General features: G+C 41.5%; 10 protein-coding genes and 1 long non-coding RNA gene across 18 annotated transcripts in view; 4 read left to right on the top strand and 7 right to left on the bottom strand.

Annotated features, from left to right (window-relative positions):
- Positions 1-10396: 10396 nt before the first annotated feature.
- On the bottom strand, positions 10397-35214 carry LOC144457753 (uncharacterized). Its single transcript, XR_013487223.1, has 2 exons — positions 35078-35214; positions 10397-15389 (listed from the first exon to the last, which is right to left on the bottom strand). It is a non-coding gene; the product is annotated as an uncharacterized LOC144457753 (long non-coding RNA).
- Positions 35215-60550: 25336 nt separating this feature from the next.
- Positions 60551-67538, bottom strand: TUBG1 (tubulin gamma 1). Its single transcript, XM_020972657.1, has 11 exons — positions 67383-67538; positions 66739-66851; positions 66340-66507; positions 65696-65764; positions 65315-65394; positions 64534-64660; positions 62538-62624; positions 62269-62418; positions 61452-61604; positions 61193-61354; positions 60551-61005 (listed from the first exon to the last, which is right to left on the bottom strand). Exons 1-11 carry the CDS (start codon positions 67519-67521, stop codon positions 60808-60810), a joined length of 1446 nt encoding a protein of 481 aa, XP_020828316.1. The 5' UTR covers positions 67522-67538; the 3' UTR covers positions 60551-60807.
- A 67-nt stretch (positions 67539-67605) lies between these two features.
- On the top strand, positions 67606-93470 carry RETREG3 (reticulophagy regulator family member 3). Of its 2 annotated transcripts, none has more exons than XM_020972651.1 (9): positions 67606-68105; positions 75622-75728; positions 85723-85753; positions 86728-86854; positions 87497-87581; positions 88719-88856; positions 89547-89632; positions 90548-90680; positions 91257-93470. In XM_020972651.1, the coding sequence occupies exons 1-9, from the start codon at positions 67621-67623 to the stop codon at positions 91700-91702; spliced, it is 1638 nt and encodes a 545-aa protein (XP_020828310.1). In that variant the 5' UTR covers positions 67606-67620; the 3' UTR covers positions 91703-93470. The 2 variants fall into 2 exon arrangements, with proteins under 2 accessions (XP_020828310.1, XP_020828311.1); XM_020972652.2 differs by having other exon boundaries at positions 86707-86854.
- A 103-nt stretch (positions 93471-93573) lies between these two features.
- PSMC3IP (PSMC3 interacting protein) lies at positions 93574-101103 on the top strand. The gene is made up of 8 exons (XM_020972659.1): positions 93574-94423; positions 94506-94606; positions 94853-94942; positions 96550-96661; positions 99913-100058; positions 100176-100229; positions 100337-100396; positions 100493-101103. Exons 1-8 carry the CDS (start codon positions 94393-94395, stop codon positions 100547-100549), a joined length of 651 nt encoding a protein of 216 aa, XP_020828318.1. The 5' UTR covers positions 93574-94392; the 3' UTR covers positions 100550-101103.
- MLX (MAX dimerization protein MLX) lies at positions 100493-105113 on the bottom strand. Of its 2 annotated transcripts, XM_020972658.2 has the most exons (8): positions 104974-105113; positions 104639-104675; positions 104258-104347; positions 103877-103983; positions 103436-103535; positions 103214-103313; positions 102096-102297; positions 100493-101532 (listed from the first exon to the last, which is right to left on the bottom strand). In XM_020972658.2, exons 1-8 carry the CDS (start codon positions 105013-105015, stop codon positions 101476-101478), a joined length of 735 nt encoding a protein of 244 aa, XP_020828317.1. In that variant the 5' UTR covers positions 105016-105113; the 3' UTR covers positions 100493-101475. The 2 variants fall into 2 exon arrangements, with proteins under 2 accessions (XP_020828317.1, XP_078012173.1); XM_078156047.1 differs by lacking the exon at positions 100493-101532 and having other exon boundaries at positions 102063-102297; positions 104776-105030.
- A 494-nt stretch (positions 105114-105607) lies between these two features.
- On the bottom strand, positions 105608-110084 carry COASY (Coenzyme A synthase). The gene is given in 11 exon segments (XM_020972650.2): positions 105608-105984; positions 106082-106228; positions 106350-106447; positions 106635-106719; positions 106979-107043; positions 107136-107325; positions 107542-107673; positions 107980-108194; positions 108683-108844; positions 108847-109437; positions 109926-110084. Coding segments are annotated over 10 exon segments (1677 nt in total). The 5' UTR covers positions 109382-109437; positions 109926-110084; the 3' UTR covers positions 105608-105936.
- Positions 110085-112240: 2156 nt separating this feature from the next.
- On the bottom strand, positions 112241-115687 carry HSD17B1 (hydroxysteroid 17-beta dehydrogenase 1). 2 transcript variants are annotated; one of them, XM_078156045.1, is made up of 5 exons: positions 114945-115687; positions 113928-114107; positions 113701-113794; positions 113114-113291; positions 112241-112955 (listed from the first exon to the last, which is right to left on the bottom strand). In XM_078156045.1, the coding sequence occupies exons 1-5, from the start codon at positions 115342-115344 to the stop codon at positions 112761-112763; spliced, it is 1047 nt and encodes a 348-aa protein (XP_078012171.1). In that variant the 5' UTR covers positions 115345-115687; the 3' UTR covers positions 112241-112760. The 2 variants fall into 2 exon arrangements, 1 of the variants encoding a protein (XP_078012171.1); XR_013487222.1 differs by lacking the exons at positions 113114-113291; positions 114945-115687 and having other exon boundaries at positions 112863-112955; positions 113701-114020.
- Positions 115688-115787: 100 nt separating this feature from the next.
- Positions 115788-122503, bottom strand: NAGLU (N-acetyl-alpha-glucosaminidase). Its single transcript, XM_020972692.2, is given in 5 exon segments — positions 115788-116434; positions 116437-117316; positions 117318-117379; positions 120395-120651; positions 122393-122503. Coding segments are annotated over 5 exon segments (1533 nt in total). The 5' UTR covers positions 122461-122503; the 3' UTR covers positions 115788-116168.
- Positions 122504-132868: 10365 nt separating this feature from the next.
- On the bottom strand, positions 132869-193256 carry ATP6V0A1 (ATPase H+ transporting V0 subunit a1). Of its 5 annotated transcripts, XM_078156044.1 has the most exons (23): positions 193118-193256; positions 190846-191007; positions 183525-183603; positions 181850-181947; positions 180967-181095; positions 175878-175981; positions 175370-175496; positions 173562-173644; positions 172444-172537; positions 167880-168092; positions 157867-158017; positions 156582-156721; positions 156059-156213; positions 155264-155354; positions 153609-153727; positions 152749-152965; positions 151247-151354; positions 150334-150408; positions 147275-147382; positions 146172-146189; positions 142714-142831; positions 142214-142385; positions 132869-134739 (listed from the first exon to the last, which is right to left on the bottom strand). In XM_078156044.1, exons 2-23 carry the CDS (start codon positions 190960-190962, stop codon positions 134646-134648), a joined length of 2610 nt encoding a protein of 869 aa, XP_078012170.1. In that variant the 5' UTR covers positions 190963-191007; positions 193118-193256; the 3' UTR covers positions 132869-134645. The 5 variants fall into 5 exon arrangements, with proteins under 5 accessions (XP_078012170.1, XP_020828229.1, XP_020828231.1 ...); XM_020972570.2 differs by lacking the exon at positions 150334-150408 and having other exon boundaries at positions 193118-193255; XM_020972572.2 differs by lacking the exon at positions 150334-150408 and having other exon boundaries at positions 175878-175960; positions 193118-193255.
- Positions 193257-234945: 41689 nt separating this feature from the next.
- On the top strand, positions 234946-251495 carry CAVIN1 (caveolae associated protein 1). The gene is made up of 2 exons (XM_020972708.2): positions 234946-235605; positions 248733-251495. The coding sequence occupies exons 1-2, from the start codon at positions 235141-235143 to the stop codon at positions 249432-249434; spliced, it is 1167 nt and encodes a 388-aa protein (XP_020828367.1). The 5' UTR covers positions 234946-235140; the 3' UTR covers positions 249435-251495.
- A 4687-nt stretch (positions 251496-256182) lies between these two features.
- Positions 256183-257129, top strand: part of LOC110198459 (alpha-N-acetylglucosaminidase-like) — a 10576-nt gene continuing 9629 nt past the window's right edge. The window contains 1 exon segment of the mRNA XM_020972749.2: positions 256183-257129. This exon segment is cut by the window's right edge and continues 23 nt beyond it. Within this exon segment, the coding sequence (XP_020828408.1) occupies positions 256764-257129 (366 nt within the window). The 5' untranslated portion in view covers positions 256183-256763.

Here is a 257129-nt window from a genome sequence, read left to right as displayed (position 1 = left end):
TGATAAATGGTCAAAGGATATGAACAGACAGTTCTCAGATGAAGAAATTAAAGCCATCTATAGTCATATAAAAAAATGCTCTAAATCGTTATTGATTAGAGAAATGCAAATCAAAACAACTCTGAGGTACCACATCACACCTATCAGATTGGCCAACATGACAAAACAGGAAAATGATAAATGTTGGAGAGGATGTGGGAAAATTGGAACACTAATACATTGTTGGTGGAGTTGTGAAACGATCCAACCGTTTTGGAGAGCAATTTGGAACTATGCCCAAAGGGCTACAAAAATGTGCATACCCTTTGATCCAGCAATAGCACTTCTAGGGCTATATCCCAAAGAGATCAAACAAATGGGAAAAGGACCCATATGTACAAAAATATACATAGCAGCTCTTTTTGTGGTGGCAAAGAATTGGAAATTGAGAGGATGCCCATCAATTGGGGGATGGCTGAGCAAGTTGTGGTATATGAATGTAATGGAATACTATTGTGCTGTAAGAAATGATGAACAGGCTAACTTCAGAAAAACCTGGAAAGACTTATATGGCCTGATGCTGAGTGAAGTGAGCAGAACCAAGAGGACTTTGTACAGAATAACAGCCACGTTATGCAATGACTAAGACTGTTAAACTGAACCTTTCTCAGCATTATGAGGATCTAAGACATTTCCAGAGGCCTCGGGATGGATAATGCTGTTCATATTCAAAGAAAGAACTATGGAAGTCGAATCCCTATCACTTATTTTTACCTTCTGTTGAGTTTTGTTTCCTCTTTCTGATGGTTCCTCGTATTGGTTTTAATTTTTACTTACAATTTCACTAATGTGAAAATATGTTTTATGGGTATGTAAATGTAAAGCCTATATCAGATTGTGTGCCGTCTTGGGGAAGGTGGGGGGGGAGGAAAAGGGAGAAAAATTTTCAACTCAAAAGCATATGGAAAAAATAAAAAATTTTAAATTTAAAAAAAAAAAGAAAATTCTGAGTTCAAATCCTAACTCAGATGCTAGATGTGTGACCCTGGGTAGGTCATTCTACCTCTTTGGGCCTTAGTTTCCTCATATGTTAAGTGGGGATAATAATAGTGCCTATCATCAAAGGATTATTGTGAGGATCAAATGAGATTATATAAATGAATAATGCATTTTATTAAGCACTTACTATGTGCAAAGCTTATATATATATATATATACATATATATATATGTAAAACTTTGCAAACCTTAAAGTACTACATAAATGCTTATTATTATTATATTAGATAATAGGAAGTCATTGAAGGTGTTTAGTCATTGAATAGCAGGAGAGATGTGGTCAAACTTCTATGGAAGATGAAAGAAGAGAGACTGGAAATCAGAAGTCTAATTAGGAGACAGTTGTAATCGTCCAGTTTAGAGACCTGGCCTAGGTGTGAGGAGAGAAGGAATTGGATAGGAGAGATTTTGTGGAGGTAGAATTGACAAGGCTTGGCAAATTACTGGATACAGAGGTTGAGAGAGAGGGGTGGGTCAATGATGCCTCCCAAGATTTTGAGTCTGTATCATTTGGAAGGGTAATGATGCCCTTTGACAAACAGAGATGTCAGGAGAAGCTAGGGGGGTGAAAGATAACAAATTCTCTTTTGAAAGTGTTACTTTTCAGGTGCCTATAGGATATCTACTTAGGAGACGCTTAACAAGTGACTCCCTATTGCTGAAAGGATGAAATAGGATCTTAGATTTAGAGCTGGAAGGGACTTTAAAGGTCCCCCTCATTTTACTGAGGAGGAAACTGAAGCCCAAAGGAGGTAAGGGACCTGCCCAGGCTGGCAGGATTTGAACCCAGGTATTCCTGCCTCCAAGTGTAGTGCTATATCTGATACACTAGGCTTACTCTTACTTTTCCTCTTTTTGGATTAAAGTCCTTTACACTCTGGTTCTAGTCTGCCTTTCCAGGCTTAGTGTGCCTTACTTCTTTTCATAAATTCCCCATTGCACCTAAACTGTCTTACATGCCATACACAGCATTCTCCTTCTTGTCTCTGAAGCTTTACTCAGGTTATCATCCCTTGTGTCTGGAATGTACTGCCTTCTCACCTTGACCTCTTAGAATTCCTGGCTTCTTTCAGCTCAAATGCCACCTTCTTCAAGTGGCCTTGCCAGTTGTTAAGATCCTCCTCTCCCTGTTGTTACTTTGTATTTACTTTGTATATGTAGCCCATACTTTCAACCTACTCTGCCAACCTTTATTTGCACTGGTTAGACAGGACCCTAGAAGATAGATACTCTCAGGCTTCCAGGAGACCCTGAAGGGTTGAAGGGGAGGTATTTTTCTAATCCTTTTACCTAGGAGCCCCTATATGTGCTTCCTTCATTGATTATTAGTTGATATCTATTAGCTAGATCTAACAATTCAGTCATCAAGTCTATGCAGTTGATTTTCAAATCTATTTGTCCAGCTCTAAATTCCCTGCTGACCTCCAGTCACACATCTCTATCAACTGGGGATCTCAAACTGGACATCCCATAGGCATCTTAAACTCAAATTGTCCAAAACTGAACTCATTATCTTTCCCCCAAACTCTCCCCACTTCTAACTTCCCTATTACTGTAGAGGGTACCACCAGCCCCCAGGCTCACAATCAAGGGGTCATACTCAGCTCCTCACTCTCTCTCACCTCCCACATGCAATCTCTTGCCAAGGCCTGTCTCTTTAACTTTTGTAACATCTCTCTCATATGCCCTTCTCTCCTCTGGCACTGCCACCACTCTGATCTTGGCCCTCATCACCTTATACCTGGATTGTTGCAATATGGTTGATTTCCCTGTCTCAAGTCTCTCCCCACTCCAGTCCATCCTTCTTTCAGCTGTTGAACTGATCTACCTAAAGTGCAGGTCTCACCATGTCACCTCCCTCTCACGTGCGCGCACGCGCGCACACACACACAAACTCCAGTGGCTCCCAGTTCTCCTTTTCTTTTTATAAGAAATGTTCATGTCTGTCAAGTCATAATAAAAAAGAACATGGCAGCAGGTAGAGGTGCTGTTGTCACAATTGTTTACATTCTATCAGCTGTGGTGAACCTGTCAGTTGCCTTAATTGATCCCATTTAAATGGAACAGAGGTCAGGTTAGCTCCCACTATGGAGTCAAAGAGAATTATTGCTGGGTAATCTCTGAAGAAACAAAATATGTTTGGTGTTTTGGAAATTTCTCAACAACTTATTTAAAAATCTATAAAACATAAACTGCTTGTCACTCTGCTCTGTACATTGAATTTTGAAATCAGTGTTTTGGTGAAATTGAATAGAACAAATAATTCAGAGTTCAGTGAACTGTCTCATCTTGATATGTTGTGATTCCCTTCACTTATTACCATGGGTGTGACTATTGAATTATTTGGTAGTCTGCTTGGAGTGAATACTCATTGCTCTTCTGACAGAGGTCTTGTTCTGACTAATATCAAGTTAGACTTTACCTTTGTCATGTAAGCCAGTAGTATCAAACTCAGATAGAGATGGGGGCTACCAAACCAGGTTTCCTGTAAGAGTATATTGACTTAGAAAACCACATATTAACATTGTCTATGTTTTATTACATTTTTATTTATTTTATTAAATATTTCTCAATTACATTTTTATCTAGTTCAGGATACACTAGGAGGTTTTGTGTTTGACGCTTCTAACTTAAGCCCTTTAGGCTTCTGTCTGCTTGTTTCTAAAATCTGGGCATTAGTTGGAGTAAATGATCTCTGAGGCCCCTTCCAGATCTAAAACTCTATGATGAAATTTTTTAAATAATTTATTTATTTATTTTTAGTTTTCAAATTCACTTCCATAAGATTTTGAGTTTTAAATTTTCTCCCCCTTCCTCTCCTCCCCACTCCCCAAGTTAGCATGCAATTTGATATAGCCTCTACTTATACATTCATATTAAACATATTTTCACATTAGTCATGATGTAAAGAAGAATTAGAATGAATGGGAGGAACCACAAGAAAGAAGAAACGAACAAAAAAAGAGAGCAAATAGTATGCTTTAATCTGCATTCAGACTCCATAGTTCTTCCTCTGGATGTGGATAGCATTTTCCATCATGAGACTTTTAGAGTTGTCTTAGATCCTTGCATTGCTGAGAAGAGCTAAGTTTATCAAGGTCAATCATCTCACAACGTGGCTTTTACTGTGTACAGTGTTCTCCTGGTTCTGCTCATTTCATTCAGCATCGGTCCATATAGATCTTTCCAGGTTTTTCTGAAGTTTGCCTGCTCATCGTTTCTTGTATCACAATAGTATTTCATTACATTTATGTACCACAATTTGTTCGGACATTCCCCAATTGACGGACATCCCTTCAATTTACAATTCTTTGCCACAACACAAAGAGATGCTATAAACATTTTTGTACATGTGGGCCCTTTTCCCATTTTTATGTCCTCTTTGGGATACAGATCTGGAAGTGGTATTGCTGGGTCAAAGGGTATGCACAATTTTATAGCCCTTTGGACGTAGTTCCAAACTGTTCTCTAGAATGGCTAGATCAGTCCACAACTCCATGGTGTTCCAGTTTTCCCACATCTTCTCCAACACTGATCATTTTCCTATTTTGTCATGTTAGCCAATCTGATAGGGGTGATGTGGTACCTCAGAGTTGTTTCAATTTGTGTTTCACTAATCATGATTTAGAGCATTTTTTCGTATGACTATAGATAGATTTAATTTCTTCCTCTGAAAACTGCCTGTTCATATCCTTTGACCATTTATCAGTTGGGGAATGACTTGTATTCTTATAAATTTGGCTCAGTTCTCTGTATATTTTGGGAATGAGGCCTTTATCAAAGTCATTGGTTGTAAAAATTGTTTCCCAGCTTTTTCCTTCCTGTCTAATCTTGGTTGCATTGGCTCTGTGCAAAAACTTTTCAACTTAATATAATCAAAATCATCCATTTTGCATTTTATAATGTTCTCTATCTCTTGTTTGGTCATAAATTATTCCCTTCTCCAGATATCTGACAGGTAAACTGTTCCTTGCTCTCCTAGTTTGCTTATAGTATCAATCTTTATATCTAAATCATATATCCATTTTAACTTCATCTTGGTATAGGAGGTAAGATGTTGGTCTATGCCTAGTTTCTGCCATGCTATTTTCCAGTTTTCCCAGAAGTTTTTGTTAAATAGTGAGTTCTTATCCCAGAAGCTGGAGTCTTTAGATTCATCAAATAGTAGATAACTGTAATCATTGACTGTTGTGTCTTGTTTACCTAACCTATTCCACTGATCCACTATCTATGATAAAATTTTAATAGTTATAGGCTTCACTTATTTTTGCCTTAAGAAACTAATAGTTCATGTCCAGAATTTCATTTAGAGCCTCTTGGATTACCTGGGTCTTTTAAAATGAAACTACATTGGAACTTGGATCATAGGATTTTAACCTTTTTTTTTTTGTGAGGCAGTGGGGTGAAGTGACTTACTCAGGGTTACATAGCTAGTAAGTATCAAGTGTCTGAGGCCAGATTTGAACTCAGGTCTTCCAGAATCCAGGGCCAGTGCTCTATCCACTGTACTATCTGGCTGCCCCTGGATCATGGAATTTTGCAATTGAAAATCACATCTCATTAGTGATGATTTTCTGATATGATATGACCTGATATGACCCCCACCTTATTTTACCTTTTATTTAACATTTCCTTATAGTTTGCCTTCTGTGTTCCCAAAATATAATTATTACTCTTGTTACTTTCCACCATTAAGTATATGGGAGAAATGGCACAATGAGGGTGTAACTCTGGGTTGGAAACAAAACCAATAGATCTATCATGGGAGGAAAGCTAGTTACATGATCATTGACTTCCTACTTATACAATTTAAGTTTCAAAATGAAGGCCAGTATCCATAGTCTTAATCAGAAGTATATTAAGTATGTGTGATATTTCACTTTAAAATGTAGTTTAGAATAAAATACTAATAAAAATAAAAAAGTAATTTATTTTTTAAATTCTGTATTAAGGAATTGAAAGGAAGAAAATTTACGTAAAATTATGATATAGCATAGTATAGTGGAAAGAGCAATGGATTTAGAGTCAGAGAACCTGGGTATGAATCTGGTTTCTATTGCTTAGGCCTGTGGATAAAACTGGATGGGCCTTAGTGTCTGTAAAATGGGAGGGTTGGGCTGGATCATCTCTAAGGTCCTTTCTTGTTCAAGTTTCTATGACTTGTGCGTCTTGTTTTCAGGCTAGAGAGAATCAGAATTTTAGAGTTTGTGGAGATGAGTTGGATCAATTATTTTTACAGATAAAGATAGTGTGGCCCAGAAGGATTTTGATTTAACCAGGCCTAGAGAGCTAATTTGTTAGCAGAGTTGGGTCTAGATCCCACATCTCTTGACTCCCAGTCCAGTGTAATATCTACATTGTGCTGAATAAAAATCTTTTGAGGTGGCAGTTCTGAGGTAGAATGCAACTTACTATTGTATACTAGTCAGTGAGAGGTGTTAACTGAGAATACAAGTTTTGTTTATAGTTGAGGTTACATGTGTGGACTTCAGCACTTAGTGAATTGCCTTGCCACATAATAGATGCTACAGGTATGTTTGTTGAGTGACTGTTTCCTTTTTTAAGTGTTTTTCTTATAATCTAATTCAAGTAATTTTGCCCTTGATAAATTCTTCTGATTTGATTTATTAGGAGTCAAGACAAGTCAACAAGCATTTATTAAACATCTGCTATGTGCTAGGCATTGTGCCATGCCCTGGGGATTAAAAAAAAAAAGACAAAAACATAGCCCCTCCTCTCAGGAACTGGAATGGAGGAGACAACATGCAAACAAGCTATAAAACAGGATAAATTGAAATTAAGCAACAGGAGGAAGGAATTCAGGGGGAACCAAGATCTTGCAAAAGATGAGACTTTAGCTGAGACTTGAAGGAAGCTTGAAGACAGGAGATGGAGATAAGGAAGGAGAGAATTTCAGGCATGGGGGCAGCCAGTGAAAATTCACAGTTGGGAAAGGGAGTGTCTCGTGTGAAGAACAGCAAGGAGGCTGGAGCACAACACAGAGAAGTAGTGGGGGGGGAGAAGGGGAGGGGTAAGGTAGAAGAAGATTTGAAAGGTAATGGGGACAGATGGTAAAAAATCTTTAAGAGCCAGGCAGAGGATTTTAATAGTTGATCCTGGAGGTAATGGGGAGCCGCTGGAGTTTATTATTGAGTAGAGAGAAAAGATCTTTACCTTCTCTGCAACTTATATTCATAGTGGCCCAGAGAAGAAACTAGAGTTCTCTAATGACATGCCCAGGGTCATTAGTATTTGTCAGAAGTGAAACTTGAACCCAGGTCTTCCTGGCTTCAAGGCCAAATCTTTATCCAATACAGGGTTCTTAACCTGGGAACCTTGAATTTGTTTTGAAAATATTTTGAGAACTGTATTTCAGTATTATTAATTTTCTATCATTTTTCTAAGGAGTCCATAGGCTTCCCCAGACTGCCAAAGGTTTATAATTTCTGTATTACCCCATGCTGCTTTTCACAGGATTGTATAGTGATACAACTTTGTTACATATACATTTCTAACATGCGTTTATGACTGCTACCATCATTTTCTTTCCATGTGTTGCTCCCTGTTGCATCCATGACTAAATATTAACTTGGTGAGCATTTAAAGCTCTTCACAACTTGGCCCTTTTCTTGCCTTTACAATTTCATACCTTACTCCTCTCCTTAAATTGAGTCCCAGCCACGTTAGCCTGCTATCCCCCATCCCTGAGATGTACCCTTTCTCCCCCACCTCTTGGAAGCCCTGATTTCTTTCAGTATTTAGCTCAAGTGCCAAAGGCTTCTTCATGAAACCGTTTCTGATATACCTTGCTGCTAAAGGCCAATCTCATAATAAAACTACCTGTATTCATTTTATATATTCTGCTTGTTGTTTCCCCACTAGCATATAAGCTCGTTGAGGATAGGGACTGTTTCAGTCTTATAACATCCTGAGCTCTTAGGATAGTACTTCACACATAGGAGGTCTTAATCAATGTTTATGGATTGATTGTTAATGTTTGCTGCTAACAGCATTCTCCTTTTTTTTTTCCTTTTTGTTGAGGCAAGTAGGGTTAAGTGACTTGCCCAGGGTTACACATCTAGTAAGTGTCAAGTGTCTGAGGCTGGATTTGAACTCAGGTCCTCCTGATTCCAGGGCCAATGCTCTATCCATTGAGCCACCTAGATGCCCCGCTAACAGCATTCTTAAAACGATTTTTAATTTTTTTTCTTGAATTTCATTATGTGTAATTCCCATAAAAGACATTTTTGGAGAGAAAAGGATGGATGCATGTTTTTGTCATTTTTGTTGCATAGGTCCTTATTACTTTTCCAATGTGTTTCCATGATTTGACATGTCTATTATGAAACAAAGTTTCTGCTTGGTTGAAACATTGTCTCTAGTCTTTATTATTATAATTTGTATTCATAGCTGTTATATGTACTGATAGCAAAGTTTAGAAGAAACCTTAGGGAATAGCTTACTTTTCAGAGGAGAATACCAAGGTCCTTGAAAAAAAACACCTAATTTTATTTGTATCTCTGTTAATTTATATGTTATACCCTGCTATAGTCAGACCATCTTCCTACCAAAGACCAAGTACTTTTGTTGCCCCTTCTCCCCCCCCATTATCTAATTTCTCAGTCCAAAATACCCCTCCCTACCATCAGTCCCCAATATATTTTTCTCCCATTGGAATGTAAATTCCTTGTAGGTGGAGAATTTTTGTATTTATTATCCCTAGTGCTTGCACAGTGCCTGGCACGTGGTACACATAAACAAATACAAATGCCTTTTCATTCATTTACCTGCCTTTCTTTTGTATTAAATATATTCTTTCCCCCTTTTAATTTTGTTTTATCTTTAGTTCATATTAGGTTTTGCTTTATAGTTTTAAAATAACTTTTCATGGGGGCAGCTAGGTGGCGCAGTGAATAGAGCACCCGCCCTAAAGTCAGGAGGACCTGAGTTCAAATATGACCTCAGACCAAACACTTGACATTTCCTAGCTGTGTGACCCTGGGCAAGTCACTAAACCCCAATTGCCTAAAAGCAAAAAAAAAATAGTAACTTTTCATGATTGAATTATCTTATAATTTTGTTGTTTCACAAAGCCCTTGTAGTTCTCTCTTTTTTGATTCATTTGGTGCTAATTTGTGTTCTGTGCAGAACATGTCAATCTTCTAGGCCAATTTGGGGTTAGTTAATAAAAATCTTTGGTAGATTCTGTATCAAAAAATAATTCTTTTAGAGGCAGCTAGGTGGCACAGTGGTTAGAGAACCAGCCCTGGAGTCAGGAGGACCTGAGTTCGAATGTGGTCTCAGACACATAATATTTCCTAGCTTTGTGACTCTGGGCAAGTCATTTAACCCCAATCGCCTCACCAAAAAAAAATTAAAATTAAAAAAATGCTTGTAAAAATAATAATTCTTTTAATATTGATGTTTATACAGATCAGAATGAACAATCATAGAGATTAGAAAGACTATAGAATGAGTTATTAATAAGCTGCCAGTAAAATTTGTGTGTTTAAGTATATTTATTATGAAATTGATTAATAAAGCTAAAATGAAATATTGGTATTTAGTGTTGTTTTGTTCCACATATAATTTTCTATTATATGCATTTTTAATTTTAAATTTTTATTGCTATCTTTTGTTTTTCATTTGTGAATATATCCATCTTACTCCCTCCCCCCTCCCACCTAAGGAACCCTCCTTTGTAACAAATGCAAAGGAATTGATCTTTGAAAGCCCAGGAGCTAATCAGAGAAAAGGAGCCAATAATGAGGGCAAAAATCCAATCTCATCTTTATGAGGTGGGAACAAATTCCTTGAATAAATTAGAAAGGGAACGCAGAATGAACAATGGTAGTAATAATAATAATAGCTAGCATTTATAAGGCACTTTAAGATTTGCAAAGCCCTTTACATATATTTTCTCAATGACCAGGTAACCCCCAGGGAACCTTTAAAAGTAAGTTCCACCAGTTCTGGACTGAATCAGACTTTAAAAGGAACCCAGCTTCTGACGAAACACATGGAAGATTCAGGGACCTGTAGGAAAGACTAGGAGAAGCTCCACAGGGAACTGGGAGAGTGAAAGGGAGGTCAGAGGAATTCATCACAAAGAAAGAGGCCAGGACTATTGAACCAAGACCATAGGACCTATGGGGCGTGAGTATTGGGCAGATGCTGTGTTGTTGAAACCTATCCTACTGCCACCTAATAACCCCAAGGAAGTAATTCTGTATCTCCTTTATCCCCCAGGCTCTTTCATGGAAGCCTGAAATCTTTCCCTTTGAGCCTGGGCAAAGTCTGTTTATCTTTCTTCATTTTAAACATTTACTTTGTCTTTATAAACAGTATTAACCACAAACTTTTGCTTGTTTGGATATATTTATTGGAAATACAGTTGAGAGGAAACAGTTGAGGGTAGAAACAACCCCAGAGTCTAGGGGCTCAGAGCTATATACATACACACACACAGAAACGTATATTATGTACATGCATATGTATGGGATTCTGTGTGTGTGTGTGTGTGTGTGTGTGTGTGTGTGTGTGTACACATGTGGGAGAGAGAATAAGAGAGAAGGGTAGTGGGGAAGAGAGACAGAATATTGGAGATCCTTTGATATCATTTCCCAGAACAGAGGAGTATATAAACTGGGAAATCCATCTAGTCAATGAGTCAGTATTAGAGTGAGCAGGGCAAATAGGAATACTTAAACAGCTCTGAACATTAGATCACATCATCACTGAAACACAAATTTTAAAACCGTAAAAATAAAAGTAAGCAAAGCCAGCCAACACTTCAGGTAGCATGTGAAATATTCTATACCTGTGGTCCCCCTACAAAGAAGAAAGGAAAGGTGTATTTGCTCAAGTCTTCTCTGTAACTAAGCTTGGTTACTACAGTGATGTTGCATTTACTTTTTTGCTGTTGTTTCTATTTACATTAAAACTGTAATTCTGAGAAAGATTATTTTGTGGTATAATTGAAAACAGTGTTAACAGCACGGTCCTCTAATATCAGAGGAGCTGGATCCAAACCCCAAACTTTGATATTTGGCACCTGTGTGACTTGGAGCAAGTCATTTAACCTCTTTGGGCCCCAGCTTCTTTATCTGGAAAATGAATGAGTCAGACCAGATGGCCTCTGAAAGACCTCCCAGTTCGAAGTCTGTGATCCTACGTATGGAATCGGGGAGAACTAATCCTTAATCCTTTCTTTACATTGGTTTCTATACTTTTTTTTTCTTTTTACTTTGGAATCCTTATCTGTGTGCACTTCTGAATGTCTCCTTACAGTTTATATTGCCATTCAGTGGAGGGAATGAGCATTTTTAAAGCACTTACTATGTGCCAGGTACTGTGTAAATGCTGAGGATATAATTTAAGAATACAAATCAGTCCTTGTCCTCAGGAGTTTATGTTCTGCTGGATGAAGATAACATGTAATGAGCACTTGGAAGTCTCCCAAGCCTTTTCCACTTGGACTTGTAACAAGCAGAGAATATTCTGCATGCTGAAAATGGGGTTCCATTGGCCATTATATATTGTTTTCTTGGTTCTGCTTACTTCACTTTGAATAGTTCATGTAAATTTTCCAAGGCTTTTCTATATTCATCATATCTGTCATTTCTTACTGCACAATTTTATTCCATTACATTCACATGCAACAATTTGCTTAACTGTTCCCCAGTTAATGGACATGAGCTTTGTTTTCAGTTCTTTGCTCCCATGAAAAGTTATGCTATGAATATTATGGTATATATGGAGCCTTTGTTTTTATCAATGACCTCATTGAAGTTCAATCTGATTCAGTAACATTTATTAAGTATTAAGTGCCTACTATATGCCAGGCACTGTGCTAAACTCTGGAAATATATGCTTAGCAGTGGAATCTCTAGGTCAAAAGATGTAGAGAGTTTAATCATCTTATTTGCATAATTCCAAAATTTTCTCAGAATGGTTGAATCAGTGAACAGTTCCACCATCAATACATTGGTGTACCCTGCTAATATTGGCTATTCCCATCTTCTATCATCTTTGCCAGTTTGTTGAGTGTGAGGCAAAACCTCAGGATTATTTTGATTTCTCTGTGTTTTTAAAAAATTCTTAATTGATGCTTTACCATTTTTTGCATCATTATCACTACATCATTCCCTACCTCTATTTTTCTCCCCCAACAGTAAAAAGCACACAAAAAACCTCCTCTTCCCTTATAATTGACAAGCAAAACAAATTCTCACATTGTCCATTTCTGAAAAAAGTATGTTTCATTATACCCTCTTAGTCCATTATCTCTCTAATAAGATGTGAGAACTGTATTTCGTGTATGTGTGTGTGTATGTGTGTGTGTGTGTGTGTCGATTGGGGCTAAGTGACTTGCCCAGAGTCACACAGAGTGTTATGTGTCTGAGGCTGGATTTGAACAATTTCTTTCTTCTAGGATTGTAGTTTGCCATTATGTTGATCACAGTTCTTGAGTCTTGTTATTCTTTACAATAGTCCTTGTATAAGTTTTTCTTATTGTTCTACTCCTTTTACTCTTTAAGGGTTCATAAAGTCTTCCCTGGTTTCTCTGAATTCATCCATTTCAGCACTTCTCACTATGTATAGTATTCTATTACATTTATGTACCATTGTTTGTTCATCTATTTCACCAATTGATGGGTACTTCTGTTCCCAGTTTTTGCTACAATAAAAAGTACCATTATGAATATTTTCCAACCTGTGGGTTCTTTCATTCTTTCTTTGATCTCTTTGTTATATATGCCTAGTGGTGGCATTTATTGGTCACAAGTTGAGTAACTTTTGGAGTATAGTTCCAAATTGCCTTCCAGAATGGCTAGATGAAGTCATAGCTCCACCAACAATGTATTAGTGCACCTGTTCTCTCACATCCCATTCAAAATTGTCATTTTTGGTTTTTTGTCATCTTTGCCAATCTCATGGATGTGAGCTGGAATTCCAGAGTTACTTTAATTTGCATTTCTCTTATTAGTGATTTGGACCCTTTTTATGTATTTGTTGCTAGTTTGGGTAGCAGCCTTTATGGGTTCACTCCCCAGCTCCCACTGGCAATTCATTATTCTAGACCAGCCAGGGCCTCATTGCCCTTTATTTCTCCAGAGATTTCTCATGAAGAAGTTCATTGTGGGGTGGGGTATTGGTGTCAGTGATGTATGAGTCACTCCACTGCTAGACTGGGCTGGTTCCATGCAGAGCACAGCATCTCTGCTTAGTGGATAGCTCAGCTGGGTTCACTCCTTGTAGGGCGTGGCATCATAACCAGATGGGACAGTTCACTGCTGGACTGTGTCAGATTGCTCATCGGCTGAGCTGTTTCTTTATTGGGCTTGGCTGATTGCTTAGCCTAGCTGCTGGGCTCTTTATGGGGTGTAGCACCTCTGCTGGTTGGGTCCTCTTTGATGAACAACTTCAGTATTCACTACTTCAAGCTTTTGGCTCAGCTGTGTGTTATAATGCTTTTAAAAAAATTTTTTTTTTTTAGTAAGAACAATGTTGCCTTTAGCCCATATTAGCAGAACCTTCTTTTTCACTCCCTTAGAGCCTTCAGGTTTGTCTTCTCTAGGTCTGGTCTCTTTTGTTTGGCAGTTCTTCCTGGTTCAGAAGTGGCTTCCTTCAATGAAGGACTCCGTCTTTATTTATGAAGATTACTCAAATATTCATCCTAGATTTCCTCTGGATCTTAGGTAGATGAGTGGCTGGGAACAAAGGTATTGAGAGATGGTCTGTGCCCTAGAAGTTCATTATTTCTGCTGGCCTTTTCATAGGCTTTTGAGCTATTCAAACCTCATACTTTCCTAGGTATGGAGTGCTTCATTCATGCCTGAAAGGGCTTTCCTCTTTACATTTTGATGTTTCTGACTTTCACCTCTACCAACTTTCAGCTTTGCTGAATTCAAGGGGGCACATATTTGCTTTTATTCTTTTGAGATGTCTATTCGTATCCTTTGACCATTTATCTGTTGGGAAATGTTTTGTACAAGTATATTTGCATCAGTTCCCTATATATCTTGGAGATATCAGAGAAATATGCTGCATTTTCCCTCAGTTTATTGTTTCCTTCTCATTTTATCTGCTTGTGTGTGTGTGTGTGTGTATGTGCGCGCTCACTCACACAAAACCTTTTCAGTTTTGTGTAATCAAAATTGCCTGTTTTGTTTCCCATTGTCCTATCACATATTTGATCACAAAATTTCCTATTCATAGCATCTCCTTCTTTCCTCATCCCTGTCTTTTTCAACACACTTGGCTAGGGGTGGGGAGGTACAACCTGAGCTAGAACCAAGCCTCATCCTCTGCCTTAATTCCTGCCTTCTGTCTTTATCTCCTCATGGCCTGACTGTGAGCTGGCCTCTGCCCTGTCTCAGTATCCTTGCAAAATATTCTACAAGGGGCAGCTAGGTGGCGCAGTGGCTAGAGCACCAACCCTGGAGTCAGGAGGACCTGAGTTCAAAATCTGGCCTCAGATACATGATACTCACTAGCTGTGTGACCCTGGGCAAGTCACTTAACCCTGATTGCCTCGCCAAAAAAAAAAAAAGACAGGCAAAGTATTCTACAGAGAGTTGTCTTTGTCCTCTGTCATGGCCCAAACAGGTCCCAGTCATAAGGAAGATCTTGCTGGCTTTGGATTTCCATGAGTCACAGTTGTCTATGAGAATTACCATTGTTCTCTGCTGTTTCTCTTATGAGTAGGGACTGAGGTCCAGGTGTCCTCAATGCCTCTGACCAAATACCTACAGGTTTAGGCCATCTTTTTGTGCTGTCCTTAAATTAAGTGGAAGAGCTTTCTGGTATTCCTCTTTGGTTTTATTGCTTCTTTGGTTCATCTGGCATACTTTCATTTTTGCTGGGCTTGGATGATACTTTTCCCATGGTTATCTTCACTAGAAGTAGTGATTTATTGCTTGTCTTTTTCCTCCACTCAGAGGCAGAAGGTACACTTTCATTCCTAGGTCACTTGAAGGCTTTTAGGAATTTGGGTGAGTTGATGGGCAGAATTAGGATGTGGAAGTAATTTGGAGTGGCCAGTGTACAGCTAAGATATGCCAGAAAAAATGCGCACATGCAGAGGGACCTGGACATAGTTATGATTCCTTGGCCATAGTATGTCCTTTGGCTCTTTGTTGGAGTTTGGCAAGAAGGAAGGTTACTTAAGATATATGAAGTACGCTGGTGTTATGCTACCTATAATCTGTCCCCTGGGAGGCAGGATGGGTCTGACAGATGTGGGAGATTGTTTTCCAGTGTCATCAGCCCAGCAAACTAAAACTCTTCCTCTTCTTTCTTCCTGCTCCTTGCCATTTTATGCCTAGTTATCCACCAGGGTTCTAGAGGCTGAAGAAAAAAGAGGGAATTAGGAGAGTGATAGAAAGAGCAATTATGATTTCTAACACTGCTGTTGGTGAGTCCTCATCTGGTATAATCCCTCTTCTCCCCCCACCCCAATATCAATTAACTAATTGACATCAGTTAGCTTTTACAAAAGAATATTTACTGAGAAGGTATAGCATGGACAGACATTTGACAACATCCTCTCCCCCTCATTTCATGGGCTCAATCTCCCCAGAAGAGAGTGGGCTTAAATTGGAAGTTTGCTCAGGCATTTCCTTCTAGGCACTGATCTTGGCAGACACCTAGTAAAGATGGGGTGGGAAAGGTAAATTTGACTGAGAAGTCAAATTATCTCCTGAAGATGATGAGGGACAGGGAGTTACTAGAGGGGGGGGGAGCTTAACCTGTGAGAAGAGCAGAATTATAGATCTAGACCTGGAAGGTACCTCAGAAACTATTGAGTCTAGCCCTTTTGTTTTCCAGATGAGGAAATTAAGGTTTGGTGAGGTTAAGACTTGCCCAAAGTGGTGAGTAATAAGTGACAGAGGTGAAATTTGAAGCCAGGTTCTTTGGCTCCAAAGTCGCTGCTCCTTCTTATGTACCACACTGACATCTCCATCTAGATGTTTTATCGACATCTCAAATTCAACATGTGCAAAGTGCAGAACTCATCTTTCCCCAAAAATTTATGCCTCCTTCAAACTTCCATTTTTCTGTCAAGGGCCCCATCTTAGATTCATAACCTCCTAATCCTCCTTGACCCTTCCCTCTTGCTCACATTTAGCATTTAATCTATTGCCAAGTATAGTACCCCACTCTGGGTTCATTCTCTCAATACCCATTGAGATAGTATTTGCAAAGTGCATAACATAATGCCTGGCACCTAGTAGGGATTTCATAAATGCATATTCCCTTCCCCCTTGGGCTGACAGATTGAGATTTCAGAAGGTAGCCAACTACTTCTCCCCTCATGGCTATAGGGGTAATCCTGAGGAGTTGGGATTTCTAACAGTGCTGCTCATGAGCCCGCATCTGGGGTGCTCCCCTCAATATCAATTAACTAGTTGACTTCAGTTAGTTTTTATAGAAGAATATTTACTGAGAAGGTATAGCAAAGATAGAAGTTTGAAAACATCTCCTCCCTCTCATTTCAAGGGCTCAGTCTCCCCCAGAGGAGAGTGGATTTTAAACGTGAAGCACATAGACAAGGAACATATGTGACTGAGAGGCGCCTTGATACTCCTCATCCTGAGATACCTTTTCTCCCCTACCAAGTCTCTACCAAGTTCACTTCTGGATGCAGTGTCAATGAGTGAGTGGCTCCCTCATACAGCTGGCTAGCTCACTGCAGCACATAGAGTCTTGGGTTAATGGGCTAATCTGTTGCTGGGCTGGATCAAGCAGGGTGCTCCTCACTGGACCCAACTGTTGTTTTCACTGGCACTGATGGTCTGTCCTACTGACTCCATTTGCTGAGGGGACTTCTTATGGTTCATCTGACTCTTTGAAGTTCACAGTGTCATAATCTGATCAGTTCTGGCCTTGGATACTCATTCACCCAAGATCAGGAAAGAATAAACACAAAAAAAACCAGGTACCATCAAACTGCTAGTAGAGAGTTGAAGTTTTGAGAAAATGCACCTCCTTCCCTTGTTGGGAGAGGTTCAGTACTATGGGTGTGGAATATTAACTATACTATTAAAAGGTTACTGAATTGCTTTTCCTTCCTCTTTTAAAAGACAGTCTGTTGTCCTAGAGTTTATATAGTTTAGGAGTTGTGTGTGTATATGTATACATAATTATATATACACACATATATAATATTATATATGTATATAAATATGATACAGAATAACACAAAAAATGCTTGAAAAGAGGTATGAACAAAGTGCTATATATTGCCTAAGGGGACTAAGATCATTATTGACTGAAGGATCAGGAAAGGCTTTATGTAAGGGATAGCATTTCATTTGGACTTTAAAGAATGTGTAGTATTTAAACAGGCAGAAAGTTGGGGAGGAGGGAAGTGATGACATTCTAGGCATAAGGAGTAGTGTTAGTAAAGGAATAGAAAGATAGGTCATGTACAGACTGGGAAACCTAAATAGCCTAGTTTGCCTGGAAAATAAAGTATTGCAGAGGAATTATAAGATGAGCTTACAAAGAAAGAATGGTGCCGAGTGGTGGGGGACTTTAAATGCAAAGTGCTATAGGACCAGTGGTTTCCTGATGCAGCTTCCCTGACCCCCACCCCATACACACACACACAGCCTCCTCCTTTCATGCAGCCTGATTGGCCCCAACTTCCCTGATGCAACTTCATGGTTTGAGGGCATAGAAGGTCCCAGGCTCATATAGTCAAGAGCTGGTGGCTGCCTGAGACCATGTGAGTCACCAGATCCTGATGACTGACTGACCAGAAGTATTTCCAGCTGCAGATGAGGCAGAACTCATCCAGAGAAACTCCATGCCACTCACTGTATCCTTGCTGTGTTAGAGCAGACTGCATTTCCTTATTTCAGGGACTCACAAATGCCTCATTTTGTCCAATATTGAACATGAACTAAGCAGGTCCCTCCAACACGAAGAAAAGCTGCTTAGATTTTAAGTAACCAGTACGGATCTATCAAAAGATTTTAAGCAGAAGAAAGGCTTGACCAGATCTATGCATCAGAAAAATTATTCTGGAAGGGTGTCAAGGACAGATTAGAAGTGAGAAGAAGAAGGCTGGTGGAGGGGAAGACTTGTCAGCAGACTGTTGCAGTAGATCTGGAGAGGTGGTAGTGAAGGCAATAACTAGGGCAGTGGTGTTAGAGAGAAAGGAATACTGTAAGAGATACTGTAGAGGTAGAATCAACAGGATTTGACAACTTATTGGATATGAAAAATGATGAGAAAGAATGAAAAATGGCACCAAAGTTTTGAACATAGGATGCAGGCTGAATGATGGTGCCACAGACAAAAGTAGAAGGAAGAATAGATTTTAGACAAGCTAAATTTTAGCTGTCTCTGGAGTATATGTAGGTCCTATAAGGAGTTGGAAATGTGAATCTCGAATTGGAGAGAGGTCAAGGATGAAGATAGAAATCTGAGAGTGATCTGTTTGCTGGTTGAAGCCATGACGGTCTTCCCTCCCAGAAGTGAGAAGAGGATGCAACCTTGGGGAAAATTTACCTTAAGGAGCTAGGAAGAGAATGAGGAGCCACTAAAGCCGAAAAAGTAGAAAGGTAGGAGAACCAAGAAAGTGTGCTGTCTCAGAAACCAAAGGAGGAAAGAGTATCCAAAGGGGAGGAGTGGACAACAAAGGCAAATTCTTCTTTAAAAAATATAGACTATTTTATTTTTCCCCAATTACACATCAAAATTATTTTTAACATTTTTTTAGTCTTAAGTTCCAAATTCTATCCTTCCCTCTTCCCTTCCTGAGCCAGTAAGCAGTTAGATATAGGTTATACATGTGCAATAAAACTGTTCCATATTATTCATTTTGTACAAAAAGACTAAAATTAAAAAAAGAATGAAACAAAGTGAAAAATAGCATGCTTCAGTCCATATTCAGACAATATTGGTTCTTTCTCTGGAGGCGGATGGTATGCTTCATCATTAGTCCTTTGGGATTGTCTTGGGTCATTATATTGCTGAGAATAGCTAAGTCATTGACCCTTCCTCATTGTACAATATTGCTGTTACTGTGTACAACTTTCTTCTGGTTCTGTTCACTTCACTTTGCATTAGTTCATGTTAGTCTTTCCAGGTTTTTCTGAAATCCTCCTGCTCATCATTTCTTATAACACAATAATATTCCATCACAATCATACCACAGCTTATTTAGCCATTCCCCAATTGATGGGTATCCCTTTGATTTCCAATCCTTCGCCATCACAAAAAGAGCTGCTATAAATACTTTTGTAAAAATAGGTCTTCTTATCTCTTTTTTATGTCTTTGGGATATTGACCTAGCAGTGGTATTGATGGATCAAAGAGTATGCACAGTTTTATAGCCCTTTGAGCATAGTTCCAAATTGCTCTTCAGAACGGTTGAATCAGTTCATAATTCCACCAACAGTGCAATAGTGTCCATATCATCCCCTCCAACATTTTTCACTTTCCTTTTTTGTCACATTAACCAATCTGATAGGGGTGAGGTGGTACCTCAGAGTTGTTTTAATTTACATTTCTCTAATCAATTGTGATTTAGAACATTTTTTCATATATCTATAGAAATCTGAAAAGTGCCTGTCCATATTCAACAATGGCAAATTCTTTAAAAAAAAAAAGCCTGAGGAGGTTAAGAATTTGGGGGGGGGAGCTATTAGATTCAGTGATTAGGAATTGTCCTTTGAGGGAGCAATTTCAACAGAATGGTGGGTACAGAAGCCACCTTGCAAGTGGCTAGGGGAAAAGTGGGTGATAGGAAATGGAGGTGTCATTATTGACCACTCTTTCCAGAAGTTTAGCCATGAAAATGAGTTGAAGAGGTGAGACAGTAACTGGTTAGGGTAAAAGAACTGGGGGAATAACTTTTAAAAAAATTTTTTAAGTAACTTATTTGTTTTTAGTTTTCAACATTCACTTCCATAAGCTTTTGAGTTTTTGATTTTCTCCCATTACCTCCTCTCCTCCCTCCCCAAGACGGCATGCAATCTACTATAAGCTCTACATATACATTCATATTAAACATATTTTCACATTAGTCATGTTGTAAAGGAGAATTAGAACCAATGGGAGGAATCATGAAAAAGAAGAAACAAAACAAAACAACAAAAGAAAAAAGAGATCAAATAGTATGTTTCACTCTGCATTCAGATTCCATCATTCTTTCTCTGGATGTGGATAGCATTTTCCACCATGAGTCTTTTGGAGTTGTCTTAAATCCTTGCATTGCTGAGAAGATCCAAGTCAATGAAAGTTAGTCATCACACAATGTGGCTATAACTTTTTTTAAAGGACTGAGGAGACTGTACTTCTTGTGTGGGAGGGTTAGAGTCAGAGTAGATGAGAGAGTACCAGTAGAGAGAGAAAAATTGAAGATGCACAGGAGAGAAGGAATGTTTGCCAAAGTAAGATCCTGGAAGAAACAGAAGGATGTGGAATCAAGGGCATAGGGAGTTATCTCTTCCTCTGAGATAGGATGGAAGAAGAGACTGGATGAAGATATTGAGATGTTTGGAGGAGAACTGAGAGGGTTTCCTTGGCTGTAGTATTCTCTTTGAAGTAGAAGTAGAAAACATCCACTCTGATGTGTATAAGGGTTAAGGGTACAGATGAAGGCTTGAGAGAGGATAAGGTTTTGAATAATTGTGATGAGGAATAAATTAAGTTAATTAATACCAAATGAGGTTTCCAGACAACCATTCATTGATAATGGCCAAATTGTGATATGTAAACATAATTTAATATTAATGAGCTGTAAGAAATAGGCATAGCACATCTATTTACTGATTACAATGCAATAAAAATATATTCAATAAATGGCCCTCAAAGAAAGAATTCAAAAGTAAATTGAGACTAATACAATTCTAAAGAATTGATGGGTCAAAGAATAGATTATAGAAACAATAGAAAGTTTCATTGAAGAAAATGACAATAATGAGAAAACATACCAAAAGTTTTGAAAATTTTGGGGGAAATTTTATATCTCTAGAAACTTTCATTAATAAAAGAGATAAAGAACAAATCAATGAATTGGGCATGCAATTTTAAAAACTTGAATAATAGCAAATAAAAAATCTCCAACTAAATAATAAAGTAGAAATTCTGAAAATTAAAGGAGAGATTAATAAAAGTGAAAACAGAAAGACAATTGAATTGATAAATAAAACTATGATCTGGTTCTTTGGACAAAAGGATAATGAAATAAATAAGCAATTAGCTAGCTTGAGTTGTTTGTTATTTTTTGGGGGGCTAGGCAATGGGGTTAAGTGACTTGCCCAGGGTCATACAGCTAGTAAGTGCTATGTGTCTGAGTCCGGATTTGAACTCAGGTCCTCCTGAATCTGAGGCTAGTGCTCTATCCACTGTGCCACCTAGCTGCCTAGCCTGAGTTTTTGAAAGAGAAAAGAAAACAAAATTGCTTGTATCAAAAATGATAAAGGAAAACGAAACAATTGAAGAGAAAATAAAGGAAATTATTCAAATAAATACTGTCAGACAGTTTTGGTGTGTTTGTTGTTTAGTTTTTCTGAACTATTTTTCTCCCATGTTATAAAAAGTCTTTATTAAAAGGGATGGCTTGCTGGTTGGGGGAGAGATATATTTGGAAATAAAGGTGATAGAAAGATGAAATATATTGGTGGGCATCAATGGACTGTGCTTGGAGCTAGTCAGCTTTACAGATCTGTGCGTATCTATCTCCAGGCATGGCCTTGGAACCTGCCAACCAGCCAAAAGTGGTCCACAGAATATGGAAGGATGATAATTACCAGGGTGGCCTGCGGAGCAAAACCCTGCATAGCCTGATAGGTGTTAAGAAATGGCTAGAATGAAGGAAAGAAAGAAATTCATGTCAGACATAGCATACTTCACCTTTATATTTTCAGTACACGACTAGGAATGTAGAATAAGTGATAATTATCTAGCCTGACCCATCCAAGAGATAAGTCACTTCTTGGTTTCTACACTGTTCTCCTTTCTTGAATCCCTAGCCTCCTTATCATATTGCAGATTATATCCAGCTATGCCTCAGCCTCAGATCACTCCCACTGTATGTTGCCTTTGTACCTATGCATATGCTGCCGAATAAAGGTGGGAAAAAAACATGCAATGGTTCTGACTGGGTCCATTACAAATTTATGTTACACAACCTTAACTGGGCTCTCACTGCTGGTGGGTAATCCTACTATACCTCTCTTATCAATTCACTATCCCACTCTCCATAGCAGATCTTCCAACCTTTTTATCCCTCAAACCTCCCATGGCTCTTCCTTCTCCCACTTTCTCATCTGAGAACCATGCCTCATGTCTTACAGAAAAATGGAGTCCCTTTACTGTGAACTCCCTCTTCTCTCTTCCTCATCTATCACAAGTGCCTTCTGTCATTGTCTCTTTCTTTGCCCCTGTCTCACATGATGAAATGTCCTTACTCCTTACTAAGGCTAACTCTTTTACTTTTTCAAGTGATCCCATTACATCCCATCTCCCTGATCTCTCTGCAGCCTTTGATAATGTTGATTGATCTTTCCTCCTTGATACTTTCTTCCTTTTAGGTTTTCAGGGCACTGCTCTCTCCTGGTTTTCCTCCTATCTATCAGACTGTTTCTTCCATATCTCCTTAACTGGCTTCTCCTCCAGATCATGCCCTCCAATCTTGGGTTTCCCTCAGGGTGCTGTCCTAGACCCTCTTCTTTTCTCTCTCTATTCTACTTCATCAACTCCTATGATTTAATTACCATCTTTATGTTGATGATTCTCAAATCTATCTATCCTGTCCCAGTCTCTCTGATGACCTATCTTGTATTTCTAACTGACTTTCAGACATCTTGAACTGGATGTCCAGTAGGCATCTTAAACTCAATATAGCTGAAACAGAACTCATTATCTTCCCCCCCCTTCCCTCTCCCATCCCCCTTCCCCATTACTGTAGAGGACAACACCATCCTCCTAGTCCCTAAGGCCTACAACTTAGAAGCTATTTTATTCTGCACTATCCTCCCCCCCTCCCCAGCCTTTTCCAAGCTGTTGCCAAGGTCTGTTGATTTTTACCTTTGCGACATCTCTCAAATACATCCTTTTCTCTCCTCTGACACTGCCACTACTTGAGTATAGGTCCTCATCACCTCAGGACTGGATTACTGCAGTAGTCTTCTGGGGGGAGGGATCTACCTGCCTCAAGTCTTTTCCCACTCCAATCATTCTTCATTCTGCCACTAAAGTAATTTTCCTAAAACAGATCCAATCATGTCATCCCCTACCCAATAAACTCCTGTTGCCTCTAGGAGCAAATACAAAATGCTTTGGCACTCAAAGCCCACCTTTCCAGTTCTCTTACACCTTACTCCCCACCATTTATTTTTTGATCCAGTGAAACTGGCCTTGTGGCTATTCCACAAATAAGACACTCCAACTCTCAGCTCTGGACTTCTCTCTAGCTGATACTTTTAGTAATACAGATCTGTGACTTTAGTAAGAGGCACTAGAATGGAAAGAGTGGAAACCACATTGCAACCTCTCCTAGCAGAAAAGCCGTGTGAAAGAGAAATCTGTTTCCAGGAATTTAGAATTGTATTCTTTGCTCAGAGAAGCGAAGGCTTGTGATAGCCACATGCTGTGGCCACCTATTCTGTTGGGAGTGTATCACTGAATGGTGTAACACCAAGGCAGAATGTCCCCTCTACAGAGAAAAGTTTGATCCACAGAGGCTGAATTACATATAGCATTATTGCTAGTCCTATCAACAATCCCAGATCAAAGAACACCAGAGAAGAGAAGGAAGAAACTCAAGATCATATCTTTATTAATGAATCAAAAGCAGAGTTCAGTTTATCCAGCATCAAGATAGTGACTTAACTTGCACTGAAATTATCAAGTTATCAAGTATGCTTTTTTTCCTTATTTTGAAATCACTGTATAAGGTGCTATGTTTACTCTTTAGAAACAAAGGAGGGGAAAAAAAGCTAGATCTAATTTAATAGCTGCAACTTTGAGATATTTAGGAATCCTAAGAACAGGACTCCAAGCAGGTATGCATGCACAAATTGGGATACACAAACAAAAATTCACCCTAGATCTTGTGTACTATCACTGAATATATGAATATTCATCTTCCTAATTAGGCTGAGATAATTTAGTTGTCTTCTTTGTACAATAGCATGGTAGCTTCCTTTTCTTCAATTCTACTGCTACTTGAAAATAGTTTCCTAGAAGTCAAGCGTTATACTGATTCAGAACAGACTTCCTGTCCGTATCAAAAAGCAAAATTTTAAGTTTTTTTTTCCTTCCCTCCAGCTAAAGTAATGATTGAAACAAGATTTTTCTAAATGTACATTTGAAGCAAGCAGTAATAAAGGTTTGTGTATAATATGCTTTTAAAAAAACCACCAGTATATCAATGTAGTTCTCCTTTGTCAAGGATTATTACCCTAGGTTCAAGCTACTGTGTGGGTCTACTCCTAAAATAAAAAGTCATGAGCCCCCACCAATGTTTTTACATTTCATAGAGAGCCACAAGACACAGCTTAGAGGAAGGACATTTACTGGAGTAAGAGTCATAATTTTAGAAAATCACCCTCTAAAACTGGAGCACATTCTCTCTACAACACCTATACTATCAACGGGGAGAGTGAGCAAATATAAAAATCAAGCATAATGACAGACTCAGATGGCCTTCTCATAACAGTGCCGCTCCTTTCTGGACACAGTGAATATGCATTCCTTTTCCAGCAGGGACTGTTGTGCATTTTTGTTTGTATCACCAGCACTTAACGCAGCATTTTACCTATAGTAAGTACTTAAGTGCTTTTTCATCCATTCATTCATCCATTCATTTCACTGTATCTCTGATTTGTTTTACTGCTTGGATATAATCTCCTTCACCTCCATCATTAAGCTCATCTGAAGTCCTTGAGTTGAGTACTGCTAACACAGAAAATCAGGAAACCTCCCTACTTCTGTTCCCTTGGAGTCTCAGCAGCAGCCCCTGCTTTAGGTGATCAAACGAGATGATTTTTTTGAGTGCTTAACACAGTGCTTGGCACATAGTAAGTGATTAATTAATGAATGGTTATTCCCTTCCTTTCTTCCTCTGCTGAACTTTCTCTCTTCCAACCAACTACGTAGGGTCTGTTGCCACCAGGCTATCTACATCAAGAGCAAGTCCATTGTTTCAGCCAGTCATCATTTACGTTCCCTGATCTTTTCATATGTGGGCCACATAAAGCCTCATACACTTACATCAATAAAAATTAAATTTTGAAAGTTGCCGGGCAGAAGTTAGGACCTAGCTAAGTTATTTGCCATATATTTATTTTTTTCTCATTCCAAATTAAACATTTTACTAAAAGCCAAAAAAAGTATTATACATGTGTATATAATATATGCATTACATAAATATGGAAACACATACATTTTCACATACATATACACACACAATTGGGGGGTTAGAGTAGGTTGAACTCAAACCTTAAATTCATCAAATGTTATAACACTTAGAGTCTTTGTGCTCACAGGTTTTAAATGTCTTTTATTGAAACCAGTTAGAAACTAAGCAGTTTGGGGATATAAATAGAATTTAGATGGAATCAATACTAAAACCCCCAAGAAATCAATGGATTATGCCACACGATATGTAGCAAGTGAAAGGTAACTTCCAGTTCAAAATGACCAGACCTGGTCCATGATAGCTACTACATAACCATTGGAAACTACAATCGCCAGGCACATTGGAAACTATCTGGAAGGAGAGGAGAAGGAGGGGAAACAAACAAACAAACAAACAAAAAACAACAAATAATTACAAGTGAATTGGCACCTTGCTCTCCAAATGTAGATTTGCCATATATTTAGCATGGGTGGAATTAACTCTATTTGTCTTTTCTGGAGACCTTTAGCAGCCCGGGATCAGGAGTAAAGAAATGAGAGGCTGAGAGTCACGCAGGACTTAAGATTTACCAGGAATGGAAAGTCAGAGGGTGAAAACTTCTACAGTGGTGACTAGTCAGTCATAACAATGGCATGTCATGGAACAAAGGCGATGGTGATGGTGATGGAACTGGAGAATAGGGTGTGATAATTCAGTGATGTTCATGCAGCAATAGACATTTAAGTACCAGAGGTCCCAGTAAAGATGAAAAGTAGACTTAGTGCGAGGGAAGGACTGGAAAAGGTGGAAAGACAGAAAACTGTGGTCAGGACCTTAGAGATGATATAATTCTTGAGAAGATGAGACTATGCCAGTGTGTGACTGAAATGTCATATTCTGTGTCATCGCTGTCAGCAAGACACTCTCCTATCCCTCACAGTATTTTGAGGGAACTCAAAAGTAGCTTCTCAAAATTAGAAACTCCTATTTTAAGATAGGAGTTTAAAACTTATAACAAAAACACACAAGGAATGTTGAGGGGGTCTGCCTTCCTCATCCAGGATTCACCAGGCAGATTGCATGGTCTGCCTTAATCTAACTACTTGAGAATGATCAGTGAATTATAACTATGCCACCAGATTACTTATTTCCTGATATCAGGAAACACTGAGTGTGTTTACACCAGCTGCTTGGGGAAAGTAGAATGAGTAAGGATGATCCTCTAACCTTTCATACTCTGGTTACCACTTCTAAGTTATTCAACAGAGGAGAACTGCTGACTTCAAGGAATCACTGAATCCTAGTATTGAGTGTACAAGAGAGAAATCTGAGTTACTGAGCAAAGGTGAACTCTCAAACTTCCAGCTTCAAACTTAGCTGTTTCTTTCCCCGAAGTCAGTTCAAGCACAAATACTTGCCAATGAGATTCTGTCTCCAAGGAACCCCTGGAATGTGACCTGATTTTCTATTTTTATAACCTTTCTCTCCTACTTATGAGTTAAAAGCAGAGTAAACTGATATATGGAAAAAAGGATCTCATGGTTATTCAGTGAATTAGAAGTTATTGAAAGGAGTTTACATTCTAATGGAAGAAACAAGCACACAGTTATAACACATATGGAGTGCTGTATTGTGTTTACTTCTGAGTTAACAAGAATTTAATCTTACTATGTACCACTTAACTGTGCTACTATGTAGCACTATGCTAAGCACTGGAGAATACAAAGAAAAAGCAAAAACGGTCCCTATCCACAAGGTGTTCACATTTTAATGGGAGTAGAGGGGAAAGAAATACAAGAAATAATACGAATAAATTTTTTAAAATACAAGAAATAATGCAAAGATAATATATACCATATGGGAAGTAACTTTGGCAGATATGACATTAGTATCTAGGGAGTACCTGGAAAGGCCTTTTTATTTTTTTAATTTTTTATTTTTAGGCAATTGGGGGTAAGTGACTTGCCCAGGGTCACACAGCTAGTAAGTGTCAAGTGTTTGGTCACAGGCTGAATTTGAATTCAGGTCCTCCTGACTTCAGGGCCGGTGCTCTATCCACTGTGCCACCTAGCTGTGCCTGGAAAGGCCTTTTTAGAAGGTGGTACTTGAGCTGAGTCTTAAAGAAAACCAGGGATTCTAAGATTTTGAGAGCATTCTAGTCCTGGAGAACAGCCAATGCAAAGGCACACAGAGAGGTAGGAAGTTGAATGTATGAGGAACAGCAAATAAGCCAGTATGGCATGATAGTAGAATTCATAAAAGAGAATGCTGTAGTAATCTTCTGATGAAGTACGTTCTCCTGCCCAGAAGTCTTCAGTGATTCCTCACTGCCTACCAAACAAAGTCCCAATCTCTCAACCTGGTATTCAAAGATCCATAATGTGGTCCCAACATACCTTTCCAACATTGCCTTCTATTCCTTCCTTTGTTCACCTTGTACTCAGAGCAAGCTGGACTGTGAACTTTCCCCCCAAATATGCCATATACTTTCCTAGCTTGCTACCTTTGTACCTATTGTTTTCTATACCTAGAATGCTCTTTCCACATATTTCAGCCTGTCCAAATCTTTTTTTTATTTTTTAAATTAATTTATTTTGATTTATCAACAATCACTTCCATATGCTTTTGAGTTTAAAATTTTTCTCCTCCTCCCTCCCCACCTTTCTCCCCAAGACAGCGCACAATCGGATATAGGCTATACACATACATTCCTATTAAACACATTTTCACGTCAGTGATGTTATAAGGGAGAATTAGAGCCAATAGGAGGAACCACCAGAAAGAGGAAACAAAACATAACAGAAGAAAAAAATAGCAAATAATATGCTTTGATCTGCATTCAAACTCCATAGTTCTTTCTTTGGATGAGGATAGCATTTTCCATCACGAGGCCTTTGGAGATGTCTTAGATCCTTGTATTGCTGAGAAGGGTTAAGTCAATCAATATTAGTTATCGCACAATGTAGCTGTCACTGTGTACAATGTTCTCCTGATTCACTTCACTCAGCATCAGTCCATACAAGTCTTTCCAAGTTTTTCTGAAGTCGGCCTGATCATCATTTCTCATAGCACAATAGTATTCTATTACATTCATATACCACAACTTATTGAGCCATTCCCCAATTGATGGGCATCTTCTCAATTTCCAATTCTTGGCCACCACAAAAAGAGCTGCTATAAATATTTTTGTACATGTGGGTCCTATTCCCATTTGTATGACCTCTCTGGGATATAGCCCTAGAAGTGCTATTGCTGGGTCAAAGGGTATGGTATGCACATTTTTATAGCCCTTTGGGCATAGTTCCAAATTGCTCTCCAAAATGGTTGGATCATTTCACAACTCCACCAACAATGCATTAGTGTTCCAATTTTCCCACATCCCCAACATTTATCATTTTCTTGTTTTGTCATGTTCAGCCTGTCCAAATCTTGACCCATCCTTTGAGGCCCATCTGAAATGTCACCTCTTCTATGAACTCTTCCTTGCTTCTCTCTAGCTAGAAATGATCTCTCCTTCCTCTAAGCTACCTGTAAAAAATGTACATATATGTGCTATCTCCTCTACTAGAGTATAAGCTTCTAAGTTTAAGGACCATTCCCTTTTCATTTTTGTATTTCTTGAAGTACCTAATACAGTGTCTTGTGCATATTTCAGTGCTTTGTTGAACTAAATTGACTCGAGGTCATTATTTATGAACATAAGTTATGTTGTATAGAGCATGTTGAATACAGTGATGCCTATAGGTGCTACAGAGGTATGCACGGCTATTTGTTGCAGTGGTTAGGGTGGATCTGATTGTTAAGTTTTTGTCACAAGGGAATGCTACATTTGCCTTCTGTACTTTTTATATCTTCTTCCTTGTCACTTATTACTATCATTACTATACCTACCTCTTAGTTTTCTTCTGTTTCCTCCTTAGCTTTGTAATTGGCTGCTTCTAAACAGCTGTGGGCTGGGAAACTGGATAATCAAGCTTATTAGAGTTGTTTATAAAACAGGTACTGAGTGAGGGCCTGAGGGACTTCCCTATGAGTAAAATGCATGAGTTTTGGCACGTGTGCTTCATGCCATCTATTTGGCTTACTCATAGGCCTTCTTACTTCTTTTTGGTTCTTGGCCATTCTCCATTTGTTTAGAATTGCCAGATTGGGATCCTTCAGATAACCGGCATGTTACAGCTGTACCACTGGTGCTCCTTTCACAGAGCCCTGGTCACAAGCATGGAATTGTTTGTTTGTTTGTTTGTAATGAAAGACTGAATTTGAACATGAAAAGAGATGGAGAAATAACACCCTGCTCACAATAGCCCATTCTTTGCTCCCTCTGTCTGCCTTGACAGAGCTATGTGTGATGAAGAAACTACTCCCCCTCCTCATTTGCTTTGTGTTAAAGGGACAGAGATAAAAGGACCCGCATGTACAAAACTATTTATAGCAGCTCTTTTTGTGGTGGCAAAGAATTGGAAATTGAGGGGATGCCCATCAATTGGCAAATGGCTGAACAAGTTGTGGTATATGATTGTAATGGAATGCTATTGTGCTATAAGAAATGGTGAGCAGGCAGACTTCAGAAAAACCTGGAAAGACTTATATGAACTGATGCTGAGTAAAGTAAGTAGAACCAGGAGAACATTGTATACAGTAACAGCCACATTGTGCAATGACTGACTTTGATAGACTTAGCTCTTCTGAGCAATGCAAGGATCTAAGACAGCTCCAAAAGACTCACTATGGAATAAGCCATACATATCCAGAGAAAGAACTATGGAATCTGAATGCAGATGGAAGCATACTATTTGCTCACCTTTCTCTTGTTGTTTTATTTTGATTCTTCTTTCTCATGGTTCCTCCCATTGGTTCTAATTCTTCTTTACATCAAGACTAATGTAAAAATATGCTTAATATGAACATAAGTAGAGCTTATATTGGATGGCATGCCATCTTGGGGAGGGGGGGAGGAGAGGAAGGGGAAGAAAATTTTAAACTCAAAATCTTATGGAAGTAAATGTTGAAAACTAAAAATTAATAAATAAATTGTTTAACAATAATAATAATAATAAGAAGAAGACAAAGACAGAAGTAAAAATATGTACTCTGCAGCAAGAAACAAAAAGAGACAGAGAGAGAGCAGAACTACAATCTCTTAGAAGCAAAGTCAATACTTGGTGCCACTTTTGGTCCACCCCTAGCTAGGAGCAACAGAGAACTGAATTTCCAGGATTTTGCTGTTGCCACTTTGGAGGGCTAAAGCTGGGGAAGGGAATAAGCATATATATATATATGTGTGTGTGTGTGTGTGTGTGTGTGTATGTGTGTGTATATATATATGTGTGTGTGTGTGTATATATGTGTGTGTGTGTGTGTGTGTGTGTGTGTGTGTGTGTATAGTGTCTACTATGTGCCAGGCACTATTTATAAATATCTCATTTGATCCTCACAACAATTTGAGAGATAGATGCTATTATTACCCTCATCTTACAGTTGAGAAAACTGAGGCAAACAGAGTTTAGGGTTATATAACCAGTAAGAGTCTGAGGTCAGATATGAACTCAGGGTTGATATGAGAAGTTGGAAGAGTCAAGGTTTGGAAATATTTATGCTAGGTGTGCTGATATTAACCTGCTACAATTTATTGATGCCATTTTGATTAAAGCTTTTAATAAAGTATGTTCCAAGTGAACTGAAGTGAAATGCAACAGGTTAAGTTCAAATGAGAGGAGCTGGTGGGGCTAGGGGTCCTTGTCCTAGGATTTGATTGGATGGTGAAGACTCAGCCCCTAGACTAATTTAAGTAGATACCACCCATATAGGGGCAAAGCCAAAGTGTGACAACCAGCTACTCTGAGAACCTGAGAGGGAAAGAGAACCTGCCTGAAATCCCTGAGTGCCCTCTGGTGCAAGATGGTGTACATTACATAACATTATCCATTGAAATAGATTTTGAACCACTATAAAGCTCTATCAATTTAAACTTTTATTTATCTAGAATGCCATCCTTTTATGAGCTGTGAGATCCATCATCCCTTTCATAAAAGTCAGAATTTCTCCCCGGATATCTATTATAACCTCATCTGCTGAAACTGATGAATAAGTCAGTAAACATTTGTTAAACACCAACTTATATATAAGGTACTTCCTACGCACTGGGGATAGAAACATGAAAAACAGCATACTTTCTCCCCTCAGAGAGCTTACAATGTAAGGGGCAAGGGGATATCCATTCAATAAGTATTTGTCATGTACAAATGAATAAATATTAAAAAATATTTTTCTATTGTCTATATTTAGACTATCTGCCATACAGACTGTATCCCATAACATCATGGACAGCCACCTGGAAGGCCAAAAATTCGGTGGGATGAATCGGTATCTAGTTATTTGACAAGAAATAGCAATTAGCTCAAAATCCTTGATTTTGATATTTATTGAACCTAAGCTTTTACCTTGCCAAATGCCAAGCTAGACAGATCTGAGAGAATGAATATCTGTGTTTATTAGTCCTAAGCATAGAATTTTAGTGACAAAGAGTAGATTGCAAAAAACTTGACAAACTTATGTAATCCCTCTTCCCAGAGATGTTGCCATGGAGATATGGTGGGGTAGATTGATACACGGGAATGATACTTAAATTACCCAGAGTTCCTCAGGGTTTCGGGGGCTTTTGGCCTTGCTGGGACATCCTTCTGTTTGAGAAACTGTACAGATGCAAGAAAGAAGAAGCATGGCCAAGTCTAGTACCATGCTTGACCTGCCAAGCCCAACAAAGAGCTTGCAATGGTCACATGCCCGTCCTTCCACGAAGAAAGGAAATAGCTAGAGGAGATGACACTGGGGACAGAAGAGAGGTATCTACCAGGTAAAATCAAGAGACAAGAGGAGATTTTAGTGAGCCAGCCAGAGGAAAAGGGGAGATAAGAGCAAAAGCAGGAGCAAATAAGAGCAAGTGGACTGGAAGCAGAGAAGAGATCTAGTAGCACAAACAGAAGATGGTTTGTGACATGAGTAAAGTCTAGCCCACGGCTTCTTTCTGCTTCATTTCTCTGCTTTCATGGAATGCCACACTAAGGAAGCTCTCTTTACCTGCCTGGCTACTACATCACTTTACTTTCTTCCTCTGATCATTGAGAAGGAAAAGTGGGGGAGAGGAAAGGGAAAAAAAAATCAACCCTGGCTGCAATTTATACTGCAGCCTACTGTATTGCTATCTGCACTTTCTATGCTATTGATATTGCTAATACAATAAACTGAAGGACAATTAACAGTGATTTTTATCTAAGCCCATGAGTTTAGGGATTTAAAATCAAGAGGAAGAAAACCAGCCTCTGAAAGAAGGAAATTTCCTTAATCCTAATCCAGAGTAGGAACTATATGACAGAGAGAGTAATTTTTCAGTTCTGCAATTCTGGTAATTTCTGAACATATTACAGAGTAGACTCTAGATTATCTTTGAATCCAGGGAAAGAGAGAGAATTGATAAGGAAATGAACCCATGAATGAAATGAGTGGGGTGGGGTAGGGTGAGGGTACCCCCATACTTGTAGTCTTGTCTGGCATTAAATGACACCTACTCCCACCTGAATCATGTGGGGATTATGCATATACTTATAAGAACTAGATGTATCACAAATATTGGAGAAAATATAGCTTTAAGGTATACTTTTTTCCTTATTGTTTTCCTCCATAAGTGTGAATTATTTTACCAGTCACTTATCATTAGTCATTTTGATTGCATTATAAAAACCAGAAAGTCATGTGATAATATCATTCACATCTTTAGGTTACAATTGTATACAATTGTATACAGTTTTTCCTTAGGAAAAACAAGGAATAGAATTTACCTTAATATGTTGTTGTTTAACAAACCCTAAACTCCAAGTAGCAATTTTTATTTTATCTTGTACACCTTTAACACCCTCCACAAAACCCAAATCCAATGCCTCATTGTAGTGTTGAGGTGACCCTGGGTTCCCGATACCTCTGCCAATAGAAAACACCAAGGCCATCCACTACATCCTGAGCCATTTCCACTCATTTTGACTTTTGTCCTGCCACTGGACTTCTATGACTGTAGAAGAGAGAGTGAGGCAGATAACCTTCTGGAGCTCTTAAATCCAATTCACAAACAAGTCAAGACATCACCCATCATCCACTATTTTAACCCAACTTCATGATGTCATTGGTTCTCTTCGAAAATGAAAGATGAACAAGTTCCAGCAGTTTCTACCATTCTGGAAAAGCTTTGAGCATGACCCCATCCATTTTTCTGAGGACCAACTTAGTGAAATATGAAGAAGCACATCACTTGTAGGTGGGCCACTTATAAGTGATGATTTTTTTTTTATCACACAGCCAATGAAACAACAAAAATCATTGTCCACCATCCCCACTTATGCAGCGACAGTGGTAGTGTAGAAGGAAAATGAGCAGAGTCCTAAGAAGCAACAGTTTTAAGACTATCCATAAACTTTAATTCAGCTGTGGATGTTTTAAATGTGAGGTACTGGTCCAATAAGTGGACAGTATTACTGAAATCCTATGATATTCTTGCTATAAATGGAATCTGAAGGAACAAGGAAGTTAGAGCTACCCTAAAGGATGACTCATAGACACTCTGCTGAGAATCAGAGAAAAGGACTCTCAGCATGAATTTTGTCTCATGCCCAAAGGCAACAAGAAATTTTATTTCATGGGCTATTTGGTTGTCAGGCATTGCAGTGCTAATGATGATAAGTATTTGCATAAAAACAGGATAATATATGTTTGACAAAGACAAGTGGCACTGTAAGGAAAGGAAGGGGTCCAGGACAAAGTGTAGGTTGAGGGATTCCTCATGAATGGTGGTGTCTTCCAGAGTCTTCAGTTGGTCAATGACATGGTACTGATTGCATTGAGCCACAAAACACAGCAGAGCTTCTTAAAAGAGATCTGTGATTGGTCAAGAATTTGGCCTAACAATCCACAGTGGAAAGACAAGTGAATAGAGAACGTCTTTTGCCTCAATTACAACATGAAGTTGGATGAGAGGTTGTCCATCAGTTTGCATATCTGGGACAGATAGATGGACAAGAAGTTGGGCTCAGGTGCTGCTGGGTAGTTTAGTGGATAGAGCACTGGTCCTGGAATAAGGAAGACCTGAGTTCAAATCCCACCTTAGACATTTACTGGCTGTGTGATTTTGGACAAGTCACTTTACCTCTACCTGCTTCAGTTTCCTCATCTGTAAAATGGGTTGTTGTGAGGATCAAATTTGATCACATTTTGTAAAGCTGCTTAGTCGCTTGTCTGCCTCACTTTCCTCAACTATAAAATAGTTGAGGATAATAATAGCACTTACTTTGCAGGTTTGTTGTGAGGCTCAAATTTGATATTATTTTGTAAATCTACTTAAGCACAATGCCTGGAATAAATGTCTTATTCCCTTCCCCTTTCCTACCCCTATCCCTCACCCAGAGTTGGAAAGGCAGAGAACAGGCTAGATTGCCTTAGGGAAAGTGAGAAACTTGTTTAATAACTCCAAGCATTCTCTGGAACAATACCAATAATCTACCAATATTGCTGTACAGCACGAAGACTTGAAATGCAACAATCTTACAACAACGAGGAACTCCACAGAACAGGAGTAAAAAAATGTCATCCAAAGAAGGACTGGTCAAATAGAGAAGAGAAGGTAACTGACCTGTGGACGACCAGGGCGTTCTGTTCGTACCCTTGCAGGGTCAGAAGAAAAGCCTCAATTCATGTGGATCCCCTATGACAAGCCTACTAGAGGACACCAGCAAGAGCTGAACAGGGTATGAGCATAGGTGGCTTTCGATCTACATAGCTGGAGGGAATTTCCAAACCGATGAAATCACAGATGCATTTGAATACATGATGATAGGCCAGTGGGTTAGTCATCATGACTTTCAAAAGAAAAATGAGGTACAAGATCAGGATTGCTACACTCTCTCTGTGACCTCATTAGCCCTCATGGGTTTAATTAATATCACCGTGCAAATGACTCCCAGGTCTATATATCCAGCACCAGCATCTCTTGTGAGCATCAGTCCCATATTATCAACTTTTTACTGACATTCTGAACCTGACATCCTATCAGCATCTCATACTTAAAGTACTAGTAGAGAGCAGTTTGAAAAAGACGTGGGGATTTTAATGGACTTCAAGTTCAATATGAATTGGTATGATTTGGCAGTCTATAAACTAAATGTGGTCTTAGGCTACATGAAGTCACAGTTTCCAAGAATGAGTGGGGGATGACAATCCCACTCTGTTCTGCCTCAGCCAGACCATATCTGGAATATCACATTCAGTTCTACATGCCTCAGTTTAAGAAGGACGTTGATAAGCTGGACAGTGTACAAGGGAGGTCAACCAGGGTGAGGAAGGGCACTGAGTCCATTCCTTATGAGGTTAGGGTTAAAGAGACTGGGGATGGTCAGCTTGGCGAAGAGAAAACTCTGGAGGGACATGAAACTGTCTTCAAGTATTTGAAGGGCTGTCATAGAGAAGAAAAGACATTATGCTTGTTTGGTTTGGCCCCAGGGGACAAAGCAGGAGCAAAGGATAACAGTTGCAAAGAGACTAATTTAGAATTAATTTCAGGAAAAATTTCCTAACAATGAGATCTGTCTAAAAGTAGAATGGGTACAATTCAGGGTGCCTCATGAGGTGGTGGGTTTTCTCTCATTGGATGTCTTTAAGAAGAGGCTGAATGACCACTTTTGCAGTGTGGTATAATTGTTGTTGTTCGGTCATTTTCAGTCATATCTGACTCTCCATGACCCCATTTGGGGTTTTCTTGGAGTGGTTTGCATTTCCTTCTCCAACTCATTTTACAAATGAGGGAACTAAGGCAAAGGGGATTAAGTGACTTGCCCAGGGTCACACAGCTAATAAGTGTCTGAAGTGCAGTCTTCCTAACTCCAGGCCTTGGCGCTTTATCCACTGACCACCTACCAGTCCAGGTGGTGTAGCAGGGGTTCCTTTTGTGTATGAGCTGGATATTGCAGTGTCTTTTAATGCTTAAGTTTGGGGTTTCTGTGTCTTGTGATTGCCCCCTAAATATCTTCCTCCCTATTCTTTGTCTACATTGGATTCTAATTTTTTTTTTTGGTTTTTTTTTTGGGGGGGATTCTATTTTCAAAGTCAGCTAAAACAGATTTGAATGTAAAATTTTTATATTGATTTCAAGTTTTATTTATCCAGGTTACATCTTTTCTGGGTCTCAGGGATGTGTGTGTGTGTGTGTGTGTGTGTGTGTGTGTGTGTATTTTTAAGGGAACTCAAAGTACAAACCTAATATTGTGAACTGTTTCAGGAGGCCATTCATTAGAGCATAGACAGATATTCCCTATCTACATCAGTCACATGTGGGAAGAAAATTCTGTACTGTGTGTTTTAGTCACAAGCCTGACAGAAACAATTTTATTGTGTATTGACCTAATTCTAAACATTTTTGCTTAGAAATGTCCAAAAATGGGACACTTTTCACATAGCTTTGAAAAAACCACTCTGACAAGCCATTTTTGAGTTACAATTGATAGTATTCTTACACAGATGAAATTCCCCAATGAGAGTTTAAAAAAAAATAATTATAACTCTAAGGTGAAAATTCAGTTAACATTTTGCTTGATCGAACAGAACAGTTGCTTTACTTTCGGCACACCCTTGGAGAATTGTTTTCTAAAACCACTTAATCCCTCTTTGACTACTCCCTCCGAGGAGTAGTCATTATCCTAATCATTTTATGGAGGTGGTCATCCTGAGCTGATCTGGAACGATCCCATTAGAAACTGGCAAGGTCTTTGATAAGAATGATATAAAAAGATTTCAGTACAGGACATTGTTTCAGAATTGAGAGCTAAAGAAAGATTGATAAGGTTTTTCTTTCTGGTTAGTTTAAAGGCTTCAGATGAAGGTGCTGAAAAAATACTTTCCTTTGTATTTTCTAATAGAGGGAACAGGTCTGGAGGGGAGAGTTAGTTTGCTTCCAATTCTCCCCCTTTTGTTCCCAGCACAAACTTATTTCAAGCCTAATCTATATTCATTAATTCTAGGACCTTATTTTGTATCTGTTCATCAGTAGCAAGATGCATTTTTCTAGTTGGTCCATTATAAATGTGAAATCCTCAGTAATTTATCTTAATATAATGAATATATAAAGCAATACGAATCATTCTAGAAGATTTGGCAGTATGCCAATAGGATTGAAGGCATTGTCTTGCATATATAATAAATAATAGGTTATATCAGTACAGGTAAAGAAAACTATGCAGTGGGTGGAGACAAAAACACAAGGTTCAATTGTACACAGAAACAGCAATATCGTAAGGATGATCAACTATGAAAAACAACTTCTCTGATGAAGACAATTCAAAATGCCTCCAAAGGAGGCATGATGAAAAACACCTTCCATTCCCAGAGAGAGAACTGATGGACTCTGAGTGCATTTTGAAGCATATTCTTTAAACTTTGTTTTGTGTGTATGTGTTTCCTTTTGCAACATGGCTAACATGGAAAAATGCTTTGCATGATTTCATATGCATAATTGATATTATATTGCTTGCCTTTTCAATGGGTAAGGGAGGGACAGGAGGGAGGGAGAGAATTTGGAACTCAAAATTTTAGAAAATGAATGTTAAAAATGTTTTACATGTAATTGGAAAATATTTAATGAAATAAGTAAAAATGTGTTTTTTAAAATACAGAGTTCAGATATACTTGAGTCTCTGGCCCTTTAATCTCTTGAATAGTAGCCAGAGGGCTATTAAATTTTGCTAATGCTAAGCTATCTAGGATCAAGGTGGTCCAATTTAAGCAAATGTAACTATTTTTCTCATTTTTTAAATTTTTGATTAAACATTTTTATTAAGCTCTCTCTCCCACTACCTTGATTCCATTGAGATAGATAGATAGATAGATAGAGTGAAGCCCTCAATACACAGCTTCATAGTCCAGCAAAATAAACTTCCACATTTTCCATATCTAAAACAATGTATATCTCTTTCTGCTTTTTAACATTACCACCCCTCTGTTAGAAGGTGAGTGGCATATTTTATCTTTAGTCTTTTTGAACTTGTAGCTTATCATTGTACTGATCAGAGTTCTAAAATCTTTGAGATGTTTTTCTCTATAATGTTGTTGTCATTGTATAATTGTTCTATTTCTACTCACTTTGCTCTGATTCAATTCATAAAAGTTTGTCTTGTTTCCTCTGATGTCCATTTCATAATTTCTTATGACACAATAATATTTCAATATATTCATATACCACAATTTGTTTAGTCAGTCTCCAATAGGAGACCTCCTTAGTTTTCAATTTTTGCATCTCACAAGAAAAGCTGCTATAAATGTTTCTGTATATATAGATCCTTTTCCTTGTTCTTTCATTTCTTTTGGATATAGGCCTAGTAGTGGTACAATTTGGTCAAAGAATACGTACAATTTGGTAGCATTTCCAAAAAGCTTTACTGATATGGCTAGACCAATTCACAGATCCACCAATAGTGCACTGGTACACCTGTTTTCCACAGCGCTTCCAACATTTGTCTTTTTGCTCTTTTGATATCTTTGTAGGCCTGATGGGTATAAAGTAAAACCTCAAAGTTGCTTTAATTTGCATTTCCCTAATTATTAGTGATTTGGAGCATTTTTTTTAAACATAATTGTTAATAGCTTAAATTTCTTTCTTTGAAAACTGCTTGTTCATGTCCTTTGATCACTGCTGTATTGAGGAATGGCTCTTAGTTTTATGCATTCAATTATTTCCTTATGTGTCTTAAATATGAGACCTTGGTCAGAGAAATGTTACAAAAGCAATTAGGATTTAAAAGTTAAATTATTCTGCTGGTCAACTGACCAAGAAAGTCTGTTCCCCTTAGCTATAGCTATAACAAAATAGATGTTCTTAATGAATATGCTAATTCTTCTAATATTTTTCTCACCTAGAAAATGTACTTTCTATCCTTTGTTCAACTCATTAGAAATTATGTATTGCAATTACATCTTCATCTCTAATTTTTGTGTCCCCTGCGACTGGATGAGGGCAGCTAGTTGGTGCAGTGAACAGAGCCAGGCTGAAGTCAGGAAGACTCCTCTTCCTGAGTTCAAATCTGGCCTCAGACAATTACTAGCTGTGTGACCCTGGGCAAGTCACTTTTCCCTGTTTGCCTCAGTTTTCTCATCTGTAAAATGAGTTGGAGAAGGAAATGGCAAACCACTCCAGTATCTTTGCCAAGAAAATCCCAAGAAAAATGGGGGTCACAAACAGTCAGACATGACTGAAAAATGGCTCAACAACAACACTTGAGTGGTTGTAAAGGTCAGAAAGTCCACTAATTCTTTTTTCTATGATAAATATCTGGCATTATTCCAGGGGTATTTCTGAATAGATGAGGCTCCTCGGGGACTTGACCTCCCACACATAACAATGGACTACTCAGTCCCACATGCAAACTTCCCAGGACTTCTGAATTAGGGCCCTGGCTTGCTTCAAGTGTCCATAGGCATGAAAGGTGCATTGTGAGAGGCTACACTCCAGCTTGGGTACCTCCAGGCATAACTTCTTGGCCATAGGTCGGAAGGGGTTCTTGAATCTTTGTTTAAACTATCAGGCCAATATTGGTGAGTGACATTATCATTTATGGCCTGCAGCTGGTTATTCAAGAAATTCTGGACCTTAAAGTATGCTGTCTTCCATTGAAGTGTCTCAGCCTGTCAGACAGTCTCATTCATTAAAGAAGAGAGGAGAGTTCTCATGTAGTTGCCTAGTGCAGAAATGACAGGGATAATAAACAAATTAGAGGAGCAAGGAAGATAGTATCTTCCTGGTATGGTTAGGGGAAGAGTTCATGACTAAATGAACGTACAAGATAAAATAGGAAATTTTGATTGTATGAAATTTTTAAAGTTTTTACACAAGCAAATCTAATATAGTTAAAATTAGAAGGGAAACACAGCTGGAAAAAAAACCTATGAGCAAAATTTCTCTAATGAAGATTTCACGTAATAAACTGATTCAAATTTATGACTGAGCCATTCCTCAGTAGATCGATGGTCAAAGGGTATGAACAGATAGTTTTCAAAGGACAAAATCTAAGCTATCAACAACGTCATGGAGCAGCTAGGTAGCACAGTAGATGGAGTGCTGGGCCTAGAGTCCAGAAGACCTGAGTTCAAATCCAGCCTCAGATACTTACTAGGTGTGTGACCATGGGCAAGTCACAACCCTGTTTACCTCAGTTTTCTCATCTGTAAAATGAGCTGGAGAAGTAAATGCAAACCATCTCTGTGTCTTTGTCAAGAAAACCCCAAATGGAGTCATGAAGAGTCAGACATGACAACAATCATATGAAAAAATACTCCAGGTTACTGATAATTAGAAAAATGCAAATTAAAGCAACTTTGAGATTCTACTTCATACCTATCACACTGGAAGAGACGATAAAAGAGGAAAATTACAAATATTGGATAGACTATAAGGAAACGGGCACACTAGTACACTGTTGGTGGCGCTATGAATTGGTTCTGGAAGGCAATTTGGAACTATGCCAGAAAATTATCAAACTATATATACCTTTCAACTTCACTATATCTACCCACTATTAGGGCTATATCCCAAAGAAATCAAAGAAAAAAGAAATGGAGATATAGATCTAGATATGTATATACACATGCATATATAATATTATATATATACATACACATATATACATGCATATACACACATATGTATATGTTAAAGATACTTATAGCAGCTCTTTTAGTGAAAGTGAAAAGTTGGAGACTAGGGGTGTTCTGTTGGGACTGACTAAACAAATTGTGGTACATGAATGTAATAAATCATTATTATGTCATAAGAAATTATGAAATGGACAACATAAGAGAAAACTGGAGACCTCTACAAACTGAATCAGAGTAAAATGGGTAGAAGTAGAACAATTTCTATAATGATACCATTGTAGAGGAAAAATAATTTTGAAAGTCTTTAGAACCAATGTGATGATAAACTACAAAACCAAAACAAAACCAAAAACCTAAAGATGAAACATGCCACTCACCTCCTGACAGAGAGATGATGAACTTGAAATACAGAGAGGCATTCATTTTCAAATATGGACCATCTGGGGATTTGTTTTGCAGGATTTTGAATGGTTATGATGCTTGTTCTCTTTTTTTTTTCCCTTTGAGTTCGATGGGGAAGGGCAGTGGGAAGGACAGATTATAAATGTTTGTAAAATAGATAAATAAATTTAGCTTTAAAAATAAAAAAGAAATTACGTAGCATTCTAAACCCACCTGGGGCTGGTTCAGTTAAGTTGCTGTCATAAGGACAATGGCATGTCTCATTGTACAAGGGAGTGGTCTCTTTCTAAGCCTTTGTGTACATTCCAGAATGAAATTGCAGTATTGGTTTTAATCCCCAAATATTTAATTAAATCTTGGTTGCCTCTACAAAAAGGACACTTGCTTATCCCATAAGCAGTAAGGGCATTCAGGTATTAGATGTCTAAGTTAATGTCAATCAGATAGCTGTCACTTTAGAGCAAGGAGAGTATGGAAAGCAACAAGTTGTTAAAGATAGGGGTGTTTTTTATAACCCTAGTATAGCATTTACAACCATCTACCTTCATCTTTTCCAGTTTTAGATTCTTAATGAGCACTATTGAGCCATCTAACTCAGACCACCAGAACCCTGGGATTGATTATCTATTACCTTACAAAATGCAGTCGGTGATACCAATGCAAAGAACAGTAATGTTATCAGAGGTAACAATTTGTAAATCAGTTGTTAGAAGTATTTCATATATCAGAATGCACATTCACCAAATACCTTCTTCAAGAATACATTTATGAATAATTATTAGATTGCTGAGGATGCCTAAGTATTAAACTGCGACCTCCTTGAAAACAGTGATTTATTGCTTTTCTGTATATTCCCAGCACTTAACACATAGCTTGGAGTATAATAGGCACTCATGTTTGTTGTTTTGTTGCAGTGTAAGAGGTTGAGAGGTTGTGACCCCTCAACGACCGGAATACAGGATGGGTCGTCTGAATGAATTCACAGACTCAAGCATTCTTTAATTCAAGGTGGCAAAGATTTATTGTTACACTTTTCAGTGGGCAAGGATTCTTAAGGATTCCTGAGAGAGACCGAGAATGCAGCTAGGGTTTATATGGAAAAGAGCATGGGAAAGAAATGCCAGGAACACTGATGAGGTAATCCAAAGGTGCAGGTGTCTTTGGGGGCTATGGATGGGAAAGAACAGGGAGTATACCGGACAGGGAGGGAGATGACAGAGGTATGGATCTTTGGAGTCTGGCAGGAGGAAGAGTCCTTGGGCTGGCCAAGGACAAAACTCCTTGGGCTGGGCAAGGCACCCCTCTCCCTCTGTCTTGATGAGACAATGTTCTGCAACAAGGGAAAGCTTTCTTACAAGACAGGAACTACTAAGGAATTGGGAGGCTTCCAGAGACATGATCTGAGGGCTGGGGCCTGAGCAGCCCAGCTCTGTGTAGCTGTACCAGGGAAAGAGATAAGGGTCATGCTGAGGCCCATGCATGAATTACTGCTAGGCACAGTGTCCTTGGGCTGGGGAGTGGTTGTCAGAGACAGTGTTTCTGGGACTAGGGAGAAATTGGGGCACAAGTACAAGCACAAGCACCCGAGCACCCCATCAGTTTGACTAAGTAAAGCTCCTAACACTTGACTATCTAACAAGGAGGCGTGTCTAAAGATGTCAATCACTTTTTAGTACTTTTTCTTAGGACTCTAATTTTTTGTATTATTATTATTATTATTATTATATTATTATATATTATTATGTTAAATAAGGCAATTACTCATGCATGAGTTATGCTAAAAACTCAAACTGTTTAGGAATTTCAGTCTTTTTTCTTCAGTGGGCAATTTTACTACAAAGTATCAAGCATTCCTGAGAGATTAAAATAATTCATAAGAAAAACAGTGCTAATTGGGGGAATGGAGGAGGTTGACAACATCTGAAATTTAATAGGTCCATAAAAAGAAATGAGACAAGGGGAGGGACAACATAAATTGCAATAATGTGGCCTTTGGGGTTACTAACTAGATTAATTTAATAGAAGTTCTCAGTGACATTCTATGTTTCACTTCCCACCAAAGGAAGCTCCTGAATGGAATAGCAATTGAACAGAATTATATGTAAGCAATTTAACAGTCTGGGATATTACTCTGTTTGCCAATGAAGGTAGTTTAAAATAAATTCTCTGATTAAGCAAGCAGTTAAAAAAAAATAACACATTTTTGAATTTGGAATTTGAAGGTATTTTTAAAGCATTTTTTAAGGTATTCATTTGTGGCCACTGTAATAGGTAGTAGTGAGTACAGGAACATTAAGTACAACTATTATGATTAATAATATGTTTTGCATTCTCAGCTAAACCATTGCCAGTTACTTCCAGAAGGACATTGATCTTTAATTAATGAATTAATGAGCAGTGTTTTATTCCAGGGAATGATAGACATTACCTCAAGATGAAGTCTCTGCCATGAAGTAGCATTCTCATCTTTTGGCTAGAGGAGAGGTTACTATAGCGCAGTATCTTGTCCTTTTTCCTCAAAATTCATAGAAACAAAAGCTCCATTGCAAGGAAATGTGTGAATTCAGCATTGAAGATTCTAGCCTTAAGTAGCAGTTTTGGTACCAAAATCTGATTGCAAAAGTCTCTTGACAGTTTCCACGGTGACTACTTTGGAGCCTATTTGTGGTTGTTTTTCAGTCATGTCTAAATCTTTGTGACCCCTTTTGGGGTTACATCTTCCTGAGTTCAAATCAGGCCTCAGACACTTGCTAGCTGTGCGACCCTGGGCAAGTCATCTAACCCTCTTTGCCTCAGTTTTCTCATCTGTAAAATAAGTTGTAGAAGGAAATGGCAAAACACTCTAGTATCTTTGCCAAGAAAACCCCAAATGGGGCATAAAGAGACAACTGAACAACATCAATGATGACTATGATGATGACAACAAAGAGTGAACTGGAGTGGGGAGAGATTGGATGTAGGGAAAACAAATAGGAGGCTATTGCAATAGTCTAAGTGAGAAGTGTTGAGGGCCTGAACAAAGGTGGTTGTAGAGTGAATGAAGGGAGACCTTGAAGATCCTTTCTAGTTCTAGTAGTCTGATTCTTCATTGATACAGACTGGAATACATGTAGCTTCAATATTCTCTGTTTATTCTTTTCAGCATAGGTACTTCTTTTTTTTTTTTTAAACAAGAAAGTAGTGAGGATTTATTATACAGGTGTGCTACACTTAAGCCACAAAGAAAACAATCAGTCTGGAAAGACAAATGTCCCATGGCACAAAGTCAAGAGGCAGATAGATGGAATTTGCATTAAATGATGGCATGTCCTTTTGTCAGGGAGGTCTTCAGATGGTGGTAAGAGTCCTTATCAGATGGTGGTAGATCTAGTAGAGTTCTTCGTAGGGTGGGGTGATGTCTCCCAAAGGTTTCTGCCTTCCTGAGAATGTCACCAAGGGTCATTCCATCTGTGCTCCTGTGGCTTCTGTGGTCAGCAGCCTGGTTACTTGGACCTCTGCCTCATCTTTCTCCTCTTGCGTTTCAGCCTACGCATTCACTTCTTCCTCCACTTGGCTCTCAGGGTGCAATGGAAGTCGACAAGATGGTGCTAAGAAGCCAGCATAGGTACTTCTTAGCTGCAGAGGAGCTAAGTTTAGGGGTTGTAGAAAATACCATGACATGGGAATAATAATAGCTAGCCTAGCACCTATGACGTGCCAGGTGCTTTTTGAAAATATATCATTTGATACTCACAATAACCCTGGGAAGCAGGTGCTATTATTATCCTAATTTTACCTTTGAGGAAACTGAGGCAGGCGGAGGTCAAATGCCAAAGGCCACATGTCTAGAGTCTGAGATGTGATTTGAACTCAGGTCTTCCCAACTCTAGGCATAGCACTGTATTCACTTCACCACCTAGCTGCCTCTAATCACAATGTTGTAGGGAAAAAAAGTTTTATTAAAGCAATAGAAAAGATAAGTGAGGGAGTACTTATACCTTTTTTTAATTCAATTTTTAAAAAATTTTCTATTCGGGAATACAACATGTTGCAGATGAATAAATATAGGCTATATTTGATTATTAATATTATTATAATATTATTTTATTATACTAAATTTTTAAAATAAATTCTTTCCCTCCCTGCACCCTTTTGAACCCATGAGAAAGAAAAAAAACCAAAACCAAAACAACCTTTGAAAATATATACAGTCAAAAAAATTTTTTTTAAATTTTAAAAATTAAAAAAAAAGAAAATATATATAGTCAAGCAACAAAAATTTCCTCAATAGCCATAGCCAATATATGTATGTGTGTATTTATATTTAAGTCCATATTCTTAGTCCATCAGGTCTCCATCCCAAGGTAGATAGAAGATTTCATCATGATTCCACTGTAATTGTGTTTGCTCATTTTGTTGATTAGAAGGAACTTAGCATTTCAGTTTGAGGGGCAGACCAGCTGGCCAGATGGGGAGCTCCCAGCACCCTGGGTTTGATGTGGGTAGCAGCTTGTCTGAGCTAGGCCAAAGCCAGAAACTGGCTTCTTTGTCTGGAAACCAACTCCACAATTGGACCTTGAGCAACAGGTGTCACCCCTACTTAGCACTTGGATGTTATATAATTAACATGTAAGGGTGGTTAGGTTCAGGCAGAGGTCACTCCTTGTCTGAAACTGAGAGAGAATTTTTTTTCAATCTGCTTTACATAAATAAACTCTTCTGCAGAATTTCTTGTTGATCTCTCTCTCTCTCTCTCTCTCTCTCTCTCTGTCTTTTCTTTTTCCAGCAAAACTAAAACTAACCAGTATATTGAAAAGATATAACATTTTATTCAGTGCTCTATATCCACCATAGTTCACCCACCTCTACAAAAAATAGATGATGGTACCTTCTTTTCATCATCCTTGTTCTTTAGTTCTTCCAGATGAATTTTGCTATTATTTTTTCTAGCTCTATAAAATATTTTTGGTAGTTTGATTGGTATTACACTGAATAAATAAATTAACTTGGAGTTGTCATTTTTATCATATTGGCTTGCCTATGCATGAAAAATTAATATTTCTCCAATTGTTTAGATCTGTCTTTATTTGTTCTTGTTCTTTAATAAAACAATTCATGATTTAGGAGAATCCTGCCCTCCTCCATCTCCTCCATTATTCCATCACTCATCTCTTTTCTCTCCTGAATCTTTAATATCTATCTCCTACCACTCCCAATGTTGACTTACATGTATTTGCTATCCCAAACACCTTCCTTTTACCCTGGTACTCCTTCAAATTATTGTCCTCTTTCCTCCTTACAGCCAAACTTAACCTCTTTTTGCTGTTGTTGTTATGGACCCCTTTGGTAGGCTGGTAAAGTCTATGGACCCCTTCTCATAATGTTTTTAAATGCATAAAATAAAACACATATGATTACAAAGTATACCAATTGTGCTGAAATACAATTACTAAAATTTTTTAAGTATACACATTTTGTCCCTACCATAAAGAAGCAGTGGTTTCTTTTTTTTTAAAAATAACATATTTATTTATTTTTAGTTTTCAACATTCACTTCCATAAGATTTTGAGTTTTAAGTTTTCTCCCCCTCTCTCCTTCCCCTCAAGATGGTGTGCAATCTGATATAGGTTCTGTATAAGTATACATTCATATTAAGCATATTTAAACATTAGTCACAATGTAAAGAGGAATTAGAAATAATGGGAGGATCCATGAAAAAGAAGAAACAAAACAACAAAAGAAAAGGAGAGCAAATAGTGTGCTCCCATCTGCATTCAGACTCCATAGTTCTTTCTCTGGATGTGTATAGCTTTTTCCATCATGAGTCTTTTGGAGTTGTCTTAGATCCTTGCATTGCTGAGAAGAGCTAAGTCTATCAAAGTCAGTCATTGCACAATGTGGTTGTTACTGTGTACAATGTTCTCCCGGTTCTGCTCATTTCACTCAGCATCAGTTCATATAAGTCTTATCAGGTCTTTCTGAAATCTGCCTGCTCACCATTTCTTATAGCACAATAGTATTCCATTACATTTATATACTACAACTTATAGTTCAGCCACTCCCCAATTGATGAGCGTCCTCTCAATTTCCAATTCTTTGCCACCACAAAAAGAGCTGCAATACATATTTTTGTGCACGTAGGTCCATTTCCAATTTTTATGATCTCTTTGGGATACAGACCTAGCAGTGATACTGCTGGATCAAAGGGTATGCATAATTTTATAGCCCTTTGGTCATAGAAGAAATAGTGATTTCTAAGATTGTTAATGATCTCCTTCTTAGTGTTAATTGCCTTTTTCTGTCATCTTCCTTTTCTGCATCTTTTAACACTGTCAGGGGACCCTTTTGCCTCACTGAGGATGTCATCCCAGGTAAAACCATCATCCTCTTGTGAGCAAGATAATGAGGACTTTTCCTGGCCTCTGCTGCCTCCTTCTTCGAAATCTCTCAGTGATGGATATGTCACTGAAGGGCAAACCAGAGAGATGAGTTTCCTTTCTTTCTCTCTGTTTTACTTCCCCTCAATTCTTCTCTTTCTTTTTCTTTTCCACCCTCCCCCACCTTCCCAGCCCATAGTGAATAGAAGACATATATTCTGTGCAGAGGAGTGGAGGACGAAATGGGGAAGTCTGTGTTTGGGGGCAGAGGGCTCTGATTCATATTCTGCCCACTTCTCCCTTTCACGTTTACACTCTCCATCCCTCAGTAGTCAAAGCAAGACTAGAATACCATAAAGATGCTGGGGAACTGAAAAGTGGCCGGCTATGAAGTGGTGCCACGGTTGGTGTCTGTGGCTCCACCACTGTTAGGTAAGGGAGTAACCCCAAGTGTCTGTTGGGTTCTCTCTGCCTCCAGTTGTCAGAGGTAAATATGTATGTACCCTAGGAAGAGGGCAGGGAAATAGAAAGGCAGGAAGGGATCTTCCCACACACAGTGTCTGATCTGGACGTCAGGATAGAGTGGAAATGGCCACTATATGCCCAGTGTGGGTGGGATGGGGGAGCCTCTCAGTCCACTATAGATGAGATAAGGCCTTTCTAGCATGGTTGGGATTGAGTAGGTGGAATATCTATTCTATGTGAATGGAATTTGGGAGCCCTCTTTCTCAAATATGAGTGGGATGAGGGGGCTCTGTTCATTGTGGATGGAATTGGGTCTCTATCTAGTAAGTGTGGGAGGGGTGGAGGGAGATTTTTACTTTGTAAGAGTGAGGGTAGACACTCCGTCTCCAATACGAGTAGGATAGTGGTTCTATTCAGTATGGATAGGGATGGAGTCTTCCAGTCCATAACAATAGAATAGGGCTTTAAGTCAATTTAATCTAACAGCATTTAGATGTTTAGACTCCACTCTATGGTTCAGCCACACTGGCCTTCTCTCTGTTCCTCACAGACAGCACACTATCTCTCATCTCTGTACCTTTGTACTGACTGTCCCTCAGGTCTGTAATTCACTCCTTCATCACCTCCACCTCCCTCACTTCTGTCAAGATGCAGCTTAAGCAATGCCTTCTACTCAGAGTTTTTCCAGATCCTCCCGACCACCAATACCTTCCCTTCCAAACGACCTTATATATTTACTTTATGTTTATTCTCTTTTATGTATAACAGGGATTTACCCCATGGAATGAGTACAAAGCTAACATATTTGCTTCTTGCTGACCACATTTTCTGGCTCAACATGAAGGACTTAGTGCTTTGGGGTAATAGAATAATCCCGGTATCGATTTGTTAGCCCAGTGATGGCAATGGGGTAGGCAGGGGAAGCATCTGTTTAAAAAGAAAAGATAGTTTCCTGCTAACTAGCTATTTTCCTGTCTCTGAAATATGTGACAAGTAGCTCTCCCTCAATAGACTTGCCACCAAGGCAGGCATCATGGTGACAATTAAAGGCAGGGAATGGGCTAGGCAAATACAGCCTGGGTTTAGGTCTTCTGCATGCATTTTCAGTTTTAAGTTTTCATTCTGATCAAAAGCCATTGAACAACAATCCTGACATAGATGCAACCAGTCTTGGAAGTAACCTCGCATGTCCAAGAAGTTGGAAATCCTGGGTCCCCTAGCAAGGGGAGTTTCTTTATCAGAGAAAATGACCATCAACAGAGGGAGGAACTCAACCTCTGGACTGGCTTGCCTTGAAGAACCTTTTATATAGACCTTGAAGGAGTTTGTATAGTGCTTAGCTGAGGTGCAGTGTGAAATGCCAAGTAGCAGTCCCACAAAATGCTTTGTGACTTGGTGATTTTAATTCTCAGTTTCCCAGATAATTGTAATTATCTAAATTTAAATTATTGTGTCTTGTTTATAGTTTTGTCAATGCATGCTTGTAAGTCCCTTTTGTATGAAGATCATGAGTAGCTGTCCCATAGCTGATTTATATTGTACATTGAGCACCTTTCTCCTTCTTCCTTTTGGGAGATGCTACACATGAGCCAAACCTAATCCAAAGAAAGTAATAAAAGGAACTTAACCCCTCTTATTAGAGGCCAGGCTCCCCTATGATCACCAGATCACTGTATGTGTGAGTCCAGATCAGAGGGGGTCCCAAAATAAAAAGGAAGAGTGTGCAAAGTACCAGGTCCCTGGGCCAGGTAGTGGTTCCTTATTATTACATCCTGCATATAGAGCAAGCCCCAAAAGTCTTAGTGTAATTTTAAGCTTAAGTTGCATCTACACCAATAAAATGGTAAGCTCCTTAAGGTAGGAATTATTTTATTTTTTGTTTTTGTATGCATAGCGCCTAGCATAGTTATTATCACTTAATGTGTGTGTGTTGATTGATCAAGCATCTGGATGTTCCTTTTTCTCTTGCTTTCCAAAACATCATACTCCCTTGGATTTCTTCCCACCTCTCTCTTTGGCTGATTCTTTATCTTCTTCCTGACATTTTATGTTGGTTTTCCCTCAAGTTTATGTTCTTGGACTTCTTTTCTCTCTACACACTCATTCCCATGATTTCATTTATGTCTATTCAGATGACTCCCAATTCTATACCTCTGCTCCCAACTTCTAAGAGTTCTGTATTTTCTACTACATGCTGGTTATCTCTACCAGATTGTTCCACTGGCACTTAAGATTGGTCTTATCTACTATAGAACTAATGATCAAAATAACTGATATTTATATGGTACTTCAAGTTGCTACTTCCTCTAGAAGTCCTTCTAGGACATTCCCACTTGAAAATGAGCTTTACTTTCTCAGATTTCTCATAGCACTTTGCCTGGACTTCTCCTTTAGTATATAATTCCATTTTCCTTTGTATTCTTTATCTGTGTACATGTCTTTTTTTCCCATTCAAAGGTAATTTCCTTAAATTCATTGAATTTCTTTGTCCCAGTGCCTTGCATGTTTTAGGTACTTAATAAATATTTGTTGAGTTGAATTATTTTTCCCTTTTTTAATTAATTAATTTATTTTTAGTTTTCAACTTTCACTTCCACAAGATTTTGAGTTCCAAATTTTCTCCCCATCTCTCCCTTCCCCTCACCCCAAGGCAGCATGGATTCTGAATACCTCTTCCCCCAATCTGCCCTCCCTTCTATCACCCCCCTCATCCCTTTCCCCTTCTATTTTCCTTTAGGGCAGGATAGATTTCTATACCCCTGTATGTCTTATTTCCCAGTTGCATGTAAAAACCATTTTTAACATTCATTTTTAAAACTTTAAGTCCCAAATTCTTTCCCTTCCTCCCTCCCCACTCACCCTCATTGAGAAGGCAAGCAATTCGATATAGGTTATGCAAGTGTAGTCATGCAAAACACTTCCATTAATACTCATGCTGTGATTATATATATATATACACATATACATATTCCCTCTAACTACCCTAATACTAAGAAAGGTCTCATGAGTTACAAATATCATATTTCTGTGTAGGAATGTAAACAATTCAACTTCAATAAGTCTCTTATGATTTCTCTTTCCTATTTACCTTTTTATGCTTCTCTTGAGTCTTGTATTTGAAAGTCAGTTTTTCTATTCAGCCCGGGTCTTTTCATCAAGAATGCTTGAAAGTCCTCTATTTCATTGAATATCCATATTTTTCCTCTAATAGATTATACTCAGTTTTCCTGGGTAGGTGATTCTTGGTTTTAATCCTAGCTCCTTTGACCTCCAGAATATCATATTTCAAGCCCTCAGATCCCTTAATGTAGATCCCTTAATACTAAATCTTGTGTTATCCTGATTGTGTTTCCACAATACTTGAATTGTTTCTTTCTGGCTGATTATATTATTTTCTCCTTGACCTGAGAACTCTGGAATTTGACTATAATATTCCTAGGAATTTTCCTTTTGGGATCTCTTTCAGGATGTGATTGGTAGATTCTTTCAATTTCTACTTTACCCTCTGGTTCTAGAATATCAGGGCAGTTTTCCTTGATAATTTCTTGAAAGATGATGTCTAGGCTCTTTTTTGTTTTATCATGGCTTTCAGGTAGTCCAACAGTTTTTAAATTATCGCTCCTGCACCTATTTTCCAGGTTAGTTGTTTTTCCAATGAGATATTTCTCATCATCTTCTATTTTTCCATTCTTTTGGTTTTGTTCTACAATTTCTTGATTTCTCAAAGAGACATTAACTTCCATTTGCTCCATTCTAATTTTTAAGGTATTATTTTCTGCAGTGAGCTTTTGGGCCTCCTTTTCCATTTGAACGATTCTGCTTTTTAAGGCATTCTTCTCCTCATTGGCTTTTTGGACCTCTTTTGCCATTTGGGTTAGTCTATTTTTTAAGGTAATATTTTCTTCAATATTTTTGGATCTCCTTTAGCAAGTTGCTGATTCATTTTTCATTATTTTCTTGTATCACTCTCATTTCTCTTCCCAATTTTCCCTCTACTTCTCTTACTTGCTTTTCAAAATCCTTTTTGAGCTCTTCCATGGCCTGAGACCAATTCATATTTTTCTTGAGGGCTTTGGATGTAGGAGCTTTGACTTTGTTGTCTTCTTTTGGTTGTATGTTTTGATCTTCTTTGTCATCAAAGTAAGATTCTATAGTGCATTTTTTTTATGCTGTTTGCTCATGTTCCCAGCCAAATAATTGACTTTAAACTCTTTGTTAAGGTAGGGCTCTGCTTCCAGTGTAAAGGATGTACTGTCCCAAGCTTCAGGGATTTTATGTAGCTGTTTTCAGAGGTACTCCTAGGGACACGCAAATTTTCAGTTCTTCCAAGGTGGTATGGTCAAAGGAGAGGTGTTTACTCCTTTCCTGGCCTGGGCTCTGGTCTACAGTGACCAGAAGCACTCTTTTCTGCCTTGGAACTATGAGGAGGATTTCCTCTTCACTGCTGCCACAAGCTCTGCCACACCAGTGTTCCTCCTTACCCCAGGACTGTCACCCATGGCTGCAACTCAGATCCAAGCACAGGCAAAGCAAGAGAATCCTGCCTAAGCACCAGCAAAGAGATCCCTGCAATCCCTCTCTGATCAGCCACTCTATCCCCCCCACTGTCTGTGAGCCGAGAGCTCCAAAAGCAGCTGCTGCTCTGGGGATGTGCCAGGACTGGGGCCTGACCACACTCCTCTCTCACCCAATTCTGACAGACCTTTGCCACTGACCTTATAAGTCATCTTTGGCATTTGTGGGTTAAGAAGTCTGGAAACCACCACAGCTGCACTGTGATTCGGTCTGCTGAGGCCTGCTCCAGGTTTGCTAGGGCCCTGTCTTTGCCTGCAGGGCCCACACTGAACTGTACTCCTCTCCCAGCCTGGTGCACCAGACCTTTCCTGTTGACCTTCCAGGTTGTCTTGGGCTGGAAATTTGTTTCACTCTGTCATTTTGTGGGTTCTGCTGCTCTAGAATTTGTTTAGAGTCATTTTTTTACAGGTATTTGGAGGGGTTTGGGGGAGAGCTCAAGCAAGTAACTGCTTTTACTCTGCCATCTTGGCTCAGCCCCCTCCCTCCCCCCATGAGTTGAATTATAAGGAGAGGAATATTCCCTAAAGTCAAATCCTAGATTTCCATTTCCAAATGGGGGGGGGGCAGTGTCACCAACTATACACAGCTACCATCAAATTGACAAACATGGCAAAAGACAGAAAAAGTCAATGCTGAAAGGCTGGGGGCGGGGCAATAAAGGTGTACTAATTTATTTCATACCAGTGGCGGGAAAAACAATTTGGAAAACAAAAGTTAATAAACTTCTCATACCCTTTGGTCCGATGATCCCACTATTAAATTTATACTCTAAGCAGGTCAATGACAGAAAGGAAGGTCTCATATGTACTAAACTGTTTACAGCAGCACTATCTGAAATAGTAAAAAGTTGCAAACAAATTATGTGCCAAATGATTAGGGAATGGCTGAATTAATTGTGGTATGTGAATGTTAATGGGATTTTATTGGGCTACCAAAAAATGATGTATTTCAAAAATATAGAGAAACATGGGATGACTTGTATAAAGTAATATAAAGAAAACTAAATCAAAACCAGCGACTACAGCAATGTAAATGAAGATATAGCAAGGACCATATATGCTTCTGGACATATATAACAACACGAGGGGTTTACAGTAGGAAATGATGAGCTGTTGCTTAAGTAATGGCTGAACAAAGATGACTCTTCCATTCTGACTGCAAAGCATAAGGACTCCTTCTGGTTGTGACCCAAGAGTCAACTGGGGAAAGGGGGTGATCATCCTTTTTTCCCCACGCAGCTCCCGTTTAGTAGTAAGCATATGTGCCACTTCTGCCTTTTTTGTGATTCTTCTTTCCTGATCTTCAGATTACATGATGGATCTATCTGGATTGACATTTACCATGTGAGTTTGACAGGTCTAAAGCTCCTGGGACCAAGGAAGAAGTCAGTTGCAGCAGTAGCAGGACTGAGCTGCTAGCAAGAGCACTTTGCTTTGGAGACAGGATTGGCCCAAGTCTGGCCTGTTTTCTCAGTAGGTAAGTGCTGGTAGTGGTTGGATAGTACAATGCTGGGACGAAGGGTAAAATTACTAATTAGTAGTCTTGCTAAATTGCTTTTTGTTCAGAAGAGGTTAATTATGAGCTTTCCAGATTGTAACTGTCGTTATAAGTGGTTACAGAGTCCTGTTAATTCTACTAATGTTAGCTGTGATTCTTTATGCTTAGCATTTCTTTTTGCATCTAGGAATAAATTACCTGGCCCATACCTGATTCATATTGTATGTTAAATACCTCTTTTACTTCCTCCCTAGCTGGATACAAGACAGGGAAGGGTACAGTACACCAGCCCCTGTGAGCCTGAGTAGCCGTGCTTACATGCTAGAAAGACAACATTAAAAGGAAGTGGGATTCAGGTCAATTACAATGGCCAATGTTGGCCATTCCAGATGACTGGGGCTAAAACATACTTCCTTTCTATTAAGAAACTGATAAACTGTAGGAATGGAAAGTTACATGTACTTCTAGTTGCAATTGCTATATTAAAGGGGAAAGGTGGAGGGAGAGGGAGTACATAATAGAATCCAAAGGAGAACAGTCAGGTGGGAAATGAAGAGATGTCTGGCCTAAGCCTGAGTGCCTGCTTTCAGTGGAGTTTTGAGGAGGAGTTCTCTGCTACATCCTCCTCCATTCAGAGGAGGTTTTAGTCTTCCAGTTTGGAGTTACAAGGAGGAATGACTTAGTAGTCAGAAACAGTTACTTGATGGATATGAAATCATTAAAAAGGGAGGTAGATGGTCTTAACGGTTGTCATCAAGGCCGTGGCAGGGCTAAATAAACTATGCTTCTTCCACAATGGCTTTTAATTTTTTTTTTTTACTGGAGTCTTCCAGTTAAGATGATACCATGAAAGTTCCTAGAGGAGTCCATTTCTCTCAAAAACACCCCTGCAAAGTTCTAAAAATGCATCAAAAGGTAAAATGATTAAGAAAACTAAAGAGAAATGGTAATACCCTCCTGCATCCATCAAGTCTAGCACCATGTAAGGCTGCAATATGAGGCAACCATTAGGGCATCATGGTGGTAAAGGATGGGAAGACAGGGGGATCTTGGCTGTGGTCTGTTAGAGCAACACAGGATAAAGCTAGGTCCCATAGGCAGTATTATTGTTTTTATTATATTGGTATGGCTCAACTATGAGTAATCACTATCTCCTAATTACTTGAGTTTATATTTTGTAATTGTGTTCATATGGTTCTTGGATGTGGATTTGTTGGCCTCCATACTCAGAACCAGGCAGGGCCTACACAGTCTATTTAGGAATGCAAGAACTAAGCCTGATCTAAGTACAGGCTCTCCAACCTAGACAATGAGGCTGCTAGGATGAGCAAACCAAGGAATCTTGGCAAACGTAGGATACTAAGAAGAATATATTGGACTGAGATGCCTAGGGGGCAAACCCCTAGGAAGAAATCAGCCTCACATCAAGTCCAAATAAAGTTTTAAAGGAAAAAATTTCCTGGGCACAAAGTAAACATTCTGAAATATAAGACAAGATCAATTTTAAAGCAACAAAACCATTGAACTGACAAATTTTGGAGCTTGTTTGTTTTTTTCCTCCCTAAACATAATGAAATAAACAGCTAATCTGATTGAAAGAGAAGGAAACCAAATTGTTCCTATCAGAAGTGAAAAAAGGGGACTCAGAACAGTTGAAGAGGCAATAAAGTATCAGAAACTTTTATCCAATTACATGCTAAATAACTGATAAATTTTAAAAAATGGATACTTTTAAAAACATAATTTTTGTATGTATCTTTGTAGATAAACTCCCAAGCATTTAATATATTCTGTAGTTATTTTTAATGGAATTTACATTTCTATCTCTTCCTGCGAAGTGTTGGTAATACATAAAAAAGGCTGATGATGGATTTGTTTTATATTCTGCTACTTTGCTGAAATTATTGTTTCAATTAATTTTTAGTTGATTCTCTAAGTCAGGGGTTCTTAAACTTTCCAATATCATGGATCACTTTGGCAATCAGGATAAGTCTATGAAACCCAGCAGAATAATTTTTTAAAAAATTTATAATGAAAGGAAAAGCTAAAATTTAAGTTAGAGGTTATTGAAAATAAAGACATTTCCCCCCATCCAAGTTTATAGACTGCCCCTCTGAAATCTATCCACAGATCCCTTAGAGGTCCGTGGATCTCAAGTTAAAAACCATGCTATTACTAAACCATCACTTTATCTACCAAAAAAAAATCTATTTTTCCTTTTTGCCTGGACTTATTCCATTAGTTTCTCTTTCTTCTTCTGTTGCTAGTATTTCTAGAACTACACATATAACAGTAACAATGGATGTCTTTGCTTTACCCCTCATTTCATTGTTTCTTCATTACAGATAATGCAAGCTCTTAGCTTTAAGATAGATATTATTTACCATATTTAAGAAAAGATCTCGGGGCAGCTAGGTGGTGCAGTGGATAGAGCACTGGCCCTGAAGTTAGCAGGACCTGAGTTCAAATGTGACCTCAGACCAAACACTTGACACTTACTAGCTGTGTGACCCTGGGCAAGTCACTTAACCCCAACTGCTTAACCAAAAAAAAAAAAGAAAAGAAAGAAAAGGTCTCTTTATTCTTATGCCTTTTAAAATATTTTAATATAAAAGGGATATACCATACCTCTCAACTCCAATTAAAGTAACTACTAAAATACTCTTACTTTTACCCAGTGAGAACACCTCCTCCAGTTACAGAATTAGTCAAAGGTGTAAACTAGGTATGAACAAGGCCCAGTGCCTCTGTTGAATCAGTCAACAATAGACATAAACTAGTTGTGCACAAATCCTTCAAAAACTGAAAGAAATGAAATGTTTTTGAGGCATTGGATGAAATCAAATGAAGCACACAGGAAATGTATTGGGATTTGTTGAATACCAGAGAAGAGAAAAGAGCAGGAAGGGAGTCAGTTTCTGGAGTGCCTTAAAGGCACACCTTTTGCTGTTGTACTAAAAAAGCAACAAGAGGGTAAGAGGATTGAGCCCAAAGGGAATATCACACTCCCCCTCTCCTTCACTTCACTGACTAGAGAATGACCTTGTAAACTCTGAGAGGTTGCAGACATAATGGTGTTCCAAGCAAAGACCATGGATGGAGGAAAAGTCATGGAGGAAAGACAGTTTTGGGGACCATGACCTCTTCTAGGTGTAGTAAACTGCAGCTATGAGTTCTACAAAGACAGTGACTTTTGGAGCTCAGCAGAGAGTTATACCTAAAGGGAAAATGAATGAAATTCCACAACGAAAAGCATTTTCAATGATCGAGAGCTGTTACCTTTTTGCCAAATGGGCTCCCAAAGCTTCCCTTCACTTTTCCCTGGATTCGATATGTATTTGTGGGAGAGGGTATCCCAGGCTTTTGGGGGGATTAGTTTTGTGCCAACTATTCATATCATACCTGCTTGGTAAATATTATTAACTAAAAGTAATTAAGTCTTGCTGACTTATTGTGGACCCCACCAGGTGGGGCTCCTGAGCCCCTGTCTAGAATACCACAAAATCTCAACCCCTCCAAGTTTACCCCTCTAGAAGAGAAATAGTCAGCTGACCTCTGGGGATCCAACCTTCTAGTTCAAGTGTGAGTCAGGAAAGTAGCCTACACTGGGTGCTGCATTAATAGGTGCTTTATTTTGTCAAAAAGCTTTTTCTGTATCTGTTTTTAAAAGTCTGTTACATTTGTAGTTTCCCTAGTATTTAACCAACCCTGCATTCCTAGTATAAACCCATCTGGTCAGTGTATAGTCTCTTACATGTGTTGTTGCAACCTCTTTGCTCATGTTTTGTTCACTGTTTTTGTATCAATATTCAGTGTTGATATTGGTCTCATTTTCTTTTGATGCTTTGGTTTAACTATAAACCTCCCTATTTAGGTATTAAGGCAATATCTGTTTCATTAAAGGAATTTGATAGGATCTCTTCTTACACAATTTTTACAAAGCTTTTCTAAAAATGGAATTAGTTTTCCTTTGAACACTTGGTATAATTCACTTATAAACCCATTTGATCTTGGCTTTTTTCCCCCTTTGGGAGTTCCTTTATGGCTGTTCCATTTCTTTTTCTGATATCAAGTCAAATTCTTTATTTCTTGTTCTGTTTATCTGGGTGGTTTATGTTTGTAAATATTTATCCATTTCATGTTATTAGTTTTGTTGATATATAAACATTTCTAATAATTTTCTTTATTTCATTTGCTGTGAATTTTTTCATTTTTGACAGTGCCCATGTTTTTACCTTTTTTAAAAAGCAGATTAATAGCTTATTAGCTTCTAGTTTTATCAATTCTTTTTTCTTTTGATTGTAATAACCTTTTTTTCCTTCAGAATTTCCATTTCTCAGTTTAACTGGGAATTTTAAAAATGATATTTTTGTTGATTTTTTATTCTTAAATCACCTAGATTTACCTGAGTTCAAATCTGGCCTCGGATACCTATTAGCTGTGTGACCCTGGGCAAGTCACTAAACCCCTCTTGCCTCAAAAAAACCCCAAAAAAACCACTTAGATTTTTTTCCTGTCTAAGAAAACACTTATAACAATACTTTTTTTTTAAGAGGAAGAGAAAAACCTAGTTAGAAGGAAGCGACTAAAAAGGGGCACAGATGTTCATTGTCATCATTGTACTCCTTCCCTAGGTAGAAGACAGTATTATCTGACAGACACCTGGGGATTCCAAAATCTTGTCCCCCTTCATCCTGCTTCCCATCATGCATGTTTTGATGAGCATGAGAGACAAGCCAGCTGTTTTGGAGGGGAGCAAGTGGAAAACTCAAGACCACAGTGGTCTGAGCTTCCTTCTCTCCACCAGTCAGAGCCTTTAATTATCCTCAGACTAATGTCTCTGATTTCCCACCTTCCTGTCCACTAATCCTACAAGGGCAAAGCTTCTTCTCTACCCCAGGGCCTGTTACTATAACGCAGGTGGATAATTTTCTAGTTTAACTTTTAAAACAGCAGAAAAAGGAAACCTTTACTCACTGCTCAAGAATAGTGGGATGTAGCTGGCGGTCACACATTAATTAGAACCCCTCTAGGGGGTGAAAGCTCTATCCCCACATTCTGAGCTATGGCCAACCAGGACACCAGTTCTACCCAGTATGATTTTCTGGCTTTAACCCTTGTCATCCCTAAAGGTGGTGGGCAAGGCAACAGACAGACAGTAACAGATGCTACTAATCACCTCTCCCTTGGGTGGCACAAGGAGATTTAAGTTGAGAGTTGGCTGAGTCACTGGGACTGTCAATGACCAGTTCCTGCAATGGTGCCCAATGTTCTTCCCACACTTGACATGCAGTGAGGTCATCCCTGGCTGACATAAGAGTTTCTACTCAGGGTCACGGACCTTACTTGAGGGATAATTCAATGGGCCCAGCTCAGCAGTACGACACACTTCAAACACCATTGTTTATAAGCACACATTAGAAAGAGCTCCTAAAGCCCCTCCAGACTGTATTTTGCTTCCTCCCCATTCTCTAGGACTAGAGGCCCAGAACCACATAAAGCTTGTAAAGCCTCTCTCATACATTCATGGACACAGTGAGGGAGCTGTGCAGCACCTCACTGATGAGTAGAATCCTGCTGCTTGGGAATTCCATCAGTAGAAGGCTTGGGATCTTAAAAAACCTGCACACCTTCCCAATGGGAGCAGATGGAGTAGGGTCAACATAGGATAGCCTGCTAGCACCGCTTATAGCTCTTGCTGGCATCCCCTTCCTGGAAACTCTTGTATATTCTGACCTACCTATACTATTAACTTTCCTGTGTTCTCTACCTCATGACTCCTGACCTTCTAATATGACCTCTGGTTCTGACTTTCAATATTCTTGCTCTGAGTCCATCACCAGCTTAGATCCCAATACTTTTGGTAAAGCAATGTGGCCCTAATCGTTGTTGTGGGGATGGAAAGTTGAGGCAACACTGTCTTTCCATACTGAAGCAAGGCAGCCTGGAATGTGAGGAGATATCAGAACCATGGATGCAGACGGAAGTAGTGTCTCCTGAGCTGGCCCTCTTCTTAGGTCTGGGGCAGCATCTGGGGACAGGAGACCCCTCTCAGTGTGCATGCCCAGAGTTGGGAAAACTGGAATGGGGTCTCTCAACTACTCCACTCAACCTCCTGCACTGGGAATAAGAAGGTATGTGGGTATATCATCCACAATCCACAGACTCCTGCTAGCTCTTACATCCAGTGCTTTATTAGAAATATAGTCTCATCAGAGGGATAGTACTAAGCCTGAGCAGTGGGCTGTTGCCCTGGGTGGTGTGTGTGTATGTGTAAACACACTGTAGTGAATGAATGAAATCAGGGATGCTTCTCCTATGCTTCATCCTCACAGCCCTTGGGGCAGAAAGATGGCCAGGTAGGCTATCACAGAGGCACAGCAGTAAGGCAGGTAAATAAAGGCCATTGTCCTTGGAGCAGTCAAGAGGTCACTGCTCCTGGGTACCCCAGGAGATGTAGTCGGGCCTAGTAGCAGCATGATACTCGTCAATGAGCTGCTGCACAATCTCCCTCGATGTGTCCAGCTCATCGAAGTTCTCCTTGAAGATGTCCTCCTTGCGGAACTGCTCCAGGAAGGCCTCTCGCTTCCGAAGTTTATCGTACTGGCGGCATGTTCTCTCAAACAGCTATGAGTTAGGAAGAGAGAAATGAAGAAGGCAAATCACAAAGAATTTAGTGGCACCACAATGATTGGTGTTGACCTTTCATCCCTACCCAACGTACAAAAGCCAGAGGCACGGTAACCAGGGCTGGGGAAAAAAATAGTAGCAACAGAGTGAATGAGGGGAGGAGAAAGGTTTGGATTAGACTCACAGAGGAGATGCTGGTGTGGTTGGCCATCATGAGTCCGCTGACTCGGTGGGCAGATGGCAGATAGGGTGACTTCCGAGACAGTGCCACCTGGATGCTTGCTGGGCCCCAGGGGATGAAATTGGCCAATTTTCGTTCTCGGATCCTTTGCAAGCTCTTGTGGACCTAGGGCATGGGAAAGGTACTCTCAGTTGCTGGCCTGATGGTCCAGAGATTCTCCCTTAGCAGCACCAAGGAAGTGTTAGGTGGGGGAATCACACACCTGGGTGGGGTCCACCTCTCCCTGGATGATGTTGAGGATGGCAATGTAGCAGTGGTTGGTCTGACGGTCCCGGCCTGTGGACACCATCACATTCTTGGGCTGCAGCAGCCGACGCATCACATCCAGCACTGTTGTCTTCCTCACGCTGGCCACCTGAGGGGTCAATTATGAGGGGACATGCCAACAGCCGTGCGCCGCCCAGGTACACACAAAGACCCAAGTGACACATGCTCACACTAAGAGAACTGACCAGAAGTAGTGCAGTCACTTTGGGAAAGCTTCCTGGCCCTAGCTGGACACTAAAACAGACACACTTCTTTCTAGCTAACTCAGGGAACACATTAGAAAGATGGGAGAATGGTCTGAAGGCCTTCACATCCTCTAGCTTTCAACCTGTACTGGCTACATGTTATAAGTGAAAAAGGAGAAAAGCTGCTGAGGTAGCCATGCACTGAACTTCTATGGCTCTTAATAAGAGGTAAGGCGAGGCCTAGGAGACGTAAGGGATTCATCTCTCTTCAGACCAGCAAAAACCTAAGTTTCAGGCTCAAAACTGAGAAAGGAATCAGAAAATTCTCCAGTACCAGCCCGCTGCCTACAGAGACAGAAAAAGAGAGAGGCACACTGTTGTACCAGTCTTCGAGCCCCAAACCTCTGGGGTCTGCTCCCTGGAACAGGGTCCTGGGACAGCATGGGGGAAAAAAGCAGGGGTTAGACCTGCCTAGACTCTGCCTAGCAGGCAGTGACCCTGGCAGAGCCATGAGGCTGGGGTTGGGAGTGGAGGGGGAGGCAGGGCACAAGGCAGCTAGCTTCTTACCGACTGGTCAGTGGTAAGCGGGGTGTAGCCAGTCATGAGGAAGTGGAGCCTGGGTGTGGGGATAAGGGAGGCAATGAGGCCAATGAGGTCGTTGTTCATGTAGCCAGGGTAGCGGAGGGTGGTGGTGCTGGCTGACATGATGGTGGACACCTGTTGGAGAGGACAGTCACACTATTGGCACAGTCCACAAAAGAATATCACCCCTTTTCCCTAGGACCATCCCACAGCAGAGAGGGACTGCAACAAAGGAGATGCTTTGTGGGGCTCACCAGCTGGTTGATCTGGGAGAAGGAAGGGTTCTGGATGTGCAGTCTGTCAGTAGCAATCCGATTCAGAGCTGTGTTGTCCAGCACCACCTAAGGAGAGGAGTGGAGATCAGAGGAAAATCCCCCTACCTGGGGGGACTACCCAGGGAATGGGCCAAGACCTTAATTTACCTAAATTATCTAGAACACATATTGTCAGACAGCTCTGCCTGAGGCTGGAGATACTGGGATTAATTCCCCAAGAATCCCAAAGTTACAAAGCCCATTTGTATTTACAAAGTAGCCTGTTACAGAATACATAGCATTTGGGAGGAGAGGGAAGATCTGCCTCAGGTGATGGAAATGTCTTGATTCTGGAGTAGGAACCCAGTCTATTTTAACCCTGTACTACTCTCATTCTCATCCCTTCCCAGTCTCAACCTTAAAATTAACTCATTAAAACTTCAAACCGTCCTCTTTTCATGAATCCCTTGGCCCCTTTCCTACTGATACTCACACCTTGCAAGACCCTAACTATGGGATGGATTAGTCCCATCATTTGCCTTCTTGTAGTCCTACCCATGTGCTGCTGAATGGAGGTAAAGGAAATCATGCAACTAAGTTGACTGGATCCACTATAAATTTATTTTATCTAAACTCAATTGGGCCCTTACCTATGACTTCAGTAAGACAATTCTTTTATTTCTCCCTGTTTGACAGTCTGTCCCACTCTTTGCAGAGACTGTGCTAAACCTAAGTGCTTAAAGCTGCACTAAGACTTTTGGGACACCCTATATACCCTGTTGTAGTCTCTCTCCTGAGCTCCAATCACCCATCTCCAATTGTCTATTGGATATTTCAGACTGGATGTCTTGTAGGCATCTCAAACTCAGCATGTTCAAAACAGAATTTGTTCTCTTTCCCCTTCAAACTCACCCCTCTTCCAAACTTCACTATTTGTCAAGGGCACCACCATCCTTCTAGTCATCCAGATTCACAACTTAGGCCATATTCTTGTCTCCTCCCCTTCAACCCACATATTAAGTCAGTTGCCAAGTCTTATCATTTCTACCTCTACAAAATCACTTGACTCTGTTCCCTTTTCTCATGGTCAACATCCTAGTTCAGACCCTCATCACCTTTTGCCTGGATTAGGGCAATAGCCTCCTAATTAGTAGCCCTGCCCCAACCCTCTCCTTTTTTCAATCCATCTTCCTAATAGCTTCCAAAGGGATTTTCCTTAAGTACAAGCTTGACCCTAAGAGGTAACACTGAATGGGGAACTGAGAGCTGGCCTCTGCGTCTAGATTCAAGTTCTGCTTCTGATACAAACTGGCTGAACACTTGACCTCTCAGCATCCTAGGCAACCCTCTGAGTTGCTTAGAAGGTGCAAGGACTTGCTCTGGTAGGGGAAGTTCCTCTCTGGGATTTCCCATACTTATGAAAACACAGTACAGGTTGAAAAAAAAAAGCCTAACCACATCCCTCTCCCACTCGATAAGCTCCAATGGCTTTCTGCTGCCTCTAAAACCAAATAGAATAAGCTCTGCCTTTAAAGCCCTTCCCAACCAGGCCCCAATCTATCTTTCCAGGCTTACTATATACCAATCTCCTCCCCTAACTCTATGGTCCAAACTGGCCTTCAGACGATCTCATGACATACTCCTATCTCCCATCTCTGCAACTGTGCACTGGCTGTGCCTTAGGCCTGGAATGCACTCCCACTTTCCCTCTAACTCATCAGATCCCATGTGTCCCTTGATGTCCCTTGAAACTACTTCCCCCCACGTATCTCCCCCCCCATAGCTGTTAGTCTTCTCTTCCTAAATTTTACCTTGTATTTCTTTCACAAACACTCCTTTAAGTATATTCTCTCCCCCAACAGAATGCTCTTTGAGGGCAAGTTTGTTTCACTTTTGTTTCTGTATTCCCAATGCCTAGTACAGTGTATGGCTGTATCTGGTGATTAGTAAATGCCTGCTCACTGATCCCAGACTTCTTTCCTGGGCCAGAGCTTACCACACAATCTGCATTCTGCGTCAGCCGCTTGAGAGTAAGCAGTGAGTTATATGGCTGTACGACAACATCACTCATCTCATCTTGGTTGGGAAATACTGAGTATGTCTGCACTAGCTTCTTGGGATATCTGTGGGCAGGAGGCAAGTAGAAAAAGGAGGAGTGGGGAAGAGAAATCAGCATGAACAAAGGTGATCCTCTACCTGTCCCTTCCTACCTCTCCTCCAGCTGTCTGGGTATAGTGGTGTGACTGATAATTGACTTTTGGAGAGTCTGAGTGAATGTAGGAGTTCAGGAAAAGCGAATAAGCTGACTTCTTGATTCTATTCCCTAGACCAGGGGTGAGGAACCTTTGGCCTCGAGGCCACATGTGGCTCTCTAGGTCGTCAAGTGTGGCCCTTTGACTGAATCTAAACTTCACTGAACAAATCCCCTTAATAAAAAGATTTGCTCTGTAAAACTTGGATTCAGTCAAAAAGCCACACTTGAGGACCTAGAAGGTCATATGTGGCCTCAAGGCCACAGGTTCCCTGCCCCTGCCCCAGACCCACTTCTTGGCACAGTTCCCATCCCTAATATGGTAAGCAAGCTCTTAGTTGTAAGTCTTCCTTCTCTGCCAGGGGAGGGGAGAGATATTTCTTTTCTGCTCCCCAAAAGGTAATATATAGTCAAGGGTATCATCTGGTCTTAGCTCCCATCATTACCCAAGGGATCAGTGTTTTTCCTTTGGGCAGTGAATAAGAATTAACCCAAGATCTCCCTCTCCCCTACCCTACACACTTACCTGTCATTTAGTCGCTCCAGAAGGTAAGAGCCCAGGCCAGAGCCTGTTCCCCCAGCAATAGAATGACACAGGACAAAGCCCTAGTGGATAGAGAAGAGAATCCACTATCAGCTTCTACAGAGTGAAACTTCACTTCTCAAACTTGCCACGGCCTTACCCTTCATCTCCAATCATTACAACTTAGGGTCTCAGCAGAAGAGAAACACAGCCCATTTTCTATCCCCATATGACTCCATGTCTCTGTGAATGAAGTTTATAACCCAGGGCAAATACTTACTAGTCTGGTTTTTAAAATTCTGACACCATAGAGAACTGTCCACCCCCATTCCCAACCCTACCATTTTTCTTCCCATTCCCTTTCCCCATTTCACAGGCTCCCACCTCTAGGCTGTCACTGCCATCTGCCTCCCGGTCTATGATGTCAAAGATGTCTTCATGAATCTTTTCCCCCTGTATGGAAATGAGGAAGGTCAAAGGGCTTAGCCACAGATAGTCCACTCTCAGTTTCTCTCTACAAACAGTACAGAGCTTTTCCCTCAGACACAAATGCCTTCCTTAGTGGCTACAGCCTAGTTCCAATAAAAGCTTCCACTACTGACCCAAAATGAAGCTAGCTTGCATACAATTTGTATTTAACTCATTTAAGACACATAACTTTCCATAGCCATCAACGTTCTCTTGGCATCACCACTTATTTCCCTTTGCTGTGAAAAATTATTGCTTGGGGTAGGTTAGGAACCAGAGCATCTCAGAACATAAATCATCTCTTCCAACTCAGTCAACAGACCTAAAGCAAGTGACTTGCCCAAGGTCACAAAGGTAGCAAATGGAAGAGCCAAGATTTGGACACATTATTTGACTGCAAATCTAAGATGCTTTCCACCATAGCACACTGCCACTGACTTTTCTTTCTAGGACGTAATATGATTCTCCACCCATTCATTAACACTTTCAGGGACTTCCTAGCTTGGGGATTTCATTCATTCCCTGGAAAGCAAGGTCTTATGTCAGCCTGGGCTGGGCACCTGTGAGAAGCCACTGGCCCAGTTGTTACCAGCTCCTCCACCATGTTCAGACAGATAGATATTTTCAGGATTGTAGAGTTTGGCATAGGGAGAGTTGAGAATGGAGTGGATAACTCGGGGCTCCAGGTCCAGCAGCACAGCCCTTGGGATGTAGTGTTCATCATCTGCCTATCATAGTGGAGAGAAGTGACCCCTTGTTATCCATGACCTACCCAAGTCCCAAAGTCCTTCTCCTTTCATGCCCCTCTCCCCCTATGGCTCCAGTTCCTTTCTATTCTAGGCCAGGTTACTTTGTCCCTCCAGTCCACCTGAATGGCACTCTCTGCTTTCCTGCACCCAAACTATGCCCTTCTATTCCCACTCAGTGCCTAATTTCCCGGCCCAGTACTATGGGGGCACCTGGTAGAAAAAGACGTCCTTTCGGTCTGTGCCCTCAGTGGCAAATTCCTCCACGATGCCCTCCGGGCTGATGCCATGCTCAGCGCAGAGCTGTTTCCAGAACTCAAACCCAACTGTATGGAGGTGGGGACAAAATGCCAGGGTCTGAGGGGTAAGGTGCATTTAAACCCAGAAAGTTGGTGGAGGGAGAGAGGATACCAACATCCTGGAGGGAATAGAGTTCCCCTGTGGTACAGGATGCAGGGATCTGGGTAGAAAAGCAGCCATCATAAGTGGTGGGTCTGGGAGACAGGAAGCCTGGGTCTTGCCAAGCACACTGAGTGCTAGGAAACATGATGCCTGGGTCTGGAGGAGGAGGGGTTGCCCTTAGGAAGGGAAGGATAACTAGATTTGGGGTATATTCACATCATGGAAGGGAGGGGGGCAGCATGCCTGAGCCTGGGGGAGGAGGGGTTACCCTCAAGAGTGGGGTGATACCTGGATTTGAGGAGGGTGTATTCACATCATGGGAGGGGACGGGACAGGACACCTGAGCCTGGGGGGAGGGGAGATGCCTGCGTCGGAGGGAGGAGTGGGTGTACCCCCAAGAGAATCTGGGAGTTGGCTAGTGGAGGGGGCATCTGGATCCCGGGCCCGGCTCTCACTCTGGTTGCCGCACTGGCCCAGCTGCAGAGTGATGATCTCCCGTGGCATGGCTCTCCTCCGGCGGCCCAGGAGCCTCCGGCCTCCAGCAGCGGTAGCGGCTGCTTGCCCGCCCGCCAACCCGCTACTCCTACTGCGCATGCACAGCACATCCGCCGCGGCACCTCATTGGTGCCGAGAGCAGCGCGCTCAAAAGGCGAAAGGGAAGTAAACACTTTCCCCCGCCTTGGGGCGTCACTGATGCGCACTGCGCATGTGCAGTCCCCAGCTTCGACCCTTTTTTTCCAGTTGCGTTGGAGGCGTGGTCTTAACGGACTTCAACAATTTCCTCAGCGACGAGCCATAGCCGGGCTTGGGGCGCAGGCGCGCCAAGAAAGAAGGCTGCCGAGGGTCCCGGCGCCTGCGCAGCGCGTGTTTTGTCACCTGAAGGGACGCGGCCCCGGATGTTGTGGCTCCGGGAGGGAGATGGCGGAGGCCGACGAGTCGGCAGCAGCGGCTGCTGCGGCCGGCCCGGGAGCGGAGCAGCGGCCGGTGCCCGCCTTCAGGAGCCGCGGCGCGATGTCGGGCAGCGGCGAGCGGGATCGGCAGGTGGAGGCGGTGCAGCGGGCCCTGTTGGATGTGCTGGGGCCCTACGAGCCGCTGCTGAGCCGGGTGCAGGCAGCCCTGGTGTGGGAGCGCCCGGCGAGGAGCGCCCTGTGGTGCCTGGCCCTGAACGCGGCGTTCTGGTGAGAGACCCTGGCCCGGCCTCCCCCGTCTGCTCCCGGCCCACCGCTTCCAGGCCGGCCTCGGGGCTCCCTTCCTGCCCCCTTCCCTCTCATACATCCGTAACCCCAATTACCGCTCGCACCTCGACCTTTCTTGTGGTTATGTCCAGACACTTCCACTGGGTCATAGATTCAGACCTGGGGGGTGGAGGCCATAAAGCCCAGAACCCTTCTTTTATTACAGATGAGGAAGTTGAGGCACGGAGAAATGAAGTGACTTATCCAAGGTCACATAGCAAGGCTCTGGCTAAGGGGCTGGGATTTGAACCCAGGTCTTCTTGACTCCCAGTCCAGTGTGCTGTCCACTCCTCCATGCTGCCTCCCTTTGGCTGTTACTGCCGAGGCAGGGGTCCTGAGACCGCAGGGATGTGTCTGTGGGTGGTGTAGAGAAGAATATAGACGGTCGCATCATCTCAAGAGCTCTTCTTAGTCCATCTTCGTTTTACAGGTGAGAAAACAGGTCCAGAGAGCCCGTGACTTGTCCGAAGTCACACAGATAGCAAACAGCAGAACAAGGGTTCTAACATTCTGATTCCACGTCCAGTGCTCACCCCTCCCCCCAAGCACCACATGTTGTACCCCCTCAGTAGAATGGATGTAAGTTAAGTTCCTCAAGGACAGGGTTTTTTTTTTGTCTTTGTATCTCCAACTTCTAGTACAGCACTTTGAACATAGCAGGCATTTAATGTGTTTTTTTTAATATTGTCCAGTTACTGAAAGTATCTGAACTCATAAATCAGATCCCTATCCTTGACCTTACAAACTGCTCTCCCCCAAGCTGTAGAGTTAGCGTTAAGTCCTTAAATAGGTGTTTTATTAACAATTTTTGAGAGTGAGATTTTTACCTGTTTCAAAGCCACTGTGATTGTGACTCCTCCCTGTCCTTAGTGACATGTAAATAGATTTAGTTATGGTTAATAGGAATAGAAATTGAGGTTTGTGAATTCAGCTGAGCTAGAAGAGTAATCCTGTAAATACACTTTGAAAAACTGTCACTCAATTTAAAGGCTCTTGACATGGGCAGTAGATGGAGCAGCTCTTGCTGCCATTGGTAATATGCTGTCAACAGAGGTGGACTTGGGTCCTTCTGTTTATCTCAGCTTGCAGCTTGGGTTTCTGCTGATAACTGAGAAAACACTATTAACCTTTTTCAATAGTGGAGGGTGAAGTCATTCTGGATATAGAATGAAGACAAAATTTATCTGGTTTTATTTTTTTAAGGCTTAACTTCTGCAAACTCTTCATAGTAAAAATAAGCCACAGGGCAGCTAGGTGGTGTAGTGGACAGACCACTGGCCCGGGAGTCAGGAAGACTTGAGTTCAAATGCGGTCTCAGAAATATAACACTATCTGTGTGACTCTGGGCAGATCACTTAGCCCCAGTTGCCTCACCCCCTCCAAAAAAAAAGCCACACATCACTCTTTGTTCTACATATCCAGTTTTAAAATGTGGCTAAGTGAACTTAAATGGAATAGGTAATTCAAAGTTCAATGGTGGAAAAGCATCATTAATATCATTGAATTTTTACCTGCCCCATCTTGATGGGGAACCAGATTATGTCCTATTTTAAAGGCTCCCTAATCTGAGTTTAGTTTGGTGGAATTGATGTAAATCAAGCATTGGTAATATTTGGAAGGATTGTAGGCAAAATTGGAAAGTACAAGAAGGCACCTTCTTAGTACCTCCTGAGATGTCCTGCACCCTGGGATAGCAAGTGTTCTAATGTCCTCATGTGGTCTTTTGACTAGAGAACAACTCCTTGCTGCAGCATCCCTCTTAGGCCTGCCCTCCAAAGTACCTTTTGCTCCAAAGTGATATATTGTCTTCCCTTTCCCTACTTCTTTCAGTTGAAGTTACCATTCTTTTTCCTATAGGAAAGAAATTTTATTTTATTTAAGTATGTTTTTTCTTGTTAAAGTGAATGATTGATAAATTGTCCTACTTTGGGAGTAGTTGTATCATAAATCAGCAGCTGGTTAAACCAGATGCATGGGTGATATGTGTTCGAAATCTGTTTTTGAGCAGGATGACCCTCCTCACGGTCACTTCATTCTCCTGTTAACAGCATAATAGCAGGATCAGCAATGGCTTAGAATCCAACTTCAGCAGCACCCTTGTGAAAATTGTCTTGAAGCAGGAGATGTGGTGATGGGATGGGCATGTGGAACTCCTCTAACGGAGAACATGTGCTTATTTTAATGTTACCTTTGACTTGCTGCTTTTAGTAAGGTTTACCTTAAATAACAAAATATATTTTGTCTAGGATTTCATTCTGAGCTTCCTTTGGATACTGTGGGCCTTTTAAAGTATTTTTTGTGCAGGGATTTTATTTCTGGCATTTCCTAGTAACTTGTCTGCAGTGTACCCAAAACGTAGTTACTCTTATTATATTCCCACATACATTAAATAGGTAGAGAAGAGATTTGACAGAATGATAGGTATGATTCTGGTCCTGAAAAAGATCAACTGGTGTGTCCTGGGATCAGGAAGCTAGTTGTAAAAAGGATTCCGGCATATAAAGTGCAAAAATAGAATTTCCCCGTTGGTGACACCCTGAAGACTAGGTTAATCTGTCATTAGAATTTGATAGAATTACTTTCCTTGGGAAGTACTTTTTACTTCATGTATTTCAAATGTTCAATATGAAAGCCAGGATCCACAATTCAAGGAACAGTATTCATTGTGGGTCTGAGTCATCTTTTACTTTAGATATATAGGATGCTGTTTATTTCTTGAACTTAGAAGTTAAAGAATGAGAGGTAGGTACAGGTCATGCATCTGGAGGAAGCCAAAGAGAAACAGAAGTCCAACATGTATATAGCGGCACACTGCTTAGAGTTGGAAACAATATGCTGGCCATTATTTGGGGAATGGCCGAAAAACCTGTGCTATATGAATGTAATGGATTGTGATCATGTAGTAAAAAGTTACTCTTACTAGGAACAGACAAATGTGGAAAGATTTACATAAACCAATGAGTGAAATAAGCAGACCCACAATAGCAGTATATACACTGACTACAAGGTAAACGAAAAGATCACTAAAAAGGAAGTCCATCTCAGAATAGGTGAAAACACCAGGGCAGAATACTGTCTGCTTTGTCAATGAAGCTGTTTTATTGGCTGTTTCACTTAATGGGGGGGGGGGGTAGGCTTCTTCTAGAAATAACTGGAGTAAAGACAAAAAGCATCAGTAAAATGGATGTGTGTGTGTGTGTGTGTGTTTAAAGAAGGAGAGGTAAGGAATTACCCTAAAACAAGTCTTAATTTCAAGCTAGAGAGAAAGGAGTCTAAGATCTTTTCTTCCTTTTGAGGTACCCAGAAATAGTACATAATTGACTAGCCAATAAGAGTGTTGTTAGGCAAGGAACACAAATTGTTCTCATTGCAGAAGTCACACTCAGAATTTGGATAGGGAATTCTTTCTATTCTTAAGGCTCTGTGTTCTCTTTTGGATCATCATCTGCTTGTACCTGAGAAAGAATCATTACTATTATATTTCTTTCTCTTGGTAGGTACAGAGAATTGCCTATACCATTTCCTTCTATTAGAGCAGATAGACCACTGTTCTGTAATTTAATCTTAGAAAGTTCCTTTGGGCACTGAGGTTAACTAATAAATTGCTGATAGTGCTTAGGGAAACATTCCTTGTCTTTTTGGTGGTTTTAAGAGTTTGGTTTTTAACCTTCTGGCTTTCCAGGCCTCATATTTTGTGGTAGTCAAGGGCAGGAACCTTCCAGCAGTACATGCCTTTGTAGGTTTTCAGCTGCCTATCTGTAATTATCTTGAGGACTCACCATTGAGGATTGTGAGGCACTCCCTTCTCTTGTGTTGTGCCTACACCAGCCTAAGCCCCAATTAATGGTGAGAGCAAACAGGACAAGATCAAGTCAGCTAGTGAGTTTCCTAGGTGGACCAGATTGGAGCTACATACTTGAATCATGTTATAGGTCAGTAAGTATAGTGATAAAATACAGAGCCCTGGAAAGGCCCGCAGGCTTCAGATTTACCAAAGTGGTCTTCTGGTCCATGCTTTTACTAAGCAAGACTCCTAGCTGGAGGTCCGCAATTATTCAGGAGGCCCCTGAATTTTAAGGATTCATTAGGGACTGAATTAGCAGTCCACAAAATGTTTTCTGTTTGGGTTCAGAATGATTTGAGTATTCTTATCAGTTTGGGTTGACATGTCACATTTCAGGGAGTTATCGTGGCAGCTAATATGCTTGGAACATGAAAAAACCTCCAACTGATTTTGCAGACAGTTTGAGTAAAGAAGTGCTGGAGCAAAATTTTAAAAACTTGTTTCATCAGTTAAGAAGGTTATCTTGGCACAGAGCGTTTTTTTCTTACCAAGTTTTAAAATGAGAGTGAACAACTAAGTCTGATTAGGACTACAGATGGAGAAGAGAACACAGCACCTTACCTGTATTTTCATTTTTTTCTAAAATTTTTTTTTGAAAATTTCTTCTTCTTGCCCTCAGTTTATAGGGAGTGTCGGTATTGAACTCTCAGTGACAGGACTTTTTGGTTCTACTGAATTGACTGGAATTTTGTTAATTTTATGTTAAATCTACCATTAACATACATTAGTATTTCCAGAAAGGTGGTTTCACTTCTGGTTTTACTCTAGAATAATACCAAGTTGCATACCTGAGATCCATTTTTTTTTCTTCTGTCTCTGAAGATGTGGTAAAAATTCCCAACTAAAATCCCATCTTCTGCAAGAAGCCATTAGTCCTCTATTAGTGCTAGTGCCTTCCACCTGAGATTACCTTCCAGCTACCATGTATATATCTTACGTGTACATAGCCGTTTGTATGGCGTCTTTCCCATTAGAATGTGAGCCTCTTGAGGCAGAGACTATTCTTGCTTTTCTTTGTATTCCCAGTGCTTAATTAGCACAGTGCCTGACTTAAAAAAATGTTTGTTGACTAACTCTTCTTGCACTAATAAAAGGGATCAGTAATTAAAACAGTGGGTTTTGAATGAATCTCAGTCATTCTGGCCAATAGACTAAATACTTCAGGGAGTTATTAGAACAGGAATTCTTAACCTGGGGTTCATGAACTTCTTTTTAAAAAATAATTTGATAACTATTTCAATATAGTTGATTTCCTTTGTAATTTTATGTATTTTATGTTATGCATTTAAAAAGTCTTCTGAGAAGGGCTCTCTGTAGGCTTCACCACACTGCCCAAAGGGTCCTTGACACAAGAATCCCTGACCAATATTATAATTAGATTGCATTCTTTAAATGATGGTAATGAGAATCTGTTAAACTGTAGAAGCTGACCTAGAATAAACATTTGCCTTTAGGTGATCCACAAAGGGAATAATGTAGTTCTGTAGCATGTGAACAATCAAGATGACTATATTTGCAATATTCATTTTAGTTTTAAAAATTAAGTTGTAGTGTTTTTATGCTAATTACAGTTTCAGAGAAATGTTTATTTTATTTCTCCCTCCTCTCTCCCACCCAGCTTATTTTATTGCGTGACTGTTAACATCTTCCTTTAAGTTTCTGGTTGACAGAGGCCAGAGACATTTGGGTCATAATCTGATAAACTAAGCAGTTAGGATCTATACATTTTCCTTCAAACTACTTGGTTGCTCCTATCTCAAAAAACCTTATCTTCCATTGTAGTTCATTACTTGTATCTGGTGACAAAATTTCTTGGCAGGTAAATTTCCAGATTAACCCAAGGAAATGGTAAATGTGTTCTCAGTTTATCTAAAATACACCATCCTGAGATCTAAGTTCCTCTTTAATTGAAGAATTTACTCCAGGGGAAGAAGCAGTAGGGTAGAGAATAGAATAGAAATAGAATAGAAAAACAGGGAAAGCACAGTTTTATGCTCTTTGAAAACTATAGGATCCACCTGCCAAGATATGGCATTAAATTCATGTTGAGGGTCCAAGTAGTCTTTGTCTTTCTATTTGTGACTTTTATCCTTCTGAGAAGTTGATAGTGTACTCAAAAATGTTGGTATTGTGCTCTCCTTGTGTTCTCAGGATGGTGTAGGACTGTGGTGCCTATCTGTGAAAAAGGGTTAAAAGCTTGTCTTCTGGACCAAGGTTAATCTTGTGTCCACCACCCCCCCACCCCCCGCAAGAGTTTAGTGTCCCGTCTATTAAACAGAGCTTGTGAAAATGATGAGTGGGGCCCAGGTCAAATCCCACCATAGACCAGTTGTCAGAAATGGCTCTGATGTCTGAAACACAAGGCATTCTCATTGCCACAGTCTTTGGAAAACAAACCCATCTCAAGGGAGATTAACAAACACTCTTCCCCTCCTTGGAACCCATGTAAACAGCATTTGCAATTATGAGTTGGTGAGGGGAAATTGTAGACAGTCTGGATTCCCTCCCTGGGTATTCCTTATTCCAAGTGTTTCCAAGAGATAAGGATTGGGGCTGTATGTCTGCTGCTAGGACAGGGAAATGTTAGCATTACGATAGCAGATGAACTTTGGAGCCCTTATTGTTAGCCCCTGGTAAATTTGTTTATTTGTGGAGGTGATGAACTCATCTTTAGAGGGAAGATTAATGGCTCTTACCTGCTCTGGAGGCTTCTTTCCAGTCCTCATTTTAATCTCATGTATAATTGTTCTTTTAGGTGGTGGGGTAAAAATGTTGTGATGGGATTGTCACTAGTAAGAATGGCTTTTTAAACCTTAACAGTTTGATTCCTTCTCTTCCCCCCCCCCCACCTTGGATTATTCAGTCAGGTTTTTTTAGGTGTTGTAACGGGAAATAGTTTGTAAAGTGAGATCATTTACAACTCATTGGCTGCTTCTGTCCCTTTTAGTCTAGTTGTTAAGGTGAAGCTGGTCGCTTAAATTTCCAGACCTGAGTGGTTTCACTGTAGTATGAAGAATTAATAATAGTGGTTAAAATCATCCCATGATTTTGGATTGAAAAAAGATGCACAATCCAGGAGGATTTATTGGTAGTATTAAGAGGCAATAAACAAAAATCACTTTAAAAGACTTTGCTGCCAGGGTTCTGGCAGTGTTTTATTTGTAGTACAGAGTGAGAACTACCAAACTAGACAGTATTTAGGTTCCTTCCTTCTAATTCCTGACATTCACTCAACACCCTGAAGCATGTTCAGGATTTCTGCAGTAATCTAATAGAGAGATTGATAGAAATATATTTTACTATCTTATTTTGTACTGAAACTACATGTTGTCAATGCAGAATTTCTCTTTAGAGCTGAAAGGTATCCTGGAATATTTAGTCTAGTCTCCTGCATTTGGTGAGGAAAGTATCTCTGAACTTACCTGAGACTTAGAGAATTTAAGGGACTCGCCCAAGGTCACATAGCTAGTTAGAGCCATAGAAAAGAAACTAGAAGCCATGTTACCCACCTTAGTAGCGCGTTCCAGTTTCACTAAACCTTTCATGTGCCTGGCATTTTTCTTATTTTGAACTGGCTACATACTGATCTTTCTTTTGCTCTTCCTTTCCTTGCAGGTTCTTTGCACTGACCTCCCTTCGTTTGGTGTTTTTACTTGCATTCAGCTTGATGATAATTGTATGTATAGATCAGTGGAAGAACAAAATCTGGCCTGAAATGAGAGGTGAGTTTGGAAGCATTTGGAGTAATCTAGCCTAGAAATTTTTTACCTCTCTTGTGGTTTTTACTTTTTAGTAGGAAAAAATGTCCTTTTAATTTATGAATCCTCTGTTTTAGGGTAATTATGTAGGGTCTGTGTTTCATTTAAAGCTCAGTAAATCATGGCTCTCTCTTTTCTTGAACAGTAAATATAGAAAGCTGTCCCTTCATCATGGGAACAGTCTTTTGTCTTCATTATTGGCCTGAGAGATCATTTTGAGATTTATACGGTTTTGTTAACTTGATGATCAGCTTTACTTAATAAAGGTATATCATGAAATATGAATTTAGCTCTTATACACTTGATACCACCGAGAATACCAAAAAGTACACAACTTGGTCCCTGTCAACAAATGGTTTACAGTTTAGTTGTGGAGATTAAACAAAAAAAAATCAGAATTTAAATGATGATGTAAAAGTATTGGGATAGACAAAGCTATGAGTCAGAAGAGATGGAAATGACTATGGGCCGGATTGATAAGGAGAAGCTTCATGTAGGAAGTAAGACATAAGTTGAGCTGTGAAGGATTCAAATAGAAAGGAGGAACAGGCATGATAAGTGGGAAAAATCTTGAACAAAGACACAGTATCTCTACTTTCTCACCATACCCTCACCTCCATCAGTCCTCAGCACCTTATAACCTGGATTCTTTCCCTACCAGACTATTGAAAATTAGTTTTTCAAATGGAAGCATTGACTACTTTGATATTAAGTCCAAGGGCCTTTTATCAATCCTCATTCTCCCTCTCCAGCTTTTGACACTCACCGCTCCATTTTCTGGACATTCTCTCTTTCATTGTTAATAAGACACTACATTGTCTTGTTTTTCTACTTTTCTAATCATTTTTCTTTCTCTGATGGCATATCTTTCTTTTCCCAGTGCCTGAATCTTGGTCTACCTTGGTATCTTCAACTTTCTTCTGTATTCTTTCCCTTGCTGGTGTCATTTATTCCCACAGTTTCAGTAATCGTACTTACACAGGTAACTCTCCAGTGTTATTTTCCAACCTGACCTTTCTCCAGAGCTTCAGACTTGCATTTCCAGCGTCCCTTATCCACGTGGTGTTCCAGTGGCACCTCAAACTCAGCATGACTAGAACTATTGAGTATCTTTTTCCTCCCGAGTCTCTCCCCTCTCATGGCTTATTTGTTAGTGGTACCTTCATTTGTTCAGTCTTCCATGCTTAAAATGTTGGTGTTATCTTTAATTTTGTCCTCCCTCTCATTACTTAGAAGTAATCATTTGCCAGTTCCTCTCATTTCTACCTCTTGAACATATCTCACATCAATAATTCCTCTCTGTTCTCAGTACAACCAGACAACTTCAGGCCTTCCTTATCACCTATTTTGCTTGCCTTATAAGCCTACCAGACTTTTGTGCCTTTGCTCTCATCCTTCTCCAATCTATCCTTCATACTGCTGTCATATTTATCTTCCCTATATACAAATTCAATCTTGTTACTTTTATATTCAGATCCTTTCAGTGGTTTCTTATTGCCTAACAATTAAAGTTCAAACTAAGCCTAGCATTCAAGGCCTTACACAATCTACTTCTCCCATCTTTTAAGCCTGATCTCATTCCCCTCCACATGTGCAATGTTCCCACAAAACTAGATTACTTGCTATACCATGGAATCTCAGAAAAGGGACCTTTCAGGTCTTTAGTTCAAATTTTAACGGAATATGAATCTCCTCTTTTAATGTCCCTAAAGAATGATCATCTAGCCTATCCTTGAAGACCTCCAGTGATAGAGGCCTAACTATCTTCCAAGACAGTGCTTTTGGATATCTCTGATTATTAGGAGGTTTTCTCCAAGCCTAAATCTCTCTCTCTTCAACTTATCTCCATTCGCTTAGTTGTGTTTTCCCCCCTCTGAGGCCAAGTAGAACGAGTCTCCAATTACTTCACCATCCTGGTCATCTTCTTTTGGATGTGCTGCAGTTTATTAATGACCTGCCTAAAATATGGCATTTACAATTGATCACAGTTCTCTAGGACTGAGTATAATGAAACTATCCCCTTTCTTGTTCAAGATATTATGCCTGTCTTACTGCAGCCTTCGAGCATGTCTTTTTGTTATCTTTCATGTCACATTGTTAACTCATAATGAGCTTTCAGTTCATTAAACTCCCCAGATCTCTTTTGTATAACTATTATCTAGCAATAGCTCCCTAATAAAGTATTTATGCAGTGTTTATTTATCCCTAGTATATTATTTATTCTTTGGCCTTGTTCAAGACTTTATATTTATCTATTAAATTTCAAGTCATTAGTGTCAGCTTATCACTCTAGTCTGTCAAAATCTTTCTGGATTCTACTTCTACAGATTTGTTGATAAACAACAAATCATCTGTTTCTTCATATAAATCATTGAGAAAAAATATTAAAACAGCAGAGAACCAAGAACAGATCACTAGAGTATTCCACTAAAGACCTACATCTAAACTGATAACAACCCATTTATGATTTCTCTTTGGGTCTTGTCATTAAAATAGTTCTGAAGCCAGCCAACCCCATATTGTTTATGTTCACAAAAATAATGTGACATATATATATATATATATATATATATATATATTTTATATGTGCATATATAAAAATATATATGTACATATATATATGCATATATGCTGCGCTATAATCCAGGCAAACTGTGTTTCCAGTATTCTCCTAAAATATGAGTCTAGTGAACCTGAGTTTAAAAAAAAAAGAAATTATGTTTGGCATGATTTGTTCTTTTTTTAAAAAAATGTTTTATTGAAGCCTTTTATTTCTTTTTCTTTTTTTTTTTAGGTTGTACATATGCAGTTATGCAAAACACTTCCATAGTAGACATGTTATGAAAAACTAACTCTATTTCCCTTAATCCTATTCTGCCGTCCCATTTATTCTATTCTTTCTTTTGACCCTGTTCCTCCTCAGAAGTATTTACTTCTGATTATGCCCTTTTCCAGTCTGCCCTCCTCTCTATCATCCCCCTGCTCTCTTGTCCCCTTCTCCCCCTATTTTCTTGTAGGGTAAGACAAATTTCCATACCCAATTGAATGTGTATGTTATTCCCTCCTTAAGCCAAATCCTATGAGAATAAGATTCACTCATTCCCTCCCACCTTCCCCGTTTCCCCTCCACTGTAAGAGACTTTTCTTTTGGTTTTTTTTTGTGAGATAATTTACCCCATTCTACCTCTGCCTTTCTTCTTCTCCGAGTATAATCCTCTGTCATCCCTTAATTTTATTCTCCAGATACGACCCCTTAATCTTCAGCTCACCCTGTGCCTCTATCTATCTATCTATCTATCTATCTATCTATCTATCTATCTATCTATCTATACATACGTATAATTTTTTTCCTCCAACTACCCTAATACTGACAAAGGTCTCATGAGTTATAAATATCTTTCCATGGAGGAATGTAAACAGTTCAATCTTAATAAGTCTCTTATGATTTCTCTTTCCTGTTTACCTCTTCATGTTCCACTTGAGTCCTGTATTTGAAAGTCAAATTTTCTATTCAGCTCTGGTCTTTTCATCAGAATGCTTGAAAGTCCTCTATTTCACTGAATGACCATTTTTTCCCCTGAAGGATTATACTCAGTTTTGCTGGTAGGTGATTCTTGGTTGTAATCCTATCTCCTTTGCCCTCTGGAATATTAAATTCCATGCCCTGCGGTCCTTTAATGTAGAAGCTGCTAAATCTTGTGTTATCCTGATTGTGTTTCCACAGTACTTGAATTGTTTCCTTCTGGCAGCTTGTAATATTTTCTCCTTGACCTGGGAACTCTGGAATTTGGCTATAATATTCCTAGGAGTTTTCCTTTGGGGATCTCTTTCAGGAGGAGATCTGTGGATTCTTTCAATTTCTATTTTGCCCTCTGGTTCTCTATATCAGGGCAGTTTTCCTTGATAATTTCTTGAAAGATGATGTCTAGGCTCTTTTTTTTGATCATGGCTTTCAGATAGTCCAATAATTTTTAAATTCTCTCTCCTGGATCTATTTTCCAGGTCAGTTGTTTTTCCAATGAGATATTTCACATTGTTTTCTAATTTTTCATTCTTTTGGATTTGTTTTACAGTGTCTTGATTTCTCATAAAGTCACTAGCTTCCAATTGCTCTATTCTAATTTTTAAGGAAGTATTTTCTTCAGTAGTCTTTTGGACTTCCTTTTCCATTTGGCCAATTTTTCTTTTTAGGGCATTTTTCTCCTCATTGGCTTTTTGGACCTCTTTTGCCATTTGGGTTAGGCTTTTTTTAAGGTGTTATTTTCTTCAGTATTTTTTTGGGTCTCCTTTAGCAAGCTGTTGACTTGTTTTTCATGATTTTCTTGCATCACTCTCATTTCTCTTCCCAGTTTTTCCTCTGCTTCCCTTACTTGCTTCTCAAAATCCCTTTTGAGCTCTTCCAAGGCCTGGGACTGATTCATATTTTTCTTGGAGGCTTTGGATGTAGGAGCTTTGACTTTGTTGTCTTCTTCTGGTTGTGTATTTTGATCTTCTTTTTCACCAAAGTAAGATAATATAGTCTGACTCTTTTTGCGCTGCTTGCTCATGATCCCGGCCAATTACTTGAGTTTGAAACTCTTTGTTAAGGTAAGAGTCTGCTTCCAATGTGGAGAATGTACTGTCCCAAGCTTTGGGGGTTTGTACAGCTGTTTTCAGAGATACTTGTAGGGGCCTGTAAATTTTCAGTTCTTCCAAGGTGGTAGGATAAGGGGCGAAGTGTTTACTCCTTTCCTGGCCTGTGACCACAAGTATTCCGTTCTGTCCTGTAACTGTGAGGAGGGGTTCCTCTCCACAACCACTACAAGCTCCACCACACCAGCGTTCCTCCTTACCTCAGCACCGCCTCCCAGAACTGTGACCCAGATCCAAACACAGGCAAAGCAAGAGATTCCTGCTTCAGCACTGGCAAAGAGATCCCTGCAATCCCTCTCTGATCAGCCACTGGATTCCCCCCTCAGTCTGTGGGCCGGAAGTTCGGGAAGCAGCTAGCCGCCCCGCCCCCCCCCCCCCCCCCCCCCCCCCCCCCCCCCCCCCCCCCCCCCCCCCCCGGCCACGCTCTTGGGGAATGGAGCTTCCTTTCTTAGCACTGACAGAAACAGACTTTTCCCACTGACCTTCTAAGTTGTCTTTGGCATTAGTGGATTGAGGAGTCTGGGACCTCCACAGCTGCCCGTGATTCAGTCCTCTGAGGCCTGCTCCAGGTTCGCTGTGGCCTGCGCACCCACTCTGTGCTGCGCTCCCAGCCTGCCGCGATACACCTTTCTGATCAATCATCCAGGTTGTCTTGGGCTGGAAATGTGTTTCACTCTGTCTTTTTGTGTGTTCTGCTGCTTCAGAATTTGTTTAGAGCCATTTTTTATGAGTATTTGGAGGGGTTTGGGCAAGTCATTGCTTTCACTCTGCCATCTTGGCTCCACCCCCCCCAAGCCTTTTATTTCTTACAGCCATTTCCCAATAAACCCCCCCCCAACCTTATGTTATAACAAAGAAAAGCAGTTAAGTAGAACCACCTGACATAGAGACCAGTTCTGAACTGTAAGCAACATTCTGCATCCATAGTCCCTCACTCTTCTGCCAAGAGTAGGAAAATGTGTCTCATCATCTTTCTTTTTAGAACCAAGGTTGGTCATTACATTTTCTAAATTTTGATGTCTTTTCTTGTTGTTTTAATTTACATTATTCTAGTAACTGAATATATTGTTCTTCTTGTTCTTTTATCTTTATACATTTATGTCTCTCATCTTGTTTCTCTGAATTCTTCACATTTGTCATTTCTTATGATACAATCATACTCCATTACATTTGTGTACTTGTTTGTATAACTGGTCCCCTAAACAATGGGTACTCATTTTTAAAAGTGCTTTTCTGACTATTTTGGTATGTGTTGGATCTTTTGTGTCCTTGACGTCCTTGGGGTATGTGCCCAGTAGTGAGATCAGAGGGTATGAACAATCCAGGCATTTTTCTCAAATAAGACCAAATTGTATTCCGAAATAGTTGAACTAATTCACAGCTCCACTAACAGTGTATTAGTGTGCTCATTTTTCTACAGCCCCTCTAACACTATTTCTGTCTTTTGTCATCATTGCCAGTTTTATGGGCTTGAAGTAATACTTCAGAATTGTTTAATTTGCATTTCTCTTATTAGTGATTTGAAGCGTGTTTTCTTGTGATTGTTGATAAGTTTGATTTCTCGTTTTGAAAAACTAACCCTGTTTTAAGCTGAATTGCTTTCCAGCGTTCCTAGCAGTTCTTGGAATGACTTTTTCTTGATGGAGCTATGCTGGCTCTTAGTGATAACTGAGTCTTTTTCCAAATTCACACAAGTCATGCTTTTTAATTCTGCCAGGAATCACCAACTGATGATTTGAAGATGCCATCTTCTTTCTAGTTTTAATAATTGGGAAAATATCTGCCCATCTCTAGGCTTTGTTACTTCTCCTGATGTCCACATTTTTTCACAATCATTCCCCAGTGCTTTCAGAATGCTAGTAGGATAGAATTTATCTCAATCTTGTGATTTCAGGTCAGCTCTAGGTGCTCATTTATCTTGTATTTCAACTCCTTGTTAACTATCTTTTATCCTTCCCAATCCAGTTATTATCCTTTTTAGTAGATAAAGTAGAAGCAAAATATGAGTAGAATGGTCTTCCTCCTTTCTTTCATTTTTTTTTATCATTATCCCATCTACCCCAAGCAATGGTCTTATCACTTCTTTGATCTTCCTCTTGCCCCCAACATAGCTGAAAAATCCTTTTTCTGTTGTTCTTAGCGTTAATTTTCCAGATAATTCTGTGTTCGCTCTCTTAATGTTATTCTTAGAGGATTTTATTCATCCTCTGTTACTTTATATCTTCTTTGTGTGTTTTATAGAAATACAAGTTAGTTATCCATCAGGGAATAGCTAAACAAATTGTGTGAATATTATGGAATATCACTGTCTCATAAGAAACATGAAATGTGGAGAATTCATAGAGGCAAAGGAAGATTTTTTTTGTAAACTCATAGAGTGAAGTAAGCAAAATTAGGAAAACAACATACACAATGATTATAACATGTAAATGGAAAAGAACAAGAAATGGAACACCATGTAATTATATTGGCCAAGGTTGGCCTTAGGTGAGAGGTGAGAAAATGCATCTTCTTCCCTTCATTACAGGACGGGGGACATGGAATATTGAATATGGATTGATCAGATATTGTTGTCAGATAAAGAATGATGTTGAATTGGTTTTGTTGAATTGCTGTTTTTCCTCTTTTTAAATCTTCGTTTCAAAGGATAGCTAAATTGGTAGGGGAGGGAAAGGGGGATATGTTTAAGAATAAATATAACACAAGTTAAGATAAAATGTTTAAAATGTATGTTATTTCATGAGCCAGTATATCCTATTCAGTCAGTCTGTTTAAAACTTTTCATTATTTTCTTTCTTACAGGATGTTTTTGTGTTTCAGAATTTCATTCCTAAAAGATTCCAATCCATCCTTCTTTGGTTGTAGAATTTGCTTGTAGAATTTTAGGTGGTGGGATCCTTTGAACTCTTTGAAATTCCAGACTTTGATGTGCATCAGACTCTTTCAGGTTTTCCTCTTCTTCTCTGTTACGAACTCTAAGATGGAGTAGTTATTTTCACCGAAGGTTCCGTCCCAGTGGCTCTTTATTGGTCAGAATCCTGTCCAGAGTAGCAGTATCCTTTGTCAGTCATTTGAAGAATGAAATTGTCATTAAGACAAGTCAAGAATTTATCAGCTGTCCTATTTTTTTTGTTAGTATATACCAATAGATGTCCAGATCAGATAGTTGAAGTCCTTTGTCATGATTATATCATGTACCTGTACCAAATTTTGAAAAATGTTTCCTAACCAAACTTTTATCTTTTTCTTTTTCTGGTTAGATGGTCTATATTCCTTGAAAAATATTGTGTGTGTTTCTTCCTCCTTTGATCCCCATCCCATCTCAGTTAGTGGATTTGCTTACATAAATATGTCTTCTTAATATTTAATGTTACTTAATATATAATGCTACTCTGCTGCCCTTTTCATCAGTTCTGCTCCTTTTGACCAAGATATTTCTTCATCCCTCACAAGGTTGTGAGAATCAAATGAGAATATATATGTAAAGTGCTTTGCAGATCTTAATGTGCTGTATAAATGTTAGCTATTATTATTGCCACATTTCAGTTATAAGTTCCACTCTTCCAAATCTTAGTGAAACTTGTAGTTAGAACTTAACCTCACATATTGATTATTAGTTCAACTTATTTATTTTATATATATTTAATGCATTTGCGTGTAGTGGTCTCAGTGTTATTGTAGGCTATCTTCTTAGGTGCTGTTCTCTATGAATCATTGATCCTGTTTGCTGATTCTCTTTTTCCTGTTTTACCTGTGTATCTGGTTTGGCAGATCTATGTGGGCAGTTTTATTCTTTCTCCTTCTCTGTTTTCATTTTAAAACTCTCTTGATCATAACTGCAAGTCTCCAGGACATGTTGCATGTTATCCTGCCTGGATACCTTTGCTCATGCTATCTCTGCTCTCCCTTTATGTATAACCCCATCCCCATTTTAGAATCCTACACATCCTTTAAGGCCTAGCTAAAACTCCATTTACTCCATAAAATTTTCCTTGATTCCTCTAAGTTAGTTATGATCCTTCTTGGATCTTGAATACTACTCTCTTTATTTGCTTGTGATGTATTATAATTTTGTGTGTGTATATGTAAGGGGGGAGCCTATGGCTATAGGTATCTGGTCTCCCCCTACGAGAGAAAAAGTTCCATGATATCAAGGACAGTGTCTTTACTTAATCTTCACATTGTCCCTTAGCACCTAGCAAAGTATTCTGCACTCACAGGTACTATAGTACCTGTTGAAGTTGTTGAAAAATGTAAGGTATTGGGAGACAATGAGTAGGCTTTTTTCTAGCAGAGTAGTAATAAGGTTGGAAAGTAAGGTTAGAATTAGATTGTGAAAGGCTTTGAATGCCATGTTAAGAAGCTTGAACTTTGATCTTGTGGAGAGTGAGAGAGTTATTGAAGGCTTTTGATTAGGGGGATATGCTGAAAGTATTGTTTTAGAAAAAATAATTTTGTAGTAATATACAAGGTCATATTGAGGGGAAATAGCCTCAAGAGAAGAGTCTTTCATAGATATAATCAAGAAACCATTGCAGTAGTCTGGGTGTGAGGTAATAAGTAGAATAGTAGTAATGATAAAAGACAGGAAAGGATGGATGCCAGACACATTAAAATCACTAAAACTTGGTGACTGGTTGGATATGGAGAGTGAAAAAGAAAATGTTCTTTTTTTGGTGGAAAAAGTCAGGAGGAAGAGCCAGGTGGGAGTCCAGGGTGGGGGTGGAGAAGATGATGAATTTGACTTAATGTACCTCAGTGTAGTTTGTAGAGTGACTATTTAGAAATGTGTATTTTGAAGTACTGTCAGGACATCAAAGTGAGATGTCCAAGTAGACATTTGGAGTTGTGGGACCAAAGCTTAGGAAAGAAGTCAGGGCTAGAGAGGGATTTTGTGAGATAACCATCTAGAGATGATGCCTAAAGGTGTTGATGTGACTTGATTATGTGTTGATAGATTATTAGCCAGGCAAATAGAGACTTGTGTAAACACATACAGTGTTACACAAACATGGTGCCGATGGACCATTTTTCCTTTTTTAATAACATTGGCCTCCATCTCCTGCAAATTTAGTTGCACAGTAATGAATTCTTTTTCCATTTTGGGTTCCCTGGAGAAGCAGACAGGCTTAGATTAACATACCCTTGTCTGTAGCTCCCTAACTTTATAGTGTAACTTGGTGACTCTGTTGTGTTTGCTGCTGTATTTTCCCCAAACCTATTAAAACTTGAGTTGTCAAGCTGATAGAGCTTGTAACAACAGCCTAACATTATCATGTTCAGTTTTTCCTACCAACTAATGCTGATGTTTGTTTTAATGTTGTAGTGGCAAGACCCGACGCATTAGACAATGAGAGGTATGAAAAACTAATTAAATCCCTTTTCATTGCTCTGATTGATTCATTCTGAAAATGGTGTTTGATTCTTTAATAACCTTGCTCTCCAAATACACAGTGTAGGATGACAGCCTGTTTTGTTCTAAATAAGCATCTTTGGTATGTCTGAAATTCAATCAAAATATGTACAGAAATATTCAATCTCATTTGATCTTTGAAAGAGGTTTTTGAATAGGAAACACTTTAGTGCTTGGCATGTCAGGGGTAGAAGGAGACAGGGATGGGGGCAGATAGTAGATGCATTACTCAGCTACAGTGTGACAGTAGAAAGGCACCAATATAATGTTTCCTGACATTTTTATACTAGGTCATCTAGCGTTATTATGTGACCTCTGGCTTTTTAATGTCGTTTGTCAGAGAACACATTGGTTTCTAGCACCAGCAAGCCAAAGATAACTCTTGTGTCTATAGTGTCTGCTTTCATGATTGATTTCATTCACATCATCCATCTGATCCCAGGAAGATTTCTGTGGTGTGATTTATTTTGGTTTTATTTTATTTTCCCTACACACCACCAGTTGCCTCCATCTCAGCAGTGTTGGTATCAGATTGTGTGCTACTTTTATTCCTGTATTGCAATCAAAGTGATTTGCAAAGGCTCGAATACAAATGGGAAAATACTTAAGTACAAAGAGCCCTGCAGCAGGGTGGGAGGTTTACGCATGCAGCCTGGGCTTCTTGCTCACCAGGTAGGGGGTTGTTGGAACAAGTTCATTCTCCTGCTTCCCAACTTCAAGTTTCAACCTGTGAGCTAAGAAGAAAGCCCAGCTGTCAGCATGTGGCCATGCTTCATCTCCATGGCACCTGGGGGTTGGCTACTACCCAAGCCCAATTTAAGGCCTAGAAAACATTAGTTAGCATTTGTACCAAGTTCTCAGTACACCTGGGGAACCCCCATCCCCCTCTGTTCACAGATCCCCTTCTTTCTTCTGTAGCTGGGGCTTTGTACACCCTCGGCTCCTTAGCATGCCTGAGCTCTGCCACCATGTAGCGGAAGGCTGGGTTAGTGGGACCACTTTCATAAGGAATCTCTTCCTTTTCAAAAAGCAAAACCCAGGCAAGGTAAGAACCTCCCTTACGTTCTCCCTTCCTTCACTACCCCCAGCCCAGGGTTGGAACTCTCTATTTGACATAGCCTTGTTACCGTTAAACCCTATCAGCAGTTACACACTGTCATCCAGGAAGGGCAAGGCAGTGGCATTAGTGGAAGCAAAGAAAGGTGTCTGGAGGAGATTCTCACTACTAGGATCCAAGACCTTGGTTGGTGACTCCTGGGGCTTGGTTTCTGACACTTAGAGCTCACAGTAGTGCCATTTTCCTGTCTCAAAGCAAAGAAAGCATGTCTGTGTGCATTCTGTGTTGTGTGTAAGGTTACTATGGTGGGAGGGGGTTGTTTGTTTTTTTGGTTTTTTTTCCTGGATCAAAAAAAAAACCAAACACAACAACAACCTTGTGCTTTTAAGAAAGCATTTTTTGGCCAAGTCCTATTCAAACAAGTGTCTTAATGTGAAGTGCAGCCCTATGAGGTTAGCAGCATAAAAAGGGAGTTTGAATAGAAATAAGCCCTCCTTCCCCTACCAGTAACATCTAGGCACCATCAGATCTAACATGTCCATTGCTTGACTCATGGCTCAAAAAGCATTATCTCAGCCTGGCCCTTTCATATAGATCAGAAACCTAATGCTGTTTTCCTGGTTTCCCCAGTTCTGCTTGTTGAGCTGCGGTATACTGACCTTTCTGGCTGTCCTGGGCCGCTACATTCCTGGCCTCCTGCTTTCCTACTTATTTCGTAAGTTTTACATATAAAAATATTTACAGATTTCCCCCAAACATAACTGACCATGTGGCCAGTGAGAAAGCTCTTGTGATGTCATGTCCTTAAGGAAGTGACCTGAAGATTTTTTTTTAAAGTTCCATAACTTTTTATCTATAACAGGCCCTATACAAATAAAGTCTTTCTCCTAGTCATTCAGTCAACAAGCATTTAGGTGCTAGAGATACAGAAAAATGAAAGAATCCCTGTCCTCACATTCTGTCAGAAGACATCATGCACATATAAAGTACATGCAAACAAACACAAGGGAAATTTTTTTGGGGTGTGGGGAGGAGCCCTAGCATATTGGTGGATTTGATTCTAGCAAATCAGTCTTTGAAATCTTGGTTCACAGATACACTCCCACCTTTCGTTCTTTTGGGGGGGGCACTAGGCAATGGGGTTAAGTGACTTGCCCAGGGTCATACAGCTAGTGTCAAGTGTCTGAGCCCGGATTTGAACTCAGGTACTTCTGACTCCAGGTCCTCTGCTCTGTCCACTGCACCACCTAGCTGCCCCAATATATTCCCACCTACAAGAGGATTTTTGTAGTTTCACCTGTGGAGAGAGCTTTTAGTTTGTGTGCCTAAGATACCTACCCTGAACATGATTCTTAGATGCCCTGAACTGGATTCCGTTATATTTTCATTGGCATTTGTAGATTAAATTATTTACTGCTGGCTTGTCAAGGAAGTCAGCTGAGGCTGGATTTCTTAAGTTCTAACAATGATCTATCCTGACCTCATTCAGTACCATGTGAAATTTCTGAGCCATTTACTCTTTGGCCTTCTTGCTCAACAATTATGTGTAGCCAATTCCACGACATGGTTTTAAACTCTGTTCGTGATATATGCTCAATACTACTCTCCTGATTCCCCCCTCACCATTGGAATCCTGCCCGCAAGAAGATGTTAGTTTGGGGAGGAATATGAGACACAGTTATGAGCAGTCCTAAATACACTTGAATACCCACAGAGAAACGTGCTAGAAAATGCAACAACACCTGTACTGCAACTTCAGCAACATAAGATCTCAGCATTATGGAAGAGAAATACAATTCACTTTGTATACCTTTCTCTGTAATTTCTTGCCACTTCTTCCTCTCGTTTTCAGTTCTTTCTCTCCTGCTGTGGCCCCTTGCTGTGTACCACAGACTGGGGCAGCGATTGTCCGTGAGGCTAGAGCCGGCCCTGCAGCGGCTGGACTTCAGTGTCCGTGGTTACATGATGTCCAGGCAAAGGGAAAGGCACTGTAAGTATCCTGAGGGTATTTGATTCTTGTTTGGGGCCATTTAGGGGTGAGAATAGGTGATGGGAAGAAGAGTATGTTTTATGTACCTGAGATCAGCTTGGGATGTGGATAATAGGAAAGGCAGACTTGATATTTTATGCCAGCTTGAGCTCACAATTGTCATACAGGGCACAAATCATCAGACACCTGGTGAGTGGCCATGAAGTTGTCTTCCTCTGCAGGTTGGGTACAGCATAGCCCCCATGAGACCTGAATAACATAGCTATAAAAAATGGCTCTCAGTCTTTCCTGGGTTACTTGGAAAGCACGAGTCTCCCTCAGGAATATCATTTAACTCAGGATAGAAGTCTCCTTTTTGTTCTTTGCTGAAACAATGTTCAGATAGCATTTTTAATGTTGGGTCTGCACCAGGTCATCCCAGAAAGCTGTTAGATAGGCCCAGTTGCTAGGTATCTAATGGGCATAACAAGTGGAGGTGGGGGGAACTTGGGAACAGCATTGTCTTGTGCCATCAACTCATCCTGCTCCACAGGCTCAGCTACCACACCCTCAGGCACAATCACTGTTCTTTGGGGCTCATTCAGATAAAGTGACCTCTCCCATTCCTGTTCTGGTTTCACATCTTGAAAGCCCAGTAAGCAGTGTTCACCAAAGAGGGTGATGGGCCTTCTCTGTTCTGTTTTCATACAGTGCGGCGTGCCCGAGCCTTGCACTCTGATCGTGCTGTGGAGGACAATAGTGATAGTGAAGAAGAGCTAGCTGCCTTCTGTCCTCAGGTAACATGGAGTTAGGTTCATTAGGCATTTTGTGTCTTTACTAACTTCCCTTAGCATTTGGCACCCTGTGTGTAGGCAGTGACCCTCTTTTAAATTTAAGATGTGCTCTGGACACTGTTTGGCTTTAAGCCCAGCATGAAAGAGGACAGCTAGAATTGTGTTTGGGCCTTTGTACTTGGACTCCCAGTTTGAGCCTGGTGAGTAGCACAGTAGCTTCTTCTTACACCTGCACCCCTATCTGCTAATCATAGTGCTACTTATGAGAGTTTTAACTCAAGAAAAGTCTCCCTCACCTGTTCCCCCCCCCCAACAACTTTCAGATCAAGCAGTGTGCCTCTTCTCCTGGCAACTCTGGACATCAGTATTCTCTAGAGGCATTATGACAGAAACAAATGGCCAGTGTCCCCACCTCTGCCTTTCCTTTGACCTCTGCAGGAATGATGTGTTAGTACATTTTCCCTAGGAAACTTGGCCTAAAACAACCTAGATGTTGACCAAGATCCTTGGGTTTGCCTGTGTTGTATTGAAATTAAGGTGCTCGGGGCAGCTAGGTGGTGCAGCAGATAGAGCACCGGCCCTGAAGTCAGGAGGACCTGAGTTCAAATCCTGTCTCAGACCAAACACTTGACCCTTACTAGCTGTGTGACCCTGGGCAAGTCACTTAGCCTCAATTGCCTTAAAAAAAAATAAGGTGCTTGAAAAAGGATGGCTTTAGGATTTATTGGCTATGGATGTGTGGGTGGTATTTGCCATCTTTATTTACATTTCCATTGTCTCAAGCCTGGCCTTTATTCTTAGGTCTTATGGCTGTGGGTCTTTCTATGACTATCTCTGAGAATTCTACCTAGTGTCTAATCTTAATAAGTGATTAAGTGGTACTCTTAATAAGATTTATCTGTCTTCTTTTCCTCTAAGTTGGATGACTCCACTGTGGCTAGGGAACTGGCCATCACAGACTCAGAGCACTCAGATGCTGAGGTCTCCTGCACGGATAATGGCACATTCAATCTCTCCAGGGGTCAGACACCACTGACTGAGGGATCAGAAGGTGAGGCACTACCCAACACCTGTCCCTCCTGACACACACCCTCCCCTTACTCCAACAGTGGCTTGACCATGTTTGTTAGCTCATCTAGCGGAATGGACCATCACCCAATGTAGTAGAAGAGGGGTATCACCACACCACTTACTTTAGGATTAAGTGGCTTAGAGTTTTAAGGTTGTAGTACAGCAGGCAGAAGTTAGATGTGACCAAAGTCAAGGTGTAGGTAGTATGGCTTTTAGAAACCTTTAGTCTTTTAGTAGCCTTATATTTCAGTTCCTGTGTGTGGCAGGGATTGGGAAACTCCTGTTTCGGAAGTGGTTGTGTTTGTTCCTAGAGAAACCCATATGAGTAGGCAGGGGGAGCATAGAAAGATAACTTTGCCCAAGCCTCATCTATTCAGACCTGTGAGTAGAAGAAAGGTAACCAGTCACAAGGGTTTGAATTCACAAGGTAAAGTCTTGGGTGGGAATGGCCTCTGATTATATGTAGCTGGCTCTGTTCATAGGTGGGGTAACATGAGGATGGGAAGTGGTACGGGGAGCAGCAGCCATTTTTCTGATCCTTCCTCATTCTCTCTAGATCTGGATGGTCATAGTGACCCTGAGGAATCATTTGCCCGGGACCTCCCTGACTTCCCTTCCATTAATGTGGATGCTACAGGCCTGGATGATGAGGATGACACCAGCATAGGGCTTCCCAGCCTTGCTTATCGTTCCCCTGCAGGAGCTGAGGAGCCCACCACCAACCAAGATGAGGCTGTCCTGCCTGAGCTCTTACTCAGCACTCTTCCCACAGGAGCCAATCTCACCAGCAATCTTGCCAGCCTGGTCTCCCAGGGTATGATCCAGCTGGCCCTGTCGAGAGCCCAACAGCAGGCACCCCCTGCTGCCCCTCAAAGAGCTGCACGAGGTTTCCTAAGGGCCCCCAGCTCTGATCTGGACACTGATGCTGAAGGGGATGACTTTGAACTGCTAGACCAATCAGAGCTCAATCAACTAGATCCTTCGAGCTCTCGGAGCCACTGAGGCACATCCTTTTTTGGGGGAATGGTTTGTGGTTTTGCTCTTTTTTCCCCTATCTCACTGGGGATGATGGAGGCAGGGAAAGAAGAATCTGGGTCCCGCCTCCTAAATTTGATTATCTGCGTACATTGTTGGCTAGCCATTTGGGCCCCTGCTTAGAGAGGATACTACCTTGTCTCTAGCTGGACACCCATTTATGAGCTCAGAGTCATAGACGATGGAGGCAAAGCTCCTTAAGTGAAGCTTCTTCCATCAGGATAATACTTTCTTTGCTGGGAACAAGGGAGTTTGATGAACTGGCCCCTGGGATTCATTGTTCCAGAGTTTCTCTCCTATGGGACGATGTTTGCTACAAGGTGTGGGTGCTCAGGGACCCTATATAAAACAACTGCCCATCTTACTTCCTCTTCCCCCATCCCTTTCCTTAAAGCCAAAGTGTGGAATGGCTCTTAATGCAGTGGGGTGGTGCTGGAGGCCCCTGGGGCCAGCAGCGTGAACTCGGGAGGTTTCATTGCTGTGTCTCTTAATCATGATTTGTTTTTTTCTACGTAAGTTTGCAGAGCAAGCTTGCCCTACTACCACTTACGGCCTTGTCTCCAGTGCCCAGAAAGACTGCTTTCAAGAAAAAGGGTCAGGGAAAGAAACAATGGTAGTGGGGGAGTGGGTAGCAAGATCTCTGCTAGAATTGCTGGTTGTGCTGTGGAGTTTAGGGAGGGTTCTGGATTTGCTTCCCAGATCTTCTGAGTTTCATATCAGCCCTTGGAGCTTCCCACTTGTCTGTTTCCCTGTTAATCCCTCACTTTATTGAAGCACTAACCTAAATAATGAGCAAAGCAATAGCCATTTCTGAACTTTCCTGTCTTTCCCCTCTCCCTGCCCCCCAGCCGTTTGTGAACAACTCGTGGGGCTTGGCAAAGTAGCACTTTAGATGGCCCAGTGGCATTCATTCAGTTCTTGCACCAGCTCTCTGAATCCCTGCCAGCCTGTACACAACTTGTTTTTATTTTGAATTCTCCCTAGCCTTGCTAGGGACTTCATTCAAGGATGAGTGCAGTTGGCATAAGCATTTTTCCAATGTGCAGCCCCTCTGAGAGGGCCTTTGCCATGCCATAATTCCTTTTGTAATCATTCAAGAGAGAGGAAGACCCCTCAGAGATCACCATGTCCCCTGGGGCTGCATCTAGAACCCTCTGCTTCCCCATAACAGATCTGACCATCCTGTTTTCCTCTGCACTACCCTTTCCTGCTCCTCAGGGACCATTCCTCCTACACTACCAGACTATGACAGATGTTAGACAGAGCCCATTTCCATGTGCTGCAATTAGGAGTGTTTTCCTTTTTCCTGTAGTCTGTTCAAAGAAATACAGGGGGCAGTGAATGATATTTGACCAAGGGAAGGAAGAAAAAGTAGCTGCCATATTACCTTTATATGACGGTTGGGAAGACAGGTTCCCCCTTCTTACCACTCCTGGGACAATTCAAAGCTCACCTGTCTTGTTTGGTAAAGCTGTGATACATAAAGACAACAGGTGGCAAGTTTGAAAGCAAGCAGTTATGGAAAGACAGCCAGGATTTCTGGGTTTGCACGAAGATGTGTAGATTCAGGCCCTGGGAATGGATAAGAGGGTAGAAGGTACGAAGAAAAGTTGAAGAAAGTTTCTTAGGGTGTTTCCTAGCTAGGGGCTCCTACTCTGAATCTGTTTTCCACTGTGAATTGGGGGATGGGTGGGAGGGCAGATAATTCGAAAATAAATCTTGTATGAGAAAAACATTTTGTTGTTGATGTTCCCAGTGGAGTAGCCTGCCCTTCAGAGCAGAAGACGTTATCCGTGCGGCATCACAAGGGGGAAGGAAGAGGGACCTCTCTGTGCCCCCTTCCTGTTTTCCTTCCCCCCTGTTTGTTACAGAAAAAGCATTCATTACCAGGCCCTCCATTTCTCACATCCTCACCCCATGTAAGAGACAGGCCTATTTTGAGGACTGATTGAAAGATTCTGACTAGAGACGTTCAGAAAGCTGCCCGCCTTTTTCACTGGCTTTTGCTCGAACGGGCAGCTGTTCTCCGGCCCACAACTGATCTCAGAAACTAGAAATATTTATTTCAGGCTCTGTCCCACTGACCTATGTGGGCGGAAATGGAAAACACCTGTCAGGTGGGAAGCCGTGATCTGGGCCAACAGGAAACTAGCCTCCTCCGTCCCCTCGCTCGCAGCCCCTCCTTCACCAGTCTCACCCCATTCCTGTAAGCGCGGGCCCGCGCGCCCCCTGGGGGCAGACCCCCGCGTCTGCAAGAGGAGCAGCGCGGCCAACCCGAGCCGCAGGCCCGGCGCTACGAAGGGCTTTGGGGACGACTATTAGCCTCAGGTGTGTGTTCGCGTAGCCGTGTCCCCAATTAATACGCTGACCGGCGGCTCCTCTCCTCGTCCTGTCCCGCAGCGGAGGAGTTATGTCGTGCCTAACCGCAGGATCCTCCTGGAAGGAGGCAAACGTCCCACCATCCGCTGAGACGGAGAAATGTACGCCGCGCTCTACGGTGGCCGGGAAGGACTCCTAGCGCCAAGACCGACGTCTGGGGACGGCCCTGGAGTCACGTGGGCCAATCACAGCATTCGGTCTCACCCAGCGAGTTCCCGGAAGGAGGGAGTCGCCAACTGGCGGCCGCTTCCGGCTGTTTGACTGGTGGCGGGAGCGGGATGAGTAAAGGCCGTGCGGAGTTGGCGGCAGGTGAGCTTCGGGGCGGGTGCCCAGGGACAGTCTGAGACCGGCCGGCTCCGGCTGCGAAGTGACCGCTGCCCATTCCCCACAGCCCCCGGGCTTGTCCTGAGTTACCTCCGGGAGCAGAACCGACCCTACAGCGCCCAGGACGTTTTCGGGAACCTGCAGCGGGATCACGGGCTCGGCAAGGCGGTGAGATGCCCCCCGAGCGGCCGAGAGCCCCCCCGAAAAACGGCCGGGACCCGGCGTGTGCGTCGGTCCGAAACAGGCGGCCCTGCGATGAGGCGGCCGTTGGCCGGGGCGCCCCTCCTCACCCCCCTCCCTTCCCCACGCGAGAGACGGGTCTCCCGGTCCTCCGTCCCCACCCCGAGCCCATCCCGGCAGGCTCTTCTCAGCCCCAGGCCGGCTCCTCCCAACCCCCTCATCTGTCTCTGCCAGGCTGTGGTGAAGGCCCTGGAGCAGCTGGCGCAGCAGGGCAAAATCAAGGAGAAGGTGTACGGCAAGCAGAAAATCTACTTTGCGGACCAGGTGAGAGGAGCCGCCTTGGGGGTCTGCGTTCAGGGCCAGACTGGTGCTGGGTCACCCACTCCCTGGGCCAGCAGAGCCCTTCGAGGAGCTCGCCTCTACTCCGCCGTGGAAATGCTGTCTGGCTTTTATTAGTTATCAGACTGCGTGCCCCGCAGTTCGCTTTATGTGGCGTTGTTGTAGTCAGTACTTAGCCTGCTTAGGCTTTGGGAGAAAAAATCTCAAAAGTCCTCTTGCTCTGACGATTCCAAACTTTAGATCTACTAAATTCTTTGCCAGCTTGGATCCTCTCACACCCTCATACAGTAACATCTTAGCTGGTTTCCCTGCCACTGTTGATGTTTTTCTCTGTTCCATTCTGTCCTGCACACTGCCACCAAGATAAATCTTCTGAAACATGACTTTAAATAGAACCTCGGGATGATTCTCAAAAGCCAGTGCCTCATCTACTCATCTTCTGTCCCTCTCCAAAGCCCTACATAATATTGTCCTGCTCTGTCTGACCTGTTTTTTTGTTTTGTTTTACTGTTCCCAATTAGAAATCCTTCATTCCAGTCAGGTTTGTGTCATTGTTTTCAAAGACTACCCAGAAATGTTTCTCCCTTTGCCTATCAAAATCCTTACTGTTCTCTAACCTAACTCAGGTATCATCTTTTCCGCAGTCTTCTTTCACAACTTCAGGCTACAGTGATTTTTCTCATTACAGAGTTCTCATAGCATTTATCATAGCTGCATGGCACTCCCTACAATTCTGCTGTTTCTATGTACAGTGTTCTGCTGGTTCTGCACCGTGGATAGACAATTGGTACTGGAGACAAGAAAACCTGAGTTCAAATCCAGCTTCAGGAACTTAATAGCTCTGTGGGCAAGTCATTTAACTTCTGCCTGCCTCAGCTTCCTCATATAAAAAATGGGGATAATAATAGCACCTCCCAGGGTTGCTGTGAGGATTAAATGAATAGTATTTCTAAAGCACCTGGTACAGAGTAGATGCTATAAAAATGTTAGTTATTATTAATTACTATTTATTTTAGAACTTAAACTTATAAACAGCAATATATAATTATTTTTTTTCCTCCTGATAAAACTAAGCCCCTTGAGAATATGCAGCATATCTTAGCACTTTTACAAAATACTTATTCAACAAATATTTATTAAGTGTGTTGTATGTATCATCCATTTAGTGCTATAAACATATTGGGTGCTGAGCATTGCTGAATTAAATGAGCTGACCTTTGTAACTCACCATTCTCCTTCATGCTTTAATTCCACCTATATTTCCAAGAGTCCTTTCATCTAGAACAGAGATGACACACTCAGGAATGCTGCCTGAATCAGATTAAAATGTAATTGGGAATATTTAACAAAAATCAAAATACAATAGAATATAATGTTAACATGTGGTTTTCTAAGACAATATGGGACCTACAAGGATCATTATGTGCCATAGTCCCTGTTTCTGTTTGACGCCACTGCTCTAAAGGATAGGATTAGGATTTGGGAGATAGGGCAGAATTACTAGGTTTTATACATATCCTTACGTAGTGTGAGTTCTTTGCCTTGAGCACTGCTCAGGGTGAGTACCTTTCTTGTTTCCTTGTCTCTGGCAGGATGAATTTGATACTGTGAGTGACACAGATCTCAAAGACCTTGACGATGAAATTCTGTCACTCACTTCCAAAGTCCAAAGTGTCCAGCAGAGCTGCCGTCACATGGAAGCTGGTAAGTGGCCAGGTGGCTGCAGAGAAAGAGCTAACTCAGAGCTTACCTAGGAGTTGGGAAATTGTTAAATTCTGGGTTTGTTGTTTACAATATTCAGTTCATGTATATATATATATACATATACATATATATATACATATATACATATATATACATATACATATATACATATATACACATGCATATATATACATATATATACATATATATATATATATATTTCACCCAAAGTGGCACAAATGCAACAGAAACCATCAGTTAGTCTTAATCAATTGGTTCTTTCCCCATCCTGTGACTAGAAAACTCTTACCTCCTACACTGCTTTGATTTAGAATTGCTCTCTCTTGGGGTCAGCATTCTTTCTCTCTGCTACTTTTTGCAAATTCTCATCTTTATCTACCTATCCACACTTCCGTCTAGCCAGTTCATATCTTTCTGCTTTGTTGTTAATGTAGTCCCCTTCATCCTATACATCATCCATATCCTTTCCCATCTCCGGTCCTCACAGAAACTTTTCTTTCTCCAAAAGACAAGGATCCTTGACCACCCTCTCCAGTGCTGGTTCTTTCCCTAGTGCCTTTTAATATATTGGCCCAATAGGAGTTGTCTATCCTGTTCCTTGTTCCCTGTTGTCATTTATAGACCCTGCCCTCCCTCTGATGCCATCAGTCAGTAACTTCTTCATCCATTTTCATCACCATGTCCATCTCCTCGTTGCCATGAACTGGCCTCTTTACTACCTTGCCTTTTTGTCCTACCACTCACTGTGGTTCAGGCATTACATGCCAACCCTTAACTCTTGCTCAGACTTAATGTGACCACTAAAGATTCATATTTCTAATCTCAACTGAGCTCTCCCTTGCTACACAGCAATACTTTTATTTTTCCCTGATTGACTTTACCTCACTCTTCTCAAGGGCTCATCCAAACCTTTTTCTCAGTCTCAGGGGTAGGGAACCTGTGGCCTCAAGGTTCTCAAGTACGGTGCTTTGGCTGAATCCAAACTTCACAGAACAAATCCCCTTAATAAAGGGATTTGTTCTGTAAAACTGGGACTCAGTCAAAAGGCCACATTTGAGGACCTAGGAGGCCACATGTGGCCTCAAGGCTGCAGGTTCCCCACCCCTAAGCCAAGCCTTTCTTACCCCTTACCTATCCCCACTACTTTCCTGAGAAAACTGAAGCCCTCTCTTATGAGCTCCCTTACCTTTCCTACCCATCTTTACCTTTAGTCTCTGAGGAAGAAGAGGTGGCCTTTTTTTTTTTCCCAAAGGCAGCTGGGGTTAAGTGACTTGCCCAGGGTCACACAGCTAGTAAGTGTCAAGTGTTTGGTCTGAGGCCAAATTTGAACTCAGGTCCTCCTGACTTCAGGGCGGGTATTCTATCTACTTCGCCACCTAGCTGCCCTAGAGGTGGCCTTTCTTGCTAAGTTTGACTTAGTTCAGCCTCCAGCAGGAGACCTTTGTGTAGACCATCTGCTACTGCCTTGTCTCTAAGGCTACATTCTTATATTCACTGATTTGTGTATGTTATCTTGCCCATTATAGTATAAACTCCTTGAAAGCAGTGACTGTTCTTGCTTTTTTCCTTGCATCCCTAGTGTTTAGTACAGTGTTTGCCACACAGTGCTTAGTTGGTTAATTGATCTCCCTTCTCTAACCCCTCCTTTGGTGATCAATTCTTCCCGGTCTCTCCCATTGCACTGGTTCCTTCCCCGCTGTCTGTGAATTTCTCCAGGTGTTAACTCATTCTTAAACAGCTATCTTTGGCAGCCAGCCACCCCTAAATTGTGATCCTTTTTCTTTCCTCCTTTTTACTGCCAAGATGAAGAGAGAAGTGTCTAGTGGCTGCCTCTAATTCTTAATGCCCATTCCCTTCTCAGCCCCTTATAATCAGATTTTCACCTGTACCAGTCTCCTGAAACTGCTCTTTCCAGGGTTTCCAATAATCTCATAACTGCTAAATCCAGTGGCTTTTTTTTTTTTTAACAATCCTCATCTTCTTTTTTCTGTGCAGCTTTTCAGACTGCTGACAGTCCCTTCTTCCCAAATAGTCTTCTCTTGGCTTCTGTGACACTACTTTCTCCAAGTTCCTCTCCTATGTTATCTTACTAGTTCTTTTTAGTCTCCCTTCCCCATTTATTGTTTATTTCCTTGTTCCTTAAGCATAGGTGTCTCTCAAAGGTCTGTCCTGCACCTTCTTCTTAATTCTACCCCTGAGTGATCTGTCATCAGCTTTCATGGAATTAATTGTATACTATATGTAGATGATTCCCAGATCTATATATCCAGCCTTAATCTACATCTCAAACTCAACATGTCCAAAATGGGAACATAAAACTTTCTCTTGGTGTCTGTTCTGCTAAACTTCCCTATTTTTATTCAGGCCATTGTCATCTTTCCAGTCACACGAGTTTGTAACGTCAGTCATCCTTAATTCCTTTTTCTGTACATTTCATGTTCTCACTTGCCAAGTTGATTCTACCTCCATAACAACTCTTGCATCTCTGTCTACTCACAGGAACACTTCCTTATCACCTCCAACCTGTTTCCAGTCTTCTCACTATTCCATCCTTCATTCAGCTACCAAAATAATCTAAGAATGGGAAAACCAGTCCCTTGTTCAAAAAACCTTCACTTTCTATGATGAAAAACACATTCCCTAGCCTGGGATTAAAGGCTTTCCACAATAATCTGGTTTCAATCTATCTGTCCAGTACTAACTCATTTGCTCCCTTCTATATAATCTGGATTACTAGATGTTTTCCAAACTTGACATTTGTTCTCCTGCTTGCCTGGAATGCATTTTCTTCTAATCTCCCGTTTTCCAAATATCAATCTTCCTTCAAAGCTGCTCAGATTCTAGGTCTATAATAATCCCTAGTACTCTTTTTCTTTGAATTATCTTGGTTTAACTTTCTGTGTAAAAATTCTCTCTCTCCTCCCTCCCTCCCAATAATAGGTTCTTTAGGGGCTGTTTCATTTTTCTTAGTAACCCTGGTACTGTGCACAGAAATTTAAAACTAACTTGAATTTCACCAAGTTAAGAAACATGATGAGATAGGATTTTAGAACTGTTGAAAAAATACAACCTTCTTTTAGTCCTTTCTTTTTACACCTTTGGTGACCTCACTATTATAAGGGACTCCCAAATCTCCTTTTCTCTCTATTTCCTTTATCCTGAGCTGCCAGGTTAATGAGGAATATAAGTTCCTCAGGAATAATTATTAAAGTTGGTCTGGCTTTTTTCAGAGCTGAAAGAACTGAGTAGCTCCCTGACTACACCAGAGATGTGTAAAGAGATTGAGGAGTTAAAAAAAGAATGTGCCAATTATACAGAGAGGCTGAGTAAAATCAAAGCAGCTACCAATCATGTGACTCCAGAAGAAAAAGAAAAGGTAAAGGGGATAGAGGAGGGGAATCATTCCTCGGAGTGATTTTTGGAGGCTTGGCTCAACTGAAGCTGAGTGGGTGATTCCTAAGGAGTTAGAAGAATCTTTTGGGTTCATGCCCAGGTGTATCAGGAGAGGCAGAAGTATCACAGAGAGTGGAGGAAACGGAAGAGGATGGTAAGTGTCAGAACAAATTCTGGGAAGGCTCTTTGGAGATGGGGCATGGAGGGGCTGGAAAAGAGCACTAAACATCTTAAGAACTACCCTGTGTTTTTCCTTGTTAGGCAACTGAACTGTTTGATGCAATTCTTGAGGGTTACCCCAAGAGTAAGAAGCAGTTTTTTGTAAGTGTTGTCTCCCAACCTCCCTCCCCTTTGTTTCCAGGCCAGATACCTAACACTGGAGGTAGGTCTCAGTTGACTTTTCTCCTTGCCCTACAGGAAGAAGTTGGAATCGAGACAGATGAAGATTATAACGTTGCTCTTCCAGACCCCTGAGGAACCTCTCTCCAAACAATGTAGAAGGGTCAGAAGGAACTTCCTGGACTGGTTGTATTGGTGTTGTTTTGGCACTTCCAGCTGTCTTTTGTCTACAGGAGGAGTCTAAACTAAGGCAAAGTGACTAGACTAATTAGTACCAAGAAGGCAGATGGTTTTATATATATTACTCACATCACTTTAGTCTCAGATTTGACTTGATAAATTCAGGACAAATTTGGGCTTAAGCATTTAGTAAAATTTATTGCAATTACAATTTGATATAAAAATAATTTGTATTGGATGGTAAGCCTGAAAAAAAGGAGAGGGGGCTAGGCTTCTATATATCTGAGACAGAAGTTTCTCCACTGTCCCCTGGCTCATTTCTGATAGAAACTGTTACAGCAAGTAGGAAGTGGTCAGGAGAATGGACATCTATCCCTAATGAACTCTTCAAGTGAAAAGAGGTGGCATGTAAGCCTGAGGTACCACAAGACCTGCCTGACTTAAAAAATTAATACAATTGTAAGCTTAAAAAGATTACATTGAAATAAAAGTTAAGAAATTTGTCATAAGGTTTCTGATCACCATGGCAGACTCCCTAGGGATAAAATCCCCATATAACATGCTAAAAATTTTGTCTGTGCCATGGACGGATGTGGCAGCACCACTGGGGATGAGTGCCGGTGGCACTCCCATGATTATATAAATACTTTCTCTGCCTCCTCCAGTTTCCTGCCAGAAGTGATTTCTAGGGGACAAATCCAATGGCCCCTAGAACTCCCACAGGTTTGAGATGGGTTTGCTTAGTACTGATAAAATAAATTAGTCAGAAGCTGTCCAAAACCCAGCAAACAAAGCAAATGTTCTGTTTGCGATGTCAGAACCAGAACTCAACAAGCCTCCCCATTCCACACTTCCAGGAGCATTGGCTGAAAGGCTAGCAGTTAGTAGAGCTGGTTTTTCAGTTGGTGCAGCACCCCAGTAACAATCTCCTGGAGGGTCTAGGGATAGGAGAAAAAAGAGAAGAGGGATGAGTCCAGGCCAAGATCATACCTCCAACATCTTCTCTACACCCAAAAGTAGTAGTCTGCCTTTCTCAGAAAAGGGGGATGGGACACAAAGGCAACACAGACAGTGAGGTATTTTCTAAAGGACCAGCACAGTGTTTGACGTGCTAGTGCTTAATATCTACAGGTTGACTTTAAACTGAAACCACAAACCAGGTTAGACTGCAGGGGAAAAAATGAAAGCATAAAAGAAAGGAGGAAAAGGAAACTAGAGGTGGATAGAAATCAGGGTTCAAGTACCGCCTGTGATGTAGTGGCTCCCGGCAAGTCACTTAACCTTTCACAGCCCCCAGCCATGACTATGTGGCACAGCAGGTGCCAATCCACATTGCTAAAGAATTCCCTATCCTGGCATCATCACAGATCTACTGAAAGAAAAAGCCACCTTCCACAATGGGTGACTTAGACCACCCTGCCTGAAGGGGCTTCAGCTGAGTGGCTGCTGCTGTCAACCAAACTGCTCCCACCCTGCCCTGCAGTCATCTCAGCCAGCACACCTGGGGCTTACAGTGCTCCTCAATCCAGCTGAAGACACAGGCTGACAGCTCCTGGAAGCTGGCCACAGAAATGGAGGCATTGAAGGACTGGAACAGAGAGTCCATAATGCCCTGGAACACATTGAACTTGACCTGGTCAGAGACCTGGTCCTCCCCTTCATGAGGGTTGTCCTGGTGTGCCTTCACAATCTGCTCATAGTTCCTAAAACCAAGAAAAGACATGATGGTATGTGACAATATCATCCTTCCTCCCACCACCACCACCCCAACACTCCTCAGAGGCCCCTGCCAGTCTTTAAAACCAGAGTTAGGAATGCATTAATACCAGCTGGCCATGAGAAAATAATGATGTTGCAATAGCTTATAGGATTGTCTAGGTGCATACAATTTCAACTAACTACCTAGGCCCAGTTGCAGAAAGTAGTTATGATTATCCCTGCCCTTGTTCTTCCTCTGTACTTACTCAAACTAGTATTAAACACCTGATATGGATGTGCAAGATATTTAACGGGACAGTAAGATAAAGTGTAGTGAATATCAGAAGAGGTTGTCCCTTCCCTCAGCTCTGCCTCTAGAGCTATGTCAATAGTGGGACAGTCATCAATTCCCCTCTCTGGACCTATGTCCCCTTCTGTAATATGAGTTGTGACATCTTTTCCAGGGTTATGTTGTGTCTTTCAAAATCACAGTCTCTACCCTGAAGGAGTCTGATCTAACATGATTTTGAAGTTATTGCATTCATTAATGAAGGATAGATACAAGCATTTATTAAGCATACTGTGCCAGTCACTGTGCTAGTGCTAAGTGCCTTAAACAAATATCTCATTTGATCCTCACAACCACCCTGAGAGACGGGTGATGTTATTATCCCCATTTTACAGTTAAGGAAACGGAGGCAGAGGTAAAGTGACTTGACCAAGGTCACAAAGCTAACATGTCTGAGGCTAAATTTGAACTTGATCTTCCTGACTCCAGGCCCAGTGAACTATTTAGTTACCTTGAATGACTCACTTGCTTATATACCAAAATGATGGCCAAAATACCTGTCCCTAAGGGTTCTCTACTGCTCTTCCCAGTCCTTTCTCCATCTGAGCCTTACCTGTCCTCCACTTACTTACACTTTCATGATTTTCAGGGCCATGACATCCTTTCGTAGTGTAGAAACTTCCTCCTCCTGTTTCTTCTTCTCTTTATGCAAGAATTGTATATAATCAATGGCTGGAGAGAAAACAGGACAAGTTAAGCATGAAGAGTGGCACCTTCTGTCTTGCTCTCCTCTTCCTAGTTTATATCCCCTGGTACCTGCACCCCTCCCGCTCCCCACCCTCTCAGTCCCATACTCTTCTGAAGAACAATGGCTTTGCTGAGCTTCTGGGAGCCAATGGAGAAATCCTGTTGCTGACAGGTGGGGACAATGGCCTGAAGGTCATCATAGCCTCTCTGGGGGGAGAAAGAAGAGGATCATACTAGTACCTAAGGTACACTAATGCCTTTTACCAGGAAGCTTTTCTACTAAGACATCAGATCAGTACCCACAGAGAAGACAGTAAAGTGAGGCTGTCACAGGAAACATTGCCCAGCAGGAGACTAGGCTCCATGACCTGGAATCAGCCGACCACTTCATGAAGGAGTGGCAGTCGAGGCTGAGAAGCTATATAAGAGGTGCACAGCACACCAATGCCATTTGCTTGGTATACAGGCTATATGCCAGACACTTCAACCTTGGATTGAAGGCCAGAGTTGATGTGAATAAGGTCAAAGGGTTCAGGGTTCACCCTCACCTTGATGGCATCTCTCCTCTTCTGTTCTGCTTGTGTGTGGGCTCGGCGCCTCCTATCCTTATACGACTCCTTGTAGGGCTCTTGTTGGTAATCACTGTCCTCATCATCTGTTGGGTCAGAAAGTAGCAAGATACCTATAAGCTGAGTGGCACAAAGAAGTGGGACAAACCTTAGCCTTGGAAGGGAGAAGCCTGGAGTTCCGAGGTGAGGTAATCCTAAAGACCCAAATCAGTCTTTGGAGACCCTCATGCTTCATATGTTAGTGGGAAAATTAGTTCTGGATGCTGTCTTGAAACCCCAGATCTCTGGAAACAATGGAATTCTGGTAGGGAAAGAGCCTAAGATGACTGTGGAAGTGAGGATAAGGGGGTTGCTGCTTACCTGTATTGGGGACTGAGGAAGCACTGGTGGAGCCAATACTATTGGCCCTGGACACTACACTCCCCTTTCGGTTACTTTCTACAAAGAGCCCTGGAAGAGAGAGGCACCCAAGAAAAAATTATGTTCTCAGGCCCTTGGGCACTAGCTAGACAGCAAGGTTGGCTCCAGACCCTCCCCCCCCCGACAATTCTTTCCCTCCCCCCTGGGCTAGTCATTCAATGCCTTCCGAGCCCCTAAGGCTCCTACTTACACTGCACGACCCCATTACTTCCCTCCCCCACCCCCGTCCGATACCTGGAGGCCGGGGCACACCCTGCCCCCCGCCCGACACCCCGAGAGGGCGGGGGCGGCGGCCGCGTCACCCAGACCTGGGCCACTCACCAGGGTCCAGGCTGCTGTCCCCATACGCGTACTCCACCTGTGGGGGTAGGGAGGTTGCTCAGGTTCCGACCCGTCCGGAGCCGGCTGCGGGCGCAGCCCCCGCCCCTGCCCCCGCCCCCCGCGCCGCAGACACTCACACACAGTCCGCTTTCTCGGCTCCCCACTTGGGCACGAGGGGGGCCGGGGCTGTCTCCGCAGCCCCCAGCCCCAAGCCCCTGAGGGCGAGTCAGGGAGAACTGGGGGGAAGTGGGGTAAACCCCCGCTCTCCCACTCCCCCTGCGTGCACGTGCCCGACCCGCCCTCCCCTTGTCGGCGTGCGCGCCCACGGGGCTTGCCTTGACCCAGGGGTCCTCCGGAGAGGCGCCCCGCTCCGTCATTGTCAGCCCGAACGAACCGGAAACGCCGCGTGCAGGCTCCCCCTAGGGGCGGAGCCCGAGCCCATATGGCCTGTAGCTCACCAATCCCAAGGCATAAGAGGAAGGGCGCGCCGCGCCTGCGCAGGGGAGAAGGGTGCACCGGACCCAGCATTTTAAAAGGGTGTTAGACCAGAGTTTAAATTCCAGTGTGAAGCTGTAATAGCGTTCTCTGTCTTTATCTTACGGTACTCACTCCCCTAAGTCAAGATTTTCCGAGGATCGAGTAGTCCACGTTAATTAAAAAAAAAAAAGGGGGGAAGGCGCGAGGGATTTTCTAGCGTGGTCATTTGTTCTTGCACTTGCTTTACGTAACGTAAACGAGGAAACGTTCCCTCCTGGCTGTTCAGGGACTACAATTCCCAAGATTCCCACAGATTTAGTCGGGCCTGGTTTCAGCGGCCGGGATGCAGGCTGGTTATGGTCATAGGGTGGCAGCAGCGGGGTCCTGCAGCCTCCTAGTCCCTTCACCCCGGCCACACCTTAGGCTGGGACCTCTAAGTGTGGCCCATACAGCCACCTTCCCAGGAAGCAAGGAGCACAGTAAGCCAGCGCCTTACAGGAAAATTCGGCTTTAATTAGTTCTGTGTCTACACCCTTGGTCCCTGCCAGCCGTGGGGCCCCAGAGCCCTCCTCCAGCCTGGCCCTGGGTGCTGGGGATCTGCTGGCAGCCCGTGCCTCCAACCCGGACTCCAGTCTGCCCCATCGCACCGCAGCCCGAACCGCTCAGCACTGCGTCTGTCTGGGCCCTGTCCCCGAGGAATACCCCAGGAGCCCTCCCCCAGCGGAGGGTGGGAGCTGCCCTGGGCAGCTCTCCCACACCACATTCATCATTCATCAATCATCATTAATCAGGGATCAGATCGAGCAGCCTCCACGAGTGAATTACTGGCTCTTGATTCGCTCCTGCAGAAGAGTCCAGGCTTTTTCCACCTTCAGAGGAAAATTGTGGGAGGGAAGACATATTAGTAAAACAGGGCTCACTAGGACCGCTCATTCCTCCCCTCAGATTCCTATCCAATCCCGTTACCTGTCTTCGGGTAATATGTTTCTCCCAGAGTGTACTCAACACCACATGACTCTGGTCCACATACTGCTGATTACTCATTTGGTTCTGTAGGCGGCTCTGGGCAGCAGCTTCACTCAGACCGTCACGCTCCATGATTCGCCGTAGTGCCTGGAAGACACAAAAACTGTCATTCAGGATTCTTCTGAGCTGTCCTGGTAACATGACACAGGAATCATTTAGCAGTCCAGAGTGGGGGCTGAGGTAGGGGAGACAGAAGGGGTCCAATTACCTCTTTCTCTGGGACAATGACTGTCCACACTTCATGGACCATGTTGTTCCAGCCGGCTTCCAGCAGCAAGGCCGCGTCAATCACGCATATGGTGTTCCCTGCAGGTGGACCCCAGTCATTCTACTGATCTCTCATCCCAGCCACTGGCCCTGGAGCAGAGATTCCCTGGAATGTGCTTGCCTGGCAGTTGGGCAGGATGCCCTGGATTGGAGGTGCAGGCAGGGGAAGGCGACAAGGGAAGAACTTTACTACCAGACCTCTGAAGCTCTTGTCCTTCACACTCACCCTCAGCTGCAGCTTTGTTGATCTCCTCTTGGCTCATCTTGGCAATGACTGGCCACACAATGTCTGTGAGTTTCTTCAGCTGTTTCTAGTAGCACAGAGAGGACCAGGGAAGATGTGATTCCCTGGTCCTACCTCTGTGACAAAACAAACCAGCTGCTGTTAGGTTTGCAGCAACAAGCTGCAAGGAAGTGGTGGGGAGCTACAAGAAAATGACTAAAAGACTTCCCTTACCAATAAAAGAAAACTCCAGGGGTAAGGGAAAAAGAAAGGGGCTTTGAGCCAAGGATGCATGTTCCATGGGAAATTGGAGAGCCACAGACTCCTTTAGAGATTCGTGTACTCACCTTGTTCCCAAACACTCGACTGCTTAGAATCTTTCTGTTGATGGTGCCATCTTCATGGAGAATATCTAAGAGGCCAGAAATAAGAACCTCAGTGAGAAAAGTGTGTTTCTATACTCTCAGTCCCCGAAACCACCTCACCTTTCCCTACAAGACATACCAGTTCCAAAGGCCTCTATCACAGTTTGGTAGGCAGGGCCATCTGGTGCATAGGCCTGATGTCCCAGCTGGTCACTATCAATGACCTTTGCCCCCAGGTCTTGCAGTAACCGAGCCACTGAACTCTTGCCTGAGCCACTTGGCCCTGTCAGCCCCACTACATAGACACTGGAGGGGAGGTCTGGTCTCTTCTGCCAAAAGGAGAAAAAGTTAAAAAAGCCAAGGATGGGGGGGCCATCTATGGGGAGATTAGAAGACTAAGACCAAAGATAACCACTTGGGTCCCTGTGTATGCATATAGGCTCCCCCTATCAGAGTAACAGAAGAGTATTTTCCCACTAAGAGCCAGTATTCCCCATTTCAAGGGGAGCCAGCACTTCTAACCCCTAGAAGTGGAAGGTATTTACATTGGGTGGCTGAAGGAGAGTTCCCAGCATTTGATGACGGAAGCTGGAGGAGCTAACTTTGTCTTCTTCATTCTCACTGTGTTCTGGGTTCTTCAGCAACACAATCTGATACAAAGCCAGCTCTTCCAGGCCCTGTGGAAAGAGATAAAGGCAATAAGGGGTGATATTTTAAAATGGAGACAATCAACATGGCCCTGCCTTGAACCCCCAGGGCTCATTTTTAAGCTATACAAACCACTCAGAGGGTGAAATTAAGGACCCAATCATAGCCAACCCAGGAATTGGCATATGAGTTGTAAGCTTTTCTGTTTCACTCCCAGTATCTTTCTAAAGCATCACTCCTCCCCTAAGTCTTTCGAGAGCCCACTCAAACAACACATATACACCCACCCTCCTATTCCCAACCACTCCCCCTGCCCATTTTCCCATGGGAGTTACATTCTCAAGGCGTCGGCAGTTGACAGCCAACCCCCCACGGTAAGTCTCCTCGCTAACCACCAAGCACTCCAAGGAAGGATCTGTGCCAGCTGGACCGTAGAAATCTAGGAGGCGGACTATATCAAAGACCAAGGATGGCTTCATGTCCACCAGGAACTCACTCAGATGTTTCACCCTATCTGTATATGGTTGGATTAACTCCGGGAGCACTTTATCTAAGGGAAGAAGTGAGAGAAAATGGAGCAAGAAGGGAGGCAAAAGAAGGTACATTGATGGGGAAGGGAGTACTGGAGAGAACTAAAAATGGAAAGAGGGTGGTTATAATTGGGAGAGAGGGAGAGAGGATACTTAGATGTCTGTTTTTGTTGGAGCTGACTGAGAAAAGTAACATTCAAGCAGGCTGTGGAGGAAGGAACAGTGATTACTAATGGAGAAGGCTACACTGACCAGGGTACCTGCCAATTAGGAAGGGGGAGATCACTATGGAGGAGACCTGGAAGAGTTTGAAAGACACAGATATAGCCTTTGAAGCTCAGCTTAACATGGCCTTGGACCATACCACCCACATTTCAATTCCAAGGGAAGCAAGAGAATAAAGTGCACATATCCAAAGGTCACTCCCAAAACCTGAACATTAGAATTTATCTTCCCCTGCTCGGCCAACCTCCCCACCCCAAGTCAACCCCCAAACTCATCTACTCACTTTCCAACAAGTATTTGTCTGCTACTCCAACCACGAGCCTCTTATGGGCTAGGAGGCAGGCAACCGTAAGCAGCAACTTGTGGGCATTGTGCAGATGGTCAAATGTTCCCCCTACTACCACATGGTTGTAGCCCTGTAGGAGGTGTTTGGGAGATGTAGCATAGGGGAGGCTGACCAAAGAGCAGAGGAATGGGGTACCACTGATGGATCTGTGGAAGTATCTCCTGGATCATACTCTGGGTACAGCAACACAGAGACCAGCTGAGGGCAGCAGCTGTAACAGCTGGTGGCATACCGCTCTAGCTGTTGCTTGACTGGGTTGAACTGGCCCCCATCAAGGGTCTGGAAGTCTGTCAACACCACTTCAGGAGGGTGGGCTAGGTTCTGCACAGAGCCAAGTGAAGGTGGTGGGGTTGGGTTCTTGGTAAGGATGTTGGTCAGCAGGATTCGGATGTCCAAGTGCCTATGGGCATCAGCACGAGCATAGAGGCCAGTGATGAGATTGATGACCTCCACAGTGGCCTGAACGTGGCTAGAGTGAGGCTGGGCTGGCCCACCCAGGCTGAGGCCAGGCTGCAGGTGGACGTACAGGGTCTGTTCCACCAGCCGAGCTGCAGATGTCAGAATGGGTGCCAGGCGTGGGGTCAGGGCTGCCAACGGGGATGTCAGTACCAAGAGGCCGGATCGGAAGGCAGACATGCTGACCACAAGTCACTACCACTGCCTAAGTCACTGACGGTTCCCCTCGATGGCACCTGTGGGAGGCCACATGTGAGAGGCTCAGGATGGGGCTGGGGGTGAATAGCACTGATTAGTGCATGGCCCCCAGGTGGTGTTGCCGTGCATACGCAGAGCTCTAAAACCCAGCTAGACCTCCCCAACCGCCTTAGGATTTCCTGCGCATGCGTAAACTTCTTCCGACGAGCAACCTAGACTCCTGACCCCAGTGGGACACTCGCGCATGCGCGATCAGATTTGTTTAATTGCGAAGGGGGAGGTCTTGGAGAAATAACGTCGCAGAGATGGACAAGAAGGGATTGGCTCTGGGGCCGAACGGCGACGCAGGAAACCCAGGAGTTGGGACCCTCATCTCCCCTTGTTTCCCAGAGGAAAGAGAAATGTGGGAAAGGCGAGCTGTCTCCAAGGGGCGGGACTTGTCTCCAAGGGGCGGGGCCACCTGCTGGCAGTGACAGGTCGGGTTTGTCAGTGGTTCCAGGCCCGGGTTTAGTTCCCCGGTACTCACGGAGCCTCTAGCCTCAGGCCGCTCCCTCTCCCGACGCCGCTACAGCTACTGCCGCTCCCCAGGGTCCACCCGGAAGTGCTGCTGCCCCGGATCAGGTAGCTCGCGGTTCTGGGCTCCGAGAAATCCTGGCTATTCCGGGCCCCGTGCGTGAGAATCTCGCGAGATGGGGGGGGCGATCACGTGGGAGGTGAAGGGGCCTAGGGGGCAGAGGCGGTAGGAGTCAGGCGTTTTGTCGGAACCCTAGGGCGTCTTGGCGACTAATTGGATCCGGTAATTTTACACCCAAGGCAAAAGAACCTCTGAGAGGAGAAGCGAGGAGCCATAGCTCTAGAGCTGGAAGGGACCTCTAAGGCCATCTTGTCCAGTCCGACATTTTGCAAATGAGGAAACTGAGGCCCAAGCCCGTTAAGTGGTTTGCTCGTTGTGACAGTGCGCACACGCACACACACACACACACACACGTACACACACGTACACACGTGTAAAGGATGGAATATTTTGTTGCCCCCTGGCTGACAAAGACAGATGTTGAGGTGTTAATAAGATGTTAACACCCTGTTAATCCCTTTTGGAAAACCTTTCTCATTTTCAAACCAAAGGGCAGCCACTGGCCATTGGTTGAGCTGAAAATTAACTACAGAAGTTTTATAAATAAAGTCATGGAGTCTTTGTGTAGCTTCGCCCCAAAGGTTATGCAATTCTAGTGACTACAGCTCACAGTTGGTGTATTGGTAACCCAACCAAGAGATGCACAACCCATTCAGTAGTTGGAGAGTCACTTTGAAAGAATTCAAGGAGCCTTTGGGACCAGAGATGCTCTCCAGAGAGTACAAAGGGAAGCAAGCAGTCACTTGAGGGAGGAAGCACCTTCAAGGAGCGAGACCTTTGGCAGCAAAGAGCTAGCTATGGATGCAGAAGTTCCTCTGCAGAGAGAAGAAGACCCATAAGCCCATTTAAGCAATCTCCTCTCCCCAACAGATGCTGCTATCCTCATGGGTAAGGTTTCTGAGTCCTCCCTAATAAACATTGAAGTCCTTCGGTATCAGAGGTCTGAGTTTTGCCTCATGTGTGTGCCTTACTACCATTGTACTCTTAAGTTAATCTGTTAGGTGTGTTTGCCGGGTAGTGTTAGGATTTGAAGAGTTTGTTATATAGCTTCTGTCCTTACCATGCCATCTTAGTGAATGCCTTTGCTTTGAGCTAATTATGTCTACTGGCTTTCTGTCAGTGGGAGAAAAACCACAGCCTCCTCCTCCCTTTTGGTGATCCTTTCCCTGGTCCTATCCTTTCTCTTTTGTCCCTTATGTGGCAGTGTCTACTTAACCTTTCCTAGCTCCCCTCAGATGTGGGCTCTGGTTCCAGGGGTCAAAGTCCATTACCTTATGTCAGTAGTCCTCCCCTATTCAGCCATCTGCCTTGAATGGAAGGGCATTTGTTGAGGGAAACCTGACCTTCCCTTTGACTTTGTTCTACAGAGTAGATAGGCAGTCAGCCAGATAGATGTCTTCTTGGGGTTACACATAGCTTCCCTCCCTAGCTTGCCCAAACAGCTTTTCTGGGAAGAAAGCTGTGGTAGGGGATTAGAGAGGCCTTTCTTCTCCAGCAGCAGGGCAAGGAGTGGCGGGGAGGGTGGAGAATGAGAACTAGATGGGGAACCCAAAGTTTTAAAAACACATATTAAAAAAATGTTTTCACATGCAACTGGGAAATAAGAAATACAGGAAATAGGGTACAGAAGTCTATCCTGCCCTACAGGAAGATAGAAGGGGAAGGGGATAAGAGAAGGGGGGGAGAGATAGAAGGAAGGGCAGACTAGGGGAAGGGGTATTCAGAATGCATGCCGTCTTGGGGTGGGGGGAGGGGTGAGATGGGGTGAAAATTTGGAACTCAAAATCTTGTGGAAGTAAATGTTGAAAACTAAAAATAAATAAATGTATATTTTTTAAAAAAAGAACTGGATCGATTGGCTGTAGTCAGTGTTTGTCCCCACTTATTTCCTGGTAATGATTGCTCACATTTTCAGGGGCTCTACACTTTTAAAATCTCATTTACACCTATTATCTCAATGATTTGCCGCAACAGCCAGTGAGATAGGCAGGGCTGGTTTCTCCACTTTTCACATGAGAAAACTGGGGCTCAAACAGGTGCAATAACCAAAGCTGATGTTTTTAAGTGACTTAAAACCAAGTACTGTTAGTGCTGGAAGGAATCATCTGTACCTGATGTCAGACTCAAAAAGAAATGGAGCCATTAACCTGTTCATAAGAATCCCTTCAGCCGCATATTGACTTAGAAAACCAAAAACTAGCATTGCCTATGTTGTACTGTATTATTATTTATTTTATTAAATATTTCCAAATTACATTTTAATCTGGTTCACGCCAAACTCAGTGCAACCTTCCTCTCCCCCCCCAAGTGTTTGACACTGTCGATCTATACCACTTAGTCCAATTTCCTAATTTTTGCACAGACTTAGACACAATAGGTGCTTCAAAAATGCTTGTTTTATGAATGAATTAATTTTATATAGGAAAAACAGTGAAATAACTTGCCTGAGGCCACACACTGACAAAGTGAGCAAGTAGTAAGACCTGATCTAAACTGTTACACAATCAAAAATTTTTGTTTGTTTTCCCAACACCCCCCCAAATTCCGATTTCCCAATGGTTTTGGTTTTTTTTTTTGCCATCTGAAGAAGGCAAACAGCTCTCTCCTATGAGCCCCCCTTTGGAAAACTTGTTTCGAAAACAAAGTAACCCAGTCACTGGTTAGGCGATATGGGCAGGGTACTTTATAGAGTGTGTGTGTTGGGGTGAAAAGAAGGGCACTTCTAACTCAGGGGCTCTCGAGGCCTTCGGCCCCACTCCCAGCCTCCCCTTCCTCGGGCTCGGAGAAGACGGTTCGGTGCATGGCATCTACGTATTGAGAGCCTCCAGGATCCGAGAGTCGGAGCCCGGCCAGTGGCAGGAAGCGCTCAGTGCTGAAATAGCGCAGGACAGGGTGAGGGGCACTGAGCGCTCGGACGAACACCTGAGGTGGGAAAAGAAAACGAGAACCTGGGGCGGAAGTGCGGACAGGACCCCAGCCCCTGTCGCCTTCGCCCCACGCCCCAGATACGTTTCTGGGCCTCCTCAGGTCTTCCCTCTGCCCCATCTCCGGGAGAGTAGTGAGTCCCTGCTACACCCCACCTCCACCACGTCCTCTGGGTCCTGTGCCTCCTCACGGAAGACCCGCTCACAGTGGCGCTGGTAACGGGAAAAGAGAGCCCGAGTCTCTAGGTCGGCGCTTCCCAGTGCACCGCCAGGACCCCCCTCCAGCTTCTCCTGGAAAGCGGTTCGTACAGGGCCGCACTCTATGAGGCTGACGCTGGGAAGTTCAGAAACAGCGGCTGAGGATAGGGAGGCGTCATCCTGGTTCCACTCTCTGGTCCCAGCACCCTCCCCTCACCTTAACCTCCCCTTCCAGAATTAGGGGATGACTAGGCACGTAAATGATGTGCGTACGTGAATAATAGAACGTTTGTGCTGGAACGGATGCAACTTTTTTGTTTTGCATTTGAAGAAACTGAACCCCAAGAAATTGTTATATAGCTAGGAAGCGGCAGAGTCCAAGGCCTCTGATGGTGGATTCAGAGTTACTTCTACTCTACACTTGTAGCAAGAGGAATTGGGAGAAGGTGTGAAGTCTTAAAGAGAGCTTCTAGTGGGACAGGACTCCTGGGGCTGTCCCTGAGGGGAAGGGAATTGGGGTGCCCCTGGGTATCCTGGTTACTCACTGGACGCCGAAGGGTGGCAGCAGCACAGCCAGACTCTCACATAGACCCTCCAGCGCAAACTTGCTAGCACAGTAAACTGCGTTAAAGGGCAAGCCTTTGGGGACCAGGACACAAGAAGACAGAAGAGTGAGCTAAAACCTGGATGCCCCAATCCCCATGCCCGATCAGTGCCCACAATCGTCTCGTGTGCCCTTCCCACCATCAACACCCGGCCTCCCCCAACTCACCCATCATCCCGCCAACGCTCCCAGTGACAAGCACCCGGCCCGCGCGGCGTCGCTTCATGTCCGGAAGGAAAGCCTGGAGCGTACGGACTGTCCCCGCCACGTTCACGTCCAGCACGGAGCCCACAGCTTCTACCGCGTGGGCCTCCAGTGGGCCAAGCAGGCCACGGCCAGCATTACATACTGAAGAGAGGAGCCCATGCCTCGTTCCCAGCCTACTGCTTACCCTCCTCCCCAGCGGTGTTATGCTGGGCCAGGAACATCCCGGGTCAAACCTCCCCAATCCAACCAGGTTTCGGCATCCTCAGATTTAAAAGTGTTCCAGCTGTTTCATTCAGGCAGAAAACACTATTCAACAACAATGTTTATGAAGTGAGCAGAACCAAGAGGACTTTGTACACAATAACAGGAACGTTATGTGACCACTAATATTGTTAAACTGAACCCTTGTCAGCATTACAAGAATCTAAGATATCTCCAGAGGCCTCGGGGTGGAAAATGCTGTCCACATCCAAAGAAAGAACTATGGAAGTCGAATCGCTATCACTTATTTTTACCTTCTGTTGAGTTTTGTTTCATCTTTCTGATGGTTCCTCCTGTTGGTTTTAATTTTTACTTACAACTTCACTAATGTGAAAATGTTTAATGGGTATGTAAATTGTAAAGCCTATATCAGATTGTGCGCCCTCTTGGGGAGGGTGAGGGGGTAGGCAGGGGGAGAAAAATTTTCAACTCAAAAGCATATGGAAGTGATTTTTGATAAATCAAAATAAACTAATAAAATTTTAAAAAAAGAAAAAACAAACAATGTTTAGAACACTTTTTTAAGTGTTTAGAGGTAGAACAGCACAAAGTTGAAATCAGACAAGATAATGGAAGCTCCAAAGCTTCCCCAGATCCCCAGGCACCTCCAAGTTCTTAGTGTCTGGGAGAGAAGGTAAGGAATGGTCCTAGGAGGGGGAACCTACACCTCCTCTGCCTAAGTAGGGAAGGGGACCCAAGTAGTCTCAGTACTCTCACCCAGGATGTCCACTCGGCCCTCGGTCACTTGGTCTCGGGCAGCTGCCACTGAGCTGGAGTCGGTCACATCAAGCTGTAGAGTCTCCAAGGAGCCCGGAGGGCAGCCTCGAGCCCGTGCACCGTCCCACAGCGGGCCCTGAGACCTGAGGTCCCGTAGGGTGGCATACACTGAGTGGAGTGTGGATTGCCTGGAATTAGGGCTCCCTCTAGGATACAAATCTTCCCTTCCCTCCTCATCTGAAACCAGGCACCCGTCCCCCACCTCCACCCCTCCAGGGTCTTTGGCCCCTGCTTTCTTCCCACCTTTGAAGCTGCCTGAAGGATCAGCTGCCAGGCGCAGTGCCAGATGCAGACCGATTCCAGAGGAACAGCCTGTGATGAGAACTACCTTCTGCTCCATAGAAAGAGACAGGACAGAGAAACCAGGAAGAGACAGATTTGGGAGACAGGCAAAGGAAGGAATCAGAGGCAAAGGGCTAGGATGCAGAGGCTGGCCCAGCCCTTGAGCTCCAAGGGCACCTCCTTTTTCTCAAGCCCCCAGCCTCCTTTGTTGTGTCTACTTCATTATCTCAAGGCCAGTGAGCCTTCACTGCCCCTTTCTTCAAACTTCCCCCCCTCTCTCCTCAAGCCTAATCTGCTGACAGGCATCACAGGGAAAAGTCTTACTTTCTCTGAAAGCTGGGTGGGGGAAACTGAGGCAAGGGACAGAAGCTTGGAGCCGAATCTAGCTGCTTTCCAAGCTGGGTGGAGGGAAGGGAGTAGATGGACTTTGCCAGTCATATCCACTTTATTATTCTAGCTATACACATTGCTGCTTGGCTTCTCTGAGGACAGGCCTAGATAGACATGCTAAAGTAGTGATTTATTGATTCACTGACACAGAAAACAATGATTTAATTTCCAGTTCTGGAGTAGATGAGAGAATGGCATGAATAGCCTGCTCCATTATTCTCAATTCATGGGACCCACTTTCCATCCCAGACCTTCACCACAGCTAAAAGGGTCTCTTCAGTGAACCCAGGCCAGTTCCTGACTCTAGGGACCAGACACAGCCCAGTTGTAAGCAAGGGAGAGAGACTATCTCCAAGAACTGGGCATAGTTCTATACCTATGCCCTCCTAGGGGTCCCAAGTTAGGCCACTGATAAGACTTGGAATCCTAGGAGGGAGCTTAAAAGTACAAGGAACTACTGGAGGTCCCAGGTGGTTCAGGTGAGGGGCTGAGTCACACAGCTCCTGCTTGATACCTTGGGTAATACTTAAGGAAAAATTTCTTGGCTAAGTCCACAGTGTCACCCTGAGGTTGGGTGGGGAACTTCTCCCTCCCCAGTACAAAGTTCTGGCCCAACAGCAAGGCTTCATTCTCAAACTGGCTCTGGTGGAAAGGGGTGCCCTCGGCCAGGCTCTTCACCAGCATCTCCACAAAGAGCTTCCATCGGGGAGCATAGTAGCCAGCCACCAATCCTGCCAGCTGCTTGTTGGCATAGTCAGGATGTTCCCTGTGGGCCCCCACAGAGTCACCTGGTAGAGGGCATTCCGCTCATAATGCCAGGCCTCAGCCTCACTGACTGCCATCTCCCGGGCCTGCTCCAGCCAGCCCCCTAGAAGGAACCTCTCATCACTGGCCAGCAGCTCATCCAGGGAGGGCAGTAGGTCAAAGACCAGCAGGCCACCAGCAATGAGCACGGCCGGCATTGCTCCTGCCTCAAAGGCTGTCCTGAGCTCCCCATAGTACAGGCTCACCAACTCCTGGGCCACCTGCCTTGTGACATCCAGAAGGTCATAACGGTAGGCAGGGCTGGCTGCCAGCTCTGGGGCTGCTTCCAGCAGCAACCTCCAGGCCTCAAACACATCACTCCGGTTATACCAGACAGAGAAGTCCAGGCGAAGGGATGGTCGTCTCACCAGGGGGCTGTGGTTGTGGCCAGTGCACAAATCACCAGAACAATTGTAGACACTTTGTAGCAGCAGCCTCCAGGCAGCTTCTGCATGGGAGTGGGGAGTCCCATACCGCTGAGCTGCAAAGCCTGCTACCCAAGCCCCTAGGTCAGGCAAGGGGTCCTTCCGCCAGCCCAGCTCAGCCATCAAGGCATAAACTACTTCATTCTGGTTGATACCTTCTGGGACCATGCCTGTACCCACAAAGGTGGAATTGGGAAAGAGACGGGCATTCGAAGGGCCCCTGTTCACGGCATCCAATGCCCCAAAAAGCCCATGGTTTCCCCCAAAATTGTGCAGCATGCACCAGATGAATGGCTGACCATAGAAGGAGTCAGTGCGGGAGTAGACAGGCTGGGACTCAGCATAGAGGTCCAGGATGAGAAGGCGGCCAGGGGGCACAGCCATCAGCACAGCCTTCACCTGGGGGGGGTTTCCAGAAGTTTGGCTGGTGTTGAAAAAGCCAGCCCTGCAGAAGCCACACAGCATCAACATCCACTGTAGAAATAAGGGGTGGTAGAAGGGATTGCTAGTGAGAGAAAGAAAATACGTGGGTCTCTCCCAAAGGGGACCCCAAACCTAAAAAACTCTCCTCCCTCTCTTCTCTCTTTTGTGGCTAACCTCCGTGAGAACCTCAAAACCCATCCTACACTGGACCGACACACACCCCAGCCCCACTTCTTTTACTCCATCATCTTGGCTCCCCCTGCAAAGTGCCTTTTTTTTTTTTAAAGTTAACTGACTTGCCCAGGGTCATACAACTAGTAAGTGTCTGAGATCACATTTGAACTCAGGTCCTCCTGACTACAGTGCTAATGCTTTATTCACTGATCTGTCTCATTACTTCTACCTCTAGGGAATCTTGGGATCTCTGTTCCTCATCAGTCAGTTAGCAAGCATTTGTGAAGTGCCTACTATGTGCAAGGCTCTGTGCTAAGTACTGGAGATATACATAAAGGGAAAAAAGCGTCCTTGTTCTCAAGGAGTTCATGGTCCAACAGGGGACACAATACACAAATAACTATGTACAAACAGGATACAGACAGGACACAGTGGAGATAATCAGTGGAGGGAAGGCACTGGGATGAAGGGAATTCAGGAGAGCTTTCTGTAGGAGGTGGGATATCAGCTGGAAGCCAGGAAGGGACAGAGACGAGGAAGAGAATTTCAGGCAGGAGGGACCACACAGAGTCTGCAGAGGGAGGGTCTTGTTCAAGAAGCAGCAGGAAGGTCAGTGTCACTGAATCACAGAATAAATGGGATGGAGGGAGGTGTAATTAGGCTTGAGAGCTGCCTGGGGGTGGGGGTGGAGGGGAGATACGAATCAAAGAGAGTGGTTGTATCAATATCCAACATATTTGATTCTGGAGGTGATAAGCACCACTGGCATTGACTAAATGAGAGGTTAACATGGTCAGACTTGGACATTAAGAAGATCAATCTGCACTAACTTTGATAGACTTAGCTCTTCTCAGCAATGCAAGGATCTAAGCCATCTCTAAAAGTCTCATCACGGAAAATGCTGTCTACATCCAGAGAAAGAACCATGGAGTCTGAATGCAGATCAAAGCAGACTGTTTGCTCTTTTTTTCTCCCTCTTTCTCATGGTTCTTCTATTGGTTCTAATCCTTCCTTACAACATGAGTAATGTGGAAATATTTAAAAGGAATGTATATGTCGAGCCTATATCAGATGGCACACCGTCTTGGGGAGGGAGGTGGCAAGGGAGGTGGCAAGGGAGGGAGAGAAAATGTAAAACTCAAAAGCTTATGGAAGTGATTGTTGATAAATCAAAATAAAATAATTTTTAAAAAAAGATCAATCTGGCAGCTAAATGCAGGAGGGGAAGGCACTTAAGGCCAGCTGACCACCAGCAGGCTATTGAAATAGTCTAAGTGTGGAGTGAAGAGGACCTGGATCAGGGTGGTGGCAGTGTCAGAGGAGAGAAGGACTTGTATATGGAGATGTTACAAAGTACAAAGTGACAGGATTTTGACATTTGAAAGTGAGGAGTTGAGGATTACACTAAAATTGTAAGCCTAGGTAATACCCTTCAAAGTAATAAGGAAGTTAGGAAGATGGGAGGGTTTGGGAAGAAAAGAGGAGTTCAGCTTTGGACATGCTGAGAGCAGAGGCTCTTCCTTCAGGCAGCTTCTCAGGGAGGTTAGCCACAAAAGAGAGAAGAGAGGGAGGACAGTTATCAGGGGCTGGGGATCAAGGGCTCCTCAGGATGGTTTGTAGGCAGCAGGAAAGCAGGCATAAGCTGGAGAGGCTGATGCTTCCTGAGTGAACAGGAACGATGGAGGGTGGAGAGAAAAGGATTGTCTGGGAGGGAACAAAGCGGCTCCACATGACGGGGCTTCCAGTCCCAAGGGAAAGGCAGAGGGAGTCAGGAGACCTGAGCTCCAGCCTGAGCCTTGTCACTAGGTAGCTGTAGGACCTCAGATGTCACCTCCCCATATACAAAATGGAAGGGTGAAATAGTTAGTTTTTCACGTGTCTACTATGGAAGTGTTTTGCTTAACTGCACATGTATGGCCTGTATTGACTTGCTTGCCTTTTCAATGAGGGTGGGTGGGGTGGGAGGCAGGAAGAAAATTTGGAACCCAAAGTTTTAAAAACACATGTTTAAAAAAATGTTTCTACATGCAACTGGGAAATAAGAAATATAGGAAATGAGGTACAGAAATCTATCCTGCCCTACAGGAAAATAGAAGGGGAAGAGGATAAGAGAAGGGGGGGAGAGAGACAGAAGGGAGGGCAGACTAGGGGAAGTGGTATTCAGAATGCATGCCATCTTGGGGTGGGGGAGGGGTGAGATGGGGTGGAAATATGGAATTCAAAATCTTGTGGAAGTAAATGTTGAAAACTAAAAATAAAATAAATTTATATTTTAAAAAATGGAAGGGTGAGACTAGGGAATCAGAGCTGGGGGGGACGTCACAGGCCCCTGAGTCTGACTCCTGCACTTGTGACAAGAGAAGACTGTGGCTCCTCTCAGAGGCTAAAGTGACCTGCCCAAGGTCACACAAACAGTAAGTGTTGGAGGCAAAAGCAATCAAAGGACATTCTGATTCTGACATTTTGTAATGAATCTGTAAACTCTGGGCTAGGGTTTAAGCAGGGAACACATAAGGAGTTCACATCTGTAGAGGGCTTTAAGCTTTGCAAAGCAATTGACATACATTACTTCATCTGGTCCTCACAGTGACCCAGGGCAGTAGGTGCTATTATTATCCCCATTTTACAGATAAAGAAACTGAAGCTCAGAGAGATCTAAGCAGTTGGCCCAGGGTCACTCAGCTAGTAAGGATCTGAGGTGAGACTGGCTCACAGTCACAACAGCAGGCTTATACTGACCACCACTCTCCTGACACCCCATACTTTCCCCAAACCTCTCATTTCCCTGGCTGACATTCCCCTCACTTCCCCATCTCACTTCTTTGTCTCAGCCCTCCTGGAATGTCCTGCCTTTGTCTCTCTCAGCTACCCTCAGCACCCTGCCCTCCTCACCTGCAATCATGGCCTCATAGACTGCAGCTGTGGCAGCAGCCAGGTAGGCTGGCTCAGAGGAAGGGGGCTCCATTTCATTGAAGGTATCAGCACTATAGATGTGGTCAGTGCCAAACTCCTGAGTCAGCTCCCTCAGGAAGAGGCTCCCAACCACTGCAAACAAGGGGTCTTCTGGGGCCAAGAGGTAGGAGCAGGAGTAGGTGCAGTTGAAGTGGCCCCACATGCCCAGACTGGTGACACTGGCCTGAGGGAACACCCTGGAAGAGAAGGGACAATGGTAGAGGGAGAATGATGGAGGACAGAGGTGGTGGGAGAGACCAGAGAGGCAGGATCATATTGATGAAGGAGAGAAAATGTCACCAGGGAACCTCCCACCCCCACACAGAGGTCAAAGTGATCCTCCTGGGAAAGAAGTTGGGTGTGGGGGGGAAGGGGTTGTCCCCTTTCACACCTTCACTACACCTCAACACACTGGCTGCTTGTTGTGTCAAAGTACCTCCTCCTTCAGGGATTAACCATCAGAATAAAGTAAGGGTGTATAACCTTCTTGTAACATGGACTCCTCTGGCAGTCTGGTATAGCCTAAAAAGCCATCCTCAGAATAATATTTGCACATGCATAAAGTAAAATACATAGGGTTACAAAGGAAACCAATTCTATGAAAAAACAACTAACAAAATGTTAAAAAAAAAAACACCCAAGTTCACGGACCCTCTGTTAAGAACCCCAAGTAAGGTAAGTCTTTGGAACAATGTTGATAAAATAACTTTTTAATGTGGTCACCAATTCACAGAGGGAAGAGCAAAGGCAAGGAGGCTGGGGAGAGGCTCAAGGCAAGTGACCCCATGAGTGTCCTCTGTAACAAGGGCTTCTTAAGGGTTTCTTGAGAGGGTTCATGGATGTAAGGGAAAGACTTGGAGTCAGGGTCCAAATCCTGCTTTGGGCACTTACTAAGTGACCCTGGGCAGTCACAATCTTTCTCAGACTCAGTTTCCTCTGTAAAATGGTGATGAGAATAACTGTGGCACTTAACCTGGCAGGGACGCTGTGAGGATCCAGTGAAATAATGCATGTAAAGTGCTTTGCTAACCTTAAAAAGCTATAAAAAATTTTGGCTCTTATCACCACCTCCTAGCAGTGTGACCTTGGATAAGCTGCCTTTAATCTTTTCTAGCCTCAGTTTCTTCATTGGTAAAATGGTGATGATAATACTTATCCTACCTATCTCCTGGGATTGCTATGGTGAAGAAAGTTTTTATAACTTAAATTGCTTTCTCAGTTTAATCAGGCAGCAAACACTTCTTAAGCATCTGCTCTGTGATAGATGATGGGATACAAAGACAAATGAAACACGCCTGCCTACAAGGAGCTGACATCCTAACAGAGGAGACCCAAGCCCGTCAGGTACAGATACACAAGGCAGACACCAGGCCACCTTGGTGGAAAGGCACTGGCAGCTGGCCAGATGGCATGGAGGTGACCAAAAAAGGTCTCAAACAGGAGAGGTGACCTCCGAAGTCACTTCCAGTTCCAAATCATGAATATTGCTGCAGAGAACACAGGTCTTCTTTTCTACCATTTTACAGATTACAGAATGAATGTTCAGAGAGAAGAAGTGACTTGTGACTTATCCAATGTGACTTACAAGTGTTTGATCTGGGAACCAAACCTAAGTTTCCTCTTTTTCCTATCACCTTACACTTTTTCTAGACAGTGGAATGTCTTGTCCTCTGAAGCAGGGTTTGTAAGATCAGGAGTTGAGCGCTGGAAGGGATGGTCTTTACAGGCCATCTACTCTAACCTTCTGATTGTATGAAAGGGGAAATGAGGGGTAGAAAGATTAAGGCATTTGCCCAAGGTCATACAGATGGACAGGATTGAAACCCAGGTCCTCTGACATCAGATCTAGCATTCTTTTTACTGCCATTCCCAGATAGGACCTTTGAATCACACAGAGATTTGCCATCTATGGTCCTGCCTTGTTCTCAGTAAACTCACCTAGTAAAGGCCTTAGGGACATGTCCAGCAAATGCAGGAAGCACTGGCTTCATCCCAAAAGATCTCATTCTCTCCAGAATCTCTCTTTCCTACTTTGTATCCCATCATCTATCACAGAGCAGATGCTTAAGAAGTGTTTGCTGCCTGATTAAACTGAGAAAGCAATTTAAGTTATAAAAACTTTCTTCACCATAGCAATCCCAGGAGATAGGTAGGATAAGTATTATCATCACCATTTTACCAATGAAGAAACTGAGGCTAGAAAACTGATAAAGCAATTTAAGTTGTAAAAACTTTCTTCACCATAGCAATCCCAGGAGATAGGTAGGATAAGTATTATCATCACCATTTTACCAATGAAGAAACTGAGGCTAGAAAACTGATAAAGCAATTTAAGTTGTAAAAACTTTCTTCACCATAGCAATCCCAGGAGATAGGTAGGATAAGTATTATCATCACCATTTTACCAATGAAGAAACTGAGGCTAGAAAAGATTAAAGGCAGCTTATCCAAGGTCACACTGCTAGGAGGTGGTGATAAAAGCCAAAATTTTTATAGCTTTTTAAGGTTAGCAAAGCACTTTATCTACCTCTCTTTCCTACCAGCCTGGGTCTGGTAGGAAATCTGACTCCTAGTCTAGTACTTTTCCAAATATACCAGAATGCCTCTCACTTGACCCCTCCCAACATAAATTTGGATAAGTAAGTAAGGCATCAACCAGGTCAAGCTAGAATTAGACTCAAGGAATGACAAGTCTGGAAGGGACCATTCTAGTCCAACCCTTCCTTTTACAGAGAAAGAAACTGAGGCCCAGGGAAGGGAAATAATTTGTTTTCCTCCAAATTGAGAGAGGAGGAAGAAAAGGGGATAAAGGGAAGGGAGAAGAAAGAGAGAGGAAGAGGGAAGGAGGAGAAGAAAACAGAAGGAAAAGGAAGTCGAGTGAGGGAAGGAAAAGAACAGGGAGAGAGGAGGGAAAGGGAGAGAGAGTTTATGTAGGGGAGGGTTGAGAGAGGGAAAGAAGGGAAAAGGAAGAAAATGGTAGAGAAGAAGGAAAGAGGAGTGAGCAGGAGAAGGAGGGAGGGAAAAAGAGAGATAGGAGAGGAATTAAGAGAGGGAGAGAGAGGAAGGAAAGGGGAAGAGAAAGAGGAGGAGAGAGGAGAGAGGGAAGGAGGTACAGGAAGAAAGAGGAAATAATGGAAAGAAGGACAGGGGGAGATGGAGGAGGAAAAGAGGGAAGAGAAAGAACGTGAGGAAAAAGGAGGGAAGAAGATGAGGGGGGAGAGAGGGAGAAGGAAAAGAAGGAGATATCGAGGGAGGAGGGAGAGAAAGAAAAAGGAGGGAGAGAGGGGTAAAGAAGGGGAAGAGGAAAGAGAGGAGAGGGGGATGGAAAAAGGGAGCTAGGAGGGATGGGGGGGGCGAAGGAGGGGTGCAGGGCCAGGGCAGCGCCGGGCCGAAGCTCTGCGCCCTTCTCTCGGCCCAGGCCGGACCCACCCTCCGCCAGACGGCCTCCTGCCCGACGGCGGCCAGCGCCAGGTTGATCCCGTTCAGAGCCATCCAGTCGATCTCTCGCTCCCAGCGCTCCCAGCCCCACCACACGGAGTAGCTCTGCGTGCAGACGTTCTGGTAATAGCGGTACCTGCACGGAGGGGGACATGAGCCTCGGCCCCGGGAAGTCCCTCCTCCCCCCGCCGCCCTCGCCCCCCAGCCTGTTACCTGTTGGGCGTGGTCTCGGTGACAGGCTCGGGCCGTGCACGTGCCCTCCAGGGTGTTAAAGGACAGGCTGGTGAGGCACGAGGCTCTAGCTAGTGGGTCTTAGGCTGCTTCAATATCGCTGCAGGAGTCTCTGAGAACCAGTTCTCCTTTGTAGTTAGCCAGTTTTGCTTCGCCTTGTGGATCTAGGACGGAGCACAGTGAGTACGTAGGACGGAGCACAGTGAGTACGTGGAACAGAGGATTTGGGGTCAGAAACACCTGAGTTTGAATACTGCCTCAGGCGCTTTATTAAGCTTTGCAACCCAGGTCAAGTCACTTCATCAGCCTCAGTCTTTGGTGACAAAACTGGCCTGAGGTACTAGGTAATTCCAGTAACCTCGGACATCTATGAACAGAGAAAAAACTGAAGTTTATTGGCCAAGAATGACACGTTGTCAGAAATCGATGGATATATGTTCTGTCATTATTCAGTTGGTAACAATTATGACATAAAGAAAGAGGAGATGCTTGAGTGGGACACAGAAAAATAGGATACTTATCAGTATATAGTTACAAATGAAGAAATGTATCCTTATTTTCTAGACATTCCCAATAGGTCAAAAGGGATTCTTCTTCCTTTAAAGGCAAGATAAAGAGACAAGGAAGACCCCCTTGAGCTATCAAACTCCTCTAAGCCTCTCTGGCGATTGCAAAGGGACTAGAGGCAGAAGGCAGACTCTGGAGGAAACCAGTACAGTGGAAACTGGTCCTGGGCTTAGTTAATGCAGCAAAATGGCCAACAGAACAAAGAGCATTTAGTCAAGTCAAATCCTAACAGAAGCAAGCAAATCAATAAAAATTGATTAAGCACCTACTAGGTGCCATGCACTGGCCTAAGCACAGGGGATGCAAAGAAAGGCATGAGACAGTCCCTGCCCTCAAGGAGCTCACAATCTATTGGGGGGGTAACATCAAACAAACTACATACTGGATAAATAGGAAACAACAGAGAGGAAGCCACTGGAATTAAAAGGGGGTTGGGGAAGGCTTCCTGTAGAAGGGAGGATTTTAGTTGGGGCTTAAAGGAAGTCAGGTAGGTCATAATCTGATCAGAGGAGGGAGAGGAACTATACAGGCAGAAAGAATGTCAAGAGCAGAGAGTGTCTTGTTCCTGGAACAGTTGTCATTGGATGGTTGAGGATGTGCTGGTAAAGCGTAAGAACTGGATAGGTAGGAAGGACTTTGAATGCCAAACAGCATTTTGTATTTGTTCCTGGAACCCCTGAAGTTTATTGGAGGAGGGGTATGGAGCTGTGTTTTAGGAAAATCACTTTAGCGGCTTGATGGAGAATGGTTTGGAGTAGGGAGACTTGAGACAGGCAGAACCACGGGGCCTGCACTAGAGTGGTGGCAGTGTCTGGAGAGAAGGCGGCTGTATTCCAGAGGTGTTACAAAGGTGAAATCAACAGGCCTTGGCAACAGCTTGGATATGGGGAGGCAGGGGTCCAGAATGACTCCTAGGTTTCCAACCTGAGGGGTGGGAGGGTGGTATTGCCCTCTAGAGTAATAGGGAAGGTAGGGGTTGGAGGAAGGAGGGGTTAGGAGAAAAAGATAATGAGTTCTCTTTTACGCATATTGAGTTTAAGATGTCTGCTGAACGTAGAGGTCAAGATTGGAGGTCAGGGCTTAGATTCTGAAAATCTAGCCACTGCTCAGATTTTTATAATCTAGCCGATAGCTTACTAATGTTCAGACTCTTTAAGAGTCTGCCCAATATGACGGATGTTCTAATAATCCTTGTCTTTGGCTGAAAGAAGGCTTGGGTTGAATTCTTTCAGACAGCACCTGCATGTTGTGATTTTGGGGTCCCAGTGAGGAGGTCTAGAGGTTAGGGCTCCTGGGAAGTGGCCGGGGGCACATAGGGAGGTCTAGGCTAGGTTAAGGGTAACAGATTGGGCATAGCCACAATGAGAAGCCAGTTGATGGGATTAGAGCATTAGGGGAATGCCAGAGATTTGGCCCTGTGGGAAAGTCAGGGTTTTTCCTTTTTGGGGTCTAGATCCCATCTTCATCATCAGCACCCCTGAACCTCTAAACCTCATCATTTTGGTGGCCCATACGGGGAAACTGCCTAACCCCAAGTTTTTCTCTAGCCAAGACTGGAAGTATGGGCCCCCTTGGCAATGGTGTTGGGCCCTGGGACAACCTTTGCCTGGAAGCATCACCCAGGTTCAGCACATCCTGCTCAAGGTAATGAAGCTAGCCTCCAAACTTGTACTAGAGGCCATTCACCTGGCAAACAGTGGGTACTAGCCAATATCCCCCCATGGCTTCCTGGATGCAGCCTGTGCTCAGTTTCAGCCAACCTTCTCTTTGGGACCCCCTCGAGGCAGGGACAGCTCTATGCCCCTTGCCAGCAGGAAGCAGTTTCAGAAGCCAAGACCTTTGACCCTTACCCCAAAAGAATTTGGGTCCCATTTGTTTGAGGTGGGAATGATGGGGTTGGGATCTGGACCCCAAAAAGGAAAAACCCTGGACTTTCCCACATGGCCAAATCTCCGGCATTTGTCTGAGGCTATAATCCCATCAACTGGCCTTTCATGGTGACTACACCCAATCTCTCAATTCTGTTACCCTTAATCTAGCCCAGCTCTCCAATGTCTTACCTCCCTATGGCCCCCAGCCATTCCCCACCCTTAATCCTACCTAGGCTCCATTCTCCCTTGGCCACATGGTCCAGGTCCCAGGAGTTCTGTTCAACTCAGCTTACTGGCCACTCTCCTCCAGATCTCCTTAGACCCCCTCCTCCAGTCACCCCAAACTACTTGGCCACTCCTAGATCCCTCCCACAATCTTTCTGTATATAAGGTCCATCTTGTCTCCATTAAGGTGCTTAGATTCTCAAAATCTAGCCACTGCTCAGATTTTTATAATCTAGCCAATAGTTTACTAATGTTCAGACTCTTTAAAAGTCTGTCCCATATGACAGATGTTCTAATAAACCTTGTCTTTGGCTGAAAAAAAAAAGATTGGAGGTCAGCAGAGAGATTGGGACAGATTTGAGAATTATCCACAGAAAGATGGTAATTAAATCTATGGAAGCTACTGAGATCACCACATGAAGTAATACAGAGGGAGAGGGCCCAGGATATAACCCTGAGGGGACCTATGGTTAGAGGGCAATCTGGGTGATCTTGAAAGAGGATCCAGCAAAGGAGACAGAGAAGAAATGGTCAGATAGACAGGACAGATGGTGTCCTGAAAATCTAGAGGGAAGAGAGTATCAAGGAGGAGAGAATGATCAACAGTGTCAAAGGCCGCAGAGTTCAGGGAGAATGAGGATTGAGAAAAAGCCGTTAGATTTGCCAACAAGATCAGTAATAACTTTGGAGAGAGCTGTTTTGGTGGAATGATAATAAGGTCAGAAGCCTTATAAATAAAGTCAGAATCGCTAAGGGGGTTAAGAATAGAATGAGTAACCTGGAGAACATTGTACACAGTAACAGCCATGTTGTTCGATGACTAACTTTGATAGACTTACCTCTTCTCAGCAATGCAAGAATCTAAGACTTCTCCAAAAGTCTCATGATGGAAAATGCTATCCACATCCAGAGAAAGAACCATGGAGTTTGAATGTAGATCAAAGCATACTATTTGTTCTTTTTTTCCTTCTGTTTTGTTTTGTTTTCTCTTTCTTGTGGTTCCTCCTATTGATTCTAATTCTTCTTTATAACATGACTAATGTGAAAATATGTTTAATAGGAATGTATATGTATAGCCTATATCAGATTGCTCACTATCTTAGGAAGGGAGGTGGGGAAGGAGGGGGAGAAAATTTTAAACTCAAAAGCTTATGGAAGTGAATGTTGAAAACAAAAAATTAATGAAAATTAAAAAATAAATATTTCATTTGATTCTCACAAAAAAAAGAGAGTGAGTAGAGAGAAAGTGGAGGCACCTATTTCAAACAGTCTTTCTGAGGAGTTTAGCTACAAAGCGCAGAAAAGAGAGAGGACAGTAGTTAGCAGGGATGGAAGGATCAAGTGAGGACTTTTTTTCAAGATGGAGGAGACATGGGCATATTTGTTGTTCAGTTATCTCAGTCATGTCCAACTCTTCATGACCCCATTTGGGGTTTTCTTGGTAAAGATACTGGAGTGGTTTGCCATTTCCTTCTCCAACTTGTTTTAAAGATGAGGAAAGTGAGGCAAACCGGTAACTTGCTCAGGGTCACAAAGCTAGTTAAGTGTCTGAGGCTGGATTTGAACTTAGGTCTTCCTGACTCCAGGCTTGGCTCTCTATCCTAGCTGCTCAGACATATTTGTTGGCTGTAGGAAATGAGACAGTAGAGAGTGAAAGATTGAAAATAAGTGGAGTGGGGACGACAGGAGGAGCAATCTGTTGAAGAAGGAGATGGAATAGGATCACTTGAACAGCTAAAGGGGTTAACCTTGGTAAGGAGTAAGACTATTCCATTATGTGAGACAGAGGTGGAGGAGGAGATAGTGGCAGAAGGCACCTGAGTGATAGGAGATGAAGACAGAGCTCTTGGCAAAGTGCCTTTTTAAAAAAAAATTATTGTAAAATATGAGACAAAGTTCTCAGCTGAAACAATGGGAAAAGGGAGATCCATGGAAGGTTTGAAGAGGGATGAAATGGTTTGAAAAAACTTCTATGGAGAGTAGGACAATGAGGTGATAAGGGAGGTATAATAGGATTGGCTAGCAGCAGTGAGGGTCCAGTTGAGGTTGTTTTGCACAAATTTGTAGTGGACACAATCACAACGGTTGTGTGATTTCTTTCTACCGTCATTCAGCAGTGTGTGTGGGAGCAAAGTTGACAGATGGTAGGAATGGTGCAAGGCTGACCATAATCAGCAGTCAATCCTCAAACATCCTTTAAACATCCACTGTGTGCCAGTCACTGCCAAATGAGGACATAAAAAGCTCTGTACTCATCCTATCTCCTGGAAGTGCTTCGAGACCAGAATAGAGACTACTTATTTTGTTTTTGTTATCCTTAACATCTAAGATTGTGCCTTGCCCATAAGAAAGCCTTCAACAAATGCTTGTTAAATGTTATTAGAGGGCCGTGCTTGGGATTGTGCAGCAGCTTTGAGTAGGGGAGAAAAACTTCACATGAGGTAGGGAGATCAGCCATGTCATTGATTTGCTGGTGTCCTTGAATAAGACCCTTAACCTCTCCGAGCTTCAGTGGTCTCACCTCTGAAACTGGGACTAACAATAAAATTTAGAACTGGAAGAGCTCAAAGACCATGTAGGCCAACCCCCTATTTTACAGAGGAAGAAACTAAGGCCCTGAGATATTGCCCAAAGTGAGGCATGGAGTAAATAGTAGAACTAGAATGGAAACACACAAACACACAGTCTCAGAGTTGGAAGTTTCCTCTCACCATCTAGTCCAACCTGTATTGGAGATAAGGATCTCTAATGATAAGCAGTCATCCAGTACTGCTTTGAAGACCTCTGAGATTATTTCCAATTTATCCTGGGTATATCTTGTTGATACATATTTGTTTGCATGTTGTCTCCCCTCTTAGAATGGAAGCTCCTTGAGGGCAGGGACTGTTTTTCCTCTTCCTTTATATCACCAATGCCTAGAATATGCCTTCTTCATAGTAGGTGCTTAATAAATGCTTGTTGACTTTCCTTGACTCTGGACTCATCAACTCACATGGGTTCATCAAGAAAGGAATCTGGGTCTTTTTGGTGGGTAGGTGAGGTCAGAAATGGATTTTCCCAATATGTCCTGGCCAGGAATGGAATAAACTGGAGGTCTCAGGCAGGAAAGCAGTGCAGAGGTTACTCTGTAATGAGAAAAGAGACTCTCATGCAGGTCAAGGACCCAGGACTTTGGTGGAAATCACTTTACTGTGATTTCCTGTCTACTATTCTTTGCTTCTCCTACTAAACAACATAATTCTGGAATGACTGGAGTAAACCAGGCAAGTCCTAGTATTTTGGCAAGTCCTGGATCCAGGTTTCCCAAATCCCATGATCCAGTATTCTTATAGGACTCTGACCTGCCAATAGCCCTCTATCACATCTGCCCCGAGTGCCCTTCCTTTGTATTAACCCCATTCACAAGACTGGAGTGGAAAAACAGGGGCTTCAGGGTCTCTAGAGTAGAAACAAAGGAGCTTAGAAGTGGTGGTGGTGGTGGTGGATGTAAACAAAGAGTCTGCACAGATTCCTTTCCCACACTCCAATTCCTGGGTCCTTAGCATTCCCCTGGGGACACTGAGGGGGCACTTTAGAACCATCTCATAGTATACTTTAAGGTACAACAGTACATTATCCCATTTGACCCTCCAAGCTCTATAAGCTGACGTGTGCAAGCATTATCCCACTCTACAGATGAGGAAACAGGTTCAGAGAAGCCCTTGTCATACTGTTATTAAAAAGTAAAATTGGTTGTCAAACTGAGGTCTTTTGATTGCAGGTCTAAAGCTTTGTTCATCACACAAACACCCCTCTTGCCCACACATCCCTGGCCTCTGAAAACAGATTCCACCTCCCCACTCCTTTCATAGGGCTTTCCTTCCACTTCCCATTTCAAAAGTCCCAATTCAGCTCCCATCCACCCATCTTTCTTGAGGGAAATAGCATTTCTTAGTTTGGCCAGCAGAGAGCAGTGCAACCCTATCGTATAGATTCAATTAACCAGGACTAGCAGAATCCGGAGGGTTCAGGGAGCCATTGCTCCTCCCTGAAAGTCCATCAGGGGTGGGGAAACTATGGCAGTGAGGCCACATGTGGCCCTCTAGGTCCTCCAGTTCAGCCTTTTGACTGAATCCAAACTTTACAGAATACCCTTAATAAAAGGATTTGTTCAGTAAAACTTGGACTCAGTCAAAAGACCGCAACCAAGCTCCTAGAAGGCCACATGTTCTCTTTAGGCTGCAGGTTCCCCACCCCTGGTCCAGTCCCACCCTGAAAGACAGAGGTGACAGTACAGTCATTGGGGTTCTTCATCCCTCCTCTGACACAGGGACTGAGGTGCTTTGTCATAGTTTGGTCCAGTAAAGCTCTCCTGTCTAGCCAGAATTGGTAGGAGCTCCGCAAGTGTGTGTTGAGGGGTGGGGAGGGGAGAAGGAAGAGCTGAGGAGTCCTAGAGATAGTATTGCAGCTGAACAACAGCTGTGTACCCTGATCTCTCACAGTGACCCATGGGGCTTCTTCCAGATTGCATAGGGCACGAACTGGACTCCACCTCAGGTTAGAGTGGTGCTGAGTACAGCACACTTTGCAGGTGTGTGAAACCAGTCAGTCCATAAACACTGGTTAAGCACCTGCTATGTGCCAGGAACTGTGCTAAGTTCTGGGGATATAAAGGCAAAAACAGGGGACAGAGCACCCTGTGAATAGAGCGCTGGCCTTGGAGGCAGGGGAACCTGAGTTCAAATCCAGCCTGACACTAGTTGTGTGACCCTCCAACAAAGGAAGAGGGGCAAAAACAGCCCTCAAGGAGCTCACAGTCTAATGATGGAGACTTGTAAATAATTAGTACATAAAACTGTACATAGGGTCGATAGGAGGTCATCGAAGAAGTGAAGGCCTTAAAACTAGGAGGATCAGCAAAGGCCTTCCTACTGTGAAAAGTGGGATTTGATGTGTCTTAAAGGAAGCCTGGGAACTTAGGAGATGGAGGTGAGGAAGGAGATTCATTGCAGACATTGAGGACAGGCCATGCAAAGGCACCAAGGTGGAGACAGCATCGTGTTTGAGAAATATCAAGTAAAGACAGTGTAGCTAAGAGCAGTGCATGGAGGGGAGTCTAGTGGAAGACTAAAATATGCCATGTTATGAAGAGCTTCAGCTGTCAAGTGGAGGAGTTTATAGTTGATCCTGGAAGTAATAGGGACCTCATTGAGGAGAGGCATGACAGGGTCAGGCCTAGGCTTTAGAAAAATCCCTTTGGCAGCAGCCAGCCAGCCCCGAGTTTCCACCCTCATTGGATTTAGTTTAGAAACAAGCCAAACCTTTTAATTTGACTAGCTCCCCTCCTGTTAGGCTGGGAAAGGGAAACAAGTTGAACTTCAGATCCTCTTCGAGACAAGTGTACAGCTGACGTCTTAGTCAGCTTCTGGGGGAGTTGTGGGTGGTCGTCAGGGACCAGGTGAAAAGGAAAGACCTATTCTTTTCCCCACTCCATGAGTATAGGCTGCTTCAGCCCTGCATTCTTTCTCTTGGTTATCCTTTTGACTTTTGGAGAGAGAAATGCAAGGGCAAGAACAGCAGGGAGTTGGAGGAAAAACATGACCTCCCTAAATCCCTCCCTTCTGCCTGCCTACCAGAGGGTCTCACATATTGCCTAACTGCCTCAGAGATGGAGCTGAACTTTTACTCCATTATAGAGGTTAGGGCAAGAGCCCAAAATAGCGCAGCTGCCTGGCCCCTGCGCAACAGAGCCTTGGAGAAGGGGGGAAAGGAGGGTTAGCACCAAGTCCAGAGACAAGATACTTCTCTTCCCATGACTGTTTGGGTGTGTGGAAGACGAGGGTTTGTCCTTGCTAGGCCCCTGTGGGTGGAGTTTGCAATGCTGTCCTTGGCTCCTTGGAAAGGGAAGGTGCCAGGGAAATGTGAGATAAGGTGAGAATTTCACAAACTAATAGCTCTGGCCAGGGTCACTCCAGCTGCAGCACTTGGTCAGGCAGAATGAGAACAATGATAGGGGAATGGGGAGAACTGGTCAGAAGCAGGGGAAAAGGAGCAAGGTGATCTGACCTAAGGTGATAAGAAAGAGGATAAGGACAGAAGCAGCTTTCTGAGTGAAGCTAAACACACTTTATTCAGCAGAGGCATGTTTGCAGAGAGCCCTTGCACAGGGCTTCCTCTTAGGCGACTCCATTTTAAACAAACTCTACTGTAAACACACAGCAAAGATCATGTAAACAAGGGCCAGGGTGGGCAGGGGAGCACCATGCACAAGGAAATGAGGCAGGTCACAGCAACCAACACACAAGGAACCAGGCTCCCCCTGATCTCATTCTCCAATGGCACCCTCTTTGGTTCAGGCATTTCTTTTCCCTGGGGAAGTAGAACCATCCTCCCTTTCTCCCCCAACCATCTTCTTTCAGAGCTGTGCTCACATGTCCCAGATAAACTTAAACACCCTCTCACTGCCTGACAGAGAGGGCACTGGTCAGAGGAACTGCCTATATTGATTCATTTGTAAAGGCCAGGAATGATAGTAAGGATATGGCTGGCCCATTTAGGGAATGTGTGGGGAAGATGCCAATTTAGCCACCACTGTCATGGCTACTGGGGCCATTGTGCCAACACATGATTAAAGGGCCATAAACCTGACAGCCCGCTGTGGGTCAAGGTGAAGTGTATCCTCCAGAAGTACAGTTCACTGATCACATTCAGCAACCTGGGTGGAGGTAAAGCTACTTTTCCCTGGCACCACTTCCCATGCCCAAGTATAGGTATTTCTGAAAAGCAAGCTTGAGGGTGGGAAAGGGCACAAGAGCTCTGAAAAACAAGGAAGGTCCACCAGTCTCACAAAGAGAATGTGGGTAGTCATAGTCCATACCAAAACAGCATGATTGTGGAGGAGGGAAGGGGTCAGGATCTTTGGGGCTCTCCTATTCTGTTCCAAATAGGTTAAGTCTCAGTGCAAAATAGTGTTCAGCTGTCCTCACCCCCCCACCCCAAAACAACAAAGCGATGGGGGCCAAAGGAGTTGTGAAAGGCCTGGGGCGGGGAGGATAAATGTCAGCTAGGAGAGGGAAATCCCAATGGGGTAAGGAGAAAGCAAGGACTCTTGCTCTAAATAACTCCTCCTCTGCACTTTGGATATATGGGAGGGATTGAGGAGTTAGAAATCTCAAATAAAGAAACCTCCTTAGAACATGTGGGTTTTGAAGAGGAAAGAGGAAGAAGTTCCTGGTCTGAGGCCCAGGCCACTTCCACCCTCTTTGTGCTCCATTTGAGCTCCAGATTGCAACAAAACTCACAAAGGTTCATGGCTGAAGGGCACAGGGAAGGAGGTACAAATTTCCACCTTCCAAGATCTGTTATTGAATTTAAATGAATTTCCTCCTTCCTGAGGTAAGAGATTTGGGAATTCCTCCAATAATTCCTGCTAGAGTTTCAGGGGACACACACAAGTGGGGAGCTACCGTTTCCCTTGTCTAACAAGAGGGGAAGAAAAAAAATGTCAACTCCCCCAAACACCTGCTGCTGCTTAGATACGAATGTGAGAAGGGTAGTGAACCATAGACTGGAGAGAGAGAGAGGTCTTCCCCCGGACTCTATAATGTCTAATGGGCAGGAGGCTGGGAAGGTAAGTTGGCTCTCTAGTCAGTGGCTACATCAGAATCACGGCTGTGCTGCTCAAGCTCTTCATGGAACACAAAGCTGTGGGGACCAGGGACAGAACAGGGGAGCAATCACAGTCTACATGACTTCCACAGATGTCTAGAGAGGTCCAGTGGTAGCCAGGCCTCGGGGATCACAACAAACACAGACTGGATAGAAGAGCTAATCATCGCAATAGGGGAACGAGGTGTACTGGGATGGCCTGGGCCACTGGATCACTCTTCAAACTTTCCTTCACGAATGTGGTCGAAGGAGAAGGGGAAGAACTGGAAGCCAGTCCCACTGTAGAACTTATTCTGGAACTCAACCCTGGGGAAAGGAGAATAGAGAATAAAATTTATCACTATACAGTACTCCACAGTTTGGGAGAAATGGCTTGCCTTGGGAGGTAGTGTAGCCCATCACTGCAGGTTTTCAGGCAGAGGCTATATAAGCAGTTGTCAAGGGTGCTATAGTTATGGGTTAGGTTGGGCCTCTAAGGCCCCTTTACAACTCAGATTCTGATTAACCTCACCCCAGGAAACAGTTTCTTGGGGTCAGTCTAACAATCTTATCACCAAAAAATCCTTCCCAGCTTAATCAGCTAACATCTGATTTCCCCGGCCTCGGGACTTCCAGAACCACAGAATGTCCTGAGAGCTGGAAAGACCCTCAGAGCTCTTGTCGAGCCTCTTCACTTCACAGAGGAAGAAATTAAGGACTACAGGGAAGAAAGTGACTTGTCCAAGGCCATGCTACTGTTAAAGCCATGACTTGTATCCTGTCTAATGCTCTTTTGTCCCACACTACATTGCTTTTTCTTCCCTCTCTTACCTTCCTCGAGGACACACTGTTACTTGTTTGTATCCCACATACCCTAGCATACATTTGTGGTTAATATTTTACTCCCTAGCCTGAAATAGGTGAGTGTTTTTGCCTTGCCACTGGAGTCAACCACTCTGGGTCTTCGTTTCCTTATCTATAAAACGGGGGGTTGGGGGAGGGGGATTGGGCTAGATTAGTTGTCAAACTCCAGGGCATCCTGAAGCAGATGAAAATGCAAATAGGAAATGTTTTACAAAGTAAAACAACACAGATAATGAGAAATTGTTGTTTTCTAAGTCAATATGCAGCCTTCAGGGATCAGTTTCTCTTTGAGTTTGATACTACTGGACTAGACACCTTCCCAGTTCCCTTTCTGCCAGGCAGCAGTGCACCCAGTTTAGACCACACACTCCCTGAGGGCTGGATTTGTGTCCACGCAATTCTTTTTGTACAGCTCCACATGTAAAAGATGCTTCATTAAATGTTATTTTTAAGGGAAATGTTTCTGCTGAGGTTTTTTAAAGGTCCCACAGACACACCCAGCACCACTGTCCATGTATCCTTAGTTCCCTCATTTAGGCTTAAAATAACTCATTTATACCCACAGCCTAACCCTATAGGCAGGATCCAGGAGCTTCTCCATGAAGCCTCACTGAAGCCTCACAGAGCCCTTCCTGGGACAAATGGTGCTTAGGGAGACAGGGAGGCCTCTGCCTTCTGGAATAAAGGCAGGGACTTGACAATAACACATCTGAGCCATCACAGGGGAGCACTATGCAACACATGCCACTGGAGAAGCAGTGGGTTTTTTTGGTAGAGCTACAATGGAGATTTTCTATTGAAATGTGACTATTCCCAGGAAATGGGGGAGGTGAGAGGAAGGGAAGTATTCTTAAAGCAATGGCAAAAACATTCTCAGACCACAAAAACATCTTGTGAGCAGGAATTCTTCTCTTGGGGACTAAGGGGAAAAACAGAACCTCAACCCCCTTCCCAAGCTGCTTGGCCTCTCCGTTCATGGCAGGGTCCCTGAGGCTAGTTTGAAACTCCAAGGGAAGTGGAGAGGGAGGTCCTTTTCTTCTGTAACCAGAGTGATATGGAGGTTGTTTGGCTGTTGCTGCTCCTTATAAACTCTATCTTAAGAGTATGACCCTGGACAACTGCCCAGCCACCAAACAATATCCAAATATGGTGAGAAAAATCTGTGATTCAGAGTGAAAAAGAGAGAGAGAGAGAGAGAGAGAGAGAGAGAGAGAGAGAGAAGAGAGAGAGAGAGAGAGAGAGAGAGAGAGAGAGAGACAGAGGCATGTGCAGCTTCTGAGGAATATTTTCCATCTGGGAATTCAAGCCCCAGGGGGGGTTCAGGGACCCATAGGTTGGGGTTGGGGAATAACAGTGAGGAGATGAGTTCCTTTGTAAGAGGGTCTCATCTGAGACCCTGTCAAACACAGGGGTTCCTTTGCTCCATCATCCTCCAACCCTAAGCCAGGGCTTCTCCCATGGAAATCCCAGAAAAGCTATGAGAAAACTGGGGTGGGTGAAGAGGTGGAGGGAGGTTTTTCCTTGGTTGTATTTTCTTCGTACCCTGTGAGGCTGCTGGGGTTGCTGAGCTCCTAGGCCAGGCTTCTGGGTAAAAGAGGAGAATTGTCCATGTGAGAGAATGTGTGTTGCCTTCCCCTCACATTCCACAAAGGCTCTGCCAGGGTCCCTGATACTCCCAGGAAGTCGCAGAGTTTTCCTATAAGCAGCTTGGACTGAGCTCCTCTTCACTTGATTGGACTAATCATATCACTGCCCTTGGAGGCAAACATCGATCTTCAGGAGGTGCTACTATCCCCAGTGAACTAACATGAACTCTTGACTTAATCAATACAAATACTTCTAAACCTGTAATAAACGACTGAAGCAAGGACTTGGCTGTAAGATGTCTTCCTTCCCCCCATCCTGGTACCTCTTTTGTATGCCACCCTCCAAAGGGTTGTTTCACCCACTTAGCAGGGTAATATCTTTCATTTTGGAGTCAGCAAAGATAAGGATAATAAATTAGAGGTTGCTACTTAAGAGGGAAAGGGCCAGAAGCTAAAAGGCCTGGGCTACACATGAAGTATTCATATATACACAGTGGTGAGATGATGGACGAGTAGTCCTACTGGTGGGACAGAAGAATCATTTCCCAAACCCCAACCCCCATCCTGAGCACAAGCTGCTCCAGCCCAGAAACAAGGTGGGCAGCAGCCCAAGGGCATCTTGGTGTCTGCAGCACTGCCTTCCAATGCCAGGAGAAAAGTAGGCTGGACACTCAGTTTACATTTATGCATTAGTGGCTCACTGGGGTTACACAGCCTGGAATAAAGAAGCCCCCAGACCAAGGGCCTAATTCTGGCATCAGGAATCTGGGAGAATATTTCCCTTAGCCCAGAAATCATAATTAGAATCTTAAAGGGAAGCCGGGGCCTGGAGCCAGCCTAACTTCACCTCCCTGCTTCACCACCCCATGCCCCATAGCACAAAGCTGGAAAGCTCTCTCCTTCTCCTGTGAGGGAAACGTGCACTTCCTGAGAAAGAACAAACACAAAGTCCTTTGGGACTGGGTGGAGTAAGGCCATGGCTTGCTGCCTAGTCAGTTTTTCCACCAGCCAGGGATGTGCTACAAATTGCTCTGTGGGGCCCACTTTGACCAGGAATTCTGAATGTAGTTGCAAGAGGACCTGAGGAAGTTCAATGTGTCTCTCTACAGATTCTTCCCAGGCTTCAGCCCTCTGTCAGTATATGTGACTCAGAAAGAGTCGCTCACACTCAGAGGTCATATCTGGAATAGCACAGGAAGTAGCACGTTCCTGAGCAGGAGAGAAGTGGGGCCCACCTGAGGCCCCAGGTGGGGTGGGTGAAAGTATTAGTTCTAGCAAAGCACCAGTACTGTACTACTCTTTCTGGGTGTGGAACATGGGTTTTCTGTGTTCATGACCCATACGTTCAGAAAATATCCTTCCCAGATTAAGCTTCAATATCATTTCCCTTTTTTTGGCCCTATTCCACCCCCCAACATCATGTTGGGAAACTGTTTCCTCATCTGTTCGACAGTCTCTCTTGGAGGTTAAGGGCCATCACTGACTTACAATAAATCAATCTCAAATCTATTCCTATTACCCATCAACCAGAGAGGGGGGAATGAGGGGGGATAAGGGAGTTGGAAAGGGAAAAGGATGGCAAAAGAAATGCCCAAGATGTAAAGGGCTATATAGAATGACCTTTCCAGGGCAAAAAAATGTCAGTTTAAGTCTCAGTACTCAGGTTTCTGAATTACATTTCAGTTTTCTCTAACAAAACACCATCTTCACAGGAAAGAATTATTTTGAATTCTGGTTAACAAGGTCACATCATTCCAAATGTCTGCTAACAGATGTGATAGCAGGCATGAGAAGCAAGGAGAAGGAAAAGGAAAAAGAAAAAATCCAAACTGTAGTTCGAGGGAAAGGGGTATTCCTGAACTAGAAGAGACGGCTCTCAGAAACAGTTCCCTGAGCATCTCAGATACTGTTCCATACCAGTGCTGGCTCCTATTGCCTAGCACAGGCCCTCCTGCTCCCCCCCACTCGAGAAATAATCTCAGACCATAGACTTCATAGGACAGGGAATCAAAAGTTATCCTTTTCCTGCTGTCACTGAAAAGGCCCAGAAATTGTATAATAGGGTACTCCTGTGAGCCAAAACCAGGACACAAGATCTTAACAGCAAGTGGTACGAACCCTACCCTGTAGGACGTCAGGAAACATAGCAGGAATATCTCTACTGCCGTACCCAGCAGAAGCAGCTGTTCTTTGGCCCTTCCAAGATGACCACAGGTCAGAATTCTTCCAGCAACCCTGTCTCAACTTGGGAGATCCCAGGAATACCATGAAGTTGCTGAAACACATCCAAGCTGAGCAGGAAAGGGGGTGGGGGGCATGCAACAACACCTATTCTCGTGGAAGGGATAAGAAGGGGATTCTCCAACCCAGACATGGAAATTTCTTGGATATGGTACTAAGTAATTGGGCAAAATGAGAGAAAGGGAAATAATTGGATTCTTTTTTTGTTTTTGTTTTTTTTTGGTGAGGCAATGGGGGTTAAGTGACTTGCCCAGGGTCACACAGCTAGTAAGTGTCAAGTGTCTGGTATGAGACCAGATTTGAACTCAGGTCCTCCTGACTCTTGGGCCAGTGCTCTATCCACTGCACCACCTCGCTGCTCCCAATAATTGGATTCTTAAGAAATGCTGTAAAGGGAAGTTTTTGGTTTTGCTTTCCTCTTCCTCTTATGTATTAGCTAGCACTTTGGAAAGGCATTTAGGGAAAATCTAGGCTCTAACACCACAGCAGGGACTAGGATAAGTAAGCAAAGTAGATAGTTTCTTGGGGAGAGAACACATAGACAAAGAACAAAGAAAGAGTGCTTCTGAGGGCCTGAGTTCAAATTTCAGCTTGTTCAACACTGAGCAGAATCGTGAACCTCTCCAGGTCTTAGATTCCTCAACTGTAAAAAGAGGTCGTTGGAGAAGATGACCTTTCTGACCCATCCCAGCTCTAATCTAGGAACCTATAACCTGGATTTGAGCCCTGACTTTCTTACTAGCTCTGTGATCATGGGCAAGTCATTTCACTCTGATGATCTCTCTCTCTCAGAGCTGGCTGGTAAATTATCACAGGCTACATAATTGTGAATTATTAAAAATAGCATAAATGTACATCTTTAATGTCAGAAAATTCTGCTCATCATATCAGGTAGGGGTTTAGGTTGTGATAAATCAAGCCATGTTGGTTATAGAGAAAATGTAACACTTGAAAAAAAATTTTTTTTTTAAGGCAGTTGGGGAGTTAAGTGACTTGCCCAGGGTCACACAGCTAGTAAGTGTCAAGTGTTTGGTCTGAGGCCTGATGAAAATGTAACACTTCCAGGGAACAGAAATACATAGAGGGTGGAATTTTCACACTGAGCCTGAAGGTCACAAAATACCATGTCCTGTCTTTGACTAATGGGATCTGTTTTCTCAATGAATTGAAAATACTTGATTCCATCTATCAGGGCTTGCAACTTTTCTCAGGCTTGTTCATAAGAGAAAACTTGAAATCAAGTCCCTCAGCTGGGCACAGGATGGACACAGAATGGGCACAATCCTTCTGGATAAGAGAGTCAACTACCATCTAAAATTCCACTTTACCTGGAATCAGTTCTATCATACAAAAACAAAAGTAAGAATGATAATGCTATTAAAGCCACTAAGTGTGGGCAAAGGAACTCCTCTCTCTTCTGGTCCTGTGATGACTGAAGCAAAGGGAGCAGCCAGACATTTAAGATAGAACATGAAGAGAGGAGGTGGTTCCTGGAGTCCAGGAGGTAAAAGAGACAGTGGAATGAATAGGAAGGGAAGGAAGCCAGGGAGGGTGAGAAAATGTGACTCATACTGTTGTGAGTCACCACATGCTGGTTACTCAGATGTTCCTTTTACATCAAGTGCCTAAGGAAGTATGACGGGGAAGAGAGCTGATAAGCTGAGAATAGGGTGATGTGCCTTTAAAAAATAATTTGCCACTCTTGAATCCTGTAGTTTTATTCCAAATGGAAGAGTGGTGGGATGTCGACTGGGGAAGGATAGGAGAATGAGGGAGGAGAGAGGAAAAGATGAAGCCAAAGCAGAAAAGGGTAGGAGTGTTGTAGAGACAGCAGACCAAACTTTCTTAAAGAAATGAGCTGGCAAACCAAATCAGAGTGAGCTGCACATCTCACACTTCACTCTTCACTGTCAGGGCAGACAAATAAATAGCTGAATATAGCACAACAGCTTCAGCTACAGCCAAACCAGATTAAAGGCAAAGATAAGAGGATAACACACCTACCTAGAAGGGAAAAGATCTCAGGTTAAGATTTTAAATTTTACTTCAAGTACAGAAATAGCCAGAGTTCTCTGGGGAGAGTCAGATCCCAGATCTGGGGACCCATGGAATGTGAGTATCAGAAGAGACCTTATAGGCCATTAAGCCCCACAATCTCATTTCATATAGTACAAAGCTGTGGCCCAGGGAAGGGAAATGACAGGTCTAAGGTCACCCAGACTGTGGCAGAGATGAGACTAGGATCTGATTCTTGCCTTTGAAGTAGCACACATGGGAGCTCCCATGATCTGGCAGAAGTTGGACCATTCCACCTAACAGTATTCTTTCTGCTACATAAAGGAGGAAGGGCTAGGCTAGCCAGATCTACCAAGAGTCAGAATGTTACAAACTCCATTTTACAAAAACAAAACAAAACAAAATATAACAGAAAAGCCAAAACCCCCTTTCTTCCTAAAACCACATTAAAGCACACATACCAAGCCAAGCTGCAGAGACTAAGTGAGGGCCTACTTTCTGACAGCCATTTCTGCAATGTTTCCTCTCAATTCCTGCTCTTTGCAAAAGCAACTTCTTATATTTGTAGAAGAATATATTAACAGAAAAAAAAAGAGCTGGTCTATAGGGTGAAACCTAGAGAGCCAATCACTTGTCAAAAACCTAAAAAATCATTTATACTATGGCTTGCATTTCCTTAGGATGACAACAGCAAACACTGAGCAAAAATCAGGCATAATTCTTTCAAATGAGAATTTTGGGCTACTGGAAAAACACAAAAACAAGAATGGACAACATGGTAATCTCCACCAAGGAAATTTCACTGGTTGAGATGCTTTTTCCAAAGGGGGCTCAGGATTTTTTTTTCAGCAGTTTTACTGGCAAGCATTTCTAAATCACTGTAAAGAGGTGAAAATTATTCAGTTTCCCCAGGACAGACCAAGATACCACCCTGAAGGAAGCAGAAAAGTGTTTGAAATTTCCATTGGGAACAGGTATGTGATCTGGGAGGCCAGAAGGCTTTCCTTCCTCAAGGGGATTTGAATTTTCATCTAAGTGATATCAACAATAATGGGGTTTTCCCCACCTCCTCTACAACCTCCCCAGCGTCTTACCAGTGCAGCCTTAGTGCATGGAGGAAGGCAGAAAGGCCCTCCATCACCAGGAGGATGGCAACAGTCAGTGTGGCAAATCCTGCAAAGATGAAGAACAGGCCCAAACCTCCTGCTAAACTCTCCACCTTCAGACCAATATGGATCACCATGGTCCAGAGCACCTCAGATAGCTCTGGAAGAGGAGGAAAAGAGTGAACTGTCAGTGCATCAAGGGGCTCACTGAGAGGTAAAGGCTTAGTTCCCTTGCCTAGGGCCCCATATTTTACTCTTACAGGCTTTCCCCTATAGACTTGGGGGCACATCAACACTGCAAAACTGTGCTGAAAACAGGAGTTGCTGACCTCTCCCTGCCCCAGATCCATTTTTTTTCTTTGCCCAAAGCTTCAGGAATCCTAAGGCTCATGTAACCAATCTATTAGGGAATTATGCTTCTAACACCCCACTGAGGGCTCTGCCCAGGGATCAGGTAGCACTTCTCCTCGTAGGAGAACAATACTCACGAGCATGAGCAAGACTGAGGGCCCAGAGCCGAAGGTAGGAGGCTGTGTTAGAGATGCAGCCCAGGCAATATTCAATGGTGTGGATGGCTTGATGCACCATGGTGTCACCAAAGTTGAACTGTTGTGGGAAAAGGAACCAGGGAGAGTGTATGAGACCATACACTGCAGCAAGGAGCAGTAGGCATTAGAGGAGTCCTTGGCCATGTGACCTGAGCAAAGTCACTAAGTGTTGGCTGCAGTTCTCATAGCTGGACACTCACCTCTGGAGCAGATATGAGCATGTGATGTTAAATCTAGCTCTTAATTTCCCTTACAGTTTCCTCTAGAAGCTACCTGGATTAATCTAGTTTCTCTCTAACTTAATCTGAGTCTTATTCTTTCAGCACTATAGCAATTGAGCATTTTTTCATCCTAACAGAATATAAGCTTGAAGGCAAGAATTGTATTGGCTTTGAGTTTTTATTCCAAGCACAGGGCTCTGCTCTGGGGATGCTCAATAAACAAAACCCTGCTGACAGACACCTTTGTCCCAGACATTTCATGCCACAGAGATTCCAGAGAAGGGAAACCTTTGTCTAAAGTATCGACATTTATTGCTTTACCTTTGATATGCCACCAGGAGGCTGACTGTTTCTATACTTAGGTGATTAATCCTAGGCTACTTCTGCTCAGGGGAGAGAAGAAAAAAACCTAGCTGGAGACAGCCCTGCATCTACTTTAGGGAAGGCAACCTCTCCTTTCTTTGTGACCTTTGAAAGAACACAGAGAATTTATTTTGCAAAATTTTATCTGGGTACTCAGTTTAGGCCAAACATGACACTCCCGTTTATCCCTTCCACTTTTTTTCCCAGTCAATTTCCTTGCAATCACTCAGAGTCATTTGCAAAACAATGGGAGGGGGTCAGGACTCAAAAGTTGACTCTGGAGTGCTCCCAGAGAGGTCATAAGGCTGGAGCTCTGAGTGAAAGCATATAATGGCCTCCAGAAGACCAGAGTGCTCATCACTACCTCCCACTAACACAGGTAGAGTGACAAAGTAGTCCTGTAAAGAACCACCAGAGCCCTAGATCTCTACCCTCCTAGAACAACCACTCCCCCACCAGACTAAGAGACTAGGAAAGAAAACTTCCCATAACTCACAGGTTAAAATTTCACAAACACAACAAACAGATCAGCACCACTGGGCAAGGCAGGACCACATAGGCCTCCAAGAGAGCGCTTACCATTTCCCCTGCCCCCTACTCAAAGTCACAGCCTCAGAAAAGAGTTTGGGGAAAAGTGCAGCCTATTTTCTATTGCAGTTTATTTCTTTCAATGTGAATGTGACCCCCACCCCAAGGAGCACCAGACATGCATGTGGGAAGACACATGAGGCCTGTCCATGAACATGGGGCCAGCTCAGTCAGTTAACTTTGTGAAGACAAAAGCAGTCCTGTTATGTCCCGAGGGGGGCAGGCCCTGCCCTGCCAGATCCCAGGACAAAGTTCATCTAATGAAAGCATGCTTTACTTTGGCCTTGGGCTATAATCATTTCCGTGTGTTTTGGAGCCTTTCCCCAGGATAGCTTTCTTAAGTCTTTTTAGCTACCTCTGAAAAAACAAACAAACAAACAAAAAACCCTAACAGCTCCAATGAATAGTGAAGAACTCAAAACAGTTTTCTAGCTCCGCCAAAACTACAAGAGGAGGGAATCATGTCCCAGCTCTGTGGAGTTCAATATTTTTAAATAGATTCACTGATAAAGGTTAATTCCTCTGCCTTGGCCCTTTAGGAACTGCCTCTTCTATTACTTACAATCACCCTGGAAAAGGAGGAGGAAGTAACTAACACTGGCTTCTCTATGGAAGATTAAATGGGCCATGCCTATGGCTGAGAGAACAGTGTGCTAACATGGTACTTCAAGTATTTCTTCAAGTCAATTGTTCCCACCTATTTCTAAGACACATAACTGCCATAAATATTTAGGGTTTTTACCAAAGTGAAATAGGGAAAATTCAGGCAGAAGTAGATTTTTTTTCTTGACTTGGCCAGATTTGGTTGTAGAAACCTAATTCATGGGTGCTTAATACATATTAAATGTTATAACTATTAAACCATCTCAAGGAAGCTGGCCCTGGATATAAGCTGGGAGGTTAAAGATTTTGTAAAATGTAACCGGTGGTCCTTCTGAGATGGTAAATTCCAATGTAAGAGAGACAAATGAAGAAATCTATACACGGAATTTTTATGCTCTTAGTGACTAGGTGAGTTACAGGCCAATTAGGAAGAAGCCCAGAAAATGGGACCAAAGTTGCTGGTGTTACATGGGAGAGGGTGGCCAACACCCCCCCACATACATACACATACATACATACATACATACATACACAGACACACACAGACACACACTCCCACATAGATTAGCTAGGAAACATTCATAGATTGACCAAGACGTGACACAAAGACTGCTTAATGCTAGAAATAAGACCATGCAGTCTTCGGGAAGAGAAAATACTTCCTGGTCTTATTCCTACTTCACTACAGGGAAAACTGGGAAGTGAAGGTGGGGGAAACAAGGAATACAAAGGTTTTGGATTTTGCTATTTTAAGGAGAACTTCTGGGGAAAAGGCAAATGAAAGAACTTTAAGGTTCTTCACACACACACACACACACACACACACACACACACACACACTCACATACACTTTTTCTTCATCATTACAGTGAATTACTGTTAAGCTATATTGCCTTTCTAATCCATAGGCTACTTGAGAATTTTGACAATTTTCTCTTCCCTCTACCACAAAAATCTGAGTGGTTTGTTATAATGGTGGGCCCTTCTTCCATGAAGAGTATAGTTAGAGGGGATGTAAAGTCAGACAATCTAAGGGGAGAAGTCTCCTGTCAAAAGTTTTGCTCCTTCAGCTTGTATCACAAAGGACAAAGCTGAACTCCAGGCTAAGTGAAATTCAGGAACATTAATTACAAGCATATTGGGATTTTACCAAGCTGATGAAAGCAGCAAAAGGCTGGCTGTATCTAAGATCAGGGGGAAATGGTAGAAATGGCTCATAAGCGCTTGGTGGCAAGGAGAAAACACAGGTATTCCTAGTGGCACAGGAACTGCAACATCACAAGAGAGGAAGACAGAAGTCAATGTGATTTAGCCCCCAGTGCAATAACCTCAAGAATGCCAACACAAACATCACTTGCAGTTTTTTCAAAAGCCATTCTCAGTTGACCTGTAGAGGTATTTGATCAGCAAAGTCAAAGGAAACAGAAAGAAAGAGGTGAATGACGTGAGATGCAGTTAATGCAGATGAGCTAACTGTTGAGAACACATTTCATGAGGTATTAGACATGGTCATGAGATGAAGGCTGCAAGGATATGTGTATGCGGCAAGGTCAGCAAAATGATCACAAGGATGGGAAGAGAAGCTCCAGATAAACATGAATGCAAAGCCAGCTTTAGTCTTACCACTTCATCCTCGGTAGGCTTGAAAACATAAATTTACACTTAGTGTGAGGCCATACCAAACACATGATCACAGGTACTGAGCACATGGTTAATGAATCTTCTCTCAGTTAGACAAACAATGCTAAATGCTGTTAATGTACTAGAGGCCTCTCCTCAGAATACAGGGAATGTATAAACAGCAGATTTTTGAAACAACAAAGAGATTTTTAAAAAATGAGTCTTGACCCTTTCAAAATATTTCTTTTAAAAAAATCTAACACTCAGATACATTGCAAAAGTGGCTGGGTAGGCTAAAAACCTGAGATTCAGCCAGATGGTGGTTAGACTCTCATCACTTATCAACTTTAACAAGGACAATGAAAATAGATGAACCATTGTCATTAACAATTCTGACACATTTTACTGTCAGGTGTTTAGAGAGTGGTGGACTGACAAGGACTATGTAGGTATTTCTTAGCTGGACCAAATGACTTTTCAGTTTCCCTACAGGAAGGATGAAAATCACTTCCACAAAAGCTTTCAGCCAGAGTATCTGAAATAAGAATACTGACGCCATGACTAGGGGTTGCAGAGGCTAGTCTAAAAGAACACCACCACTTTATGAGTGGGTGTTTTCCCCCCCCAAATGTAAAAGGAACAGCATCATCAAAATCAACTGGAACAGCATAAAACAGAGTAATAGCTTTGATTTTACTGATACCAAATAATTTGGACACTCCTTGGGATGGCAGAGGCAGGAAGAAATGCATGGTCCTTGGACCAGTAGCAGCATGTGCTCCTAGTATCAAGAGTTTAGGAGCTGGGCCACACTGCCTTCAGCATAGAGAGCAATGGTATTTGCATGGAATAGAGTACCAGTAACATGTAGCCTCAAGAAGCTGAACATTAGGACCTAGACTGCCAGAGGCTCTGTAAGGAGCACTTGGTATCTGGGTACAGCAGCCCATTGGAAAATGTTATGGAACTCTAAGAGTTCAGAAGGCAGGCTGAATTTTTAGGAGAAGACCAAGAGAGAACAAGGCGTCTTAGGTGTCCAAAGTGGAGGGAGAAAAATCTCACACCACTGTCTTGCTGGTCCTAAAGGCCAAGATTCATGATCTTACCTCATCTGCGTCCTCTGAATGGGTGGAGAGTTGGTCATGCTGAATAATCTCAGCATCCTCCTCAGTCGGTCCGTTGCCCACCCTGATCCCACCAAAGTTGTGAGTTCCCTACACAGATGAACAGAAAGAGTAGAATTGCCTGGACTTTAATGTGACATTCATTGGGTGGGGAGAGGGTGATGGTTAGTTCATACAAACCCAGAAAAGCATCACATTCTTACAACACACACACAAAAAAATCCCACTTTTTTTTAAAAAGCAAAGTGAAAATAAAGAACATCCAACAAACTCCATCCCCCTATCTCCAACCCAACCTAAATTTACAGTTCCATTCTGTTCTTGAAGAAATGTGTAATTCTGACTGCTGCATCTAAAAAAAACAAACTTCATCACAATCAGTACCCATCAAGAAACCTGTTTGAATGAAATACTTAATATAAATAGATCACAATCACAAATTAGCCTTCAAGGAGTCAAGTTTTTGTAGCACTGAAGATGATATCTCATACAAGTGAGGTGGGCTAAGCAACAAGTGATTGTATCAGTCTGATAAATTTCTGACAGGCATATATTAAAGCCCACTGTTCTTTCACAAATATATAACTGTTCTCTGAATGGACACTCTAGAGCAAAAAGAAAAGGTTAGCCCCTATCAGGACAGAAAACACACTCATTCCCCATATAACTTTTGCTAGGAGAATATACAGTAGTTAAAAATAAATAATTAAAAAATCCCCCTTCCTTAAATGGAGGATTCTGGAGTGTTAGAACAGCTCCTTTTATAGGCATTTGGTCAGATCCCGAGCTCCTCCACATAAAACGACAGCACAGAAATTCTCTAGGCTAACAATTCTTACATCAATTCGATTAAAACGTCCTCAGCTTTAAAGAGGCAGGAGATGACCCCTGAGTACAACAAAGCAGGGGTAGAATTAGAATTATGCCTAACTACAGGCCCCCAACATTCAGCCTCAATCTGCTGTAAAGTTAAAGAGACTGAACTTAACTGTTCTTCCAGCAAACCCTTCCAGCTCTTGTACACAAAGTATAGTTCAGAAGGGCCAAATAAGAGAAGGACTGCTCCTCTGTTCAGCAGTCACCTCAACTGCACTAACCATAATGCATGCAGGCTGGGTTATTTCCCCTCAGATTCCCTCTCTGGGCTACACCTTTCAGTATGTAGCTCAGAGCATAGCCTACTGACCAGGATTTAGAGAAATCTGCAGCTCTGGAACTGTTTCAGGGTCTAAGTTGTGCTACTGAATGTGGTGCCTAAGGACTCGAAAAGGTACACATCCTAGAGGATGGCAGTGGAACAGCGGTGAAGAGAGAAAATGTGATTTCATCTGGCATACAACTTAAGTTTCTGGCTGGGGGGGGAGGTTATGGGATAGAGGCAGCACAGAAGAGAGGAACACATGGGAAGGGTGGGGCTCATTAAACTAGAATTCAGATTCTGAAGGTTTCCATAAACCAGCAGATAAAGCAGAATCAAGACACATGGGACATCCCAGAACAGACACTGACAGGCCTCTTTAGAACAGAGGGGAAAAAACACTGTGAGAGAGGTATGGGGGACACACACACAACTGGTAAATACAAAATAACTTGTTACACAAAATACATAACAAAGATAAAACATAACAAAATCATGTTAGTGTTTGGATCTGCAGCCCATCTGTTTTCTTAATCTAGGGTTTCTAACGTGTAAAACTATTACAGTCCTGAAGACCTCTTGCTTTCCTCCTGGAATGGATGCTTTGTCAAAAGCTTCTGTAGAGAAAATCCAATCAGTAAACAGGCCCCCAGACCCAGAGGTAAAACAACATAGTAGAAAGTCACAGAAGAGGAGGCCAGACTAAAAGCATCAAGATATTCTCACAAGTTCATCTTAACTTTACTAAGAAAAGTAGAAAGAAGAGTTTATGGAAAGAACAGCCACATCAAGGCAATGGGCCTTACATTTTCTACTTACAGGGAAGAAAAGAGTCTATATGCCACAATCAACAAGTATTCGTCACTTACTATGTGGCAGGCACTGTTCAGTATTGCTGTGGCATCAGCATTAAAATGACCACTGGGTTAAACAATCAGCACTTTTTAGCCTAGTGCTAGGATGTTTAGGAGAAACTTAGTTTAATGTTATCAGAAACACCTGATGTAAATAACATCAAGGATATAAATAACATTTCCTTTTCTTTTAAGGGTGTCTGATACTACTGGTGTACAGATGTATGTTTATGAGTCATTTTTGCTGAGATGCTCCGTATGTTATAAATATAGATGTGTATGTGTATTGTTTTCCTAGAACACACCATGCTAATTTGGAAATTGTCACAGGACATGATCCTTTTAAGAGATTTGTTATGAACAAATACTTAAACATTTTTATTTCAAATAACTATTGCTGAATAGCTAGGCAGTGGTAGAGGGTGGGAGGGATTAAGACAGACAGCAAACTAATTTATTTTAGCAGATATACAGTACACACAAAATGGCACGTGTGATACTGGAAATCCCATAGGAAAGGCTGAGGATACAAGGGCTCCCCAAATTTTCACAACATAGAAGAAGCATGTAAAACCCTCCTCTGGGGAGAAGCTATATCATCACTTGAAGTAGTGAATGACTCAACATCAATGAAGTACAGAAAAGGTAAATTCAGAAGTCATATAGATAAACTTGCCTAGAGGCTGAAAATTCCCTATTATATAACATATTATAAAATATAGGGACATGAAAGTGGATTAGTGCACTACTGTCATCTTGATTTAGGATGACAGGGCTATATCTGGAGTACAACCAGATCCACAGAAGTTACTTTCCTTGCATTCTGACATATGAACTTAGCATGTCATAATTATACTGATGGCATCAGAATTTGTTTTCAAGAAGTAGAAATGTCTTCTGCCACGGTCCCAATAAGCAACCAGGACATACTTCCCAAGAGCCATACATGCCCCACGCCCTCAGTATAGTTATTCTGCATTGTGGTACATTACTAGGAAACTCTTTAAAAATACATAAAGTGATTGTTGGTTGGTTTCCAATCCACTCACTGTTGCAGCCGCTGCTGCCTCTAGTCCCTGCTCGTTCTGGGTTGGGCTGACTGGGGCCTCCACAGGCTGCCCTTCCTGATAGTGAATGGAAGAGAAAGGAGGAGGAAAGAAAAAAAAAAGAGGGGAGAGAGAGATAGATTGGTGGTGGTGAGGAAGGGAGTGATGGGAGACGAATGGAGGGTACATGGGAAGATGAAAGATGGTCAGAGAAGGGAGAGGGAGTGTCTTGTAACTGCACAGCTCTGCAACAGAACAAAACAATCCAAAAGCTGTTTGCGAGTCATGCAATAAAAGCATTCTTGTTTCCCCAGGCACGCATCCTGAGTTAAACATTGTTATATAGCCAGACATGAAAAACAATCAGATGTACATTAGCAGTAAGTATACAAAGGTATGTATGCTGCTTTAAAAAGAAAAAAAAATCAGCTCTGCTTCAAATAAAATCTTTTTCCCAGATGTTTTGGTCAGTGAAAGTATTACTGACTCATTTTAACAGACAGTGGTGCCTCAGCATTAGCCTTGTGGTTTCCCACGCAAACCACACAACTAAATTCACCCATTCACCATGCCTATAGCCCCACTCTGGCTGATGCTTTTAGTTTTCATTGGCTACAGGCTGATAAGAGTAAATATAAAAGAAATACTTTTTTTTCCTTTGTGGAGGGGGGGGCAGGGGGAGAGAAATGGAGGGAAGATTTGGTTCCTCTATTCCAGCCATTTAAAGCTGAATATAGAGCTCTGAGAAGCAGACAAATATGCTGTTGTTTTATACAAAGTCATCAGACATATCAAGACATGTTACATAGAAGGCACTCCAGGGCAATACCCTTGAATATAATTAAATTGTTCATTTGCTGATCTTAAAAACAAAAACCTAGTAGCTTTGAGAAGTACATTAAAATCAGTCACCCACCAAATGTTTCCTTCTTAAATACTGATGGCGAAGGATCAGTGGCTTAAACAACAGCATCCATGGAACACACAGCATTGCAACCACCACCAGAAAGCACTGAACTCCTTGCTGCAGGAGAAAGGAAGAGGAACAAAACATATTACATGTAAATCCATGAGGTCAAACACACAAAGTTTCTAATCACAGCTCAAATGTTCTCCAAGACAAATGCTATGTTTTCTCATAGATCTATAGACAACATAGTCCAATCTCTTGGAACAACTAGAAGATGTGAAGTGTGTTTTCAGTTAGCATTCAGCCCCTTTCCTAGGAAAACTTTAAACAAGCCCTGTGCTCTTCAGCATCTGGAGCTACCAGCACTTCACAAACTCAGCAGAATGTCTGGATCTAGACCTGAATGAACAATCCAAGCCCAAACAGGAGGCACTAACACTGAGAGGGCAGCAGCCAGGTGGCACCATAGTGTACAGAGTGCCAGGCCTGAAGTCATGAAGACTCATCTTCCTGAGTTCAAATCTGGCCTCAGACACTTCCTAGCTGTGTGATCCTGAGCAAGTCACTTAACCCTGTTTACCTCAATCTCCTCATCTGTAAAACAAGCCGGAGAAGGAAATGGCAAACCACTCCAACATCTTTGCCAAGAAAACCCCAAGTGGGGTCAGAAAGGGTCAAACACAACTGAAACGAATAAACAAGAACAATTACTAAGAACAGTCAAGGACCCCACGTCTGTTCAGGAACAAAACCACAGAAATTCTGGGAGCATCAGACTTCCACAAGTGGCCTAACAGGTCAGGCCCATCAGCCAGGAAATGTTCAGAAGACTTTCAACCTGTGGAGCAATTTGAGCTTCAATAGATAGCTAAGACCCTAGGAGGGTAACTGCTCTGAGGGGCTACTCTGAAATGCCCCCAAAACTTAATTCCCTTTTTTTTTAAACAATCAACTACAGTGGACAGAGATGCTACAACATAGTTTTCTTCCACTACACTTCAATTTTTCACTTGAAACAGCGTCCTTCTCCATAGCAAAAGAATTAATTTTTTCAGAGCACAAGGTATGGTCTCTAAATGGAAGATATAGGAAGAGGGAAAAGGAAGGGAAGGGGAAGAAGGAGGAGAAGGGGGAAGGAGATGAGAAGAGAGTAAGTGTTTATATAGCACGTAATATATGCTAAGCACTTGTACTAACATTATCTCATTTACAAATATTATCTCAACCCTGTGCTGTTATTAACCCCATTTTTCAGTTGAGGGAACTGATGCAAACAGAGGCTAAGTGATTTGTGAAGGTCATATAACCAGGAAGTGTCTGAAGTGGGATTTGAAATCAGATATTTCTGACTCCAGGCCTAGTATTCCATCCATTGTATCACCTAGCTCCCAAGCTCTGAATGAATGACAACTAATGCAAAGATGCTTATGTCTAAAACACCAGATCTTCTACTTACTGAATAACTGAGTATGTCAGACTGACCTAGGTGCATTCTTGGGATGACCCACCTGCCCAGAATAAAGCATCTTATTACTGGAGTCCGAGTAGGAGAAAAGGAACATGTTTATAAAATGGATCAGAAGGCTTGGCGCATCCTTAGAAGAATGAGCATCATAGGCTGTCCATTTATAAAAAATGAGGATAACCAAGTAGCCAAACAATGAAGTTATGAAGATAATTTCAGGAATAAACTCAAGGTAGATATTCAGAGGCTTCTTGAAATAGCTGCAGAAGGAGAGACAAAGGATCAAGCTGAACAGATTATCTTAAGGCAGTGTTACCTTTCTTTGGACAAAACTGTGTGGATGATAAAGTACAAATAGCATAGCCTGACTGACATTCAAGGCCTTTGTCAATCTGACTCCAAGCTACCTTTCCAGTCTTGGTTTACACCCCTCTCCTTCATGAGCTATTATAACCCTTGGCTCTTCCCCAATTCTGTCTTCACTACTATTAAGAAGTAGCAGAAAAAAACTTTGGTATTATAAGAACATTCCAGAATCAAACTTTAGCCCCAATCTCAAGGATCATGAAAGGAATTCTAAATTATGCTCCTCTCCCCAAATCCCCCATTCACACCATACAAATGAGAAAGGGACTTTGGAGAGTATACCCCTAAGTTGTATAAAATAATTATGTGTAAACACATAACATCCACATATTATGCAAACTGAAAGACAAATTTTTAAAAAAAGATTCAAAAAATGCTACAAAGTTGTAAATTTTAGATGAATGTAGGCTAACCTTATTCTGAAAAATAAAATTAAAGTAATAGGAAATCTGAAGAACAAAGGCCTAGTTAAATACTCCCTGAAATGTTGACATTTTTTTAACCAAGTATGTCCCTATATTGGAAAGAGTAACTCACGTATGGTTAAGAAGGCTGAGAGTAACACCAAATATCATGTGGATTATACCAAGGATGACAGACATTTTCATCTTAAATGAGTTGAGGAAGGTCAATTTATTGGTAGCAATGTTCCAAATCTGTCATATAAGACAAAATTTTTTTGAAAAGTCAGAGACATTAGGTAGATGCAACAAGTTTCATCAGCAAAATTACTGCAGATCTCTCTCTCTCTTTTACACACACACACACACACACACACACACACACACACACACCCCCCTTAAGCCCTGATTCATGTCACTATCTTGTTAAAAACCTTCAATTGTTTCTTTATGATATACCAATTAAGTTCAAACTTTATCTCAAATGCAAGCCTCTTCATGATCTGGCTTTATTATACCTGTCCACTCGGAATTCTACAGCCTAAGGAGACTCCTTTCTGTACTGTTTATGCTATTTCCTTCATCTGAAACATTCTTTCTATCTACCCTCATCTGTATGTGGCTAAATTCTATCCATCCACTAAGATCTAGATCAAAATACCACCTCCCTTATGAAGCCTCTCCAATCACCTTATCCAGAAGTGATCTCTTCCTCCCCTCAACTCATATACTGAACTTAGTGTCATATCATATAGAACTAAGATTTTTTTAAAAATTGTAGGTATTGGGTACAGATATTTTTTCTAATAAGCTCCTTGAAGGTAGGTAGGGCTATGACTTGCAAATCTTTTTTTTTCACCCACAGAGTAACAACAAACAGGTAGATACCCAATAAACATCTACTGAATTAATTAAAACAAACAAAAATTATCTCTCTGCAAAGGCACTCTACTTGGTACTAGACATACAAAGATGAAAAATGGCATGATTTCTGCCCTTGAGAAGCCAAAAAATCCAGTGGGATGGTAAGAAGGGTAAGATGCATACATAAATAATGTAAGTTAAAATAAAAGTGCCTAGAAGATATCAGAATAAGACAACAGAACAGGGAGAGAAAATTCAATTCTAGTTGGGAATGGGCTGTGTGGAGGAGGTGGCAATTGAAGGAAGGGAAGAATTTCAAACAGGCAAAGTCATAGGAAAAATCCATTTCAGGTACAGGACAAAAGATTAAGAATGCACTGAGGTAGGCAAGGGTAGGCTAAGATCTGGCAACAGCAAGTAGCCCAATTTGCCTGGAACATGGAAGGCCTGAAGGAGAGGGGTGTAAACCAAGACTGGAAAGGTAGCTTGGAGTCAGATTGACAAAGGCCTTGAATGTCAGTCAGGCTATGGTATTTGTACTTTATCATTCACACACTGGGAGGCCACTGAAAAGGTTTTTAGTAGAGAACATGATTAGTAACCTTTTCACTAGGAAATCAGTTCAAAGAAAACTAACTTAGCCATGGCTTAAGAAATGAGTTTTAAGACTTAGGCTGTGATTTCAATATCAGTTTTCCCTAGTTCACCACTGAACCACCTCCACTGAGTGGAAGGGATACTCCTAGGAAGAAAATTTGAGGCCCCATTCTTCTATTCACTTATGGTTTTGACCACTACCGACTGAACCTCCCTGGAAAAGGTCCAGGTCTTCAAAGATTCCACAATTAAGCTGTCTTTACTTTCTTTTAACCAGGGCTCAAGTAAAACAGAAAAAGGGACAAACATATAGGAAGAAAGAGCTCTCACCGGATCAATGCCAAAAGGGTAAGGTCCCTCGAACACACCTTTGATGGCAGGGTCTAACTGGAGAACAGGATTTCCTCGAAGTGTGTCTTCTCTAGTGAGGTAGGTTAAAAAAAAATCACATTTACTGGTTTGGCTAAGAAAAGAAGACCTTGGGCTAGAAAATGGCCTTGCAACAAAAAACAGAAACTTATTTGTTAGAAGAGGGAGAATGGTTATGGCTGGGGTGAGAAAGGGAAGAAGCAAACCGCTGAAGTGAGCTGAGAGACAGAAAAAAAAAAAGAGGAAATATACCTATAATGAATCAAACATATCCCAAAGGAAGAAATTTAAGGGTTCTTTTTTTGATATTTTATTACTTTATAAAAAAAGCCAATGGGTCTGCTTCCTGATATTTTTGAATCCTACCAAAATAATTCAGTTTGTTATATATAAGGACACTGTATCCTTTTTGAAATAGGGAAACCTTTTTGCTAACTTAGCCATTCCCTAAAGAAAAACTAGCTCTGGGTTTTTTGTGGTACTCTGAATCAGTGGTATCAAGCTCAAAGAAAAAAGGGGTCACTAAACCCTATATTAGGATCTCTTGTGGACCGCATATTGCCTTAGAAAACTGTTAACATTATCTACGTTCTACTATATTTTTGTTTTGTTAAATACTTCTCAATCACATTTTGATCTGGTTCAGGCTGCACTTGGGAGTGCACACCTCTGCTCTAGGTCACCACCAGTCTAGAAAAACAAAGCTGAGCATAAGAAAAGAAATAGCTTTGATCTTTGGCTCCTCTAATAACTTACGTCCAATTAGATGTGAACATTGGCCTGACGCTCCAGGATGACCCAAATATGTTAAGTGCCTTGGAAAAGCAGTCATTGTAGATAAGTCCAGTGTAGATGGAGAACACACCCATAAGCAGAATGATATACCGACCATTAAACACAGTGCTAAACATCTGGCATATGGAAAGAAAGCAGAGCCTAAGTACATATTTACAGGATCTGGTCTTGGCATAATGCTGACAAATGTCTCTAAGAATGTAGCATCCCAATCCCCCCATGTGTTCCATGATTTATTTTGGGTCAAGCAACTCAAAGAAAAGACCAATGCTAGCTACATGTTTAGTTTCCCAGGTAGCAGCCTGTGACTAGTGTTTTAGTCATTAGTGACTAGTAATAATCTATTTCTCTCTTCCTGTTTATTTTCCTGACAAAATCTATAAGGTGACCAAGAGGGTTATATTACTGATGAAAATTTAAGCAAAAGCTTCCCCCTCCCCCCTTAAATATCAGTGCAGCTCTTGAAAGGGTGACTTAGCTTTACCTCATTCTCATTCTTCTGGGAGAGGATTCGGCTCTCTCTCATCACCATCCAGATAGCAAAGAGGGTCATCAAAATCCCATGGCCAAAGTCTCCAAACATGACAGCAAACAGGAAAGGGAAAGTGATGATGGTATAGGGAGCTATACAGGAACCAAAAGACAGAAAGTGGGGGAAAAAAGACTAAGTGTAGAAATCAGTAATAATGTTGATCTGTTGAATCCACCATAATCCTCTCTATATTTTGTTAATAACATAAAAGGACCTTCTACTCTAAGAAATCTGAGATCAATTGTCAGACCAGATGGTTATTGGGGAAATATCTTCCTGGTGGGGTCTACAATCACAAAGTCACAAAGCAACTTTGACTTTTAACTGTAAACGAAGGTGAAAAAAGAAATGAAAGGGGCAGCTAGGTGGTGTAGTGTACAGAGCACCGGCCCTGAAGTCAGGAGGACCTGAGTTCAAATCCGGCCTCAGACCAAACACTTGACACTAGCTGTGTGACCCTGGGCAAGTCACTTAACCCTAACTGCCTGAACAAAAAAAAAAGAAAGAAAAAGGAAATGAAATAATAGCTCAGTTAAACCTCCTATTCCCTTTCTCTGACTTCAGTACCACCATTCCTAAGATAGGTTTGTTTGTTGGTTTTTTCCCCCTACGGTACAGTTATTATTTTTCAATAAATGATTCTGCTAGGAAGTGAAAGATGTCCCACACCCAGGATAAGGCTAGTTCTATTTTCAGCTTGTGATGTAAGAATACGAGGCTTTGAGAAATTCTTTCTCCAAGAACTACATCAAGTTATTTGAACAGTAAGCCATATCTTGTCTAAGATATTATCAGTTGATATTTTGCAATCTGATTTGACTAAAATATGCTGCCATACCTGAAAAAAGCAGAGCCAGTAAGATTATCTTTACAATATAGAATAGTCATAACCAGAAATCAACATTTTACTTGGAACTGCTTCTGCTAGTGCTTTGCCAAAAGAAGGCTAAGTATTTTATAGCCATAAGGAAACATGTTAACAGTTTAATACAATAAGTTGTTCTAACTTCCTTATAAGATGCAAACAGTCATTTGTATGAAGTCTAAGGTTTCATATGCAAATCTAGGACTGACAGTAGTTCCATGTGAGCCAAAATGGACAACAGCACCAGTCCAATTGCCAACAGGGATATTATCTATTATCAGAAGACTTTTGTCAGTTTATCCTGGCTGTTCAACAATGAGTGAGATTTTTTGTCCAGCAGTATCTCTCACAGAAAAATGTCTAGGATATTACCTGGATTAATCTCCCGGTATGTTCCAATGCCATAAGCATCTACCAAGTTCTGAAAGCCAGATGTAAACTTGTTGGTTTTGTTATAAGTTGGGGGAGTCTGGTTTGTCTGCATCCTGTTCAGAATGGAAGGCACTGTAGAGCCACTATGCTCCTGTGAAATAGCAGGCATACAATGTTAGACTACTTTTCCAAGGCTTTGGGGGAAAATGGGACTAAATGCAAAACTCACAAGGAAAGATTTAAACTAGTTATCAGAAAGAATTTCCTTAAAATAAGTTACTTAATTCTAGTACTGGCGACTAAAGAAAGCTGTGGAATCAATCTCCCTAGGAAACACTCAAGTCTGACTATCTTTTTCACTCGCCACTTGTTACCAGATCCCCCTCACCTCAAAATTTCTCTGAATCTTCTCTTCCTTTCCTTCATCTCAAAAGGTGTTTTTCCTCTCCAAGATTAAATCTTCCCTTTTGCTTTTTCTCCCATTTCTGCTCATTTCTTTTAAGACCTCAATCTACTAATGATTCCCTCTCCCTATGGCATCTTCAGTCTCTCCCTCTTCATCTGGTTCCTTCCCTCTCTGCTTTCTCTCCCCTGACCCTTGGATATACTTGAGCTATTGCACTTTATTTTTCCTTTCACCATCAAATTTCTTAAACAAATAATTTATATTTGCTGTTTCTACTTCTTCGCCACCACTAATTTTAAAATCAGAATCACAGAATTTCACAGTTGGAAGGGATATTGGTAGACAACTAGTCTCACACATAAACAAAACAAATTCCCACTATGATATACCTGACAATATACGAAATGACGAGCAGGCAGACTTCAGAAAAACCTGGAAATACTTGTATGGACTGATGCTGAGTGAAGTGAGCAGAACCAGAAGAATGTTGTACACAGTAACATCCATGTTGTGCGATGACTAACTTTGATAGACTTAGTTAGCCCTTATCAGCAATGCAAGGATCTAAGACATCTCCAAAAGTCTCATGATAGAAAATGCTATCCACATCCAAAGAAAGAACTATGGAGTTTGAATGCAGATCGAAGCATACTATTTGCATTTTTTCTTCTGTTTTGTTTTGTTTTCTCTTTCTTGTGGTTCCTCCTATTGGTTCTAATTCTTACTTACAACATCAGTAATGTGAAAATGTGTTTAATAGGAATGTATATGTATAGCCTATATCTGATTTCGAGCTGTCTTGGTGAGGGAGGTGGGGAAAGAGGAGGAGAAAAATTTAAAACTCAAAAGCTTATGGAAGTGATTGCTGATAACTCTAAATAAACAAACAAGCAAACAAACAAACATACACACACACCTAACAAGTCATCATCCAGTCTCTGACGATTTCCAAGAAAGGGTAACCCTACAACCAGCCATGGCAGCCCATTTTACTTTTAGATAACATTTAATTGTTAGGAAGTTTTTCCTGACACCAAGTCTCAATTTGTCTCTCTAACATCCAGGTCTCTGGAGCCAAACAAAACAAATATAATCCTTGAACACAGCTATCACATCCTTTTCTCCTCTCCTGCCCTCCAAATCTTCTCTTCTTCTCTACGTAAAACATATCCATCCATTTCCTTCAACCAATTTTCATATGACATGGCCTCAAGGTCTTTTACCTTGTTCCCACTTAACAACTGTCTCCTTAAACTGCTCAGGTAGAACATAAAATGCTTTGTAACCTGCTTCTCTCCTTATATCCAGCAAATATATATCCTCTCAAAGGTCAAAGAGATGGCTAACTAATCACCAAACCCTTTTCTGTTGATTCATGTTCCTTGACCTCTCTGCTGATTCTGACAGTAATGACTGCACCCTTCAATTGGCTTCTGTGGAGCCATACTACCCTGGTTCTTCTCCTACCTCTGTAACCACTCCTTTTCTTTCCCACTGGATGGTTTTTCTTCCACTTTTGACATGTGAAATGTAGGTCTCCTCCAAGTTTTTACCCTCAACCTTCTTCCTTTCCTATATGTTTTCCCTAGGAGACTTCTGCCCTCACAGCTTCTACTATGCCCTCTATGGTATTGAGCCCCAAATACACAACTCTAAATCATATCTTCTCCTGAGATTTAGCATCCTGCAGATTAGTTTTTTATTTTTATTTTTTTGGAGGCAATTGGGGTTAAGTGACTTGCTCAGAATCACACAACTACTAAGTGTCTGAGGGCACTCCTGACTTCAGCTGCCCCTAGATTATTTTTTCAAATGGTAGATTACTAACGTCATTGATTACTGAGTCTTGTGTACCTAACCTATTCCACTGATCCATCCCTCTATTTCTTAGCCAGTACTAAGTAGTTTTGATGATTTCCGTTTTACAATACAGTTTTAGATCTGGTATAGCTAGGCCACCTTCCCTTGCATTTCTTCGCATTAATTTCCTTCATATTCTGGACCTTTTGTTCTTGCAGATGAATTCTGTTATTATTTTTTCTAGCTCTATAAAATAATTTTTGGTAGTCTGATTGATATGACACTGAATAAATTAATTAATTTGGGTAGAATTGTCATTTTTATTATATTAGCTCAGCCTATCCATGAGCAACTGATATTTTTCCAACTATTTCTTTCTGACTTTTGTGTGAAAAGTGTTTTGTAATTGTGTTCCTATAGTTCCTGGGTTTGCCTTGGCAGGTAGACTCCCAAATATTTTATATTGTCTACAGTTACTTTAAAAGGAATTTCTCTTTCTATCTCTTGATGCTGGGCTTTGTTAGTAATATACAGAAATGCAGATGACTTACATGGGTTTATTTTGTATCCTGAAACTTTGTTAAAGTTGTTAATTATTTCAAGAAGTTTTTTAGTTTATTTCTCTAGGGTTCTCTGAGTATACCATCATATCAGCTGCAAATAGTGATAGTTTTGTTTCTTAACTGCCTATCCTAATTTCTTCAATTTCTTTTTCTCTTATAGATAAAGCTAATATTTCTAGTACAATATTGAATAACAATGGTGATAATGGATATCCTCATTTCACCCCTGATCTTACTGGAAATGATTCTAGCTCATCCCATTACATATAATGTTTACTGATGGTTTTAGATAGATGCTATTAACTTTTAAAGGAAAACTCCATTGATTCCTATGCTCTCTGGTGGTTTTTTTTTAAAAGGCATTTGGGGTTAAATGACTTGACCAGGATCACACAGCTAATAAGTGTCAAGTGTTTGGTCTGAGGCCGGATTTGAACTCAGGTACTCATGACTTCAGGGCCAGTGCTCTATCCACTGCACCACCTAGTTGCCCCTCTGGTGTTTTTAATAGGAATGGATGTTTTATTTTGTCAAAAGCTTTTTCTGCATCGACAGAGATAATCACATGACTTCTGTTAATTTTGTTATTGATATGGTCAATTATGTTGATAGTTTTCCTAATACTGAACCAGCCCTGCATTCCTGGTATAAATCCCACTTGATCATAGTGTACTATCCTTGTGATAAGTTGCTGTAATCTCTTCGCTAATATTTTATTTAAATTTTTTGTATCTATAATTTATTAGAGAAATTGGTCTATAATTTTCTTTTTCTGTTTTGGCTCTTCCTGGTTTAGGTATCAGCATTATATTTGTATCATAAAAAGAATTTGGTAGGACTCCTTCTTTGCCTATTTTTAAAAATAGCTTATATAGGATTGGAATTAATTGTTCTTTAAATGTTTAGTAGAATTCATTGTGAATCCATTGGGCCCTGGAGATTTTTTCTTAGGGAGTTCACTAATGGCTCGTTCAATATCTTTTTCTGAATTAGGATTAATTTTATTTCCTCTTCTGTTAATGTGGGTAATTTATATTTTTGTAACTATTCATCCATTCTACTTAGATTGTCAGATTTATTGGCATACAGTTGGTTAAAATAGCTCCTAATTATTATTTTAATTTCCTCTTCATTAGTGGTGAATTCACCCTTTTCATTTTTGATACTGGTAATTTGGTTTTCTTCTTTCTTTTTTTAAATCAAATTAAACAAAGGTTTATCTATTTTATTATTTTTCCCATAAAACCAGCTCTTAGTTTTAGTTTTCACTTCAATAGTTTCCTAATTTTAATTTTATTAATCTCTCTTTTGATTTTCAGAATTTCTAATTTGGTATTTAATTGGAGATTTTTAATTTGTTCTTTTTATAGCTTTTTTAGTTGCATGCCCAACTCATTGGCCTCTTTTTTCTCCATTTTATTCATGCAAGCATTTAGAGATATAAAATTTCTCCTAAGAACCACTTTGGCTGTATCCCATAAGTTTTGGTATGTGGCTCATTACTGTCATTCTCTTGGATGAAGCTATTGGTTGTTTCTATGATTTGTTGTTTTACCCACTCATTCTTTAGGATTAGACTATTTAGTTTTCAATTAATTTTTAGACTATCTTTCCATGGCCCTTTGTTACATGTAATTTTTATTGCATCATGATCTGAAAAGGATGCATTCAATATTTCTGCCTTTCTGCACTGGATTGTGAGGTTTTTATACCCTAGTACATGGTAAATTTTTGTGTAGGTGCCATGTACCACTGAGAAAAAGGTATATTCCTTTCTATACTCCTTCACTTTTCTCCAGAGGTCTACCATATCTAACTTCTAAAATTCTATTCAACTCTTTAATTTCTTGTTTATTTTGTGGTTAGATTTATCTAGTTCTGAAAGGGGGAGTTTAGGATCCCCCACTAGTATAGTTTTGCTGTCTATTTCTTCCTGTAACTCACTTAACTCCTCCTCTAAGAATCTGGATGCTATACCACTTGGTGCATATATATTTAGTAGTGATATTACTTCATTGTCTATGGTACCCTTTAGCAAGATGTAGTTTCCTTCTTTATCTCTTTGAATTAGATCTATTTTTGCTTTTACTTTGTCTGAGATCAAGAAAGCTACCCCTACTTTTTTTTTACTTCAGCTGACACATAAATATAGTCTGCTCCAGCCTTTGACACATAATATATTCAATTCCAGCCTCAGATTGTTTTTAAAGAAAATTTTTATTGATATCTTTCATTTTTATTTCACCAACATTTCCCAATATATCTGTCTCCTCCCCTTCCCTCACAGATATCTCCTATAATAACAAATAAGATTTTAAGAAAATACTCCAGCAAAAATCAAAACATCAAAAGAGTCCTGAATTTTCAATCATTAGTAAGATAGTTCCGACTGTACCACCAGCACCTTAAACATACCTACAAACACATCTCCTAACAACCTTGCTTCCAGTAATTGTACCTTCCATTCTCCCAATCACACAGGCTCAAATTTTCAGAACTGCCTTTGATTTCTTCATCAACCACATTCAGTCCCCAAGTAATTGATTTTTCTTTCTCAATCTGTTATTCCTCCAATCCTGTTATTCAGGACTTTATTACCTCATGCTTGGACAGCAGTCCAATTACTTTCAGTTCTCTCCTTGCCTTTAGATCTCTTCTCCTCCACTCTGCCCTGCCCTATATACAATATCATCACATTATCTTTCTCAAGCACCCCCTTCTGCTCAATAAATTTTTTTATTCTTAACTTACACAAACACCAAAAAAAAGGCTATTTCCATCTACATAGTCAAACGTAAAAAAAGGACTCTGTATGAAACTACATATTCCGTATTTCCATTCCATATCACTGACTTTTTAAACAAGCATATAACAAATTCCACACATTACTTTCAAAACCGCCTTTCTTGTCTGTGCTTCCTTCTGGATTTGCTTCTGTTTTCAGCTGTGCACTTTAAAAAATGTCTCAGTGGCCTTCTTTTTTTTTTTTTTGCATCACTATTGCAAATCTCCTTCTCCCCTTATCTCTCTTGATTAAAAACTGAGAGAAGAAAGAAAAATTACTCTTGTAACAATTACACTAATAACTTGCAATAGCTCTCCACTCCTTACTCAACAGTCTAAAATTCTAGCTTAGCATTCAACTCCCTCCATAATCTAGGCTGAACCCACTTTTCCAGCCTTACCCTCCACTATTCCTCTACACAATACCTAGATCTCAGTTCTTCTATATTACCTGATATTCCCTCAACACCCATTAAACTTTTCCTTCATGGCTTTGCTCATGCTATTCTCTGCCTGGAATGTTCATGCCACTTATCAGACTCCTGTCATCCTTCAAGACCCTGCTCAAATGCTACCTCCTTTCCAGCTTTGCCTAGAACAGTTAGCTTGGAACACTCATAGCATTTGTCATTTACTACACTGTGTTATTTATATGTGTCTAAATTGTAAGCTCCCTGGGGACAGGTACTATGTTTGTTCGCTCTCTGTGTTCCTCAGAGAATCAAGCTGAGTGCTGTGGATATAATAATTAAATTATTTTTAATTTGTGGCAGATTTGTGGCCTAGTTTGAGGTATATCTTAGATTGGGTATGGCCAGGGAGGAGGTTTGGAATTATTTTAAAGAATTCTGATAAAAAAGCTAGAAGCCAATGGCAAAAGAATCTAAAAGGGAAGTCAGTCGAAGAGGGATGCGGATGCTGTTGAGATTGAAATTCTGAAGATGATTCCAATGAAAAGAAAAAGCAGCATGTGGCTGAACAGGGAGCTTACCAACAAGTTCAGATTTTAAAAGCATTTACAAGAGATGAAAGCAAGGACAGAAAACTGAGGATACATAAAAGAGGAACAAGGTTATGTTAGAATAGTGTCAGGAAGGTTAAAGATCAATATGAACTAAGGATTGTGTTATAAACTGAATATAACACAAAAGGCTTTTTTAATTACATTAAGGGCATGAAGAAGAGCAACGGTGGAATAGGATCATTGCTTCTGGAAGGAAGGACAGGATGATGACAGAGGCAGAATATTACCTAACACCTCCATTCATTTTGTCTTCTCTACCAATGAAGTAATTCACAAAGGAGAGAACAAAAACTGTTATAAGGAAGTTGAAACCTAAGAAAAATGATGAGATGTTATAAGCACCTAGCTGCCTAGCTATCCTCAGTATGTCCAGGCTGCCTGGTCTGGGTAAATAATATCCTAGAGCAGGGGTCAACAAACTATGGTCCAGGGCCAAATCCAACCTACTGCCTATTTTTGTACATCTGCAGAGCTAAAAATGGGTTTTACTTTCTTTTTTTTCTTATTTATTTTTAGTTTTCAACATTCACCTCTGTAAGATTTTGAGTTCTAAAATATCCTCCCCCCTCCACTCCCCCACTCCCATGACAGCATGCAATCTGATATAGGTTATACATGTATGATATTAAATATATTTTGACATTAGTCATGTTGTGAAAAAGGAATCAGAATAAAAGGGAAAAACCATGGGAAAGAAAAAACAACAAAAGAAAGAGAAAATAGTATGCTTCAATCTGCTTTCAAGCCTCCATAGTTCTTTCTCTGGATATGGATAGCATTTTCCACCATGAGCCTTTTGGAATTGTTTTAGATCACTGCATTGCTCAGAAGAGCTAAGTCTAACAAAGTCAGTCATCACACAATGTTGCTGTTACTATGTAAAGTGTTCTCCTGGTTCTGCTCATTTCACTCTGCATTAGTTCATGCAAGTCTTTCCAGGTTATTCTGAAGTCTGCCTGCTCACCATTTCTTATGGAATAATAGTATTCCATTACATTCATATACCACAACTTGCTCAGCCATTCCCCAACTGATAGGCACCCCCACAATTTAATGGTTTTTATTTTCTTAAGCATAACAAAACTTTATTTAGAAATGTAAAAACCATTCTTAGATCTAAGGCAAATGTAGTTTGCTAACCCTTCTCCTAGAAAAAATAAACTAAGATGTGACTGATCTGTCATCACTGATCCCTGAGATCTTCTGGATAATTTAGAAAGATACCATAGAACTAGAGATGAACAAATGTCCAAATGTTTTTTAAAAGTCCAGAAGATGGACTCTTCATAGGTTGGTGACTTTGATTCCTTAAAACACACACTAGAATAAAATATTAAAAGGGTGGTTTGAAAGTAGATGTCCATTGATGGTGGGATGGCTGAACAAACTGTGGTACATGAACACAATGGAATTTACTGTGCTATAACAAAGGATGACTATGATGAATAAAAAGAAGCAAAGATTTAAAAGTTAGATGGACTGAAGCAAAGTGAAATAAGGAGAACCAGGAAGACCATATATAGAATATTACAACGTTAATGGAAAAAACAGCAACGAAACTTCTTCATAGAGGTGATGGACTGTGGATGTTGAACACTGAATATGATGCCAGATTTTTTTATATGTTAATTAGTTTTGTTAATTTCCCCCCCTCTTTTTATATCTTTATTAAAAGAGATAGCCCTCTGGGAGGGGGAAGGTACACATTGGGAAATGTAAGTGATATAAAATCAAAATATAACAACACAAATTTATTTTTAAAAATGAAACTGCTTTGTAAGCACTTATAAAGAGAATAAGGAACCAACATGGGTCCATTAAGAACAAGCCAGGCTAGACTAGCCCCAAACTTCACCTTTTTTTTTTGCTTTTGCTTTAAAATTTTTTTTCTTTAGATTATCATTACCTTGACTAACATCAACACAGATGAACATTTCCTATACATAACAGAAAAAAAGATGACTGTATACGAAACTGAGTATCCACTATGTACAGCCTGTTTTTTAATCTATTTCAAATTTAACATGGTAATCTCAAAACTACCTTGCTAATCTGTGTCCCCTTCTGAACTTGCTTCTGTTTTATTCTCTTTCTTTTTTAATGATTCACTGAAGGTCTTTTTAGTTTAATTATCACTACCCTCCTCATGTGTGCACTCCCCTCCCATCCCCAATTTGTCACCCCACAGACACTCTGATGAGTTTACCTCAGGTGGTCTTCAGACAAAAGACATATACATACATACATACATACAAACACACACATAAAATGCATTGCCAGTTGGTATTTAAATACTTTAAAGTTTTATATAATATACAAGAGATAACACACTTCACTAATGTAATCTTTGAGAACCATGGGTCCTCTCCACCTCAGAATGAGGCATGAAGATAAGATTTTAATGGAGTTGATCATAGGCTGAATTCCATTAACAGAAGTATAATGAAGAGAAGGACAGTTTTACCATACTTTGCCTTGACAGGCCCATATCTGGAGTTCTTGACAGTATATTTTAGAAAAAATATAGGCAAACTGAAACAGGGTCCAGAAGAGGGCCCTGTGATGCTAAGAGAACTCTAACATTAGTAAAAGGAATTGGGGGCGTTAAAAATGGGAAAAGAATTGAGAGGGTGAGAAAAAGCATCTGTCTTCAAATATGTGATAAGTTATCACATAAAAGAGGAGCAGAACTAGACGGCAGAATGAGATGGAAGTTACAGTGAAAGATATTCAATATAAGGAAAAAAAAATTTCCTAACAATCAGTGCTGTTCCAAAATTAGAACGGGCCCTTGCCAGAGGTAACAATTCAACCCAATAAACACTTAGTAAATAACCATATGTATGGTACTGTGCTATGCACTGGAAATACAAAGACAAAAGTGAAAATTCCTCTCTCAAGGAATTTATGTTCTACTGGTGGGCTACAACATGTAATTAGTCAAATATAAATATGATAATCAAGGAAGAGAAAACTAAGAACTTGGGGCAGAGGGGTGGGAGAAGAGAGAAATCAGGACAGATTTCTTATGGCAGCTATCATATGAGCTGTGCTTTGAAGCATGCTAGGAATTCCAAGAGGCTGAGATGAGAGCAGGCACACTCCAGGCTCTCCCTCTCCGGAGGTAGGGGGTTTCCTACAGACAGACATCTTTAAGCAGAGGGTGGATGGCCACCTGTCAGGGATGTGTGTACAGAGGCTTTATGTTTCAGGAGAGATTACCAGAATTTCCTCTCTCAGGAGAGAGGGCATCCTCTGAAGCCTCTTCCAACTCTAAGATTTTATGATTCTAGCTTTATCTTTAAAGGGCATTTAGGGGGTAAAGATAAAATAAAAAAATATTAAAACACTCGGGAAGACCATCATGTAAATGCAAAGAATCAGAACCACTGCCTTTGTGGAGTTTGTGGGAGCATGTCAGCCCCACAATACTCACCGTGCCTCTCCTCAGAGCAAACTGGATGGAATCTAGGTCAGCAACAGGGCACCAGACCTCGGCAATCAGACACTTCTGGGTCACATCAATGTTGCACAGGTTCAGGGTATGGTAGATGGCCTTCATCTTCCGCACTTTGATGAACCAGACACGGATGTTTTTAGCAGCTGCCTGGAGGACTCTCTGTCGGTGATCCTCTGTTTGGTTTAGAACCTTACATGAAAAGAAGGAACAAGTAAGCCTTGCAGACAAGATGCTGTTGTATATCTCAAGAGGCAACTGACAGAGAAGCACAGCTCTGAATTTAGTTTCTATCTTTCTTTTCCTCTGGCTGAAATGGTCTTCCTTAGCCAAAATGGCAGAGAATTACTCCCCAATTAAGCGCCACTTTGTTGATTTTCATTTAATGGAATTTTTCCTCTGTGATTAAATTGAAAATAGAATAAACTGTTCATTGATTTCCTGGGATTGACTCACACGGATTTTTAATTTGTCATCTAGGGTTTGTAACTCAGGGTTACAAAGTGCCATAAAAAGTACCATAACAGTGGGGCACTGACTTGAGGAATGGACAAAACCATACTTCTGAGTAGGGAATTGAATTCCATGGGAAAACCTACCTATCTAGTACCATTATCAGAATACAGTAGGAAGAAGGCCTATTGTGACTATTCTACATTATAAGATCTACCTGTAATATGTAATACTCTGAGGGACCACGGGGTGTGTGCCTGGAATGCCCCACACTACTATAATCATGTGTTTATAGTCAGGTATTTGCCCTTTTGTCCAATATCCTTGAAAAAAGTTCCAACTGTTTACATTTATGAGCCAGTGCAGCTTTCCCTTTAAGGAATTCCATTATAAAGATAAAAGTGTGATGGAAGAGGCAGTAGCTACCATTCCACCTTTCACCGCTCACCACCAAATATTTAAGATCTCAAATAGATCTCAAATCAGAGCCCTAATACCACCTATATGATCTTGGGCCAGTAGCTTAACCTCCCTGGGCCACCCTAAAGGACTAGGTGGCCTTTAAGTTCTCTTACATCTCTGGATCTACAAGAGGATGGTTACCACATTTCTGCAGAATTTGAATTTCCATGTATTTTTGGAGGAGGGAAGGACATAAAATGCTATATAGAGAGATACAGGCTTGGAGGCTCCCTGCCCCCTGATCAAGAACCCTGCTCAGAGAAGCAAAATTATTCCCTAAAAGATTATATAACCCAAGGAAGCCAATCATAAGAAAAAGTGAGGTCCCATATATACCCAAATATTTATAGCAACATTTTTTTGTGGCAGCAAGATGCTTTTGATTAGGGAATGGCTAACCAAACTGTGGAACACAAATATAACAGAATATTATAAGAAATAATTAATATAATGACTACAGAGAAGCAGGGAGAGACTTATACAAACCAATGCAAAGTGAATTAAGCAGAACCAGAAAAACATAATATACATAGTAAGTATGGCAATATAAATGAAAAGAACAACAACAAAATACGTGAAACTGAATGCTGGGCCTGAAAAACAACAGAGAACGTACCCCATTCTTCGCAGAAGTGGAGGGCAACACAAGTTTAAAAAACTACATTTGAGCACCGGCCCTGGAGTCAGGAGGACCTGAGTTCAAATCTGACCTCAGACACATAATACTTTCTAGCTATGTGACTCTGGGCAAGTCACTTAACCCCAATTGCCTCACTAACAAAACAAACAAACAAAAAAAGAACTACATAAGAATTTGTACTTGGCTGATGTGATTAGTTTTGTTAAGATGTTTCTGTTTTTCATTTTTCAAATCTTTGTTATAAGGGATAGTTGGGGGGGTATATTGGGAAATGTAGGTGATATGAAGATAAAAGATATTAATACAAAATTTTTAAAAAACTTTTTAAAAAAAAGAGTGTCCCGGACTGGCATAGGTAACTTTTAGAGAAAACTAAAGCTTAGAAAATCCTTAGAATTCAAGAGTTAATTGTGATCCCTCCAACTGGAGTTTGATCAAAATTATTCTATAACCATCTGATTGTTGCTTAGTTCACAATTACTATTCAGATTGCTTCAGGAATAATGCTAAATAGACTAAATGGAAACACTGAATTTTGCCTTCCCCAATATGACAGAAGCATTTGATCTCTATTCTCAAGTTTTATTTTTATCATCTGCATATCTATATCAACTTTCTGCTCTATGAATGCAGCTAAAAGTTTCACCCAATTAATCACCAACCAAAAAAAAAATCTTATTTTCCCTGGCCTTAATTGCACGGCTGAACAAAGTAGGAGATAGTCATAGAACTCAGTTGACAGGAGAAGCCAAATTACAGGGTAAAGAAGAAATGGGGAGAAAGAGAGAAGAGAGAATCTGAGATGAAAGTGAACAAGTACTTTTGGCAATTCTTACCACTGCTAGGAATCTGAATAATCTTTGAGTACACGGTTCTGATTTAACAATGGCTCCAAGGAGACAAAGTATTAACTCATGAGTTCTTAACCTTCAGTTGTTATCATGGCAGTTTGGTAAAGCCTAAGTATTAAGTGACTAGCATGTGAAGCAAAGTGTTAAGTGACAGAGATACAAAGGCAAAAAACACACCCTGCTCTCAGAATAATGTTTTTCAATACATAAAATACATAGGATTATCAAGTTTTAACTGATAATTATGATGAAACACAGTCATCAAAATATTTAAAAAACAAGTTCACAGACACTAGGGTAAGAATGCCTATTCAATGGGGCAGCGAGGTGGCACAGTGGATTGAGCTCCGGCCCTGAAGTCAGGAGGACCTGAGTTCAAATGTGACCTCAGACATTTGACACTTACTAGCTGTATGACCCTGGGCAAGTCACTTAACCCTGATTGCCTCACCAAAAAAAAAAGAAAAAAAAGAATGCCTATTCAAACTCCTTTCAGCACTGTACACCACAAGCTTACTCTTTGCACCTGTTGTCTATGTACGTAATCATGATTCCTCTCTGGGATACAGAAATAACTATGGTATTCAAACTAGTTCTATAAAATATTATAAAATTCAACACAAAGACCATTTGCCTATAACAGCTGTTCTTTAATTGTGAATTAATAGGGTAACAAAAACTAAGCATATTCATGTGATGGAAGGAAGTTGAAAACCCTAGGCCAGTGGTCCCCAAAACTTTTATGACTATCAGTAAAAAAAATTTCTGGGTCTAAAATTGCTCTTTTCCTTCACTAACATTTCTATAGTGTTCTGAACCAAAATGCCTCTCCCTGACCCACCATTCCTCTATGTGTAATGTTTCCTCCCAACAGAGTGAAAGCTCCTTGAAGGAAGGGACTGTTTTTACTTTTGTATTTGTATCTCCAGTGTTCATCCCAGTGCCTGGTACACAGTAAAGGCTTAACACTTATTTTTCCTTCCTTCCTTCCCTCCTTTCCTTCCTTCCTTCCTTCCTTCATTTGTTGAAATATTGGCTCCATTTTCCACATGAAGCCTTTCCTGATTTTTTTCCTACTTGCTAGTGCCTTTCTCTAAAATTTGTCGTGTACTTTGTATATATTTTTGTAAACATAAATTGACTCTCTTAATCCAGATTATAAACTCCTTGATGGGAGGGCCTATTTCATTTTTGTCCTTTTATCCCCAGGGCCAGGCATGTTGTTACCTTCCACTAGCCCACTGATCACATCGCTAGAGCCTCTTTGTTCTCAGCTATGGTCTCCCTGGTATCTATTCCTTCACTGTTACTTTCCCCACTGTTGACTCTCATAGCCATCACAGCTGCCATCCTTGGCCTGGTCAGAACACCACTCTCTACCACAACCAAACCCTGCACAGTCCGAAAGCAAGGAGAGAAACAGAAACCACTGGGCTTAGCTGCCTCCTCAGAACTCAGAGCTGCATGGCCCAGGTCTCCTATGTCACCTCCACCTCCATCACCCCTACTTCTTACAGCAGCTGCTACCTACTGTCCCTGACATGAGAGGTCCCCATCTTAATCTGGTCACTATCATTCTGGCTGCCCTAGACCTCACACTCAGCCTGCATTAATCCTCACTACCACCTGGATACTCTGGCTTCTTACTCGGGCTGTAACTGTCCCTGATGCTGTCACTAGCACAGTCCAGTATGGTCATGAACTGTGGCAGGATGGAAGGAGGTAGGAAGAAAGGAATTAATATCTAAGCCATTGCTACTGCAGCCACTCAGAATAAAGAGGTCTCTGCCAGAAACCAGCTGTGTCAAAGCTGGAGGCCTAGACCCTTTTCTCCCCCCCAATCATCTTAATGCACATTGGAGAACACAGTTTTAGGCAAAAACAAACAAAACCCCACAGATGCCTAGACAATGCTGTCTCTTTTGACAGTGGTTAATTTTTTTTTGGGGGGGTGGGGTCCATCCTTGAAACCCTTTCCCAAATTTATCTAGCTGGGAAACCATAAACATAACAGACAGTTCACTCAGTAACATTTGCTTGTGGGAACTTTGAATGCCAAAGGTGTTCAATGAATTATTAGTATTATAAGAGGGAGAATAGTTATAGACTACTACAAACTCTGTCTGTATTGTTATACCATTTGGAGGTCATCAATCCTGGTGTTAACTCCAGAAGCCATTTCCTTCCTCTCCTGTGGTGTCTCAGGGCAGGGATAGAGTGAAGCTCGAAACCTGGAATAAACAGGAACTAGCTGAATAACAGCGATGTAAACAAGGCAAGTCGTCTGAGAAAATGACGTAAGCCACCCAAAGAACCAAAAAAGGCTCAGCTTAGATGCAAGTGGTAGAGTCAGCTCAATTAGTCTGGGGTCAGAGACAGAGGTAATAAATACGGCATGGGATTCAAACCCAGGTCTTTCTGACTCTAAGGCAGGCCTTCTTCAATTCTAACATAATCCTTCTCTATTTATCACTGTCTCTATTTTTATTTGGTGAGCAAAAATGAATTTAATAGTAGCAAAGTTATAAGAAGAAAGTCTAGATTTTTGCCTGAGTTGTCATCACTATTATGCTTTTGCAGCTATAAAATTCTTTTTTGGTTAAAAAAGAAAAGTAAACGAAAATATGGTTTTAAAAATGACAGAGTTTGGTAGATTGGAAGGAGTCTTGGCCTCGGAGTCAGAAAGAACTGGGTTCAAATCTCAATGCCAATACTTACTAGCATCAACCTGGGCAAGTCATTTAACATTTCTTAGCCTCAATTTCCTTATTTGTAAAACTGAAATAGTATTTGTTTTATTTAACTTCATAGGGTTGTTATGAAGAAAGTAAGTTATACATTTTAAAGCACTACAAAAATCTAAGTTATGATTAAGTAAAGCGTCATTTGGATGACTGAAGCAAGAATGTTATTTCAGAAAATATGAAGAAACGATACATACAGATAACTTTTTGGTACATGTATACAGACTCTATCATTTCAATAAATTTATCACTTATAAAGAACTAGAGGTGAAAGATTTCATTTCTTCAATAAAAGAACCTTATGATCTTGAAGTTCATTTCTAAATGAGCTTATATCACTTACCCAACAGTTAGACTGACAGCAATTTAAAAGATCCTTATGGCATTACATAGTCTTATCCACAGGAATACTCTAGGTCCAGGCAGGTCAAAAGAATTACTATTTCACTCATCTTCAAGCGAACACTAAAAAAGTTTTAAAGCTTCCTCTAGGTGAGTACATTTCTCTTACCCTTCACAAATTTTCTTGACTCTGTTTTTCAGTTGATCACCTTGGAAGAAAATGATAAATACAGACTTGTGCACGTAGTCTCCCTAAACCCAGAAAAAAATCAAGATTTTGTAGCTCTAAATGCTGATAGAAAACTTCTAGATAAATGAGTTTCTTTGGTAGATAAGAAGCAGTAAGTTTTCTAGTTCCTTCATACATTGCACAAGGGCAGCAACCATGTTTGTTAATCATCTCTTGCACCCTTAACAACTTCACTGAAAAAACATCATTCTCTTTCATTTTTATTTCAGTTGAGTCTTTTTTATTTATCTTCATATTGGGCAAGAGTGTAGGTTCTTGGGGCAGTCTAGCCCAGAGGCTAGGATAATTACTAATCAGATCATTTACCAATTGATTTTACCTGTCTGCACTGCGAAAAAGAAAAGGAGAGGAGCTAATTTCTGCTCATGAGTTTAAATAGTCTCAGATAAGAGATACTGAAGAGCTGAAAGGGATAAGCATAAATCACTCAAACTTGACTTCACAAATAAGGCACAAAGCTTAAATAGTTAGGTTATACTCCAATTATGAGTACTAAAGAAAAATCAGGAAATAAGGTGAGCAGACGCTGAGGAAAACCCAGAAGTGTTTTAAATCTTTGAGTTCTCCAGGGACACTGAGAGTACATTCTTTGTACAGCTGCTCTGGTACAGATATCCAGACCCCCTTCCTGTATTTGTTGATAAAATACTGTTCTTCCCTGCCAGAGGAAACTTGGCTTAATGTTCCTGAGAACAGTTATATACTAGGTGTGACCTTAAACTCAGCATGAAATGTTTCCAAAACTCAATATCTGCCTTCAGTGTGGCTGCAATCATCTTTGTGGGCCATCTATGTCACCATAACCATAACCATGGTACAGAAAATAAGTTGCATAAACATCTGGGTCATTTTCAGCACAGTGATACAGCCTGAAATCTCACTAGATTCAACGTTTCTTCTTCAGAAAAACAAAGATCACTGATTTAATAAATGTTATACTAAGTAGGAGCAGAAAAGTAACAGTTTCATCAGTGAGGTACAGAGTCATGGGTGTTTTAAGTAGTAGCCAACTCTAGGCTATTCATCTATCTCTGATTAATGATATTTTTTTTTCCTTACACATTTAACTTGTTTCACTTATGATACCAGAAACACACAATTCTGACCATCCTGAGATTTGTATTTTGAACTTATTGTTACATCAAATGCAAGATGAAAACTACATCAAAATACATGAAAGAAGATCACTCAATTTCCCAACCAACTTATTTATCAAAGTGAGAAACAAAAAAGAAGTCTTCATCAACTGAACAAAAATGTGGGCTCTAAACATTAACTTTATCAGTTTAGAGTCATAATAGTGCCCTTCGCTTTCTTTTGGAGTTTCTTATAAAAATCAACCCAGTAGAAACAGAAGCACAATTATCAAGTAATTTGAATTCGAGTATAATACACTACCAAATTAGAATTCTTGCATTTTGCTGATTTTACAAAAAGGCAAATTGCTTCCGATCCCAGATCAGTAACAGAAGATGTATGGAGCTACATCTGAAGTTTCAAATAACTAGAAAATTTCCAATCAAAACACCTCTGTTGCCATATCCAAACCTCAAAGCTTATAAATACTGTATGTGTGATGGAAATTATAGGGAGATCGACTGTCTGCTAGCTCATATTGAAAACAAAGAAATAAAGATCTCTTCTTTGAGATGGTCCAAGTGTTCTGTTACCATTCTGGGCCCCCTTTACAGAATACTACTCCACAGGACACAATTTCCTTGTCTTACAGTTACAGGATCCTCCAGGGGGTTTTCAATTTCAGCTTGACGCAGGAATACATTCCCCCGGCACACTCTCCATAGCATGCGCTCAAATGTAGGGATGCGCTCCCGGTTAATTACACCAGCCACAAAGCTGCAAAAGGAGGGTGAAAAAACCCAAACAAATTAAGGATACAATTCCATTTTATAGGACAAGTAGCTTTTAGATGATTCAGCAGCTGGGACAAGAGAAGACTAGCTATAGATAGGTATGAGAGCTGCCATGGTCTGATTCCTGCTCTTACCCACTACAGGAACCACGAAGGGGCTGTCAATGTAGCAAATACATGAAATGGGCTAGGGACTGATTCAGGAATGATTCTCTCTCTTTTTTTGGGGGGGGAATGATTTTCAACAGATTCATAATGGAGTACCATTCTCGCAACAAGTACACTCCCTACTATGTAAGTTTTCTAAGATAGAAGAGGAAGAACACACCTTAAATGCAGAGTAGGCAGGTAAGAATGATAATTACCCAAGCCGTAAGGGTGTGCCTCTTCCAATCTCACTTGGGTCCAAGAGGTTTGATGACTCCTCCAACAAGTCTGGATCCGCCATCTGCTGATGATGCAATTCAGCCTGAATTCACAAATCAATTAATATCTAATGAAAATAGTTAGTGGCATGCAGGGGACGAGGAACCAGGAGATGAGTTTGCGAAAAGAAATATGAAAAAAAGAGAAGATACACACAAAAAGAGATAAATATAACACACAAAAAAGAAGGGAAGAGAACAAAGGGAAAAATAAGAAGTAATACATAACTGCCCCAACAAGGCATTTGGGGAAATGATTTTAGAGATAAGTAAAGAAGAAAAAATATCACATGATGGTGACGTATAAATATTTTATTTGGCAGAAGCCATTTTCCCTCTTTTTCTATTTCCACCAAATAAGGACCAGAGAACACCTTTACAGAGAAGGTACTTTTGGGGAGTGCTCAAGGGTGATATGGGGATGCTCTCAAGCTGCACAGGTATTTCCTGCTGTTCCCATGCCTACAGTTTCACCTATGGCAAACATGGGTTACAGAGAAGCACTGTTCTCAAACACTGTTTCGTTAACAGAAGAAATATCACCAGTTAGCTAAACAGAGTCCAAGAGCTTCAGGACCCATCAAGTCCTCTGCACTTGTTAGGGAGAGCTTTGGGAAGAGCCAATGAATACTGTGTTTATGCTTCTTAAAGTATATTTCTTCCATACACAGATATGGAATACAAAACAGCAAGGCAGTCCTAAAACACAGTAATCCCCTTTTACTGTTATAACATCTGCCCTATGAAAGAAATAAGAACTAAAAACTCATAATGACGTTTCCTACCTTGTACTAAGGTATCAAGTTTTGAAACCACAATACATTCAGATGCTCATGGAGGTTTTGTAGCTTTGAACATCCTCAGGCACACAACTTGAGAGAGGACCACTGATTCAAATCAAGTATGTGAAAGTTAAATTAAGAGTAATATAGAAGGAACCACAATATCCACCTAATAGATTGGTACAATCAATCTCAAAATGAATTCTGTTATTACAATTTATACAACAAAATGGAAAGATAGATGAAGACTTCCTAGATCTAGACATTCTTTCCATACAGTCAATCCTATAGCTCTTCATTCCTATCACAAAGAAATTGACCTTAAAATAAAATTATATATCTGTCTTGACTGCCTGCAGTACCAAATACCAATACACATAACCACTCAATCTGTTTGACCCAAAGGCTGGCAGAGGAGAGGAGGAAGAAGGGGACATGAGTTAAAGAAATCAGAATAATTTTGGGCTGTTTTTTTTAAGAGATTTGGTTTTTCCTTTTACAATTAGCTTTATCCCAAGTTTGTTGATTTCCACTCAAATTTACTAAATAAGTAGCATGGAAGCCTCAATTTTTAAATCTTATGACTATAACACAGTAAATGGATTTGACATTCCAAAGGGAAAAAAATCAAGAGTACATGAGATAATAATATTAGATGGACTAAAAGCAAAGGAAATCTTTTGAGAACTACATGAGGAAACTAAAGTTATCATCAGTTAAAATTAACTGGTAGGCAGAATTAACATCTTGAGACTTGGGAAGTTAGGGCAATATAATGGTTATATAATTTGCCATTTTTATTGAAATGATAAATCTGTGGACTTTGCGTTTTAAATTCTCATCAAATGAATGCCATAAAGCAGAAATTCTTCTTTAAATCAATGTTAAAATGAAAAAGGAAAAAAAATTATGGGACTTGTAATACTAGTAGGTACCGCTTTCTTTTTTTAAATTTATGCAGAAGTATCTTGTTTTTTAAATTTAAAAGTTCAACATTGTAACCTTGCCTTGCAAAAGATTCTCAGCAACAACTCTTAGTCAAACCCAGTAAAACTGAATGTTGCTCATACTATTTCTACCACTACTATCCCCCCTCCTCCACTCCTTTCAGAGAGGACCCATCTCAATCTATACAAAGACATTCTGGTGAAGAAAAATAATATAGAACATGAATGAAGAAACAGAAAACATCACTCAGCAACTGGACTAATCCAACACACTATGTAGGTTGAGGAATAAAAACAACCTATCACGAATCTAAATTGGTACAAACTATAAATCTGATTATGCTCTAGTCACTGTTTTCACTACCTCTCACTTAATAATCACAAATCTCCAAACTGGCTTTTAAAAGTTAAAATAGAACACCAAGTTTAGTGGAAAATTTGGCTGACCAATACCACTAACTTTGGGTCTTTAAATCTACATCTAAGACAATGTCATGCATCTTTAATCTGGAGCCTACCTGGTTCCTTTAATTACAACATTTCTAATGTCATACTCATATTCAGAGGCTGAATCCCCTGATTTATCACTACCCTCAAAGCCAGAAAATGCACATACACCTGAGAATGGCAAGAGTCCAGCAGCGATGGGATGGCAGCACTTCGCAATATAAGCAGCACATTCAGTTCAAATCCCTTCCATTTTCAACAGTATATGCTTCCTTTGCCACCAACATTGAAAAAGGAATGAATTACATTTTATCATCTAACTTATTCACCCCATGTGATGATGGATGGGAAAGAAAAATAAAGAAAGCAGATGGAAAGAAAAGTTAGAGGAGAAGGAAGACAGAGATCTGCATGCCATTAACCATTACTTTTCCAGTCTTCTTTATGCTTTCATGTGCTATGGTGCTTATGGGAAAAGATTCAGAGAAATCTCTTCAGCTCTAACTCTTCTTCATAAGCAAGAAGACTGAGAAAAGTATATATCATTAACCGATTACTTTAAACGTTCTGGACAAGAAATGGCTAAATTAAATTTGTAATCACCATAAACCATAGAATATTTAATATATGTTCATTTTCCCTCTTCCATAGCAGCCAATACCTAAAGCAGAATAATCATTTCCTGATTTAGCCATTTCTCTTTAGCTCATTAATGTGAAATATTGTTATACCACAAGTAATTGGGAAACCAATCTGCTAGTGCTATAGCCCATTTGCAAATATTACATTTTCAGGTATGGAAGAAATCTCAAGGATCACTCTAAGCCCATCAACCTTTCAAGAACCCACAGAGCTCATTTTTCTAATGCATTCTTTAAATTATGCTCCCTGAATTAGAAAAGGTCTTCTCTTTAGTGGGTCTTTGTTTTTCATTAGTGTGAGAGAACAGTAGGCAAAGGACTTTACTGAAAGCTTTGACTGAGCCGCTATAGGTCGAGGGCCACAATGGAGTTGGTGACAAATACAGGTGAGGTACTATCTGCCCAATTAGTGTAGCTCTCACCAAAAGGATGCCTTTTATTACTCTGAAAACACTAAGAATCAAAGAGAGATTATGAAAGTGTTTGGGGAATTTTTACCATAACTAAGACAACATACTAAATAACACTTCCCACAAAGGACAGTTTTTTGTTTGTTTGTTTTTGTGGTTTAAGAAAAAAAAAGGGGTCACTTTTGATAATGTATTAAGAAGACTTTAGAATTCCCTATCTCCCATGATCTATGTTTAATGCTTAGGACTCTTAAATCACTTAATTAAAATGATTTAATGACTTTTTTTTGGCAGTCTTTCAAAGTTTTTGCCTTTATTTTGTAGTAATGCTAAGGCAATGACCATACTCTGGAAAAGTAAATGAATAAAGTATTAAGTGCTTACTATTTGCCAGGCGTTAGGTAAGTCAGACTAAATGAACTAAGCATACCTGTTGCAAAAGGACTTAAACATTAGGAGAGGTTATCTCACTGTTCCTCACCCTTTTAAAAATGCAATGATTTGTGGGATTGGCGAGAGACATTATCATCACCTCAGAAGTTCACAAGTCCATGAGCAAGCTGCATAATCACAACTAAACCTTAATTAATATAAAACCAGGCTCTGCCTTTCAGAAACAAGAGCACTTAAGTTTCAGAGTCTTTCCCATGACATTAAGAAGGCCCAACTTAAGCCAAAACCCTCTGCTACACTGAGGAATGTATTACATCTACAGCAAACTTTCTGTGCTCTAGACAGAACTGGAAAGCCTGTTTCTCTCTCCAAGACAGAAGTGAAAAGCAGAACTCAAAATATGACAGTTGCTGATATTAAAGTTCTAAATTTAAATACTTTGCCAAGTTCCTTATGGGGCACCGGTGATCTAGAAATGAAACACCGTTCAAGGAAAATTCTTTTGTAAGACACACAAACAGGATGACTAAACTAGTTTATGAAATATTTTTGCCTTAGCTGATGTCAGGAAGACCAGCAGGGCAAGGTTATTTACCATGTTTCAGGTTACCAGAGAAACAGTTATCTATACTGGATGTGAAGACTACCCAAAGGGCAGATTAGGAGGCTAGGAACACTTTCAAAAATTCTTATTCTGAATTCTTTCCAATTCTTAAGCTGACACCTGGTAACCCAGTTACCTACATTTTTAACATACTTTTTTTTTTCCCACCTCCTTGCTAAGTTAATATAATAAAGTTTTTGGGAGATTCTGGAGTCATAAAATCATCAACTGAAGTTGTCATGCTAACTACAAACACACCCTTTCCAAAACTTCCAGATATTCTGAGTTCTCACACACCCTAAAGAAAAATACTTGTGAAATTCAACACATGAGTGCAGTAACTGTAAACTTTCCAAGTTGAGAAGGGAGAACAGAATATAATAATTGAAGTTTTGGTGGAAAAGAGATAAGCAAAGGGTAAAAAGTTATGGATTAAGAAAAATTACACTGTTTTACCTACATGTTGTAGCCAACCTTTCCTTATTTTCTGAGACCTAATCTTATCTGAATACTTACCTTTAAAAATATGTATGTGAATTTTTCAGGGAATAGCACCCACTACTATTCTAAATATCCCCATCCCAATCTGATATGAAAAACTGCAAAAAAAAAAAATCCAAAAACATGGTTGGCTGTGTACTGCATGAAAAATGGAACATAATTTGAGGTTTTTCCAACTAAAATGAGGTGTAAAAAAATGGCACTGCTTTCAAGACAGCAACTGAAAATACTCATTAGAATAAAATATGGCCCACTTGTGGCAGGTAAAATATCAGCTGCTCAAAGAAACAAACAATAGTCTGACCTCATCAAAAAACTGCTGAGTTTTGCGAAGTATAAATTTTAATTCCGTCAGTTCCAGGAAGTTTCTCTTCAAAGCTTCCTGGTTTGTGTTGATTTCCTTCAGTTCATTTTCAATCTTTTCAAAGTTTGCCTAGGAAGAAAAGGGGCATGTTAACTCACCACTAAAATCAGTATGTTTGCCCTATGTGTTCAACGGGATTCAGTCCTGCATAATAACGGTCTCCATTGTGATTTCAAAGATGTCCTGCATCTACTCTCAAATTATTAACATTTCAATTAACATAATTCTCTCTAAGGGAAAACTAATGTTTAAAATCCTTTTACTTGACCTGTAGACCAAGTACAGGCAGTTCTCAATAAACATAAATGGACCTTTCCACAGACCTTCCCATCCCCTGTTGGAGCTCCACATGACCCTGCCCCCTCTGCAGCTCTCTGGTTGCCTGCCTCCTCACAGGGCAGAGGACCTCCAGCCTGGGGCTGCACTGTTGCCACTCCCACTGTGCTCCTGCTGGAGAGCTGGATTTGCATAATGTGAATTTATATAAAGCAAGAACTGTCTGTATCTACTTAGTAAGCTCAATAGACTACACATGTAAATCATTAACATAATATTTTAGCTATTTGTTCACAGGAGGTGAGAGTTATTTAACAGGAATGAGCATTTTATACATCATTATTTCCATTAATCAATGGATACTGATTTAGCTATACACGAATTCTGCATCAGACACCACACAGATCAAGTTAAACATCAGGCCTGGCCTCAAGGAGCTTACTATTTAAATACCACACAGACAAGGAAAGACCGAGATTTCCTTTCCCCAATAATATTTGTGGACAGCCAAAAGAAACTTAACTAACCTTCCCAAAAGACTGCTTACCTCTAGGTCAATCATGTCCCGGGGGAAAGGCACCTCTGGATTTTCACCTGTGTCCATGATAGGGATATTAGCTTTCCTTATCTCCTTTTCAACAAACCCTAAAATGATAGAATCAGAACATTTGTGGCCCATCTGCATATGCCTGCCACAGGTAATATTTAAGCACAAATCAAAAAGACTTTAAGAAGTTTCTAATGATGCTTTGACTCAACAGAAGTGGGAAATGAAAATCAGTTTCTTCTTCACATTCTTCTCCTGCAACAAAAGCTCCACTGCAGCACAGCCAATTCTCTTTAACCACAACAGGTATTCAGTCCACGTCCTATTACCTCAGATGCACTATCTACCTTTTGTGGAACAGAACCCATATAAAATACAAAAATACCATAACCATCAAAAGAATCAGTAAGACTAAACTTTTAAGTAGAATAAAAAGAACACTGAGTATGGTGTCAGAAGACCTATTGCCAAGTCGCGGACACTAATGGGCAAGCCAAAGCTTCTGAACTTCAGTTTCTTCATTATAAATGAAAATAATAATACTTGCATTAACTAATTCTAAGGGCTGATGTGAGGAAAGAACTTTCTAAACCATCAAGTGGTAAATGTAAGCTATTATTGACCTGTGTGAATCTCACCTAAACGTAAGATTAGTCTGGCTTACCAAAATTGTTCAGAGAATCAGATTCAGAGAAAAAATGTTTACTGTAATAAAGTCCTTAATACATATGGCTGTAAAACAGATCCCTATAGAAAGAATATCAATCAATCTGAAAATTAAGTTGGTCAATTATATGCATTTAAACAGCAGACCAAAAGAAAAAAAAAGGCTGTTAAAAAAAACAATTAAAAAATCAAAATAAAAGCTGTTTGTTCAATTTCCAGTCTACTGAAACTTAAGGATGGAGCATGAACAGACAGAGTAACAGACAGGAAGAGCAATACATTAATATTAAAACTAACATTAAGGGACAGCTAGGTGGCACAGTGGATAAAGCTCCAGCCCTGAAGTCAGGAGGACCTGAGTTCAAATCCGGTCTCAGAGACATGACACTTACCAGCTATGTGACCCTGGGCAAGTCACTTAACCCCGATTGCCTCACTTAAAAAAAAAACCCTAACATTAAACTAATATTAAAAAGATACTGTACCGCCTAAAATTCATGGTTAACTTTGTCAACTAAATGACTGCATAATATGCAGTCAGATTTACAGAATTCCTGGAGATATTAGACTTATCTGAGACTTCTATACTGTCCTCTGCACAATGACAAAGTAGCTTAGCAGTATTTAAGTTGAGTGTTATACTCTCAGAAGCATGATATCTATTAAAGAATATATATACTTGTCATGTATAACAGAACACAAATATATTCTAAATATGATACTCAAGAAAACAGATGAGAATTTCTCTTCAGAGGTGGAGAGGGGCTAACATCTTCTTTTGTTATACCAGACTATTCTGGGGTTTTTGGGGGGGAGGGGCAATTGGGTTTAAGTGACTTGCCTAGGGTCACACTGCTAATAAGTGTCTGAGGCCAAATTAGAACTCAGGTCTTCCTGACTCCAGGGCTGGTGCTCTATTCATTGTGCCACCTAGCTGCCCCCAAACTATTCTTTAAAGATAAAATAATTTACTTAAAGAATTATTAAGACAAGCCAAGATGACACATACGGAGTTTACGATCCATTTCTTCACATCTCCGAACTTCATTGACAAATTTTCGTTGGAATACATTCACATCTGGATTTAACTGAAAGACAAGAACACAAAAGAGAAATAAACAGTCAAATACTGCACATGTTAAATCAAAATCTTCTACTAAAACATGAAATACTGGAGTCAGCCATAACAATTAAAGATAAAAATCATCTTTCCTCACTGCAGCAATGTGGCCAAAAACAAATAAAAAAAAACCTCATGGCATGTAATGTTTTACCTAGCCTACCATCTTCCAATTCAAAGGTCACAATGACCATAAAAATGTAGGCCACTAACTTAAACTAGGTTTCTTTTCCTTTCCTTCATTCTCCCTTATGCAGAAACAGTGACAGGAAACCATCAATATAAAGAGAAATGCAAATGAGGTTTCACTTCACACTTATTAAATTGGCAAAGATGATGAAAGGCAGGAGGAGTCAGGGTTGGAGGTGCAATGGGAAGACATACATGCTCATACTATTAGTGGAGATGTGAACTGGTCTAATTACTCTGGAAAATGATTTGGAATTATTTCAGAAAAATCATTTAAATATTCATATCTTTTCACTTATTTTGCTAGCAAAAAAAAAACAGAAAGAAAGCAGGTACCCATGGGAGATTTAAGGAGGAGTAAAAAGGTTGGGAAGCACTGCTGTGGTGAGTGGGCGAGTGAGTTAATTAGAGAGGTATCAGAGGACTGCCTGGCAGCAGTGAGATCCCAGGTGAGGTTATGTAACAAATTTGCAGTGAACCTTGTCAGCAGTTTCATGATTTTTTCCTCTCTCCTACATACTGCTGCTAAATGTGTGTAGGAGTGAAAGTAGTGGAGGGATGGTGAGAGTGATCCAAAACTAAGGCTTAAGAGATTAAGACTGGAAGGAGGCAAGGGACTTACAAAGAGAAGAGGACAATATAGAATTGAAGTGGTTCAACAAGGGGTCAAGAGGGGAAAGAGGGGCAATGCCCCAGGAGAAAACTGGGGGGTACAGGGATTAGAGGTCATAGTATGGACAAAGAACAGGCCTTGGTTTTGGAAGGCAAAAGGAGAGGCGGCATGCCAATAGACAGTGATCATATAAGGGAATTTCAGAGTTAATGAACATGCAAGTGGTGCATTTGTGGGTGATGGCAAGACCAAGGGCATGATCATTTTTGTGTGTGGCTGACGTGGGGTGGAAAGAAATGAGTAGGTTGAAGAATTGGGAAGTTAAGTTATTTGAGGAAATATCAGTATATGTGTTGAAAACTCTTAGTAAGAGGGAAGAAGTTGGTGAGAAGAGAAAGACTGTGAGCCAGGTACTGAATTCATTGAGGAAAGAAGGGAAGCATCCTGGAGGTTGACATACAATAGCTATGGAGAGGAAAAGTTACTGGGTAATGGTGGTAGGAAAACCTGGGAATGGCAAAAGGGAGCAAGGATTATTCTAACTCCCCCACCTCAACCAATGGGGAAGAGGAGATGTGAGTAAAAGTGCAGCCAGTGCTGGAAAGGGCAGCTAGGCAGGGCATGAAACTTTAAACAGTGGGAGACCAGACTTGAAAAGCCCATTGTCCTGTAAACTTCCAAGTGGAGAAGTCACTTCATCTGACTTTTTTAAAAAAATTTTTTGACTAGGCAATGGGGTTAAGTGACTTGCCCAAGGTCACACAGCTAATTAAGTGTTATGTGTCTGAGGCCAGATTTGAACTCAGGTCCTCCTGAATCCAGGGCCGGTGCTCTATCCACTGCACCACCTAGCTGTCCCCCATCTGACATTTAAGTATTAGAAAATTTCAATTCAACAAACATGTAAGTCCTTATTACTACATACTGGGGATACAAAGATGTAAAAAAGGATATTTCTTCCTACCTTTAAGGAGTTTACAATCTAAAAGAATGAAGAAGAGATATGACATGTATTCAAACAACTCTAAAAAAAATAGAATGTGGTCAGTGAAAAGGATAGGTGTATCTATGAGGATAGGTGTATACTATAAGTAATGAGAAGAGAGGAGAATCTGGATGGGAAACAATCAGAGAAGGTTTCATGGAAAAGTCAGCACCTAAGTTCACCTTACAGAAAGGGAGGGATTTCAACAGGCAAAAACTTAGGTTAGTGGGGTGGAGAGTTAATTTCAAGCATGAACAAAGGCATCAGTGGGAAAGAAAAGGAGTATTAAGAATAGAGGGTGATAATTAGTTTTGCTACAAAATGGGTTGTAGGAAAAGGGGTAATAATGTAGATTGTGAGGACAGTTATGTTGGAACCTCGTAGACAGGACTGGCAACTGATTGGTGGTAGGGACATAGAAGAGGAAGAGTAAAAAATGACCTTGAAGTTTCAAGACATGGTTACTGGGAACTCACTGTAGAAATGGTTCAAGAAGCTGAGGTGGGGGCAGGCTCTGGGAGGGAAGATGAGCTCAGTTTTAGACAGGTTGAGTTTAAGATACTTGCTGGACATCTTGAAGGAAGCTAAAGATATGGGACTTGGAGGTCTGGGATTTGTAGAATTGGGAGTCATAGGGGTGGTAACTGGAGCTATGGAAGCAGATGATATAGCCAAAGAAGAGTGCTACAAAAAAAAAACCAACACAAAAAACAGTTAAGGACAGAACCCTAGAAGACCATCCATGTGTTAGGGGTGAGATGAAAAACTAGAAAAGAAAGGAGTACTTAGAGATGTAGAAGAAACTATGAATACGACATCATAGCCAAGGGAGGAAAGAATCCCAGATGTGGTCATGGTCAACAGTGTCAAATGTTGTAGAGAGGCAAAAACTGACAAGTTGTCCCCTGGTAGAATGTAAGCTTCTCAAAGGCAAGGACTGTTTCTTTTTCATATTTGTATCCAAAGTAACTTTAACATAGTAAGTACTTAATACATTTGCTTACTGAATTCAAATGAGAACTAAAAAAAATATCATTTCATTTACTGAGTACCTATTATACAGGCTATACTCTGTGTATGGTAAGATAATCAGATATGAAGACATAAATAAAACACTGCCTTCCTTAGAGTTTACTACAGTAAAAACAAAAAAGACTTGTACAAAAATAACTACAATAAAAAGGGGAAAAGTACACAATAAGAATGATACAGAGAATATACCAAATCACTAATAAGAGAAATGCAAATCAAAACAACTCTAAGGTTTTACTTTAGACCCAGGAAATTGGTCAAAGTGACAAAAGACAAGAATAATCAAAGATGGAGGGATTGTGGAAAGACAAGCATGTTAATGCATTACTGGTAAAGCTGCAAACTGGAACAACCATACCGAAAGCAATTCAGAATTATACAAATAAAGTGATTAAAATATTCATACCCTTTGACCCAAATATTCCACTGCCAGTCATATACCCCAAGGAGGTCAATGACAAAAAGAAGGTTCCACATACACCAAAACATGTACAGCAGCACTTTTCATGGTAGCAAGGAACTGAAAACAAAGTGGATGCCCGTCAATTAGAGAATGACTAAATAAACTGTGGTAGATGACCATAATGGAATGTTACTGTACTATAAGAAACAACAAACATGATGAATACAAAGAAGAATGGGAAGACTTATATGAACTGATGCAAAATGAAGTAATTAGAAAATAACATACACAATGACTGCAACAATACACATGGAAAGAACAACCACTACAAAACAAATACGTGGGAAAGTATAAAGTACAGGCTTGGGCCCCAGGAAGAGATATGAGAAGATATCTCAGCTTGCTCCTTTGCAGAATGGGAGGGATTTCTTGGATGTGGAACATTGTGTATGACCTCAGATTTTTTTTTGATGCATGGATCAGTTTTGCCTGACTTTTTTTCCCCTTCTTCCTCTTTTTTTTTTTAATCTTTATGATAAAGGATGGCTCTCTGAGACAGAGGAGAAGAGAGTGTAGAAGAGATATCTGATGTAAAAGCAAAAGATATTAATAAAATTCTCTTTTAAAAAAAAGGAATGATACAAAGGAAGTGCTAAATGTAGAAGAATAAGAGATTTTTTTCCTTTGGTCATAGTTATCAGGGAAGACTTCACGTGAAAGGTTACTGGCAGGCTGATTTTGGCCTTTAAGGATACGTAGGATTTTGACAGGTAAAAGATGAGGGAAGAGGAATGAGAATGTTCTTGGTAGAGGGGGAAAGAAAAGAATAAGATTTAGATAGAGAAGAGTAAATAATCTGATTTGTTTGGACAGTAAGGTACATGTAGGGGTATAGTTGAAAATAATGGCTAGAAAGGTAGACTGAAGTTAAGATTGTCAAAGATTTTGAATGCCAGGACCTGTTTTAGTAAGCAAAGGGGAGTCATTCAAGATTTATACACAAGATTTATATACATGATCAAAGTAGTACTGTAGAAATAGTAAGGATGAATTAGGAAGGGAAGAGACTGGAGGTCTCTTAACTGGAGCAGTTAAAAAGCTACTATAATCACTCAGAGGAGGGCTAATAGTGAAAATGGAAAGGAAGTTGTGATTAGGAAAGAGTATGAAAGACAACTCCACAAGACCAAGAATGATGACAGACATGGAAATCACAGAGAGGGTAGGGCTGAAAATGGCTCAGCAGTTTTGAATCTAGGTAACTGGGAGAATGGTGGCACTGTTAGCATCTATTAGGGAAGTAAGGATGATAAACTTGTTTGAGAAGAAGATAATGAGTTAATTTTAGATAGGCTGGGTATCAGTGAAGTAAGATGGCACTGGGGCATCCAAGCAGAAATGCCAATCAAACAGAAATGTAAGAATGGAACCTGGGAGTCAACCATAAATAAGAGATAGCTGAAGCCATGGGAGTCAATAACATCACTGAGAGTATGTACAGGAAAATAAGAGAACCTGGGAAAAGCCCTCATTTAGCTTGGGAAAGGAGAAAAAAGAGTTAGCAATGGATATAGAGAAATAACAGCCAGGTGGAAAGAAAACTTTTTTTTTGGCAATTGGGGTTAAGCGACTTGCCCAGGGTCACACAGCTAGTAAGTGTCAAGTGTTTGGTCTGAGAGCAGATTTGAACTCAGGTCCTCCTGGCTTCAGGGCTGGCACTCTATCCACTGTGCCACCTAGCTGCCCCAAAAGAAAACTTCTTGTTGTGAAAATCAAATAGAATTTTCAAATGCTACTGACAAGTCAAGAAATATTTTATTAAATGCTGTTGGCAGGTCAAAAAGAATGAAGAATAAAAAAAAGTTACTAGATTACTTATTGGTTATTTGGCTCAGGTAGAATATGGGAGACTGCTCATAGTTTGAAATCTATCATGATTAACCTTACTTCACTTTGATAACTTTTGTATGCTAATGTAGCCTCAGTACTTAGCTATTAAGTCTGTACTGTTTCACCCTGCTTAATTTTAGGTGTGAATTTTCCTTTCTTTGTCACTAGGCTGTAAACTTTTGGTGGCATGATTTCTTGCTCTTGAGGGCAGAGTCATCTAATTTCTCTTATATTCTCTTCTGGAACCTATTGCAATACTCCTAACATAGAAGGTGCTCAATCATATGTCCTCTATAACTAGTTGCCTCAGCCACAAAATTGAAACGAAAAAACATCTTGTATGGAAGAAGAAAAATAATTATGGTTTGATACCTTGTTGGAGTCTGTGTTGGGTACAGAAATAGTTAATTCTTAGTTTTAATGAAGCTAAGGTCAACCCTATATGAGTCAGTTTCATTCCATAACCACAAAATGCCACCTTAATACTAGGCTGTTCACTCTTTTGTGAATTCTAATCTGCCAAATCTAGGGGAAACCTCTGAGACTTTTGCCTCCACAGCATATACTTTTATAGTCTTACCTGGGTATTTTTCCCCCATCCTCTCAAATTTCAGTTTAAAACCTCTTGGTAAAGTCAGTAAGTCTTCTGCCAAATATTACTCCCAGTTTTAGTAATATATCTACTTCTTTTCTTGCCAGGAAGCCATAATTTTAGAATTCTAAGTCATGAGCTAGAACACTAAATCTTATTCCTTAATGCTATAGAAGTAGACAGCTGTTTACTTCCCATACAATCTTTTTTTTCTTCCAAAGAAAAACAATTCCACTCAATTGAAAGAAATTAACAAACTCCCACCATACTTGCTCCCATTTCCTACTCAAGACTTATGTGCTGATATACTTTAGATTCTTGCAATATTAATACCACATGAAACAGTAAAAGCAATTGATGAGTTGGGTAAGTTTTGGAAGGCTGCCCAATATGTTTCAGATACAGGCAACTGCAAGCCAACAAAAACAGCCTATTTTCCATGTCATTTATATGCAGCCTTCACTGAGGACAGACCCCCCCCCATTTATTGGTGCTGGCAATAGAATTCTTTGCAACTGCTAGTGCTTGTGACTCTTCTATTAGTTCACAGCTGCACTTGACATTGTTAACATGGACATTCACTCCTCTCAGAGACTTCAGGACATGACTCTCTCCCAATTTTCCTCCTATCTGACCACTCCTTGTCAGTCTTTTGCTCATCATCCATATTGTGTCCCCGAACTGTGGGTGTACCCTTAGCTTCTGTTCTGGACCCTTTTGTTTGGTAACTCCATTACTTCCCTATGGGTTTAATTATTATCCCTAAGCAGATCAGCCCAAGATCTACATATCTAGTCTGTCTCTCTTCTGAGCTCTTGCCTCTCTGTTTGACATTTAAAGCCCTTCATAACCTGAACCCAACCTATTTCTCCAGTCTCATTATATTTGATTCTCCTTCCCACATTCCAGGGTGGGTCCAGTCAAGGTCTTCCTCTGTTCTTCATCTGTGGCACTCCATTATCCATTTCTACAACTTTGCCCTGGCTGTCCCTCTTGCCTAAAATGTAGTCACTCTTCACCTAGGCCTCACAGAATCCATTTCCTTCAAGATGCAGCTCAAGCATTTCATTTTTCATGAAGCCTTTCCTGATCCCAAGTACTAGTGCTCTCCTTCCCTATCTTTTGTTAATTTGGTATTTAATCTGTATATAAGTTATTCTGCATATATACATATAGGTACATGCATGCATATATGCATATAAACACACATCTCCCTCAAAAGAAGGGAGCAGTATTTCTTGAGAGTAGTGATTATTCATTTTTTTGTCTTTGTAATCTCAACATTTAGCACAGTGACTGGCACCTAGTAAGCACTCAATATAACAATGTGTTGAATGATTGAAAGACCTTATAGTCATTGTATAAGCACTATGCAACAGTAATCAGCCAGTTGACTGGCTGTGAAATGACAGGGTTGGACCAAGTGATCCCTGAGGTCTAGCTTTAAGATTTGATTCAGTGAATACAGGACTTCAATAAACAGACAGTAAGCCCAGAGGTACTTACATCCCGGAACTGAACTTTCCCAAGTTCCCCCAATTCACTGACACAACAATAAGCAGCTTCAGATTGTAGGAAAAGCTGTGCCAATGTCATCTCTTCACTGCGGAAAAGCTCCCCCATGTTGGCAGGGAAGTTTCAGCAACTAAGTAACTGAGTTTTGTTGACCTGAAACAGAAAAAAGAGAACAGTGTCCTGTAAATTACCAAGGCAAGGAGCACAAACTAGCCCAGCACAATTATTATTGCTTTGTTCCCTTTTCTCCTCCTCAGTCTGTTACAACATCTGTTTTTATATCCTGTCTTGAAAGCTAGAAAAGAAGAAGGAACAGAGACAGTTATGGAAACCTGTGCTGTATGAATGTTACTTCCTATGTAGCCAACATCAGGATCAAACGGCAAAGGCTTGTGACTAATATAAGAAAACACTGGAGGGATGCATCTAGCTTAGGGATGCTTATAATTAAGAGCTACTGAATACTACCTCTACAAACTCTTCTTTAAGTATGCCAATAGAAATATTACACTCTCAAATTGTGTTACAGTATCTAAATCTCATTTCAACTGGATTGTAACCAAAACAGGAAAACATCTTCATTCCACTGACCAAAAGGAATTGATAGTTTTTCCCCTATACTTTACTAATAATGCCTACTTTGATTAAAAGAGATCTTTATGCTTCCAAAACCAATGGTTGTATTAAAGCAGAAGTTAAAGGTACTATCTTATAAACTCTTAAGAAAAAAGAAAATTATCATCCACACCCTCAGATGTATACTTTTTTTTTTAAAGGAGGCCTTTTGCTTAAACCATTAACTACAAAAAAGGACCAACTTGAAGGTTAGGGAGAAGCACTTTGAAAAGCCCAAATGGGAGCAGACTGATTAATGAAAATGTATCTTTATTGGACCAGATGGTTCAAGTTCCCCTCACTCCCAATGAAGCAGTCTAAAGTTGTTTTGCAAACTAAAATATATTCTGCCATTTATCAAACTACCTTACAGTTCAAGGAAGGTTTCATTTTTATGCAGGCTTTCTGATTAGGAGGTATCAAAGACAACTGGAGCTATCAGTGGTCCTGAAATGGCTATTTTTTAAATCCCATAACAATGACCGTAGCCAAAAGGTGTGGGGTACTTCAGTCTAATATGCTATATTTTAAAATCTCACGATTACTTCTTCATTCTATATTGCAAAACAGCACTTAAGGGAGATAGATTCTCTTGGAGAAGCCTTGAAGAACATACCTGAAAACCTTTTCAGAAAAATATTTCCAGGTATTTTGTCATTTTGATGTTGGAGACAGCCTGAAATACCCCAGACATACATTTCTTCAAGAGTTCTCCAGAAAGTTCTTCACCTCTGTCACTCCATCACCCATTTCTGTAACTTTAGTCTGACTGTTCCCATGTAAGCTCCCTAATAACCTCAAGGTCCAATACCTTGCTTCTCAGCACGTCAACACCCAAACCCTCCAAGGATAGCTCGTTGCTGGTCATTTCGTCTCCTCTCTGCACCTCCTCCCCTCCCCACACACTCTAAAGGGTCTTGGATTTTTTTGCCTCTAAACACACTTGGCTGTGGCCTACCTGAGGGAGGATGGACCTACCTAGAAGGGACTGAGTTTACCTGTGGAATTTGAGTCCGGAAGCCTCCCCCTCCCCCATCCAAGATGGGAGTACTTGTTACTCAGATCGGCCCTTTCCCAATGCAGAGAGTCAACCAGACTGGAAGAAGACTCTTGGACGGGGAGGGGGAGGGGCTACAGAGGCGTCTCTTTGGGAATCCATTATGCACCTGTCAACCAGGGCATCGTTTCTCTGGGTCCTTCCCCTAGCTATTTGGGGGTTGGAAGAAAGAGAACATGGGGCTTTTGTGTGAATACAGTTCGGAAATTAATTTGCTTGGGAACAAAAACGACTCTCCCTATGAAACCATCTTAGTTTCCTTAAGTTGGGGGTGGGGGAAGGAAAGAAAGAGGCAAAGAAAGGAATGGGAAACGTAGTGGGGAGAGGGTGGCAGGATGGGGAGGGTCTCCTCAGTCGAAGCCGAGGGGCCTGGCGCCCCACCATTATCCCTCGGCGTCTCCAAGCCCCTTCCGCTCTCTCGCTATAGCCCTAGACCCCGCAGGCCTGGGGCGGGTTGGAGGGGTTATCAACCTTCACTTCCTCGACCCCTCCCCCCACGGCCTGTCAGCCCCATCCCCCTAGCTGCCGAGGCTGCGAGAAGAGGGGCCCCCTCGGCCTCACTCGGAGGCCGCCTTTCCACCGCCATTTTACCTGCAGCCACCGCTGTCCTCCGCGGCCGCTTCCCTCCAGTCGCCGCAGCCACAGCCGCAGCCGCCGCCACCGTTGCCGCAGCTACCGCAGAATCACCTAGCAGATTCGGCAGCCCGGCCCCCCTCCCGCGTGCGTGCGTGGGCGTGCGTGCGTCACCACAGCAGACCCCGCCCCTCGCCTCGCCTCCGCCGGGATGGCTCCTTCCCGCTGGCCAATAGGACGCGGCTAAGCTGAAGCTGCCGCAGTGCGGGGTCACGTGCCCGCCCTTTGCCGCAGCCCCTCGAGGCTTGAAACCATTTTGTTTCCTCGGTGGAGGAGGAGGAGGAGGAGGAGGAGGAGGAGGAGGAGGAGGAGGTTGTGGGGTTCTTGAAAGAAAAGGTCGGGTTGGGCTTTGAAAGGGCTGGTTATCTGTTATCTGAGTCACCTCACTTGCCCCACCTCGATCTGGCAGCGCAGTCAGGAGGTTTCCACTTGCCAGGACAGACCCTCAAGGGTCAGGCGGTCAGCTGGCAAGCTCCTTGGCCCTTCCGTAGGCCCTAAGTCATCCGCCTGGACTGGGGTGTCGCCCTTTGCGCAGTGATGGAAAAGGTCACTGGTGCTCGCCTAAAGCCTTCGAGGCCTAGTGAACTCCAGCTGGAAGGGACCTTTGACACCATCCAGCCCAGGCAGAGGAAGACCAGGAAGCCTGGGGAAGTAATCTGCCCCAGACAGGACTAGAACTCAGGACTTCCCCTCTGTCTCATAAGAATAAACCCACTGCAACAAGCCATGACGTTCCTACTCCAAGTACCTGGGTCACCTCTTCTGTCATCTATCTCCTGGATAGTTGCTTCAGAGCAAAATCTACTCTCCTTCAGTCACAGATGAATGAAAAAAGAAAAACCACAAAATTATAAGCCACACACAGTTTGAGTCATTTTTCATTTTTGAGGTGGCTGCTTATGGGACCATTTCACCATTGATGTTGGAAAACCTTCAAGGGTAGTTTGTCAAAACCAGAGCCACATGTGGAAAAGCTAGCAGAACTGGTTTCTTCAATCTCAGTGGGTGGCTGAAGCTGATGACATTTAGGTGTAGTGAGGGAGTTGTTTTTTGTTTGTTTGTTTGTTTTCCCCAGGTAAAAGCAGGATGCCAGTTGAGAACTGGGAAGCTAGAGCTATAAATTTCCATTAACCCCCCCACAGAATAACCTTGCTTTAGCTGTCCTGACCCAATAACCATGTCATGTGCCTCTCTGCTTCCTCAAAAATCTTCAATGGCTCCCTTTTTCCTCTAAGATGAAATAAAAGATCCCCAGTCTGGCATTTCAAGCTTAATTTATAATCTGGATTCCTCCCCCTTTTTCCAACTTCCTAGTTTTATTTCATAATATTCCCCTTTCATGTGCTCTTTATTCCATTCAAACTGGCCTGCTAGATTTTCTCCATATAGGACATTCAATCCTTCTGTACCTTTAAAATACAAGTAATAGAACCCTCCTGATAGAATCTCTAGCTTTCCTCAGATATCACTTACTCTGAAGCCTTTCCTGATCCTATGGATTTATGGATTTCTCCTTGGAATTACTTGGTATACAGTTTATGTTGGTTAACTTGTATATGTTTGAGTCTCCCCAGTTAAATGTAGGCTCGTGAGAGGCAGGGGCTGTTTTTGCCTTTGTTTCCCCTAGCATAGTGCGTTGTATATAGTAGGAAATTAAAACATGTTTGATTCCCAGATATAGTTACTCCACCCTTGTAGATGGCATAACTTCTCATACTCTACAATTTTTGTTCATGGAGGATTCCATAAACCTTTAGTAGAGAATCAATCCAATGACCTAGGTAAAGGCCTTCTACTGCTTTTACTATTTTATAGATGCCAGTGCAACTCTTGGCCCAGCCATCAATTTATCCCTTGTTCATTTTATGACCAGCTTATGCCCTTTTTTAGTTACACATGTATCCTTGATAATTCAGTTCAACAAACATTAATCACCTGCTGTGTTACAGGCACTCTGCTGGGTGCTAAAGTTACAAAGACAAATACAAAACCATCCCTGCCTTCAAGAAGCTTATGTAATACTTGGGGTAAAACACCATGTACGCAGATAAATAAAATATAAAGTTGCTGAATTTGTTGGTTGAGTGGAAGTTTGTTGCCTGAATGTTGTGGAGGGTGGTATAGTAAAAAGAACCTTGTATAAGGAGTAATATCTGTTAGCTGTTGACATGGGACAGTGCTTGAACAGTAACAAACAGGAATCAGGAAAGGCCTCAGGAAGTGGCACTTGAATGACTCTTAAAAGGGGAGAGAACATCTAGCCATGAAGAGGGAATAGCCTGTGCAAAGAGGTACAGAGGTGAGAAATGTTATGCTGTGTAGTGGCAACAGTAAAAAGGCTGCTTCGGCTCCAATATGGAACAGTAGTATCAAACTCAAATAGAAAGGGATCCCTGCTGGCTGTATAGACTTAGAAAACTATAAATTAATATATGTATGTTGTATTTTTATTTATTTTGTTAAGCACTTCCCAATTACATTTTAATCTGGTTCCTGCATTTGGGGGTTTTGTCTTAAAATGCTTTAAATCACAAACAGAGAAATTGTATTTTATCCTGGAGGCAATGGAACCATTGAAACTTCTTGAGCAGAGAAGTGACATGGTTGGACCTGTGCTTTAGAATTAATGAAAGGAGTGTGTGGGGGATAGATTAGAGACAGGAGAGATGAATCAGCATCACCAAGTAGGAGAGATGTCTTTTCTCTTATCTCTAGTATGCAATAGCAGTTACTTGCAATAAGGTTGTGGTTTCAGAGCTAGAAGGGACTCTAGAAGTCATTGAGTCCAGCCCCTTCATTTTACAGATAAACTAAGGTGCAGAAATGTTAATACTGTCTAAAGTGAAGTTTGAACCCCAATCTTTCTTAACTTCAAGTCCAGTGCCCCATTCACTACAGTTGTCTCCCCTTCAATAATTGTTTTCCATTCTCATAATTTATCAGTGAAGGCAGTTTTTCTTTCTGTCCCTGATAAGATTATCTTGAATATGTCTTCTTCCTCTGTTTTCAGGCAATGTCACCTTCCCTATCCCATATACCTCTCTGTCTCTCTCTCCCCCTCAGTTTAGAGCTTTAAATGTCTTTAAAAATTCCCTATTGAAAAATAAATGTAATTTCCTTCCTCTTCGTGTAAAACAACTCTGCCTCAGCTAGTTTACCACAAAGTTTTAGGTTATCATATAGTTTGATCATTATGAAACAGCATCAGAAATAAGCATTGTCTCACTTTCCAAGAACCAAGACTACATCCAAACCAATCTGAGTCAGACATAAATTTAATAAAAATATGATGACTGGCCAAAAAAACCTAATATACTTTCTTCCTTTTTTTTGTTTGTTTCTATGAGATTCAATGTTGGACTCAGATAAACACTTAAGGAATTTGCCCAAAGTCACACAGCTAGTAAGCGTTATGTGTCTGATGCCACATTTGAATGCAGTTCCTCCTGACTCCACAGCTGGTGTTCTATCCACTGGGCCACCTCAGCTGCCCCTTTATATTCCCTTCTTAACAGATATGGTTAATGAGTAGGAATTCCATAGAGGAGAGAGAATTAGAAGATTGGTGGGGCAATATAAGCTTTACAAAATGACAAATTTTATTTAATTATAACAATAACTAACATTTGTGTGGTGCTTTGAAAATTGCAAAGCAGTTTAACTTACACTCGGTGTCTTTTTTTAATCTAATGATAAAGATTAAATTTGTTGTTTACCCTGTCATTGACAGAGAAGAGAGTTTATTATATAAAGTTTAAATGATATTTTCTTTTTCTCCCCCAAAAATGTATGTCTAATTCTGCACCTCTAGTTCATTACCACTCTTTCAAAAATGGGTAGCATTTTTTATCATCAGTCCCTAGAGCCATACTTGGTTACTGAATTGATCATAGTTTTTCTTTGCTGTATTGTATTTGTATAAATGGTTCTGTTCCTATTCAATTCTGCATTGATTCATACAAGTCTTCCCATATTTCTCTGCTCCCATTCCTTTTATCATTTCTCACAGCACAATAATATTTCATTACATTCATAAATCAAAATTTGCTTATGCTTTCCCTTATTGAAAAGCACTTTTAAAATTGCCAGTTCTTTGCCGTCACAAAAAGAGTTACTATAAATGTTCTTGTACATATTCATTCTTTCTTTGATCCATTTGGGAAACATGCCAGTGTTACTGTTGATTCAAAGAATTTAATGACCCTTTTTGGTATATTTTTTGGGTATAGTTCCAAATGGCTAGACCAATTCCCTACTTCACTAGTAGTCCATTAATATATACTTATCCTCCCACATCCCTTCCATTAATTGTCATCATCCTTTTTTGGTCATCTTTACCAGTCTGATAGATATGAGGTAGAACCTCAGAGTTGTTTTAATTGGCTTTTTTTCCCCACAATCATTAGTGATTTGTAGCTTTTTTCCCTATGGCTGCTGATAGCTTGGATTTCTTCCCTTGAGAATTGTCTGTTCATATCCTTTGACCATTTAGCTATTGAGAATGGCTCTTGTTCTTATACATTTGAATCACTTCCCTGTAATTAATAATAATAATAATGATGATGATGATGATGATGATGATGATGATGATGATGATAGCTAGCATTTATATAGCAACTGTTATTTGCCAGGCATTGTGCTAAGTGCTTTATAAATAATATTTCATTTTATCCTCACAACAACCCTGGAAGGTAGGTACCATCATTATCCCCATTTTACAGTTAAGGATACTGAGATAAGAGAAGTAAGTTAAATACTTGCCCAAGGTCGCACAGCTAGTTACTGGCTAAGACCTTATTTGAACTCAGATCTTCCTGATTCCAGGCCCATCACTTTATCCATTATACCACCTAACTACCCTTATGTCCCTACATGTCAGACCTTTATCTGAGAAACTTGCTGCAAAGATTCCTCTCTGCCCATCCCCAAGTTAACTTTCCCTTCTGATTCTAAGTATATTGATTTTGTTTCTAAAGAATCCTTTCAATTTTATGCAATCAAAATTGGCCATTTTCTCTCCTATGGTCTTCTCTGTGCTTTGTTTGGTCAAGAACTCTTCTGGTACATCCACAGTTGTAAAAGTAGCAATGTCCTTGTAACTTTGATTTGACTGATAATATTTTATTTAATATTTTTTGTATTGATATGCCTTTGTGATATGTCTCTGTAGCTTTTTTTTCATTATTTTGTCTCTCATTTAGGTATCAACCATATTTGTATCATAGAAGGAATCTGGGCAGGAATTCTCCTTTTCCAAAAATGAAGTTTATTTAATTGGATTTAATTGTGCTTTGAATTTTTAATACAATTCATCTGGTCCTGGGGCTTTTTTTTTTTACCCTTTGAAAGTTTATTTATAGCTTGTTTAAATTTTTTTCCCTATGAGATGGGGCTATTTAAATTCTTTATTTCCTGTTCTGTTTAATCTCCATATTTTATATTTCTCTAAATATTAGTTTTATTTAAGTTATCAGTTTTGTTGGCATATAATTGAGCAAAAGTTTCCAATAATTTCCTTATTCTTTATTTGTTGTAATTTCTCCTTTAAAATCACATTAGATAACAGTGTCTTTTGTTAGTTCTTTCAAAAATATCTCCTAAATTTTATTTATCTTTTCAGTGGGTTTTTAAAAGATTGCTTTTGATTTTCTTAAATTTTTTAAAGAATTTCTAGTTTGATGTTTATTTGGGATTTTTATAGTTGAATGACCAATTCTTTGATCTTTTATCTTTCTCATTTGTTAAGGAAAATGTTTGAAGATAAAAATTTCCCCTTCTGGGCTGCTTCAGCTGCATCCCAAAAGTTTTGGGTCTATTATGTTATTGTTTCCTTTTTATTTAAAATGAAATTATCTCTTATGTTAATAATTCATTTTTGTCCCACAAATTCTTTAGGATTACATTATATAGTCCCCATTTTAAGTTTAAATCCTTTCTTCAAAGAACCTCTATTTATTATAATAATCTTGGAGTCAATAAAGGATGTTTTTAATTTTTCTGAATTTGTTTATAAGGTTTTTTTTGACTAGCACATGGTCAATTTTTATAAAGGTTCTATGCACAGCTGAAAAAATATATAGATTCCATATGAACACAGTTAAAAAAACACTTTTTACACAAATAAAGTCAGATCTAAATAATTGGAAAAACATCAGTTGCTCATGGGTAGGCTAGGCTAATATAATAAAAATGACAATTCTACCTAAATTAATTTACTTATTCAGTGTCACACCAATCAAACTACCAAAAATTATTTTATAGAGCTAGAAAAACTAATAACAAAATTCATCTGGAAGAACAAAAGGTCCAGAATATCAAGGGAATTAATGAAAATAAATGTAAGGGAACATGGCCTAGCCATACTAGATCTAAAATTGTATTATAAAGCAGCAATCATCAAAACTACTTGGTACTGGCTAAGAAATAGAGTGGTGGATCAGGGGAATAGATGAGGTACATAAAACATGGCAGTCAATGACTATAGTAATCTACTGTTTGATAAATCCAAAGACCCAAGCTTCTGGGATAAGAACCCACCATGTGACAAATATTTCTGGAAAAAGTGGAAAATAATTTGGCAGAAACTAGGCATAAACCAACATCTTACACCTTAAACCAAGATAAAGTCAAAATGGGTGCATGATTTAGATATAAAGGCTGATACTATAAGCAAACTGGGAGAACAAGGAATAGTTTACCTGTCAGATTTATGGAGAACAGAAGAATTTATGACCAAACAAGAGACAGAGAACATTATGAAATACAAAATGGATAATTTTAAATTACATTAAAATGAAAAGTTTTTGCACAAAGGCAATTAAACCAAGATTAGAAAGTAAGCAGAAAGCTGGGAAAGAATTTTTACAACCAGTGTCTCTGATAAAGGTCTCATTTCTAAAATATATAGAGAACTTAGTCAAATTTATAAGAATACAAGTCATTCTCCAGTTGATAAATGGTCAAAGGATATGAACAGGCAGTTTTCAGATGAAGAAATTAAAGCTATCAATAGTCACATGAAAAAAAATGCTCTAAATCACTATTGATTAGAGAAATGCAAATCAAAACAGCTCTGAGGTACCCCATCACACCTATCAGACTGGCCAACATGACAAAACAGGGAAATGATAAATGCTGGAGAAGATGTGGGAAAAAATGGAATACTAATGCATTGTTGGTGGAGTTGTGAACTGATCCAACCACTCTGGAGAGCAATCTGGAACTATGCCCAAAGGGCTATAAAAATGTGCATACCCTTTGACCCAGCAATACCACTACTAGGTCTGTATCCCAAAGAGGTCATACACATGTACAAAAATATTTATAGCAGCTCTTTTTGTGGTAGCAAAGAACTGGAAACTGAGGAGATGTCCATCAATTGGGGAATGGCTAAACAAGTTGTGGTATATGATTGCAATGGAATACTATTGTGCTATAAGAAATGATGAGCAGGCAGACTTCAGAAAAACCTGGAAAGACTTATGTGAACTGATGCTGAGTAAAATGAGCAGAACCAGGAGAACATTGTATACAGTAACAGCCACATTGTGTGATGACTGACCTTGATAGACTTAGCTTTTCTCAGCAATGCAAGGATCTAAGACATCTCCAAGTCTCATGGTGGAAAATCTATCCCATATCTAGAGAAAGAACTATGGAGTCTGAATGCAGATCAAAGCATACTATTTGCTCTTTTTTTCCCCCTTCTATCTTGCTTTGTTTCCTCTTTCTTGTGGTTCCTTCTATTGGTTCTAATTCTTCCTTAAAACATGACTAATGTGAAAATATGTTTAATATGAATGTATACGTACAGCCTATATCAGATTGCAAGCTGACTTGGGGAAGGAAGTGGGGAGGAAGGGGGAGAAAAATTTAAAACTCAAAAGCTTATGGAAATGGTTGTTGATAAAGCAAAATAAATTAATTAATCAAAAAAGAAACAAAAAAAATCTCATTGAGGTAAATGTTGAAAACTAAAAATAAATAAATCTTTTAAAAAAGAAAAAATATATAGGTTCCTTTCTGCTTGTATTAATTAATCACAGGAAATCTACTAACATTTAATTTTCTAAAATTTTATTCAAGGCCTTAACTTCTTTCTTGTTTATCTTTTTGTTAGATTCATCTATCTCTAAATCGAGTAAAATGAGATTCTCAACTATTATAATTTTGCTATTTCTCCCTGTAATTAATTTAATTTTAAGCAATTAAATGTTATGCCATTTGCTTGCATAAATATTTTTATTTCATTGTCTATAGTGCCTTTTAAAATAATGTAGTTTCCCTGTTATTTTTTTAACCACATTTGTTTGTGCTGTTGTTGTGTGATCATGATTGCTACCCTGCTTTTTTGAGTTCACCTGAACCATAATCAATTCTGATTGATTATCTACTCTAGCCCTTCATTTTAACTCTCTGTAAAATCTCTAGATCTCAAGAATGTTTCTTTTAAATACCATATTATTGAATTTCTCTGCTTTCTAATCTAATATCCTTTCCCCTTTTATTAATGAATTGATTACATTCATAGTTTTGATTAAGTATGTATTTCTCCCCCATCTTATCCTTTTATACTTTTTACTTTACTTCCTTTACCCTTTTCATCCATTACAATTTCTTTTTTCCCTGTTACTGCAAGAGAATATTCTGTTTTTCCAGGTAAGTTATTCTTGGTTGAAAGCCTTTATCTTTTGCCTTTGGAATACTGTATTCCAGTTATTTCTTCTCATCTACAGTAGCAGATATTTCAAGTCTTGTGTTTTGTGCAATTTTGACTGATTCTCTTATATTTGAACTCTTTAATTCTGACTGTTGTACTTTTTCTTTGAAAATTCTGGATTTTGACTATGACCTTTCTGGGAGTTTTCCTTTTTGTTTTTCCTCAGGATAACTTGCAGATTCTTTCTATTTTCATGTTGCTTTCTGGTTCTAAAAGATCTGAGCTATTTTATGACTTCTTGAAATATGGTTATCTATACTTTCGTTTGTTCATGGTTCTCAGGGAATCTAATAATTTCTAAATTATCTCTCCTTAATTTGTTTTCCAGGTCAGTTGTTTTTGATAATAGGTACTTTATAATTATCTTGTATTTTTTTCAAATTTTTCATTTTGCTCTAAAAATTTTTATTGCCTCCTGGAGCCATTGATTTCTATTTGTTCCATTTCTAATTTTCAGGGAGTCCTTTACTTGGATAAGTTTTTTCAACTTCTGTTCTAAGCTATTTATTCTCCTTCCAGTTTTTTTTATTCCAGAGCTCTTATTTCACTTATAATTTTATTTCTATCTTTTATTTAATTTCTTCCAGATAGTCCTGAAGTTCTTGTGGCTAAGGCCATTTTTTCTTGAAGCTCTGGTGTTCATGGTGAATTAACTCACTTCTGGGCCTGTGTCTTAAATACAACTGAATCTATATTTCTTCATCACTTTTGATGTCTTCTTCTGTTTACTCATATTTCCAGCCCCAGTTACTGATTTGGGACTTTGTGTTAGGGCCAGACTCTGTCCGCCGCTTGCATTCTTGGATGGAGTAGCTGGGCTGTCTTTGTTCTTGACCAATTTTCTGGATTCCTTTTATTGGCTTTTACCTGTAAGGAGCATTGATAGATTTCAGACCCCCTTGATCATTCAGGTTCATAGTACAGCAACCTTCATGACCTTCCTGAGCATCTCAGGTCAGGTGTTGTGAACTTCCAGCATCCCAGGGCATAGTCTGAGTGTTATCTGTCCCTGTGTCTAAAGTCTGAGTAGTCAGAGTTCTTTGGATTTCCTGGGAACCTTGGAACTTTCTCATCTAAGCATTCTGATCTTCCTGATCTTGGATACAGAGTGCTGTAGGCTTCAGGTGCCCTTTGAACATCTTTGAGGAATGCTGCTAGATTTCTGACTTTTTTACTTATGCTTGGACTAGATTTTCTGGCAGGGACCTCTTTCCACACCCTTAGGCTTCTGGCTATCTTTTTTGCAGTCCTGGCCTCAGTGAGGGTACTTACTATCTGTGGTATCTTTAAAATTTCTTGATCATTATTTGATTTGGTACTCTTTTTAGATCTTTGCTGAAGTATGTGTGAAGATCTATGCTGTACAACAAATGTAACCTTTTTGTAGCCATCTTAATCAGAAGTTTATTGCCTAATATTTTTCATTTTTTAAGATTTGTTGTCTTCCTTCCAGTTTCCCATTAAAATGCTTGAGTTTCTTTCAAAGCTGTCTATAAATTTTATGCCACTGCTTTTCACTGTTTAATGAGTCAGTAGGACACATAATCTTCCACTATACTTTTCTATAAGATTTTACAAATGAATGGTAAGGAAAAAAAAGTTTTACTGGCAGAGATAGTTTATAATCTCCTTTTTTTCTTTGTGGTGATTTGCTAGTATTGGTTAAATTTCCTTAAGAAATAGTAAACGATCTGTACGTCTCTTGTTTTGTCTATTAATTTCAGCATCAACAATTTGTTTAAAGAGGTAAGGGTTCCCCAACTGCACACTACAACTTCTCATTTTTTTTAGTTTGCTATTTTTATCTTTGCGCTAATAAATTGATTATCTGACTGTACATTTGATTTGGCAATTACTCCCACATTAGTAACCAGTTTATTTCCTGTCTGTTAAAAGATAATCAGTTTCATTTATTTTTGTGATGCTACTATATGCCCTCCATGCCCAGCACCTACCAACATTTTTCCTGAAGAATGTTAACATAAAGTTTTTGTATTAGTCAACATGTTTTTGGTCTCTATTGTTTCTTAGACCTAAGCATTGTTTTCCAGTATACTTTTTTTTTGCTGTCCTCCTCTATGCCTCTCTTTGCATGAAAATCATCAAATATTAAATTGTGTTGATTTAATTTGGAGGGTCTTAGCAAGTTATTCATACAGTTTCAATTCAATTAAAAAAACCAAATATTTATCATGAACATTGCAATATGAGATGATCAAGTTTCCCATGAAATGTTTGTTGTTGCCTTTGGATTCCTCTAGCTTTATTTTTTCTTGTTATGTATTCTGGTTTTTTTATGGTTTGATATTTTCCATTTCTTACATCACCATAGTTATCTCAAGTATCCCTTTCCCTCCCCCTACCAGAGAGGCAATCCCATATGATAAACAGTACTTTTTAGAGAGGAAAAAAACAACAAAAAACCCCTAGCACAACTGATAGATAAATTGAAAAAGTCCAAAAAATTTTGCAATGTGTAATACCTTTGGATCTTCTACCTCCATGAAGGGGTAAGTTGGAAGTATCTTCTCACATTTCTCCATTCAAGTCCTGCTTGATCTTTATAATTTTGTTACATTTACTTTTCTTTCTTTTTTTTTTGGTGTATAGTTCTTTCCATTTATGTTGTTGTATTTACTGTGTATATTTTTTTCTTGGCTTTGCTTACTTCACTCTGCATCAGTTCATATAGATTTTTCCATACTTCTCTGAATTCATCACACACATCATTTCTTACAGCACAGTAATATTCCATTGTATTCATGTACCACAATTTGTTTAGCTATTCCTGAGTTAATGGACATCTACTTTATTTCCAAATCTTTGCTGTTACAAAAAGAGCTGTTTTAAATATTTTGTCATCTATGAGGACTTTCTTCTTATCAACTCCAGTCTATACAATTCCAGTAATGGAGTCTGTGGTTCAAAAGGTATGGACATTTTAGTCACTTTATATTCATCATTCCAAATTGCTTTCCAAAATGGTTGTACCATTTCACAACTCCACCACTAATGTATTAGTGTACCCATCATTCCATAACCCCTCTAACATTGAATATTGCCATGCTTTGTCATTTTTGCCAGTTTACGGTGTAAATTCTTCAAATTTATTTTGACATTAAAAACTGTTATGGCTAATGGGAAAATATGTTTTACATGACTTCACATGTATAATAGATATCACTGCTTGCCTTCTCCTGGGTGGGAGAGAAAAGAAAGAGACTAGTTCAAGGAGATTTCTGGAGGAATCAGAAAAACCAGACGAATAACTGGTTGGATGTCTATTACCCCAGAAGTAATCAGATTCACCCTGGAACTAAGTGCTGAAATGGGATGGAATACAGATTCTACTTTCTCAGTGAGCGGGAAGGAGAAGCAGCAGAGAGTCTTTGGGCGCCACATTTGGAATGGACCTGACGGACAATATAATCTAAACTCTTCATTTCACAATTTGTACTAGGGGGGAATTAGGAAATGGAAATAGAGAATGTAGAAATGATGGCTAAAGGCCTGATTAACTTGTAACATAATAGAGGGATTAATGACACTGTGTTTGAAATTATATACCAAAATACACTTTGTATCCCAAGATCTCTGTGCACTCTGGTAAAATAGTTATACTCTGAATGACATACTGTGCTATGCCAAAGCGAATACTCTGGGGTAAGGTACAACATGAAAAGTGAAGGGCTTAAGGATGAGGCTATTAGATGAAGCTTTTTCTGAATTTCTCCAGCAACTACTGATTTCAACTATCTTGTATTTATTTGGAGTGTATTTTGTATAGTTTCATCATCATCATCATCATCATCATCACCACCATCATATCTAACATTTATATAATGTCTACTATATGCCAGGCCCTGTGCTAAGTGCTTTTCAAATATTTTAACCTCCTAACAACCCTGCGAGGAAGGTGCTATTATTATCTTCATTTTACAGATGAGGAAACTGAAGCAAACAAGTGACTTTCCCGGGGTTACATAGGTAGTGAGGCTGGATTTTAACTCAGGTCTCCTTGAACTTCAGGCCCAACACTCTATCCCCTGTACCACCTAGCTGCCCCACATGCTTATATGTTGTCTCTCTCTAGAGAATTTAAGATCTTTGTTTCATTTTGTCTTTGTATCCCAGTGCCTATTATGGTACCCAATAGAGAATTAATGATTGTTGATTTTATTTACTATTCAAATCTAGCCTCTGACAAATATTGTCTGTGTGACCATGGACCAGTCACGTCTCCATAATATTGGGAGAAGAGAACTACAGACCCATTGCAGCACTACTGTCCCAATGTTTAGCATAGACAAGAACTGAAAACTTAGGTAGCATTATTGGTGGTTGCCCTGGGCACTGGATATCGTCAGATACTATGTCTGAGTCTGTAATTGTTACTAATGTACCAAAAGACCCTGAAAGGAAAGAAAAAAAGCTATGGATATTCTTATAGCCTCTGTGATCATGGTGCCATGTGAAACATGGTTTCATACTTGATTTACTGCCATCTCAAGGAAACTGAAAGAGTGTGAAGCTTATTTTATGTATAATTTGTATCTTGTGAACCATCTGGCCCAGTCATCAGATAGAGAACTGATAAGAACTGTAACTGCACAATGTCTGTATTATTGTTTGAATCTTCCCTTGCTTTGGGAGCATAGGAATGTTACCAGGGGAAGTCTTAGTGCAAACGGAGATCAGGTAGCAAGTCAATTTCAGGGATGTGGCAAACAGACAAATAAGCGGAAAAGCCAGGAATGAGAGGTGGTTTTAGAAGTGTGAACAAGGTAAAAACCAAAAATTCACAAGATTTTAAAAGTACTTGGAGGTAAGCAAGGTCTAGTTTTAGGCTACAAGAGTTCAGTTCTGATAGGCAAAGAGTCATGGTAGACAAAAACAAATCCTAGCCTTAAGAGACTATCATTGTACCCCACCATCCTCTCAAGCTGTCATCCTATATCTTTCCCCCCACAGAAACACATAGAAATTTATTTTTTTTTTAGTGAGGCAATTGGGGTTAAGTGACTTGCCCAGAGTCACACAGCCAGTAAGCGTTATATGTCTGAGGTCACATTTGAACTCAGGTCCTCCTGACTCCAGGGCCGGTGCTCTATCCACTGTGCCACCTAGCTGCCCAGAAAAAAATTTCTATACTTGTTGCCTCTACTTCCACTCACTTTTCTGCCCTTTATGTTCCGGCTTCCAACTTTTTCCCTCAATTTAAACTGCTTCAAAGTTACCAACTATTTCTTAATAGCCAAATATGGGCTCTTCTCAGTCCTCATCTGTCTTGACCACTCTGTTATGGGGTGTTCAGGGAAGACTAGCATCTCTCGTGTGAGGGCTTGCTAAGCCCTTTTCAGGGCTGTTCATCCACCTTTGGTGTCCACCCATCACCTAACTTTCATCTATGACTCTAGAAGCTGTAGAGCGTACAATGGCCACACCTTGGTAAAACTGTCTTGGCAGATGGGCTAAACCAAGCTGAGAGTAACCAAAAGACCTCAAATCCATCAGTGAGTTAGGGTGGTGTCTACCCCAAGCATGGAAAGACTGCTCCCTGGCAGAATGGGCTGATGAGGACAGTTGTATCCCAATGGTCATGAAGGTGGCTGATACAAGCTCTTAGAGCTTGGTCAGACATCAAAGACACCAAGGTCATCCACTGGTATTCCAGGCCATCACCAATCATCTTGACTTCTGTCTTGCCACTGGACTTCAATGACTCTGGAAGAGAGAGCAAGGCTTACTACTTTGTGTAACTCTGCCTTGCTTCAATTCATGAGCAAGGCAAGACATCATCCATCATATATCACGATGTCATTGGTCCTCTTCGAAAAACAAAGGACGAGTAACAATAGTATTTGACACCACTGACTATTCCTTCTTTCTTTCCTTTATAGTTGAAGTTATTTCTCCTGGACCCTTGGAGAGTTTGTTACTTGTCAGTGGAATTTAAAAATTTGACCACTATGTGTCTTGGAATTTGCAGCATAGGTTTTTTTCCTTGAGGCAATCTGTAGATTCCTTTGATTGGCACTTTATTTTCTGTATTATTTTGTACTATTTCTTATATTATAATTTTCAGGCTTTTTTGTCTTGTCATGTTTTTCTGGAATCCCTATAATTCTTATTGTGTTTTTATGTATTCATAGATCAATATGTTTTGCTTGTATGAAGATCATGCTTTCTTTTAATGTTATTGATTTTCACTCCTTCCAAATTGTCCCTATATTTAAATTCCTAATCAGGTATCTTGTATTTTGGTGTTGTTTTGGTTTGGTTTGGTTTTTTGTGTGTGTGAGACTTGCCACTGTGGATTCAAATTTTTCAATTCTGCCAATAATTTCTGCTGTCCTGGATACTCTTTTTTTTTTCTGGATTTTCATGATCCTATTACCTCCTGGTTCTCCTCCTACCTGTCTGACAATTCCTTCTTATTCTCCTTTGCTGTGTCATCATATTATGACACTTAACTGTGGGAATTTATTTTGTGTATATTTTTTCAGCCCATTAACAAGCAGCTATCTGAAATCCCCTTATCTGACCATAATCCACTGGTTTTGCTCTTTGAAAGCAGGGAGTTGTTTCATAATTTTTTTGTTTCCCCAGAACGTAGTCAGTGCTTAATGAATATTTGTTGATTTTATTGATTCAATGGATTCATGCCCCAGTCTGGACTCACTCAAGCTCTCTTCAGCTGCAGAACATACTTTATTCCTGCTCTTTTCATATAATACCCACAATCTACAGGGTAGTAAGCAGTATCTCCTACAGAGTATAATTCAGGGCTTTTTACAGAGCTGTCACTTAATACACGTCTTTTGAATTTGCTGTATCTGTGTGGCTACAGGACATTTTTAGAGGATTTGTTATCTCATTCCATGTTCAAAATTGTCCACTTTGCAGACTGTGTAGCATTTTTTAAAAAAAGAAATTAATTTGCCTTTATAAAATTTCTGTACAAATTGGCTCAGTTTCAGACCTAGACAAATTCGGGAAGAGCCCCCAAAAGAGATGATGGGTAAGGCTTTCATTCGCTACATTCTACCGCCCACAGGTTAACAGACCCATGAAGCGTAGTAACCAAGAAAACAATCAATCCTAACAGTGTTGCATAGAAGACTTACAGCATATACTGGGTCTCATTCGTCCCTGGGGAAGAACTTGTTATACACTGTCCTTTGCTCACTTTTTCAGTTAACACACGGCTTCTTAAAAAAAAATGTGGCTTCTTTCTATATATCTTCCTCATGGAAGTGCCAGAAAGTCAATAAATCACTACCTGGCTAACATGGAAGCATTACCTATAATGGAAATTTAATCCATTCAATGAGTAGTAGAGTAAAACATGGTAGCACATGACAGGGAACCAATGAAGAGTAAGGTCTCTATTAGGAGAGCCTGGAGATTCAGGCCTGGTTAGAACCATATACTCAATAGATATTTAGGTCTGTGGTAGCTAGGTGGTGCAGTGGATAGAACACCGGCCCTGAAGTCAGGAAGACCTGAGTTCAAATCCAGCCTCAGACCAAACACTTGACACTTACTAGCTGTGTGAACCTGGACAAATCACTTAACCCCAATTGCCTAAAAAAAGAAAAAAAAAGATGTTATTAGGGACAGCTTGGTGGTGCAGCGGATAGAGAGCACTGGCCCTGGAGTCAGGAGGACCTGAGTTCAAGTCTGGCCTCAGACATATAATGCTTGCTAGCTGTGTGACTCTGGGCAAGTCACTTAATCCCAACTGCCTCACACAAACAAAAAAAGATATTATTAGGACAGGAATTTGTACAATATGGATAAGCTGTGGGTGTAGACTGGATCAACTAGGGCCTTTTTATTCTTTTATACTAGCATATCCAATGCATGAGATAGCATTCCACTAATGTGTTTAAGGAGAGGAAGGTATATTTATACTTGCTGCTATATTTTGAGACTGCTCACAGAATCTTCTTTAGTGAGAATTAACATTTACATAGTGCTTTAAGGTTTGCAAAGAACTGTAATTATGTTATTTACTGATCCTCACAACAACCTGTGAGCTAGGTGCTATATATTATCCCCATTTCACAGAGGAGAAAACAGGCTAAAAGAGGTTAAGTGTTTGCAAGTATCAGAAGCAGGATTTGAACTTAGGTCCATCTGACTCTGTAGCTAGTGCTCTTTCCACTATACTATGCTGCCTTCTGGGAATTAAAAAAGGCGATTCCAATTGGTAGCAAAGAAACCATGGTTGTAGTTGTCCCAGTGACCTGGGTGAGGTTTTCTTGTCCATAAAAAGTATGCATGTGCTCCATGGGGGTCCTGACCCTCTGGGAAGACAGCCAGAAGGCAGAGTAATGATTGTGCTATGTCAATGTGTTCCTTATTCCCTTTGTAGCATTGTGGAGATTTGGTGTAGCACTAAACCGTAACTTATACGAGAGTATGTTGGGATGGGTAGCACTGGAATAAGGACATAGCCACTTTGCAGGTGTAATGAATTGCACGCAGGAGTAGATCTCTAGATTTGAGAGTTTTCTGTAAAATAGGACGTCATAAAAGTATACCTTTTTTTCTTTTTCTTTTTTTTTAACTACCCTACCTCATCCCCCATCCTCCTCCAATACTTAAATTAAATCAAAAGTCCCTTATAACAAATATGCACAGTCAAGCAAAACAAATTCCCACACTGGATGTATCTATCTGGAGGTAGGTAGCATGTTTTATCATAAGTCCTCTGGAATTGTGGTTGGTTACTGTACAAATGCAATCCAGTAGGCTCACTGTACTAATCCTATAATATACAGTGGAAGCTGCTTTTTAAAATCCCTGATAATTATTTGTCTCTTCTTCATATGAGTAGACTTTATCATACAAATAGGAAGGAAGAATGTACAAAAAAAAAGAAATCCCATTATTTAGCTCTCTGATTGCATTCTGGCTTAACAACCATTACTGTAGCATAAACTTCAAACTAAATGATCTTTTATCATATTTTTTAAAAATATTTTTACATAGAATAAGTTGATTATAGGTCCCTGATTATACTATATAATCCATGATTATAATATGTAAATAGGGCTAAGTGACTAATTGTGAAAGGCTCGTAAGGAAGAGCCGAAATAATGTAGAAACAGTGGACTTGTAGAAGGTTATCAATCTCCTTTTGATTAGCCTGAAAAGGCTTAATACAGAAAAGGTAGATTTCTTTTCAAGTGAACAACATTCCCTGTGGCAGAAACCTCTTGTTACACTAGAAATTACAGGTCAAGAAATGGTATTTAGAAGGAATAGCAAGGAAAAAATACCATTTGCATGGGACATATTTTTGCTGTACATAAAAGAAACCCCTCACTTCAACTTTCTAAAAACCAAGATCAGACGTTTAACTTCAAACACTAAATAAGCAAAATTAAGCATTTAGCAGCTGCCTGCATTTTAGCTAAATTAGTTTCAGTTGTGGAGTTTGGCATTTTCCCCAGGAAAATGTTGCCATTTCACAATACAGCATCAGGGGAAAACTATGAACTTTTGTTCTGATTGAGATTCCTTCTGCTCTGTTCAGATTTCCACTGTTTAGTAAGGCTCTGGGTACGTGGGAGTTCATCTGTGCAATAGCAGACTGACTCATCTTTCCATAAGACATGTTTCTCTGAACTGCTGAGACCATTCATGGATGTCAAAGAGCAATCAATATAGGGTTGGCTCCTGTATTCAAACAGGCCAAACAAGGCCAATTATTCTTTGTTTTTATGGGTAAAATGAAAAGGTCTTTTGAGTTATTCAGAAATTCAAGCCCCAAACTTCTTCATTCATTCATTGACAGAACACTTGTTGGTTCACAATGCTATATGATTCCTGGGTAGTGGGGACTTTAAAAAAGAGAGTATTTCAGCAGTGCTTTTATAGTTGGTATTGATCACAAGTTCTTATGGGATTGTTCTCTAAGGATAAACTCCTACCTTAACTATGTTACCAGGTATGTAAGGAGTACTAGGATCTTTTGCTTAGCACTTAAGCTACAACCATGGAAAGGAATATCAAAAGCTAATGCCTTGAGTAGTCTACAGCTTCAGGTCCTCTCTGCCTTAGAAGTACCACCATTATGAGACCTCTCTACATCACCTATTCAGGCTGATTGGATGTCATATTTCACTGCACAGGATCCTAAACTGGCCTGTGTCTTGAACTGAGTGTGGAAAGGTTGTCCAACTGAGAAAATTACCTGAGAAATTCATGCCATCCACAAGCCCATAACTTTTCTACCCATAAAGGATTCCTTGTAGGGAGAAAATCTCGTTAGAAGGTGGTCATCCTGTTATACTGGCCACAGGGCACATAGTACTTCTAAGAACTGTTTATAGCAAAGCATTGGCTGGGAGCTAGACTGTCTGGTGTCTTGGAATGGATATTGCTGTTGCAAAGATTGTAAATAAACATAGCACATACCTGACTACTTGGCCAAAAAACAAATAAATAAATAAATTGAATAAACAAAAAAGAGTACTTTCTTGGAGCTTACCAAGAAAGTCTGGGAGATTAAAAATCAACACAAGAAAAAGAAAACAATTATAAATTATACTCATAAGTATCAAGGAGACAAAAAATAGGAAAGTGATTGTTGAGTACTGTTAATCAGAGGTTTCTGAGGACCATGGATCTAATAATAATAATTTTGTTGTTCAGTCATGTCCAACTCTTCTTGACTCTTTTTGGTATTTTTTTGGGCAAAAATACTGGAGTAGTTTGCCATTTCCTTCTCCAGCTCATTTAACAGATGAGGAAACTGAAGCCAACAGGGTTAAGTGACACAGTATCTGAAGCCAGATTTGAATTCAGGAAGATGAGTCATAGCCAATGATAAACATTTATTAAGCATCTCCTATGTACTAAGCACTGTGCTAAGTGCTGGGGATACACTGCCTGCCCTCAGGGAAGACAGTACACAAAAGGAAAGTAAAAAGGTGGGGGGACAGAGGTATGATGTTCATGGAGTTCATATGTTATGTACATATAAAACAACCATGCATACCTGGAATAATTCCAATCCATAAGGTTATAATGTATAAGTTTATATAAAGTTATAAGGTATAGTCTTTTTCACATGTTGTTGTAGCCTTTTTGCCAATATTTCATTTAACATTTTAAATGAATTTTCTTTAAGAAATATTGTCCTATAATTTTCTTTCTCTGCTTTCTGTCTCTTTGATTTAGGTTTTAGGACCTAAATTTAGGACCTATTTGTCTCATTAAAAAAAAAAAGTAGTTTTGTAGGATCTTTTCTTTCCCTACTTTTCCCAAATAATTTATGTAATATTCTTTGGATTCACTTTTAAGTTTGTCTGGTGCTGGTGGATTTTTTTCCTTGATGTTGTGTTTCTTTTTCTGAGATTAGGTTATTTAAATTCTCTTTTTCTTATTTTGTTAATCTGTGCCTTTTATATTTTTGTAAACATTCATTTTATTTAAGTCATCAGTTTTGTTGTCATATAATTGGGCAAAATAGTTTCTAATCATTTCTTTTATTTCCTCTCCATTTGTTACAGATTTTCCTTCATTTTAGATAAAGGAAATTTGCTTTTTCTCTCTTTTTTGTCAGGTTAGCCAATGTTTTATTTTAATAGTTGTTTAAAAAAAAGCAGCTCTGGACAGGTCAGGCATAGTGGCTCACACCTATAATCCCTGTTACTGGTGGATCATTGGAGTATGGGAGGTCTGAACTGCAGTGTGCTAAACTGATGGGGAGTCCACACCAAGTCTGGCACTAATATGGTGATTCCTTCTAAGACATTTCCAAAAGTCTCATGATGGAAAATGCTATCTACATCCAGAGAAAGAACTATGGAGTCTGAATGCAGATCAAAGCATACTATTTGCTCTTTTTTTCCTTCTGTTTTATTTTGTTTCTTCTTTCTTGTGGTTCCTCCTATTGGTTCTAATTCTTTACAACATGACTAATGTGAAAATATGTTTAATAGGAATGTATATGTACAGTCTATATCAGATTGCATGCTGTCTTGGGGAGGGATGAGGGAAGGGAGGGGAAGAAAATTTAAAACTCAAAAGCTTATGAAAATGAATGTTGAAAACTAAAAGTAAATTAACAACAAAAAAAAAATGGTGATGCCTGGGGAGCAGGGGACCACCAGGCTGCCTAAGGAGAAGCAAAATGGCCCAGATCAGAATGGAGCATATCAAACCTTCTGTGCCAATCAGCAGTAAGTTCCATCCTATGAGTGGCAGCTGCATTTCCTGCCTGAGTGAAATGAGGAGACCCAAAATCCAATAAATAATTCAACAATCAACCAATAATTGAAAGAATGAATGAATGAACAGCTTCTGGTTTTACCCATTAATTCAATGGGGCATTTTTTTCTTTCAGTTTTCTTAATTTTTTTTTTAAATTTAAAGAATTTCTAGTTTGGTGTTTAGTTGGGGTCTTTAATTTGTTACTTTTCTAGTTTTGTTTTGTTTTGTTTTTTGGCTAGATGCCTACCTCATTTATCTGTTTTTTTCTTTTTTGTGGATTAAAGTGTTTAGAGACATAAATTTTTCTCTAAGGGCAACTTTGCATCCTAAAAGTTTTAGTCTCTTGTATCACTGTCATTTTCTTTGGTAAAAGTATCGATTACTGGAGCGGGAGCCAAGATGGCAGAGTAAAGGCAGGGACTTGCCTGAGCTCTCCCCTAAACCCCTCAAAATACCTTTAAATAATGACTTTAAACACTTTCTAGAGCAGCAGAACCCACAGAAAGACAGAGTGAAACAATTTTCCAGGTCAAGACAACTTGTAAGGTCATCAGGAAAGGTCTGTTGTACTGGGATGAGAGGAGAGCACAGTCCAGTGCAGGCCATGCCAGCATAGACCAGGCTCCAGCAAACCAGGATCAGGCCTTGGGAGCCACTGAATCAGCAGTGACAGTGGCTACATCCAGAACTCTCAGCCACAAACGGTAAAGGGGTGGAACAACTGGTCAGAAGGAGATTACAGAGGTCTAGCTAGCACTGAGGTAAGACTCTGTTGCTTTACCCATACTCATATCTGGGTCGCAGTCCTGGGGTGGCAGTCCCAGTGCAAGGAGGAGCATTAACACCAGAACTTGTGGTCACAGTGGAGCGGGGACCCTCATCACCATTCCAGGGCGGAAAAAAGTGCTTCTGGTCACTCACAGACCAGAACATAAGCCAGGAGAGCAGTAAACACCTCTCCTTATATCATACCACCTTAGAAGAACTGAAAATTTACAGGTCCCTAGACATATCTCTGAAAACAGCTGCACAAAACCCCTAAAGCTTGGGACAGTGCCCTCTCCACTCTGGAAGCACAGCCCTACTTTAACAAAGAGTTGAAAGTCAAGTAATAGGCTAAGAATGTGAGCAAACAAAAGAAAAAAATTCTGACCACAGAAAGTTACTATGGTGACAAGGAAGATCAAAATACATGCTCAGAAGAAGATAACAAAGTCAAAGCTTCTACATCCAAAACCTCCAAGAAAAATATGAATTGGTCTCAGGCCATGGAAGAGTTCAAAAAGGATTTTGAAAATCAAGCAAGAGAGGTAGTAGAAAAATTGGGAAGAAAATGAGAGTGATGCAAGAAAATCATGAAAAACGAGTCAACAGAGTGGTAAAGGAGACAAAAAAATACTGAAGAAAATAACACCTTAAAAGACAAGACTAGGCCAAATGATAAAAGAGGAACAAAAAAAAATCTATTATTTATCTATAATTTGTTCTTTGACCCATCTTTTCTTTAGAATTAAATTATTTTGTCCTCATTTAAATTTGAATCTTTTTTTTTTCAAGTACCCTTTATTGATTATAATTATTGTATTATGGTCAGTAAAGGATGTGTTTAATATTTTTGCTTTTCTGCATTTGTCTCAGTTCTTGGATTAGAACTTTGTGCCTGGGCCTGCCTTATCTCATCACGTATCCTTATCTGGGTTAGGTAGGGCCTTTTGGATCTGTCCTCTCTGTAACATTTACATTGTTGTCAATGCCGCTCTGGATCGGGTGACTGGTACTAGGTCCCTCCCTCTACCTCAATCCCCATGCATCTGTATTGGTCTCCTCATAGTATATGGTCTGGGGCTGGTTTCTGTCTCCTTCCCTTTGCACAGTCTCCAATCAGAAGTTAGTTTTGTCCCATAATACAACCCTGCCAAGCCCCAGCTGGATGCTTGTTGAAGATGTGCTGGTCTCAGGCCTCCTCGTGTGGGTACCCAGGAGCTGAACTGGCCTTGTCTTTTGTTGTGTCTTCCAATGCTCAAAGGAATGCAGAGGGGCAGCTAGGTGGTGCAGTGGATAGAGCACCAGCCCTAAAGTCAGGAGGACCTGAGTTCAAATCCAGCCTCAGACCAAACACTTGACACTTACTAGCTGTGTGACCCCGGGCAAGTCACTTAACCCCAATTGCCTAAAAACAAACAAAAAGGAATGCAGAAGTAGGCCCTGTCTCCTGTATAATCACCTGTATGGCTTCACTCCATCCCCCACTTCTTTTCTGACAGGCCAAGATCGTGATTTGGCTTTAGTTCCTAGTTACAGCAGGCTGTGCTGACTAGCTACTCCTCTAGAGCATCCTCATTCAGACCTCCCCTGGTTTCAGTCCCATTTACAGGGGCTCTCACTGGCTTCCTAGTCAAAACCCCTCTCCCAGCCTCTTCTGGTTTCTGGTCATCTTTTTGTGCAGTTCTAGACTAGATGGAATTTACTTGTTTCTCTTCCATTTTTCTTTATCATTACTCTTTTTTTCAGATATTTGATGGGGTATACTTAGGAGAAGTGGGCTTCTCTACCACCTTTCCTTTCACTCTCTTAACCTGGAGTCCTCATCTTCTTACCCAGAAGGCCCCATCTTTTCAATACTAATACCAGTATTGTTACATGGCAGCAAAATATGGAATGCAGTTGTCCCGAAAGAATTAAAAATGAGTATCACAGGGTAGCTAGATGGCATAGTGGATAGAGCACTGGCCCTGGAGTGAGGAGGACCTGAGTTCAAACGTTTTTCCCTGTGTTCTTCTTCCACATGACCTTTTCTCACTGTGTATTCCTCCCCTCTTTGGACTCTATACTCCAGAAAAATGGGATTAACTGTCCTCCTCTTACTCCCACATATAGGCCCTATGCACTCCTGACTTGCGCCTTTGCTCATGTTGTTCCTTAAGCCTGGAATGTCCTCTCTGCTGCTCCCTCTTTGCTGCTGAATTCCTATCCATGTTAGGTGTTGTGATGCAGTTGTTTTCAGTCACGTCGGACTCTTCATGACCCCATGTGGGGTTTTCTCAATAAAGATACTGGAATAGCTTGCCATTTCCTTCTCCAGCTCATTTTACAGATGAGGAACTTAGGCAGAGTTAAGTGACTTGCCCAGGGTCACCCAGCTAGGAAGTGTCTAAAGCCAGATTTGAACTCAGGAAATGAGTTTTCCTCACTGCAGGCCTGGCACTCTATCCATCTTGCCACCCAGCTTCCCTACCCATCTATCAAAACCCAACTCAAATGCTGCATCTTCCATGAAACCTCCCCAAGTTTTCCTTTCTACCCCTTGCTTAATGATAGCCACCTTCTTGCTCTGTTCTTACACAACTCTTTCAACTGTCAAATACACTTAATATACAACCGTGTGCATTAGTTATCTGTGCTTGTGTCTTATTCCCGGTATATGTAGCTGCTGACTCACTGTTTGAGAGCAATAGAGAGGTTTGCTGTTTTCTCTGGACTTGACAGAGAGCCTTTCAAGGACTTGTCACATCTGATCAATCAGAACTGGTTGACCGACCACTCTCAAAATCATCATTAAGGATATAAGCTTAGAAAGAAGTCTCCAGTAGAGTGCCCCGGGATCTGTGTATGGCCCTCTGCTATTTAACATTTTTATCAGTGAGTTGGATGAAGGCATAGACGTGATGCTTATCAAGTCACCAGATGACACAAACCCCTGCAACTATCATCGCTTCCCCTTAGATTCCAGAGGAGGCAGCCTAGGACCCCATGTCCAAGGGCTCAAGAATAGCAGCATGCACACCCTTTCCAAGGCTACCGATCTCACTTCTAGGGAAGGAACCGCCTAAGCAAGTGCTGTACCCGCTGCGTGCCACAGCCACTGAAGGCTCAGAAAATAAAGTTCTCACCAGCAAAGCCCCAGCACCATCAAATGCTTCAACATCAGAAATGTTTAATTTAACATTTAATATTCATGGAAACTACAATAAAGATGTATTGCCCCCTGCCTTACCATTATACCCTAAAGACCATTGGACCTTTCCATTAGCCACATAGCTGAAATCTCCTATATGTGTTGTCTTCCCGTTAGAATGTGAGCTCCTTGATAGTAGGGACTGACTCGATTTTCTTCTTGTATGTCCTTCGCTTAGTGTAATGCTATGCACATACTGAACATTTAATAAATGCCTTTTCTCTAATTCATTCATTCATAGTCAACCTACTGGATGATAATCAAATTCCAAAAAGATCTCACTAGGCTAGAACACTGCGCTGAACTGGATAAGGCAAAATTTCAGAGACAGCTAGATGATAGAGGACTGGGCCTGGAGTCAGGAAGACCCAAGTTCATATTTGACCTCAGACACATTAGCTGTGTGACCCTGGGCAAGTCACATAACTGCCACTTGCCTCAGTTTCCTCAACTGTAAAATGGGGATAATAATAGCACTACCTCCCAGGGTTGTTGTAAGGACCAAATGAGATATTTATAAAGCTAAGCACAGTTCCTGGAACGTAGGTACTTAAACATTATTTTCTTCCTTTTTCCCTTCTTAGGTATAAATGGAAAGTCTTATACTTGGGTTCAAAATGCTGACTCCACAGTTACAACATAGGGGATGTATTATTATCAATTTTTCTGAGCAAAGATAAAAAAGTTTTAGGGAACTTCAAACTCTATATGAATTAATAATGTGATCCTGCAGTGGAAAAATCTCATGCAATCTTAGGCTGCATACAGAGAGCTATAGCTTTTAAGAGTAAGGAGGTGGTATTCCACTGTACTTGGCAGATGACATCTTGAATATTGTATTCAGCCATTGTTTAAGAGGAACTTAATTAAGCTATTCGGCATCCAGAGCAGGGAAGCCAGGATAGGGCCATGAGTCCACATGCTATTTCCTAAAATCTAGATATTTATCCTGGAGAAGAGAGGCCAGAGGGGTGGGGGAAGTGCAAGAGGAAAAGAATGGTTCACAGGTGGAGAGAGTGGAAGGAGTCATTGGGAAGAAACAGTACTGTGAAAAGGGGGCATTTTTATTTTTTAAAAAAGATATTTGAGGGGATATGATAAATGTCCAAGCGTCTGAAGGACTGTCATGTGAAAAAGAGATCAGACTTGTAAAAACCAGGAACAACGGCAGAAGTTAAAAAACAGCAAATTTAATCTTGATGGAAGATGGGCTGCCTTGAGAAATAGGCAGGTAGCACTCCTTGGAGGTCTTTACGCAAAGGCTAAATAACCATTTATTGGATTTGTTGGAGTACGATTCACTATGAGGTATGGGTTGGACCAGATGGCTGCTGAGATCTTATCCACCTCTGAAATTTTGTGATTTCTGATACTCCTGGTGATTCATATAGTTCCAAATGATACTGACACAAATAATTTGGCAAATACTGTTAAGAGTTGCTGATTGAAGAAAAGAGAACAATAGATTTGGGAAGTGAAAAGCTAGAGGGGGAGTATGGTATAGTGAACAAAGCACTGGATTTGAAGTCAAGAAGACCTGGGTTCAAATCTTGCCTCCCACATTGACAGTAGACAAGTCATTTACTTTCTCTAGACCTCAGTTTTCTCATCTATAAAATGGGGATGATAATACAGTATCCACTTCATAGGGCTATTGTAAGGATCAAATGAGAGAATATATGTGTAGCAGTGAAAGATCAGGGTTATTCAACCATTCCTAGTAGTCCCTCACCCTACTGCTCACCAGTTATGTAGATGGGTTTCCTGTGTAAATGTTCTTTCTCCATTCTAAGAAATAGAATGGAAAGAATCATAGATCTCCTTATGATTTTGTTAGCTTCAGGCCTTTAGCCATAGAGCATTTCTGGCAAAATGCCTCAGTGTTAAATCTATCTCTATCTCTTCTCGGGGGATATTTCTCCTTCAGTTGCCTCATCTCATCTGTGTTCCCAATAAATACGCCCCACTGGTAAATGTCAGTGCTTGTCTGAAGGAGAGAGAAAGGTGATGTATAGAATTACCAGCTTGGAATCTGTAGTGGGGGGGAGGGGAAAGGGGATGGGAAATGAAGATTCAGCAACATAGCCGAGCATAGCTGTCAGTAAGCTGGATTGGCCCGGGCAGCCTCTCTATCAGAGCTCCGGCCCCTGCATGGCAATTGTTCTGCTCTCCCAAATGCACATGACTTCTAACTTTCTATTTCTCTAGCTCTGTGTGTCTTCCATCCATTCAGTCAGGAGCTAAATTCTTCTTGAAGTCTGCCTCTTGGTCTCACAGAACTGACTTTTAAGGTTCACCCAGAGGTGTGGGCTGTCATTCTTCATCCTATGGTAGTTGTTTCCTTTCTGATTCATTTTGGGGACTCATTCGTACCTCATAAAGGGGTATCACCTAGAGTGGTGGCATTTTTAGTTAGCTTCTTTTGTTATCTGGCCCTTGATTAGGTCTGAGAAAGACCAACTCCCCTACAAACAGAACAGTAAGGAGGACAGTTTGGCAGGACTATAGACTGTAGGAAAGTGAATAATATACAATAAAGTTTTGAGTTGGAAGGGACCTCAGTGGCCATCTAGCCCAACCCATACGTGAAAAGAATTTCCACTTTAATACCCCAACAAATGGTTATCCAGCTTCTGCATGAAGATCTCCAAGCCAGGAAGAACCCATCAACCTCGTGAGGCAGCCCATTCCACTTTCAGGTAGCCCTAATTTTTAGGGAGCTTTTCCTGACATCAAACCTAATTTGATCTCTTTGAAACTTCTATATATTGCTTTTGGTTCTACCCTCTGTGGCCAAAGTGAGCGGATCAATCCCCCCTCCACATGACAGCCATTCAAATACTTGAAGAAAACTCTTACTTACCACCTGAGTCTTCTCTTCTTCAGCTAAACATACCCAGTTCCTTCAACTAATATTCATATGACATTGACTCATGGCCCTTCACCATCCTGGTTGCCTTCCATTAGACATGCAGTAGCTTATTAGTATCCTTTTAAAAGTGTGATGCCCAGAACTAATGTGGCCTGAGAAGTGTAGCATACAGTGGGACTATCACCTCCCTATTTCTAGAAGCTATGACTTTCTTAACAAAGCCCCAAGATTGCATTCATATCACACTACTGACTCAAGGAACATGCAGTCTGCTAAGATCCCCAGATCTTTTTCAGAACAAATGAAATCTGTGTCTCTCTCATATTATAGTTGTGAATTTTTTTAACCCAGTGTGACTTTTATTTATCCCTCCTGAATTTCATTTTATTAGAGTCAGTCCAATGCTAGCCTATAAAAATTCCTTTGGATCCTGACTCTGTCATTGATGTTAGCTGTTCCTCTCTACATGTATCTGTAAATCTGATCAGTATGCCACCTATGACTTATAAGGGTAGTTTGGAAACAGATTATGAATGATCTTAAAAGCCAGAGGAGTTTATATTTCATCCTAGAAGCAAGAGAGAGCCACTAAAGTTTACTGAGTAAGGGAGTAATATAGTCAAATCTGCACTTTAGGAAAATTACTTTAGCAGCTCTTTGAAGGATGGATTGGATTGAATTGGGGAGAGGCTTGAGGCAGGGAGACCAATTAAGATGATACTACCTACAAGAGTCCTGGGAAGAACTGATAAGGACTTGAACAAGGGCTTTAGCTGACCAGATAGAAGGAAATGGATGCAAGAGATATTATCGAGGTGGAAGTGACAAGATTTAGAACTAAATATAGACTGAGAAAGTTATAGTATCCCTGGATCAAAGGGTATATACAGTTTATTCCAGGATAATACAAAGGTTGTAAACTTGGATGGGTGAAAGGATTGTGGGACCCTCAACAGAAATAAGGAAGTTCAGAAGAGAAGTGGGTTCAGGAGGAAAAGATGAGTTCATTTTGAACATGTTGGGTTTGAGATGCCTATGAAACATCCTTTTCTCTAACTTGTGGTATAAACCATGGTAGAAGAGCCACTTTAATATCTCCTAAGTCTACACTAAAAGTTCACAGCCATGGTGAAAGAAAACAAGGGTGCTGTCTACACAGGCAAGAACAGATCGGTTGGTGAGGTCTTGGCCTAATTTTCCTTTTTTAAAATTAAAAAAAATTATTGTTATTACAAATTTGACAAACATGAGCATTTCTATATAGAAAGAACAGGAAAATAGGATTGTATATGAAACCATAAATCCCAATTACATACATATTATATTTCTTTTCAAAATTAATAATAAACAGTTTCAAAACTGTTTTGCTTGTCTTTGTCTCCCTTCAAACCTTCTGTTTTCTTCTGCACATTTTTTTTAGAATGCTGCAATTGACTCTTTTTCTTTCCTCTCTTTGGCATCACCATCATTAGCCTCCCTCTCCTCAAAATACTTTGCTAATTAAAAAAAACTAACAAATAAGTACAAATAAGGAAAATAAATCCATACATTGACTAGGTCTGAAAATATATATATGTCTTAACCCGCCACTTGAATCCCCTACTTTTCAGTCTAGCAATAGGCAGAATGTTTCATCATAGGTCCCCTGGAGCTGTGATTAGTCATTGCATTAATCATAGCTCTTAAATCTTTCAAATGTATTTTTTATAATACTGTAGGTATTGTATAAATTGTTCTCTATGATAATTTTTATTCTTTTATTTTATTCTCATTTTGCATCAGTTCACATAAGTCTCTTCAGGTTTCTCTGAATCTATCACATTCATCATTTCTTATGGTACAACAATATTCCATTCACATATCATAATTTGTTCTGCCATTCCCAGTTCTTTGCTACAACAAAAAATGTTGCTTATAAATATTTTTGTACATAGGAAGCATTTTCTTTTTCTTTAATTTCTTTGAGGGCATATGCTTAGTAGTGGTATTGCTGGGGGAAAGGGTATATATATGGTTTGGTAACTGTTTGGGCATAGTTCCAAATTGCATTCCATAATGGCTAGACCAACTCATAGCTCCACCAGCAATGTATTTAGTGTACTTTTCCTTCTACAGATCATTAGCAATTGTCATTTTCTATTTTTTAAAAAATTTAAAAAATTTTTTGGCTAGGCATGGGGTAAAGTGACTTGCCAGGGTCACACAGCTAGTAAGTGTTAAGTGTCTGAGGCTAGATTTGAATTCAGGTCCTCCTGACTCCAAGGCCAGAGCTCTATCCACCGCGCCATTTAGCTGCCTCCCATTTTCTATTTTTGTCATCTTTCCTAATATCATGGGTGTGAGGTAGAACCTAAGCTTTCCTTTAATTTGCTTTTCTTTAATTATTAGCGAACTTTTTTCATATGATTGTTGATAACTCAGATTTCTTCCTTTGAGAACAGTCTGTTCATTATCCTTTGACCACTTAGTTATTGACAAACAGTTCTTGTTCACACACATATAAATATAGCGTGTATATGTGTATTATATATTATATATAATATTACATGTATATACTTTAAAATTCAATTTTATTTTCAGTTCTGCATTTTCTCCCTCCCACTGCGCATATCCTTCTCCATTGAGAAAGCAAGAAAAACAAAATCCATTACATACAGTCAAGCAAAACAAATTCTCTCCTTAGTCATGTCCAAAAAAAATATGCCTCAACCTGCATTCTGTATCCATCATCTCTGTATTTAGAGGTTGAGAGCATGTTTTTTCTAGAATTGTGTCCTTTGAAATTGTGATGGATCATTACCCTGATGAGAGTTCCTAAGTCTTTAATAGTTGTTTGTCTTTAGGATATTGTTATATAAATGGTTCTCCTTGTTCTGCTCACTTCACTTTGCATCACTTCATACAGATTTTTCAGAAACCATCTCCTTCATCATTTCTTACAGCATAATAGTATTTCATCACATTCAGATTTCATAACTTGTTCAGCCATTCTCCCATTGATGGGCACTCCTCAATTTCCAGCTCTTTGCCAGCACAAAAAAAGAGCTGCTATAAATATTTTTGTACATAAGAGCCCCTTTTCTCTTTCTTAGATCTCTTGGGATTGTTTTATATATTAGAATAATTTCCTTATCTAGCTTACATGTAAGACCTTTATCAGAGAAACTTGCTGCAAAGATATTTTCCCAGTTAACTGTTTCCCTTCTAATTCCAACTATATTGATTTTGTTTACAAAGAACCTCTTCAATTTTATGTAATCAAAATTAAACCTTTTATCTCCTGTGATTTTCTCTCTCCTTTGTTTGGTTATGAACTTTTACCCAGTCCATAGTTATGAAAATTATCTCCTTCCTTGCTTCTCCAATTTGTTTGTGATGTGATCTATCATGTCCACTTCATGTATCTGTTTAAAGCTTATTTGTAGCTTATAGTGTGAGGTGTTATTCTAAACCTAATTTGTGCCAGACTATTTTCTAGTTTAAGTTTAATATTGAATCTATACACAGCACTTAGCAAAGTGCTGGAACATAGTAGGTGCCATATAAATGCTTATTCTCTTCCCTTCCCAGTCTTTGGGGTCTTTGGGTTTATCCAACACTATGCTACTAATGTTCATTTGCTTCCCTCCATGTTATGCGTCTGATCTGTTTCACTGATTGACTTTTCTATTTTTTAACCAATACCAAATAGTTTTGATGATTGCTGCTTTGTAGTATATTTTGAAGTTTGTAATTGGTAGGACATCTTCCTTTCCACTTTTTTTGTTATTTCTCTTAAGATTCTTTTTTTTCCCCTCCAAGTGAATTTTGTTATTTTTTTTCTGACTCCAGAAGTTTGATTGCTATGGCACAGAATAAATAAATTTAGGCAGTACTGTTATGTTATTATATTGTCATAGACCAGTCATAGGGAATTAATAGTTCTTTAGTTATTCAAGTCTTTCTTTATGTAGGACACATGTAGTACATATTCTGAGACAATTATCCCAACTACCACTCAATTTGAAGAGGCTGGTCTCCAAGGGTAGTCATGAGGGATTGAAATCTGACCTCAGACACTTACTAGCTGTGTGACCCTGGGCAAGTCACTTAACCCTTTTCCCCTAAGTTCCTCATCTGTAAAATGAACTGGAGAAGGAAATGGCAAATCACTCTAGTATTTCTACCAGATAGGGTCACAAAGAGTCAGACACAACTGGAATGACTAAACAACAACAACAGTAAAAGTTGTTATAAAACAAAAGTTTGTGACATATTCTCCCACAAGTATATAAAGAGTCCAAGAGGAAGTTAGCTCAAGCTTAGACAGCAGCTGGTATCAGTTGTAAAAGTTTAACTCACTGCTCCTGGAAGTCCTTTTGCTAGAGTCCTCAAAATGCCTTCACCCTTTTCTCACATGAAGAAGTAGTCCTTCTGCTTGTCAAGGCAAACCCCTTCACTTATCTCCAATCTCTCTTTGTCTACTGCTTCCCTACTGCCTGCCAAAGTGCCCATGTCTTCTCCATCCTCAAAAAACCCTCACTTCATCCTTCCATTCCCACTAGATATTGTTCCATATCTCTTCTACCTTTTGTGGCTAACCTCCTTGAGAAAGCCTTCCCCAGTACCTGCCTCTACTTCCTTTCCTCTCAGTCTTAATCCTCTACAATCTGGCTTCTGATCTCATCATTAACCTTATAACACCGAGAGGTTAAACAGCTTATACAGAGTCACATAACTGGTGTGTGTAAGAGGCAGGCCTGGAGCCAAGTGGTCTTCCTAACTCCGAAGCCATCATTTTCTCCACTATACCATATCAACATCTGGATATCACTTTAAAGTTTTCAAAGTGTTTTACAATTCATTGTCACTACATTTGGTGTTTTGGTGTTTGTTTGTTGTAATTTCCTAATGAAATTTGTATGCCATCTTAAGGATGCTTTTTTTGTTTGCTTGTTTTTTTCTAAAATGGTGGAATCTTCCAGCAACATTTTTCAGACATCACTTCCTATCAGAGAATTTTTTTTCATTGTCCTTTGTTAGATAGGCTATTTCATACTCACAAGATGTTATCACATTAACATGATCTAGATTGATGGAATTGAAGCCAAAGGACCAAGACAAAAGGTCACCACAGTATCTTCAGTGAATTTACCACTGAATCAATTAAAAAGCATTTTATTAAGTACTTAATTAGTAGTAGCTAAGTAGGCAGAATTACTCCATTATAGGACTATCCAGATAGGCAGTGCCATGAAAAGAGTTCTGGGCCTGGAGTCAGGAAGACCTGAGTTCAAATGTGGCCTGAAAACACTGCCTAGCTGAGTGACTCTACACCTCACTTAACTGTCTGCCTCAGTTTTCTTATCTGTAAAAATAAGGATAGTAACAGCACCTACCTCCCCTAGTTGTTTTGAGGGCAAAAATAAGATAATATTTGCAAACCATATAAATGCTGGCTATAATTATTGTTGTTGCTATTTGGTATGCAAAGATAAAAAAATGTACACTCAGTGTTTTAGATTTGCTTTCCTTGGGTCAGCTGCTCCTGGCTCTGAAATCTTTCCTATTTGGTGGCCCACCAGATACTACCTTGACTTTGGCCTTGACCCTGTACCTTATTATATTTTCCAGGTTGCCCAGAAGAAGTAAGATAGCTATAGATCATTGAGCTGGAGGTGAGAGAGCACGAGGAGTAGAGTTAATTTATTTGGGGGGGATGTATATTAAGTGGCAATATTTTTTAAATTCTTGGTCATTTTCTATTCATTACAAAGTCATAATTTTTGGATTCTTAAAAAAAAATTCACGTCATGGAAGCCTTACAATGACCATGGAACACAGAAGTATTATTCCCAAACCGTGAATGCAAGTTGGGCAGGGACAACCCAAAGGGGACTCATAGAAATGAAACATGTAGGATGTGAGAAAATGGGGTATGGTGTGGGAGGAGGCACCAACAAGGGTTCTAGAGTGTTAGATCTAGATGACTGAAAGATTGAAGGTATCATTGACTGATACAGGAAAGTCAGGGGAGAGAAGGTTGTTCTGGGGGGATTTTTTATTTTGGGTTTTGTTTTGTTTTGGGGTTTGTTTGTTTGGTGAGGGAAGGAAAATTATGAGTTTGTTTTAGATATGTGTTGAGTTTTATACAATAGTAGAATATTCAAACGAAAATGTCCAGCAGGCAATTTGGAGGTGAAAGATAGGAACTCAGAAGGAAGTTAGGGCTAGATTTCTAGGCTTTTAAAGAAACCGTTGTAAGGGTTATAAAAGGTAGAATGTAAAGAGAGAAAAGATTTCTGAGGTTAAACCTTGAGAAACACTTTAATGAGGGGAGTATGAAGAAGAAAAGACAGCAAAAGAAACAGAAGGAGCAATTAGAAAAGTAAAAAAGAGAACTAAGATCCTTCTTATTCCTTAAACAAGACACTCCTCCTAACTCGGGCTGTTTCCACTGGCTGTCTCCCATACCTAGAATATTCCCAGAAGTCTCCCTCCTCTCCCTCCTCTTCTCTTCCTCATGGTTTCCTTCAAGTCCCAGCTAAAATTCCACCTTTTATTTTTTTCATTATTTTGATTTTGTTTTATAATGTCTTGATTTCTCATAAAATCGTTAGCTTCCATTTGCTCCATTCTAATTCTTAAGGACTTATTTTCTTCAGTGAACTTTTGCACCTCCTTTTCCATTTGGCCAATCTGCTTCTTAAGACATTCTTCTCCTCACTGGCTTTTGGGACCTCTTTTGCCATTTGTGTTAGTCTATTTTTTAAAGTGCTATTTTCTTCAGTATTTTCTTGGGTCTCCTTTAGCAAGCTGTTGACTTGTTTTTCATGATTTTCTTGCATCACTCTCATTTCTCTTCCCAGTTTTCCCTCTACTTCTCTTACTTGCTTCTCAAAATCCTTTTTGAGCTCTTCCATGGCCTGGGACCAATTCATATTTTTCTTGGAGTCTTTGGATGTAGGAGCTTTGACTGTGTTGTCTTCTTCTGGTTGTATGTTTTGCTCTTGTCACCAAAGAAAGATTCTATTGTCTGATTTTTTTTTTGCACAGTTTGCTCATATTCCCAGCCAATTATTTGAGTTACAAACTCTTTGAGTTACTTCCAGTGTGGAGGATGTACTGTCCCAAGCTTCAGGGGTTTTGTGCAGCTGTTTTCAGAGATACTTCTAGTGACCTGTAAATTTTCCTTTCTTCCAAGGTGGTAGTGTGTTTACTCCTTTCTTGGCCTGTATTCTGGTACATGAGTGACCACGAGTACTTTTTTCTGCCTTGGAACTATGAGGAGGATTCTCTCTGTACTGCTGCCACAAGGTCTACCATGCCACCGCACCTCCTTGCCCCAGGACCAACACCCAGGGCTGCAACTCAGATCCAAGCACGCAAAAAGCAAGAGAATCCTGCCTCAGAACCAGCAAAGAGATCCCTGCAATCCTCTGATCAGCCACTTGATCCCCTCTTTGTCTGTGGACCAAAAGCTCTGGAAGCAGCCACCACCTGTGCCAGGACTGGGGCTGCACCAAGCTCCTTTCTTACCGAGGTCCAATAGACCTTTCCTACAGACCTTCTAAGTTGTCTTTGGCGTTTGTGGGTTGAGAAGTCTGGAAACTGCCACAGCTCCCCTTGATTCAGTCCCCTGAGGCCTGCTCCAGATTGGCTAAGGCCTGGTCTTTACCTGCATGGCCCATGCTGAACTGGGCTCCTCTGCTAGCCTGGTGCAACAGTCCTTTCCAATCAACATCCAGGTTGTCTTGGGCTGGAAATTTGTTTCACTCTGTATTTTTGTGGGTTCTGCTGCTCTAGAATTTCTTTAGAGCCATTTTTTACAGGTATTTGGAGGGGTTTGGGGGAGAGCTCAAGCAAGTCACTGCTTTTACTCTGCCATCTTGACTCCGCTCCCAAAATGCCACCTTATATAGGAAATCTTTCCTGATCCCTCTTCTAGTGCTTTCCCTCTGTTGATTATTTCCAGTTTATCCTATATGTAACTTGTTTGTACATAGTTGTTTACATGTTATCTCTCTCATTAGACTGAGCTCCTTGAGAGCTGGGACTGACCTTTACTTTCCTTTATATCTTCAGCCCTTCGCATAGTGCCTGGCACATAGTAGTTTCTTAATAAATGTTTATATTGACTGACTAGCATCATGGAGGCCAAAGGAAAAAAGAGCTTCAAACAAGAAGGGATGGTCAGTAGTGTTAAATGTTATAGAGGTCAAGGAGAATGAGAAGTGAGGAAGAAGTCATTGGATTTTATCATTGGTAACTTTTGAGAGAGCAGTTGAAGGAGAGTAATGAGTGGAATGAAGATTTCAGGGGGGCTAAGGAGTGATTGGGTGGTGGGAAATGAAAGCAACAGGTATAATCCACACGTCTGAAATGTTTGGCATAGAAGGAAAAAGAACTACGATGGTAGCCTGAGGGGGCAACAGGGTCCAGAAAAAGTGAAGTTTAAGATTTTTTTCTCCCCCATAAAGAAGACCTAATTATGCATTGTACACGTAAAGGGAAAGGACCCAAAGGAAGATTTGGCTGCAATTAATTTGTATTCATTTATTACTTTATGCTTTCTGGATGTTACCCCTTATCACTGCAATTTCAGGTTGTAAACTCCTAGAAGCAAGGACCACATCTGAGTACTTTTCTCTGTAGAGTGTCTAGTATGATATATCAACCTCAGTACTTCGAGGATCTATGATTTTGTCATATGGGTACTCTTTCCACTCATAAAACTCCTCTACATCTTGGCAGACGATCTTTGAGAGCTTCTGTGGCCAAAAAATTTATGATCTTATAACTAACTTGGTGGTGAGCCTCTTTAAACCTCACCAGCTAGGCTGGTCCTTGGACAACCAACGCATTGTTTTTCACTGGGCCCCAGACTCAAAGCCTTTCCAGCCTGGCTGGACCTGCTGGAGGTTGTAGGGTCACCTCCTTGCAATGACAAGGCACTGGAATGGGAATGAGGTGGAGATTATATTATAGCACTGTGTTCAATTTAATACGTTTAATGACTGACTTAATTAATTTAATTTAAATTATTTAATATGATTGGTTAATATTTAGACTTTGTATATTATTGCTTAGAAGAAAGGGAGAGAGGTCTTTAATAGAAATGTGTAAATATTATAGAGACACATACTATTCAACTTAATTCAGCAGACATATAGTGTACCTACCGCATACATGGCAGAATAGGCAAAAAGAATAAATATTGTATATGAAGCCTATGGTAGCCATAGACAATGACAGATGGTACTCAGCTGCTGCTCTTTGGTTTTCCACACTGGACAGTTTCCCAGGGTATGAAAATCAAACACTTAGTCTAATACTTTACTGAAAAAACAACAATAACAACACCACCACAGTTTCCACCGGATCTTGCTGATCCAGATCCAGAAGTTACACACAGAACCCTTCATCCTGCTAGTGGTCCACAAACGTAAAGCAAGATATGTTCCAAAACTTCGATTCCAGGAAATGGGAGAGGAGAAAAAAAGGAATGAATGTCTTATGGAATGTTGGCTGCTGAAGGAAGCAACAGCACACTGGCACAGTTTTCTAATTCAAAACTATTAAGGAGCTTTTCTTTTCTTTGTAGAGGGATAAGGGGCTGGAGAGGATGAAGGAACGCGTTTGGTTTATTTTAGCGTCGATCAAATTTAAGCAATCTGACAGATGCTGAGAAAAAAAAACCAAGGCGGGCATTGAGCAGTGTGCATTCAGTAAAAGGAGTTCACAATGAGGAATGCAGAATAAGAACTGAATGGAAAACAACAGACCCACCAATAATCATTTGTTTTTGCTTTGAGAGAATGGTCTGCTGCTGCCATCTTAGGTTTTCAACCTTAAGCAAAGTTGATGAGCCATGGTTCAGCATGCCCTCTGCTGGTCTCAATTGGTATATGCAAGATGGGGAAGGGAGACAAAGATTTAACAGGAAGATATTTTTCAAGTGTGTAGGGACAGGGCCCTTTGGAGGCAAGGGCCTGGAATATGTCCCTATGTCTGTTCCATGAAACTCTAGGCTCAGGAGATGTTGAATGAGTTAGGGATTAGCCATTGAACGACATATCTTTGGCTCATCCATAAAAGCTGTAATTGATTTTTTAAAGCACTTGGAAAAGAGCTACCTGAAAGTTACTAAACCTCTTTCAACTTCAGTTTTCCTCATCTGTAAAATGGGCATAATAATAATAGCACCCACCTCAAAGGTTTTGTGAGGCCTACGTGAGATTTGTGGTAAAGAACTTTGTAAAGACTTTTGTTAAAAAAAAAAAAGCATTTACTACTACTACTATTGTTATGGAAAGCCAGAGTAAATAGACTTAAGCTTAATTTTACTTAATAAGTATGAAAAATTATTCATTGAATTCTTGCTCCAATGCATGAAGGCCCTAGATTTTCAAAGGACATGCCAATAGAGTACAAGCTCTGTTAGGTCCTACCAAGTTGCTTTAAATATAAGCCCAGGGAGTTGTGGCTGTTGCCTAAGGCCAAACCTAATTTAATTTGGAGAGACTCTTGGCCATGTTGGCTGCATGATGATAAATTCTTTGGTCATAGCAACTTTCAAAGATCTTCTACAAAAGTTACAGATTTAGAACTAGGAAGGACCTCAGAAGTCATCAAATCCAACCATCTCATTTTACAGATGAGGAAGCTGAGGCCCAGAAGGATGAAGTAACTTGTCCAAGGTAGTAAGTAGTAAGTAATGGAGTCACGATTTGAATTGAGTTTCTCTGATTGTCATTATGGAGTTTAGACCTCCACGGTGATCCTAACCATCTTGAAGAAGAATGCAAAAAAGAAAACAATACTCCTTTAACCAATTCTAATACCCTACCTCACCTTCCACCCCATCCAAACCCTCTTCCCACAAAAAAAAAAAGAAGAGTTTAAATTGCAATGTAGTATAATGGAAAGAGCACTAGGCTTAGAGTTGAGGAAAGCCTGAGGTCCGAATCCTATCCTGGCTCTTATACTTGTTAGTTATGTGAGCTAGGGTATATCTCTTTGAATATTCCTATTTTCTGAGTCTCAACTTCCCCGTCTATAAAATGGGAACAGTAACATTTGTAATACCTATTTCACACAGATGTTGAGAGAAAGTACTTTGCAAACCTCAAACTGCTATATAAATATAAGGTGATATTAAATTGCTCCTCCTATTATTTTTACATGCTTTGAAACAATAGCTTATATTTATATAATATTTTTATGTTTATAAGGCACTTTCTTCACAATAACCCCATAAGATCGCTTATGCACATGTTACTATCCCCATTTTACAGAGGAACTTGAGGTTCATAGATGATAGGAAACTGGGGCAGCTAGGTGATGCAATGCATACAGCACCAACCCTGGAGTCAGGAGGACCTGAGTTCAAATGTGACCTCAGACACTTACTAGCTGTATGACCCTGGGCAAGTCACTTAATCCCAATTGCCTTACCAAAAAAGCAACAACAACAAAAAAACAGGAATCAGAGGATAGGAAATTTGTCCAGGATCATACAAACTAGTAAGCATATGACCCAAGACTTAAACCCAGATCTTCTGACTCCAAGATCAATACTGTTTCCACTATACCCTGACTGTCTCCAAGATCTATTTCATCAGCAGAACACTTCCTCAACCAACAAAGAGCAAAATTCCATACTGAAAAAAACAATATTTGGCGACAAACCTCTTCATCCTTACTGAAGTTGGTTTTTAAACAACAAACACAGCTCATCCCTGGGCTGTATTTTCAGTCTGATAAGACTTTTCAACTTTCAGTCTGTTGCTACAGCCTTGGAGAGAACCATACAAAATCAATCATTATCATAGGATTTTAGTGCAGGATACACACATGTAATCATCTATAGCTATTCTCAAATGTATCTGTGATCCCATTAATTTTGGAGTTTGCTACAATGATGCAGACCAAAACTCATCCATGCCCAACCATCCTGTGCCAGTTTTGTCCAGGTGGCCCAAAAAGTCACCACAGGGGGTCCTCCTACTGGAAGCCTTCCTAATAATTGTTCGAATACCAGGACTGTAAAACTATTATTCCTCATTCTTGCCACTTGATCAACTCATCTTTTCTTCTCATACAATTAATTTCTAAAGTAAATTCACACTATTAAAAACAGCTATTTAAATTACCTAAGCCAAGGTGTAGGGGGAAAAAACTGCACCTTTATTTTCACTAATGCCTGACAGAAATTCAGCATTTCCTTCAATTATTTTAGAATGTTATTCTGAGAAAGTGTCACTAGGCTTCACTGCCCAAAGGGCACAAGGCACACAAAAAAGCTCCTACCCTAGACAGACCCCTGGTGAAAGTGAAATTCTAATCACTGTAGGCTGCAGGGGAAGTGACATTGTCATTTTGGGTTACTGGAATGTTGGGGGTTCTGTAGGTTTTGGGTCCTTCTGTTTGTTTTGGGGACTCTGCAGAGAAGTTTTTTATCTAATACTTCTTGACAGGAGATGACAGACTGGTTATATAGGGTAGAAATGACCTTTTATTAGCACTGGAATCCATCCAACTGAGGTGCTCCAGATTTGATTTCCTAACCAAAAGGTCTGCAGGGTTGGGTTTGTGTATGTATGAATTTTTTTTTGGGGGGGGGAAGAGAGGGAGTAGACTAAATTATTAATAATACCTTTGTATACAAAAAAAATACAACAACAACAACAACAAAAACCCATTTACATAGGAGGCAGCCAGATGGCTCAGTGGATAGAGCTCTGAGCCTGGAGTCGGGAAGTTGTTGTTCAGTCGTGCCCTGGACTCTTCATGACCTTACTTGAGGTTTTCTTGGCAAAGATACTGGAGTGGTTTGCCATTTCCTTCTTCAGTTCATTTTACAGAGTAGGAAACTGAGGCAAACAGGGTTAGGTGACTTGCCACCACTTAGACAACTAGCTGCCCTGGAGCCAGGAAGACCCTGAGTTCAAATTCAGCCTAGGACACTTACTAGCTGTGTGACCCAGGGCAAGTCAGTTAACCTCTGTCTGCCTCAGTCCACTGGAGAAGGAAATGGCAAACCATTCCATTATCTTTGCCAAGAAAACTCCATGGACGGTGTGGTCCATCGCTGTCACAGAGTCGGACACCCAACTGAACGACTACCATTTAAGGTGGTTAAACTTTAAACGCTTTAAGGTTTGCGGATCTCGGTAAATGTTATCTCATTTGATTTTCAGAACAATCCTGTAAAGCAGGTGCTAATTAGAACCTCACAGACCACAAGTGGAGGCTTCACGTACCCTGAGGGCTCTTCTAGGCTAGGCAGAGTTTGCATTTGGACTAAACAGAATCCTCCAACTGACAGGTAACATTAACACACATTTAAAGGCGTGCTGGCTTCATATTCCTTCCGTATGAATTTGGCGACTAGAGGGCACTGGGCTTTGCACAACCCTTTCCTCTAAAATCTGTTTATCAGGTTTATGAAGTATAGGAACACATGTTAGAGGGAAGGGACTTAGGACATGCATTGCAATTGGGAGAGGAGATTGTAAGCGTCTTTTGTCCCACTGTGTATAACCAACCTTTCTCTTCTTTCGGGAAGAAGTTTGGCTTGGGGGCCTTCCTACCGGACCTCCCCAGCCCCGCACCCTAGAGTGAATTCTCCATCTTTTCCCACAACCAAATACTCAAACTTTCTGGACCTAAAGTGGTTGCTTTCATCTCTTTTGAAGGGGGTGTGGTCGCAGAGGGAAGGGGTGGTGGTGACTGGTACAGGGTTTTGGGGAGAGGTGAGAAAGACGAAAAGTAAAGGAGGGTAATACTTATCTACCTCCCCGCCCAGCCCTGCATTCCTCCGCCCCCGTTCCAGCCCCACTCCCGGCCGCCCCTGCTGCCCGCCAAGGAGGCCCTCGCCTCCTGTTCCAAATATTCCAACCATCCCAGGGAGGGTGGGGCACTGTGCTCCTGCCCCCCCAGCCCACCAGAGTCGCTGCCCCCCCTTTTTTTCGCGCGGTCCCCACCTTTTCTGGGGTAAGGCCAACCAATGGGCTACGAGTCTCTCGGCTTCGGCTTGGGAGTTTACTGAGCCCCCGCCCCACTGTCCTGGCGGCTGGCCGGTTGCACACGGACTCAGCTCAGGTTTCCTCGCCTTTCCTCTCCTCTCTTTTCCCTCTCTCTTTCTTTCTGCCTCTTCTTCCTCTTCCCCCTCGCAGCTTTCCACCTCCATTCCTCAGGGCCCCACGCGGCTCCGGGTAGCCATGGAAAACACACCGCTTCATATCATCGAGCAGCCCCTCGCGGTATACCCTGAGGCTGGGGTCCCAGAGTCGTCCCCGCCCGGGGCGCCCGCGGAGGAGCTGTCGGGGGGCTCCGAGGAACTGATCAAGTCGGACCAAGTGAATGGAGTGCTGGTCCTGAGCCTGCTGGACAAGATCATTGGCGCTGTCGACCAGATCCAGCTGACCCAGGCCCAGCTGGAGGAAAGGCAGGCGGAGATGGAGGGGGCCGTGCAGAGCATCCAGGGGGAGCTAAGCAAACTAAGCAAAGCACACGCCACCACGAGCAACACGGTGAGCAAGCTTCTGGAGAAGGTGCGCAAGGTCAGCGTCAACGTGAAGACCGTGAGGGGCAGCCTGGAGCGTCAGGCCGGCCAGATCAAGAAGCTCGAGGTCAACGAAGCGGAGCTGCTACGGCGCCGGAACTTTAAAGTCATGATCTACCAGGTGAGCGCAAGCTTGCAGACCCCTTCCACCTCTTCCCCATGCCTGCCTCCCCCCCGTGCCTCGTCCTCGCCATCCCCAGGCCACTCAACTTTCCTGAAACCTTGCCACTGCAGCCCCTTGAGACTGGGGAAGGGAAGAGGGAATCCAGTGCGCTCATCTTTGGCTGTCCCGCCTGAGAGGAGAGTTGTCCCGGTCCCCATCCCCGTCTCCATCTGCCCCAGAGCTGAGGATCATCCCTTCTTCCGGGTGTGTTCAGTCTGGGGAACGGAGGTGGTTGTTTTCAGCTCCCTCCCGGACCTAGCTCTCAGCGTTCTCCTTGTACGACCCATTAGAATCAGACCCCTTTAAACTCGCTTCACTCCCAGACCTACAGGTAACAGCATTGCCTGTATGTTGTGGGGGTCGAGAAAAGGGATGGAGTAGAGGGTCACCATTCTCTAGCTCCTGCCCTCCTACTGGATACAAGAAGGCTCTATTCCTTCCAGCATGAAATTCCCAGCTTCTGTCAAAAGATGAAGTTAGAAAACTTTTCAGGAAAACAAATGGGAAAGTGGCGGAGGGAAAGCTGCTCTGCTTAGGCTGGAGGGGTCTTGGGGAAGGGCTGGGCCAAAGGGTTGGAGTGGCAGTGCCTGTAAGCAGACACTGGTTGTCCATTCCCTGAGACTGGGGCCTCCAGCGGGCCTGGCCAGATATAGTTTGGTGATTCAGAGCTAAGGCATGCACCCGTGGGGCTCTTGCCAGCAAGGCTGGCCCTCCTAATTCCCTTCCCGTTATTTTGCTCCCCAATTTGATAGAATGGAGAATCAGCTCTCCCCTTAAATTTCTCAAGTGGGACAACTGGCAGGGGGAAAAGATGGGATCCTGGATTCCTTAGTTTGGTATAACAGATTTTTGAGGACTTAGAGAAACTTGGTAGCTTGCTACTCCACCCATTTGATCAGATAGGGCTGACTCTTGCACGATTAGTAAAAGTTATTACAGGGCTAATGGTATTAGGAAAAGTGAAATTAACTGGGATCCCTGCAGTTTCTAGTGAATTATGTCTATATTAAAGCCAGAGGTTTCGGTGGGAAGGCATAATTGAAGCAGCTGGGCAGGCTTTTAGATTTGGGGTCTTATTTAATGTCCAAGTTGGGATCTCTGCCTTATTTTCTCCTTACTAAAAGAAGTAGAGGAAACAGGAGATAATTGAAATTCACTATCACTCTACTGACATTAAATGTTCTATTCATTCTAGCTCAGGAAGCCAGGATCAGTGAGTTATAAAATACTGCTCTGAATTCATGGGGCCCTGGTTCCATTGGTCTTTTAGCCACCCTGTAGTTATTTCGGTGATCTAACCTTTATCTTGTGCAGATCCTCACACTGTTTGGAGAGTTGGGGTGGGGAGTGGTCTTGAGGAAACAGAAGACCTGAAATTTTTCTCCAGGTTGGGGAAGGAGAGAGAGACAGAGAGACTCTGCCCCACCCAATGTCTGAGCCCCAGTAACTTAACTTGCCAGGGATTTCCCTTCCCTATAGGCACCCCCTTAACAAAAAAAGGACCTAGTATCCTCCTCTCCCAGCACCAGCTGGTGGAGAATGTTTTCCTGTGACTATCTCCAATTAAAGTTCTGATAGCTTTAGGGTGGGGTAAGGCACAGGGTAAGGAAGAGCTGGAAGAAAGAAGGCTTTGAGAGAAGGAACTGACATTTCTATTAAAGACTAAAAATTGAAGCATTTTAGGGAAAAGAGGAAAGAAAACATAAAGGGGTTATTTCCCATCCCCAAACTACACCAGCTGAATCTTCCCTTTTTCTCCAAATCATATAGTGCCACACAAGGTGGCACATTATGTTGTAAATACTTGGTCAATATTAGTTGAATAAATCAACGAAGTATTGTTTTTCATTGGTGTCTGACTTCGTGACCCCATTTGGGGTTTTCTTGGCAAAGATACTAAAAGGGTTTGCCATTTCCTACTCCAGTTCATTTTACAGAATGAGGAAACTGAGGCAAACAAGATTAAGTGACTTGCTCAGAGTCACATAGCTAGTTTCTGAGGCTGGATTTGAACTCAGGTCTTCCTGACTCCAGGTTCAGTGCTCTATCCACTGGGCCAGGCAGCTGCCCATGAATAGAATGAAGTATTAGCCCCATATAATGTCCTGAGTCCCAAATACATACAAGAAACCTGAGATAAGCTGGCCTATTTTTTTTAATGAAGATGCAGGATGGAGGGGGAAGAAAGAAAGGAATAAGCATTTATTTAGCACCTATTATGTATCAGGTACGTGCTAAGTGGTTTTTTGTTTTGTATTGTTTTATTTTACAAATATTACCTCATTTTATTCTCACAGTAACTTTAGGAGCTAGGTGCTTTTATCTCCTTTTTTTTTGCTTTTTAATTTTTAAATTAATTTACTTTTAGTTTTCAACATTCACTTCCATAAGCTTTTGAGTTTTAAATTTTCACAGCCCTCCCCCGCCCCCGAAGACCTGTGCAATCTGATATAGGCTTTACATATACGTTCTTATTAAACATATTTTCACATTAATCATTCTGTGAAGAAGAATTAGCACAAATGAGAGGAACCATGAGAAAGAAGAAACAAAATTTAAAAGAGAGAGAGCAAATAGTATGCTTCTGTTTTCTACATCTTACAGTTAGAGAAACTGAGGCAGAGGTTAAGTGACTTGCCCAGGGTTACGCATCTAGTCAGTGTCTGAGGCCAGATTTCAACTTAGGTCTTCCTAACTTCAGACCCATCCATTGTATAACTAGCTGCCTCTATGAAGAGGGTTGGGGTTGTGGGAGTGGGGATTACTTTATGAAATATGTAGGGCTGCAGTGTCAGTCTGTTTCCCTGTACCTCCATACACATATACACCAGTCTTGTCTTTCTATCTGACCAGTAGATATATATGTTAGGCCATTCTCTGAACAGGATGGTGGATTGCAAGAACTAGGACTCTGGTTGCGTGAAATGATGCGGAAAGCAAGGCAGACTGGCAAAAGCTGGGTCTGTTTGAATGCTGCATCACCCATTCTCAGACTTAGTAAATAATGGGAACAACACCAAGCTGACACCTCGGAGAAAACTCCACCTTGGTGACTGAGTGGAGAGGGAAAGAAGTCCCCAGTACTTGTCCTTTGTTTCTCTTTCCTTCCCTAGGCAGGGATTAGGGGAGTTTGTTTTTTTTTCCTCCAGGATGTTTGGCAGATGTTCTAGTTGAGGGGAATACAGGAGGGAAAGTTTGGGGGTATAGAGGCAGATAGTGAGAGAGCAAGAGTATCCTGTGCAGTTTGGCTTTGGGTCCAGGAAAAGAAAGAGGGAAAAATAGTGCAGAGACTTTCAGAAGACCTTATAGAGGTGAATAAAGTTCCCACCTTTTATTGCAAAACCCCAAGTCTAAGAATTAGGATGTTAGGCAGAATTCATAAGTGTTTCAGTGAGGGGTCTGGGGAAGGATTGATGGCCAAAACAGAATCTCCCATCTGTATGTTGGAGGAGTGTGGGAAATGGGGGTCCTACCTGTGGTCTTCATTCCAAAGATGGGCTATATGATCATGATATTAATCTCTTGTGGGATGTTATACCATGGCATTATATGATTTAATTTTTAAAAAGGAAGGGCAGGAATAGGGATAAGGAAGGCCCCAAACTGTTGGATCAAGGTTATAGGGATCTGGGGGCAGCTAGCTGGCACAGGATAGAGCACCAGCCCTGGAGTCAGGAGGACCTGAGTTCAAATACGGCCTCAGACACATAAACACTCACTAGCTGTATGACCCTGGGCGAGTCACTTTACCCCAATTGCCCTCACCAAAAAAATAAAATAAAAATAAGGTGATAGGGTTCTGGTCTCACTATTAACCACTCACACCCTTCTCCCAATTTCTGTGGAGGGGTGTTGAGAATGGAGGGAAGTACCATATTAAGGTGGCCCTTTCTAATTCAGTATTCTTCCCAGATCTCTGCTCCATGGTAATTCATTTGTAAGTCTCAAGACATTGCCTTTCCCCCTTTCCTGTCCTAACCCTCAAATCAAAAGTTAGTTGCCTGATATCTAATTGTATCAGGTAATGGATAGGAGAATGATAATTAATTTGATAAACTAATATTGCTGATTGCTTAATGGGCTAACTTCTAGGCAGCTGTTTAGATTGTATCCAGGTCCTTCTCAAGAGTAAGAAGGGACTTTAATGATGAGAACTTCCAGTACCCTAGGGAGAAGGGAGATATTTTTAGGAAGGCTTTTTCGCAACACCCCTCAAACTACACCATGTTTTCCATGCATAGGTTTGGTCTTGACCTAAATTTTCCTTATAAAAAAATGACTGGAAGGCACTTATGGATTATGGCTTATGGGGATTAAAGAGGAGGAGATCTAGATGGACCAGAGGGACCTGACATATATATCTACTGGTCAGATAGAAAGACAAGAGTGGTGTATATGTGTATGGAGGTACAGGGAAACAGACTGACACTGCAGCCCTACATACTTCATAAAGTAATCCCCACTCCCACAACCCCAACCCTCTTCATAGAGGCAGCTAGTTATACAATGGATGGGTTGAAACCTGGCCTCAGACACTGACTAGATGCGTAACCCTGGGCAAGTCACTTAACCTCTGCCTCAGTTTCTCTAACTGTAAGATGTAGAAAACAGAAGCATACTATTTGCTCTCTCTCTCTTTTAAATTTTGTTTCTTCTTTCTCATGGTTCCTCTCATTTGTTCTAATTCTTTTTCACAGCATGATTAATGTGAAAATATGTTTAATAAGAACGTATATGTAAAGCCTATATTAGATTGCACAGGTCTTCGGGGGCGGGGGAGGGCTGTGAAAATTTAAAACTCAAAAGCTTATGGAAGTGAATGTTGAAAACTAAAAGTAAATTAATTTAAAAATTAAAAAGCAAAAAAAAAAGTAGGAGATAAAAGCACCTAGCTCCTAAAGTTACTGTGAGAATAAAATGAGGTAATATTTGTAAAATAAAACAATACAAAACAAAAAAACCACTTAGCACGTACCTGATACATAATAGGTGCTAAATAAATGCTTATTCCTTTCTTTCTTCCCCCTCCATCCTGCATCTTCATTAAAAAAAAATAGGCCAGCTTATCTCAGGTACAGGTTTCTTTCATGTATTTGGGACTCAGGACATTATATGGGGCTAATACTTCATTCTATTCACGGGCAAAAGTGCTTCAGGAAAATCTGAGGAGGGAAAGGATAGAGAATCAAGAAGGCCTTGAAGAAAGATAAAGATTCCAGAAGTCAGAAATGAGGAGAGAGTACATTCCAGTAATGGAGAACATTGTGTGTGTTTGTGTGTGTGTGTGTGTGTGTGTGTGTGTGTGTGTGTGAGAGAGAGAGAGAGAGAGAGAGAGAGAGAGAGAGAGAGAAAGAAGCAAGAGAGATTTGAACAGCTAGTAATCCAGTTTTCCTGTCAAAAGGACTATATGAATGGGAATGGTGTGAAATTAGCGTAGAAAGATAGTTTGGAGGCAATTGGTGAAACATCTTATATGCCAAGCTAAGGAGTTTGTATTTTATCCTATAGATAATAGGGAACTGTTGAAGGTTTTTGAGCAAGAGAGTGGCTTGGGAAGACCTGTACCTTAAGAAAATTATGTTGGTAGCTGTTGGAAGGATAGATTAGAGAGAGGAAGAGACCAGAGGTAGAGAGACTAGTTAGGAGGTTATTATAATAACCTTGAAGAAAAGTGATGGATAATTGATGGGTAGTGGCTCTGTAAGTAGAGAGAAGGGGACAAACATAAAGGATGTTGTGGAAGTGGAGTCTGTAAAGACTTGACAGCTGATTGTGGGGTGAAAGAGAAGGAAGGATAGATGATTCTAAGATTTTGAACCTGAGTGACTGGCGGGACCATCAACAATGGAAAGGAAATTGGGAGGGGTGTACACTTTGGAGGCTGTACACAGCCGTTCCCTGTGTGGTGTATATGCATACTGGAGGAGCTGGGCTGATCTTGACTTTTAGGCAACAGAAACCCAGAGCTGGCAGCAGCTGAGTAAATGGCCACGGTCAATAGCTCTTGTGTGCTTAGGGTCATCATTGCTTTTATATAAATTGAACAAGGTAGTTAGCTGCCTCCATGATGATGGGAGGGCTATGGGGGACAGGGGGAACAGAGAGACCTTCCTCAGAGATTCCTCTTCTCATTACACACAAGTGGGAACAGAGTCTTGGAGTTCACAACTAGAGCTTTTGACTTTAGAAGTGAGGTTAAGGAAAGGAGCTTTCTGAATTCATCCACAACTCAATCTGAGATGCCACATCAGCTGCTGGGTAGAAGGTTGCCTTGGCTCCTTTTTCCATGGCCTCACCAAAAATCTGTTTGACCTTCAATCCTACCTATCCCTGCTGCCACTCCCACTCCCAGCCTCTCCCTTTTAACTTTCAGTACAAGCTAGGACCTGCTTTTTTTTTTTAAATGGCTCCAGGCATTATGATGTAGCAGCTATTGCCAGAGTGGGTACTTCCTTCCCAACCTTTCTCCAGGGATAGCTCTGTGTCTCCAAAATCTGACACTCCTCCCAATTTCTTTGCTCTTAATGATATCCAACAAGAGTAACCCTCTCTTCCTCCCACCCCCTTTTCCCTCAAATTCTTCTGGAAATAGATTTGATCTGCATTGAATTATTGAGGAACCGTAAAAGTACTGAGTGACACTGGAAAGTGGGATGATGTGGATTGATTCTGTTTCCTCCCAGAGGTTGGCCATCAGTTAGAAGGAACATTTGGGTGCAGGTCGAACTTTCATAGGGTCTCTGTCTTCTAATTTCTTTTCTCTCAAGCCATTTTGGTATGAAGATTGGTCTGGCTTCACCCCTAAGTATCTAGAGTTAATTAGGTCCAGCTCAGTGCATTGCTAGATTTAGGGCTGACCTGTCTTTTAAACTTCTAATCTCTTAGGCCATTCTGGTATACCATTGTTCACTGTGGGATAAGGAGGGGGTGGAGAGGAGGCTGTGGAAGAAGTGATGTGGCAGAAGGGAAATTGATCTGATGGGGAGGGGCAGGATGTTCCTCTTCCTTATCCTCTCCCTTCTCCCATCCTAGATGTTACCCTGTGTTCTCCCTGCCCGAGGGCTTAATCAAAGTCTGCATCAGCAGCTGTGTAGGGGCTGGGCATCCAGACTGGGAGGATGGCAAAGTTGTTTACTTGCTCTCTTTACCCTCTCCTCCCAAAGCTTGCTCGGCTGACTCTTCTCAACTGGCCTAGTTCATGGTTCAGCCAAAGGTGGGATATAAAGGAAGGGGCTTGGGAGCTCGTATCCCATTCCTCCTTGAGCCCTTCATTTCCTCCCCACCCCCCCAAGCCTTTTATTCTCCCTCATCTGTACCTTCACTCAATTTGCCTTTTTCATAGTTTTGCCTCTGAGTCACTGCAAAAGCTGCAGTTGCATCTTGTTCTCTGATGGCTGTGTGTGTTTGGGCAGGATCTAGAGGCCGAGATTCCTGCTAAGAGGAAGAATGACTGGGACAGAGAGAAGTACTGGTAGAAGGAATTGTAGGGGAGGACATTGTGTGTGTGTGTGTGTGTGTGTGTGTGTGTGTGTGTGTGTGTAAAATAGAATCTATTTCTGAGTCCCCAGCTCGCAAGTATCTTTTGCCATCTAGCTTCAGCATTATGCATCCCAACCCATCCCTGGACCAAGGAGACATAATTTAAATTGGTTTCCTCCTATTCCAACTCTCCTACTTAGAGTCTAACTCCATTCTGCTTTTGTTTCTTCTCCCTACTCACCAGCTTCACCCCTGCATGCCCCCCAGGATTTCTTCCTTTCAATACATTCTTCACCCACCCAACATCCCTTTTAAACCCCTTTTCCTCACCTTAGCCTGAGAAGAAGCCGAAAACATCCTCTGAGCACTTCACACCCAAGATCGTGCCCTTTGACCTTCTACCTGAGACTGTGCCCTTTGACCTGTTGCCTGAGACTATGCCTGAGCATCCACCCTTTGACCTGGCACCCAGGACAGTGCCCTATTACCCACAGTCTGGGTCCCCGACTAACCCTGAGGAGCTGACAGAAGCAGGGGGTATTTAAAGTGTCTGGGATCACATGGTACCCTGATCGCAGAGAGGCATCTTCCCCTCATTCATAGTGTAGCAGGCTATGGGCAAAAACGGGGAGGTAGAGGGTGTGTGTGTGTGTGTGTGTTTGAGGTGTTCCACCCTCCTGTTTTGGGATTGAAGGGAAGAAGGGTCTATTCCATCCAGTTTTAGGATTTAAGCAAGAGTCCTCAAAGCAAACTCCATGTCTGAGCTACAACCTTCCCCACCCCCACCCCCAATCCCTAGTTCATGGAACTTGACTGTTAAAGAATGAGCCTATGGCGCCCAGTTCTGCACAAAATCCTCCCTCAGCTCCTTCCCTGCCTTTCCTTCCTAGGAAATACTCTAGCCAAAAGCAGCCAGGGGTGTTTGAGGGGAGGAGGAGGAGCATTATCTGGAGACCTCCCCCAAAAGGCTCCACACCTCCTTTTCCAGCTGAGGGAAAAATATTTGCATTTTTTTTCCACTTAAAAAAATAAAATATTTTTTCAAAGAGATTCTTTGTGTTTGCCAGATCCTCCCCTGGGCGGGGTGCCCAAGAGCTGCCAACCCAAGAGAAGCCAGCAGAAGGAGGAAAATGCAGTGGCCCAATAGGGTTTTTAGCCTCCTTTTCTCTCCAGGGTAGGAGGGTTATCTTTTAGGGTTAATGTCTGTAACACCTTTGACTTATCAACCAAGAATTGAAGTCCTAGAGATTTTGTTTTGTTTGTCACCCTTTCCCCTAACTCTTACACAAGCATACCTTCAGCTTCACAATCTTTAAACCTTCCTTCATCTTATACTCTAACAGATACCTCCCAGATTTGATAAGCTTCTTCCCAAAGTGTTTTCTTTACATGGAAGAAAGAGGGTGGAGACTGCCTAGGCTCAGAAGAAGCTCATATTTAGGGCCTCATGATGACTGTATTTTCTTTTCCCTGAATTTTCTTCATTCCACAACAGGGATTCTCATACAAAAATGGTAGTTCTTAAAGGAAGGGGCTTAAGGGCTCTGGTATCCCATCAGGTAGCTCTTCTGACTTATGGGTGGAATTAACAGAGGCAAGACCTTTCACCTCTGTCTGACACAGGGTTGGTAGGGAGCCCTTGTGGATGTTGGTGGGGGTGAGGGGCAGAACTCTGTGTGCATATGCTCAGACGTTACATTAAAAGTAATTCTGGAAACCAAGTTGGATGCTAGTGGTGGTTTTGTTAAACAAAAATGTTAAAACTGAGCAAGTCACAGTTTTGCTGGTTGGGCTTGTCAGGGAAATGGGGTAAAGAGTGGTGGGCCCTGTGGGCCCAGGGTGAGGAAGAGTCTGTTAGACTATGTGGCTACTATTGTAGCAAACTATAATAGCTTTAAAGACTGGGCTCCAGAGAACCAGGGCTAGAAAGTGAGGGGAAAAAAAGAGGGGATTAGACATTAAGGGCCTTCTAGCTGTGACATTCTTAGGCATTTTATGATTCTACGAAAAAGAATCAACTCAATGAGGGAGAATTTGGAGTCTCATTGGGGTACTCTTCAAAGAGGGCCTGCTCATTGGCGTATTCTCCCCAGAGCCAGTACAAGTCCCATCTCCTCAATGCCAGGACACAAGGAAGGTGACCCAGGAACTCAGACCACAGATGTTCTCCCCTACCTCTCACCCCAACCAGAAAAGGGCAAATGTTTTTATCCCTTAGATCCCCTTGGCATCTATCCCATTGATTCTTGGGAGTGAACCTCCACTTTAAGAGTTTACAGGTTCCAGGTATCTCTTCAGATTAGGAGAGCCAAACCCCTTCCCCAAAACAAACAATATTCTCTCCTTTCCCTCTTCCACTACTAGTCCACATCCCAACTTATTTCCCTTACCCTTCACTGGTAGGCACAGACTCCCCAAGTGTGCATCAATCATCCTTTACTTTGGTTTGAGATATCCCCAGAGGCCAGGTTACCAGGGGCTGTGAATAGGGAGGAGGCAATAGAGGCTTTATAAGTCCTGTCTCACCCCCTACCTCAGCCCACTGCCCTAAATTCTGCCTGGAAATTCGTAGTCTAGGAAAATGAGCCAACTCAGCTTTGGGGGTTGGGGTGGAGCAGTGGGGAGGACCAGTGATGCTGAAGGGGTGGGGGGCAGGGCAGAGACATAATGCTGGTCTGTTTCCCAGCTGCTGCGGCAGTTTCCTGACTCTTCTAGCAGCCCTTTGTCTTTGCCTGGCATTCCCTGCCTTACCCCTCCCCAGCTCCTGAGGTCAGTGAAGGAAAAAGTCTTCTCTAAGATGGCTCCTCTAGCCCTGTCTTGCCCAGGAACGGAAGTATGAATGTGCTAATGGGGAGGCAATGGATGGTAAAGTGGTAGAAGCTGAAACTTAAATAGAACTGAAAGAGGCAGAGCACAGTTTAACCCCCATTCCCACATATCCTAAGTAAAAGGGCTAGAACGTGGCAAGAGGGAGGAGGCAAGAGCAAAAAAAGGAGACCCATTCCCAGATAAGGAGGGGGCTGGTAAGATCGCGGTTAGGGTACCTCAGCACTGGAGAAACCACCTCTTATCAATCACAAATGAGGATGAAGAGACAGGAAGCTACTGATGGGAGACTACAAGTCCCAGCATCCCTTGTGCACCGGTCCCTTTGTCCACTGGGAGTTGTAGTTGAACAAAAGAGAGATACGGGTGCCTCAGAGTTCCGGGGATATGGGGGTGGGGGGAGGTTGCCTAGCCTGGAAGAAGAGGTGTGGTTCCCTTTGTCCTAGCTAATGATGTTGACAGGGAAGGAAGGAAGTTAGGAGGAGGGGGTGTTCCTAACTTTTTATATAAACCAGGAAACTGGAGGATATGCAAGGGTGGGAGAAAGAAAGAGGAAGAGAATCTTTGTTGCCGGTGGTGGTTGTTGTGGAGACATCAAGCTGCGCTGAGTGTGTGTGTGTGTGTGTGTGTGAGAGTGTGTGTGTCTGTCTGTGTGTTCATGTTCTCATGCACGATCACACAGGGCAAAAAAACATAGGGCGCTTACTTTTACCACCATCCCTTGCCTTGGAAAGAAGTTATTCCCAGCCTAGCTGACTTCCCAGTTGTTTTGTCACAGTAGATGCCTCCCGCTTTTTATCCTGGAGAATATTGTGTGCAGAGATTAGAGGACAAGGGGAATCCCTCTGTAAAAACCAGCTTCCTCTCACCCCTAAACTCTGCAGTTCCTGGACCGAGAGAGGGATGGAGTGGAGAGGAGAGAATCCTTGGACTCCATGCTTCCCTGATTCCCTCTTAGGTCAATCTCTGCCTCCCTCCATGCCCCTTCTTCTGGAGTGTGTGGGGATATTTAGGATCCAGGGAAAAGATGACCATGACTGTCCTTCTATCCACAAATATGAGTTTGGTCCTGGGAGGGTGGAGGTGGGAAGAGGGAGTTTTGAAGTCTGTAAGGGTAAAGGTGGGGAAAAGGCACTTTAGATTCTGTCCCAAACAGACTCGAAAAACAAAACACAACTGGAAAGTTAAACAATTCTCTGACTTCCAAGGGGGATAGGGAGTAGACAGTGGACCACGAGGGGAGGGAGGTAAGAGAAGAATGGGGAAGGAAACATGGATTTGGCTCACAGCCACCCTTCTGTAGTCCCTTTTCCACAGGAGGGAATGGCCCTAGCTATAGAGAAGTCAATAATGTAACCTGGGAAAGGGGATTAACCCTAGCCATGACCGCTAACCTTCTTCCTCACCCCCATCCCAGGCAAGTATGAATGCACTATTCATGCCTTTCCCCCTTAGCCCTGGGAACTGGTTCTGAAATGATAAGGAACTTGGGAGATTTCAGGGGGATAAATGGGACCCCAGACCTTTATGACCATGTCCTCAGTCCTCATCTTGCCCCACATCATGGTGGTACTGGCCCTGCACCCAGAAAGATGTGTGTACCTAGCTTCTGCAAAATGGAAATTGTTATAAGACTCAAATGAAATAATGTAGATAAAGCACTTTGCAAACCTTAAAAGTGTAGAAACATCATTACTACTACTACTACTGTTACTCTTTAAGCTGACTGTTCAAATCTATGTGCTGCTGTGACCACCAGAGGGCACTCTGCCTCCTTTGCAGGGCTAGTTATGGTCACTGGCATAGTAGATACCAAGAGAATAAGGGTAAAAGTAGGCCCTGCCCTGGGGGTCTGTGGCATTATCCTTCCCCAGTTGCTTACAAAATAATTTATCCCAACTTCTTGGGACTTTTTCTCCTTCTGTAGCCTCTCAGAACTCTTTGTATTTCTGATGCTCCAGCCCCTCCCCAGGCCTACTGCTTTGCTCTCCCTCTACAATCATCACACTCTGGCTATCATATTTCTTCAGTCATCTTTTAATCCATTCCTTTCCATATTCTCCAGACTATAGCCTTTCTTCCAACTTCAACATAGAAACCACACCCAGAATGAATGCATGCATGCATGCATTAAGTGCTTACTGTGTACTAAGCAGTAGCAATACAAACAGAAAAGGCAAGACTTATTCCCTGCTTTCAAGAAGTTCACATTCTAAAGTAAGAGGTTTCAGCTGCAAATCAGATGGCAAGGTCCAATTGTCCTTAGGGTACAACAGTCTATCTTCTTTCATGTCTTTCTACTGATCAAATATCCTTTTCTGATGTTGAACCATTTGGCAGTGCCAAGGACTTTGGTGGCAAGAACTTTTCTGATCTCCAGTCGCTGTGGCTGCTGAAGAAGCAAGGCTATGGTACCTACAGAAGTCGACAGGTCCCATACACAAAGCTTGCTTCCCAGGGTGACAGCTTCAGGGGCCCTGCTGGAAGCCTTGTGAGTTACGATTAGTGAGTGATTTGTGTTGCCACTCCCATGGCTCTTGGGCTTACATGCCCACTGATGGCAGTTAGTTGACAGTTCAGAAAGGTAGGCCCCTTCTCTACAGTGATTGCTCCCCTCAGTGATGGCTGTGAAGGCTGGGCCAAGAGTCTAGGAGGCACTGCTGTTCCCACAGCTCTTCAGTTCATGGTCCTGGGCTATCTCAGAAACACATTTTGTCTGTGCCCACTGAGCTCTGATTTTTCTTCTCTTCCCCGAACCATTTTTTGTGTTCTCCCACCAGGATGAAGTGAAACTACCAGCCAAACTGAGCATCAGCAAGTCCCTGAAGGAGTCTGAGCTGCTGCCAGAGAAGGAAGGTGATGAGCTGGGTGAGGGGGGAGAGAAGCCTGAAGATGATGCTACCCTGGAACTGTCCTCTGATGAGGCAGTAGAAGTCGAGGAAATCATCGAGGAGTCCAGAGCTGAGCGCATTAAGAGGAGTGGCCTTCGGCGAGTGGATGACTTCAAGAAAGCCTTCTCCAAGGAGAAAATGGAGAAGACCAAGGTGCGAACCAGGGAGAACCTGGAGAAGACCCGACTGAAGACCAAAGAAAACCTGGAGAAGACAAGGCACAACCTGGAGAAGAGAATGAATAAGCTGGGCACGAGGATCGTGACAGCCGAGCGGCGGGAGAAGATGAAGACGTCCCGGGACAAGCTGCGCAAGTCCTTCACCCCTGACCATGTGGTGTATGCCCGCTCCAAGACCGCTGTCTACAAGGTACCCCCCTTCACCTTCCATGTCAAGAAGATCCGAGAAGGGGAAGTTGAGGTTGTCAAGGCCACAGAAATGGTGGAGGTTGGAGGTGAAGAGGATGGAGTCGAAGATGATGGTGGTGAGGGCACCGACCTCCTGAGAGGGAGCAGTCCTGACATGCACACCCTGCTGGAAATCACTGAGGAGTCAGATGCTGTGCTGGTGGACAAGAGTGATAGCGACTGAGCTGGACAGAGAGGGAAAGGAAGAGCCATGCTCTCTGGAGGCTCTGGGGATGGGGAAGTGGGAGGAAGCCTACCTGCTCCCCCATCCCCAGATCCTTACTTATTCTGAACTCTCTCTGTCTCTGTTTCATTCTTTCTATCTGTCTGCCCCAAGCCTGGGGCATTGGCTGAGAGTTTTATAAATTGAAAATATATTATAAAGAATTCACCCCTTTCCCCTCCATTTCCCTGCCTTTTAGGAGGAAAGGAGACTTTGGGAGAACCTGCCACTATGATATTTTTAGTGGTAGGAAAGTTAAAAAGGCATCACTCATTTTCCAATTATCCAGTTTAGGGCCTGCCAGAAGTTGCTGCCATTTCCATTATAGGGCCATCAGAAGCCTTTGGAGATGTTACCATCCCCTTTCCCTCACCCACTCCCAGCTCTCATTCCTGCCTTTTTAGTCTCCCCCCCCCACCAAAGTTATTCTATAAACATGCCTTTAAACCCCATCTTTTAGGGGTTTAAGCCATATCCACCCCTAGAGGAAATGGAGGCTTTTTCCTGAAAGAACAGGAAGGTACTTTAGGGTTTGGGACAGTGGAGTATGGAGCAAACAGAGCCATGATAGTTGTCTAGGGGTAGGGTTTGAGGAAGGGAAACAGATGTCCAGGCCAGGTCAAATCCCTGGCCTAAGTCCTAGCATAAAAGGGCTGGAGCCTGAAGGAACATATACATCTACGTGTACGCACTCATGCAGGCACGTACACACATGGCTGTGAGGGAAGATGGATCACTGGAAGGTGGGGCCTGGGGGAAGGGAGGAGGAGAAATGCCCCTCCCTAGCAGCATAAAGAACAGACTAGGCATCCAGCCAGCACTCCCAAGAGTACAGCAGATCCATTGCCAGATGCAGGAGGAAGGACTGAGAAGGGGCAAGTCCCAAGCTAAAAGCTGGGCTTGGCTGCAGGATTTGGGGCAAGCTCTCTGCCTTGGTTGACCCACTGTGACAATCCTGCCCACCTGACGGCGTCAGGAGGGCTTGGCCAAACTTCGCCCCTCATCTGGATAGTATGACCCAAGCCTGCCCCATTTCTTGTTGCCCAGCTGCGTCTGGATCAGTGAAATGGAAAGTAGGGCTGGAAAACTATGACTAGCTAGGGTTTTGGAGGTAGTTAGGGGCACAAGTGTCTCTGACAGAAAGAGACAGAAGGAATATGTGTGTGTAGCAGAAAAGGACAGAAAAGAAGAGAGGAAACCAGGGTAGGGAACGTGTATTCATACCCTATCCCAGGCTTATTGGTGGCACTGTCTGGCAGTTTGCTTAGTACTCCCCTCCCCCACTCTCCCAAGTTAGACACAGTTCTGGCCTTTTTTTAGCTTTGTTTTTCCTGTTCCGGGGAGTTCCTCTCCTGTATCTTTGGGGGTGGGGTGGGATAATGTCTGCAGTTGGCAGGACACGATCTCTGCTAACTTTTGACCATATTCCCTTCAGTATCCCGCAGTGCCAACTCCAGCCCCTTAGCCCAATTTCCCCTCTGGGGATATAAATTGCAGAGGCAGCTTTGCCCCAACGATGGCATCTTTAACTCTACACTCTTTAATCGAAGCCTAGAACTGGGGGCTTTATCCTTCTATGCCTAATACCCACTTCTTCCTTTCTTGCTCCCTGCCCCTTCATTTCTTCCAGAAGCTGCCTTGCTTTATGATTATTTTATACTGTAGAATTGCATTCAGCTGTTTTCAGCCAAGGGTGGGGTTGGGGGGTGGGGTTGGGGCTGTTTCTGAGAAGAGAGCTTAGGGACACAAACCTCTTTTATACATGCTTCGCTTTTTTTTTCCCTTTTGTTCCCTTCTTCCTCTGGAGAGATGAAGAAATAGCTGATGGAGGATGGGGTGTGGGTGGGGCCCAGGGTCCCTTGGTGCTGATGGGCTGGTGGGGGCCAGGCTTTCAGAGGAATGGGAGGGGGAGAGGGAGATGCAGAGCTATGAGGCCATTTCTCTTGGGCTCCAGGGCTCCTAGTCTCTCGTGACTGCATCCTGGTAATCAGCCTGACCAATAAACCTGCTTTTCTAAAAAGACCTGTATTGGATTGTACTTCTTCAGGGGAGCTGTAGGAATAGCCACGTTTCTCCACCTTCATTTCCCCTCCCCTTCCCCTGTGTGCCAGAAATTATGCACTTGGATTCAGTCCACTGTAGCCAGGACCTGGAACCCCAGGGCTACACCCTGCTTAGTCTGATAATTTCCCTAAGAAATAGGAGGAATGTGGTGGGGAAAATGGGGGAGGAACAGATTTGAAGGCAAAGGAAAGAGTACTGAATCTGTAGTGAGAGGACCTGGATTTAAATCCTGGCTCTGACACTTACTGTTCAGGTGACCTTGGGTAAATCATTTCCCCAGGGCCTGTTTCCTCATCTATAAAACCCGGAGGCTCAGACTAGCTAATCTCTAAGACCCCTTCTACTTCTAATTCCCCTATGAAACTGGATGTAGCTGGGAAAAGGTCCAGGAGTTCTTCACTACTAGCACACAGCTTGTCCCCTACTCCATATAGGCTGAACTCTTCCTTACCTGGCCAGACCCCAGCCCTATCTCTCTTCTCTCCTAGTTGTTTGCCACATACCCCCATGTCCCCCACCTCCCAACACACATAGGCACATGCTGGGGAGATACAAAGAGAGAACAGTTTTGGTTAGAGAAGTTCAGAGCTTAAGTCAGCTTCCCAGTCTCCTGGGAGGAATGGGAAATGAGCCTGACCTGAAGCCATCTCACCTAGCAAGCTGGGCATCCTAAGAATTCTGCTTATTTTTGAACTAGGAGCCAGATTTGCAGCTACAGGAAGAGAGCAACGAGGCCTTGCCCCCCAGTTGGGGGGGGGGGCCCGTAATCCCAGAGACCTTAACCGGAGTGGCTGTATAAGGCTGCACTCAATCCTCCTACACTCTGTCTTCCAAGTGTCATGCTTCCCCACCCATAAGAATTAGACTCCCTACTCTCCCTAATCTACCCAATTTTTGTCAACTATGCCCTTCCCTAACCAAGTTCAGCTCCAGCTTTCTAGTCCACATCTTCTACTCTAGGCAAACTGCTTTTCTGTACCCCTCACGCCTAATCTCCTCTTGCCCAAAGCCTTTGTCTAGACTGTCCCCTAAAAGACTGCGTAATACAGTGGAAAGAATGTTAGATTTGGAATCTAAAGACTAGGGTTCGAGTACCAGCTCTGCTGCTTATTATGTGACCTTAGGCAGATTGTTTATGCTCTAGGGACTTCAGTTTCCTCACTTGCTAAATGATGATCTAGTTTGTACCAGATGATCTCAGAAGTTCCTTCCAGCCTTAAAACAATGATCCAGACATAGCCTCTTATCTACTGTCCACATCATTCCATAAAGTGCCAGACCATCATCTTTCATGTATCTCTCAGATGCAGATTCTAATTCTTAACTGTAACAGATGGGGGCAGAGCTGGCCTTGTGTATAAGTAAAGTAGACAACTGACCAGATAATGGAATCTGAGGGCACCTCAAGTCTGTATGGCCCTAACATTTTCTCTACCATTTTGTCATGACACTGCCCTCTCTTCCTACTAAGTCAGAAATTTCCATCATTCCCACCAACTTACCTCTCCAAGTCAGACAACAAAGGAGTGTATGTGTATATATATACATATATGATATAGATATATGTTATAGTCTTTTCCGGTTTAGAGTTGAGAAGAACCTTAAGACATCATTTAGTTCAACTCTCATTTTACAAAGGAGAGATGGAGAAGGGATGAGTGGTTTACCCAAAGATCTAGTTAGTAATAAAACTGAGATATGAATGCAGGGCAAATCTCTCCATTATACCATAGGACCTGTGCTATGTTCCATCTGTCATTATCTGTGTGGCCTTGAACAAGTCTCAACCTCTTTGGGTCTTAGTTACTTTATCTAAAATAAGAGAGTGTTTCCTTCCAGTTCTAGCTTTACCACCACCACCACCAACAAAATAAATTGTTAGACTGTGTCTATAAACTGGAGAAGGCTGAACCTTTCACTCTCTCCAGCACTTTAGAACAGATTAGTCAAATTACTGATACCTCCAATGTGCTTGGAGCTGGACCTTAAAGGACTAACATGAGCGACCATAAATTTTGTTATTGCAGGGAGTTGGGATGTGAGGCAGTAGGCGTAAGGCAATGGAGACAGGCAGAAAAGATAGGGACTGTCTCCTCTATTGGAGACAGAACAGGCAAATTTAATCATCCAAAAGATGCTTCATTTTCTTCCTCTGTAAAATAAAAGGGTTAGACAGATTCGTTTTAAGGTCTTTTCTGGCTCTTAAGACCTACAAGCCTGTAAAGGACCATAGAGGATGATATAACAGAGAATTTTCGGGCCTTTTGAGTTAAGTATCTTTGGTTCTTCCAGTATTTAATACTCCTATAGCCTTGAGCAAGTCTTTTCTAAATTTTAGTTTCCATAACTGGCAAATAATTACCCAAATGTGTTATTTATTTGTGTTAATAAAGAAGCAACCCAACTTAGTGGATGCTTACTAGCCTACTGAGTCTGGATGATCTGGGGTCAAGTCCAACAACATAATTGTAGTGTGACCCTAGGCGCGTCACTGAACCTCTCAATGGAGTCAAGGCAACTCTCATATTATAAATTATAGCACAGGTGCTGACCTGCATGGATGTATGGAGTTTCTTCAACCTCAGTGGTTATTTCCTATATCAATGAGATTCCATCCCTAAAAAAAAAAAAAAAAGCAGGGGCAGCTAGGTGGCGCAGTGGATAGAGCACTGGCCCTGGCGTCAGAAGGACCTGAGTTCAAATCAGGTCTCAGATCAGATACTTGACACCTACTAGCTGTGTGACCCTGGGCAAGTCACCTAATCCCAATTGCCTTGCCAAAAAAAAAAAAAAGGCAGTCATTACCACCTAACTCATAGTGATATTATGCCTTGAGGGAAGGCGTTGGTTGTGGTAGTGGCATAAAGAAGGCTGGTTGGTAGGAATCCAAACACAATCCAGTGACTGCTCCCATATCACTCACTATTCTACAGATGCTGAGGTTTGACCTCAGTACAGGGGAGTATTATTTTATACTGCCATTGCAGCCCAGAGGCGGCCTATTGTGCTGGCTAGAATCCTTGAAGTTATAAATTCTAGGTTCAAGACTTGTCTCTGACAAATATTAGCTTTGTGACCACAGCCAAGTCTCTTAAACTCTCAGTGGCTCAGGGAGTCTTTAAGTGGCTGAAAGTTGCTAGTGTGCATTGGCGGAAATACTTTCAACACTGGGAGTTTTCTGTGTTGATTAGACACGCCTCTCTCCCTCAAATATATATACATACGAGTGCATGTATGGAGACTGAGAGAACCCAAGAACAGAACCTTGGGGGACACCCACAATTAAGGGGAAGGATATATATATTATGAGCCAGCCAAGGAGACTTGAGAAGTGTTCATACATTCCTTAGTATAGAATTTTTCCAAGAACTTCTGATGATGAGAAGTATCTATACTGCAGTGGAAAAGCGTGTGTGTTGGGGATGGGGGTGGGGGAGGTTTTCTAGGGAAAAAGAAACTGTCTGGGGATGTTGGCCTGGGGAAAGGAAGATAGGGGTCACGTGGTAGCTCTCTTCAAATGTTTAAGGTTCTCCCATAAAAGAAGAATTCTTTGCTGTATTTTGAGTGAAAGGATCTGGGTTCAAATCCCAGTTCTATCACTGACTAAGCTGTATGACTTTGGATAAATCATTCAACCTCTGCCAACAAATTTCCTCAATGTAGTATGACAGTGTTGGACTGGATGACCAGTAAGGTCCTTTCTATCTAAAGTTGTCTGGCTAGACCCCAGAGGGCAGAACTAAGACCAATGGATGGTAGATGAAAAGGAAGACTTAGGCACTTCCTAATAATTACAGCCACACATGGGAGGCATGGGGTTCTTCCTTGATGGGTGGTTAAGATCTGCTTATCAGATATGTTGTAGAGGGAATCCTTATTCCAATAGAGGTTGGATTAAATGGTACAAGGAAACTTCCAACTCTGAGATTGAGAGAGAGAGAGAGAGAGAGTGTGTGTGTGTGTGTGTGTGTGTGTGTGTGTGTGTGTGTGTGTGTGTGTGTGTGTGTGTGTGTAAATTCTAGCTCTATTTATTCCCTGCCTGATTTCAGAATGTTCCTTAACCTATCAGGGCCCTAATTTCCTCTTCTGTAATTTAGGGAGTTGGTCTCAAAGGTATCAAAACTCCCATGGCCACACCCAGATTAAAATGTAATTGAGAAATACTTAACAATATAAATATAACAAAGACATTGTTAATGTGTGGTTTTCTAAGTCAATATACAGCCCAAAGTGTTCCATTTCTAGTTGAGTTTTACACCACCAATCTGTATGATCTCTAATGTCTCTTCCAGATCTAAATTTTATTGTTAGTTCCAATTTTACAAGTGAGATCATTGAAGATAAGACAGGTTTTGGACTTACCTGACATTACATTAAAAAAAAAATGAGCGACATTGCTGGAACTTGAAGCTGGTCAGCCCACTTCAAGTCCAGTGTTCCTTTCTCTATACAAAACTCCTCCATAGTGCCTAGCACAGCAGAGGGTACTGCAATAAAATATAACATGCATTTGTTAAAGGTCTCTGTATGTGCAAGTCACAGTGCTACACACTGATGATAAAAATAAGATGTAATTTCTAGTCTGCCTTCAAAGAATTTATGGGGGATAGGACAAGTACAGGGATTATTTAATTTTTATCTTTGCATCCTCAGCAGCTAGTACGGTGACTGGAACGTAGCTAGTGCATAATAAACGTTTGATGATTGCTTGCAGAAATAACTAAGACAAGAATAGTGGTGGTGGTAATGACAGCAGCTAGCATTCGTAGCTTGAAAGTTTGCAAAACCCTTTACATGTTATATCAATAACACACCTGTAAGAGAGGCGCTGCTGTTAGCTTCGTTTTACAGATGAGGAAAATGAGGTGAATGAAATTAAGCGGTTTGCTCAGGTTCGAACTCTGGTTTTCCAGACCCCCCAAGTTCAGTCTTCCGCCCCTAGCTCCACAAGAGGAGGAAGGACATTAAATGCAAAGGAGAAGTAGCACGTAGTGACTAGTGCTTCAATGAGGGTAAATCACTCGCTCCTCCAGAAGTTTGACCAGACCCCAGAAGTGCCTAAACCAAGCTGGAAGAAAGCTGCCCTCGGGCCTTTTAAACACTAAATATCACGTGCACGAGATGATGGCGGCTGATTGGGCAATAGTGGCCCCGCCCCCTCCAGAGTCTTAGGCAATTGGTCGAGAAACTTCAAAGTTGGGTTCCAGGGCGCGGGAGCCTTCAGCGATGGCGGCGGCTGTGGCGGCCGTCCTGGCCTGCCTGCTCGTGAGCGGGGCGGGGGCCGACATGGCGGGCGACGAGGTCCGCGAGGCAGCGGCCGTGCGGGGTTTGCTGTCGCGCCTGCTGGGGCCCCGGGCGGCCGCGGGGTTCTCGGTGTCGGTCGAGCGCTCCCTGGCGCCGACCCCGGGCGCAGACACCTTCCGCCTCAGCGGCGGCGGCGGCGGCCGAAGCCCCGTGCAGGTGGCCGGCTCCAGCGGCGTGTCGGCCGCGGCCGGGCTGCACCGCTACTTGCGCGACTTCTGCGGCTGCCACGTGGCCTGGTCGGGCGCGCAGCTCCGCCTGCCCGAGCCGCTGCCCGCGGTGCCCGAGCCG

The sequence above is a fragment of the Phascolarctos cinereus genome, unplaced genomic scaffold (genome assembly GCF_003287225.1).
Source record: "Phascolarctos cinereus isolate Bilbo 61053 unplaced genomic scaffold, phaCin_HiC Scaffold_5;HRSCAF=322, whole genome shotgun sequence".
NCBI classification, from domain to species: domain Eukaryota; kingdom Metazoa; phylum Chordata; class Mammalia; order Diprotodontia; family Phascolarctidae; genus Phascolarctos; species Phascolarctos cinereus.
This window is presented reverse-complemented; position numbering and strand designations above follow the sequence as displayed.

Bases quoted from the DNA above. Each gene is read 5' to 3' on its own strand.
- TUBG1 (XM_020972657.1), bottom strand. From the start codon at position 67,521: ATGCGCAGTAGGAGTAGCGGGTTGGCGGGCGGGCAAGCAGCCGCTACC. The intron at 66,852-67,382 runs GTGAGAGCCGGG...ACCTCCATACAG, and splicing joins GGGCCAGTGCGGCAACCAGA to TTGGGTTTGAGTTCTGGAAA. The intron at 61,006-61,192 runs GTGAGTCTAATC...CCTAACTCATAG, and splicing joins ACCACACCAGCATCTCCTCT to CTGTTTGAGAGAACATGCCG.
- RETREG3 (XM_020972652.2), top strand. From the start codon at position 67,621: ATGCGCACTGCGCATGTGCAGTCCCCAGCTTCGACCCTTTTTTTCCAG. The intron at 85,754-86,706 runs GTATGAAAAACT...CTCTGTTCACAG, and splicing joins GACGCATTAGACAATGAGAG to ATCCCCTTCTTTCTTCTGTA. The intron at 89,633-90,547 runs GTAACATGGAGT...TTTTCCTCTAAG, and splicing joins TAGCTGCCTTCTGTCCTCAG to TTGGATGACTCCACTGTGGC.
- PSMC3IP (XM_020972659.1), top strand. From the start codon at position 94,393: ATGAGTAAAGGCCGTGCGGAGTTGGCGGCAG. The intron at 94,424-94,505 runs GTGAGCTTCGGG...CATTCCCCACAG, and splicing joins CCGTGCGGAGTTGGCGGCAG to CCCCCGGGCTTGTCCTGAGT. The intron at 100,059-100,175 runs GTAAAGGGGATA...GTTCATGCCCAG, and splicing joins CTCCAGAAGAAAAAGAAAAG to GTGTATCAGGAGAGGCAGAA.
- MLX (XM_078156047.1), bottom strand. From the start codon at position 105,015: ATGACGGAGCGGGGCGCCTCTCCGGAGGACCCCTGGGTCAAGGCAAGC. The intron at 104,676-104,775 runs GTGAGTGTCTGC...CTACCCCCACAG, and splicing joins GCCGAGAAAGCGGACTGTGT to GTGGAGTACGCGTATGGGGA. The intron at 103,536-103,876 runs GTGAGGGTGAAC...TTCTCCCCCCAG, and splicing joins AGAGGAGAGATGCCATCAAG to AGAGGCTATGATGACCTTCA.
- HSD17B1 (XM_078156045.1), bottom strand. From the start codon at position 115,344: ATGGAGCAGAAGGTAGTTCTCATCACAGGCTGTTCCTCTGGAATCGGT. The intron at 114,108-114,944 runs GTGAGAGTACTG...TCCTCTCTTCAG, and splicing joins GGGCCGAGTGGACATCCTGG to TATGTAATGCTGGCCGTGGC. The intron at 113,795-113,927 runs GTGAGTTGGGGG...TGGTCCCCAAAG, and splicing joins GAGCGTTGGCGGGATGATGG to GCTTGCCCTTTAACGCAGTT.
- ATP6V0A1 (XM_078156044.1), bottom strand. From the start codon at position 190,962: ATGGGGGAGCTTTTCCGCAGTGAAGAGATGACATTGGCACAGCTTTTC. The intron at 183,604-190,845 runs GTAAGTACCTCT...CTTGTCTTTCAG, and splicing joins GGAAAGTTCAGTTCCGGGAT to TTAAATCCAGATGTGAATGT. The intron at 150,409-151,246 runs GTGGGTGACTGA...ATTCACTATCAG, and splicing joins ATTTAAGAAGGAAACATTTG to GAAGGGCAGCCTGTGGAGGC.
- CAVIN1 (XM_020972708.2), top strand. From the start codon at position 235,141: ATGGAAAACACACCGCTTCATATCATCGAGCAGCCCCTCGCGGTATAC. The intron at 235,606-248,732 runs GTGAGCGCAAGC...TTCTCCCACCAG, and splicing joins TTAAAGTCATGATCTACCAG to GATGAAGTGAAACTACCAGC.